Source organism: Halichoerus grypus, chromosome 8, assembly GCF_964656455.1.
Source record: "Halichoerus grypus chromosome 8, mHalGry1.hap1.1, whole genome shotgun sequence".
Classification (NCBI taxonomy): Eukaryota; Metazoa; Chordata; class Mammalia; order Carnivora; family Phocidae; genus Halichoerus; species Halichoerus grypus.
The window spans coordinates 121,114,769-121,322,130 of record NC_135719.1 but is presented as its reverse complement, the minus strand read 5'-3'; the positions used below and the strand labels follow the sequence as shown (position 1 = coordinate 121,322,130).

General features: G+C 47.6%; 1 protein-coding gene across 6 annotated transcripts; it reads right to left on the bottom strand.

Annotated features, from left to right (window-relative positions):
• Positions 1-4,086: 4,086 nt before the first annotated feature.
• On the bottom strand, positions 4,087-156,509 carry SMOC1 (SPARC related modular calcium binding 1). 6 transcript variants are annotated; one of them, XM_078053848.1, is made up of 13 exons: positions 156,147-156,509; positions 86,834-86,999; positions 85,593-85,705; positions 85,249-85,266; positions 59,515-59,614; positions 57,126-57,173; positions 42,154-42,243; positions 40,112-40,192; positions 23,828-24,020; positions 23,150-23,232; positions 21,291-21,396; positions 11,971-12,215; positions 4,087-6,216 (listed from the first exon to the last, which is right to left on the bottom strand). In XM_078053848.1, the coding sequence occupies exons 1-13, from the start codon at positions 156,243-156,245 to the stop codon at positions 6,200-6,202; spliced, it is 1,359 nt and encodes a 452-aa protein (XP_077909974.1). In that variant the 5' UTR covers positions 156,246-156,509; the 3' UTR covers positions 4,087-6,199. The 6 variants fall into 6 exon arrangements, with proteins under 6 accessions (XP_077909974.1, XP_077909975.1, XP_077909976.1 ...); XM_078053849.1 differs by having other exon boundaries at positions 4,087-6,213; XM_078053850.1 differs by having other exon boundaries at positions 42,154-42,210; positions 156,147-156,507.
• Between the last annotated feature and the right edge of the window lie 50,853 nt (positions 156,510-207,362).

Below are 207,362 nucleotides of genomic sequence, written 5' to 3'. Positions count from 1 at the left end.
TGCGTGAGGAGTGAAGACGAGTGCTTCCCCAGGGGTCCTACCTGGCACTGGGGTAGATGCCCCAAGGACAGACCCATCTGCGGCAGCAGGCCGCAGGGTTCTCAGATGGTGGGCACCCCGGGGGCCCCTGCTCCTGGGGCTGGAGCTACTGGGGGTTTCTCTCTGGGATCAACCTCCCTTGCATCTACCACTAAACCCACCATAACAGTGCTTTGAGGGGGGACATTTTATTTCCCCAGAATTCATGATTAGGGCCCCAAACTAAGAAAAAAGGTGCTAAGTATCCCATATCCCAAAGAGCAACAGTCGGAGCCTGCTGCCCTCCCCAAGGAGAGCACGATGCTTGAAGCAGCTCTGCAACTAGTCACCCTTCCCCGTTCCAATCCATAGAAGGGTGAAGGAAGAGAGAGGAGGGGCAGAGTCGGAATCCCTGCGTTGCTTCCTCTCTTCCTCCTTGCAGCTGGAGAAGCAGGGAGACTCCCGGGGAATTGCTCCTGGAGAGTTAGGCCAGCTCCCGGCCGGACACCTCGTTTTGCCGTCAGATGGCTGCGATGGAACAGCCTTGCTCAGCCTTGCAGCCAGGCAGGGGGGAGGCGGGGGGAGAGGCAGAGCCAAGACAGGAGGCACCGAGGATCAACGTGCTCCGGCGCAATGAGGCGTGAGTTTCCCACGGGACACCCCAGAAGGGAGCCAGGCACGAGCCACGTCACAGACACAAACCCGCAGGCAGGCTCCTGAGAACGAAGTGGACATGGGGTACCCTGGGGTGGGGAGGTGCCGAAGAGGTCCAGCCAGGGCTGCCTTTCCCACAGAAAGGCCCTGTGCAGTGGGGAGGCCCCCACACTAGGACCTGACAGGGGCCCCCTCCGACAGCCAGCATTGGGGCACCCACCGCACGGCGGGGAAGGCAACCCGCACTAGCCTGAGAGGCCTCCAGCACGAACAGAGGAAGACAGCTTTGTCTGCTAAGGAGCCCTCCTGGGTCTCCTCTCCGCCCTCCACTACCCCATCACTCGGAGAAAGCAGAGGGTCATGGTCTCAGAGCCTGACCGCCCCCTGCAGTCAGGGTGCCCATCAAGAGGGTGCCCACCAAGATGGTGCCAGGGCAGTGGGGTGGGGGGCGGGGAGCGGGATCTAAATCAAGCTGGAGATTGAGGTTTTGTAATGGGCGGAACTGAGCTTATAAATAAGAGAAGTAGCCAGGAAGTTGTCATAAGGGATCCACGGCACAGGGGAAGGAAGGCACAGTAGAGCACCGCAGAAAATAGTGAGCACAGAGGACACGTTTCATGTTTGTCTCCAGGGCCCCGAGATTCCTCACTGGGGGCTCTCTATCCCCTCTGAGCTCTCAAGCACTGGGGAGCCTCAGTCACCAGGGGTGTAGCTTCCAGGTTGGCGGGGGGGGGGGGGGCGTTGAGAGCTCACAGGACGGAAGGTGCATTCACACTGTACCATAAATGTAGTCTATCGGAAGCAATGGACATACAATGCACCCCATAAACTGTGAAAAACAAGGCCTTTTGTTCTTGGACAATGAAGAAATTGCAAATTTTTAATCCACGTAGAAAAGGAAACACAAAGATAATCTATGTTGTGATAGTCACCAAAGTTGTTCACTAAATATTTCTAATTCTACTCTGGGCACTTACCAGCTGCCTTTGAGTTAGGTGGGAACCTTGTGATTTGCTTTAGTCAATGAAATGTGGGCCAAGTGACATGGAAGCTTTAGGAACCAGGGTTCAATGTACCATGTGTCCTTCACCTCCCCTTTTTTGGCACCACAATCATGGAGGACGGAGCCTCCCTCAGCCTGGGTCCCTGAGTGAGGACAAGAAGGAGGAGCGCCCCCTGCTGACGTCTCATGGATAAGTTGCGGCAATGCGAAGAACACCTTTGTAATTTAAGCCACTGAGGTGCGGGGGTGTATGTTACTCCAGCTGACCCTGGTCTCTCCTGATTCTTATGAGTAGGTTAGCAATGTGCCCATCATCCAGGGACGAGACGACATCCAAGTATGCAGCCCCTCCACCGTCAACTGTGTGAATGATCAGGGTTGTCCCGGTCGGGTATGACACACCCAGGATCGTGGACCTTTAGCTACAGTCAAAGCTGTGGCTAGGAAGACCCTGGGGCAAAGGGACCCTCATAGAGTGCCCCTTGTTTAAGGGAAAGGGGGCGGTGCAGACAGGGGAAGGACTGAGGCTGCATTGGTGAGGTGTTGGCTGGGGGTGACATGGAAGACTAGAAGGAATTGGCCAGAGTGCTCGCGCAGATTTGCTAAGAAATAACAAGAGAAACCTGTGTCGTGTACTTCGTACCCCATTCAGTGGGCAGGCATGACCCTTCTCCATATGGATTCATGGAAGTCACACAAAGGGGAGTAGTGATCCAGGCTGTAGGGAAGAGGGCTTGATTTCGTGGCACTGTATGAGAAAGGTCATTTCCCTGGTCCCCACCTGCTCGGTGGAACAGAAGGGGAGTGCCACAGAGCAGAAGATGCGAGTGCTGCAAAGGTCTGCAACCACACTTGTGGCCTCGTGGGTATTCGGGAACTTGGGAGTAAATGGCCAGGTGACCAGCCTGGCTGTCTCTAGGTTATTCTACAAGGCATGGGTGCTGCCAGCTTCCCATCCCCTCTGGGTCCCCTAGAGAACCAGGACTGTGTACTAGCCTGCAGGCCCCTCCTCTGATGGCAGCACAGGCCCATCGATACTCCTCTCCCCACGTCCTAACTGAAAATGTCCTCGCTCTTTCCCTCCCCACAAAGGCTAGGTGTGGCTCAGGAGCCTCTTGGTGAAGGAAGAAACGGGATGGATCTATCTTTTCCTTGACTGCTGCTAGTGATGGTCCTCCGGCCCCTGGGAGGAGGGACTGCAAGGTCCTGCACTCACGTGAAGCTCAGCCCTGTCCTCTCCCACACCAGCCTGGGTGTCTCTGCTGGAGGCTAGGTCTGCCCCAGGTCTCCCACTGACGTCCCACAGGGGCAGATGCCTCCCTTATTTCTCTCCCCCAAATCCCTGAAGCCTATGGGAGGCCTCTGCAAACCAGGGGGCTTTTACTGAGACTCTAAACTTCTCAGAGTAAAAAGCACTCAGAGCTGAAGGCAACCACCTGGGGTCTGAGCGGGACAGGAGGGGAGAGGCTGCTGTGGTGGCCCCTCCAGGAAGGCAGCCGGGAGTGGGCAGGAAAGCTGAGGGTGGGTGCCACCAGCAAGTCACTGAACTCCCGAGTGTGATTCGTGTGACATGGAGAGAAAGCCGCGACTCGCCCACTTGGGACACGGCGTGTAGACCCAGCGTGTGCTGAGCCGGGGGTAAGCCTGGAGGCGCCGTGTCAGCCTCAGCCCGCTTGACGACATGCAGGGGTGACCCTCTTTTGCAGGAACACTTCGCTGAAGAAAGGGTTAGGGGAGAATTTTCCAGAGGAATTACCTTCTGTTCTCCGCAAAGGACAGAGGGGCAGAGTGTGGCAAAGGAAATCTGGAGGAGGTCCTCAGAGGGTGGTGGGGAAGCCATTTCCAGGGACAGCTGGCCCCTTTGTGTGTGGGGGGGGGGGTGAAAGGAAGAGATGCCAGCAACACCCGAGAACATCTAGAGCCTCGTCTCGGCTGCCAATCCCCACCCTGAAGCCCCCCAGCAATGTGAACCAGACGAGCAGCCTCAACCTGAATACCCCAGAGATGGCATGAACCCCTTTGGGGCTCAGCACCGTCTACAGCTGCTTCCCAACTCGGGTCCTGAGATGGGGATTATGGCCGATGTACCCACCCCCACCAGCCTGAAGCCACGGAGCAGGCTTCCCCCCCCCCCCATAGCACGGCCTGCAACATTGCTGACCTTCCAGTGACAGTTTGCTGGGGGGGGGGGGGGGACAGCTATACCAAGATGCACAAACATGCTAGGTGAGGGCCAAAGGGATCAGTGTCCTCACAGCAAAGCGTGGGGACACCTCTCGGCCACTTCAGGGTTCCCTTCTAGTCTGATAGCTCGGACTTCCTAGAATCAGAGCACCAGGGAAAACCACCCAACTTTTAAGAAAAAGAAACCTTTCCATCAGAAGAAGCCACCCAAAGAAAGAGGCAACAGCTACCAAGGTTTACCCATTTTTATTTTTTATAAAACAAGCTACAAATATCTCCCTCCATCCTCACAAAGGAAAGCCACACAACATAGCCTACACGTGTGTGAGAGAAGATCCAGGGTTGGGGAGGGGGGATTCTGAATTTCCACAGGGGGGCGCCCTCTCTGTGTTTTCATGCTTCCTCCAGGTCAGGGAAAGGGGCCGGGGCCTTCTGGAAGGTCCATCTAACTCTAGCACGCTGGGTCATCTGGTCCAGGCCAATGGGGGGTGGGGGGTTCCCTTTCCTCCTTACCATGTTGGCATGTCTTAGTCACCCCTGAGACAACCTCTAGGATTTGCTCAAGAACGTTCTCTAGCCTGAGGCCCTGCCAGAGCATGTCCCAAGGAGGCCATGCCTGCCCCCCAACTCCGCCCCAGGCACTCCCCGAGCAGGGCCTCGAGTGGGCCCATACTTATGGTGCCAATTCCTTCCAGACCCGAAATGGGATACACAGTCTGCTGAGGTGGGTGCACTTATGGGAATGCTGGGTGAGATATGAGAGGAGGCCAGATTTCCAAGAGCAATCTGATGGGGGCACCGGTCCTGGGCCACTTGTCCTCCTTCGTTGCTGCCACAGCCACTCATGGGAAGAGATGCTAAGTGTCACTTGTTGCTCTCTGTCTGACGGCTGTCTGAATGGGCACGGCCACCCAGGCAGAGGAAGGCTGGGCAGCCTGCAGTGGAATCCCAGTAACATGTCTGTGGAAGGTGAGGCCCGGATTTACCCCCAGCTGGGTTATTAGCCCTACACTTCTACAGGGGGCAGAAGTAGGAGGCCCAGAATCAGTTTTGCTCTGGAATTGGCCTCAAGCCTAGAAGCCCTTAGGAGCATTTGAGGGAACAGGAAGAACCTCAGTATTGGGTTAAAAAACAAAGAAACCACTGAGTTACCAACAAGATGACCAGTCGAACTCCCCCCTCAGGCTTGTCATCACCGCTGAGGACAGGATGGCAGGGGAGATACAGAGTGGAGATGAAGCCCCGGCCTGACCCTGCGGCTGAGACGGCCAGTCTCAAGAAGCCATACTTGTGCATTTGCAGGGGGCTGGCACCACACCCATCAGTGCTGGCACCGCACCCATCAGTGCTGGCCTCTGTCCTCTTCCCTCCACTGCTTAAACATCAAACATCTACTAAATAGAAGGCCCCACTGTATCTTTTTCTTCTTTGCCTCCCTTCTCGTGCTTTACAGAGTAGATGCTAAACATGGGTGAGAATGTTTCAAATGACCTAATGCAAATCGTCTGAGAATCATTTGCTCGGTGGGTCACGAGGATCCTGGCATACCCACGGACGGATCCTGGGCAGCCTGAGGTCCAGAGAGCAGGACCACGTGGGCATGGGAGAAGAACTGGTGCCTGTGCTGGCTATTGCCCTCCCTCTGGGGGCAACTCCCATCTGTCCCTCAACCCAACCTCCCTTGGGAAGGCCAAACGCCCAGTGACCTGCTGCCTCTGACAGCTAAAGCAAGGGCAGGACCCTCCTCCCACCAGGAAAGAACCAATGGAGTCTACAATATAATCGTAGGGCTCCCGTCTTCATGCACACCGGGGTCAGTCTCCAAATGGAATCCAGGTGGGCTGGGGACACAGTCCTGGGTTCTAGAAAGCTGGGCTATGTGTCCGGAGCCCCCACAACGAGAGCAGGGTGGGGGGGGGGAGGAATAAACAAATAGCAAAATGCCAACACCTGTACAAAAGAACTATACAATTTACATATATATTTATGTACAGTATATAAATCTCTCTTCTCAGTCCCAGCAACAAACACCCACCCGCCCACCCCCCACCAAAAAAAAACCCCTCAAAGTTGTCAGTAGCAGATCCAAAAACTTACAATAAGATAGAGAATAAACAGTCCTTTTCCCTTTCCTTTTCCCACTGTGGTATTAGATACTGGTGTTTAAAAATGAAACCAAAAAGAAAACACGCAAATGAGAGTTATCAAAAGTGCAAACACGGTGGGCACCACTTATGTTACACGGGATGTGGCCGGGCCGGGGGAGCTGGTGAGGGTTAGGTGTCGGGTGGTCCGTCCTGCCTCCCTGGTCTCTCCACCTGCCCTTTGGTTTTCCGCTCCTTAGACGAGGCGTCCTACTGGGAAGGGAAAGCAGAAGCAAGGGGTCAGAGGCGGGTTTATGAGAAGCCCAAGCGCACACATCCATTTACCTCACAAGGGCAGCCCGTTAGACCTGGGCTGGGCAGGACACAGGGAGCCTCGACTTGCAGAGAAGCCCATCCTTTTGCCCCCATGGCGCACCACAGTGGCCCCTGAGACAAGTCTGGCATTCCTTGTGGAGGCAGCACGGCTGGGGGGCGGGGGGTGCAGCCCGTAGAAGCCACACTACTCCCAGCCGCTAGCCTTCCAACCTGGGACAGGCCGGCGTGGCTTTGTGCGCGGGGACCGCAGGATCCTTGTAGCATGAACCAATCTTTCCCTCGTGTCCTCAGCAAACAAAAATGGAAAATGGCAGCCTAGGGAACTTGGCCAACTCCTCCACTCCTGCTGGACTACCGTTGCTGCATTTAGGGGGCCCACGGAGGGGACCCCAGAAAGGCATCTTACGGAATGGGTTCGGGCCTGCTCATTTTCCCTGGGGGACGCTGCCAAGACTACCACCTGCAACGAATAGCAACGGATGACCCTCAGGGGGCCTTGACCCAGAGGCCTGGCGGAGCTTACTGGGTGTCTCTCTCCTCCAGCCCCCAGAATGAAGAATGGATTCAGGAGAGAGCCAGAGGTTGTGCTGCTTGCTCTGTGGGCGTTGGTGGCCCTGGGCTGCTGGGGTGAAGCCGCCGCTGGCCAGCACCTTTGAACAAAGTCCCTTTCCATGAGCCAGGCCCGCATTGGGGTGCCTCTCTGAAACCCCCTCAGCTGTTAGCTAAGAAGGGCTTTGATGCTGATGGACGTTTGCATGGCCTTCTTGGGTCCTGGTTCTCCAAGTCACAGAACATCAGGGGTGGAGGGAATCTTAGTGACCATCTGGTCTCGCCCCTTCACCTAACAAATCCGGAAACTGAGGCTTGAGCCATTGAGGGAGTTAAACAAGGCCCAAGTCTCCCCCTGCTAACACCCACTCTGCCCCAGAGGGTGCTGATGGGTCTTGGAGGCTCCTGCAGGGCCCAGGGTTCCTCGAGGAGGAGTGGGAGCTGAGAGGCCGGTGCACCAAGAGCCGGGCCAGCTCTGTGTGACCCCTGGAGGCCGCGTGACTTTGTGCACGTACCTTAACCCCGCTGGGTCAGTCTACAGAATGGGAATCGGGGCCACAGCTTTGCTGCCTCTACCCTGCCTCTCACAGGCCTGCCTCGGGGACTGACTGAATCCATGAAGTGGAGAAAGGGCTTTGAAGGGCGTGAAGTGCTGCGGGAACCCACGCCCACCCATGGGTCATGCGAACCCACAGCCCAACGTCCCCCTCTCCCAGTCACACTCCTAAGACCTGAGAGCGACAGAACCCAGTTTGGGGGGCGGGGGCGGGGCAGATACTGATATGTCCGATTTTACAGATGAGGAAACAAGCCTGGGAAGAGAGTGATGGGTTCGGGGGCCGGCAGGCGGGCAGTGACAGAATCCCATCATTCATCTGCTCCGTCCAGCGGCGGCTTCTGTCAGTGCTGAGCAGAAAGATTCAGACACAGGGAGAGAGAGAGGCACCTTAGTCATGCCCCCGCCCGCCGAGCTGAGACTTGGGAAAGGAAATGTACGCCCAGTAGGACCCAGCCCTCACTTGGGGAGGCTTAGGGCACTAATCCTTTACCCAAATCCCGTCATTTATCCCACAGGGCAACTTTATAGGATAGTTACAAAATGATCCACTTGTCCCTGTGTTATGACGGGGGGACTGAGACTTGGAGATGGCATAGCTTTTATGTGTGAAGTGAACTCAGGCCTGGCTCTGTCCTCCCAGCACCACGCTCTTAGGGGGTGCGGTGGGGCGGGGGAGCCTGAACCCAGGGCAGGCGGCATCCTCGGGCAAGGCCAAGGGAGGGCTGAGATGTTTCACAAATGGAGGAACTAGTCTCCAGGCTGCCTGCCTCACAGGATGGTGACCATCATCCTGACGAAGACGTTTTATTAACTGGGGAGGAGCAGCTAAGAAAGAAGGCCCGGCCCTCAGAATGTCTGACCCCCTTCCTGCCCTGCAGACAGCTCAGCTCCCCAGTGGGCAGTTTGCTTAGTCAAAATACCTGTGTTCACAAGCACTTCCAGAAAATGTGGTCCCTGAGACCCAAAGGGCACGCGTTGCTAAACTGCGCGTGCTCCCCCAGCCCCCGTGAGCCCCCACCTGGCCTGCAAGCCCCTCTCGGCCCACCAGAGGGCACCGCATGACACCAGATGACCAATGCCTGGGCTCAGGCCCCACATAACCTTCTACCCAAGTGGCTTTCTGCCGCCCCCCAGAGCAGAGGACCCCAGGGAAGCTGCCTTCAGCCCATGGGCGTGCTCCTCTACAACTACCAATTTCTTTCGGGCGTTCACCCCGGACCAGGGTACTGACCAGGGTACTGGGCTAAGTTCCTCACATGCACCATCTTGTTAAATCTTCACACCAAGCCTATGAGGTAGATACTGTCATCTCCATTTTGCAGGCAAGGAAACTGAGGCTCAGAGAGGTTAGATGACTTGCCGAGGACTACAGGGCTAGCGAGTGGCAGGGCTGGGATTAAAAGCCACGTTTGTCTGCCTTCAGAGCCTCTGTTCTTACCCGCAGCCCCGACCCCGCCTCCCCTGCGCCTCTCACTAATGGTCCTTTCTCCGGCAGGCACGGCCTGCTTAGAAACTATGGGTCTCCCCCCTGAGTTTGCTGGTGGCTCCCTGCTCCCAGCAGCCTCTACTCCCGTTCACACCCCCCCCAAGCTGGGTCTGCTCCCCCATTTCTCCAGACTCACCACTGGTCTTGTCTCCCTTGGCCTTCCTCAGGCAAGCAAGACTGGCCAGTTCACACAAGGGACCAACTTCGAACACTCTGAAGTCCTTCTCATGGAGGGGACAGCGTTCTGGCCTGGAAATTCTGAGGCTGGGTCCAAGTGCTAGCAGGGACGCTACCTCCCGTGTGACCTCTGACCTCGAGCAAAGTGCTATTCCTCTCTAGGCTCACCTAGACACCTCGACTGCAAAACGGCCTGAGGACACATGCACACACAGACGTGCCTGCACGCACACACACAGATGTGCACATGCACCAACCCAGAGAGACGCACGGACGGACATGCACGCATGCACGCCCACGCACAGACCACGCACACACATGCGGAGACAGGCGCGCGCTCAGACATGCACACAGACACTTGCCTACACACACAGCATGCCCGCGGGGACATGCACAAACACGCCTGTATGCAGACACACGCAGACACACGCACACGGACACAGGCGCCCCAGCCACACTTGGAAGCAGGCAGTGTGTTCCGGGGTCAAGAGCCGTCCCAGGGCTCTCGGGCCTCTCCTGTCCCGCTCCCGGGGGAGGAGCTCAGGGGGAGGCTGACAGGTGCTGGGCCAAGAAGGCGCTGGGCTGCACTCTGAAGCACTCGAGAGGCCTCCCTGGGCAACGCTGTGAGGGTAACTTGACACTAAAGCCTTGGCCGAGTCTGGGCTGAGGAGGAGCAGTGTTCCCTAAATACCACATTCCAGGTGACAGTTGTCCTGGGTGCTCCCCTCAGGTCCTGGGAAGCAGCCAGGGTTGGCAGATCCTGGGGCCTGGCGAGGCTTCAGAGAAAGGCCCGGAAGCCCCTCTCCGCTCTGCGGACGAGAGGTCACCACGCTCGGCCTCCCCTTGGCATCTGTGCGCTGCATAGACCAGCGAGGACTGAGGGCAGAGTCATTACAGACCCCGTGGGTCCGACCCTCCTCGGTCCTTATGAGCTCCTGGGTGGGCCTGGGCTCTACACCAACACTGGGTGGTCTCTCTGCCTGTGCTCTGGGAAATACGCGATGGTGCCAAGCACGGCACTGGGGGGGGGGGGGGGCTCCTCAGGGTATGGGTGCTGCTGCCTCAGGCAATAATCTTAAGAAGAACAGTGATGTTGAACTTCTATCCAGGTCCTTCACCGTCTCAGGCACTGGATAAATGTTTTCACTCACTGTCCTACTGAATCAGCACAACAGATACCCTGGGTGCTCCCATTGTACAGATGAAGAGACTGAAGGCCAGAACGGCTGCGTGGTTTGTCTGTGGTGAAGGAGCTAGTCTGGGGCAGAGGGCAGGGTTTGAGTCATGACATTGCACTGCGTCCTGGGGGAACGCACAGAGGCGTCCTCAACCAGACAGGAGCGGTCAGAGCAATGAGCCATGGAGGGAGCAGGTCCCAGACAGGGTCCCTAGCGGTCATTCATCCGCTTCCTGTGCTACCCGCTGGGTTCAGTGCCTACCGAGGGTTAGCACCAGGAAAAGCCCTTATGTTTCCTCCCTGGGCAATCTCAGCTTTTTCAAAGCTTCCACTTCAAATAAATTGGTATCACCCGCCCAGACCCTTCACCCGCACTAGAGAACCACCCATCCTTCAGGTGCATCCAACCTGACATGTCCAAACCATACTGGTTGTCTCCGTTTCCCGCACTGCAGCCAGAATGATTTTTTAAAGCAAAACCAATCCAATCATTTCTCTGCCTGAACCGCTATGACAGCTCTCTGCTGCCCTTATGAAGTTGAGACTCTCCCCTTGCCTCCCGTCAACCCCCCCAGCTCTTGCCATCTTCAAATACGCATTTCAGCCCCACTAACATCTTTCAGTTCCTCTGCTACTGTTCCCTCACGTCTACACCTTCACGCTTCAGCCGCCGTAGCCGAGAACACCCCTCCCACTGACCACTGACACTTGGGCTCGGCCATCTCCTACCCATTCCTCAGGGCCTGGTTTAGACTAGGGCCTGGCAAACTTCTCCGTCAAGGACTAGGTAGTAGATATTTTAGGCTTTCTGGCCCATGCACAGTCTGTCATTTGTTCTTCTTTGTTGAAAATTACATCCCTTTAAAAATATAAAAAGCACCCTTAGCTCACAAGCCATACAAAAATAGGCCACGGACTAGATGGGGCCCGTGGGCCATGGCTGGTTTAGACATCACTTCCTGCACCAAGTTTTCCAAGGCTGTCTGTCCCTGAGCTAATTTAAGTGCCCCTACACATGTTCCTACAATACCCCACACTTGTTCTATCATGACAGAGATGATTAGGTTTCCACCAGAATCCATGTTCTCCTCCTCTTCCTGGGCTCCCCGCCTTCCTTACTGTGCCACCCTTCCAGCCCGGGAGATAGGAGAGGTGATGTGTGTCACTGCAGGACTGGCCCATAAAACTCCCCCACATGCACTGCTCCGTGCTTGACTCCATCTGGCTGACTAGGAATGGAAATGACCCCCAGGGTGACCTTGAAGCCACATAATAAAAGATGACGAACCATTCTCAGCCAAGATCTCTGAGAAACTGCACAGAGCAATCTCCATTCCTATTTGTCCCACGCACGCACGCACGCACGCACGCACACACCATGACCTGGAATCCCGCTGAACTATTGCGTGGGCAAGATGAACAAACTTGTCCTGTGTTGAGCCATTACATGTGTGGGTCTACTCGTCACCGTGGCCTGGCCTATCCTGAGGCACTCCTACAGCACTTACCACAGTGTCTATAAATACTTCCATATTTGTCTCCTTGGTAGACTGTGGAAGGACAGGGATTTTACCTGTCAACTCCTTCACTGCACCAGGCATCTCGTGTAGAGCATAACACACTCTCGGTAAGTAGTTGAACACATGAGTACCCGGAGTCCCCTCTACAGCGGGGAGCCCGCGGTCCCTGTTCCCCAGGTGAGCCACGTCCTGGAGGGCCAGGAGCACAGGAGCGAGCACTCACCTTCTTTGCTGACACCCAGGCAGCCCTTCAGCTCGGGCAGTGAGATGACCTTGTCCTTGTTCAGGTCACAGTAGTCAGTGAAACGCCGGGCACACTTCTTGGGCTTGGCTTTCTTCTTCACGTAGCGCTTGAAGGGCTTCATCTCCCGCTTGTTGATGTCGTTGCTGCTATTGCTATCCAGCTGGCTGAAGTACCAGTGCACCACGCGCTCCTCCAGGGTGTGGCTGGGGTCCGGTTCTGAAAACCTGGGCCACAGGCAGACCCCCCGCCCGCCCCGGAGAGCCCCACTCAGGATCCTGCAGGGACCATCCGCCCCGCCGCAAGTCTCTCCCCCAAGGTCAGATGCCAGGGTCCTCATGCTGTGCTGCTGGCGGGGGAGAAATGGCTCTTCCGAGCCAAAGACCTCCCGGCCCCACTCGGCCGGCAGCAGGATCGAACCATCCTCTCCTGCTTGACTCTCAAGACTGGAGAGTTTATTTCTCCAGGGTCCCTGAGTGGGCCCTCCTTGTTACATGAGCCTGTCTCACCCTCTACCATAGCCAGGAGTGTTCTTGTACAAGATGGGTGCTCCGGATATATTGACTAGATTTAATTCACCTGAGTAAACCGCAGCCGGGATCCAAGCTGTCCTCCTGGCCTGGTGTTCTCTGCAGGACAAGCTGCTGTTGGCCCGGGAACGTGAACACTCAACGAATGGGACTATGGGAAAGCGTGCTCTGAGCATATGCACACACCCAACACCAGGCCAGGTTCTGGGATGAGTGGCCCTGGCCTCAAACTGCTCAATGTCCTGGTGAGACAGAGCCAAATACCCTGACATCAGGCAGTGATGATTCCGTGTGAAGTTCCCATGGTCTGTCCCTGTCAGGCACCAAGTACAGTAGGAATTGAGAGAAGGCGGTTGTGATGGACACAAACAGAGCTTCTGAAACTGGCAAGTCCCACACCTACTGGGGGTGCGTCTCTCCATGCAGATATTTTAAGACTGGAGGTCTGGGATGGACCTAGGAAACCACAGGTATACTAGAACCCCTGGGGATTTTGCTTAGGAGTACCAGACTAGAGCAACCAAGAAGGCTTCCTGGGCTCAAGGGGCACAGTGATGACCACAGGTCTAACACAGTCCTGTCAACACAGGACATAAAGTGGCAAGACCAATGTTTTTATGTGTAGCTGTACGCACGCCCTACCCATCCATTTTCTTTACTTACACTCTATCTCCCCCACCCCCCACAAACCCATTCAGGGTGCTAGCTAATATGTAAAACTTTTAGAGCCAATGACTGCTCTGCTCCAGAGGGGGTGACTATGGCTCCTGCCCTCACGGCTTGGCCCCGAGTAAATGTGGCCCAGGCCCTTGTGTTCAAAATCCTGGGCACCTTTCCCTTTGTAGGGGGGAATAAGGCTGAGGTTGGGAGGCCAACACTTTCAAGCAGTGTGTAGGGCCCTGGGTTAAACTACGCACCACCACGGATCAGAAGTGGAGGTGGAGGGGCTCACTGTCACACAGGGATCCCGGACCAGGGCTTCCGGGCTGCCAGCACATTCTGAAACTGTATCTGGCAAGAAAAATATCCAAGGCACTTGCCAATACCTTGGGGTTCTTCCCTGGGGTTTGCGGAGTTTTCCAGAAGGGAGGGGAACCATCTCTGACCCCACCCTTATGAACGAGCCAGCAAACTCTTTCCCTTTCCCACCCCCAAGTGACCTCAACGTTTAGGGGAAAAGAAGTTTCATTACCCCAAAAAGCCAGGCATCCCTGCTAAATGCCCATTCCTAATTAACTGGATTGCAGTCCTGGGCAGGCCCCCCTGGGCATCCTGGGCTGATTCCCAGACAGCACAATTACTCCATCTGCCAGTGGGATGTCATCCTGACAGGTTTAATGCGGGGAGTATCTGGGGAAGGTGTGAGGGACCATCCGCCCCTGGCTCTTTGGGGATCTGCCTAGTCTGTCATGGAAGACAGGCTCAGAAGGTCTTTGGAACAGACGTGGAGCTATTTGTTGTGGAACTCAGATTTTTGTTTCTGCCAGCTCCTGGTATTTTGGTGTTTTAGCGCTCCCTCTGTTTTACCCACAACATTCACTCTCAAGCCTGCAGCGTAAATCGGGTGAGCAGGGGAGAATTCTCTATCAAGATGTCCACGGCACAGAAGGGAGGGTGGCCAGCTCCCTCTCAAGCACCCTGCCTGCCTGTGTTCCCCTAAATGTGAGGCCCCCCCCACAGCTGCGGAGGAGAGCCAGGAAGAGCCCCAAGGGAGGTGCTCCAGTGGTCCCACGGAGTGCTCTCCCCCTGGGTCCCTTCCGCCAGGGGCCCTGGGAGCCCCGTGGGCAAAGGCAGCTCTTTAACCTTTAGGCTCAGCATAGCGTCATGTCTACCTAGAGGCTAGAATAATAAAGCTTCAGTCGCCCAGCCGGGAAGGGATGAGGTCATCCCGCCCAGCCGCCCTGCCAGGAGAGGCCCGCTGCCTCCAACACGTGTTGCTGGGGCTCCCGCCAGCCCGGTTCTCAGGGACTCCACCAAGGGGGCTCCCCCACCTTCCTTTGGGCTGGTCTGCGCAAGAAGCAGCCCTTCGCCCCACTTTACAACCTCTGGGAGGTTCCCCCCATGCAGAGTGACCAGCATTTTGCTCTTGCTCCCTCCTCCTTCCTTTTCTTCTGACTCTCCCTCCCTGCCTGTCTCCCTTATCCGCTCGGTCCTGCCCTCCTCACTCCCCCAGGGCCCTGTGGCCATGACCCCTGGCCTAACCTGGCCCTGGGGGCTCCGAGGATACTCACTTCCCCGGGAGAAGTCCTCCGAGGCCCTTCCAAGCAGTGTCTCTGGTTCCCTCGACCCTGCCACACCCTCAGCCTGTCCTGTGGACCCCGGGGGGCTCCCTCTTCCTCCTTCCTCCCCAGCTAGCATAGGGCTCCCTGCTTCTGAACTCCTTTGACTTCCAGAAACCCACATCCCACCCCCACCCCTGACCACAGAGCCCAGCTCTACATGTGACACTCGCAACGCAAGGGTCCTACTTGGGAACCCAACGCTTTACCCTGGCCGAGCTCCAAGTGCACTTAAAGCAAGAATTTCTTAGCTTTGAGGGATCATGGACCCTTCAGAGAACCTAAACAAAGTCACGGTCTTCTCTGGAAAATTGCATATGCGCATAGCACTCTGCTGACTTTTGGGGTTTAATGGACTCCCTAAACCTCATCCGAGCTAATGCATTCAAGTGAAGAACCCTTGATCTAGAGGGAAGGAGACTCCAGCCATGGTCCCAGAAGAATGTTTAACAGTGAGCCTTCTGGAAGAAGATGGGGGGAGACAAAGGATGGTAGCTGGAGGGGTTTGGAGGTCGTTTCCAACAAATATTTCCAACAAAACAAAACAATAGAAAACTACTGAAGGCATTTAGTCTAAAACTCTGAAAACCAGGTTTTTGGGTTTACAACAGCCTTAAGTCTGCACCATGCTTCATACAAGATCGAGTCAAGACTGAGATGGATCAGGAGTCCGGGTTTAGTCAAACCGGCAGTGGGCATGCATGTGCGAAAGAGCCAAGAGAGGCCTCAGTTAGTTAAGGAGAAGCTGAGATTTTCCCGGGGAAGTGCTGGATGGGTGGGGCAAAAGGGCCTTCCCCAGAGTTTCCAGAAACCTCTCAAGCAGTATTGGAGTCCCTTCCATCACAGTTAGACTCTCCCAAACTTACCCCTGACCTCAAAGCCATACCCCACTGATCCCTCCAGCTCTTGCAGGTTCTAGAAGTATCCTCTAAAAACATTGGCAGCTTGCACTCCTAGCTCTAGGCTTACTTACACTGGCACCAAACCTCCAACCTTTCTCTCACATATGTACACACAACCCCTGCTGGAGATCACAACTGTTGGAATTGAAATCTGCTCACCAGGTAAGGGCTGGGGACCCTACATCAGAGGGCAAGACAGTTCCTTAAATCACTTCATATCACTGGTCCGTGCCATGGGCCTCCCTACAGGCAAGGTTCCACTCTACTAAAAGGGCTCACTGGGTGTGTAGAGTTATCCAAGCGTCCTTGGATATGGTACGGAAAGTCACACCCAAAGGATACCAAATTCCAGATTTTGGAAAAACAAATCCAAAGACTGGTGTCAGCTCCATCTCTGGGCTGTTTGGGTGGCTGTCCTGTTGACTCCTGCCTCCAGGGATGAGGGACCCCACTCGAGCTAGGTCCCTCCCTGGACTGGCCCCACTGAGTTGTCTCCGGAACGGACAGGTGACAGGTGCTGCCCTTCTCCTGCAACACTTTCAGTTTTGCTTCTGCAGCCTCCCCCTGCCAGGCCTTGGCTGCAATGCACAGCTGGAGAGCCGGCCCCATGCGCCACAAGAAAACTTGCTTTGGCCAAGCTCTTGGGCCTTGTTCTGCTGTCCCAAGCAGTTTTAAAAGAAGGTGAGGCGGGACGGCCTGGGAGCGCTAGCCAAGCCAAGCAGACCAACTGAGCCCCATCTGGAGAGGGGTCTGGGCCCTGCCAGCTGGGCGGGCGGGTGGGGCTGGGAAATGCCGAGTCAGCCACATTCCAACCTCTTCCTTGAAAGGCCATCGACAAGTAGCTGCGCTGGGCAGGAAGGAGGGAGCCACAGTACAGACGGTCTCTCCTTAGGGGACCACATGAGGGGCCAGAAGGCTCACACAGCCCACCCCACCTCCCCTCAAAATTGACTTTCTATAGGGTGAGATGGAGAAAGGAGAGGGTTTCCCTGCTCGAGAAGATTCTGCCAGCTGGGATCTCAGAACTCTTCCTTTGGGTCTGATAAATGCTAATGGGCACCATGGGAGGGCTGATCCAAGGGGGAGCTCTCCTCCTGGAGCCCTGGTGGGAAGGACCATGAGGATAATTCCATCATCCCCCAAACCTTCATTGAGAACTGCCATCCTCCCACGCACTAACCACAGATGGTTCTGTGGACATCCCATTCTACTTTGCCCATTCTTAGATTTGGGCAGTACCGCTCCCCTCCCAACCCCAAAATCGGTCTGGAAGGCCAAAAAGGAAGCAGATATCTCCCCTCCCTGCCATGTCCTATAACTAATAAGTCATCTTCAAATTGGATTAATTTCACCGATAAAGCTTCAGCATCCCTTCCCCCATAGCTGTAGTGCGGCCTCTCCTCACCTGTCTCTCTGATGATAGCTGTAACCTTCCCACCCCATCTTGCTCCCTTCCCATCCAGCTTCCCTAGAGCCTTCAGGATGATTCTTCAAAAATGCTCACCTAATCATGGGTGTCGTGCTGCCCTTGGCATGAATCACAAGGCCGGGCGTGATCTGGTCTCTGCCCAAATCTACAGCCTCACCTTCTGCCTGCCTCCCAGATTTAAGCCATACTTCTCACGTCTCCTTGCACAGGCCCTACTCATGGCCCCTAGGGCCCCTCTGCCTCAGTCCATCTAGATTGGGGCATTTTCCCTTCATACATGAAGATGTGGCTCAAATGTCATCTCTGTGAAGCCTTCCCTCACATGCCCTCCTGCCCCCAAGTCCCTGAGGCACTTTCAGGGCTTCTATTACCATACTGAGTTCATAGTGCAATCATGGATTATATACCTCTTGTCTCAACCAGACCGAAGCTCCTCCAGGCCAGGGACTATGCCTTTGTCCCCGTTTGCCCCCAGAACCCCACACAGCGCTTATAACAGGGAAGAGCGGAGATGTAAGAGTTCATGCAAAGCCCAAATCTCCAGGCCTGACAGGTGGTAGGTTGGGGAGAAGACACGACTTCTTTGTCCCCTCTTCCCACTGGCCCCAGCGGATGTCCAGCCTTAATTACCAGACCCTGAGAGGAGGGAGGAGGGATCAGATGTGTCTTCCTTGACTTCAGCCTTCTGTGCCTACAGGCCCAGTGCTGCCTGAATTCAGGGCCAAGGCTAAAGCCCAGGTAGCCTGGATTCCCAAATTTTCTTCCACAGCCCTACTCCAGATGTGCTGCCCAATCTTCACCTGCCCTATGCCTTAGCGCTTACATCATAGAAGAGTGCCTGGCCAGGGTCCATCCACACGGTGCCCCAAGTCTCTCGGGCCCATGCAGGGTGCTGTCGGGCCCTGGTGACAGAGGAGCACCATGGTGAATTTGATGGCTAGGGTAGGCCTCATAGTAAGGCTTGCAGTAGGTGGTGAACCCTCTGATGCGTAGGATAAAGAGGCCTTATCAAGGCATGCCTCTCTGCATCACCCAGGGATCCATCCATCTATCCACCCATCCTTCTAGCTGCTTATTTGTTCAACAGATATTTATTAGGCATCTACTATGTGCCAAGGACTATTCTGAGTTCTGGGAATACAGCAGGGAAGAAGGCAGACAATGTTCCTTCTCTACAGAACTTAAATTTTCACTCAGGAGGGGTGAGACAGACAATAAATAAACAAACCAGCAAAACATCAGCTAGTGTAATGCTTGGCTGAGAAATTAAAAAGCAGTGTGGTGATAGAAGGTGACTGGTAGCCCCTTTAGATTGGTTGGTTGCTAAGAAGGTGACATTTAAATGGACAATTGGGGCCGGTCACAGGAAGATGGGGCCTGATATTCCAGACTGAAGCAGAAGCTGCCATGGAGACCCGGGGGGCAGGCAGGAACCCAGAGGGTTCAGGTTCAAGGCTTGTTTGAGGAACGGAGAAGGACCAGCAGCTGGAGCACAATGATGGGACGGAGGACATAGCTGGCGAGACCCTCCTGCAGGCCAGTTCAGGTCGGAGCTAGAACTTACCCTAAACATAATGAGAGACCTTGGAGGGCTTGAAACCCAGGAAAACTGGTAAGCCTGGCAGCAGCCTCCCCTACAAGGGCTTTTCTCTCCCTCTTCCTGCCCCCCACCCCTCTTCCTGGATTTCTAAACTATTTCTTGATTCCCCTTGCCTGTCTTTTGATTTTGAGTGCAGCCTCTAAGTAACACAATTACCAGTGCGGTTCAAACTTTTCATTCCCATCAAAACCAAACACGGGTTTGGCATAATAAGAGCTTAAAATGAAAAGCATGTTTAGGAAAGAATATGTATTTTTTTAATCTTCTCCCAAGCCTGTATCTGTATTACACCTAAAAGAGAGGGTTTTTAAAAAGAAAATCTCTTCCCCCCTAAGGACACATTGATATTAAAAACTGGTATTAAAAACATTATACACTTCTTATTTTTTATTTTCTGTAAAGATCCCTTCGGCCTGCGATTTGAGGGCAAGGCATCAAGTCCTGATGTCCCCTGGCTGGGGACCCCCGCCTGTGCCCTCAGCCCCTGCAGGCCCCTCATCCACTGGCCCAGGACCCAGTCGGGCCTGGTACTTCCCTGGCACCCTCAGTCCACCTGGGACCCCGGCCAGACCATGCTCAAGGGCTGAGCTCCCAAGGAAGCAAGTGGGACGCACCTGAAAACTTGTCTCCTCAGGAGTGCTTGCAAAAGCAGCAGGCAGGCTCCCCGAGTGGCTGGTCAGAGCCAGCAGCCCCGGGGGGCTCTGGGTGGGAAGCAGCCAGACCTGGAATTTTGAAGCCCATGCCCCCCCTCCTGGGTACTTTTTCCACTCTCTTCTAATAAATACAAATATCTCATCCTCAATTTTGCATGAAACAACCGGTATTCCAAGCATAAGTAACAAAGGCACGGAATACTGAAGAAGCGCTCACAATCTCCCCCGCCCCCTCTCCTCGGAGGTACGGGTACGGTCCTCTCTACTGTAGATGCCCAGTGGCTGAGCACTGTCGGAGCACCCTCGGCTGCCTCCAAGCAGCTCCCGTCTGCCAGCCTGTCAGCCCCTGTCTCCATCTTCTCAGACGCGGTGCTGTGCTCCTCCTGGGGGGCCTGATCCCATCCACGGGGCGTGCAAAACCGGAAACCAGCCCGAGAGCTCACAGGCCCGTGGGGCTGCTGAGTTAGTGCACCGGACCAGCAGCTTCCGAGAGTGGCACCCAGGAGGAGGCAAGCTCTGCGCTCACTTGGATGTGACCTCACCTTGGGTTTTCCGGACAGCCAGCCTCACCTGCCTCAGGGCGCAGCACCACTGATGGCCCTGCACCCCCGTGCTGGATACACGCCCTGCGGCTCTGCGGCTCGCCAGCCTGGTCCCCTTACAGGCCTGGGAGCCCGGACCTGTCACCGTGCTGGCATTCCTTGCCTTGCTGATGACATATGCCTCTGGGCAGATGGGAGGGACCACCCCCCCTTGGTGAGCCTCCGAGCCCAGAGGCAGGCTGCCCATCCCTGCCGAGCCTGGCTACTTCCTCCGCTGCTGTAGGAGCCAGAACCCCCTCCACACACACCTCCCGCCTCCCCCCCGCTGCTGTGCCTCCCCTCTGGCTTCCTGGTTCCCGACTGTCCCTTCTGTCTCATCTGTTGCTACTCTCCTCTCCGCCTCACTCCATCCTCCCCAGCCCAGCCATCCTGGACTATGAATGTGCACTTTCTTGGAGCCACAGTATTCTTTCCTTTTTCTTGGGATGGCTCTCCTTCTTTCACTGGCTAAGTCCTACCTGTCCTTCAAAATTCAGCCCAGCTATCACCTCCTCCAGGAAGCTTTTCTGATTCCTCCAGATTGAGTTGGCAAACCCTTCTCTGTTCTTCCATCTCATTTCTAGCACTTAGCACACAATTTGCAAGTATCTGTCTACAGCCTAAGGTGCCCACTAAGCTGCTTACTTTGAAGACATGAATATGCCTTACATCCTTGCACTCCCAGGCCTTAGACCAGTGCTTGGTGTGCTGCGTATGTTCACCAGGTGCTGAAGGGATAGATGGGTGGATGGATGGATAGATGGATGCATGCATGCATGTGTGCTCCAACCACTGACCTAATGGGCTAACTGATTAGTGAGTGTCGGGATGCTGGTCACAGGGCGTGTGTGCATTTCAGCCTCATGTCAGGACTGCCTCAGCCCACATATCAGTTCCTGAACTAAATTGGATTTGGATATGGCAATGTCCAATCCCACTGCCGGAGCCCTTGGGATTTTCAGGAAGCCAAAAAGGCACATGATTCCTGCCTTCTCAGAAGAGAAGAAAATCACCAAGTGCTGTGTCTTCCCCCTCTGCCCATTACAGACCCCTCCTCCTTCCTGCGACTCTCACCCCAGTGCATCTACTCCTGAGACTAAGGTGCTGGAAGTCTCCAGATACCCTGAATTTGCCTGTAATCAGGTAACTAAAAGGTAGAGACAAGCAATTCCCAAAGAACAGGGAGGGGAGAGGGTGAGATTTTTGGCAGAAGGTGGGACCAGCCCTTGCCCTGCCTAACCCCTCCCCGCTCTCCTGGCCTCCTGAAGCTTCTGAAAAGTCGGGGACCCCCATCCCCCACTGGGTCTGAGTCCTGCTCACATTCTCACCTCCCACCTCCAGTAGGCGCTGCTGAGTTAATGGCCTGCACCATGTCAGTGGTGAGGGCATCCAGTAGGCTGGTGATAAATTCCATCTTCTTCCCTTCTGGACAGCCTGAAAGATAAAGTGAGATTTAAAAGCAGCTGTCAGGTAAGTAATCAAGTAAACAGCTTCTTCAACGGCCACCATTTCCCAAACTTTTCCAAGTCCTTCTTGTCCAGCCAAATCCACTCTGAGAACTGTTTATTGCTCAGATGAGTCTCATAAACCTCTGCAGTTCCTCTACTCACGACCTACAAGGGACCGTCAGAACAAGCAGAAAATCATGCTTTCGCTTTTCTTCCATTCCACAAATTTTTGCTGAGTGTCAACTGAGCCACTGTGACAAATGTTAGGGATTCGGTACACAGGGTCCCTATCCGCCCAAGTCTGTGGTTTCCCGGGAACGCAAGCTCGTTCTGGGAGAGTCTGGGTGGTCAGGTGGTCCCTGGTGCGTCCCAGGTGGTCATGCTAGAGCGTGAGAAACACTGCTCTCCCAGGAAGGAGCAGGTGCTGAGGGGGCACAAGGGATGGAGCCAACCCCCAGTGGTCAAAGTTGACTCAAGTAGCCCTACCAGTTTATTTCTCCAAGAACCGTCTCCTTTCTTCACTTCTGTCTCATCCAGCTTAGGTTATGCTGATAAAACCTCCCTTCCTTTGTTTCTCGCTTGCTCCATTGCACTGTTCCAGGAAAACCCCAAGTCTCTCCCCCACACATTAGTTCTGCTGGTGTGAGCAACCAGGGAGGTGGGCGTCTCTGTAAATTCGTGACTGCCAGCCCCAACTGTTCCCACAACCCTCCTCTCTGTGACAACAACTCACTCTCTTCCCTCCACAAACCCGCCAGGTCTCTGGTGAAGCGCCACCTTCTCAGAGAAGCCCCAGGACCCTGAAGCAGGTCTCATGCACTCTCATGCACCTCTCCCTGCACTCCTACTCTTTCCCTTCAGAGCACCTCTCACGGCTACGTAGACCGGCTTGTATTCATTTATTCGTATATTCTCCGTTTCCTCCGCTGTGGGAGCCCCGTGTAATTCCGAGCACCGGATCGTACCCAGCGCCTGGCACATCGCACAATCTCAGTTCACAGTCATTGGGGGGATGACCAGAAGGAGGTACCCTGGCCTCTACGACTCCCATCTTGGGACAGGGTGGTTTTTACAACCGGACTTTCAGGCGCCTCTGCTTTCAGCTCACAGGGTGGAGTCCTGATGGGGAGTGGGAAGGTGGCCCAGCTCCCCTCAGCACTGATCCCAGTCTGTGCTTGCTAAAGACCACCGTGTTCCAAGCCACCAATATTTAGTGACCTTATTGTCACTCCCTGGCAGAGCACACTCTAGATAAGAGAAACCCATCACAGCAGCCAGTTGGAGGACCTGGGCCCCCTGCCTGCGCGTCTTGTGTCACATCCCAGTGGGAGTCTGGTGCCACCGGGATGATTGTGCAAGCACCGTACAGGGCTGGCCACGGACACTGCCCACGTCCCTCAGGACAGCCCCTCCCTGAAAGCTCTCCTCTCAGCTCCCAGAACACTGTCCCAATCACCCCAGGATGGACAAAGAATTGCAGGATTGCATGGACAGGATTTTAACCTAATGACCCATTTTGAAGATAAAAGCTAAGAGCAAGGAGGAGAAACAATGTGCTCAAGGGCACAGGAGTAATTAGGGACAAACCCCAGCCTAGATGCAGATCTCAGGACCCCCCCACCCAATCCTACAGAAGAGGAAGCAGAGTCAGAGCAGAGGAGGGAGCCGCTTCAGCACAATGGAAGGTGGAGGAACAGAAAGAGGTGAGAGCACCAGCAAGGGGCAGCCTTGTCTCCCACCTGGCAGCTCCCTGTCCTTGAAGGGATCATCCACCTCCGCAATCTTGGCCCTGGCATCGCTCTCACAACTGGGCATCACGTAGCTGGGAAGAGAGACACGGGTGGGGGGGGGCATGGGGAAAGGTGAGGAGGGGTCGGGAACTGAGCCCACTGGAGCCATGCCCAGCAGCAACCATCCTGCTGCCACTAAGCCTAGAACTCCCAGGGCTGGCAGCAAAATATCTCCTGCTCTGTCCAGCACCTGCCAGGCTATCCCGGTAGCAGTGTGCCCACTGAGACATGTTCGGGCATGTCACTGTCATCACTCAAGCAGAGCGATGTCACCTTGTGTCTGCACGCAGGATCTTTGGGATCCACAGAACCGAGGGACTCAGGCAGGGCCTTAACGTCCTAGCCAGTAAACTGAGGTTCTGAGGGGCTACCTACTTTTCCAAGGTCACCCAGCTAGGAGGGGATAGAATTGTGACCAGAACCCAGGACCCAGGTCTTTCTACCTGAACCTTATCTGCCCGTGAGCAGAAATGTTCTCCTAGTGCCATGATTCCCACCGGGCCAGGCAAGCAGGGAAATGTGAGGCTAGCCTAACAGGAAACTGCTCCTCCTCCCCCAGGGTCCATCTCAGGGACTGGACAGGCTCCGAGGGTGGGGGATGGGGGGCAGGGGGTGGGGAGGGCTTACCGCGTGGAGGTTCCGGGCAGCGGGCGCCCCGTGTCCACCAGCACACACCAGCAGTAGCCAGTGGACTGGTGGCACTGCACAGGCTTGTAGAGCCCCCCGGGGGCGCACTCGGGGATGACAATGCCCTCCCGGGGATTCTGCCGGGCCTCTTCCAGGGCGCTCTGCCTCTCCTGGTCACACGAATGGACTTTCTCTGCAAGAGAAGAGGCAGCCTGTGGTGACTCTCCCTCTCTCGTGGCTTATCATTGCTGCTTTCTGAGCAAGGATCCGGCCTGGCCCCGAGCAATGGATGGCTGGGGAGTCACCAGGCAGAGCTGTGGTTCCCACACTGGTCCACAGTGGGGGTGGGGGTGGGGGGCTGGGGGCCCAGAACCTCCCTGTAGCCTCTCCACTGCCAGGGGTCATTAGCACTCACATGCAGTACGTTCCACGGGCCACAAGCCCGCAGGGGCTGCAGGGCCGCTCCTTATCTGAACGGCACTTTGCCCCGGGGGTGGAATTTCCGGGCTGTTTGGAGAGTGGTTCCCGCTGATGCACGGTCTCCTGGCTCTGGGAGAGGCGGAGGCGCAGGAGCCTGACCCCTGAGAGCTGACAAGCTGACGCGGGCATGCCTGTGTGTGCGGACACTCTCCCAAGCCCAGCAGGACAGAGCCACGGCCGCCAGCCCCAGGGATCGAGGCTCAGCGCCCAAGAGGAGCAGAATCAGGGCCATCCCCACTCCATCCCAGGCTCCAACACGGCTGAGCAAAGTAGGCTTGACAGGCCCGAGCCCAGGACACAACGCTGCTCTATCCGGTGGGAGAGAGAGACGCCCACAGGAAGCGTCTGCGCTCAGCAGCCGTGGGCAGCCTGTGAACGCGTCTGAACGGCCGAACCTCGTTCCGCGAGCCGGGCCCAGGCCTGGCCAGCTCGGGGGCCTCGGCCCCACACGGCCCCTGGCCCGAAAATTCCACCCAACGGTCTACCTGCCTGACTTCCCTTTCCTGTTGGGTGGCTGTTGTTGTGTTTCCGTTTGTATTTTCGTTATTAAAAATAAATAGCATTGGGGATTCTTTTCTTGGTATAAAGAAAATTGTGAAAAACCCAGAATCCCACCAAAGTTAAACACTACCTTCCCTAGACCTTTGCTCTTGCACCTACAACATGAAAATACCTATGCACACACCTACTTGTTTGTTTTTTTACAATAAAAGGGGTCACATCATAAACCTGTACTATTACTCTGCTTTGTCTATTTCTTTATTATATCTTTATTTCTTTCACGAACATGATGCCACAACTTCCCTCTTGAAGATGACAGGAATAGTCTTGGGCATCCCATGAAATGTTAACAGTGTGTTATAAAAATACCATTCTTCGAGCCAGGAGGTTGGTATCAGTAACCTGGAGACTCATGCTACTCATTGAATAGCACCAACGGTCAAAATAACAGCAACTCAACTCTAAAGGAGGCAAACCTCTGAAATAACAGCTCCGTCAATGACCCACAAATGAGCTGTACAGAGGTTTCAACACAGCAGGGGTACACGGTGCCGCGAAGCAGCCCAACGCTGTCTTGGGGAAAAGTCACACAATGGGGAAAAGATTCTTTGTCTCACTCCCAGGAAAAATGTTGAAAAGCAGTAGCCCAGTGATTCTCCTTGCGGGGGAGGGGAATGTCTCCTTAGGGGCATAAAGATATCTCAGGGTCAGGAAGTGGGTATGCCGAACACATTCACTATTAAAATATAACTTTGAATTTGGAAAATGAAAAAAAAAAATACTACTGTTTTTATAATGTAAACACAGAAAAACTAAACAGAACCTCCTTGGCTAGACGAACAGGAGTTCCCAACAGCTGACAAACCAGAGACTAGGGATTCTGAACCCGATTAGAACTACCACCAGAAGAGCCTCTAGAGGCAGCTGGAGTAAGAGACAGAAACTGATTGGTTTATCAGAGACATAAAGCTGGCTTGGAGGCCCAGAATTTTGACTTGGGCCCCTGGCTAGGATGGAGCCACGGCCCCTGCCAGGGACGATGCAAGAGTTTTTCAATAGCTCCCCCAATCCCAATTTGGTTACCTTATTTCCCGACCTCATATTTCATGCCCAGAGAAAGGCGACAGAGGAGCAAAACCAAAGGAAGACAGCTTTTTACTGGCACCACGTTCGTGCAACAACCTCTGACGGAGGCTTTAAATTAAGATCCTCCCGGCCAACGTTCTAAAGCCATCAATCCTGGGGCGCCTGGGTGGCTCAGTTGGTTAAGCGACTGCCTTCGGCTCAGGTCATCATCCTGGAGTCCTGGGATCGAGTCCCACATCGGGCTCCCTGCTCAGCAGGGAGTCTGCTTCTCTCTCTGACCCTGCTCCCTCTCGTGCTCTCTCTCATTCTCTCTCTCGCAAATAAATAAAAAATAAATAAATAAAATAAAATAAAATAAAATAAAGCCATCAATCCAGCCTGAAAGCGAGAGGCAGAGAGAGTGAGGGGAAGCTTACCCAGGGGCCGGGAGAACGATAACCTGACTTCACACGGTTGGGATCCCGAAACTGCAGAAATGTGGAGAGGAGCCATCTAAGAGGAGGTGGCAACCAGTGGTTTGGGGGCTGTCGACAGACTTCTGGAAGTCCTTGAAGGCTGCTCTGACCTGGGTGCAGCCAGCTTCCACAGAGGCCGCACGGAGCTCGACGGAGAATAAGAACCACACAAGTGATAAAGCTCGCTAATTTGGAAAAACGGGGGCTGGCGTGGAACTAGAGAGAAGGCTAAGTGTAGGGGTTATGGCTTGTTGGCATATACGCTTATTACTTTAGGACAGATCCTGAAAATTCCAGATGCCCCTCTAAGAAAGAGACAGGAGAAGTTTATAATAATATCACTAACCACTTGTGAAGAGTACCCAGAGAATTTATCTTCCAACAGAGAGAAGATCTCCTTTAAAACCATCTTTATACTAATAATAGAGCAAATACTCATTGAGTAGTATATGCCAGGTGATAGACAAAGGGTTTTGCTTGCTTAATCTCTTTGTCCATCCGAGGGGGGCACTATGAGTATGCCCATTTTGTAGACAAAGGAGCTGAGCTTTGGAGGGATTCATGAATTTTCCTATTCAGCCAGAGAGAAGAGAGCTGGGACCCCAGTGAAGGTCTTCTGACTGTCGAGCCTATCTTGCTAAATTTTAGACACAGGTTACTGCCTCTAATCATTTGCTCTGGGAGAAAAATACATTTACTTTTAGCATGAAGTTCTTCCAGCTTAGTCGTTTTGCAGACTCCCCAAATCTGCCGCATTCGAAAGCAAGTGTGTAAACTCATGTACTTGCCCATTAACACAGCACAGCTTTTTCTGAACCAACGATTTTTCTCAGCCTAAACAGACTACACATCTTGTACCCGAGTATTTTTGCCTCTTTGCTTTGGAACTGAAAACTTAAAGCCACATTCGTCACTCACCTGCCATTAGAGAACACAAAATGAATACGAATAGCTCACATCTATTTCAGTGTTTACCGTGGGCCAAGCTTGGTACCAGGCACTTGACTTGTATTAACTCACTTCAAGCTCATCACAAGCCTCAAGATAGGTGCTGTTATTACCCTCACTGAGCAGAGAAGGACCCAGGAACACAGGCTGGCTGCAGGGTTTCCTCAAGGTCATACAAGTAGGGAGGAGCAGAGCGGGGGTTCCAGCCCCGGGGAGTCAGCTCCTGGGCTATGCTCCCCAGCCCTTTTCAATACCATCTCTCACTGCCAGATGCTAGTCTGATTTTTATTTGAATCCCAATTCTTCTTTTCCTTGGTGTGGCAAATAGTTAGAAAATAGCTCCAGTGAATTGCACCTCCCCGTATCCATGCCCTTGTGCAGACCCCTCCACCCAGACGCTGACTGGCTTTGACCAATGCAAAGGGCAGACTGGGGTTCCAGTGTGTCACCTCCAGGCCTAGGCCTGTAGGGGCCTTGCAGCCTCACCTTTCATCTTCTTAGAAGCTGCCCTGAGAGCAGCACAGAAGGAAGGCAGGCCAGCACACTGGAAGATGAAAGGCACACAGAAGAAAACAGGAGACCCTCAATCCGCAGCCAGCACCAACTGCCAGAGGTATGACCTTGGCTATCTTGGCCACTCCTGCCCCATGGACCCTCCAGCTGGATGAGCTAGGAGTGAGTTCAGACAGAGCCCATCAAGGAAACACCCAGCCAATCCACAGAAACATGAGAAAGGATAAATTATTTTTGTTGTCAGCCATTGAGTTTTGGGGTGGTTTGTTACCAAGCAATAGAATGTTAAACACCTCGACTTGCTCAACTCCATATTTATCAATTTGCCCCTTATATAAGGACTTTTGTAGCCCTCTCACACCCTTCAGTCAATCAATGGATCAATAATAAATCAATCAATCGATTATTCCTTCAGAGCTTCTCCAGAGCTCATGCAAATACAAATCAGAATGTACCAACGGGCATAAACTCATTCTGTATCTGAGGACCCAGAAGCCAGCCCCATCCTTAGGGCCGCTGTCACCCTCTGCCCTTCTGGGTCGCCTCCCAAATGAACCTCAAAATTCACAACTATCCATTTTCCCAGGTACCAAGAAGTCACCTTGCAATAACGTAAGACAAGGGGTCTCCTTTGAGGGTCTCTTCCTGACCCTTGGTTCAGAGAGGGAGCTGCCCAGAAGGAGACATGTCCACCGCTTTAGAACATTCGGTCTCTGCTTCAGAAACTTCAGGGAAGGATGACAACATCAGAAGGTCCGGCCTGATGGCGAGGGGAGCAGTCAGGGCTGGCCAGGGGGCGTGCGGAGACAGGCCCACACATTCTCACACACTCGCGCACCCCACCCGCACAAGCCAATGCCAGGATGGTACGAAGGAGAGACGAGAGCCACGCCACTCCTCACCTGGCAATGCGGGCTTTGAGTTTCACTGACAGACCGCTGGCTGCCTGAGAGAAGAAATACAACAGAACACTATCCCGTGGAAGAAGGGAGGACACGGGCTGGCCCTTGCCACCAGAAACACAGCCGTCTCTGCCATCACTTACTCTAGCTCCAGAGCAAAGCAGGCCTGAAGCGGGGCGGCAGCGGCAGGGAGGGGGACAGGCGAGGGAGAGACTAGGCTGAACCAGACGAACCCAAACCCTGTCTGCGGGCCCAGGGCACGGGCTCTCACGTGTCCCGCCAAGACAGGATAAGCATGGAGAACAGCTCGGCCTGCTGTGGCTAGTCCCTGCCTCTGTGCCTCTCAATTACTCGTGGTAATTAGGAGCAAAGGAGGGCGTGGACAACCCAAATCCTCGGCTAAGCCCCAATCCTGATTTTAGCCCAGAGTTTATCCTTTTGTCCTGGGAACTTTTTCTCCTTTATCATTTTTTCCCTTTTTTTTCTTCTTCACTTTTTTCTTTTTTAAACAAAAATGACCAAGAAATATAAACATTAGAAGATTCGAGTTTCAGGTCCTTGGGCTGGTCTTTCTTTCTGGTTGCTGCCTTCCAGAAGAGAAGCTGCTAAAAGAAGGAGCAGAGAGAAAAGCTGAGACACTGGGTAACCCGAGTCAGCAGGTATCCGTGGGCCAGTCACATCGTGAACTCTCTGGAGAAAGAGCAGGGGACCCTCATGGTGATGGAGGCAGGGTGGGGAGAAGGCAGTTAGTCGGGGCAGGTCAGTAGCAATCAGGGTTCTCCAGAGTAACAGAACCAATAAGAGACCTATATCTACATCTACATCTATACCCAGATACCTAGATCCGTCTATATTGAGATCTACCTCCCTCTCTCTATATATTCATATATATATATGTATATATATATGAATATATATTTCATAAAATCCAGATACATAGATCTACCTCTATCTATTCACATATATATCTCTCTCTCTTTATTTATATTCATGAATAGAGATTTATTTTAAGGAATTGGCTCATATGATCATGGGGCTGGCAAGTGTGAAGTTTGCCAGGCAGGCGGCAAGCTAGAAATTCAAGTAGGAATGATGCTGCAATCTTGAGTCCAAAGTCAATAGGTCAGGCCAGCAGGCTGGAAAATCAGGCAGGATTTCTGTGTTACAGTCTGGCGGCAGAATTCCTTCCTCAGGAAATCTCAGTTTTTGCTTTGAAGGCCTTCAACTGATTGGACAACGCCCGCCCATGTTATGGAGGGTCATCTGCTTTACTTAAAGTCAACTGATTGCAAATGTTAATCTCATCTAAAAAAATACCTTTGCAGCAACATCTGGACTAGTGTAGAAACTAGTCTACTGGTGTAGAAACTGGGCACTGTAGCCTAGCCAAGTTCACACATGAAATAAACCATCACAAGGTCCGTATGAAAAATGAGAGCAAGAAAAAAAAAAACCTGGTCTTACAGAAAACTATACACAGGAGAACCAAGAAGAGTCACGGGCCATAGAAATGTGCACTGGGAAGGTGCCTTGATGAATGATGCAATATGCCTGGAGAAAGAACCAGAAGCTCTCCTCCCAGTGGAGGCACGGTTGATAACTAAGGGCAGCTGCTCAGGCCATCCTGACCAAGAGCTGCTTTTATGAGACAAAAGGAAGTGGGAAGCTGACAGAATGGAGGATGGTGGGCTGAGAGAGGAGGGTGCTCCCGGAGTCTCGGACCTGACCCAGGATCCTGAGTGACCCATGAGATTAGGGCTCACAGGACGCAGAGGAGGTCAGGGGCCTTGGTGGACACAGGTTCTCACACAGTCTGGTACTGGGCCTAGGTTGGCACTGTGTCAGCCTCTGGAAAGGTCACAAAAGTTCTGTAAGACATAGTAAGAAGAAAGAACTAGCCCTGAGATCTTAGCCTATCCTCACTTCAGGCCTTCCTCTGTCCCTGAAGCTTTCCCTGAGGGCCCCAACCTCCAGTGAAGTCTCCCTCTACTGAGTCTAGGACTGAGTATCTGCTCCCCTCGAGGAGCTGTCACCCTTGGGACCGTGACTTGTCTGGACCGTAGGTTCCTGAGAGCGAGGACTCTATGGCACCCTTCCTCATCCTTCCCTGCTCCCACCCCTGGCCCCCAGCTCCTTATTCATAGCAGAACCATGGAGCCTCTATTTAAAGGATACAGAAAGAGTATTTAGTCCAAGAACCCCTCTATTGCTTGAATCCCTGCTATGTGCCATCTCCAGCCGCGGAATTCTGTTCTAGCCTGACATTTCAGACACGGGGCCACCCACCGCTGAGTAAATGCCCAACGGTGGGGCTGAGACCACAGAGGCTGAGAAAAGAATATCTATCCCCTTGACTCATCCTGGAAAATGCTACACTCCACCCTCAGACTATCAAGCACTGGATTTTCTTAGGGGGAAAAAATCAGTGAAAGGTGACCCGCCTGGAAATCGAGAGGAGCTTATTTATGTTTCACTGTGAAAGGAATCGTCCACCAGGCCAAGAACATTAAGGAAAACACTAGCGTTGTGTCGCCCACAATTAGCCTGAAACCTCTTCCAATACCACACGCCCACCTAGCCTCTTATCAAAAATGAATGCAATGCTGAACAATAACCCAAAATAACAAACCATGTGTTAAAAACAACCTTTCCTAAATCACGACTTGAAATTCCAGAGGCAGAAGAACTCACGGCCCCTGCCTCTGGGTTCCCTGAGTCAGCATGTGAGGGTGGCAGTCGTCTACGCCGCCGACTCAGGGCAGAGAATCCGCCGCCGAGGGGACTGCAGACACAAGAGGAGGAACAGGTAGGACCAGGTCCAAAGGCAGTGACTTTCCTGGTCTTGAAGGGCTGGGGATGTGGTCTGCTGGGGATGTGGTCTCCAGGGGAGGACATGCTGCTGGAGCCCATAATCTTCAGGAGTGATTTATGGAACGTCAAGGAGCAGGCCCTTTTTGTTTACTTAGCCACAAAGAGTTTTAGCACCTGTGGTCTCAAGCCAACTATGTGAAGAGGTTATTTTTCTTACTTGTGGACTTTGCACTTTTTCACAGGAGGGGCCAAGTGGCCCCCGGAGGACCATTTTTCCAAGCACCATGTGTGGGGCTGGCTCTGGCCTGCCACCGTGGGCCCTCCATCACACCCAGCACTGAGCTGCCATTCGGCCATCACCGATTCCCGAGTCAGAGTCATCTAGGGACTGCGAGAGCCCCCGAGAGAGGAGGGGAATGCACAGAACCATTGCTCAGGGCTCACTTCAGATCTGAGGACAGACAACAGGCCTAGAAAAGGAAAGGCCCAGAGGAGAGGCCCTGCCAGGTCAGAGAAGAAACAGCCTCACTGACAAACAGAATGGAGTCAACCCCTGAAACTGTGCTCAGGGGTGTAGCAGGTAGAGGTGGGGGTGGGGAGAACAGAAACAGAATATGCACAAATTTAAAACAGTCACCTCTTCCACTGGGATGGGTTCTTCCATCTCTTTAATCTAAAGGCCCTTTCCTCTAGCAGGTGGGTACCCAAATGAAGTGAAAATGATACCATCACCCAATCTTAACCTACAGAGGGACTTTGGACCACTGGAGGAGGGTGGTCTCTGGAGCAGATGACCCCTTCTGATGGACTAACTGGACAAGAGATGCTCTTCACCTCTGGCCCAGAATAGGTGAGGAGGCAGCAAGGCTCAGTGGGATGGCTGTTCCCAAATGCCAGAGAGAACTCAAGGCAGTCAGAGGAACAGGAGCAGGGGTGGCATGGGGACACCTGGGCTTCCTTGGCAAGGCTGAAAGCAAGAGTAAGAGCCTAGCTCTCCCACTCTCGCACCCTCCACCCCAGGGCCTGGCACAGGGAAGGCTCTGCGGCTGTTTCATGGAAGTCAACAACAGCTGGAGTAGAGGCCATACAGGGTGGTGGCCAGGAGCATGGGCTTTGGGGTCAGACGGATCAGTCTCCACCACGTGTTAGCTCTGTGACCTTGGGCAGTTTCCTTCAGCTCCCTAAGTCCCAGGTTCCTTACCTGTAAAAGCAGGGTAATGATAGCACACACCCCATAGGGTCTCTGGGGGATTAAGTGAAGCAGTAGAGGCATTTAACCTGGCCCCAGAGTCAGCTCATAAATAGTCTAAGATCTTAGCCGGTCTAAGGTAGCAGTATCCTCAGCAAATGTGGAATGAACCCGGGTTTCCTGACCCATCGCCGTGAATAACTGGTCTCCTCGGTTGGACTGCAGGGATGGATCAAGCGTGGGTAATGGGAGCAGTCTGGGCCAAGTGCAGGGGATACAGAGGCACACTGCCTGTAGGCGAACTAAAAAAATTATAATGTAACTAAGAATCAGTTAGAGGAGACTTCCTTTCTATGCTCGCCATGCCAGCAACTCAAAACAAGATCAGTGATAGAACATTTCCCTGCACTGCAGTGGACCGCACCACGGCCCCCGCCCTCTGGCACACCAGGGCCCAACAGCCGGCTCCTTCCTTAGACATTACTTGCATTTCCTCCCCTTCGCACCACGTAGAGGCCTTGGCACATAGCAGTTTTTGATGGGCCTGTGACCCTGGACGAGGCCCTTGACTAGCCGGGGCTCTTTTCGGACATTGAAAATGAAGTGGTGGTACTAGATGATGCACTCTCGAGACCCACAGCCTTACAATTAGGGAGCATCTGGCGCGCTTCCCCACGGCTTGGGGACCTGATCCAAACTCCGCCTCCCATGCCCCAAACCCCGCCTCCCACATCACAAACTCCGCCTCCCACGTCCCAAACTCCGCCTCCCACGTCCCCGCGCAACCTAAGCACGAGGAAGGGGGTAAGTGAGGGGCAAGGCTGTTGGTTCCAGGTTCTCCCCTGTACCTCTCAACCCCTTCAGAGTCATGCTGTGGCTCAGAGGCCCCATCTCCAGAACAAAAGTCACCATGCCCATCCCACATCCCCGACGCTGGCTGAGGGCACCTACTCACAGGGGTGTTTGCAGTCGGGTCTCTGTAAATAGGGCGTGCTTCTGGGACAAAATGTCGTGGGTGAGGACGTGGAAGGGAAAATTACAAACCAACCATCCTGTGTAAATAATTTCTCTCTGTGGAACCTAAAATGGCCAGGCATGGTTCACCATTGTTGGAAGCACTGACTTCTGCCTTCCCACACAGAAGAAACTGAGGAGTGGAGGAAAACAAGATATAAATTCTACAGCAGATATTTCTTCAAGGATGGATCGTCCCAATATAGCATACAGGCACTTTTTAAAAAAACTTTTCCCCCAAAGCATCACTGACTCACATCCCCTCAAATTTTAGAAAAGGCTCCATCTCTCCTGCCTCATGCCATTAAGTGAGCTCATGTGACCCTTCCACCAAAAAGAATGTGAAATGCTTCCCAGTGGTTTTGCAATGACAAGTACTGAGAAGTGGCAAGCTGTGTTCTTTCTAGTTTTGCTCAGTAACTTCATTGACCTTGATCTGACAAGCTCTGTCCTTTAAGGACAAGAGCTAGCAAATAAAAATGTAGGCAAGAAGGAAGGAGGGGGCACATGCTGGGGCGGGGGTGGGGGGAGGGAATGGAAGAGATAGTTTTTAATTTGTCAAAGTGTCATAACTTCACTCTTCATCTCCCAAAACACTAATGTGTGAGTGTGTTTATAAGATATATACCCTGCCTTCTCGCAAAGCCATTTTACAAATAAACACAGAATGAGGACCCTCGGACAGAGCAGAGACCATAGCTGACTTCTAGCAAATTGGAAGGAGCCAATTGCAGTACCTTAGCAGGACCTTTAGTTTCAGGTTTTTAGTAGCAGAGGCCAAAAGAAAATGCTAGGGCACATGGTTGTGCTATCAACACCAAAGAGCGTACAAACTCACCTACGGAAAAAAACCTTCGCTGTTCAAGCAAGGCCCAGAGGCCGATCATATTCTCACCTCACCTCACCCGCCCCACCACCGCACCCCTATGTCCGAAGCAGATGCGGTGGGGTGAAGAAGCAAGACAACTGGGAAAGCTAATTTTAAAACAAGGAAAAAATGGACTGCGGGGCTGGGCTCCCTGGGGCCTCCGAATATGTGTATGGCTCCTCTCTGCAAAGGGAAGACTTGAGAAAGGCCTTTGTTGCTATGGAGAGAGCCATAGGGATAACCACCCTTCCCTGTCCCCAGCTCCATTCTCCTGGCCATGACTGACCAAGACACCTGCAGCAGATAGATGGGCAGGCGTCCAGAAGGCCAGTTATAGAAATAAACATCAAGGGTTTGCTTTTATACAGATATTTTAAATGCTCGCAAGCCCAGACCCGTCCTCGGCTGCTAACGTTAACGGATTACTCATTCTTCCTTACAATCACGTCATGTGCGAGGTTCCAGGTGGCTGTGGGGTATTTGCTTACAACAGCTACCGCTGGTTTCCCTGAGAGCTGTTTATTTTTCCAGGCCTCAGGTCATTACATCACCCCGCGGTTTCTGGGCAGGCCAAGAGTGTTGGTTTGGGGGCTGGGGGATCCGGCCAGGAGGTGCCGCTGCCTCAGTGACCCCACATCCCAGTCACAGCAGCTGTCCCAGCAGGAGCTTCCCTGGTGAGGAGGGAGCAGTCCAAGTGCAGCCAAGGGGCCCGCAGCAGGCCGAGAGGAGCACGCCACTGAGGCCGGCAGGTAGGAGCAGGGCTGCTGCCAACAGCTGACCCGCCACGCGGGTGGTGACTTAGGCAAACGCTCCCACGTGTGCGGAGACGGGGCTGTTTTCATGGCAAAACTTACAAGAAATGCATTTCCACCTTGTACCCCTGGCTGATGGCTCTGTCTTGGGGAAACAGAGCTCCCCCAAGCTGCTGCGTTCGGGTGATGCCCGCAAGGAAGCTCTGCTGGGCAAAGAGGCAAGGGAGGAAAAGCAAGTCCTTTTGGATTTCATCCCCAGGGCCAGGTTCTAGGGCCTTCTCGAAATCCCAGATCAGATCATGAAAGAAGTTAACAAGGAAAGGGAAGAAAGAGACAGGGAAGGAAGAAGAGAAGTCAAATGACCCCACCAGTGGCTCCAACAGGTAGGCAGCCAAGCAGGGGCAGAGGGAGAGGGCCCATGTGCCTTGAGGGCATCGCTACGCTGCTCCAAGAGAAGAGTTAAGACTCACACGACCATATTTCCTGAGAGTATTTCCCCAGACAAGAAAGCACAGAATTCTGTCATACGGAAAAAAAAAGAGAGAGAGAGAGAGAGAGAGAGAGAAAGAGAGACTTTTATAAATCACAGCTGTAGGAGAGTGTCTGCACATAGTAAAATTAGAAGCAGTGGGACATGGAATATGGGACAAAGAATGAGACAAGGCCTAGTTTTCGTCATTTCTTTAATCTCTTTGCTCTCGTCTATAAAATGTAGATGATTAAAAAAGATTTTTAAACTCTAGTTATATTAAGAAACGCCTTGGTAGCCAGGCATTTGATACCAAATCTCCGCAAGAGTTCAAATTTGGTCCTAAAAGCAGCACAGAGTCTCTGGCCAACACTCGTATGTGAGGAAATGCCTGCTGTCAGGTTCTAGGGTGTCGGCTGGCCAGGTACAAGGGAGCTCCTGGTGCCACAGAGGCCAGAATCAGAGTCAGGAGTCCAGAGGGGCAAACCCGTCAACGCTGAGGCTGCCAAGTCCTCAGAAGGCGACCCTGACCACGGGGAACACAAGACAAAGCCTTAAAAACAAGGACCGACCCCTCCAGGAGGAGAGAGGGAGACAGGATAAGTCTGCAGGCGTATGTGTCATGTTACTGCAGAGCTTCGGCTGCCCAGTGGAACCTTGCCAACATCAACAGTCCCCAGGCCAGAAAACAAACCTGGCGTCACAGGGTCTGAGTGTGAAAGAAGGATGTTTAGGGTGTAGAAGGAACTGGGATGGCCTTCTTGCCTCTGAGAGAGAGTGGGAAGAACTCTCACCTAGACCGGCTTCTGAGTCCCACTTTGCCCTCCCCATGGGTGGGGGCTGAAGCTCAACTAACCCAGAATCTTCTGGCAAACTCTAATGGGAAACTGCCTCAGGGGCTTGACCCAGAAGCTCCAGTCCTTACCAGAGCCAGCTGCCCAGCCATGAGTTATCACTAAAGTGTTATCTGACTTCTCATCAAACCAAATGAGATAACATGAAGAGTACTTGGCACAAGATATAAAGATATGCCATCAAGAGTAGCCATTATTTTTTAAATCATTCATGATGTACCTACTCTGCATTAGGCATTTCATATATATTGTTGAATCCTCAGAAAAACCCTGCAAGGCACTAAGAACTTTGTTTCACAGATAATGAACTTTCTCGAGGTCACTTAGCCTCTCACGGGAAGCTAGCACTGGAAGCCAGGTCTATTGGTTTGTCTGATACCAAAGCCCATGCTTATGCCATTACAAGGTTTACCCCTTCTATATACAAATGATTCCCTATCCCTGCCCACAAAAGCCAGACCTCAGGAAGCTTCCCCGGCATCCCATTTGTGAGAGCACAAACCAGAACAGAATGTTGAAGCTTGGCAAAGGTTCATGTTGGATGGGGCAGGGCCACGTGAGCTGCCCAGAGTTCCTGACCTGATGATGCAGGCTTCCCTGGGCATGTTGGGAAACATCTCAGGAGTCATGGCCCCTATTTCTGCCTGGTCTGTGAGAGGGGCCAGACACCAGGAGAAAGACACCTCCATGCACACATTCCCATCCAAAAGCTTCTATTTCAGTCCCATAGGCCAAGGGCCAGCAAACTGCTCTCTGTAAGGGGTCAGATAGTAAACATTTAGGTTTTGCAGACCAGACGGTCTCTGTCACAACTATTCAACTCTACTACTGCAGCTCCAAAACAGCCATAGACGATAGGTAAATAAACGGGTAAGGCTGTGTTCCAATAAAACTTTATTTGCATGAACAGGCAGATGGCCATTTGCCAATCCCTGCCTAAATGCCTTTGTGACACCATGTCCTATGTACGTAATTCCATCAAAAGGGTCAACAGGTACTCAGTCAGTATTACCACTTGATCATGATGGAGAAAAGTCCTCAGTTTACAAGAAAATGCCTAAGGTATCGATCTCTGATAATTATTGCTTGTCTCAGTTTCTCCCAGGGAAGCTTTAGCTCTCCCTGAACTATCCTGTTCTGTACACTAACCTTCCAGACAAAACTGGGGCCAACCAGGAAAAAATGAAGGTGGCTGGGTCACACCAACAAAAAGAAGGCCGTTGTACCTGTGTGGATACCATTTCTCAATAAGACCCAATACTCATCCAACTGGCGACTACAGGGCAAGTAGGAATGGAAAGCCAAAGGACTTGTGGATCCAAACATCAAATAGCTGCACATCACCACTTTACTTCACTCCGAGAAAATAGCCCAAGAAGACAAGCAAAGATAAATCATTTTCCCCAGCCCCACCCCTTACTAGCTGGAACCCAGGATAAGTTACTTCCTCTCTCTCAGCCTCCATCTCTACATCTGTCAGATGGAGGTGATAACATTACTTATCTCATCGGGTTGTGGTGAAGCTTCAGTGAGATAACACATGTCAAGTTGTGCAGGACCCCACAGGATGATTCCGATTTTGATGATGATGATAATGATGATGGTCTTTTCTCCTCTGTCCTCCCCCAGAGCAATCAAAGTGATCTAGATTCTATAATAGATATAATAGAAAGGCAACAAAGCCCTTGCCCTCACAGAGTTTAGAGCCTCGATAGAGAAATTAACCACTGGTAGATGAAAAAGAAGCAATTTCTGGAAGCAACTGCTAAATGTCAAGTGAGTGTTCCAGGCAAATGGTGCTGTAGAATTTCAGAGCGCTGGCCCTCATATCTGCCACCTGGTCACAGAGAGAGAATAAAGCCTCACCCTGGGGCTCTGCAGACCTGGTGCAGGGAATGGGGGGACCACTGGCAGATGTCACTTCCAGGTACCCCAGGCACCAAAACCATGTCTCTTTGACTTATCCTATTTGCCTAACAGCAAGAGGGGAGGTGGAAGAAGGTTCTACAAAGAAGCTTTTGCTCACAATGACAATCACAAATTCTTTCCTTATTAAAGAATGCTCACTGTAAGCGGTATCATTAACATTGCCATCTTTCCTACCACAATGATGATAACAATAAATAATGTCCTTTCAGCTTATCTTGCACTTACTATTTATCACTTAGCCCGGCACTGCTTAAGTACCAGATAGACAGTATCTCAGTTAACCTTTACTCACAACCTTTCGAGGGGAAGATCATGATCCCAGATGGAGAATTGAGGCTCTGGGTGGGATTATTTCACTTGCCTGGGTCACTCGCTAAGTGCTGGAGCCAGAAAGTGAACGCAAGTTTTCCTGATTCCAACGCCTGTGCTTTAAACATGGCACTATTCTGTCAAAGACTGGTCCACAGGACTCACATAGTCTTCTTCGCACCCCATCATCCCATACCTCCAGCTCTTATCAAACAGAGAACCGGACACATGCAGAGGTACTGACCAGCCCACGTCACAGAGAAAATCAACCAATGCTGCATGGATTCACCTCAACGGGTAACTCACTTTGCACAATCAAGTTCCCCCACTACCATCTTTAGGATAGAGCTGGCATACGGCTAAACCTACAGGGGGCCAATGACAGCCCACTCATTAATTAACAGTCTTGTAAAACTCTGCCCATCAGTTCAAAGGGATGGATCTTTTGTTTATAGACCTTGATATCCATAAGGAAAAAATGATATGGCTGAAATGAAATTCACCAAATTTATGCAGGCATAAATTATGCAGAGGGGCATTTCTCATACTAAAGTCTTAAGCTGAAAGAAGGATAATTTCCCCACGATAGAGATACAGATTGGGTTTGTTAATAAATTTTTCTCTTGGTGGACATCTGGTCTTTACTGATGGTAAATGAACTTTATTGACTTTGGTCTTCATTGATGATAAATGAACTCTATGAATGAGTCCTACAAATCTGATCACCCTCCAAAAATTATCACCTTTCTGTAAGGGGTTCAGCCAATACCAAAACCTGACCACTCACAAGACCCTCAAAAGATCAGACCAGAAAAGACATGACTGTAAGCAACTATTCGGAGCCTTAAAAAACACACAGAACCAAGTCTCTTATGGCTTGAAGTCCAACTTTTCCATGCCAGGTCATGTTTTTCAAATTCTTCTGCATGGCATATAGAGAGTCAATTAAAATAGTAAAACATACAGTCAAAAGCTTTTTGCTAAAAGGATCAGCTCCTCACGAAAGATGATCCCTGAGCTACTGATTGAAGAAAATTAAAGTTGAAAGGGATTCACTCCTCTGATCTCGCTTTACAGCTGTAGAAGTTGAAAACAAGACAGGTTAAATGACCTGCCCAAGCCCATACAACAGGTAGTCATGGACCAACCATGGGGCAACCACAGGAAAATCAGGCACGTATACAATCCTAGGCAGATTATTTACCTGAATTCCTTACATTGGTGTTGTTCAGTTTGGAGTCCTTGATTACCAAGTGCTTAATCCATAGAGTAGGGGCTGTAATTTCTGGGGAAAAAAAAAAGAAGAAGAAGAGAGAAAATAAAATCTGGGCAAAGGGAGTGGTTAACTTGGAGGGCGGCCCTCAGACTTCAGGAGCTTTTTCTAAAGCCTGAGGCATCAAGGCTTTGAGCTTTCTCCCTCATTTCACATCCACTTTGTCTCAGTGCCTTCTCCCTTCTCACTACGGAAGCTCCTCTCCCCGCCAGCTCATAGGAGCCAACCAGGGCCTCCCCTGCTCAGAGGCAGAGTGGTCTAAGTCCAGAGGCGCTGAGCTGCTCCATCCAGGAATCAAAATATTATCCCAGGAGGTGAGGAGCATGGGCCAAGCCAAGTCTCTCTCAGCTGCTTCCCTGGAAGAAGATTTAAAGGGGATAAATCAACAAATGAATGCCAAACAAACCACAGAGACCATTTTGAAGGAAACGGCTGAGCCACAACAGATTTCAGCTTGCTGAGACTCTGTTCCACATGGGAAAGAAAGTGATGAGTCCAATGTGTGCGTCAATATCCTTCTTCATGGTTTCTCATGAACAGAGGCTGAATCCCTCCATCCAGAGAGCTTGGGGGGCCTCTAGGCCGTTCAAGGCTTGGGTCACACAGTGGACAAGTGGTATGAGAATTGGGAGGACCCTGAACACACTGAAGAGTGGTGAGTTCTTTAGTGAAATTGTTGGGGCGATCTCCCAAGGTGACACGGTCTCCATTTCCCACTAATCCCTCAAGATCCAGACTTGCCAAAAATCCAGATTTGTGGATCACAGAAACATCTGAATTTCTAGGGATGAACACACATATATGTGTTCCACTAAATGACCAGTTGTAAAGGAGAGCTCACATTTCAATCCTTCCACCTAGAGCTGAGCCTCTGCTAGGGACATCTGCAGCCACAGTACCAACAGTGGCATAATTTCTTTTCATTCCTGTCTCCCTGTCCAGTCTCATGATTCGGGTCTGGATACACTCAACTGAAAGCTACTCAAAGCTTGCTGTATATTGCACTGAGAGCCGAATCTCATTGTCAGACTTTCTACAAACTGCACTCTGCCAAGCTTCATACTCCTCCTCATGGGAACCTGGAGTATATGGCAAAGCACACTGAAGAACGTAGGCCATGAGCAGTTCAAACTCAAATAGAGACCAGCCTTCTGCACCCAACGCTCCTCTTGTCTACTCCTCATACCTTCAGGGACGTTCAGCCTCTATCTTACTACCAGCTACACTATTTCTCTTGCCCTAGAATTCTCTCTCAAATGCTCTCAAGGTCCAACTTAGCCAAACCAGGTCCACTAACCAATCTCTTTCCTCCTACTTTCCTACCATACCTCATCCCCACCATACTCTCCCCTCTGCCCATTCCAGTCCCCCCACTGCAATGCCCTGATTCTTCCCTTCCCCTTTCAAGATCCAGCCCAGGTCCCATCTGTTCACATAGTCTTTCTCCAGACCACTGTGATCTCTTTCTTCAAAAAATGTCCACTACGATAAAAACTGAGACCATATAATTTAACACATAAAACTCTCCAGTAGTTGCCATTGTCTTGAGAGCAAAGGCTTCGTCTCAACTATTCCTTCTTTGTCCCCCAGAGGCCTAGTACAATGCTAGGCACAGAAAAGGAACTTGTAAGTGTTGGTTCATCTACTGAAGGGACAGTGCTGGCCTGTCTTTCTCAGCCATGGCTCTTTGGTCTTGGCAGCTCGAAGGGTCCATCCAGGCTGTGTTATTGTTGGACATCGGCGGCCAGGCAGGAAGCCTGGCTAGAACAGAGGGCCTTTCCAGAAGTAGAGAGTGTACCAGTTCCTGGGAGGATTTGCATTTTTTTAAAGGTTAAAACAACCCAGCTTAAACTGGGAAAAATTGAAATTAAAAATGAAAAAAACTAATAATAAAGCTTATACAAACATCCAAAGGAAAGACGTTCCTCAAATATAAAAATGGGTGGGAGCATATGAGTCGGAAGTAAGCTTACCATCTCCATCGAACACGGGCTGAGTCTCCATCGTGGGTGTCGGCTTCGACCCGTCATCTGAATTGAGGGTTAAAAAGAATCGAAAAGAGACTACCATTATTGAGGTAAATACTATCTACTCTCCAGCACTGTTGAATGGTTGGGGTTTGCACATGGCCCGGCCAAGTCCCAATGAAGAGACCAAAGAGAAAGGAAAGAAAGAAAGAAAGAACAGGAAGAAAAAAAGAACCCCAGAGAAACACCAACAGTAAGACAAACCCAGGTGTATGTTCACCATCCCAGGGGAGGGACAAAAGGGAACTCAACTGTCATGACTTTGGAGGGCCCTTCCCCATCAACCTGCGTGTACTGGCATGATGACTCTGTCAGCCCTGGTCCTCCCCACAGGAAAGCTGGGGTGGGGGGGGGGGTGGGTGTGCATCTTCCCCAGCAGGCCTGAGTTTTTGGCCAGGCATGTTAGGATAAGGTTGGTGTACTTTGTGGCATCAAATTCTGGTGTCCCCAGTTCCTTCCTGCCCTTCTGTGAAAGGTATCAGACTAGTACCTAGTGGCCCTCATTGAAGAGCTTCAGGAAAACAAGAGACTGTGGTGTATTCCCTCCTGAACACCTAGCTATTTCTCTATCCTCTATATAAATAAATAAATATAAAATAAATGATTGAATAAAATGACAAAAAAATTAGTTAATGCTTGGAGAATATAGTGTTCCGTTGTACAAGATCTCTGGGGGATGGTGTAATCATCCCACTGCCTGAGAACAAGGGACTCTTCTTCCCCCAGCCCCTCCCAGGGAGAACGCAGAGAAATCTCTAAAAAGGAAGAAAAGGCAGGAAGGACCATCCTCTCTCCAGTATGCTGAACTGAAGAGAATCAGGAATCCTTAGAACACTTCTAACTGTGAAACATTGTGCCCTCCCATTCCCAGTGAGAGGTGGGGGCAAACAAAATAGAAGGGGATGTGAGAAACTGAACCCTGGATTGGCCTTGAAATTTCTACCATAGATGACGGGAGCATGAAGTTCCCAGTAACAAAGTGCTAATGCACATCGTTCCAACAGAGTCAGCAGCTATCTGTAGAGCAAGAACCTCGGCAGGGCAGGAGTGAGTGTGGACTTTACCACCTTTCAGGACTCTGGGTTACTTTCATCAAGATCCCCCAAAACCTTAGTGCAGGGCAGTTCCTCTCAACTTTTTTTCATTACTGTCCACCTAAAGAGCATTTTCAGATTTTTTTTTCCTAATCGCCTTCCTGATGAAATATTAATAACACAGATACACTGTGTATCTGTTGATGTACTATGTGTATATCTGCGCTTTATATGTAAAAAGAGCAAGAGTGCTTTTGTCCCCCCTCCCCAATCAATTTCGCCTTCTTGGTATCTCTGTCTCCATCGAGAATACATAGTTTAGAGATTTCTCTGCGTTCCCCCTGGGAGGGGCTGGCGGAAGAAGAGTCCCTTGTTCTCAGGCAGTGGGATGATTACACCATCCCCCAGAGATCTTGTACAACGGAACACTATATTCTCCAAGCATTAACTAATTTTTTTGTCATTTTATTCAATCATTTATTTTATATTTATTTATTTATATTTGTTTTGCCAATGGTTCTTATTTTTAAGTTTTTGGTTATTATAATTGGTATTTATTTATTTTAATGGAAGAATAATTAACATACAATATTGTATGAGTGTCAGGTGTACAACATGGTGAGTTGATGTTCATACACGTTACAGAATGGTCACCACAGTTTGTCTAGTTACCATCTCTCGTCACACCAAGGCTTTGCAATAGCATTGACTATATTCCCTATGCTGTACATTACATCCCCGTGTCTTATTTATTTTATAACTGGAAGGTTGTACCTCTTAATCCCCTCCACCGAGTTCATTAACTATGGAGAATGCAAGTTCTCAGAGTCTCAGCGACGCCAGTCACATCACCCATAATAACAACCCTCTGCCATTTGGAGCTTCCAAAACCTTTGGCCGACTTCCCTGCATCTTATCAGGGAGGGAGGAAAAACACAGAGTTCTGATCCCTTTCTTACACCAACACCCCACCCTTGGGGTGTTCCGACTGGAGAGCTGGAGAGACCCTAATCATGGTTGGAGGCTGAGGCCAGCGGCCCGACCGTTGCGTGACACATGACCCTGCTATCATGCTCCTGTGCTGACACCAAGACGCAGCTCCCACCGGGGCCGAGGCAATCCTGCACCATCTGACAATCATCCCAAGGAACGAAATACAGCAGGGGGAGAGGAGTTAACTTGCTGGATATCTTATTTGCCGCAAACTGGAGTCCAGAACAGGCATCTTTTGATGCAAAGCCGTGCAAGTTTGATCTGGAAGTCATTGAGGGAGAATAAACACAGAGCAGAACCACACAATGTCATTTTTTAAAATAGCATCACTTCCCCTGACTCTATTAACACCTCTTTCCATTGAATTCAATGAGCCACTGAATGAAGTCTTTTGGCAGCTGCAATGCACATTTGGTTGCTCCTGCCGGATGCAGAGTTCACAGTCTAAGTAGCCCAGCACGGTGTGCTCAGCCCCTCCACGTGGGGTGGCCTCACTTTAGGGGCCTTAAGAGTCACAAAGGGAAAGTGAGAAATCAAACATTCCCAGAGGGACAATGGTGAGAACCCAAGTGAAAAATGGCTCCTGCAAGATTTTAATATTCAACTACAATCCTCCCATATTCCAAGAGCCGTAGCTCTCTCCGGAGCAGGCTAACAGAAAACATTCTGCTTCTTTCTACCATCAACCAGATGAGAGTCTGGGACTGCCCATCTGGTGTAGCAATCAGCAAATGCCTGTTGCTCAAGGAGAGGAAGAAGTGTTTCCAGTCTCCCGGGGAAGTTTGGCACTTCTGCAGGCCAAGGACCTCCACGGTCGCCCAGATGCAGGCCCGGAGCCCACATTGCATGAAGGCACGTGCAGGGAGTGAATCTTCTGCAGGGCAGCGTCACCAAGGGTGAGAAGATACAGTTGTACCACCGCAATGGAGGCCCTAGATGGAAATCTTTATAAAGTGAGAAAAGACAAAGTGCCCGCTGCCAGGAGAACCACCTGTGTGATTCAGCTGCCCAAAGGATGAGAAGCCAAGCCAAAGCCAACAGGACCCTCTGACCATCATCTCTGGGCACCTGGGCACCTGGCTCCCAGCCCGGCAAACAAGCGCACCCTTCTACCAAACACAGGTCCAAGGCCTGGGTCCAAGGTCCACATCAGTTCTGCTTCCCGGCAAGCCTTGGGACAATACCAGGCCCCACACTGAGTCCTGGGGAGAGAGAAAAGCTTCCACTCAGTCTCCCAGTCTCCAGTGGGGTCACACTCCAGATCCCGGCTGTATATCCAATAAACTGGGTAACCCGAACCCCTCACTTTTCTTCTCTGGGCAGTGATATCCTCTTCTAAAAATGAAGGATGCCTGCCTCCCCAGTCTCGGGACAAGGTGCAGGAGTAAAGACTTTAAAGGCTCAGGAGCAAGGACTTTAAAAGTATAAATACCACGAGTATAAACCATCTTATCCAACTGCTTACTTTTAAAAAATTGGATTTACAAAATTAAAATCCTATCAAAGTTTTTAAATTAAAAAAATAAACTTTTCAACTCAGTAAGAAAGAAGATGAACAACCTAATTTTAAAATGAACAAAATATTTTAATAGACATTTCATCAAAGAAGATGCATGGACAGCTAAGAGATACATGAAAAGATGCTCAACATGATTAGTTGCTAAGAAAATGCAGATTAAAACCACAATGAGGTACCACTATGTACCTACTAGCATGGCTAAAATTTTAAAAATAGGAAATACCAAATGTTGGCAAGGGTGTGGAGAAACTAAAAACCCTCATTCATTGCTGTGGGAATGTAAAATGGAGTAGCCATGTTGGGTAACAGTTCGGCAATTTCTTTGAAATGTTAAACATAAACTTACCATTCGACCCAAATACTCCGCTCTTGGGAATCCATCCAAGAAAAAGAAAAACAGGTCCACCCAGAGACATGTATGCAAATATCCATAGCAGCATTACTTATAATAGCCTCAAACTGGAAACAATCCAAATGTTTGTCAACTGGTGAACAAACAAATGGTGATATACCCATATAATGGAATATTACTCAACAATGAAAAATAACGAATTCCAAATACATAACAACACAGATAAACTTCAAAAACATTAGACTAAATGAAAGAAGCCATGTACTAATGCTACATATTGTAGGATTCCACTTAGGTGAAATGCCCAGTAAAGATAAGTCTATAGAGTCCAGATCTGTAGTTGCCCGGGGCTGGAGGAGGCAGTGGGGTGTCACTATAAATGGGTACAAGGTTTCTTTTTGGAATGATGGAAATGTTCCCTGGTGATGGCCACATGATGCTCTAAATGTGCTAAATTCCTTGAAGTGTACATTTATGATGGGTAAATTTTATGGTATGTAATTATGCTTCAATAAAGCTGTTAACACAAAAGGGAGGTAGGGCCAATGTCATCTCAGACCCAACCTCAGGCAGCACAGCTGAGTTATTTCAGTGACCCTTAACTGGCAGGGAGACTCTCCCATATATTTTATCTGAATCTCAGTTGACATAGATGTACATGATGATGTGATCCCCGGTGCTCATCGTTGGTGGTTCTTTTGGACCTCAGAGAGTAGGACTATAGTTCTCTTTAACACCACAACACTCTTCCAGAACAAGGAGAAGAGGATAGAACACTGAAAAAAGCCAATTCGAAGATTATCATTTGTCTTACAGGGAGAAAAATGTAAATTTGGAAACACTAAAGAAAAAAAATAAAATAAAAAATTAAAACAGTAAAATAAAAAGCAAGGCAAGCTTACATTCATGAATGAATGAATGAGGAAAACCTGACAGAATTTCTCAAGGATGATGTCAAGATCAACAATAATGAGGCTACATTTTGCAACACTCAGTTTCTGGCAGGTGGCTTTCCTCATCTAGTCTCACCACGGGCCAGCACAGAGGAAGTCACCAGGCAGATAAAAAGAGATGGAGTCTCAGAGCAAGAAAGTGATTTGCTCCAGGCCCAGAGGCAGTGAGCAGCTCTGGAAACTGCCCAGACCCAGAGCCCTGGCGTTTGGCCTTCCAATTTCTCCAACCCCCAACCATGCCTCGTCCTTAAGGTGCAGCCCCAGAAAGCTGCAGCCCCCGCACGGGCTCTGCAAGGCTGTCCAGACAGTGGGTTTGTGTGACAGCACAATTCCTTGCCCTGCGAGAAGGCCTGACCCACGCACAGACAGCTGGAAGTCACTTCGACCCCCGATGACACCATTCAAAGCCTCCTCTGTTTGGCTTTTTGATTCCTGATTGACATTCGCTGGCAAGTGGAGATAAATGCGGGCTGAGGACAATGTTGATCCGCTCTGACTATTCTCAGCGAAAGACTTTTCAGAATAACAAACAAAACAAAACAAAAACTCAAAAACATTGGTGTGCTTAAGGGACTGAATAGAGCCCAAGAGGTCCAGGGAAGCAGGGCCGGGGCTTTCAAGGGGCTGGCAAGTCCATTGAGGAGTTAATTGTTTGGGTGTACAATGAGTTTATTCTGACCACATACAAAGAGCTTTCTCTTTCAGGTCCTTCAAAAGCAAATGTGTCAAAGGGGCCAGAGGAGGAATCTGTATTAATGGCATCTCTTGGGGTCTCTGAGACTGCGGAGCCTTGGAGAATGAGGAAAAAAGAAATCACCACCCCCCTCCCGAGATTCGGAAGGTCTCTCCACGATCCCAAGTCCCCTTCGATTCTTGGGCTCTGCCCAAACCATGTCCATCACCGGCCACCCTCCCTCTTGAATTCTTTTAGGCTGCCATTGGTCATCTTTTACAAAGGCATGGAGATAAACTTCAGCCTGGCAGAAGTACTGGAAGGTTGTTGCTTTTGATGGGACCACATTTATGCCAGAGCCGCCAGCCCCCTCAGCGTGTGACTCAGGGACCCAGGGTGGAAGTCGAAATGATGTATTCTGGGCATCACAGGGAGACAACGGTGCCTGTTTGCAAAAGTCCCTTAAGACCCTAGCCCTAATCATACCAGGAGGAGGACGGAATTTTAGTGAACATTTCCTGAGATGCATGTCCCATGAACAATGAGGCTCAGAAATGTACTATGAGCTGTCCTAATCCTGACCTTTGACAACAGGGGTTATCTGGGCACCTCAGGTCCTTTCCAGAGCAAGAGATCAAGGTTTTACATTCCGTCTACCCACCTGCATGCTCCATCCCAAAAGAAGTAAAAACAAGCTCAAAGCCGTCTTTTTGCAACAATTCCCTACATCCTCAAGCTCCACATTCCCCCAAATAAGAGTAAAAACATGATGCCGGTGAAAAAAATAGACCAGACATGGAAGAAGAAGAGGAGAAAGAGGAGGAGAGAAAGGAGGGGAGAGAAGTGGGGAGGAGGGGAGAGGAGGAACCACCAGCAGCAGAGTCAGTTCCGAGCTGGGGTCAAAGAGAACTGGGCTAGTTTTTTAACTCTTTAGTTTAAAATAATGATAGATTCCCAGGAAGTTGCAAAAATAATACAGGGAAGTTCCATGTACGCTTCACCCAGTTTTCCCCAGTGGTAACATCCTATAGTGAACATCAATATATAGGTAACCTCATTATTGTACAATATCAGAGTCAGGACATTGATAGTGGTGTCGTCCATAGACCTTATTCACATTCCATCAGTTTTATACGTACTCATTTGTGTATGTGTGTTGGGGGGGTATTTCTATGCAGTTTTATCCATGTGCAGATTTGTGTAACCACCGGCACAATTAAAATACAGAACTATTCCGTCACCACAAAGATCTCCCTCTACAGCCCCTTTATCATCACACTTGCCCTCCTCCACCCCATCTCTCACCCTGGGCAACCACTAATCCTTTCTCCATCTTTATAATCTTGTCTTTTCTAGAATGTTACATAAATGGAATCAGGCAGTAAATGACCTTTTGAAACCAGCTTCTCCCACTCTGCATAATGCCCTTGAGAGCCATCCAAGTCGTGGTTTGCACACACCAACACTCTGTACCCTCTTGCTGCTGAGTCGTATTCCATGGGGCGGAGGCACAGCTGTGTTTCATCCACCGAAAGACATCTGAGTTGTTTTCCTCTTCAGTTACCCCAGATAAGGCTGCCATGATCATCCATGTATGGGTTCTTGGGTACACACAAGTTTTCATTTCTCTGGAATAAATGCTCAGGGGTGCCCTTGCTAGTTTATATGATAAGTGTATGTTTCGTTGTTTACTCTTTAAAGAAACTTCCAAAGTGGGCGCCTGGGTGGCTCAGATGTTAAGCGTCCGCCTTCGGCTCAGGTCATGATCCCAGGGTCCTGAGATCGAGCCCCACATCGGGCTCCCTGCTCCATGGGAAGCCTGCTTCTCCCTCTCCCACTCCCCCTGCTGTGTTCCCTCTCTCGCTGTGTCTCTGTCAAATAAATAAATAAAATCTTTAAAAAAAAAGAAAAGAAAAGAAACTTCCAAAGTATTTTCCAGAGTGTGTATCACTTTACATTTTTACCAACAATGTATGAAAGATCCACTTTCTCCAGAGCCTTACCAGCATTTGGTATTGTCACTATTTTTTTTTTATCCTAGCTCTTCTAACAGGTGTGTAGTGATATCCTATCATGATCTTAATTGGCATTTCTTTACGGCTAATGATGTTGAACATCTTTTTTGTATGCTTATTTGCCTTCCGCATATGAGCTCTGGTAAAATGTCTATTCATGGATTTTTCCCATTTTTTAAGTGGAATTGCTTTTCAACTGGCTGAGTTTCTGAGAGCTCTCTACATGTTCTAGATAGCAGTCCTACGTCAGATATATGGTTTGTAAGTATTTCCTCCCAGTCTGCACTTTTTTTGTTCTCTTAACAAGATCTTTCAGAGCAAGTTCTTAATTTCAATTAGGTCCAATTTCTCAACTTTTCAATTTTTTGGATCATGTGTTTGTTGTTCTAAGACATAAAAGCCCTAGGTTCACCTAGCTATAGTTTCTGAGAATCTCCTCCTATGTTTTCTTCTACAAGTTTTAATAGTTTTACATTTTACATTTAAGTCCAAGATCCATTTTCAATTCATTTTGTTAAGATATGAGGTTTGGGTTGAGGGTTTGGGGCTTCTTGTTTGTGTTTTTGCCTATGGATGTCCAATCGCTACAGCGTCATCCTCCTCTGAACCGCTCTATGCCCCTGTCCCATCAGTTTGCCAGCCTTGTGCAGGCCTTTCTCTGGGTTCTTTACTCTGCTCCACTGATCTATGTGTTCATCCCTTGGCCAACGCCACACTGTCCTGATTACTAGAGCACTATAAGTCTTAATCAGAGTATTATGATTTCAACTTTGTGACATTCTGGAAAAGGCAAAATTATGGAGGGAGTAAAAAGATCAGGGGTTGCTAGGGGTGGAGAGCCGGGAGGATTTTTAGGGCAGTGAACATACTCTGCATGATACTGTAACGGTAGACACGTGCCATTTTACATCTGTCCATTCCCACAGAAAGTACACCACCAAGAGTGAGCCCTAACGTAAACTACAGACCTTGGGAGATAATGACGTGTCAGTGAAGACTCACTAATTATAACAAATGTGCCACTCTGGTGTAGATGTTGATAGTGGGGAAGCTCTGCCTGTGTGGGGGCAGGGGCTGTATGGGAATGTGTGTACTTTCCTCTTAATTCTGCTGTGCACCTAAAACTGCTCTAAAAAAAAAAAGAAGTCATTTTTAAAAAAGGAAATGAAACAAACATTTTTAAAAGGGGAGAGATCACTGCATTTGTTCAGAAGAACACAGGGAAGCATGAATTCAAAATTCATCAAGGGTCATGGGGGAGTAAAGCATTAAAGATCTCTTTGTTTTAAAAAATCAGAGTGATACCTCCCACTTAATTTTTCATTTTAAAATTGTTTTAGCTATTCTAGCTCCATTGCCTTTCCATGTAAACTTTCAAATAAGTAGCTCCTGGATCTCAGTTTTCTTTCAGCAGGCACAGAATTGGTGATACAACAGGACCCGAGAGTGGCAATTCGTTGGCCTCTCCCCCAGGAGCTGTGTGGCACTCAGAGCTGGAGAGTGTGGCTCAGATGTGGCCCGGAGGCCTTTGTGCCCACACGCAGAAATCCCTGCTTCCATCCAGGTTCCTGGGCCACGCCTGAAACTGAACTCACTCAGTCAAGGAACAGTGAGCCAATGAACATATTCTCAATGGCCTGTCAATCTCTGAGTCCTCACCTGGACGTGTGGGGCCCCACAAAGGTACCAGGCAGAAGGATCAAGAACTGGAATGGGAAGTCATCAGAGAGGGAGACAAACCATGAGAGACTCTTAACTATAGGAAACAAACTGAGGGTTACAGAAGAGAGGGTGGTGGGGGGATGGGGTAGCCGGGTGATGGGCATTAAGGGGGGTAGGTGATATGATGAGCACTGGGTATTATATGCAACTGATGAATTATCGAACTCTGCATCAAAAACTAACGATGTACTATATGTTGGCAAACTGAATTTAAATTAAAGAAAAAAAAAAAAAAGAACTTGCTAGTGGGCCATGCTCATCCCAGGCACCTTCTCCAAGGGTCTTTCCTTAGAGGCTCTGGCCATGGGAACTACCAACCAGGGCTGTGTGGTGGGGCCACCTGCTTTGCCTTCCTGCAGAGGTGACAGCTTCCCAGCCTCTAGAAGTCTGTGCTCCCCAGGGAGGCTTTACCTCCACCTGAAGATAACCTCTATAAGAAGAGGCTAAGAACCATCAGAATGTGAGTTCCACAAGACAAGGTTAGGCTCTTACCATGTTAGTTGTCGCTGGGTCCTCAGTGACTGTAACAAGCCTGGCACTTAGGAAGCTCTCAATAAATATTTGTTGAATGAAAGAAGAAGCCAAGTATAAACAAAGGTTACTAATAACACTAATAACACCAAGAATAAGAATCTACCACAAGGAGGCTTTTCCAGATCCCTAAACCCCGTTTCCTCTCTAGTCCTTGGAAATGGGGATATGGCAGGGATTCAAACTCTTCATTTAGTATCCTCCACGCTTACGTTCCTTTCAGAGACCCCAGAATAGGGACTGGGGCAGAGGGCAGGGCTTGAGTACGTGGAGGCGAGCTGGGGCGGGGAAGGAAGGAGACAGAGCACGCACATGCATGCTCCAGCACATTTGTGCACTCCTCTCTGCCACCAAACGCTGCAAAGCTGGTCGCCTGACGTGTCGGGCTTGGTCGGGGTGGCTCGGGCACCGGCAAGCCGAAGCCACACACATGCAGAGAGCAGAAGACTGCCTCTCGTGGGTCTGGAGCTGCGCGGCCCGCTTCTGTTTCAGCAGGTGCTATAGCAGAATGACGGCTTCTCCCCGGGGAAATCCAGTGTGAGCAGGGGCCAACCCGTAGAGGCCATCGGCTGCCCGTCTCCATTCACATCCAACCCCAGATGGTAGGGAATCAGGCTGTTGCCACCTGACGACCATGCTGACAGGTCAACTACTGACCCCGCCCCCACCGCCCCAGTGCTGGGGGAGAGGAAAGAAGGGTAGCTGGGAAGAGGGTAGAGTCATTTGAGCAGGAGGGATGCTCCACATGTAGAATGTCCTGAGACAGCCAGCGATACACAGCTCAGGGCAGTGAGGTGAACCTCATTCAGGTGCGCTGACCACAGGAGGGCTGAGGCTGGAAGCCACACCGTCCCCGTCGTCTGGGATGACTGCCACCCATCACCCCTGCCCGAAGCACATCCCTCAGCCCTGAATGAGCATGCTGCTTAATCCATCACCTGAGTGACAGGTAGTTCAAGTTGGCAGAGAGATTCTAAAAATGGAGACACAGAAAGGGACCCTGGACAAATAACTGTGACTCACTCTTTACTTAAGAGCACAGGGTATGGAGCAGCTCATGGGTTAAAAAGTCTCCACAGATTAAAGGTGGGCTGGGTTTGGGGAGCTCTGCCCCTCTCCAACACTGGCTTGACAAATACAGAAGTCTGTGCAAAAAATGCAAGCAGAGTCTGCTAATGTTTCTATTTTTCTCTCACTTTCCTCAAAGAGCTAAATCCCAGACTTCTTACAAGTAGGAAATATGCAAACTGCGGAAAACCCCTGATGGTCCTCAACTTTCACTTGCCGATTACTGAAGCATCAGCAGGGGATCTCCAGGGTCCTGGGTGCTCAGAAGAAGAAAGCTCCCAGAGAACGGCCAGGAAAAAATTTTACAAGTGCTCTCCCCTTATCCTCCCATTTCATTGTTCTTATCATCCCCTGAAGGCTGAGAACTCCCCTCCTGCACCTCACAAGCAATCATGCTCAGAATAAGTCCCTGACTTTGCATTCGGCTAGCTCGGAAGCTCCTCAAATCATCCACGTTCCTTAGCATCAAGACCCCAAAAAGAGGCACCTTAGGAAAATCTGCAAGCCTTGGTTGGCCAGGAAAATCCACTCAGGGTAAATTCATGATCTCTAAACACATTTTGCTTCCCAGCCATGTCCCAGCTGTCCTTCAACCTGCTTCAGTTGAAACCAAAAATTCATCTCTACCTCAGCTTCTGCAGCCGTCGACTGTTTTTAGCAGCACATCGTCAGAGCTCAAGGGGCTGCTGGTGGCCCTCTTCCTCTCTTCTGATCATCCTCTGAAGCATCAATAAAACACAAGGAGAGGCACGTGTGCCCCCCCACCGCCCACATACACCCCCCGCCCCCGTATCTCTCTTCAAGGGCAAGGACCAAAGGAGAAGAAGGGGAGGGGAGCCAGGATGGGAGTGCCCCAGATCAATGGATATTTGAAACTCAAACACATGGCCTGGGACCTACGCTGCACGTGTTAATTACCACACATGTGCCCATAAAGGAGTCCGTTAAACACAAGAGGCCCAAAGAACAGAGCGAGGAAAGACATTCCAAGGGATTAAGTAAATAGTCCGAAGTTCTGACCCTTCCCCCCCCCCCAGAGCACGTGCATCTGGGTAAGATAACAGCGCCTCCCTCCCTCCTTCCCCCACTTCTCCCCTCGGGCCCCACACCTGTGGACCCAGGAGCCACAAGCCAGGCCTCCTGTCTGGGCCAGCCGCCTGTGACCCGCTACTGCCTGGCCTCTCTCCCTCCTCCCTTCCTCCTGCTATCTCTCTGAGCCTCCTCCCCCAGCCTCCTCTGCTGGGCCTTCTCCTCCTCTCCTCCGCAGGACTAATTCCTGGCTGGCAACCAGACCCTCCGTCTCCGCACAATACACCTTTTCATTCCTTCCAGGCAGAGAGAACCGATCCCTCTGAGCCCTGTCAGTGGAGCAGGCTCCCAAAGGCAAGAGGGTGGGGAGAGAAGGGCCTGGGCCCGCTCCTCCCTCGCTGCCCCCTGCCGCCCCCACCACTCTCATACCCAGACCTGGGGCGTCCTTTCTGGCTGTACCCCTCACCCTGCGCGAGGGTCCGGGCCGCGCATCTCTGCAGCAGGCCTCAGGGCTATGAACTCCAGCCCTAGGGAGATGCCGTCTAGGAGACCCCACGTGTGGGCACCAGCTCAGACAAGGGGCCTTTGTGTCTTCCCACCTGCTGCCCTCCGGAGCACATTCCATTCTTAAGTGGCAGCTGAGAGAGGGACCTCAGCGGCCGACACAGGATATTACAAATGCCCTCTCGCACCCTGTCCCCCTTCAAACCCCGGCTTCCTGGACAGGTGTGGCTTCAGGTGGCCCTTCCTACAGGTGGCCTGAGCCTGCTTTTCTCTGCACTGCCCACGGCAGACAAAGAGAAGAGGATTAGCACCTAAGCTGATCCTCCAAAGTAGAAGGAAGGAGACGCTCTGGGCAAAAGTCAAGTCTCCAGAGGCGAGTGAGCCCTAGCATCCCCCACCAGGCCTCTGCACCAAAGAGGAGGCCTCTGCAGAACCATCTGGGAGGGAGGAGCCCATCTGGCGTAGGGAAGCAAATTGCTGGAAACCAAGCAACTTATCTCTAAGATGAGGCTTCGGACTCTACGCCCCTATTCCTTGCACTGTCCCTGGAGGAATCAGGTGTCCCTGTCCTCTCCCAGCTGGATCAGCAAGAACCCACAATGGCCACAGGTCTGCTTCTTTTGTTGTCCACAGGGTGCAAAGCCACATCAACCTGGAAAGTACTTCTCTGTACAGTTTAAGATCCCAGATCCCATGGTTCGCCTCTCTCGGTGTGGGCGCTCCATTCAGCTTCATGCCCTCAGTTCCCTTTGGTGGCGGAAATCTGGGTTGTCTGTTTTGCAGGACTGCCAATTGTTTTTTCTACCACTGCGATCTCATGCCCCAGAATAAAGGCGATGTTCCTGAAGTCTTCAGTTACAACAAGTCAAATCAAAGGCAGCTCCCCTTTGAAACTCCAATAAATTGCAGACAGACACACGTGCCATTCACAGCGTTGAGGAGGTCAGGTCTTTGCAGAAAGAACCATTCATGCCCCTCTCCCACTTTCCCACCTAGAAGGGAACGGCCAGCATGCAGGGCAGCCTCTCCCTGTTCCGGGAAGGACCCAGAAAGGCAGTTGCTCCCTCCTTTTTGCCCACATATGCATTCCTGCTTGTGGGAAGGCCGATTAATCCATGTTTTCTAGTGGGATCCCAATGCTCCACTTCCTCGTCCCCTTGGAACACCTGCATTCAGGCCAGCAGCTTCTCCAGAGTCTCATTTACTGCATTCGGGCAGGGTGGTTTCGCCTCCTCTTCCCATTTCCATGGGACAAGCATGCAGGGCAGGGTCCTGGACCTCACCTCCGTCTCCCTGTGACCACGGGTGCAGGACAAGCCCATGCGCCTCACGCTGACCCTATACAGCCCGATGCGCCATGTGGACATTTAAGAACGTGCAGTTCCCCCAAGGCCCAAATTCGGGTGCGAAGCCTCAAACTCAGCTACATCTCCTGGCTGGGTTTTTACCCAAGAGCCTGAACTAGGGGTTCTGGAGTGTTTGTACATTCAGTGAAATTGGTATTGGTCCCCCATGAAGCTACCAGAGCGTGCGCTCGCACTCTCTCTCTCTCTCTCTCTCTCTCTGTTGTCCTGGAGGTAAGTGGCAGTGGAGCTTAGTGTCCTCCACCCTGGAAATTATGGTCAGCATATCCCAGGGACTTATTCCTCATGTTGGCTGCCCCACTAAACAGCACTCAGACAAGTGCCTTAATTGAGGTTAGCCGCATAATTTGTAGGGCTCAGTGCAGAATGAAAACGCAAGGCCCTTTGTTCAAAAAGCAGGAAAATAGTGCCATTAAGAGCACCAAACTATAAAGTTTTATCCTCTCTTCCATAGTTTCTCTCTTGACTTGTCATGGTGTTTTAAATTTTTCTATTTAATGTTGTTCTAGGTAAAGAAGGATTAAAATTTTTCACGTCCTGTGGAAGCCCCCACAGCACACATCACAAAAGCAATATGCCAACAGGGGGACAAGGACACACACATGCGTGCCTCACTGTCCCACTGGGCTTTACTTAGCAAAACACAAGTTTAAAGACAGAATGATTAAGAATTCCAAGACAATAGCAGCACAGTTTGCAAGCCTGTGAAGCTGGGCTCGTCTTAGTGAAGAAAATCTGGATGGGCTGGAACAATTATTAAGGAGAATCAGCGAGTGGGGAACAGATGTTCAAACTGGTTTCCAAAACAAGAGGGTCGGGGCAGACCTGGACATGCCTACCTTCATCGTCCTTTTTGGTTGCATGCTGGCTACCTGGTAGTTGACTGACTGAACTGCCCAGGAGCCAAGGTTCTCAGGGTCCCTGCCAGCTCTGTATCCTGCGCTCACTCACCTCCCTCAGAAATTCTGGGAGCGCGGTCCCCACCACCGTATGAGCCTTACTTACCTCCTCCGCTGCTTCTAGGAAGAAACCCAGGATAAGAATGGAGATTTTCTGTGGGGGACTTTTAGCTTACACCCAGGCTCCTTCCATTTTGTCTAGAACTCTTCTTGGACTGGCTTTAGAAGCAAACATTTGGATAAAGCATAAAACTCTACTCACCTTTCCTTCCTGAGTTACCCTGGCTCAAGGGCTTGTCGGTGACTGAACCTTGGGTAAAAGGGAAACAAAAACATAGACATTCAGAATGTATCGTGGTTGGTTTCTTTCAAAGAGCTGGCAAAGCCTGACGCTGTGAGCATGTGGTTATGTATATACGTACATTGTATACACGTCTGGGGACATTATATACAAAGTACACACATACACGTCCTATGGCATTTGCTTAACATCAATGTCACTGATATCACAGTCCCAGTGAGATGAACCATGATTTCCAGGCAATAATCTTGACCAGATTTTTACAAAACTTCACCTCCACAAAACTCCCTTGGTGAACGTTCCAGAAACTTCCCCTCACCTCCACTGCCCATCTCCCCCACTTCCTACCGCCTCCATGTTCTGAGCCATGTCCACTCAGAAGGGCCAACTGAAAAGAAGCCCCTCTTACTGCAAATACGATGACTGACATTCCTTGCTGGTTAGGGCAGGAAATCGGTGATTTTCCATCTGCATTAAGTAGAAAATTGTTGGTCCAATTGTACTGAATGGGCCAAAATAGTCTGAGGCATGGAAACAATTTTCTAGATGCAGCCTGTTCCTCAAGGAGGGGGTAGTGTGTGTGTTTGGCCAAACACTTTGCCCTGTGCATGTTAGGATGCCATGTGCACCCATCCTGCGGTCCCGACCCCATGGCACCTGTCTTCTCCATGAAGCCCACACATGCAGGGCAGAGCCAGCACACGCACGTAAGGACATCTGTGGAGGTCCCACCACCAAGAGAAAAAAAAAAAGAATCCCTATTTTCTCATTCCATAGCATACTCCTTCTCCATATATTAGTTTTGTGAGAATTCAATTATATTACCCTGCATGGCTTGTTTCTAGTGCATTTGTTTGCTTTAAATGAAACTTTCCAGGTCATTTGCAAGGAGGGCTCATTCCTGCCCCTCCCCACACCAATCCCAATTAAGGTTTCCAGTTTCCATGTAAACCACAAATAAAGTAAACTTTCCATTTTGGCCTGCAAATCTTGGTTTCCTAATGTAGATACTTACTGCCCTTTCTTACCATTCCCTCTATATAGCAGGGCCAGTAGAAAAATGAATAAATCTTGTGAAAAAAGAAAAATGTTAGGATAGCAGGACTGCTAGCCCTTGGAATTTCTCATAGGCTTTAGAATAATGCTTTATACTTTGCTTGGACTTAAATATTCAAGATAAGTAAATAAATAAAACTTCATACACAGAGATATGAAGAAATATGAAGCAGCTGGTGGCTGGATGGGCTTTTTTGAATGAGGGCTGAGCCACACAGTGAATTAAGGGAGTGACTCCCAAGTCCCCTACCATCTGAATGGATGTAGAAAGTGTGGGGTTTGTGTAAATCCAAAATCCATGGTCCCGTGAGGTTGACCTAAGAGCAAAAATTCTCTATGCTCATAGAATTGGCAAGGATTTAATTTCTCTATGGACTAGTGTAGTGGGTCACTATGAAGCAATGATTCCCTCCCTCATGTAGTCATCAAAACCACCTGAGAGGGCGCCTGGGTGGCTGAGTCGTTAAGCGTCTGCCTTTAGCTCAGGTCATGATCCCAGGGTCCTGGGATCGAGTCCCACTTCGGGCTCCCTGCTCAGCGGGAAGCCTGCTTCTCCCTCTCCCACTCCCCCTGCTTGTGTTCCCTCTCTCGCTGTCTCTCTCTCTCTGTTGAAAAATAAATAAAATCTTTAAAAAAACAAATCAAAACACCTGAGAAGCTTCGCAAACAGGTGGCCTCCAGGTCTCCCTCCATACCTACTGGATCAGACTAAACAAGGCAGAGCCTCGACAACTGGGCTCTTTTTATTTCCCCAGGCTCTGCTGCTAACAGCCAGATTTGAGGGCCACTGTGATGAACGTTTTCCATTCATCTACATTACATTGTTCAGGGGAGGAGGAGCAAATATATGGCACGCAGGCCACCACTCTCTCCTCGTGTAGCCATGACAGACATCACTAGTTGATCATTCAGCCTTAAAACCCATTCAGTTTTAAGATCGGTTTTAAGACCCATCTCAATGATGTGCTCCCAAGGCCACTGGCAACCAGAGCGCCCTGGCTAAAAACTTACATGCCATTCTCTGGGGATTACAGCTGAGGCTTGGGAAGAGAGCGTTGAACCAGAAACCTAACTCAAAATAAAGAAATATATACACGCAGGCATATGCTGGCCCGATCGCCCAGCTACCTACAGAGTAAGTGTGTCAGCGTGGAATCCTCTCTGACCTGGAAGAGGGCTCCTAACCACCCCCCATCTTTCAACCATTTTTCCAAGGTTCCCCCACGAGATGCAAGAGACCAGCTAAGGGGTCTCTCTCCAACTCTTTTCTTTCTTCCCGCCCTCCCTACGGTACCTGAACATACAGGAGTTTTATTCTGCACGGAAGAGCCACTGATGGGCTTCCCATCCGGGGTGACGCACCAGCAGTACCCCGTGTAAGTGTGGCACTGCACCTGTGCGGGGAAGCGGGGGAGGGGAAGAGAGCCGTGAGTCGTGGGCACCGTATCAACAGTCAGCTCCCACCCCTTCCAAAGCGTTGCCACCGTGGTGGAGGAGCTCCTTCCACCTCTCACCCAGCACCTGTCCCCCCGTCTCCTGCAGGTGGGTCAGTCAGTTGACAGCATGGATCATGCGTCTTCTGTGCGACTCCCAGGCACAAACACAGCAACCTACCTACGTCCTTCTTATGACGTGTAATGCTGAACATCTCATATCCCACCTGGATATAAGGTATTAAGTGATATCCTCTTCATTCTCCCCCCTCCCGAACGCTGGCATACTCTCCCAACAACTGTAAAAAATGCTGATCGGTGAACTAATTTGGCAAGTACATGTTGGAATGTCACCATGGCCGGCTGTAATGACCCTTCCTGAACAAGCAGCGACAAGTAGTGGGCTCTTCTTCTTTTTCTAGCTTCTCCCAGCATCTGGTCATATAATCAGCCTGCCTATTGATCAGGTGGCTCTCCTGAGACCAGGGCACATACTAGCGGTTGCCCACTAGATGACCGTGTTAAGGTAAGAACAAAGTCCCTTGACCCTACAGCTTCTAGTTCTAGATGCCCTGCTGCTCCTCTGTGTGATCATCCTCAAGCCTCCATAATTCGCTCCACCCTATCTGGGAATAGTAAATACAAATGAGGCTTTTGCTTCATTTGGGGTAACTCTTCTTTCTCTTCCAACAGCTATCACTCTGTTCACTTCCTCTCACCCCACCCCATCCCACCACTCTCTTTCCCATCCATTTCCCAACATGGAGTTCCTAAACACAAATCAGTGCTGAAAACCACTCCATGATTTGCCATTGGATTCAGGATAGAGATTAAGCTCATTAATGTGGAGCTCAAGGTCCGCGGCGATCTGCCCCCTGCCTATCCCCGAAGCCTCATTTTACACCCATGTCTCCACATACACCCTCCAGTGGAACCACAGTGAACCCTTTGAAGCCCGCAAACACATCCTAGGATTTCATGATTCTGAACATTTGTTTGCTCCTACTATTCAGTGGTCTGGGATACCATTCCCCAAATCATCCCCAACCCTCCCCTAATCCCTTTGTATTCCCACCCATTTCATGATACACTTTCTCTGCAAAGCAGTCCCAGCCTCCCCTCCATACACCCTGGCTCTCTAAATTCAGAGTCCTTATCTCCCCATCAAGACTGTAACCTTCCTAAGGCAAGGGACTGCATCCTGGTTATTTTCTATCTTCTAAGCATCTAGCAGAATGCCTGGCATTTACTGTAGGCATTTGATGAGTTGAATAAGTGCTTAATTATCATATTTCCTCAATTCTTGGTCCCCATCAATTCTAAAAATGTAGCATCAATTTAAACAGCCCCGCCACATTAAACGTGGACCTCAAGGACGGGATGGGTGCCAACTGCAAAGATATTAACATGTGGGGAAGAAAGTGCCTCTTGGGATCAAGGACATATTGGAATCAAGGATGGACAGTAACAGCATACAAATTGACCGGTGAAGTACATAGGGGTATACAGGCAACAGAGATCTGATGGCCTGGGTGAAATCCAGAAATGATCAGAAAGGCAGAAAAGCTCCGGAATGGCTTCTGCTCTTGCGTGGGTACCAAAAGCTGTAGTTTTCCCCAAGACTAGTTGTTTTACTACAGACCTATCCACAGAAGTCAGGATAAGAACAAACTGGAGGGCACCGTGTTCCTGCCAGTATGGTGACTGGGTATAAATGAGGCCTTTACCTCCACGTCCCGGGTGAAGAAACTACAGCTGATGCCTTTACTGCGTACCATATTCCAGTCCCACTTCACCTCATGGGGACATCGATCAACCCGATGCCTACCGTTGCTGCCGTAGATGCTCACCCACGATCAGTGTCTTGGGTTGAGTCGGCGCTACCTTCTGAGAAAGCCTAATAACGGAATGGAAGAAACCCAGACAGACCTGGGTTTGAATCTGGATCCAGCCAGTTACAAATTAGGCATGTTACTTAGCTCTTTGAGCCCCAACTATAAAATGGGGAGAACAACGCCAAACCTGGAGGGCCCTGGCGAGGAAAACAGACAGTGTGAGTCCAGTGCCTGGCACGGGAGATGGCTGGGTATGAGGTGGCCCTGGCGATGACTGCTCTTAGCTGTGTCACAGACACCTGGCAAGCCGGCCCCCTCCCAGGCCAGAGCTCCCCTAGTAACCTCCAGAGGCTTGGGTGGGAAACGCTGCTGGAAACTTGGGAGTTTCCCCCTTCAGATTCTGTCAGCCCTGCAGGGGATAGTTCCTAGATGATTTCTCGCCAGCGGCAGCATTTTAATGGGGACTGGCTGGCTCCTTTCGCCTCCCTGGCCAATAATCACCTGTGGGGAAACCAGTCCCCGGGGCTGGGCTGCCACACTGACTCACTCCCAGGCTCCTTGGCTCCCATGGCCAAGGCCAGCTTCCCTCTCCATGAAGACTCTACCCCGCTGCCCCCCGCCAAGTCCAACACTGGAAGCAGTGCCTCTGGCCCAATGCTGCCTGCTGGGGCTGGGTGCTACGGTCACTCAGGCTGCAGAGAATGGCTGGACAAAAGCCCTCTCCTCCCAGGCGTGCAGAGTCCCAGCCAAAGCTACTGAGGAGTGAACTAAATGCATGAGTAGGAGGCTAAACCCAACGCTTTGTTTCAGGGGATATAATCTGACCTCTGGGCTAAGCAGGTCCCCAGGGCCACAAGCTCACTGAGTGTGCCCATTGTATCCCTACAGGCATGTGGACGCTGCCTCCCAGCCCCCAGCCAGGCCCACAGGCCCAAACATAGCCCCTTTTTCCCCAGGGCTCTCAGCATTTTCCTTGGACCAGGCTCCAAGGAATAGACTCCAGATTACAAAATCCTCAGGCTGGGAGGAACTCAGGAGGTGACCCGAAAGGTCACTTCCCTTTGCCAAAGGAGCCCCGTGTTGTTCACCCATGATTCTCAATCAAGAGGTTGTTTGTAAGTTGTCTTGGGGAGTTTTCAAGATGTCTTCTAGAAGTAAAAGAAGTTACATGGAGACAGAAAGCAAGGGTCATGGAGTCAGAAGGCAGCCCACTTAACTAACTAGCTCCACCACTGAAGTTAAGTTAACCACTTATCTTTCCAACCCTCTGCAGCCTTGGAAAGGTCCTTAATCAAACCAAGCCTCAGACTGTCCCTGTCTACTTAAAAACTGGAGATAATTATGGGGTGCCTGGCTGGCTCAATGGTTAAGCATCCAACTCTTGGTTTCAGCTCAGGGCATGATCTCAGGGTCATGATCTCAGGGTCATGAGATCGAGCCCCATGTCGGGTTCTGCACTCAGTGCAGAGTCTGCTTGAGATTCTCTCTCTCCCTCTCCCTCTGCCCCTCCCCCCGCTCGTGCTCTCTGTATCTCTTTAAAAACAAATAAATAAAATATTTTTAAAAATAACTGGAGATAATTATGCTTACCTCACTCTGTTGTTGAGAGGATTAAATTAGATAATGTAAATAAAGCACTGAGCTCGCATGGTAAGTGCCTGGTTAAGCTTAGCTATTTATTTTTATTATCATCGTGTTATTTTTGAGCAAACTATCTGTACACTCAAAAAGGGCACAGCCAGATTCTCCGATGGGCACAGCCAGATTCTCTGATGGAAACCAAAGAACATCCTATTCTGACCAGTCCCAGGGGAAGGGGTAGTCTAAATTCAGCAAAAAGTTTGAAAACATTAGCGGGAGAAGGGAAATTTTGTTTTCATACGGAAACAGTTTAATTACTCTCAGAGGAGAGAAGTAAGGCTTCTTGCAGAAAAGCAGTCAGGCTGTAAATTCTATAGAATTGTTGGTTTATATACACACAATCAACATGTAAATTCTACCTAGTTTGGCTTCCTCCCTTGAAAACTTATTTAATGTTTTAAATTAATAAGTAATCCCCTTTGTTCTACCTCCCCCCACCCCAGCCTCAAATTAATCAACTTTCATATTTAATTTATGGGAAAATCATGGGCCACAAGGAATTGAAAAGGTAATGAGCCATTTCCAGCATCTCACTATGCAGCTCTCAAAGCTCAGGGTTGTTCCAGGCCCACAGGTATAGATACAAACCATGGAATTTGCTCCTATTCCTCTCTGGAGCATCCTGGGAAAGCTGAAATGTCAATTGATGGGTCTTCCTTCAGAGACAAAAAGTGTTTGTACATCCACCTAAGTGAAATTACTCACGGCTTAACTGTACTGTTGACTAGGACTGGCATACTTAATATAGGCTTTTATACACCAAGAATGTTGTATGTGAACCTCTCAGTAACCATAAATCCAAAACCTATAATTGATACACAAAAAGAAAGGAAAAAAGCCAAACATAACACTACAGAAACTCATCAATCACAAAGAAAGAGAACAAAGGGAGAAAGGAACAGAGAACAAAACAATCAGAAAACAATTAACAAAATGTCAATAAATCCATACCTATCAATAATTATTTTAAATGTAAATGGCCTAAATGCTCCAATCAAAAGACAGAGGGTGGCAGAATGGATTAAAAAAACAAAACCCATCTAAGTGCTGCCTAAAAGAGACTTATCTCAGACTTAAAGATACAAATAGACTGAAAGTGAGGGGATCTCAAGCAGACTCTGCACTGAGTCTGAAAGTGAGGGGATGTAAAAATATTTACCATGCAATTGGAAGTGAAAAAAGAAGCCAGGGTAGCAACACTAATATCAGACAAAATAGACTTTAAAGCAAAGACTACAACAAGAGACAAAGAAAGGCATTACATAACGATAAAGGGATCAACCCAACAAGAGGATATAGCAATTGCAAATATCTATGCACCCAACATTGGAGAACCTAAATACATAAAGCAAATATTAACGGACATAAAGAGAGAAATTGATGATAATAATAGCAGGGGACTTTAACATCCTACTTGCATCAGAGGATAGATCAGGGAGGCAGAAAATCACTAAAGGTACTTTAAAACTGTGTTTTTAGGTGAGCAAATTTCATCTCTGACTCATATACTTAAATATTTTTGGCAAGAAGCCTTTTGCATAAACAGCCCAATGGTATATTTCAGGTCAACCTCTGTCCAAATTAAGACAAATGTGAAATTATTTTAAGCCTGTTCACCATTAGCCCAACTCCTGGACATCTGGAAGAACGTGGGAGGCTAGCACTCTCAACAAATGCAGTGAAGTAACTGATGAGTACAGAGAAGCAGAGGAAACACCAGCTTCCAGGATAAAGCAGATCGGGGACTGAAAGCAAGGACAGCAGTGAGAAAAACAAGGGAGACTCCCAGACTATGCATATAGACAATTGTCCCCCACTGCTTCAATGCCCCAAATGGAAAAAATACCTCTTCTACTTCACAGCGGCTTTTCACTCACCGCCGATGATCTCACTGGGCCTTCCGAGTCACGCTGTGTGCAAGTCCTTTACAGGAGAGGCACGTGAAGCAGAGGTTATATGTTCAAACGTCACAGCTGGGTCTTGACCAAATTCATAAGAATTTGGATCCCTGGGGCGCCTGGGTGGCTCAGTCGGTGAAGCATCTGCCTTGGGCTCAGGTCATGGTCCCAGGGTCCTGGGATCCAGCCCTGCATCGGGCTCCTTGTTCAGTGCGGAGTCTGCTTCTCCCTCTCCCTCTGCCTTGCCCCCTGCTTGTTCTCCCTTTCTCTCAAATAAATAAATAAAATAAAAAATCTTAAAAAAAAAAAATTTGTATCCCTGGCTCCAAACTACCATAAAATTTCAGAATTGACGGAGCTGGGAAACAACAACAACAACAACAAAAACCCTTAATGATCACCAGTCTAACCCAAACATTTTACAAAGGAGGAAACAGGTCTAGAGACAGAGAGGTGACATGATCACAGTTTCCCTAGAACAGCTCTCTCCGATCACATGATCACTGCTGGAAGTCCCCTAGATCTAGAAGGGAGAAGGAGAAAGGCATGGCTCCTGGTGCTGGCTTCTGAGGGAACTGACAGGGTCTCTTTGCGCCTTGTAATTCTCTGGCATATGGAACTTTTTGGGGGGAGGTGGTGGGGGTGGGGGAGATGGGAGATGGGAGATGGGAGATGGGATAAATATTCGAATCAAGGAGGCGGCTGGAAGAGTCTTTTGCGCCAGCTAGAGTGAGAGGCTGTTTCTGGCGTGGTTCGGGTGACGGTATGGGGGTCCTCCACCGTGGTCCCTGGCTGGCCTGCTTTCCTCTGGCTGTTCTTGGGGGGCTTCTCTGACAGGGGTGGGACCTCGCGTCCCAGAGTAGCTTCTCTGTTGTTGGACTTTTGCTCTCCTTGCTGTCAAGGGCCCCCAGATACCCTAGGCCAGTCTTGCCTGCTTCTAACTCCTGCCACGCTGATGTGGTTGTGAATACAGTTGGTGTTCTAGGAAGTGAGACTAGGAATTGTTGGGGATGAAGGGGTTCTCTAGCCAAATAACTTTGGAAACACTGGGTTAAAGAAAATAAAAATATATCTTGACTGCACAACTTCTCAGAGTCTTAAGTCAGATCATGATTTAGCTCGAAGGGTAAAATACCGTTTGCAGCAACTCCTAAACTTATTTAACTGGGGGACCCTCCCTTAATTTTGTTGGGGAACATTTTGTGGTATTAGTGTTCTCTGAAACATGCTTTTAGAAATAGGCAATGTAATGAGGTGCAAGGCCTTGCTGCATTTCCTTGCTTTTCCCAGTCCGACCTTCTTAGAGCCCCGGATCAGGTTCTCATTTTAGCTCAATCTTCCTGAAATAATTTTCCCTCCGGCAAACCCCCACCGCCTTTTTGTAACACTTTCTCAAGCTCTTTCTCTGTTTCGAAATCCATCTTGAGTTGCCTCGGACCTTCACTGACAACTGGGATCCCCTCCAAGGCACAGCACCTTCTCACCCCATGGCTTCATCTCCCTCCCCTCTCTTTTCTTTGTGCCTCTTTTGTAAAATAGAAAATGTGAGTCATACGCAAAGGGACGGGCTTGATCCAGCATTCTTAGTAGCAACCCCCAGACCTGTCATGAGACAACTACTATCATGTACACGCACACTTCCCAGTGGGAAACAGGGAAACTATGAAGCAGGAGGCATGTGGATATTTGTCTGACTCTCTTCTGGCAGCGGGAGTAAGAGACTTTTTTTTTCCTTCTTTCTTATCTGCCAATTGCCCCAGATCAGTTAGCAGGTAACACTGGCTTAAGTTAATGCACAGTGAAAGTTCAGCATCTTGCTATTGGTCCAACTGATAACTTTGTTTCAGGGCGGTATTTCCAGCGGCCCCGCTTTCCTTTTGTCCGCATTCCCTGCAGGAGCGTGGGTGCCACAGGCCCTAAGCTGAAAGGATGATGAGGCCCTGGGCCGTCTGAGACGACTGCTTGTTCCCCTAGAACAGCTCTCAGTCAGAAGCTGCCAGAGAACATGCTTTCCCGGGTGTGCATTAGATGCACCTGGAGGCCTTAGGACACCATGGCTGGGCCCCACCCACACAGTTTCTGGATTCCTTGGGTCTGGGATCAGTTGGAGAATCTGCATTTCTGACGAGTTGCCAGGCGCTGCTGAGGGCGCACGAACCACAGTTCAGGAGCTACTGCTTTAAGGGAAACTTCCCCCACCCCGCCCTTTCTGGCATTTATCATGAAACCCTCGAGAAACAAGTACTTTTCTGGGTGGGAATTTGGGAACAAGGAGCCTTATGACCATACTTCACTCCCAAGTTTTTAACGTTCCAGTTGTTTTGATGACATGTGGTCTTCTAATTCATGGGTCTAGTGATTGCAGCATTAAATCTTCTGGGTGATTTCACACATGGAAGAGAGTTCGATGGCAGTGAGAAGAAAGGGGGAAGAGGGAAGGGATGGTGTAATTCTTTTGGTCTGGCTAGCATGAGCTGTTTTCTCCTCGGTTTGGAAAAGCTTATCCCACAAGTGTCCCCCTCATCTTTAGTCAGGTTTGGCTCAGAAGCAACAAGATGCAGAAGGAAAAACATGGCTTTGGAGTCAAAGTGACGGGGGTTTAAATACCAATCTCTGCCACAAGCTGTGTGACTTTGGCAAAGTCACTTAACCTCTCTGAACCTGTCTAGGATACCGAGCTAATGGCGCCCACATTGAAGGTTATTGAAAAGACAAAATGAGACAAGATATATAACGCATCTAAAATGGTGTGGGGTGTAGAGGATGCGCTCAGCACAAGCTGATTTGTCCTTTTCCCCTTCCCTTTGCAGGGAAGATGGAGGTCAGAGCTTCAAAGTGCCGCTCTTTTTTGTTGGCTGTAGACACTGTCTCTTGCCTTCTGCCAGGTTAGGGAAGCCTATATGTCAGGGAATGAGGGGCTTTCCTTTTAGAATATTTACCTCATCCTCTAGAGTTTAATGGAGAATTTGCAGGGAAGGAAGATAATCTTACAATTTCAAATCGTCCTAAATATGGGAGTCTTGGTTGACTATGTTTTTATGTGTTGATGGTGTAACGGAGCTGCTGGCATGATATTTGTTAGAAGTGGTGTATTTAGAAAGAGAGACAGAGTCATTCTTCCCTAGGCTGTTTATGACTACATCCCAGTTTTGGGAAGGACTCTCTGTAAGAGGGGCCTTGGCAAACTGAAATCAGAGGAAAAACAGACATAAATCCGTATGATAGGGGAATGACTGATAGAAGTAAGGATTTTTGCCAGGGCAAAAAGGAGTATTTGTTGGCTAAAAGAGAGAATTTCATAAGGACATAATGATGTCTGTCTTCAGACTTTGCTGTGGAACGTGAGATTTCTGTGGATTCAGTAAGTCCTATAGCTAGGACGGGGGTCATCTGTTGCCAATTACAGCTCTCCAGTCAATGTAAAGAAGGACTTTCCTAATAAATTGTCCCGAAATGCATTATGTATGTTGTCTTAGGTGGTGATAAGCTTCCCGTCCCTGGTGGCAATCGGGCAGAAGGTAGATGACTGGGTCCTGAGCCCCGGATTGAGACAGGGTAGGGAGAGGAAGGGGAAGATGAACTAGATACCTCTGAGGTCTCCTTTTACCCGAAAGTTCTGTGATTCTACAACCCTGCTCTAAATTGAACGTCTGCTGCTTAGGAGTAAGGTGGAAATCTACAAACTGGTACTGAATGATCAGTTAAGACCACTCTTCCCAATATCTGATGAACATTTTTTGTATTTTTTTCAAAAAGTGTAAACATCATCCCCTCAACACACACATAAGGGATGCTTTAAAAACCCGAGTGTTAGAACCTCAGGGACCCAGAGGACTTTCCTTAACTCCATTCCTTCTGTCTGGTGCCTAGAATGGCCCAGGCTTTGTAAGTAGCAAATACAGCACCTCTTGTTTACTCGCTTTTATTTCCATGTGGCGGGGGTGGGGGTGGGGTTCAAATATGCTTTTTTTCTTTTTTAAATTTTTTAGTTTAGTATAGTTGAATCAAATATGCTTTTTTGTTTAAAAAAACAAAGTATCCAGTAATAAAGCTGCTTATGTGTAGGAGCTGTATTCAGAGCAGAACTGTGCAAATCTGGCCAGCGGTGGGCCAAAGGAGGGACAGGGGTGGCCTGCAGGAGTGGGTGCTCTTTCTTGTTTCCCCATCTGACTTCACTTTTAATGAAACTTTTCTGTCTTCATACCTCCCTCTTGTGTTCTTATTTATCGCCTTTCCCCACTTTGATGGCGGGAAAAAAAATCCTACCCCTTTAATTTTGCAGAAGAGCTTAGCTGACTGACCCACAGGGTCACCTCCTGGCACGTCGTGTGCAACCACAGCAGAGTGGCAATAGCCTTAAATGCGTGTGTATTAATGGCTCAGCCTGGAAGGTTCCTAAGTGTTTGCTGCATGCCAACTTGTGCCTCCCCACCCGACTGAACGTTAGCTACTGTCTCGTAAAATCCAAAAAAAGTGTGGAGGTCACCTCCCAGAGGCCATCGAGTGAACCTCCTTCCCAGGGCAGTTGTGCTCCCTCCCCTCCTCAGCAGCACCCCTGCTAGATGCCAGTTCAGTTTCCAGGATGGGAAGGTAAGGTCTCTCTGAGTCAGACATTCCATTTGTGGATTGCTCTACTTGTAAAAAGTTCTCCCTATTCTGAGTCAGAATCTGAGTCACTATAGAGTTTACTCAGTGATCCTGGGTCAGCTCCCTGGGACTACTCAGTAAAAAGCTATTGTCATCCACAAAGGTTTGAAGATGGTTCCCTGTATCCCTTTGGTCATCTCTCCCTCCGGTCCCACCCCCACCCGTTGGTTCGTCTCACCTGCAAATCAAACATATCTGGCTCCTTTGAGTATTCCTAATGTGATATAATTTCCCCATCTTACTCAGGTGAGTCACCCTCCTAGGTGTGCTGGAGTTTGGCAACATCACTTTAAAAGATGGCAATGTCCTTTAGAGAGGCAGTAGAGAGTAGTGGTTAAGACCAAGACCGCTGGAGCCAGGCTGCTTGGGTCTGGATCCTGACTCTCTACTTGCAAGTTATGTGATCCTGGGCAAGCGTACGGGGTCTGGGTGTTCCCAGCTAGGCGTCTGAGCTCCCCACGGCCCCAGGTAAGTCTGTGCCTACGTTTGTCTGTCATGGAAATGAAAAGTGCAAGCTCTGGGCAGCGTCTGCTGCTGATCTTCTGCAGGGGGGTGTACTTGGGAAGGAGAGAGGGATGGAGGCCTGATTCTCCAACCTTCCTGCTGCCTGTGGGGAAAGGGAGGTTCAGTGGTGGGGGGTTTCAATCACCCTCTGTGCTGTTCTCTTTCTAAGTGCCTGGGCTGGAGCTATGAAGCTGGTCTGGATGTTCCTTTTTAGCTCGTCCTCCTTCCCACCTCCACATTACAGAACTGTGCTTCCTACAATCACCTCTGCAGGCCTGAGTTGTGTGCCTAATTTGCAAAGCAAATGATGCCAGCCAGTCTGGGAGAGGATGCTCCGTGGCCATTCAGCATCGAAGAGCAGGACAGAGCAGTGGCTGGGCAGGCGGGTCACCACAGAGCTTAATGGATACAGTGTTCAAGCATAAAGCAGGCTCCATCCACCCACACTGTTGTACACTCCTCTGCATCGGATGGGTGACTCTGGGGGTAACCGGTTCTCTCACTGAAAAGAGGAGAGTGGGGGCTCCCACCATGTACAAGAGCGTAGATGAACCACTTGCTAGACGAGTCCTTCCTATGCATGGAAGGATCAGGCCCTGTCCCTGCCATAATTCACAAAATTAAAAATTCACTGTCACAGAACTGCCAATGAATGAGTGCAGGATTCAATGAAAATGTTCCAGCACAAGATTGTGAAGATGGCTGCGCACAACTCTGTGAATGTTAAAAGCCACTGAATTGTACACTTGAAAGGATAAATGTCATGGAATGTGAATTATATCACTAAAGCTGTTATTTTACTTTTTTTTAGGTAGGCTCCACACCCAGCGTGGAGCCCAGCGTGGGGCTTGAACTCACGACCCTGCGATCAAGACCTGAGCTGAGATCGGACTTAACTTAGCTTAACCAACTGCGTCACCCAGGTGCCCCTAAAGTTGTTATTTTAAAGAACAAAACCAGGTGGCCAGCTCACAGGTCACAGTTTGTTGACCTCTGAATAGAGCTCAACTAGTTCTCCCATTTTACCGTTGAGCAAACTGATACCTAAAGAGGAAGAAAACTAACATCTGCTGAATAGCAATTATGTGCTAAATAGTGGGCATTTTCATATAAATTATCATATGCAATATCTGGTTGTTTGGAACAAAAGCAATACAATGAAAAACATATGTAAAACAAGGAATACGATGCTCTGGGCACAGGAGATGTTCAAATTATAATGATAATAATGTGTTTATTGAGTATTTAACCAAAAAGGAATAAGAAAAGCAACAACTTGACCAACAGTGGGTCTATTTACCATTATGCCATTTATACATAAAGGATGGGCTTGATTTTTTTTAACCGTGTAACTGCTTTAAAAAAAAAAAAAAGTTGGCATTGTGCACGTCACAGAAGGCTTGGGAAGCCTACAGAGCAGGCCACCATCCACTAAAACATACAGAACTGGCTTTGTCTGGGGGCATGCAAAGCAGCCATTTATGGCAGAACACTCCAGCTTATGGATGCAGCCAGGGTTTTAGTACTTTACCTAGAGAGGCCTCTGCAGTGAGCAGAGACCCACATGGCTGCTCTAGGTAAGATAGCTCCACATGAAGACAAAAAGACATAGCTCCTAGACTCATCAAAGATAGGACGAACCCTTCCCCTATGACAATGCTCAGCACATTCCAGCCTGCCGATGTTCAGTCTGCTGGGGACAGCAAAGCATCGATACCTTCCATACTTGTGGGGAACCTGGAAGAGGAAGGGCCAGCTGGTAAACCCGGGGGGTTCCAGGGCAAGCAAGTCACATCTCAGGCCCGCAGGGGCAACTTCAGGAACGGTAGCTCTGCACTATGGGGTGAGGAGGAGGAGCTAAGAAAGGAATATTCACACCTGTTTCCTAGCTTGGCCCAGGCACTTAGGAAATAAGTTGTAGTTCCCTAGGTTTTACGAAACATAACGGTAAGAACTATAGAAATGCTGACAAGGGGAGCCCACCATCTTTGCCAAAAAACCACAGAACTTTTTCTTTGCACTTCCAACTTCATAACAAAGCATCATCAAAAAAAAATGACAGCTCCCCCGGCCCCTATAGGCAAAAAAAAATGACCTCGGGAAATAAAAAAGCATGTGTATGTGTGCATTCGTGCAGGGAGTAGTGATTAGAACAAGTAAAAATGAGGAAAGTGTTAGTGCCAGATAAATCTTTATTAAGGAAGACTGTTCCTGGAACACGAAATCAAAGATGGGAAACAGAATTCATTTTGTCATATAGAAGTAACATTACAAATGCTGTTTTATATTCTATAGTATTGCTAGAACCATCCAGCTACACAAAAAATTCAAATGGCTTGGGAATGTATTTGATAACAGCCATGAATCAACCACATTGCACTCAAGACTGTGGAAGGCAATTTGGTGGTATGCATCAGATGCATTAAAAAGTGCGTGTCCTTTTGACCCAATATTGGACTTCCAGAAATGAATCCCCAAATTTCCAGGATTCATAGGTCAGTCACACAGTGGAATACAGTGCAGCCGTTAAAAACCAGGTAGAGAGGAGGGGGTCCAAGATGGCAGCTCAGGAAGAACCTGAACTCACCTCCTCTTGTGCCACATATGGATCTACAGCTGCATATGGATCATTTCTCCCTGAAAAAGATCTCAAAACTAGACGAACTGCTTCTCTTCAGCAAAGGATAAAAGGACCACATCAAAATGGGTGGCAGAGGCAGAGATATGGTCTTGCCAAAAACCTCTCACACACACCCCAGCCATGTGGTGACCCACAAAAAGGAAGCCTCTCACCAGTCCAGCATCTCTCTGAGAGCCCCTGGGATCCATGCCAGAGAGATGAGCCCCCCAAAACACCTGTCTTAGAAAAGCAAGGGGCTGACATCCAAGGCACCCAAAATGCTATAAGAAACTGAGATTCCCCTTTAAAGGTCTTGCAGGCAGTCCTATTCACCCCAGTGAATGATCCAGTGCAAAAGCAATTTGAAAAGCACCTGGTCTATATGTAAAGGAGATTCATTTGCTGGTCTGGGGGTTTCTGCTGGAGGAGCAGGAGACAGTTGGGGCTCTCTCTAGAGACAAAGCGCCAGCAGACGCTATTTGGGTACTCTCCACCTACTACTGCAGGCAGGCCTGTTCAGACACAACACCCTCCCCAGCCCCACTGGGAGGTGGGGGGGAAGGGTGAGGAGGGCACAGTCCCAGCACGGTCCCATTGCCCTGCTGAGGCCAGAGGGCACAGGCGGCTGCAGAGCCACCCTGCTCCCTAGCTGGGGTAGATAGGCACACATGGCCATGGCATTCTCTCACTCCTTTGCTAAAGTCAGCAGCACAAGTGGTAACACACTCCCCACACCCTGACTGGGGCTGGTGACTTTGAGTGGTCATGGCTTTCTCCAGCCCCCAACCTGGGGCCGGCGAGCCCAGGGCAGACAAGGCACTCTCCAGCAGCATGGCTGAAGCCCTCAGGTGTGCACAGTTGCGCCATTGTCCTACTACGTTTCTGAAGCCAGACAGTGGGCCCCACCCCTGCGCTCTCCAGCTGCCCTGCTAAAGTCAGCGCACACAAACCGCACAGGGGATACCCCTTGTCTGCCTGGCCCTGGTGGCCAAGGGGGCTGGCTTTCCTGAGCTCCAAGGGACTATAACCAAGTTATAAATTCTAAGACAGTTCCCGGCAGGCCAACACCTTGTGCAGGCACAGTCCAGACAGCAGACTGAAACACATACCCAGTCTTCCTGTGAAAAAGGCCTATTTACTTATCCTAGAGCTACAGCCTGAGGGACAGGCTTCAGGTTTCCCACATTGCAGGAGGCTACTGAGGCACTCCCAGGGAACATAAGCAGGGAGACACCATTCCTGCACAACCCTTGGCCTTGCTACAGCTTGACAAGACCTCCCAGAAAGGAGTTTATATATTCATCTGGAGCCCCGAGTTTTGCAACTGTCACCCAGGGGACACCTCCGGATCCCCCGACCTGGAGGCTGGCAGGGATTTGACTGCAGCCCCACAGGACTATATATACATATACATATTCTTTAAAAGCATTTAAAAGCTGCTGCCTGAGGGTCTGGCTTCCAGTCGGCCTGAAACTTGGTGCTAAATGAGATTCTTTCCCTTGTAACATTGACAGGTCTTGACATACCCTCAACAACAGGGGCATATCAAGAATAAATCAGGTTGTTTGGACAATCACAAAAGTTCAGGAGACAACCACGAACTAGTGCAAAGTTGAACTATAAGGTTCATCATCTACACAAGGCCACTGCTTCAAGAACTGGGAGAGGTAGCTGTTTTGCCTAATGCATTGAAACAAACGCAGGGAGTCAGACAAAATGAGGAAACAGAAATATGTTCCAAAAGAAAGAACAAGACAAAATCTCGGGAAAAGACCTCTGTAACAATCAGAGATAAGTAATCAAACTGGTGAAGAATTCAAATGATCATAAAGATGCTCACTGAATTTGGGAGAAGAATGGAGGAACTCAGTGAGAACTTCAACAAAGAGATAGGAAATGTTTTTAAAGTAACAAACAGAAGTCACAGTGCTAAAGAATACAAAAACTGAGCTGAAAAATACATGAGAGGGGTTCAACAATAGTCTGGATGAAGCAGAAGAATGGATCAGCAAGCTGGAAGACAAAGCACTGGAATTCACCCAGACAGAGCAGCAAAAAGAAAAAAGAGTTTCAGAGGCAGCTGGCTGGCTCAGTTGGTTGGGCATCCAACTCTTGATTTTGGCTCCGGTCATGGTCTCAGGGTTGTGAGATCAAGCCCCATGTCAAGCCCAGCATTGAGCCATGCGTCAGGCTCCACACTCAGTGGGGAGTCTGCTTGAGATTCTCTCCCTGTCCCTCTGCCCCTCCACTCTCTCTCTCTTTCTCTCTCCCTAAATAAATAAAATCTTAAAAGATAAAAGAATTGTAAAAATGGAGATTAAGTTAAGAGTCCTATAAGTCAACATCAGGCAGAATAACATTCACATTTTAAGGATCCCAGAAAAAGAGAAAAAGAAAGGGGCAGAAATCTTATCTGCCAAAACTCCCCAACCTGGGGGGAGAAAACAGACATCCAGGTCCAGGAAGCCCAGAGAGTTCCATATGAAATGAACCCAAAGAGATCCACACCGAGGCACATTATAATTAAAATGTCATAAATTAAAGAGAGAATCTTAAAAGCATCAAGAGAAAAGCAACTTGTTATATACAAGGGAAACTGCACAAGGCTATGAACAGACTTTTCAGCAACTTCCAACCCACAAAAATTCTACCTGGCAAGGTTATCATTCAGAAGTGAAGAAGAGAGAAAGTTTTCCAGATAAGCAAAAGCTAAAAGAATTCATCACCACTAAACCAGCCTTATAAGAAATGTTAAAGGGACTTCTTCTAAACTAAAAAGAAATGGCACTAATTAACAACAAAAAAATGCAAAAGTAACAATCTCACTGGAAAAGGTAAATATATAATAAAGGTAGTGATTAAATCACTTATAAAGCCAGTGTGAAGGTTAAAAGACAAAAGTAGTAGAATTAACTAAAATGACATTAGTTATAAGATATATAAAATAAAAAGAGGTAAAGTGTAATGTCAAACACATAAAAACCTTGGGGGTGATAGTAAAAATGTAGACTTTTGGAATGTATTCAAATTCAAGTTGCTATCAACCTAAAGTAGACTATTATATACATAGTATGTTCTATGTAAACCTTGTGGTAACCACAAAGCAAAACTTATAGTAATACATAAAATAAAATGAGAAAGGAATCTAAACATAACACTAAAGACATTATACCACAAGGGAAGAGAGAAAAAGGAGCACAGAGAAACTATAAAAACAACCAGAAAACAATTAACAAAGTGGCAATGATTACATATCTATCGATAAGTACTTTAAATGTCAATGAACTAAATTCTCCAGTCAAAAGACATAGAGTGGCTGAATGGATAAAAAAGAAAAAAACACAACAACAAGACCCATCTATATGCTGCCTATAAGAAGAGACTCACTTCAGAAGTAAGGACACACACAGACTGAAAGTGAAGGAATGGAAAAATGTATTTCACGCAAATGGAAACCAAGAGAAAGCTGGTGTAGCTAACTTATATATAACAAAATAGGCTTTAAAACAAAGACTGTAATAAAAGTCAAAGAAAGGCATTATGTAATGATAAAGAGGTTAACCCATCAAAAAGATACATTTATAAATATATATGTACCCAACATAGGAACACCAAAATATATAAAGCAAATATTAACAGACATAGAAGGGGAAATCAACAGCAATACAATAATAGCAGGGGACTTTAGCACCCTACTTACATCAATGGATAGATTGTCCAGACAGAAAATGACACATTAGACCATATGGACTTATAGATATACACAGAACAGTCCATCCAAAAGCAGCAGAATATACATTCTTCTCAAGTGCCCACGGAACATTCCCTATGATAGATCACATGTTAGGCCACAAAACAAATCTCAATAAACTGAAGAAAATAAAATCATTTCAAGCATCTTTTCTGACCACAATGGTACGAAACTAAGAATCACTTACAAGAAGAAAACTGGAAAAACCACAAACACTTGGAAATTAAACAACATGCTACTGAAAAACTACCAGAAAAAAAAAATCAAAGAAGAAATCAAAAAATACCTAGAGACAAATTAAAACAGAAAAATGACATAGCAAAATCTATGGATGTAGCTATAATGGTTCTAAGAGGAAAGTTCATAGAAATACAGGCCTACCTCAAGAAACAAGAAAAATCTCAAATAAACAATCTAACTTTACACCTAAAGGAACTAGAAAAAGAAGAACAAATGAAACCCAAGGGTAGTATAAGGAAGAAGATTAGAGCAGAAATAAATAAAATAGAGAATAAAAAGACAATAGAAAAGATCAATGAAACTAAGAGCTGGTTCTTTGAAAAGATAAATAAAATTGACAAACCTTCAGCTAGACTCACCAAGAAAATAAAAAAGAAAGAACTCAAATAAAATAAAAAGTGAAAGAGAAGTTACAACATATACCATAGAAATACAAAGGATTATAACAGAATACTATGAATAATTACATACCAACAAATTGGGCAAACTAGAAGAAAGGGATAAATTCCAAAAACATACAATCTTCTAAAGCTGAATCAAGAAGAAATTGAAAATCTGAATAGACTGATCACTAGTAAGGATACTGAAGCTAAATCTTCCCAAAAAGCAAAAGTCCAGGACCAGATGGCTTCACTGGTGAATTCTATCAAGCATTCAAAGAAGATTTAATACCTACCCTTCTTCTTAAACTCTTCCAAAAAGTTGAAGAGGAGGGAACACTCCCAAACTCATTTTAAGAAGCCAGCATCACTGGCGCCTGGGTGGCTCAGTTGGTTAAACGTCTGCCTTTCGCTCAAGTCATGATCCCAGGGTCCTAGGATCAAGTCATCCCGCATAAAGCTCCCTGCTCAGCAGGGAGTCTGCATCTCCCTCTCCCTCTGCCCCTCCTCCCCACTCATTTTCTCTCTCTCTCTCAAATAAATAAATAAAAATCTTTTAAAAAATAAAGAAGAAGCCAGCATCACCCTGATACCAAAACCAGACAAGGACAACAACAAAAGAAAATTAAAGGTCAATATCCCTGAAGAACATAGATATAAAACTCCTCAACAAAATATCAGCAAACCAAACTCAACAATACATTAAAGGATCATACACCATGATCAAGTGGGATTTACTCCAAGGATGCAAGGATAGTTCAATATCCACAAATCAATCAAAGTGATATATCACATTAAAAAAAAGGAAAGATAAAAATGATATGATCATCTCAACAGATGCAAAAAAAGTATTTGGCAAAATTTGACATCCATTTATGATTAAAACTTCTCAACAAAGTGGATATAGAGTGAATGTACCTCCACATAATAAAGGCCATATATGACAAACCCAATGCTAATATTATTCTCAATGATGAAAAGCTGAAAACTTTTCTTCTAAGATCAGGAACAAGACAAGGAGCCTCACCCTCCCCACTTTTATTCAACATAGTATTGGAAATCCTAGCCACAGCAATTAGGCAAGGAAAAGAAATAAAGTTCATCTAAATAGGAAAAGAAGAAGTAAAACATTCACTATTTGCAGATGACATGATACTGTACAGAGGGAACCCTAAAGATTCCACCAAAAAAGCTGTTAGAACTAATAAATGAGTTCTGTAAAGTTGCAGGATACAAGATTAATATACAAAAATCTGTTGTGTTTCTATACACTAATAATAAAATATCAGAAAGGGAAATCAAGAAAACAATCCTATTTACAATTGCATCAAAAAGAATAAATATTTATGAATAAACTTAACCAAGGAGGTGAAAGACCTATACGTTGAAAACTATAAGACATTAAAGAAAGAAATTTAGAAAGACACAAATAAATGCAAAGATATTTTTGTGTTCATGGATTAGAAGAATTAATATAGTTAAAATATCCACATTGTGATGAGCACTGGGTGTTTTACTTAACTAATGAATCATTGAACACTACATCAAAGACTTAGAAAGAAATAATTAATTTTTAAAAATCCAGAAAAAAATTTAAAAAAGAAATAAAATCTAAAGATAAATAAAATGTCCACACTACCCAAAACAATCTACAGACTCAGTGCAATTCCCATCAAAATTCCAATAGCATTTTTAATAGAACTAGAACAAATAATTCTAAAATTGTATGGAACCACAAAGCCCCTTAATAGCCAAAGCAATCTTGAGAAAGAACAAAGGTAGAGGTATCACACTCCCAGATTACAAACTATACTACAAAGCTATAGTAATCAAAACAGTACAGTATTAGTATTCAAACAGACACACAAACCAATGGACCAGAATCAAAAGCCCAGAAATAAACCCACCCCTATATGGTCAATTAATATATGACAAAGGAGGGAAGAATATACAATGGGGAAAGGACAGTCTCTTCAATAAATGGTGTTGGGAAAACCGGACAGCCACATGCAAAAGAACAAAACTGGACCACTGTTTTACACCATACCCCAAAATAAACTCAAAATGGATTATTTTCATTTTTTTATTTATTTTAGAGAGATAGAGAGAGGAGGAGGAGGGGCAGAGGGAGAGGGGGAGAGAGAATCTTAAGCAGGCTCCACACCCAGTGCAGAGCCCGATGTGGGGCTCAATCTCAGGACCCTGAGATCATGACCCAAGCCAAAATTAAGAGTTGGAAGCTTAACCAACTGAACCACTCAGGCGCCCCAAACTCAAAATGAATTAAACACTTGAATGTAAGACCTGAAACCATAGAACCCCTAGAAGAAAACATAGGCAATAAGCTCCTTGATATCAATCTTAGCAATGTTTTTTTTTTTTTTATCTGACTCCAAAGGCAAGAGGAACAAAAGCAAAAATAAACAAAACAAATGGGACTACATCAACCCAAAAAGCTTCTGCACAGAGAAGGAAACCATCAACCAAATGAAAAGGCAACCTATATATTCAATAAGGGGTTAATAACCAAATATATAAAGAACAACAACTTAATAACAAAACCAAACAATCCAGTTTAAAGATGTGCAGAGGATCTGAATAGACATTTTTCCAAAGAAGACATACAGATGGCCAACAAGCACATGAAAAGATGTTCAATATCACTAATTGTCAGGGAAATACAAATCAAAACCACAATAAGATATCACCTTCCACCTGTCAGAATGGCTAGTATCAAAAGGATAAGAAATAACAAGTCTTAGCAAGGATGTGAAGAAAAGAGAACCCTCGTGCTCTGTTGGTGGTAATGTATATTGGTGCATGACTACAGAAACAATATGGAGGCTCCTCAAAAAATTAAAAATAGAATTACCATACGATCCAATAATTCCACTTCTGGGTATTATCTAAAGAAAATGAAAATACTAATTCACAAAGATATAAGCACCCCTATGTCCACTGCAGCATTATTTACAATAACCAAGATATGGAAACAATCTAAGGGTCCAACAATGGATAAAGAAGACATGGTTTGTGTGTGTGTGTGTGTGTGTGTGTGTGTGTGTGCGCGTGCGTGCAATGGAATATTACTCAACCATAAAAAGAATAAAATCTTGCCATTTGTAACAACACAGATGGATCTTGAGAGCTATGTTATGTGGAGTAAGTCAGAGAAAGACAAATACTGCATGATTTCACTTGTATGTAGAATCTAAAAAACAAAACAAACAAACAAAACAAAGCCCAGATACAGAGAACAGACTGGTAGTTGCCAGAGGGGAGAAGGGTTGGTGGGTGTGAAAAAGATCAAGGGAACAGGAAGTACAAACTTCCAATTGTAAAATAAATGAGTCATGAGGATGTAATGTAGAGCAGAGAGAATGTAATCAGTATTATTGTATTAAATTTGTATGGTGACAGATGGTAACTAGACTTATTGAGGTGATCATTTCACAATGTGTACCAAAGTTGAATCACTATGTTGTACACCCAAAACTAATATAACATTGTATCTCAGTTATACTTCAATAAAATTCTTAAAATTAGGTAGATTTATATGTAACATGAAAATAAATCCACAATGTAATTAGTTTAAGAAAATGTTATTAAAGGGGCACCTGGGTGGTTCAGTTCGTTAAGTGTCTGCCCTCGGCTCAGGTCATGATCCCAGGGTCCTGGGATCAGAGTCCCACATCGGGCTCCCTGCTCAGTGGGGAGCCTGCTTCTCCCTCTGCTTGTGCTTGAGCCTGCCACCCCCCCCAACCCCGCTTGTGCTCGCTTTCTCTCTCTCTCTCTGACAAATAAATAAATAAATAAAATCTTTAAAATAAATAAATAAATAAATAAAATTGTATTAGTTATTAATTTTTTTAAATAGAAAATGTTATTAGAAGATATATATTATACGATTTTTGTCCTAAAAAATGATAAGTATATAAAGGGAAAAAACTGGAGGGTTAGAGACTCAACAGTTCTTTCTTTTTTTTTTTTTTTAAGATTTTATTTATTTATTTGACAGAGAGAGATAGAGAGCGTGCACACAAGTAGGGGGAGTGGCAGACAGAAGGAGAGGGAGAAGCAGGCTTCCCGCCGAGCAGGGAGCCCGATGCGGGGCTCAATCCCAAGACCCTGGGATCACGGCCTGAGGCGAAGGCAGCCGTTTAACTGACTGAGCCACCAGGCGCCCCAACTGTTGCTTTTTCAAGGAGATAAGATCATCGGCTCTACCTTTCTACCTTAAATACTTCTGCATTATCAGAATTCCTTTTTTACAAAGCATATATAACTTTTCTATTTAGAACAAAATGAAAATAGTTCTTTTTAATTATTTGATGAATTAAGTCCCTAACATACCTACATACAGCCACTACGTAAAATGAGCCTCTGTAACACATCGTTTTACTAGCTGCAGAGTGCAGCAGCTATGAATTGAGTATAAATTATGCTTAATTTGTTTAAGTGATTCTCCATTACTGGATATTTAGATTGTTTCCAAATTTTTGCTACTATAAGCAGAACTTAGATGGAAATCCATGGGGCTAAGTATTTGCACATATTCTTAATGTTTCCTTAGAATAAATTCCTAGAAGTGGAAGGGTAAGCACAAGATGTGGGCACATCTAAGGACTTTTGACCCATATTGCAAAATTATCCCACAAAATGTCAATGCCAATTTACTTTCCAAACTGTAATGTGGGAGGGTAGCTTTTTCCCTTTAGTAATTCTCAATAGTTAGTAATATTCAACCCTGAATATTACTATCTTTTCTCCAATTTTTAACAATTTGGTAAGCAAAATGACATTTTTTAGTTTATATTTCCTTAATTATTAAGGAAAATGTCATGATTCATATTCACTTATTGGCTATTTGTTACTACCGTGTGATCTGCTGGTTGGTATCTCTTGCCTGCTTTTCTACTCGGATCTTCTTTCTGGTGTGTAAGAATTCTTCATATTTTAGCCCTTGTGTCATTAAGGCTAATAAGTGTCATTTGTCTTTTAGTTTTGGTTAAGGTTTTATGTTCAGAAACTTTTTTTAAAAAGATTTATTTATTTTAAAGAGAGAGAGAGTAGGGAGGAGGGGCAGAGAGGAAGGAAAGAATCCAGAGCAGACTCCCCGCTGAGCGCAGAGCCTGCCGTGGGGCTTGATCTCAGGACCCTGAGATCCTGACCTGAGCTGAAATCAAGAGTCAGACACTTAACCAACTGAGCCACCCAGGTGCCCCTGTTCAGAAACTTCTAATTGGTATAAATTTTTTCAACAATAAAATGCACTTGGAATTCCAAATTACTGACTTGTAAATGGGCATTTGAAATACGACCATGTATATTGGCCACTTTATCACTGGTTTTCATATCTTTTCAACGAAAGCTCCTTGAAGGCACAAGTCCTGACATTTCTTGAACCCTCCATGGCAACTAGCACACAGCCCAGAACAGAACTCCAAAATGCTGGAGATGAAAACAATACTGTGTCTGGGATTTGCTTTGAAACAGTCCAGTTCGGGGTGGGAGATGAAAACAAGACAGAAATCAAACAGAATCAGCCACACGTTAGTAATTGTTAAAGCTGGGTAACGGGTACATGGAGTTCATTATACTATTATTTCTTTTTGTATATTTGAAGATTTCTGTAATCAAAAGGATTTTTTTTTCTTCTTCTTTTTTTTTTTTTCCTTTATGGATTGGCCACTAGCATCACGGTGAGGACTTCTGGAATAACAATGGTGATGAATATGAATTACACAAACATCAAGGCCACTTTTTATAGCATAAAAATGTTAAAAGCCCAGGCTTTGAAATTAGGTAGGGCTGGGTACAAACCCTTTCCAGTGTAAGTGACCTTGAACCAGTTTTTCAACCTCTCTGAAACTTAGTTTTCCTTTATAAATAAGGGTATTAATAACTACCTCAAAGGGTTCCAGTGAAGATTAACGGCTCTAAAACTTGGTGCCTCGCACCAAGCAGCACTCCGCAGAGTAGCCATCATTATTACTCAGTGATGCACCGGCTTGACAGGCTCCAGCCAACATTTCCTGGTGGTGTTAATCCAATACCCTTCCACTACAGCTGAGCTTTCAGTTAATCGGTTTGGGCAGCAATCTGACAACTGCTTGGCAGAGGACTTGGCAGAACAGATGTCAGGAATTACGTTCCTGACACCAGAAGAGAAAACAGATAAGGCCATAGGAAAGGACAAAGCGCTTAACTCCCAACCTGACTCAGCAGATCCCCAGAGAGCCTGAACTCCACATTCCAAGGATGCAGTCAAGAACAAGAGTGATGACAACAGCGGGTCATTCAAAACTTTGACCAGACACTATCATCACCTGGGGAGCTTAAAATAACACAATGTCTGGGGCCCACTCCCAGCCTTTGGGGTGTAGACTAGGTATCAAGGTTTTTCAAAGTCGCACGTGACCTAACGCGCACCACCCTGCTGTGTGGGTTGGGGTTCGGGCTGGGGAGGGAAGAGGACAGGGCAAACAAAGAAGAGAACAGAGACCACTGCATCCCATGTGAACCCCATTAAAACCAGCCCACTCATGTGGTCCCAAGCTGTGTCCCATGCCAAACAAATCCAGTCCTATTAGGGTCCCCTTGCTCCCTCCATAAACTTCAAGAGCCCATTACCATATAATAATTCACAGGGCTAAAATATGGTAATAACGTCAGGATGCGTGCCTATCAATATTCTAAAGAATATTAAAGTAACACAGCTGGTCTCTGGATGTTGGTCTTAGAAAACAAAACAAAAAAGTCCGGCTAAGCGATAGTGGAGGCTGGGGGAGGGAGAAAGCACTCTGTCTCACAGCCTTCAGGCAGCCTGTCCCTGTTACTGAAGCACACTCAAAGAAGCAGGCTCCTTTCGTGAAGTTATTTCAGCGTCTTTGATCAAGGGAAAAAGCACATCCATTTCAATCACCGTAACGGGGATGAGCGGGCTGTCGGGCCGCCGGCTGCCCACCACGGCGAGCCGGCCTCGGGCTTGCAGACACATGGCAGTGCTTAGCGTGTCAAACAAACGAAGGGGCTCTTGACTGTCTATCCAACCTCTGTTGAACCTCAGGGGCCCCCTCATTTAGCAATTCTGCCCGGATTAATCTGGAAGTTCCTTTGCCGGCAAACACCACCTGGTCAGGACCGGCCTCGCCGAAACCAAAGCTGACCTGTCTGTCACGAGGCGGAACGCACTTCAGAACCAGAAGGGCAGGAGTCAACCTTCTCACGAGCAACACACGGAGGTGACACAATTGTACAGAAAGGGAAAAATGACGGCCATCAACTTCGCCTCCTCCCTACGACCTCTATTCCCCACCCCCGCCCCGTTCTCGGCCCCAAACTAAGTTGAGAGAGGTCCGATTTTCTCCCCTACACGTGATTTCTCAGCAGTGCAGTTTCAAACATATACACAAACATCCCCTGCCTTCTTTTCACCAGAATACATAATAAATAAAAAATGGAGGAAGGGAAAGTTCAAGAAAAGGTTTTACTTTCCTTAAGCGACATCATCCGTAACATCTTGGGAAGATGTGAGGAGTAGCACCAGAGTGGATATGGGGATAATGCTGATGAAAATGCAGGATATTTAAATAGCATCTATGTGTTCCAAGTGTTGTTCATGCACGAACGCATTTAAATCCTCACCACAGCCCCATGAGATAAGCTATAGTATACTCCTATTTAATAACAATCATAACAATAGTAACATATAATAATATGTACAATGTAATGACTATGATTATGTATGATAATGATGGCAATCATAATCTCGTGCTACCTGTGTTTTAGAAACAGTTGTGCCAACTTCAACGTGGCCAACATTACTTTTACACAAAGCACTAACCAGAAGACCATGCAGGATGAGAGGTGGGACTGCCCAAAAGGCAATTTTTAAATCTGAGTGAATGCATACACGTGCATGCATGCACATGCATGTGTGTGTGTGTATACACACACGCACACACTCCAAGAATCATGGTACAATGTGTACTCAAAGGGAGCCCTGCTTCGTTCAAGCACTAGGGGTAGGAAGAAGGGGAGTGCAGAAGGGGTAGAAATAAACAGTGAAGGGATTACCAGGGTTGCCCTTGGAAACTGGCAGGGATAAGAAAAATAATCAGCCTGCATTTGACAGAAGAGAAAAACGGAGACAGCCAGCAGGGAGGACGGGGACCAAGCAATGCTGGTTTCCTGGCTCGGACTTCCATGCCCCTTTTCAGGACCCACTGCCAGCTGGCAAGGGATGGCATGGGGGGCCCAGGAGGGGGAGTGCAGGCACCAGAAGGTAGCACAGGGGGGTGTCAAAGAGCCCTCAGCAGTTTCCCAGAAAGCAAAGGCTCTGAGGGGCCCTCCCACTCTCAAGCACCTCCCCTCGGCCTCAGTCCAGGAAATGGGTCTGAGAGACTTGGCCAAGGCCTCACCTGGGTAAAGGAGCCGTCTTCGCTGCACTCCGGGACAAACACCGCCTCCTGCGGCTTCTTGGCTTGCTCCAGGGCCTGAGCCCGCTCCAGGCGACACTTGCTCTGGCCAGCGTCTATAAGAGGAGAGGAGGCGCGAGGTTCATACTCCGCTTGAATCCACACTGGAGCCATGAGACAAAATGGCTGCCCAGTACTAGGAAAGCTGAGGGAAAACCTCTCTGCAGATGGGTGAGCCCCCATACCTCCAACTGGCTTTTCTACCAACACAAGGGCAGTGGCTGGTACGTGATGCTCAGCCACACCTTCCTCTTAGTGTTATTCTTAGAAAAGTTGGGGAGGTGCATTTATATCAGATTCTGCTTATGTTTTTTTTCTCCCAAGTACCCTTAGCGCCTCCCATGGGAAAAAAAAGTCCCACCTCTATTATTTTTCACTGGGCTTATTGAAAAAAATTGCAAGCCCAAGGGGTCTCAAAGATGTTTTAGAGTTCCAGAATTGCAAGCACTTTCTTTGGAAGATCAGAAGCTCTAGGGCAGCCTGTTTCGTCTCACACAATTCCTACAACAGCTCTAAGCAGCCCAGGGATTGCTAACGCAAATATCTACAGGGCAGAGGAACGTGATATAAATTAGGGAGCCGAACCAGGTGTGCAAAGAGTGGCACTCAGCTTGGAGGTACCACAATTAGAGAACAGCCCTCCCCCCCAAAGGAGGAAGCTGCCACCCAGGTCTAGCCATGTGTTTCCCTGTGGAATACTGGAACACAGACCTAATACGAGCTTCCAATTATTTATGAGAAGTACAAAAATCCAGATTTTTATGTTGAATCTCTCCATTTTTAAATGTTGTCTCAAATGTTTTTAATATTTTTAAACATACGAGCAGCCCAAACAAAATACATCTGTTGGCCAACAATTTGGAAGCCCTCCTTATTCAGGAGCCAACAATAACGTCTTGCTATTTTAAGCATCTCCATTTACAAAAATAAAAAATAAAAATAAATAGCTCTAGCCAGATAGCAGCCCATCTCTCTAAGCCCTAGCCTGGTGGCAGTGTTTGAAAGACATCATCGTGCTCATTCCTTCGGGTAGGCCCGTTCTCCTTCCCCTCTTCCCCAATGGGGAAACACAAGGAACACAAGTAACAGACTCATTCTCAGCCTCCCCCACGGACAGCGCCCCATGCAGGGCACGGTGGTGCCTGGGAGCCTCCTCTCTGCTGGGTGGATGTGCACACACTCACCTTTGCATCTGCCTCGATGTACCACACCCAGGGTCGGGTCTCTGCATTTGGCTCGCTGGTACTCACACATGGACTCATAGGACCTGCCGTCGGAGGCACAGATGGGTTTGGGTTGAGTCCTGGAGCAGTGGAGGTTGCACTGAGGGTCACGGTCGCTTATGAGGAACTAGGTTGGAGAAAAGTGAAAGGGTGTCGAGGTTACTTTTGCAAGAAAAGTAAGGGTGAATCCATGTCTCACAATACTAGTTTGCCTGGGGGAGCAAGTCCAGAATAAACCCAGTTATTAAACCCTAGAAGTGGAATGGAGCCACAAAGTCTAACCAAGGAAAGCATCCCGTGCTAAATAATTCACAGGCAGGATCTCCTTAATCCTCGCAACAGCCCTGTGAAATAGGAACTATTTGTTTCACAGATAAAGAAACTCCAGCCAGAAAGAGGTAACTGGTCCAACGTTACATAGCTATAAGTGATAGATTTGAACGTAGATCAGTCAGAAGTCAAATCAAAGCTTTCACCACCAGGATATTCAGCCTCTCCATCCTTGCACGTGGCCACATGACCCTGTTTGGGTACTTCCCCAAATCAGGAACTCACTAGCAATCTCTACATTCCATCTTTGGAGAGTTTAATTTATTAGAAAGTAGTTTGGAGACCCAACTCGATCACCCTTCAATTTCTGCCTACTGCTCTCTGGCAAAATACAAGTGATTTTCTATGAGAAAGGGATTTCCTGATTTAAAAAGATAATAATCATCAAATTGGGAAATACTGGGTTAAACAGGTTTCTTTTTTTTTTTTAAGATTTTATTGATTTATTTATTTGAGAGAGAGAAACAGCATGAGAGGGAAGAGGGTCAGAGGGAGAAGCAGGCTCCCCACTGAGCCAGCAGCCCGATGTAGGACTCCATCCCGGGACTCTGGGATCATGACCTGAGCCGAAGGCAGTCGCTTAACCGACTGAGCCACCAGGCGCCCTGATGGTTTCTTTACTGCAGGACTTCTCAGACATCTTTGGTACGTTCTTACGCATCATTATAGCAGCAAATTGTGTGCTACTCCTCCCATTTTGCTAATTCCCTCCCCTTGAATCTGGACTAGCCTCAGCAATTTGACCAATAACATGCTGTGGAAATGAGGTTTTGGGACTTGTGAGCTTTACAGTTTCCTCCCAGGCCTGTTGCAACACTCACTCTGGGGAAACTCAGCCACCATGCAGGAAGCCAAACAACCCTGAGACCGCCACACTATGAGGAAGCCCAAGCTAGCCTGTGACAGAACCATGGGCAGAGATGCCCAACCAACCCAGGCACAGAGACCAGTGAGTGAAGAAGTCTTTCTATGAGTCCACCCCCCACTATCATCTGATTGCAGCTACCGGATAAAAATAAGTAATTGCCTGAGACACCCCAAGTGAGAATTGCCCAGCTGAGCCCAGTCAACCCATGGAGCTGTAAGGGACAATAAATTGTGCTAAGCCATCCAGTTTCATGGTATCTTGTTACACAGCAAGAGATAAGCAGATCAAGGGGCATGTAGGATGATGCATCTCCCACTTACTTATTAGACCATGAACCCTTTTGTCAGTGAACCCCTGCTAGCAACTATAGGATATAGCTGGAAAATAATTGGATCATACACTAATCCATGAACTTCTGTTGAATAACCTGTGATTAGGCTGCATGGGCCTTGAGAGCTGGATCCATGCTTATCCACCCTTAAATAGCAGAGTTGTAGGTCCACTCAAGGCTCTCTACCAGTACAAGTTGACAGAATGCATATCCCACAATAATGCACGGCAATGTCATGGGCACACCTGGCTATTGGTGATACTTGAGTTGACTGAATAATCACGCCAAGCTCATAGGGTTTAGGGAAGGTGTGAGTACAACCCCTGTTTCAGATGTATCTTGAGGCCCTTTGTGCAAAGCAAATAAATGAGAACTTGACCCTTTTCCAGAACAGCAGAGGGAGTCTGGGGGCAGCATCACCCCCTTCAAGGGAGCACTAGGAACACACCCCTCCATACTGGCCAAATTCCCAGAGTGTCCAAGCCCATCCACTAGCACACAGACTGCCTCCCAACTATAAAACCAGTCCCTTCCACTACCCTGACCTCACACCTGGGTGCTGGCTGCTCAGCACAGGGAGGGAGCAGCTGAGGGCTGAAACCATGCCGGCCTCCTCAGGATGGACAGTGCAACTTGTCTTCCCTGGAGACCCTCGGGGCTCCCACATGCACGGTTCAACCTGAGTCCTGCCCAAGGCCAGAGGGAAATGTCCTGATAGTGTCTCATAATAGAGTCTAGTGTTCTGGGATTGAAGCCAATACTAGAGAGAGCCATATCCAGAGGAAGCCCACTACCTCCCAGGCTGCCACACAGAGGGAAGAGTTTAAGCTCACTAGATAGCGGCCAGGGGTGGTATCATCCACACCTCAACCCTGCATGGCATCCCCAGCCTCACTCCCCTCAGGCTGCCCCTGCTTTAAACCCTAGAGCAGTGTCCCATCACCCTGGGGACCTTCACACGGTCTCCTAGGCCTGGCAGAATCTGACCCTGGGGCCCCTTCCCTGGCCTCAGCTCTTACGGCCTCGTCCCCACCTTGCTCACCACTGCTCAGGTACACGGGACTGCCTTCCATTTCCCAAATGAGCTACATTTGTTCCTCCCTCCAGGCCTTTGGACACACTGTTCCTTCTCCCTCCCCTCCCACCCCTACTTCAGATTTTGGCTCATATCATCTCTTTTAGGAGGCTTTCCCTGACTCTCACAGATGAGCACAGGTCCCCTATAATACCGTCTCACACCTCACTTTTCCTTCACGGCACTTAACAGTTTGTGATGATGAACTATATGATCTGATTAACAATGGAATCCCCAACTCTGAAACCTGCAAAGACAAGGAGAATGTCTATCTTGCCTGTGAATACATCCCCAGCATCTAGAACAAAGCTGGGACATTCCAGCATTTGAAGGATGAATATGATCTTGTAGCAGCATCTCCCACATGGCATTACCTCCAGACCAGCTGGTGCAATGTGACAGGTCCGGCCTGTGGGCTCCTGCCACCCCAGGAGGTCACTGGGCCATGCTCCCACCCCCTGTCCCCCCTACATTACATGGTGGGCAGAGGTCTTCCACAGCTTCCTGCCCCAGCTCCACCTCAAAATTTAAGTTGTCTCTGAGATTGAGAGGTGGGTCTTTTCTCTCCTACCCCACCCGGACCTCTCTGCCACTCCAGGCCTCCCCATCTACCACCGACGGTGCACCATGGAAAACTTGGAACGCAAAAGTCCAGCTGAATGAGGCGGGCTTGGGAAGCCCTGGTCACAGGCTCCTGAATGGGCACAGGACACAGGTGGCTGCAACCAGCAAAGCTGGCCTCAAACGTCTCTCTTCCTCCTTCTGTGTGGCCCTCCCAGACCCATTCCTAACTTGTCTGTGGCCTAGAAATGCAGCCAGACCTGGCTCTGTAATTTCGCCTGGTGAAGAGCCAGCCCCCAGCCAGAGGTGGCATTGGTATCCTCCCGCCCAGGCTTCCAGGCCAACCTGTGACCCCAAGACTGTCCGAGAGCAGGTCAAGTCGCTGTTGTTATCACATGACTGTTTTCTCACCTGTGGATCCACGCACTACTTACCTGAAGTGACACCTGCTCGTAAGACCTACCTTGTTAGGTTATTTTGCCATGGGAATCAGCAGGGGCCAAGGAGAAACATGCCCTTTTTTTCTCATGATCACACAAGGACAGAACTATCTGTAACTTCTAACGCCTGGGAAAACCAAGGAACTCATCCTTGGTGACAAAGGGATTTGGGTGGCCAGACCTTAAGTCTGAAGAACAATAATAATAAAAGCTGATAGTTAGGTATCACTTATGACACGTTAACTAATTTCACCCTACGAGGCAGGGTAAGTTACAATCCTCATTTTTACAGACGAAGAAACCAAAGCCCGGTGACCCCTCCAAGCATGTATGTGTGAGTGCTGGATCCGACACCCACAGCCTGGCTCAGAGCTCTGCTTCCAGCTACGCCAAAACCGCCTTTTTCATGATTACAGAGCAAGGCTGCAAGTAGGAGCTCTGACCCAGCTGCAAAACGGGATTCCCAAAGTCAAAACCGTTTACCGAGAGCCTACTGTGTGCTAGCCGCCAACCGCTGGAGACCCAGACAAGACAGGCCTGCCTTCTGGGCACTAGAAGCCTAGTGGGAGAAGCTCCTCACAGGGCCCTTGTTCACCTTAAAAAGCAGGGATCGGAAAAGACAAAGTGTCTTTTCAAACTCAAGGAGATTGCCCTGTTCTCTCTTCCTCAGCTCACGGGAGAGGAGAGCTGTGGGCGTCTCCGTGGCATTGAACTACAAGCCATAAATTTGGTTTGGAAATGGCTAGCTCTGGGCTGACAGAGACGCTATGGCAGCCATGCCAGAGACCAGCTTAATGACTGGGGGAACATTCTGTCTGCAAATAGACAGGTTAAAGAGCTTCAGAAGAAGCCCCACCTACCCCAACACATGGAGATCCTTCCCACCTCCACAAGGGCTTCCAAAAGGTTCCATCTAGAAATTACTGGTCCCTGAGGCCAAGTAAAAAAGTTCTGAGACAGCATGGGGCCATTGCTAAAAGACTGTCTTCCACCGTCTGTGGTGTCTCATTTTCATCTGTTTTAGGAACTGTGTGTATTTGTGGTTGTTTAAAAAAAAAAAAAAGGCGATGAGTTCTATAAAATGGGCTTTTAATAGGACGTCTATGCCCTAATACGATCACCCAAACCTCCAGGGCCCGAGGGGACTACTTGGAGTCCACAAATACTGCTTATTCAGCCATCCATTCACGTACTTTTGTCTTCAACAAGCCTGTACTATGCACCCAGCACTGCGTGAGGCCTGGCAGGCAGGAACACAACCCACACAGTCCTGCCCCCACGGGGCTTGCACTCTAGGGTGGAGACAAGTGAGCAGACAGTGGCCGCACAGCAAGGGGACAGGAGACTGCAGGACCCAGAGAGGACTTAATCCTAGGGACTCTGCAGTGCTAAAAGCCACGCAGTCCAGCAGAACTTTCTGTGATGGAAACATGTTCTTTATCTGTGCTGTCTAATACAGTGGCCACACACCACGTGTGGCTATTAAGCACTCAACTGTAGCTAATGCAACTGAGGAACTAAATTTTTAGTTGCATTTAATTTTAGTTCACTTAAATTTGCATAGCCACGTGTGGCTAGGGGCTACCATATCCAAGAGCACAGCTATAGAGGGGGAGAGAGAGAGGCTCATCCTCCCTGGAAATTCTCCTAGTTGAGCCAAGCTAAGACCCATTGGACCAAGGCAAAAAAGAAGCAGAGCCTGAGGATAAAAATCGGTTCAATACTTATTGATCAACAGCACCACATCCCAGGAGGTCCTCAGTGTACCTGAAGTCACGAAGGTGGCTTTTTCCTCTCTACTGCGGGAGTCAGGAGCTCAGGCTACAGGTCCCAAGTGCCAACGTGTGGCCTGAGTCAGTTCGCTCGGCACACAGACCAAACTCAGAGTCTGAGTCACCCTGCGGGAACCTGAACCCCCGAGCCACAGACGTCTGCTGTGGGCTCGAGAGCAGCCATAGTTAAAGGAAGGTTTTGGTGCTTGGCGGGTGCAAGCTGTCTACCCAGCTAGACAAAGCATGGACCATTTCTCTTGGGGGTAGGGGGGCATAGTATTTTCATAAAAATCCTCGCATACATTCCCTTCCTTCTTTCTAACCAAAAGACAACAAAAACAAAACAATTATGCTAAATATGATTGTGTAATATGGAAGCCAAACAAAAGGGGCCAGGACAATTGTGAGTTTGCAATCATCTGCTACTCCCACCCTCTCTCCTTGGGGAGTGAATGATTCCAAAGCAAACACACAGCAGTTTGTGTCCTGCTCACATTTGTAAAGTAGGACAAGCACTTGAAATACACATCAACAATCCCTCCTTCCTAGTGGAAAAGTAAGCTACTGACTGGAGGCTGTCTTCTCCATAGAGGAGATAGAGGTAGATGAAATCAGTGTCAGACCAACAACCCCTTCTGTCTGAAACGCACCCATGCCTATCTTAGCCTTCAGGCTCCAGCAGAGTAGAATGCAAACCCTGCCACAGCTTTTGCACAGAGAGGCCACGCCGGTACCACAAGCCGTGCCAGGTTTCACTGACTGCCAGGTTTCCATGACAATACAGGGAACAGCAGAGGCAGCCTAAGGTTCCATCTAGGAGATGTTCGATCCTTTATAATATGGAGTTGGCCTTGCAGTCTTAACTTCCACCTGTACCATGCTGATTTAACCAGTATCTGAAATTCTAAATTGGCATTTTCCTGCTAACAGGCTTATCTCTCAGTTTTTCCCAGGCATAGAAGAGGAGGCAGGAGCCATTATAAACAACCAGGGCGCTGGCCCAGCCACTGGGCTTAGAAATGTGAAGGCCACCATTTGGAGTGGCAAGAGGCATTCCCCTTTATGATATCAGGTTCAAAAATCACAGGCCAAACTCAACGGATCTGAGGTTTCTCTTTAATAAATGTGCACATAACACAGCTTCTGCTACTCACTTTTAATATTTTTGCTTTGCTTCTCTGTTGCTGCAAAGCAAACCACCCCCGTACTCGGTGGCTTTAAACAACTAAGCATTTCTCTCAAGTCCATGGGTTGGCTGGGCTCAGCTGGAAGATTCTTCTGCTCCACGTGGTGTCAACCGGAGTAACACACTTGGGCTGCATTCAGCTGGGAGCGGGGCTGGGCCTTGAACAGCCCCTGTTGCGTCCCTCACTGGAGCCTCGGTCGGAGAGTCTGAAATAACTAGGCGGGCTAGCAGGCTAGGAAAGCCAGCAGGCTTTCCTCGTTTATCCATGATGATTTCGTTCGGTCCTTTATCTCTGGCCTAGATGTCTGACCGTACCTCCAACCTTTTCTCCCCGTTCCAGTGCAAATTCCATACTGCACGGAGGTTACATCCTGAAGAGCAAACATTTCCATGTTTAAACATCACCATTACTTAGCTCCTTGGAGCTCCTGCGGCCTCGTGTTCATACTTCCACCCAAGCCCTCAACACACTGCACCATCATTTGTGTGTTCACATGCGTGTGAAGGACTGCCTTGTCCCTCTGTGCGTGTGCAGGGCCGAACGCAGTGCCTCATCTACGGCAGCGGTCCAACACAGGTTTGACAATGAATGGAGTGACTGTCAAACCTTAGCGAAAACACATCTTGGATAAAAAAAGCTCCTTTTTTTTTTTTTATCATGTACTGTGAAAAGAGATATTCTTTGTTCAACGACTACCAAAAGCTTAAAACTCTCAAACACAGAGAGTAATGTAAGCTGTTTGTTCTCTTCTTTCCTTTTAAGGAACATCTGTTAGATAAGGAAAGCCATACATTAAACACAGGATTTTTCCCTTGAATTAAAGGAAAAGAAATCACAAAGACATTGAAGGGAATGTACCGGAGTGGCTGAGATAGGACCCATATACCCACGGCAGATATCATCATTAGGTAGCCAAGTGAGGCTGGCCCAGTGGGAATCCTCCTCACACAGGCCCCCGAAGCCTTCCTACTACCCTGCAGATAAGTCGTCCCCTCCATAAGGTAGGCAGTAAGCTGAGAGGCTCGGGCTTGCTGTGCCTGAAATGAGTATGTGTCAAGAGAAAACTCTGATAATCTAACAGCCAATGTGATTTACACTCTGGTTTGTCTTGCAGCCACCTTGTGCATGCACTTGACTAAGAACAACTGCCAGATGATAAAATGGTATCAGTGATTCATTTATTATATGTCAGGTTTTTGACACCCTGAATTCGCTTTTCCACAGAATTAACATTGTAAGCCATGGCCAGTCTCCAGGCCCAAACAGCGAAGTGCTACTTGGAAGGAGTGGCAAGGGGAGTGATCCCTACCCGTTTACCTGCTGTGTCGGTGACGAGCACAGTGAATGCCCCTCACGCCCGGGCCCCCAGTTAGCCCCACAGCTCTGCTCCTTCCTGCCGTGGGACTCGCTGGCCCTGGGAGAGTTCCTTCTCCCTGGACTGGGCCCCAACCTCATACCTCCTCTTCAGCCTTCCAATCTCAGTGCAAACGCTGCTTCTTTGGGGCACTGACTTCCCAGATGGGACCCCTGTGACGAGTCTCCTGTGTCACAACTGCAATTCAATGACCAGCAGTTTAATTGTACGTTTCTTGCCCAGGCACCAAGATCTGGGGGCCACACCGCTGGATCCCTTGTGCCCAGCAGGGGCCTTGCCTGAAGCGGGCACTCAAGAAATACTAACTGTGGGCGCCTGGGTGGCTCAGTGGGTTAAGCAACTGCCTTCGGCTCAGGTCATGATCCTGGAGTCCCGGGATCGAGTCCCGCATCGGGCTCCCTGCTCAGCAGGGAGTCTGCTTCTCCCTCTGACCCTCCCCCCTCTCATGTGCTCTCTCTCTCCTCTCATCCTCTCTCAAATAAATAAATAAAAATCTTTAAAAAAAAAAAAAAAAGAAATACTAACTGATCCGATGAACGAGGACAAAGCCGAGGCCCAGCCAGGCCAAGCAGGTAAGTGGCAGAGCATTCTTCATGTCTGCCTCGAAAGGGCCAGGTGGGGCTCTGCTGTTAGCTCTGGCAGTGGCGGCCGGGGTCTTCGGCAGTGGCCCTTCGGTGGGCAGGAGAGGAGAAGGGTCCGCAGGCAAAGCAAGCTTGCCTAAGGGAGGGATATTTTTCCCGGCATGTTTGTAAGTCAAAGTCCAGCTCAAGCTTTTAGAGCTCGGGCACCACAAAGCATTTCTGGGAGGTAACTCTGCTTTTGAAAGGAGAAAAAAGCCGCTCCCGGAGCCAGGGCCTGGAACGAGCAGTAGAGAACTGCATTCCAGACGTCTAGCTGCAGCTCAGCCTCTGACTCTCCGACCAGGGACTATCCACCTCTTGTCACTTGCTTCACCAGCTGCAAAACCCCACTTTAGTCTTTTTCCCCAGGGCCTGCACGTCTTTGGGAACGAAGAGCAATTTCACATTAAAACGTCAGTCACCCACCCGCTATCTAATCCATCATCTGCTTGGAAAATCCACATCCCGATTTCTGCCAGCTCGCTCTCACCCTTCCCTGACCCCACAGCCACTGCATTTACACAGGTGCAAAGGAGGGTCTTGATCTAGCGGCTTTGGAGTGGGGCGCGAGAAGATGGAGGGGGGCAGATAAGGGAGGTCAAAGGGAAGGGGAGGTCTGCAGCCACGGTGGTGTCTGCTCTTCTTCGACACACCTTCACCGCAGGGCCTGACAACAGCACGCCCCCGATTAAAGGGCTTTTCACGCTGCTGAGGGAAAGCAGACGTCCCCCTCCAGCTGTTCGGCAGCTGGAACCACTTCTGTTGTTTTAGCCAGGAGAGGCCTGACCTTTGTCACCCGGCCCCCTCCCCAAGAGAGGAATTTAGTGGTCACCCACCCCATCTACTCAGTTTCCCTCCTCCACTGTGCCCCCCACAGCGATGGGGATGACCGGTCAGGACCCCGGGGAGAAGGTTGTCGTAGGTCAGGTGCCACCGCGGGGGGACAGGAGGGGACGGAGGGTCAGCGGGTTTGACAGAGCAGCTGGGACCCTCGGTCCAAAGAGGCACTAATAAGGCTGCAAAGGTAGGGCTGACTCAGATGCTGGCAGTTCGCACAGACCCGTCCACACCCCGTGCATGCCCCCTGCCCGGCTACGAGAAAGGCGGCGCAGATAAAGTGTGGGTTAGGGTCCACGTTATCAAATTTCAAAAAAAAAAAAAGGAAGCATGATTGTAACTGAAAGAAGCCAGATTCAAAAGCCCACATACTGCATGACTCCATTTATATGACATTCTGGAAAAGGCAAAACTATTCAGGTATCAGTGATTGCCCGGGACTGGAAGGAGGAGGAGAAGGGTGAGAGAATGGGGGTGGGGAGAATATTCTCTATCTTGGTTATGTTGGTGGTCATACAACTACATAAACATTAAAAATCATAAAAGTGTAGACCTAAAAAATTACACTGTAAGTAAGTCATACTCCATAACCAAAAATAACCATAAAACTAAAGAAAAATAATGCCAAAGCATGTTTGTTTTGAATGGCACATCAGGCCTCCCATAGGCAGTCAAAGATGTTTCTGGAGATTTCTCTGCCCACTCCATCAATTACCAGGCATCGTGCTAGGTGCAGTGGGGTTTATGAAAAAAAGCAAGAACAAAGGCCCTGCCCTCCAAAGCTGAGCTAGTTGCAAAGACTTGCATCTTTGCTCCATAGGGACTGCATTTGCAACACCAGCAACCAGGAAGCAAAGCCTCAGTCACAGACAAAAGGATAGTGTGTTTGAAAACGGGATGCCAAGAAGCCCAAGATGTGGTATAGCTAACTCTTTAAAAAAGAGAGAGGGAAAAGAGGAGAGGAGAGAAAAGAAAGAAAAAAGAGGCATCCATTCAGCAAAGAATTGCTGAGCACCTAGTATGCCCCTGGGCTCTGCTGAGTGCTAAGGACAGAGCAGCTACCCCCCTGGTCTGTGGGGTCAGAGTAAGAAGTGCATTCAGACTAGAAGGATCCAGGAGGATTTCTCAGGGAAGGGGCCATCAAGGGGATTATAACGGATCTCCACAACAGGGAGGGATGTCAGGAAGGCATCCTAAGCAACAGGGACAGGTACACAGAAGCAAACTAGTTTTTATTTACTTTTATTTTATTTTATTTTTTGGATTTTATTTATTTATTTGAGAAAGAGTGAGCAAGTGAGCGAGAGAACACAAGCAGGGAGGAGGGAGAAGCAGGCCTCCCACCGAGCAGGGAGCCCAACGCTGGGCTCGATCCAGGACCCTGGCATCATGACCTGAGCCAAAGGCAGACGCTTAACAGACTGAACCACCCAGGGGCCCTGCAAACGTGTTTTTAAGAATAGATTAGGAATGACCACTTAGGGAGAAATAAAGCTCTAGGGCCAGGTTGGGGACAAGAACATGGAGGGTCTTGAAAATTCCCAGTTGTCTTTTTTTTTTGTCTTTAAAAAACTGGAAGCCAGTGAAGGAAGTAAAAGACAAGGTCAGACCTGAGCTATGGAAATCCCTGGCAAGGGTATGAAAGACCACAGAGACCGATCAGGAAATTACGAGAGCCGCATGCAGCAGCAAGGGAGAAGAAGGGGCGTACTGGGGCCAAGGAAGTGACCGGGTAGTACTGTTGGATGAGCTAAAAGCACCAAGAACCAAATAGCTGTCTGTGGGGAGGAGGACTGCTGCCCAGAGCAGGGCTGTCTGTGAACCCCATCACAGCCCTGCTGGACTCCCACAAGGTGAGGAAGAGACACGTGGGGTGCCACAAGCGGGCGTGTTGGCAAGGAAGAAGAAATGGAGGGCGAGTGGAGGCAAAACTACCTTCTTGAATGTGTGGAGTCCTTACAGCTCAAAAACCGTTTCGGTGTCGGCCCTCCTTGGTCACCAACAGGGCATCAGCCTTTCGATCAGGGGCAAACAGCATTTATGCTAGTCTCCTGCTTGCAGTCCAAGTCACTACAGATGAGCCCGCAGAACTCATGCAGTGAGGGCGTGGACAGTCAATTGCCCACCCCACCCCCACCCCTTGCCCCCACCAGCATAAATAAAAACCCCATCACTCCAAATCAAATAAACACAGCATTCTCCAGGACCCAGGACCCAGGACCCAGATTTTTTCAATTCTCCCAGCCCACAAGCACTGGGAAAAAAATAAGTAAAGGTTAAGTTCATGGTTAACAAGAAGCAGCAAAGTGGTCTTATATTCGGATGGTACCCAAGACATGGTGGGTTACAAGACAGAACTCAGACTTGGATGCAAAGCCAAGAAGACAGGGAAGGAGCTCTTAAGTGCCTGTTTGGTCTTAGATGCCCAGCCCTTCATCCCAGTGACACACACATTGGGTAGTAAGGATCTGCTACATTGGCACTATCTCTCCACCTGGCAGGAATGATTTATTCCGCCAAGGCTAGTGGCTCCTTCCGAAGTTATCCCGAATATTCTCACAGGCTCTGCCCAGTGACATGCTCCAAGTTTTCACTGGGTGTTGCTATGCGTGGAACTATCTAATAAGTCACTGAACATGCTGGTCAGTGGCAGTGGGACCCAGACACGACTCCTGCACACCCTGGCCCTGCCCCACCATACTCTGTCCCACTGTCACTACTAGCCTTCTATGCCCAGGGATATGTGATGTGTGTTTTACACCCCGGGGAACGAGCGAGGAGATTGGTCAGGATCGGGCTTGCCGACTATGGGGGTGGTGGTAACTGGGGTTGGGCCCCATAAACCTGGGTGCTGGGCAGTGACTGAGCCCCTCTGTTTGGAAGGACAAGGTCCCAAACAAAATTGTTTTCACAGGAGACTGGATGGGACTCTGGGCAAAGTGGGAGGTACAGAATCTGAAAAGGATGTTCAAGAGACTCAAGATCACTTTGAGAGATTCTAGGCATGCACAGAGCGATTCAAGGGCCTAGGTGACAAAGAGACACAGAAATGAGGCGGGTCTTTTCCCCACCTCTGCATGAAACCTAGTTCAGCTCTGGCAACTGAATCAATGGCTTTGGCAGCAGCTGGAGAGAGTTCCATTGGCACAGACCCTGGTGTTCTCATGGTGGGCACCGCCAGCAATGAGGTTCCTTTGGGCAAAGAGGAAAATCATGACTAATTTGTGGAAATATTTAAAGCACCCCAATGCTGTTTGAGCAGACGAGGGTCTTGAAGTCATTGCAATTTAGGAGTAAAGGTAAATGTGGCGCCATTTTGTAATCACAGACAGAAGAGGTTTGGAAATACCAGTTGTAAGAACAGACTCGAATGGGAGTGAAATCTACTTAGCAGGTTGTGGGAGTCAAAACAAGCAGCCCCGAGCTTAGGAAGAATTTGCAAAGGCCAACTGAAAATCTAGAGATCAATTTTCCACAACAGTGACACTGCATATGACTGTCAGGCTCCTAGGCTGGTCAACGAAATGCCTCAGTAGCTCATAATGTGGCAGAAATAAAGCTCACAACACTTGGCCCAGAGTAGGGTGGAGAGTGTGAGGTGGGTGGGAGTTGGATAACCCCCCCAAAAAGGAGCTAGTCGACTGTATCTGTTCACGACTGAGTTATGAGTGTGCCCACCGTATGGATGCCCGCACATGCGTGTGTGCAAATGCACACACACTTGGAAGTATCTTCTGGGGGGTACAAGCACTAGTATCTTCTGGGGGGTACAAGCACTAGCTTTGGTTCAAGAGTCTAGGGTCAAGTACGTTGACGAAGAAAGCTGCTAGCTAAGTTACTCGAAAAAGCAACAGCACTGTAAGTCTATCTCCCTCTCCTCATGGATTTGCCTTGCACTCTCAGATGTAAGTTCTTCCACACGACAGTATGCTTCCCCAAAGGAAGTGAATGGAGACCCTATTCAGTGAGCCCCGCCACCACCCACAGAAGTCATGAGCAGACACTCCTGGTCCCTCCTACAACAGGTCAGCTGTGCCAGGTGAACCCCCTGACACCCTGCAGTGTGCTTCCTGCCCCCACCCCTCACACGAACAGCCCCCCAGCATCCGGGGTGGTGGAGAAGCCCACAAGCCTCCTTTAGGACTGACTCATTTCATCTGAAAAACAGACGCTCATGCTGGCCAAGTCTCCTTTCTCATCCTGCCAGAGGGCCGCCTTTAGCCCTCACAAGACCACTACTCGGGGTTCTTGGTGCTGCCGCTGCTAGTTTTCTGACCTTAGAAGGCAGGTGTCCACTCACGTACGTTGCAGTGAGTCCTCCGACTCTAACCACTGACTGCCTTCATTATCAACACCAGCCCCACCCCAGCCCACCCAAGATAAAAGACTTCCACACGAAGTCTAAACATGGGGGGAGGAAGAGGCAGGAGCATTACACCCTCCAGGCTCCTGGGAATTATTTCATGGTCCCATAATAATTAAATGGAGAAACTAGTGTACTTTCAATGTCACGGGATTATCACGAAGGAAAAATGTCATTTTAATGCCTGTTTCATTTGGTCAAGATACTATGTCATATATATATGGCTCATCTTCATATCCACGTACACAGTGGAGCAATTTCTATTGACAAGAGAGATAACAGAGGAAGAAGCACTTTATCCGTAGCACTTGAGGAAATCCACTCCCTTACAGCACTAAGCCCTGGGGATGAAAGCTGAGAAAGTACAGACTGAAACAAACAGAAGAGGAAATCCCAGTCTTGCTATGTCATCGAATTATATCGGGCTGTGTGTGCTCACACTGTGTGTGTCCTTTTACTGCTATTTCCATGGTCATCTTGAGATCCTGCTGTACTGGGGCTGGGCTCCAGATCACCTAACACACATACAAATACACACACATACCCTCACACACACACACACACACACACACACACACACACACTGCCTGTAAAGTCACTTACAGACAAAAGGGAAGAAGAAATCGTTGGCCTATGCGGGACTGCCATGTGCCACGTAAAACCCAGTGCTGTCAGACCATCTTGGGCTGAAAATCCCCACTGCGTCGCTCAGACAAGGATTAATTACTGTTGTCCAGAGCCCAGGCTCACGTCTTACTTCACACAAGCGTGCCGCTGTTCTGGGCAGGGGAGAAATCCTGTTGACCCAAACTGGGCCAAGGAAAAGTAAATAGAACCATGTCAAATTCTACAGGCAGGAATGGAAGATTAGTGGAAAACCAAAGCAAGCCCCCTCCTGTGGGAGAGAGAGAATGGCTCTTCTGCTTTCCAACCCTTCTAGTTCCTGGGCACAGAGGAAGTCTTTCTTTTAAGGGTAAAGCCTGTATTTTACTTTAGAGAATCTTTTTCTTTTAGTGCAGACATTCATAACCCTTACGTCCACATTTCCCTCAAACACCGGGCCAGACAACCTGATTGAGAGGACATCTACCTTTGCACTGAGCAGCTGCTGTCTGGTAAGCAAGCCTGGGGAAACCACACAGCAGAGGGTAGGCTGAATCCACCTGGGAGGGCCTCGGGGCACACCAAGCAAGGAGTTGGACTTCTCAGGCGTCCTGACGTGAGGTACGATGCCCACAAAGACTCAGCACTGAAAAGTTTTCATCCAGGCCCCAAAAGGGTTCTCAAGACTTTCAATTAGCCAAGGCAATGTTCACAATATAAAGATAAGTAAAACTGAAGCAGAATATCAAATTTGTATGTGTGTGTGTGGGTAGATGGATAATAGCAACAGATAACAGATGTAAGTGAATACACACACATATGCATATATATAATACACACAGAGTACATACATGTACACATATATACATATTATATCTTCCTCCCACTCCAGGGAGAGAGAGAGGGGGAGGGAAGAGGGAACAAAAGGTAGAAGGAAATACACCAAAATGTTAACAGCAGCCATCTCTAAATGGTAGAAACACAGATAGGTTTGTTTGGTTTTTTTCCTTTGTACTTTTATTTTCCAAGTTTCCTATTAGGGGGTTGAGGGTGAAGCACACACAAAACCCCAAATAGATTGATCCAGACCTGCCTCTTCAGCACAGTTGCCCCCAAGCTCCACCCCGAACTCTGGTGTCCTCTCAGGCTCCTCACAGCCTGAGGCCCGGGGCCCGCACGAGGCCAGGGACTGGAAGGAGCTTGTCCTCGCTTCAAGTGGGAGGGGGAAGGTGCTTTCCTCCCGGCTTCCTTATCTCCCGGAGTTTGATCAGACTTCCTGTTCTTCTGCAGCACACACAGCTCCTGTAAACAGGCACCGAACTTCCGTGGGGTGTCGTGCTGGGCCCAGGTGACCCTCTGGCAGCATCCATCCAGGCGACGGCCTCGTCAGCACATCGTCTCCCTCTTCAGTTCAGGCGGCACAGCCAGGCAGTCCAGACTCGGAATCTCACCAGTCACGATGGACCCAACCTCCCAGGCCAAAGCAGGGCTGTGACACGATCTGCCAGCCAGCTCCTGAGCAGCCTTTGAAAAGCACACATGCCCCTGCACTGGCCTCAAACTATAGGGTGATGAACACGTTGTCATCTGGGGGGTAGGGGAGGAGAGTGAAAAACACATGGCTCAAAATAAGGCCTTGCAGAACAAGCCACTCCAGCTTCCGGTGTACGGGAGGGAAGCAGAGGACTATCTGCTCTCCCATCATTCCTGAAAACTGCCTTTAGAACAAAAATGTCCTTGCATGTACGTCCCTGCATGTACTTCCTTGCAAAGCAAACCAAATCCTGTAAGGTAGTTTTGCATCCTGGCTCCACAAACTGCTACATTCATTCCCTGGAGAGAAATGTATTAAGCCCTCTCTGGGCCAGGCATGGTGCTGGGCACAGGGCACACTGTGTGGAATACGCTGGTCCAGTACCACCCCCCCCATCATGGGCTGTGCTGAGTCTCTACAATCCTGCAGTTAGTATTTCACATATGCATGACGTCCTTCTAAGTCCTTAGTACCGCCAGGCTACAAAGTCAGGACACGGGCACAGACTTCAAGGATGGGATGGGCCGATGCAGGACATGCCACCCACATGCAGCAGATACCTTGTGGAAGGTTCTTCTCGGTCTGAATCACAACACGGCTACCCCTCACTAAAGATGATACTCTTCCTCCGTTGATCCAGAAAAACAGACTGACTCTAAGGAGCACCCAGAGAACTCACTGGAAGACGGACTCAGACCAACTCCTGATGTTGCTCAAGCTAGCCAGAGTACTCGGGCTGCGTCAAGATCCAGAGATGAGGGGTGCCTGGGTGGCACAGTCAGTTAAACGTCCGACTCTTGGTTTCGGCTCAGGTCGTGATCTCAGGGTTGTGATCTCAGGGTCGTGAGATCAAGCCCTGCATTGTGCTCCACACTGAGCACAGAGTCTGCTTGAGATTCTCTCTCCCTCTCTCTCTGCCCCTCCCACTTGTGCTCTCCCATGCGCTCTCTCTCAAAATAAAAGTAAATCTTAAAAAAAAAAAAAGATCCAGGGGCGCCTGGGTGGCTCAGTCGGTTAAGCGTCTGCCTTCGGCTCAGGTCATGATCCCAGAGTCCTGGGATCGAGTCCCACATCGGGCTCTCTGCTCAGCAGGGAGTCTGCTTCTCCCTCTCACTCTCCCTCTCTCTCAAATAAATAAAATCTTTAAAAAAAAAAAAAAAGATCCAGAGATAACTTCCTCCCAGCCTGGTCTCCAAGAGGATAGGGCTAAGGGTAATGAGCTGGAACGTTTGATCTTATACAAGAAACTAGCCTTGTAGGGAAAGCAGAAAAAGACAATTTCTAAATTGCTCCTTTTTACCTCAATAGATATATCCTCCCAAGCCCTGATGCATTTTAAAGCATATTGGAAGACGGTGCTTAAAGTAGAAGCTTCTTTGCTTTAAATAGATCCTCCATGCCAGATCTAAATCTGCTGGAGTCTTGGTATCCACCAAAAAGCTGCCAAAAAACACTATATTTTAGTGCAGAAGTTCCACGAAAAAAGACTATATTTATCTAATCTAGACTATAAAACACCTAATTGCACACCTACATTTGCAAAGTACTCTAAGAGAAAGTTGGAGGGGAAGAGGCATTGGAGAAATAAATTTGGGGGGAATTCTCATTTATTGTACGACTTCTGTGTGCCCAGGTACAGTGCTGGACATCTTATTTTAATTATTTTCCTAAGTCCTGACAACAACCCAAGAGGTAATATTTTGCATTTCACTTTGCAGGTGAGAAAACTGAAGCTCAGGAAAGTTAAGCAATTGCTCAAGTCCACACAGTCAGAACCCAAACCCAGACCTATGACACTCCACAATATCACAGGCCTACGCACTGGGTGAGGACCCACAAGAGTTACCTGATGTGAAAAAAAAAAAAAAAGGAGGAGGAAAAGAAAAGGAAAAAAGAATAAAAGGTGTGCCTGGGTGGTTTAATTGGTTAAGCGTCTGCCTTTGGCTCAGGTCATGATCCCAGGGTCCTAGGATGGAGCCCCACATCTGGCCCCCTACTCAGCAGGGAGTCTGCTTCTCCCTCTCCCTCTCCCTCTGTGTGTGCTCTCTCTGTCTCAAATAAATAAATAAAATATTTAAGAAAAAAAAGAGTTACCTGATCTAGCCTTGGGCTACATAAAGTCTCAGAGTTTTAAAAATTCAGTCCGACATGGTTTTGTCCTTGCACAATTGAGTAAAGAAAATACAGACTACTACGACCCAGCTACCACAATCTCGCCTCCTCCCTCCCAATCCCTTAAAAAAAAAAAAAAAAAAAAGATGGGACACGAGGGCAGTGGGGAAGAGTGAGACAAAACAATGATTCTGGATCCTTCACAGGCCACAGCACCTGGTCCCAGCAGCTACTTTTCCAGGACCCAACACTTCTGGCCCCTGTGGTCCAGCTCCACCCCATCTTCCCATCTCACCTGGCTGAGAGCTGTTCCCAGCAGGTAAAAATATCAGGGACAGAGTTCAGAGTCAATGCCATTCTATTTCTGATGTCGGGGGAGAGCGGGCCGTCCTCATTTATCAGTTGAGGGCAAGATGCATACCAGACTAGCTCAAAACCCCAACTGTCAGACAGCTATGATGTTTTTAACAGAAACCAAGTCTGAGCCTTTCACAGGGCACAGCAAAGAAGGTGTTGCTTGGGAGGGTCATCTGCACCTGGCAGAAAAGGTAGGTATTGGGGCGCCTGGGTGGCTCAGTTGGTTAAGCGACTGCCTTCAGCTCAGGTCATGATCCTGGAGTCCCGGGATCGAGTCCCGCATCAGGCTCCCTACTCAGCAGGGAGTCTGCTTCTCCCTCTGATCCTCCTCCGTCTCATGCTCTCTATCTCTCATTCTTTCTATCTCAAATAAATAAATAAAATCTTTAAAAAAAAATGCAGTTGTTAAGAACATAGGCTTTGAGTAGACAGACCCAGGATCCCATCCCTGGACTGTGGACCTCATTCAAGATACTTAACCTCTATGAGTCTTAGTATCCTCATCTGTTAAGACAAGGAAATAGAGCCGTTTCTGTCAATGGTTGATCTGAAGATAAAAGAGTAGGTTGGCACATTAAAGGTTCTTGATAAATCTTAGATATTACTATATTATTATCTCTGCTATCAACTCAGTCAGGATTTTTCAAACTGCATTCTGCAGTTCCACATATTCTCACTGGAGATCCTAGGGATTGTTTTGCAAATAAAGTGTTAAAATTTGGATAGCTTGTGAAGTAGTCCATTTTCTTTGTATTTTACATTTGTGTGGATGCATTGCTTTCTAATTTCATATTATAGTGATTTTCAACCCACAGCAATATCATCAAGAACCACGGCAAAAAGAAGTGGAAAATATTTGTTCTATAAAGTTATAAATTAAAAAATAGTACAATTATTCCTAACTATAGTCAAAAAAGTCTTTTACTTGTTTTATGGAGATGGCAACAATGAATTTTTTATTTTTAATTTTTTAAATTTTTTTAAAAGATTTGTTTATTTATTTGACAGAGAGAGAGAGAGAGCACAAGCATGGGGAGCAGCAGGCAGAGGGAGAGGGAGAGGAAGAAGCAGGCTCCCCACTGAGTAGGGAGCCCGATGCAGGGCTCAATCCCAGGACCCTGGGATCATGACCTGAGCCAAGGCAGACGCTTAACCGACTAAGCCACCCAGGTGCCCCAACAATGAATTTTTTAAATGAGAAATTAATGTGATCACAACCCTACCACCTGAATCTTTACAATCTTTAAACACTTTATGTTAGACCTCATTCTTTCCAATAAGGGTCAAGAGCTTGAATTAATAAGATAGAAGATAATAAGATAAAAACTCTCTTAAGAATTCATTTTGCAACAAAACTATACTCTTTTTTTGTCTATGCCTTTCTATGGGCGAAACTCAGAAGACCCTATCAATTTCAAAGTTTTGCTTTGCACAGCGTAGGATGTGCTTCACCCTACACACGCTAAAAATATGGTTTGATTTAATATAAGAGTTCCGTGTCTTCAAGAATTCTGAAAAGTGCTGCCCGAGGCTGAGCTCATCCAGTGCATCTTATCTCACAATTGCTCAGAACTTCTTGCAGGGTGACAGAAGGAGAACCAGTGTTCCCGTCCCCGCCCCCCAAAGCTTTCAGACCTGGCAGAGCTCCTTCGCTCCCTCCTTCTTCCCCATCACCACTCCTGTGGTCACTAGGAGAGGGCCACCAGCGTCTCTCCCTCTTCCAGCACAGAGGTTCCCAGAGCACAAGAGCTGCCCTTGAATGACTAGAGCAGAGGGCCGCGGCATGCCCCAATCTGGCCGCTGAGCGCAGGAAGCAGGCGGCGCCCGTACGCACAAAGCTACATCCGAAGTCCAAACAGCACCAAAAGTCCCTCTGGCTCCCCCTGCCCCCTTTCCTCCTGACTCCTTTACGGCTGCCTTTGCTTCTCACTTCCGTTGCTCCTTTCACTCAGCGCCCCCACTGCACCCGGGGAGACAGGCTTGCAGCAGTCTGGGAGTGCCGTCCGCAGAGGCACCCAAAAGGCAGAGGGAGGTCAGCACCGGGTCTCAGCTGTAGCCCAGCGTTGCGGGCATGCACTATACTGCAAAATACATATCCCCGTTTGCGACAAAACCAGGGTCCTGCCACCTCCCCCAGGGGGCCCTTCCGGAAGCTGTGCGCGCCCTTCCACACATCTCTGGCAAACCAAAGCAACCTCCCCCGCTGGTTAGAAAACACGGGCAGCGGCGACCAAGGGCGTTTCCATGCCCTTGAGCATACCCGCACCGGACACCTGGCTGGCTGGTGAACACCTCCGGTTTCAGGTAAGGGATGGCAAAGCCACTCTTTGGTTGGGGACTCCTGGGACAGGCGAACAGCTCCGCGGCTCTGGCCCTAACAAGGCTGGTGTCCCCTCCTCCCTGCGTGCCTTCTGCTTCCCTTCTCCTCCCCGCCCTCGAATCCAATTCCCTTATGGCCAGACCACGGCTGGGTAACAAGAGGGAAGCGTGGAGAAAGGCCTGCACCAATGACAAGAGTCAGAAGTAGAAAGGCGGATTCCAGCCAAAAATATGGAGACCGTCAAGGAGGCTAAAACTGGAGGGTGGCCCTTTCTTTCCTTCCTGCCCCACCTTTCCCTACCCAACCTTGATGACTGCTACCACTATCACCACACACCTACCAGCTGCCGGCTTACTCATCAGCAGTTTTCTCTTGTATTCATAGACAGGACAGGCCCTGGCGCGGCTACAGCCTTCCTCCGTCGTCCTTTCTAGACAGCGAACCCGTCTCTAGACATCTTCCCTTCGGTCTAATCTAAGTCCCTCATGCTGCAATTTCAGCTTGTTTCCTTCTGATCAATTCAGCAGTTATTTCCCAAGTACCCATTAGAGGCCTGACCCAGAGCCGCCGTGGGCTACAGAACAATGCGGTCTGCCCCCTTCCTTCCAGAAGCCAACGCTCTGGTTGAGGAGAAAAGATCAACCAGGAAGAAGGGGCCGACACTGCCTGCCCCCCTGACAATGGTCTGACGCAGTGACAGCAGGAGGGGCAGAGGATCTGGGGGAAGGCGGAGCTGCGGCCGCAGAGGACCCCGCGGAGGGCTGTGGACATGGGCTCCCTGAAGGGTAAGTACCGTCGGCGCCCATGGCCGGGAGGAGGAAGGGAGGGCACTTGGAGCAGAAGGACCGCGCACGTGCAGGGCGCAGCGCACAGACCAGTTAGGCTGCCGCGGAATGTCGGTGTGAAGACAGAGCGGGGTGCCTCCTTCCTTCGGGCCAGAAGGACCCCTTGGAGGCCTGGGTAGGAAAATCACTTCATATAACTGGTGTTTCCCCGCTGGTTGCTGGTTCGTCGGAGCGCGGCAGGGAGAAGGGGCTGGCGGGAAAGAGAATAAACGCAGAATGGGCAGTAAAGCGGCACTGGCAGAAATCCAGGCAGGAGGTGCCGACAGGGGCCTGGGCTACCCGGTGGCAATGGGGCTGGAAAGAAAGAATCAATACGGGAGGTGGTTTAGAGGAAGATTCTGGAAATGGCTGTCACCATCTTCTGGGTTCAGCCTGCTTCAGTAAATGCGATGTAATTAGGTCACCTCCTGCATTCCCTGCTCCAGGCCAAGAGCCACTTTAGGCACTGGAGGATGAGTGTCCTTGTCAGGGAGTGAGCTGCAGAAGCTCTCTGTCGCCAGCCTGGCTCCTCTCGGGACTGTCTCTCTGGGTCCCCTCCGGAGAGGGAGCTTTCCCAAGCCCAAACCCTGGAGGCCAGCAACTCGGGCTCTAGTGTCCCGGGGGGGCCCCTTCTCAGACCTGTGACCCTCCAAACTCCACCCAGGGACCCGGCTGCTGGCTCCTACCCAGGAGTGTTGGGAAGTGGCTGGGTGGTGTTACTCTGCACCCTGTCGGCTGCCAAAGGGAAAAAGATCCTTCCCCAAAGCCACAGCTTGGTTCAGGCAATTTAAACTAATCTTCCGCAGAAGATTCAATATCCCCCGACCCTCGCCCCAAGCACAGACCCAGCCACCCTCAGAAATGTCTTTGGCACAAGACAAGTGCCACACGGACTTCCCGGGTGAGGTGGCCCAGCAGCTGACTCATGGGACCAACCGTGCAGTCACTCGGTGACCTGGCTGGAGATATGCGGGGATAGGAAGGGCATCAACAGGGGTGTCCATCGCCAGGGGCGGAGACAGGGTGGAGGCAGAGGACGGAACAGGGCCAGGAATGACCAAGAAGCAAGGCAACAGAAGTACATGTGCCTGGTGCAGCCCAGTCTCCAAGGCAGACCTAGGGGTCAGGCTACTCTCTCGGGGGCTGTGACACCCTCCTGGCCTGCCCCCTACCTCCTTAGATGAAGACCACGGTGGGCGCAGAGCTAAGCAAGCCCCTGGTGAGTTGTGCACCAGACCTTACTTGAACCTCCAGAAAAGAGACTATCCCCAGCTTGGTCCAGATACCACAAAGAGCTTTCTTTGTAGGAAGGCTTCCCTCTTCCTTTGCCAGCCTGAGGCCCCCACCCCCACCCCCACTGCCCCAGGCCTGCCTCCTTCCATGTCCACACTGAGAAACAAGCCCCATGGAGTCTGGCCAAAATCCCAGTTACTACTAAGAAGTCCCACCTGTGTTTAATCCAGACCCAAGAAGCTCTTTATTGACTTGTACTTTTCCCCTGGAGACCACATAGCTGTCTCTCTGCCCCCCCCTTCCTCTCTGGGGGCTCAGATTCCTAAGGAAGTCTCCAAGATTCCGTACCCTTTGTCCCGGGATTAACTTTCAAATGGCTTCCAGAACATCTCTCTAAAACACTCATCCCATCATCCTGGAAGGCGCGCAGTTTCTCAGGCATTTCTGTGGCCAAGGTAGCACAATATTTAAGAGCATGACTTTTAGAATCACACCGACCAGGATTTCAAATCCCAGCTCCACCACTTACTTGCTGTGTGACCTCAGGACAGTCATTTAACCTCTCTGAGCCTCAGCTTCTTCATCTGTAAAATAAGAATAATGCCCATTCCACAGATTTGTCATGAGGACTAGAGAAACGATGCTTATAAAGCACTTAGCACAATGCCCAGCACACTGCAAATACTAGATGAAGGGTGGCTATCTTTGTTAGAACCACTCCACAGCCCTCAGACCAAAATTGGATGGGGGAGAAAGAGGGAGTAAGGAATGGAAGAGAAAGACTTCAGCATGTGGAATGGCTCCAGCTTCCTCTTCCTCCTCGAATGGGTCCGTGTAGAGCCCCAAGGAACCTTGGCTGTGGCAGACGCTGGCCTCTAGGTCTCTTCCTATGCAGCCTGTGAGCTTGTCTCTCCAGGCGAGGCTCCAGTCCTTTGAAGAGCTCTTCCCTTGGAGAGATCCAGACCCTCCAGAGAGTTGCCACTCCAGTGTAGACAGATTTCCAGATGGTCATTTCCTCTCCAGAAGGGCATCTGTCTCTGTCCCAGCGCCTATACCATCTGTGTCACGTGGGAGTTTTAAGAGGTATGTTTTCCTAACCCATCCTTGGTGAATTTATGATAAAGGTAGAAAATAAGAACAGACATAAGCATAGGAAGCAGGTGTATGTATGTATGTGTGTGTGTGTGTGTGTATATATATGTATGTATGTGTACACACACACATATATACATGTGTTTTTATATATATATATATATATATGCATGATTTAACTATTTGGGCTCTGAAGATATGTAATATTAGTAACTCTACCCAGATGAGCACATTAATTGGGCAAAATAGATTAATCTAGATTTTTCTCCCAAATTATTATGTTAGGTGGGTTCCTATTTCACACGTACTCTGAAGTAAAGGTCCCAGGAAGCAGATAAACGGCCCACTGAAGAGTGCCCCCGAAGAAGGGCACACAGGAAACCCAGGGCACGCAGCCATACTACATGCACCGACGACCAGAAAGATCCATAGCTGGAGCCACGCTGGAGTGTGCAAATCCAGCTACAAAGCTCTCTGGGCTGGGCTGGACCCTCACCCTGGCTGGCTCTGGCGCTGGCCTCAAGCACACTGAGCCTGCATAAACAAACAGGGGATTACGATGACCCAAGCTACGAGGAGACTGCATTCTTGCTTTCTGAAAAAGTTGTGATTTGCCAAGAAAAACCATCTTTGATACACACAAGGAAAATCTTGAAATAAATCCGAGCTGCACATGGGCACCGCACAGCTGAGGAAGCCTGCCTGCTTCCTGGAGGAGGAGGCGGACTCCCAGGTCAGCCCGACCTGCCGCTTCCCAGCCTTGGTGCCAAGGGCAAACACTGACAGATACGCACAGCCTCCTCCAGGCCCTGGGCAAATCTCTTCTCCAATCTGGGCCTGAGGTGTGAAGCTTTCTGGGTTTATTAGAGGCATCCCTTCTCTTTGGCAGGAATCCTAGCACATCAAAACCCAGTGGCTCTCCTTGTCCAGTTCCCAGTCACCTTCTCTTGCCCACACTGACCCCTGCCTTCTGCTTATTCCATTTCTAGTTTCCTCTAGTTTCTTCCCTCTTAGTTTCACGTTACAGGACAGAAGGAACTCTGCTCCGTTACCCCTGGCCAAGGTGTCTTGGAAGTCCTGCTGGGTGATCAGTCCTGCCAAACACTTGGTTCAGATGTGAGCAAGGAAGGAGGACCAGGCCCATCCAGCCTCCCTCCAGAAAACCAGAGCAAGGAGAAGTGGCTGGGGAAGTGGCCTCGCCCCATGCAATCCTGCACCCCCTCTGAGGTTTTCTGGCATGGGGAAGAGGTTTCCTCTTACCACGTTACTGAGCTCAGCTCCCTATCCTGCCAGCCCCCTCACATTCTCAAGCAATCGCAAAGCCCTTCCTGTCTGGCATTTGTGGGTCCCAGCACACACACAGCAAATGCTCAGACGTCGATGACCTCCAAAACCAAGCCCAGGCCTGGACCTTGTGAAGTCTGCCTGGATGTGTAACACCGAAGCAACTGGAAACTGGCCAACACTCACAAAACACATTCTGCGTGTATTATCTCAACTGGTCAGGCGAAATAAGTGCAGAGGTTCCACCCCTCGCTCTTGTTTGTGGCCTTGGATATGCTGTTTAACTCGTCTGTGCCTCAGTTCCTGCAGCTGTGAAATGGGCATGATAACAGAACCACCACATAAGGATGGCATAAGCACAGGGAAGACACGTAAAGAAGGCAAAGTCTTGCCCGGCCCGGACTGAGTGCTCAGGAAACGTCGGCCACTATTGTCTCCCGGCAACGGGTGAGCCATCCCGGGCACTTTAACTGAGGTTCAGAGAGGCCAAGGAACGTCCTCAAGGTCCCCACATAAAGAACTGCTGGAACACGGCTTTCAGTGAGCTCTTCTTACTCTGACGTACTTCCCACCATTCAACATCCAAGAATGGTTACTGGGTGCCTATGTGCCATTCTGCCCCAGGAGCACCAGCTGTGAGCAGGGCAAGCGTGCATGGTCCCCGACTGTGCCCCAGTGAGGAGCAGAAAGTATGGAGCGAGGAGGCTGGTCTGGGAGTGATTTGACAGGATTGGTCAGAGTGCTGGCTGCGGGACAAAAGTCGGGTTCGGCGGTGTCTGAAGAAAAGGCCATTTGATCCTCTGCAGGCCCTCCAGGACTGGAGGCCACGAGAGGGAGATACGACAAGAGAAAGAATCCAAATCTCTCCGGCATCCAATGCCCGGCCCCCAGAGCCCTATTCTTTCCACTTTCCCTTCCCTGTGCGTTCAAAGTTATCAGGACCATCACCTGACCTGGAGCTTGAAGCAGGGAGGATGGCTCAGTCCTCCCCGGTGCAAAATCAAATGCTATGATTCAACCTAGCTATCCACAGGGGAGTGGTCGGTCCTGATACTGGGCCTCCTCCTTCTGAAACTCCTCAGAACACAATTCAAAGGCCTGAATGGCTTAACTTCATTATGCCCTAAGAATCTCCTATCAGGAAAATCCTGCTTCTTGTTCTTCAAACAAAGTTGTCATCCGGGAGAACATAGCTCATTTGTATTTGTTCCCCAGACATGCGATGTCCAGACTTCATCAGGGCTTTGGTAATACCAAGTCAGGAGATGGAAAAAAAACGAAAAAGTCCATGATATTAACCAGCTCCACAGGCCTCCATGCCAGGGGGTTCCTGAGATGAGCCCCTCGTGGAGAGCTAACAGGTCCCCAGGGAGATGCGCCTTCAGTCGGGAAGAGCCAGCACACCACCTCAGGGTGTGCTCCGATTTTTCCAAAACTTGTCTTTCCTGGTGGTCTGAGGTATAAGCAGGAAACTGGGTCTCATTTCCTGCTTTGCTTATTTTGATAAGAAGAAAGTTGGAAAAAGAACAACTTCTAACCTACCATGGATAGAGCGGCCTGACCTTAACTGGGCCCCTGAAGATTCCAGAGAGCTGGCAGCCCTCAAGTCTCCCCATTCACTTCTCCCAGGGTTCAGTTATTTAGTCAACAAAGACTTGAGCCTGGTATGTGCCCTGCACTGTTCTTAGTACTGCGGATACAGCAGTGAGCGAGATACACGAGGCCCCTGCACTCACAGGCTTGACATCTTAGGGCGTTGGGACAGACACACACAGAAATAAAAGGACAAACCATTTCCAACAGCCATCTGTGCTCTGAAGGAAACAGAACCAGCCGATGGCACAGCAAGTGACTGGCTCATGCTGTCAAAGAAAGACTAGACATTGGGGGTGGGGTAACACTTGAGCAGAGACTCAAAGGTCAAGAATGTGCTACCCACACAAAATCCAGGCAGGATCATGGCTCCTCCCCTCAAGAACCTTCCAGTCTAGTGGGGGAGAAAAGAAGTTCAAACATGAGAGACACCTCCTACCTTACCTACCTTACCATATCCTACCTGATGCAGGAGGTGGGGGGGCGGGGGACAGGTAGGAGGAGAGGTCAGATTATGTAGGACTCGACACAGGCCAGGGAGAGGAGTTTGAATTCTTTCTAAGTGCCAAGACACTGAAGGCTTTTACACAAGAAGATGATGTGATCTGGTGCACGTTTTTTCAAAGCTCTGCCTAATAAGAAAACAAAACAACCCAATTACAAAACCAAAGACCTTAGCAGACATCTCACCAAAGGAGATATACAGATGGCAAATGAGCACATGAAAAGAGGCTCCACATCATATGTCATCAAGAAATGCAAATTAAAACAAAGCAATACCAATACACACACATTAGAATGGCCCAAACTCAGAACACTGACAACACCAAATGCTGGTGGGGATGTGGAGCAATGGGAACTCTCATCCACTGCTCGTGGGAATGAAAAATGCTGCAGCCACTTTGGAAAACATCTGGCAGTTTCTTACGAAACTAAGCCAACTCTCACCGTATGACCCAGCAATCGTGCTCCTTGGTATTTACCCAACAGAGATGAAAACTTACGTCCACACAAAAACCTACATACAAATGCTTATAGCAGCTTTATTAGTGGTTGCCAAAACTTGGAAGCTACCAAGATGTTCTTCAGTAAGTGAATGGATAAATAATCTGGGGGTACATCCAGAGAATGGACTATTATTCAGCATTAAAAAGAAATAAGCTATCATGAAATACATGGAGGAACCTGAAATGTGTATCACTAAGTGAAAGAAGCCAATCTGAAAAGGCTACATACTATATGGCTCCAACTCTACGACGTTCTGGAAAAGGCAACACTAAGGAGACAGTAAAAAGATCAGGGGGTTGCCAGGGATTGCAGGAGAGGGATGAATAGGCAGATCATGGAGGATTTGGGGGGCAGTGAAAACACTCTGCATGATACCACAATGGTAGATTCATGCCATTAAACATTTGTCCAAACCCATAGAATGTACAACACCAAGAGTGACCCCTAATGTAAACTACGGACTGTGGGTGATTACGATGTGTCAGTGTAGGTTCACCAGTTGTAATAAATGTCCCACTCTGGCGGGGGATGCTGATAATGAGGGAGGCTTGTGTACGTGTGGGGGCAGGGGCTGTCTGGGAAATTTCTGTGCCTTCCTTTTTTCTGCGGATCTAAAACTGCTCTAAAAAATAAAGTCCTTAAAAAAAAAAAAAAAAGATTCACCCCAGGGGCTTTTCGAAGAGGGTAAGAAAAGAAGCAGGGAAATCAACATTGAGGTCATTGACGCTATCCAGGCCCAAGAGATGGGGGTAGCAGTTTAAAGTAGAATGGTGTACGTGGAGAGAGAGAAGTCAGTGCAGATGGGAGAGGGTTTAGAGGCAGACTGTATAGGATTTGCTGATGTACCGGATGTGGATGGTTAAGGGAAAAAAAAAAAAAAATGGACCAAGAGTGATCTCTAGATTTTTGGCTTGAGCAAACGGGTGAGTGGTAGTGCCATTTACTGAGATAAGAAAGTCTGGGGAGGATTCAGTTGGCAAGGGAAGAACAATTTGAGGCTTATTAAGTTATAGATGTTTATTGGACATCAGTAGTAACTGCTACTGACGCCCCACTCAGATCCCGTTTGCTGGCTGATGCGTCCATCACCCATTTGCTGAAAGTACAGAACTGCCTTATGAAGGCAGCTATTCCACCAGCGGACACCAGGGAGGTTATGTGCCTGCCTTCCCCATGCACCCCCGCCCCTCAATCAGGGGGAGATCAGGCCAAGGCCAGACATCATCTGGCACCACATGGTTTTTTCTCCAGCTTTATTGAAGTATAATTGAAAAATAAAAATTGTACTATTTAAGGCATGCAACATGATGTTCCGATATATGTGTACATCATGAAATGATTACCACAATTAAGCTAATTAACAAGGTAACCTCACATAGTTACCTTCTTTTGCATGGTGGGAACACTTGAGATCTACTCTCTTAGCTACTTTCAAGTACACAGTAGATTATTATTAACTATAGTCACCATGCTGTACATTCGATCCCCATAGTTTATTCCTCTTATAACTGGAAGTTCATACCCTTTAGCCTATATCTCCCCATTCCCCGCCCCCAACTGCTGGCAACCACATTCTACTATCTCTATGAGCTTGACTTTTTTTAGATTCCATGTATAAGGGAGTGGCACCACATCCTTGCAGGTCTCTTCTCCTGCCCTATCCTGTTTCCCTTACTCCCTTTCCCCTGAGAGCATGCTCTCGGTAAATCTCATGCAACAGAATCCCTGTCTCAGGCTCTGTCTGCAACCAGGGAACCCAACAAAAACAACCCTTAAATGAAGATGTCCAACAGACAGCTGTCCTAGGAGTCTAGAGGTCAGGGCTAGAGATGTAAACGTGCCACCAGGGCACCAATTTAAAGCTATCTGGGCAAAACAGTACAGCTCAAGACAGAAAGTCCAGGACCAAGGCACAGGCAATCCCATACTGAGAGGGGGTAGCCAAGGAGACAGAGAAGGAAACCCAGTGAGTTCTCACTCCTTCCAGTCCACACCAAGTTACCCCATGCACGTCCACTGCCCCACCCCCCATCTGTACCTGGCTTTCAGAACTAAGGAGAGGAAACCCACACTTCCATGGAAATTGTCTCGCTGAGTTTACTCAAATATTTATTGACTCCTACTGTGAGCCAAGCAGTGAACTGGAGTGTAGGGTGTTTAGTGAGAACAGCAGAGACCCTGCCCCAGGAGCTCACCTACGGGAGGAGGCAATAGGTGAACGAAGTTCAGTGTGACAGCTGATGGGAGACAGAAAGTCCCAAGTGAAGTTCCGTTCGTTGTCAGTTGTCTTATCTACTCACTCCCCTTCTCTCTTCTGCCGATCTGTTCCCTCGCCGCACCACACCAAAAATATAGTGAGGGCTTGATCCCCATGAGCTGATACGAGGACATGCAGGCTTCTTGAACTTTAAGGTGCATAGGAATCACCTGGGATCTTGTTAACATGCAGATTCTTAGGCAGTGAGTCGGGGGGGCACCCAGATGCTGCATTCCTAACAAGCCTCTGTCGATGCCAACAATGCTGGCTGGCAGACCACAGCACATTTCCAACATCAAGGTTAGAGAGAACACATTTCACCCAAGAGCAGTTGTCCAGGGCAACAGCAGGAGGTCAACCTGAGGCATGACTTTCCCCCACGAAAGCCAGTTCCTGTAGCAGGAGGGGTTCAGAGAACCCTGGGCCTCATTCTTGCATTTCAAGCAGCAGCACGTACTCTGTCTGAGCACATAATGGTGCACAGAACCTTTCCGCCTAGAGCACGATGGGAAGAGTAAAAGAGGCAGGTAGCAACATCCACCCCTGCTGACTGAGCTCACCAACTTTATGCCTGCCACCGTGCAAAGGACATTACATGTGCGTTCTACTCTCTCCGCACAATATGTGCTATTTGCACTTCTATCTTACCAACAAGAAAGTTCCAGAAGCTCCGCTGCTAGCCCAGGACGACATAGCCAGGCAGTCTCACTCTAAAGCCTGGCTCTGTACCATGACAACGGAGCTGCCTCTTCGATGAGCTAATGGCGTATCTAAAGCCCAGTCACTCTGAGCGGGGGCACTGCCTCATTCTGCAACAGATCGCTGGGTCCTCGGAGATCATGGCAGATAGGAGCAGTGTTCCCAGGTGGGCATCCCATGACCACAGCCAGCCAAACTCCCCCAGAACACTTCAGGGGTCCTGGGGTAGAGAGGAGGCCTCCTTCCCCCGGTCCCCACCTTTCCTCATCGTGACGCCTAGCCCGCCGTTTCTGGTTGCCACGCAAAGCACTACAGTCTTCAAGACCCTCGGAGCCATTTTCTACAAGGAAAGAAACACAGAAGCACTGGTTCATTGCCCAGCTGGACGACGCAGTGAGACCACCGAAGTTAGGGCCCCAGCCCAGCCCCTGGGAATGCTCTTGTGTAGCACACAGGGAACTACTAAGATTCTCCTGGGGTTGGCTAGCCCTCTCCCTCCCCAGGATACAAAGCCCTGCATGATATGGGATTTCATTCACCTCCCCCCACCTTGCAGACAAGTTCAGAGAGGTGGAGGGGGCTGGCACGGTCATGGGCTGGGAGCCCCCGCAGACAGGGGACAGAGCCTGTTCACCTCTGAGGCCCCAGGCCCCAGAGCCCAGGGACTCGGGGCATGACACATCAGGGTGTGCAATAAATGTTTGCTAAATGAACTGATGTCTCCTGCTCTACTGGGAAACTTGGCCCAGAACAGAGAAGGACTCATCACTCTAAATTTTGCTGTGAGTAAGTGGAAATGAAAGCCAGCGTAGGCCGTGAGCTTCGTGTCCTGACGGCCTGCCCTGGGAAGGGTCAGGCATACTCTGAAAGGCATGAGGGGTGGCTGGGCCAGCCACGGCTTCTCTCCGCCGGTCTGCCAGATCTTGCCCATGATGGAAATGACCAAGGCAGAAGTCTGCCGGGCTGGGGGCTGCTCAGTCAGGCTCGCTCCCTCCTAATCCTTCCCTGGCCTCCCCAGGCTGTGACTCAGGCAGGAGGCAGAGCTCAGGAGGCATCCAGCCAGCTCTGCGGCAGGAAGGATAGTTCATGGCCCTTCCGGGCAACTAACTGTGGGCTCTCACCCCCAAGGAATTTAGTCCCTCATAGGAGCCCGGGTGTATCAAACACCATAAGAAACCCAGGGCTCAGGGGCATAGAGCAGGGCTCCTCATGGGAACAGTGACTGCAAATTGGCTTAAAGGATGGGGAGAATTTCCACGGCTCACACCTCCAACCACCAAACCTATCCCAGTCCATGCTCTCTGCCTAGCTTGCCTCCCCTCTCTCCTCCCCAAGCAAGTCCTCCTCCTCCTCCTCCACAGCCCACCTGGAGCATCGCATCTTCAGGGAAGCCCTCTCTGCCCCTCTGGCCTTCCAGGCTGGGTCAAAGCCACAGGGCCAAGAAGCTGCCTTATAGCTCTCACCATGTGGAAGCTGTATTTTATCTGTATGATTATTTGATTGCCCAGCCCCGTAGATAGAAACTCTACCATGGTACTGGCTATGTCCATTCTGCTCTCATCACTGTGTCTGGTTGTGTCTGGCTCGGAGCAGAAGCTCAACACCAGTGTGCTGGATGAATACTGGAATTGAGTCGGGTGGAGAGAGCGATAGCATTTGGGGTGTGGCAACTAGTTTGCATGTGGCAGGAAGCTGTTGCCACGTCTTAGCACAGGAATTAGGACTCTGAGTCCCAGTTCTGGCAACAGCCCTTTATCAATAATGATGTTGATGTTATGCCTGCTCCCAGTGAGGGTTCCCATAGTTCCTCTGCACCTGCCTAATCTGCATATCCATAAAACCGACAGCCAGGTGGGTGGCAAGCACAGAGCCAGCAACCACACTAATTATATCCAGAGTCAGCACGTTAGGGTTCATTCATTCGCAAAGAGTCAATCATAGAGGGTCGCCTGGGTGGCTCAGTCGGTTGAGTGGCTGCCTTCGGCTCAGGTCATGATCCCCAGGTCCTGGGATCGAGCCCCACTCCCTGCTCAGTGGAGAGCCTGTTTCTCCCTCTCTCTCTGCCTGCCATTCTGCCTACTTGTGCTCTCTTTGTGTCAAATAAATAAATAAAATCTTTAAAAAAAAACAAAAAAGAGTCAATCACAGCAAAGCCCCAGAGAAACCAATCACAGAAAGATATTTCCCACGACAGAATATAAGGGCTTGGGGGCTTTCACAGCTCCCAGGGAGGCACTCCGTCCTTCTGTCTGCAGAGCCAATCCTCTCTCAAAGGCTCTGGGCCTCGCTCTGATGGGATCCGTTAAACTGAAATCAATCCATGCCAACAGCCCTGGCAGCCACCAGGGAAAGAGAGAGGAGACCACCCAAACCTCCCCGGAGACTATGGCTATGGCAGGCAGCCACTGTGACTGTAAAGGTAGGATGTGGTGTGCCTCTCATCCCTACTCTGGGGGAGTGTGCGTGTGTGTGTGCACATGCACGTACATGCGTGCAAGCGGCATTTATGTTGATAGGATGATTTAATACAGATGGTTCTATTACTTCTATATTGGATAATATCTCTCCAAATTTATGTTGAATAATTGTATAGTGAAAGCACATTTTTTGAAAAATCTACTTCTGCCAAGTTTCCGCTGACTTTCCCAAAGCCAGGAGCATGAACGAAGCAGGTTTCCCTGCAGGTCTCAGGCCTACCAGATCCCCAGTGCAGCTTTGACAACTATGAGTTAAGAGGACAAGATATGCAAACATGGTCAGAGCTTGAAGCCCAACCTCACATTCACAAGCCAAGCGATCTTGGGCTTAGGTCAAATTTCATACTCCTGTTTCCTCTGCGTGTCCGTGAAGTGTAAATAATCACAGGTATGTTATGATATTGCATGTGCCTGGCACCTTCTCGGTCTCAGTAAACAGCAGTAGGAATAATTCCTGTGGTTAAAATAATAATCATTATTTTTTAGAGTACAGAAGGCAGAGGTTCAGGGTCTGTGGGGGAAGTAGAGTAACTTCCCTCTTGGCTAGAACACAGGTTGGACAAGGGAGACACAATGCTGGGGAGGTAGAATCCAGACTGGAGAAAGAGGCTAGGAGGGCTGCACCAGGAAGATGGATGTTATTCTTCACCTCCATGGGAAACATCTGGGTTTCTAAGCATCCTCTCTGTCCCAGAATGGAAGATGGTTGCTTTGTCCAGCTCTTCCCACAGGCCTGACCTGGCTCTAAGAGGCAACAACAAGATTTCCCACTGGGAAACCAGCCCCATGCAAAAGAAGATTCGACCCCCTTCTACAAAAAATAACCCTAAATCAGCACTTCTCTCCCCCCACCCCAAGTGTGTGTGCCCCTAGAAGCAACAGCAAAAAAAATATATGCCTTAAACTCCAGAGAAGCAATAATCAGGGATACCCACAATACTGTTGCTTATCCACATTAACGGAAAAAGGATGTGTCCTCGCGAGCCTTGTATCTTTGCTTGAGTGTGTTTGATGTCTTGAGAATTGCCTGAAGCACCTCAAAATGCTACAAGTTCAGAAGAGACAGAGAATCTTTGTTCTCAGGTCAATATCCTGTGGTCTTTGCTAGATGGGCAGCTATGAAAAGCATCACCTCTTATAATAATAATCATGATAATGATGATGACGGCAAACATTTTTCTTATTGCCAGGCATTATTCTAGGTGTTTTCGCATGTTAATTCATTTAACCCTCCCAAACAGTCCCATGAGGTAGTATTTTTTTTTTTTTTAAAGATTTATTTATTTATTTGAGAGAGCGAGAATGAGAGAGAGTACATGAGAGGGGGGAGGGTCAGAGGGAGAAGCAGGCTCCTCGCTGAGCAGGGAGCCCGATGCGGGACTCGATCCAGGGACTCCAGGATCATGACCTGAGCCGAAGGCAGTTGCTTAACCAACTGAGCCACCCAGGCGCCCGAGGTAGTATTTTTTTAATAGATTCTAGCGATGAAGAAATTGAGGCACAGGGAAGTTCTGTTACTTGGCCAAGGTCACCACCTGGTAAGTGATGGCACCAGGAATGGAATCCAGCCCATTTGACCCTAGCGTTCATGGTCAAAACCACATCATACAGGCAGGAAGGGGGAGTGAGGCAAGGTTTTGCTTTTTGAAGAAGACACTGAATATTGCCTCCCCTTCTAACTAGCACTGTGTTCATTCAACATCTAACATTCATTAACTGAATGTCTACTGGGTGCTTAGAAGTTGTCTGTGGAATCATTCCTAATGGCTCTTGGGAAAAGACACCCAAGTTCACTGGCCTCCTGCATACTGCTCAATAGATTTTGTTCGTACAGAAACCAAAACACAATGTTTGCTATTTTTTAAAAAATAGCTTAAAAAGAGAATAAGTCAGAAGAATCTGTTTTAAAAAACCATTTTTTAGGACCACTTGGGTGGCACAGTCAGTCAAGAGTCCGACTCTTGGTTTCAGCCCCAAGTCGGGCTCTGCGCTCAGCGTGGAGTTTGCTTGAGATTCTCTCTCCCTTTCCTTGCCCTTCCTGCTTATGCTCTCTCTCTCTCTCAAGTAAATAAATAAATCTTTAAAAAACAAAAAAAAAAATTAAAAAATAAAACCATTTTTTAAATGGCCAACTGATGTATTGTTTAGTCCAAATGTTACCACGCTGAAGACTGCCAAAGCATTGCCCTGTGCTCCCAGATACACTGCCTTGTGCTCCCAAGGTTTTTGCATGACACCCAGTAAAAAAAACTTCTCCCAGGCCAACTCTGTGTGTTCTACTTAAATGTTTTCTAAATACACCATTCATTGATTAAGAAAGAAGCCGCAGTTCTATGTGTTTTGTTTTGCTTTTTAAAATTCAGGCTGCACATGTCTGTTCATGTGAAATTCTAGAAGCAAGCAAAGTTCCCTACAACAGTACATGTGTATTACATTCAAATACTCAGGCATATACTCAGCAACTATTCTCATCACAGTATGTGGATCAATTGTTTAAGAATCCATGGATGTGGGGGCGCCTGGGTGGCTCAGTCGGTTGGGCATTGGACTCTTGGTTTTGGCTCAGGTCATGATCTCAGGGTTGGGAGATCGAGCCCTGCATCAGGCTCTGCACTCAGTGGAGAATCTGCTTGAGATTCTCTCTCTCCCTCTGCCCCTCCCCCACTCGCATGCTCTCTCTCTCAAATAAACAAATGTCTAAAAAAAAAAAAAAGAACCCATGAATGTGTAACTTATCACATCATAATAACAGCTTATTATTAGCAGTTTGAGACCTTATTATAAATCTGGATACTTCTTCCCTGGCTGGCGTGTCTGCACACGTGCACATGCAATAATAAACAACCAGCTGCTAAATGCTGCTAATAATTCAACTTTGAAATAAAAATATCTGACTATCCTCGTTTAAACTTCTGGGTCAGTTTAATTCAAGGGTATTCTGCTGTTGCAATGTAAATCAGGACTTTCTCAACCCTTCACAAAAAAGACAACTAAAGCAAGATTAACGTTTCTAATACCATTTATATCCATCCTACAAACTGAGGTTCCTTCTAAATGTGTCTGGAAAAAGCATTATTCTGATTTTTAAAAGTTTGAAAAAATGAAACGAGGCGTAACATCAGGAGGTCAGATCAGAGAGGCAGCAGAGGAACAAATCCCAGGGGGCTTTGGAAGCCACTGTAGGATGGAAAGCAAAGCAGGGACTGATCTGATCCTGGTTATAAAAGCCTCGCTCTGCTGCCGTGTGGACAGTGGAGGATGGTGGGCAAAGGCTGGAGAAAGGAGGCCAGAATGTCAGCTATCATAGTAATCCTGGGAAGAGGCAAGAATGGCTTAGACCAGGGTATACAGCCAAGGGGTTAGGAAGTGGGTGGGTTCTGGATACACTTTAAAGTCAACAGGATGTGCTGATGGCTATGATTGGGAATGTGAGAGAGAGAAATGTCAAGGATGACTCCAAGGGTTTTGTCACATCGGTAAAGATGGCATCATCATTGCTTGAGTTGGTAATTGGGTTTGGTTTTGATTGATTGAGGGTAAATGGATTTGGTAGACTTGGTGGGAAAAATATGAAGTTTCGTTTGGTCACTTCTCATTTTGGATACCTAGTACACATCTAGGTGGAGATGTGGAGTAGGAAGTTGGATGTGTTGACATAGACCTGTGATAACTCTGCATATAGATGCAATTTAAACCATAAAACTAGACGAGATCAGCAAAGGAATGAGTATAACAAGGAGGTCCAAGGGCTAGGTCCTGAGGAGCTCCAACATTTAGAGGTGGGGCGGAGGAGGAGGAACCAGAAAATGAGATGAGCTGGGAGCATCCAGGAAGACAGGATAGAGCTGAGAGAGTGATGTCCCAGAACACTGAGGGAAGCGCGTCATGGAGGAGGCAGTCAACAAGCCTGTCAAGTGCTGCCGAGAGCCTAGTAAGGTAGGGAATGAATGTTGACCATGGAATTAACCAGCCTGGAGGTCAATGTGACATCGACAAGTTGTTTCAGGGACGTGGTGGAGACAAAAGCCTGACATGTGTGAGTTCAAAAGAAGACTGAGACAAGGAATGGGGAAGGCATGTATAGGCAACCTTTTCCAAGAGTTTTGCTATCAGAGGCAGCAGAGAAAAGGGGTGGTGGCAGGAAGGATATGTGGCGGAAATCACAGCAGTTTTGACACTGAGGGAATGATGGGGGTGGGAGAGAACAGCGATATGGAAGGCAAGGAGGCAGTTGCTACAGGAATGTCCTCAAGCAGGTGCGAGGCCATGCGATCTAGTGCAAAAGTGGAGCGTTTGCCTTGGATGGATGCAGTGGCAGTTTATCTGCAGTGATAGGAGGACAGACGGAGTCCTGGGGACAGAAGTGGGTCGGTTCAGAGATCTAGTAATGGCAGCCTGCAGAAGTCGTCTTCTCTTGCCTCTATTTTCTCAATGACAGGGGATCGAGGCCATCAGCTGAGAGCAAGGAGGGAGGAAGATGTGCTGAGGGTCGAGGAGAGGATGTGTAAACTAGTCCTCTAGAACAAAGGGAGAGTGAGTGGGCTAAAGAAACAGAACAGGACTGCCAGGTAGCACTTGGGAGACAGAGGAACAAACCCCCATAAGAGCAGTCAGAATGGCCTCATTAATGAGCATGGCAGTTGCAAACAGGGTAGAACTCCCAGACGGACAAAGCCATCCTAGTCACTGGGCTCGTGGAGAGCGAGCCTTCTCTAATGAATGCAGCTACTTCACCAGACCCAGCAGTTCTGTTCTGCCGTTTTCTCCTTCTGGTAGCTCTCACTGCTGCTTGTGGCTGTTGAAGAGCACTTCACATCTCTCAATGACTAGAAGAGGCGAGCAACAAGCAAGTCTGCCTGTTCCAAAGGTGTCTTAGTTCCTGCAGGGGTCAGGAAGCTACTCAGGAGGGACACATCTGTCCGGCTCCCTGAGCCTGGGATGTAAAGCTGTAGTTACTTCATAACACAGCCACACCCACTCAGGTACATCTTGTCTGTAGCTGATTTAGGACAGCCACGGCAGAGTTGAGTAGTAGACACCCTATGGCCTTCAAGTCTAAAATATTTACTATCTGCTCCTTGATTAAAAAAAAAAAAAAAAAGTTTGCCGATCTCTGATTTAGAACCACGGTTCTCAAAAGTTACTATGCATCAAATGCTTCCAGGACTTGTTAAAAACAGAACGCTAGGCCTAACACAACGAGTTTCTGGCCCAGCAGGTCTGGGGTGAGGCCCAAATTTACATTTCTAATTAAGTTTCCAGGTGGTACTGATGCTGCTGGTCCAGGGACCACACTTGGAGAATCACTGGTTCAGAGAAAGCCCCAAATATGTCAATATGGGCCTACTGTGCCCATGTCAAAAGGATCTTATTCTTGACTCTCCAGTGAACTGAGCTTTCCTGTTCTAATTCTAGGTCCAAATGCACAAACAGATACTCAAGAAAAGCATACACAACTCTTAAAAAAAAAAAAAAAATTCTAGGGGTGCCTGGGTGGCTCAGTTGGTTAAGCAACTGCCTTCAGCTCAGGTCACGATCCTAGAGTCCCGGGATCGAGTCCCGCATCGGACTCCCTGCTCAGCGGGGAATCTGCTCCTCCCTCTGATCCTCCCCCTCTCATGCTCTCTGTCTCCCATTCTCTCTGTCAGATAAATAAATAAAAAATCTTTAAAAAAAAAAAAATTCTCTAAACAGGCAAGGGATAAGTCAAAGAGATAACAAGCTCCATGTCATCCCTATGTCTCTTAAACCTTAGCTAGGGTTTCTCTAAAGGCTGCTGTATTCAGTCAGCTTATTAGCAGTTATGAAAAGGGAAATTTATTTCATCTGCTTCAGAAGAGCAGAGAGCAGGCCCACACTCAGAGCAAAATTAGATCAACAAATTTTCTACCATTGTGCCAAGAATGAATGCTTCATTAAAATCAATTCTACTCCTCTTGCTATATCAGGCTGAAAGGTAATCAAGGCCTTCTCCTGATGCCCATACACTCCAAGTAGGGTTACCAGATTTAACAAGTCAAAATAAAGAATTCCTAGTGAATCTGAATTTCGGATAAGCAGTGAATGTATTTTTAATATAAGTATATCCTATGCACCATTTGGGACATACTCGTAATAAAAACAAACAAAAAACACGGTCTGAAATTCAAAGTTGATAGGTGTCCTGTGTTTTCTCTGGCAGCCCTAACTCTACAGTTCCACAGAGCATCCAATCTTATTTCACTTTATTTGGTCTTCCTAGAAAGCTGGCAAAAAGTACATAATTTTCACGTATAGGTATATAAAACATTGCATACAGATGGAAAAGCCACCATGTTCCTGCCCTCAGGGGGATACAGTCTCATAGAAAGGAAAGAGATACAGAAATTATTTCATTACATAGCAAGCCAACCCTCCGGGTGGATTTACACACTGAAGATGCCAGAGGTTTAGAAGCCACATGCAGCTACGTGCCCCTGCCCTAGCTGGCTGTAGGCTATCCCCTGGGTTTCGTCTGCCTCTTCCTTCCTTGTCAAACTGTCAGTGATTAGTGTCTCCACAGACTAGCTGTTGGCCATCCCTCCTCCAATGTTCTCATGCTTCCAAGTTGAGGCTTCCAATTTCCAAATGAACACAAGTAATGGACTTGTTCAAATTGCGTTTAAACTGGAAATAAACAGGTTCCAAGTGAAAGTCTGGATTGTTCTCCTAGGCAGAAAGTAGTCCCATGTCTGAAGGATATGGACCAACTAGAGCCTGAGCAGGGATACAGCCAGAGCGGTGAAGAAATACATGTTCATCTAGCATGAGAAAAAGCTGAAAGAGCCATTCCCCATTCCCTCCCTCCTGCCTGGAAGCTACTGTGATAGCTAGAGCTCTAAAAACCATCTTGTGGGGCGCCTGGGTGGCTCAGTCAGTGAAGCATCTGCCTTTGGTTCAGGTCGTGATCCTGGGGTCCTGGGATCAAGCCCCACATCAGGCTCCCTGCTCAGCGGGGAGCCTGCTTCACCCTCTCCTTCTGCCTGCTGCTCCCCCTGCTTACGCCCTCTCTCTCTGTCAAAGAAATAAATAAAATATTTAAAAATAAATAAACAAAAAATAAAAACCATCTTGTGACCTTAAGAAAGGAAGCCACAATCTAAGGATGATGGCACAGAAAGACAAAAGAACCTGGGTCCCTCATGCTTTTGTAGAACCACCGTGCATCTAGAATTCCCTTACGTGAGAGAATGAAGCCGGATGTAATTCAGCCTCAACTACAGTTGAGTAGCTTTTAATTGTAGCCAGATACCATTCCTAAATGCTAGAGGCTCCAGGGTATATGAAAATAGAGAAACACCAAAATAAGGTTACCAAAACTGTGTTACATTTTTAAGTATATGCACTTCACAAATGAATGGTTGTTTCCCACATAAGAAAATACAATGTAATATCACTGTGCTGTTTACTTCTTTCAATCCTGAAAATTGTGACATATAACCTCATTTGGAAACAATGTCCAAAACATTTAAGTAGAAATGCAAGTAAAAACCAGGAGATGCCACATACCTATGCTAAAAATATAGATATATACATACATCCAATACCAAGTGCTGGTAAGTATGCAGAGCAGCTAGAACTTCACACATTGAAGATGGGAATACAAAATGGTACAGCCGCTCTGGAAAAAAAAAATTGGCAGTTTCTCATAAAATTAGGTGTACACTTACTTATGACCCAGGAACCCCACTCTTAGAAATGAAAACTTATGTTCACACAAAAACCTGTACATGGATGTTTCTAGCAGCTTTATTCATACTCTCTAAAAAATGAAAACAACTCAAAGGTCCTTCAACTGGTGAGTGGATAAACAAATGACGATATATACTCAGCAATAAAAAGGAATAAACGATTGATACGTGCAGTAACATGGATGAATCTCAAATGTACTATAATACATGGAAGAAGCCAGACTCAAAAGACTACATAATTCCATTTACAGGACATTCTGGAAAAGGCAAAACTATAGGGGGGTGACTGAATCACTCTGTATCTTTACTGTGGTGGTTACAACGCCAAGCAATTTGGCCAAATTTCTAGACCTGTACGCCAGAAAGAGTGAGTATTTCATTCACTCTATGTAAAACTGAAAAATAAATTTTTAAAAAAGTTTAAATGTGTACCCTTCAGGAAAAGAGGCCAGGGCCATGTGGCTCTCCTGGGATGCCCCCCCCCCTCGGCCCCAGTCTCAGTGTCTGCCCCAATTTATTCTACCCCCACCCCCTAGGCCCAGACACTCTCTGGACATTCCTCCAGGATCCAATAGAGTGGTGGGCAGAGAGGATTCTCCATCTAAATCCTGAACACATTTTAACACCAGCCACTAACTGGCCCCCCTGAAATGCAGAACAATAGCCATACTGTATGCAGCTCCATACAGGTCACTGCATAAACATTAGCAACAAGTTCCATGGTGACTCCCTGCTACTGGCCTTTGCAGCTGCCCGATTCATGGGGCTGGAGGACCCGAGCAGGGTAACACAGAGTCTGGATACAGCTCCACACGTCCGTGTTCAACCCAGAGCTCAGAAGAGTCTCAGTCCTAGGAAGTTCGCTGGTAATAATACCGCCAACAGACCCCTACCCACCAAAGTCCCCAGTTTCGGGCTTCCTAATAGTTATCCCTGATGACCCCCCAGAGGACACCCTAAAGTTGCGAATGTCCAGGGTTAAACGCTGAGAGTCAGGTGATGGAAAATCCATCTGCTCAGGGGGGGATTCTGACTGGGAGTGCGTTTGACTTGACACCTCTTCAGCATAAACACAGTCTGTTGCTCTTGACCTTAGGCAACTACTATGCCCGGTTTATTAAAAATTGAGAATCCAAGGCTCATTGCAATAGGAGTGTTTTTGTTGACCAAAAAAAAAAAAAAAAAAAAAAAAAAAATCCTTCAAGCATAAATCATTTACGGCACTCTCCACATTAGCTGGCATGAAATAAACAGAGCCTGTCTTGTGGGCAGAAGGTGCCAGAGTAGCTTTGCCAGCTTCAAGCCTCCTGCCTGGCCATCATAAACTCCACCCTCGATGCTTGAAATATAGTGAAAACCTTCAGAAAGGTTCCTTCCCAACTATTTCTCTCCACTCACCTGTGCTGGGTAAGCTGAACCCTACTCTAACGCGCTATGAATGCACCATCGTGTACTGGAAAGTGTAGGGCTTTGTAACTAGGCAGATTTGGATACAAATCCAGTCTCTTCTTAGGGGTCCCGAGCACTTTGCTTAAATTCTCTGTACCTCAGTGTGCTCATTTATAAGTGGGGACAATAGCTGGTCCCCTTTGTAGGACGGTTAGCTGAAATAAATGAGGGTCCGTATAAAACACCTACATGGGACTTACTCATAAGATGTACTTATCACATCTAAGCCTCTCTTTCCCCCCAGAGGTGATTTCCTCTATCTGGAGTTACCCACACCAGCCCCAAAACACGGCTGAAAAGAGAGCAGAGGCAAATGATCAGAGAGCAGGAGGAAGTCATCTGCTCTAAGTTAGGAAACCTGGTTCAAAGAAGTGACTGATATGTGAGTGATGAAAAGAAATCTGGTCTCCAATTGTGTCACCTGGACTAGAAACCCAGTGGCTCCCTCCCCAGGGAGTGGGACCAAGACTCCACTGCTCTTCACTCACACTATCCTGACTCACACCCAGCTGGAATTCTTTTTGGCCCAAGAATCAATGAAAAACAAATTAAATGGCCAACGTCCATCAGAATACAGATTTTTTTAAAAAAGTGTTTTAACTGCTCCTACCTCCTAGGGTGCTCCTGGAAAATGCCCTGACATTTTCTGGAAACTTGTTACACAGCATAACTTAAAACCCAAGATTGTTTTCCAATGGAAAATAGCTCCTCACAAAAATAAGAGACTGAGCATTCATTAAAGATACAGTCAGTATTCTGAAAATGTTTTACATAAATCCTTGCCAGAAATCATGCTTCCCCAGTGCTACAGCCTGCACTAGAAGCTGTCTTCCTCCGCAGCCAAATTTTCCACCGCCCAGATACTGCAATGGGAACTCTGTAAGTCAGAATTGATGTATCAGTCTGTAAAGTCACAGGGAAGCCTGTCAGAGGATGTGTATCTGCTTAGAGAGGCTTAGCACAGACAGGCAGGGGCACTAGCCAATCTCTGTGGCAGATGCAGCTTATTACACGTTCAGACTGTAAGACAATTGCTGCATACACCAGTTAAAGCAAAATTACAGACCACACCGAGAAAGTACCTACTGTGATTCAGAAACCCAGGAAACTCGTATATTTATGATGAAATGCCAGCTGGGGCCATTACCAGTGGATGGTTATTCAGCACCTGATGCAGTGCTGGGTGCTGGGAATACAAAGATCGTAGATAAGTGTCTGCTGAGTTCTTTTGATGCTGTTGGTAATGCGGGGTTCCTGCCCTCAAGGAGCCCACAGTCTAGTGGGCAAAAAGACAAACGTACGGCGAGCAAACCAATCCATCACCACCAACGGCTTTAGCAGGTAGGAGCACGAAGTGCTGGGCGACAGACAGGAAGAGGAGAGGGACATTTTGAAGAGACAGTCTGGAAAGTAGAATTCTCCCAAATAAAATTCTCCCAAAAAATAGATAAATAAATACACACACACACACACACACACACACACCAATAGTTAGGATTAACAGTAAAAGGGTAAGGAAAGAGAGGCAAAACAGAAAAACAACTTCCCTGCACTGTTTCAGCCCAGCTGTCCCAACTCCTAATTGTACCTGCGGGGGTCACCGTAATAGCCCAGAAGGGTCTCCTGCTTCACCTCCAGCACTAACAGGAAGAAGGTCACAGGGGCCCCGCAAAGCTGGCACGGCCCCCACAGAACCAAAGCACCGTTGGGATTAGAGAAGCATCCAACATATGGATATTTTTCAAAGAAACGGGACAGAGGCCAGATGAGAGAGAGGACAGTAAGGATGCTGAGGCCCAGGCCCTCCCAGTCCTGACCAGCAGATTCTCAGAGGTGTAGCTGTGTTCTTTCCTTTTCTGCGTTTAAATGCACACTGTCCTGTGGCCAGTGTCCGTCTTGTTCCCACCACCCACGGAGCAGCAACCAGACGGAAGGTGCAGCATGGCCTCAGTCAAGGGGCTGAAACGTCAGGAAAGACAACAGCCAGGACTTACCTTCTTACTACAGGTAAATGAGCAATGCGATTGGCCAACTTTCACATTTGAAACGAACAGACATGCAGATTTCAGCCGTTGCTTCATTTTTCCTAACAGTATTTATTCACACAAGAAATGCATGATCCCTTTAAACGAGGAAAGTGAAAAGTCTCCGTAATCCCCCCACCCAGAGGAAAAGAAACAATTAACATTTTAATGTGTACTCTTTTTTCTATGCATATTTATCATTTACAAAATGGGACTGTATAATACAATAATGTTTTAACCTCCTCCCCTTCTCCCCCAAGTACAAAAGTCATTGGGAACTTATCCATATCAAAAACACAAGACCATTTTTATAGATTAAGCCATAGATCTGTGCCATAACTTACTCACCTACTTTCTGTTTAGGTTCATTCTTCTCTTCTGTTTCTGTCTCATCTACCCTCATTTTTACTGAATGTCACTTAATTAGAGGCACACTGACCTTATAGCTAAAAAAAAAAAAAAATGGCAGAGTCACCTTAAATTCTGGGTCCTTACTTTTGTTCTCTCTACCCTTAGTTAATTACAAGATGAAACAGGATCTGTATGCATACTCCTTTGTGTAGGTTTGAAGGGAGAGCTGGGACCGATGAGTAGAAGTTTCAAAAAGGCAGAATTTCATTTAATGGAAAAAGCAATCACTTATGTACTTAAGAAAATAGATCATCAGTAAGGATGTTATAGAAATAATTTCTTAATCATAGTAGAAGCAAAAAAGATATGTAAGATTTCCTGTGGTAGATTTCACCTTTTATAAATAGACAATAAAGTTACCTAAGTTTTGCTATTAAAGCAATAATATAATTCCTCAATGATAAGGCATTAAATGGAATAGTACTGCTTCCTGTGGCTGTCAATCCCTGAATTCCGAGCCAATGTCTGTTCCACCAAGTACCTCATGGCAGCCACCAAAGTAAAAGCAGTTAGCAGCCTCAGAAATTATCTCCACCACTATCCTTTCAACCTCCTGCCAAAGGTTGTTCAAGACCATTTCTTCATAAGGGTGGTCGTTCTCATCCAACCCCTCCTATTTCAAGACCTTCAAGACCTTCCTCCAATTCTGCATCTCCAGCCTCTGGCTCCTCTCAAATCTCTCCCTACCATTTTCCAAAGAAAATTCTTTGACCCTGCATCCCCATCTAATTCCCAGCCTTCCTGTCCCATGCTTCATGGGCAATCTTGTTGAAAAAGCAGCCCACACTCCCTTTCCACTTTCCTCCTCCATGGCAATCTGACTTGGGCCTTCCTGATGCACTGAAGGTGCTCCTGCTGAAGTGGCCAATGGTTTACTACTGGCCAAACCCGCTGGACACCTCCTAGGTGTTAGCCATCTGGACCTCTTCTAGGCTTCTCTGTCTCTCTCTCCATTAGCTTCCAACTTCTTTGACTCTTCCTTGTTGTCCTTGTCTTGGCTATCTAGTTATCTATTACTGTATAGCACATTGCCCCCTGCCCTTGTCAGTTTGGGTTACTCTAACAAAGATACCAGACTGGTGTCTTAAACAGCAAACATCTGTTCCTCACAGTTTTGGAGGCTGGCAAGTCCAAGATCAAGGTGCCAGCAGATTCGGTGCTTCCTGGCTCATAGACAACCATCTCTCACTGTGTCCTCACGTGGTAAATGAGGTGAGAGAGTTCTCTGGGATCTCTGTTATAAAGGCACTGATCCCATTCGTGAGGGCTCCACCTTCACGACCTAATCACCTCCCAACAGACCCCATCTCCTAATACCATCACATTGGGAATTAGCATTTCAACATAGGAATATAGTGGGGGACACAAACATTCAGGCCATAACATCCTAAAACTTAGCTACTTAAAGCAATAATTTTGTCATACTCACAGATTCTGTGGGTCAGGATTCAGAAAGGGCACCGTGGGGATGGCTTTTCTTTGCTTCATGAAGGACTCAAAGGCTATGGGTGAATTTACAGCTGGGGGCAGGGAAAATCGGGTAGCATCCTCATTCACACGTCCAGCAGTTGACGCTGGTCGTCAGTGGGGACCTCAGCTAGGGCTGTTAGTCGAAACACCTACGCATAGCTTCTCGCCGTGGCCTGAGTTCTTAAAAACATGGCAGCCTCAGGTTTTCAGGGCTCCAAAGGTGAATGTCCTAAGGGAACCAGTGGAGGCTGCATCTTCTTTTATTTCTGAAGCTTGGAAGTCACCTAATATCACGAGCCTGTCCAGATCGCAAGAAAGGGACATAGACCCTCCCTTCTCTGAGAGGAATGGCACAGTCACACAGGGAAGAGGGCATGTGGGAGAGAAGATATTGTTGCAGTCATCTTTGGAAAATGCAGTTTGCCAGCATTCTCTTCCATGGTTTTTCTTCTATGCCCAAGTTAATGGTAGCATTCTCCAGAATCTGAGCATACATGTTCCCTGGACAACTTTATTCATACCAATGGCTTTAACGCTCTTCTACATGTTGGTGGTTCCTCCGTCTACAGCTGATCTAGAAGCTCTCCTGATAGCCTCACTTGGATTTCTCAAGATGCCTCAAATTCAAGTCCAAAACAGTCTTCCCCTGCTCCTCACCAAGTCTGCTTCTTTTCCTGTCCTCCCCATGGGATTTGTGGCACCACCTAATTTCTGAAATCTAAGTGAGAAAACAAATAGGCAGCCTCGATTTCTCCTTGTCTTTCACCCTCAACCATCCCACATCCAAATGGCCACCAACTCCTCACAACACTGCCCCCTTGATGGTTTAGTCCTTCCTCTCTCCCACGGTCAGAACAACCACCTTAACTTGGATCCTCATCAGCTGTAGATGGACTTTTGTAATCAGTTCACAACTGGTCTTGCAGCCTCCAGTCTTGCACCCCTGAAAACTCTTTATTTGCCTGGACTTTCATGTCACTCTCGTGTTTAAAGTCCCCCAGCGATGCCCTACTATCTACAGTATTAAGTCCAACTCCCTAGCGTATAGAGGCCTCGCGTCCCTCATGATTGGCTGCCACCTATCCAGCCTTCCTCCTTACATACCCTTACAATTACCCCACATCATGGCATACTGAACTTCCTGCAGTCTCTGGAACATACCACTCTCTCATACCTCCATGCCTTTGCCTGGAAATTCCTCTCCAATCCCTGTCTTGGAAACTCCTACCCAGTGTTAAATACCTAGATCAAGTGTGACTTCTTTAATGCTGCTCCCAAAAGAATCATAGCCACTCTTCCCTACATGTCGCCATAGCACCACTATCTCACCATAATCATATCTTTATTACATACAACATTATCACATGATGTTATAATTTGTTAATATCATCACCATTCTGAGCATCATGTCTATATGGGTCATATTTGAAAGGAAATAAACAGATATGCTATTAGAAAAAATTCTTTATCATAGGCGGACCCATTACAATCTTGATTCCAAACCAAACAATGCATGATTCCTTCCAGTGTTAACAATGAAATAAAGGGAGAGGGGAAAAATATGTTCTGTGATACTCTGCCTTCAACAAGAGAAACGATGTTGAAGGTCACTGCTAAATGCGGGCTGCCAACAGTGCCTGCCAGGCACTCCCCATGCCTTCCCTCACAGAATGGGCCCCATAACCCCAGGAAGTAGGTATTATTACCTCCCACTGTACCTGTAAAGAAACCAAATTTCATACAGATTGAGTGATATGCAAAAGGCCCTCAGCCAGCAGGTGTCAGAGCCAGCCTTTGAACCCATATACGTCCAACTCTAGGGCTGGTGCTATTTCATTGCCTCTAGTACATTTCTTAGTCTCAGATAACATGCTTCATATCTCCTAGGTATTTTAAGGAGAGACCAGGAACCCCAGAAGTCATGTGTAAGTGCCTATAAAAAGGAACTACAACTTCAAGAAGTCATCTTGGAAAGAACTTTCTCCAATGAGGTGAAGGAATGTCAAGTGTCAAATCACATAAGTGACCAGTAAAGACAAGTTGTTGAATGGTCTCCTGACAGGTGCATGTGCTGGAGAAACCCACCTTTTAGGCACAGTGGCACTATCATTCAAATGACTTATACAAACATGAGTGAGAAATGGATTCCACCAAGTGAGTTCACACGTGTACATCGACAAGTGGAGATGTAGGTGGAGGCAGCTGGTCTCACTGTCCCAGTGGCACAGGTGGGAAGAAATTCTGCAAAGGCTCACTTCCAGTAAGGCTTAGTGTATTATAAAAGTATGTCAGTTAGGAGCATTGCAAAACGGTCTCTGTTGCAAATGACAAAAAATAAAATCAAATTGACTTAAGCCAAAAGAGGAGTGTTATCAGCTACTGATTGATCCATAACAAGCCACTCCAAAATTTAGTGGCTTAAAATAACAAATTCTGCTGCTGTGGCTACACTGAGCATTTCCTCTGCTGGCTTCACCTGGCCTCACTCATGCAGCTACATTCAGTGGGAAGGTCAATTAGGCTGGAAGGTACAAAATGGTCTCAAGGGCATGTTGGGCAATTGGCACTAGCAACTGGTGCTTCAGTTCTCCTACACATGGCCTCTTGTCCTCCAGCAGATTAACCTTCTTACGTGGTGGCTGTGGGGCAGAGGCCCAAGGGGGTGAAGGCATAAGCTTCAAGGCTCCTCGAGGCCCCATGTCCAGAGCTCACACACTGTGGCTCCCACCACATTCCATGAGGCAAAGCAAGTCACAGGCCAGACCAAATTCAAGAGGTGAGGAAACAGACTCCACTTCTTAATGAAAAGAGTCGCAAAGAAACTGTGGCCATATTTAATCTACCACAGGAAGTTACTGGCATGTATAATGGAAGATACAAGGGAGCTTCAAGCATAGCTGCATCCAGATGCTCACAATATATTATCAGAAACCAGTCTCTTTCCTCTCTCAGCTTTGTTTTGCTCTATGTTGGCTTTATTCTCAGGCAAGCTTTTCATTCATAGTGACCAAGTGACGTACAACCACCATGGGCCTACATCCTCACAGTGTCCCAACCCCAGAGTTCCTCTTCCCCAGAAATTAGTTGTACCACAGAGTCCCACAATTGGGTTTATTGGTCCAGCTCAGGTCACAGGAGCATCCTGACCTGGGAGAAAGCACACACTGATTGATCAAGCCCAGGTTACTGCCCTGCAACTGGGAGGTGGGATAGTCCACCTAAGTTATGGGAACGGAGAGTGAGGGAAGGGTTTTCCCCAAAAGAACGTAGAGATTTTATTACCAGAAAAGAGAGAACTAGATACGAGGCAGACCAAAACAACAGATGTTTACTATAATAGACTTCTCAGGATGGTGGCAGGGCAAAGAGCCACCACGGAATGCACTGAACTCCTCTCTCCCAATGCATCGCGCAACTTTGCCAGCTGACAAGTCCCAGCTTCCCAGTGGGGTGGTATGTGCACCACTGAATAGCTTGTTGTGCATGTGAAAAACAAAGACATAGGACAAAGCCTTTTGCAACAAGCACTTGCACAATTCTTCCATCTGGCAAAAGCTGTCCTTTCTCGGACATTTGTCAGTTGCTTCTGAAGACAGCCCTCCCTAAGAGGAATCAGAATGCTTTGTCTTTTAACTTAGTGGTTTTTCTAGATCAGATGCAAACAATTTCCTTCTTGCCTCCTACAGCCCTATCTAAGGCCAACTCATCATTGAATAAATGAATGAGAGAATGAATCACAATACCCTTCCCTAACTAGAGCTGGGCTCAGGTCCAAACCCCCCTCCCCAATAAAGGAGGCAAAGATGGTCAATGGAACAATCCAACCAGCAATCCAACTTTTTGGAAGCTCTTGGACTCCAAGGTACTAATTCACATTGTAGCACTTATTTTCATCTTACTGGACATCTCCTGAGTATGGGACAAGGGGCTGGGAAAAGAAATCTTCATTTTTTAAAAAGATTTATTTATTTATATTTTGAAAGAGAGAGAGAGAGAGTCTGCACATGAGAGTGAGTGGGAGGAGGGGCAAAGGGAGAGAATCTTCAAGCAGACTCCCTGCTGAGTGCAGAGCCCGACACGGGGCTCGATCCCATGACTCATGAGATCATGACCTGAGCCTAAACCAAGAGTCAGACGCTTAACCAACTGAGCCACCCAGGCACCCCAAGAAATCTTCATCTTAAATTTCATCTCGTGGCATAGCAGCTTCATGTGGCCCTAAAGACTTGGTCTTCCAGGGTGCTTGGGTGGCTCAGTCGGTTAAGCATCTGCCTTCAGGTCAGGTCATGATCCCGGGGTCCTGGGATGGAGCCCCACATCGGGCTCCCTGCTCAGCGGAGCGTCTGTTTCTCCTTCTGCCCCTCCTTCCACTCATTCTCTCAATCTCTCTCTCTCTCAGATAAATAAAATCTTAAAAAAAAAAAAAAAAGACTTGGTCTTCCACAGAATTGGACATCACCCTTTTAGAACTGCAGCTACTCAGTACATGAATGGCTCCAACCCCAAAACAAGATGCTCTTCTACCCTCAAACATGAACATAACATCTGGGAAAGCAGAGGCCAGAGGCTTCAAAGGGCTCCCTTCCTTCCAAGGGAGCTTGTCTTGATATATGTAAATACCTATTAGTGAAAACAAATTGAATTTGCATTCATTTATGTTCTTTTAAGTCACAGGTTGCATAAGCCATGAGTCCAGGCCTTGCCTGGTCAATTTTATTCCTTTCTACAATTTTAGCCTAAAGAGGTCTCAAACCTCTTTAAAAGAGGTGTGCATGAGAACCACCTGCAGTACTTTTGAGAAATGCACATTCCTGGACCCTGTAGCATCTCAGGTGAGCTACACACTATACTTTAGGAAATATATTCTTTGAGAAATACGTAGCTACAGGATGTAACAAGATTCTTAACTGCTGGGTCTCACTCCTCAGAGAAGAGGCCAAGATTTTGTTAATGACACCCAGTTATAAGCTGATATGACTAAAGTTTCCATGAGCTGGACCAGGCCATTGTGGTATGTGGTCATTAGCCCAGTCAGCATGGTGAGCACAGGGATGGGCAAGCACTCTTCACTCACCGTAGTAGCACTGGAGAGCACCTGGTTATTGGTTTTTTTCATCATTAATGTGAGGAGAGAGCCTTTGGGTGTTGGGGATAGGCAAGAACAATGTACCAGGGTCTCGTAGTGAATATCAAAGAAAAGTCCCCCCATTAAGAAACAGCCAGAGTATTCAGTTCTTCTTAACAAGGCCTACCATCAAAAGAAACCATTTAATCAGAGCCTAACTTATTGGGGTTTTATCATAGCTAATCAACCTGATTTGGGAAGAGAAATACCCGATTCTGGCCCGCTCTAGCCATCCTATCCCATGTAAGTGAAGAAAAAAACATGGAAACATCCCTATGAAGTTCACAGTCCAGAAGCCCAGGCTCATTAAAAGACTGAGACCTAATCATAGGACAACAGAATGCTTCCTCACTCTCCACACCTCACCACAACATCACTGAAGGTCTATTTATCACAGTTCTTTCTATGTAATTCATCATGTCTGATTTCAACAAAAAATTACAAGGCTTACTAAAAAGCAAAAAACATAATTTGATGAGACAGAGCTACCAACAGAAGCAGATTCAGATATGGGAGAGATGTCTGAATTAGCAGATCAGTAATTTTAAAGCACTGTGATTAATATGCTAAGTGCTCTACTGGAAAAAGTAGACATCATGCAAGAACAGATGGGTAATATGAGCAGAGAGGTGGAAATTCTAAGAAAGAATCCAAAAGAAATGCTAGAGGTCAAAAACACTGTAACAGAAATAAAGAATGCCTTTATCATTATTATTATTATTATTATTATTATTATTATTGAAGTATAATTGACATACAATGTTATATTGGTTTAGGTATACAACAAAGCATGCCTTTGATGGGCTCATTAGTAGATGGGACACAGCTGAGGAAACAATCTCTAAACTTGAGGATATGTTGATAGAAGCTTCCAAACTTAAAAGCAAAGAGAAAAAAAGACAGGGGGGGAAAGAAGAGAAGAGAATATCCAAGGACTGTGGGACAACTACAAATGGTATAACATATGTGTCGCAGGATTTCGAGAAGGAGAAAAAAGAAAGGAACAGGAGAAATATTTGAAGCAATAATAACTTAGAATTTTCCCCCAAATTAATGTCAGATATCAAACCACAGATCCAGAAAACTCAGAAAACAGCAAGCAGGATAAATGCCCCAAAACTACACGTCGGCATGTCACATTCAAACTGCAGAAAATCAAAGATAAAGAAAAAAATCTTGAAAGAAGCCAGAGCAGAGGGAAAAAAACCCTCACCTATAAAAAGGCAAAAGTAAGAATTGCATTGGGGTTCTCCTCAGAAGCCATGCAAGCAAGAAGACAGCGGGGTGGAATATTTGATAAGTTGTTGAGAGGGAAAAAAAACCCCATCAACCTAGAATTCTGCATCCTGAAAAATTATCCTTCAAAAGTGAAGGAGAAATAAAGACTTTCTCAGATAAGTAAAAACTAAGGGAATTTGTTGCCAATAGACATGCCTTAAAAGAAATGTTTAAGAAAATTCTTCAGGGAGAAGAAAAATGATATAGGTCAGAAACACAGACCTACATAAAGAAAGCAAGAGCACTGAAGAAGGAAAACTTTTTTTCTTATTCTTAAATGATCTCACACATAAGTTTGTTCAAAAAAATAATAACAACAAAGCATTCAATGATTATAACGTATATACAAGTGAGATGAATTACACCAATGGAACAAAACCCAGGATTGAAGAATTAGGAAAATTTTGTTATTACAAGGTACTTACACTACCAAGAAGCAGTAGAGTGGTATTTCAAAGTGGACTTTGGAGCTGGGAAAACTGGACCGCTCTCTTACACCATACACAAAAATAAACTCAAAATGGATTAAAGACCCAGATGTAGGACGTGAAACCACAAAACTCCGAGAGGAAAATGTAGGCAGTAATTTCTTTGACATGGGCTGTAGAAACATTTTTCTAGATATGTCTCCTGAGGCAAGGGAAACAAAAGTTGAAAATAAGGGGCACCTGGGTGGCTCAGTTGTTGAGCGCCTGCCTTCGGCTCGGGTCATGATCTCAGGGTCCTGGGATTGAGCCCCGCATCGGTCTCCCTGCTCAGCAGGAAGCCTGCTTCTCCCTCACCCACTCCCCCTGCTTGCGTTCCCTCTCTCGCTGTGTCTCTCTCTGTCAAATAAATAAATAAAATCTTAAAAAAAAAAAAAAGTTGAAAATAAGCTACTGGAACTACATCAAAATAAAAAGTTTTGCATAGCAAAAGAAACCATCAACAAAAAGGAAAGGCAACCTATAAAACAGAAGATATTTGCAAATGACATATCTGATAAGTGGTTAATATCCAAAATATATAAAGACTTTATATAACTCAACACTAAAAAAAAACCAAATAATCCAGTTAAAAATGAGGAGAGGGCCTGAATAGACATTCTGCCAAAGAAGACCTACAAATGGCCAACCAACACATGAAAAGATGCTCAACATTAGAACTGCAAATCAAAACTACAATGAGGTATCACCGTACACCTGTCAGAATGACTAGAATCAAACAGACAAGAACTAACAAGTGTCAGCGAGGATGTGGAGAAAAGGGAACCCTCACACACTGTTGATGGGAATGCAAACTGATGAAGCCACTGTGAAAAGCAGTATGGAGTTTCCTCAAAAAAATTAAAAATAGAATTACCAGGGGTGCCTGGGTGGCACAGTCAGTTAAGCGGCTGACTCTTGGTTTTGGCTCAAGTCGTGATCTCAGGGTTGTGAGATCGAGCCCTGTGTTGGCTCCACGCTCAGTACGGAGTCTGCCTGGGATTCTCTCTCCTTCTCCCTCTGTCCCTCCCCGCTCATGCTCTCTCTCTCAAATAAATAAATAAATAAATAAATCTTTAAAAAAAATAGAATTACCATATGACCTAGTAAATCCACTACTGGATATTTACCCAAAGAAAATGAAAACGCTAATTTGAAAGTATGCACCCCATGTTTATAGCAGCAGTATTTACAAGACCCAAGATATGCAAGCAACCCAAGTGTCCATCAGCTGATGAAGGGATAAAGAAGATGTGGTATATATACATACAATGGAATATTACTTAGCCATGAAAGAGAATGAGATCTTGCCATTTGCAACATGGATGGAGCTAGAGAGTATTATGCTAAGTGAAATAAGTCAGAGAAAGACAAATACCACATGATTTCACTCATATGCACAATTTAAGAAACAAAATAAATGAACAAAGAATAAAAGAGTCAAAAAATGGACTCTTAAATACAGAGAACAAACTGGTAGTTACCAGAGCAGGGAGGCAGGTAGGGGGGCTAGATAAGGTGGATTAAGAGGGACAAACTTCCAGTTACAAAATAAATAAGTCATAGAAATGGAAAAGTACAGCATAGAGAATACAGTCAATACTATTGTAATAAGGTTGTTTGGTGACAGATGAGGGCTACACTTATCGTGGTGAGCACTAAGTAATGTACAGAATTGTTGAATCGTTATGTTGTACGCCTGAAACTAATATAATACCGCATGTTAATTACACTGGAATTTTAAAAATCAATAAGTAAAAGGTTGTCTTAAAAAAAGAAAGTGAACTTGAATTCATTGTTAAATGTATATTGCAAATTCTATGGCAAGTACTAAAAAAAGTCTTTAAAAAAAGAAATAATTGATATGCTAAGAAAGGAGTGAAATAGAGTCACATAAAATGCACAATTATAAGCACAAAAATGGGAAAAAAGTGGAAGACAAACATAGGAACCAAGAATATGAACAAGGGATAGAAAACTACACAAATATGATAGATATTGATCCAACTATACCAGTAATCACTTTCAACGTCAATGGTCCCAATATACCAATGTAAACTATTTAGAAGGAGAAAACGTGGATATAGATGCCTAAGTCACCTTATCTTGATCTATCCCTCCAGGAAACCATCCTAACAGCCAGGAGTTTTCCCTTCTGAAATGTGGTTCTAAAAGCAGCCTGGAGGATCGGGTTTGGGCCCACCCACAGGACCTGCTGGGATAGGCTTTCCAACCCAGGCCAAAGGAAGGCTGGCACCGGGTTAGAGGGTAAAGAGCACCAGAGAATCAGGCACTGCTCCTTCCAGCTCCTGGGGGCAGCAGATTGGGGACCTGATCTGGGAACATACTGGGCAGCCACCAGCCTGACCCCTGAGCCCAGAAGTTATGAGGAGGCACATGGGCATGGAGGCACATTGCCCTCTGGTTGCCTCCTGTTTCCCACAGTCTTAGAGAAAAAAGGGAAGGTAAGCAGGCTCACTCAAGCTTCCTTCGGATGCTAAACTCAGGAAAACAACCTCCCATCTTGGGAAAGAGAAAATGAAGGAAGATTTCAGGAAGCAGAGTATTGCCTGGAGGAGAAGACATGGTCACACAGCAAACGGAGAAAGATCACACCAAAGAACATCTTTCCTCCATTTAAGAGAACATCTTTCCTCCATTAACCTGGATCTGGTTGGGAAAGGGGAGGAACGTGGTTTATCTCTCTCTCTCACATACACACACACACACACACACACACACACACACACACAGGAACTAGTTTTCATTTTAAACAAAAGGTAACAGAACCACAGATTAGAAATCTTCCACATATTGATGGACTCTATAGCTTTAATTCTAAGGAGGAAAGCTAAGGGAAGCAAAACAACTTTGGGTTCTTCTGGGAATCTCTCACATTTTCCTGTTACATCCATTATTTGTATGAATGGTTAACATTTACTGAGCATCCTGCCATTATTTCATTTAAGGTCCACAATGACCCAATAAGGTAGATAAAATCTTCCATTTACAGATGAGGGGGTGAAACACAGAGCTTCGTTAATCTGCCCAAGAACACCTAGTGAGAAAGCACTAGAGCTAGGACTCAATGCAGGGCTCTTTGGCCCCAAAGCACTATGCCACGCTGCCTTCTGGATGGGCAAGGAAGCAAACAGTTCATCAGACGGTTATGGCTCAGACCTCTCTCACCACCTAGCAATGATATGGGAGATGCATTTCATTCTCAAGGTAGCTGTAGCTTTCAGGAAAGAAAAGCTAGAAACCGGGAATCAGCAATAGTTGGAGCCTAGGCTGTGGGTGCTATCTTTGTCCTAGGCCTCTCCCTGGATGGGGAGAAGGTAGAACAACACACCACCATGAGAGGGTACGTGATCCTCAAAGCCAAGGGGAAGTCAAGACAGAGAGAAATGATGCATCCAGTCCTCTATTCAGCCCCTGCCTTCAGAACACCTGGGCCAGTGCGGGCCTGGATCTGCCCTCAGGTTTTCTGAAATCACTGCCAGGGAGGCAGGGAGAAAGTGTCCATCCAAGTGTCCCGGACACTTTCAAACCCTCTTCAACAAATACAAAGGGTTTCCACTTCAACCCTCAAATTGGGTATCGATTCTCAAAAAGGCCTCCCAGGAAAATATTGTACCAACCATAAAGCATGCCCCCTGAGCTCCAGACCTTCGCCACTTAACTCTGTGTACGTCTGCGCTGATTGCATTGCTATGAACAAGCATTAAGAGTCTCAACCAGGAATTCATCTCTTTTAGGGACTGAGAAACCAGAACCCTATGAAACAGAAGGTATAAGAACACCAATAGTCAGGTGATAAGGACGGTCAAGATACTACCATGTCCTGAGTTTGGGGCCACATGGAAATTGGTGAATTGGCCAAAAGCAACTCAGAAATACAATCCTCTACTAGAATTCAAGCTTGTCCCTCCCCTTGACAGGACCTCTGCCACATCCCCAAAGTTCTCCAGGGCATCTTTAAATGCGAAAGTCAGGGCGCCTGGGTGGCTCAGTTGGTTAAGCGACTGCCTTCGGCTCAGGTCATGATTCTGGAGTCCCTGGATCGAGTCCCGCATCGGGCTCCCTGCTCGGCAGGGAGTCTGTTTCTCCCTCTGACCCTCCCCCCTCTCTCTCGTTCTCTCTCTCTCAAATAAATAAATAAAATCTTTAAAAAATAAAAAATAAATAAATAAATAAATGCGAAAGTCACAAACAGAGTAAGGAGGCAGGGATCTGGGTTCTGGCTGGGTGGACTGGGGACAGGTCTTACCTCATGCATAAAAGGAAGGGGTCCCTGAGACTTCTTCCCACTGTGGGATGAAGCCACCATGCTTATCTCATTTGGGGGGCCTTCTGGAATCATTCTCATTCGGCCTATTTATTCTACCCAGAAAGTATCCAAATTTTTCCTATGTTCCCTTTTTCCTATCATCTCTTAATCTCAGAACATCTGTGCTGATAGTAACCTTGGAGGTGATTTGATCTCCCTTTAATAGAGGAAGGAACTGATCACACAGTAACAGGAGAGCTCCCGCTTTGCTGCGCTGTGACCATCAGTGTCCAGCACACTTCTTACCACACAGCCCACCTCACCATTCTGCTGGTAAAATAATGCTCCAAATCCCAAAATGGACACTGTGCTTGTTGCCCTCATATCCCTTTCACTCCCCCACCTTGTGCAGCCATGCGGTCAGGGAGGAACCACCTGACCCCCAGCTCCAAAAATAGGTACCCTGTCTCCTACCCTGCCACAGTGACTGCCTTAAGGAATCCAGGCCTAAGTCACTCACAGCACGGCACTCTCCTGGCCAAAGGGATTGGTTCAAAGAATGGGCATTTAATCCAGTTTAGATCAATGAGCTAAAAGCCAAAGTTTTCTGACATCAAGTAGGAATGAAGGTTGTCCCTCCTCTGAAAGGGGCTACTTCAAGTCACTTCTCTCTTCTGTATTCTAGAAAGTAAGATGTTGGGATGAGAAGTATGGAATCATTGCAGGAATCCTGCCACCATGAAAAGCTAGGCTTGAAATTAAACGTATAACACAAAAGGCAGAAGGGAGAAACATAAAGACAATACAAATGGCAGAGGGCAATGTTTTGATGGCATTAATAAGATGCTGAATCCAACCAATCCTGAAGCCCTCCTTGTACCTTCATTGGGTAAGCCAGTTCAAAATGTGGTCTCCGTTCTTATGATATAAATTCCCAATGGATGTGTACCTACCAAAGATCATACTCAAAGCTGATCGACAATTATACTTTAAAGGCCTTTTGATTAGCACTAGAGAGTAAAACCAGCTCATGCTCTTACTGCTTCCACTAGAAATCAAGGAGATTCTCCTTCCTAGGCCACCCACCAAGAACTCAGGGCAGGTATCCCTCTCGGAGCTCTGCAGTCACACACAGCCTCCCCATCAGGAGGCCATTGCTGAGACGAGAACATTGGCAACTAAGCCCCGTTTCTCTGTAGGCAACACCAGAGACAAGAAAGATGGCAATGCCACACAAAACGTAGAAGCCCTTTTCTGTATAACCTGTCAGTTGTTTAAAAATCATTGACAGGGGCGCCTGGGTGGCTCAGCCAGTTAAGTGTCTGCCTTTGGCTCAGGCCATGATCTTGGGGTCCTGGGATCAAGCCCCATGATGGGCTCCCGGCTCAGTGGGGAGTCAGCTTCTCCATTTTCCTCTGCCCCTCCCCTCACTCGTGCTCTCTCATGTGTGCTCTCTCTCTCTCAAATAAATTCTTTAAAAAAAAATCATTGACAACTCCTAATAAATTAATGGATCCCCAAATGATGCTAATATCACAGATGTTATGTGCCTCCTGGTGCAGACCAACTCCCACGAAATATACTTGCCAAAAAAATATCAAATCTAGGCTCAGTCGATTAAGCGACTGCCTTCAGTTCAGGTCATGATCTCGGGGTCCTGGGATCAAATCCCACGCTGGGCTCTCTGCTCAGCAGGGACCCTGCTTCTCCCTCTCCCTCTGCCAGCCATTGCCCCTGCTTGTGCTCTCTCTCTCTCTCTCTCTGTCAAATAAATAAATGGAATCTTTAAATATATATATATATATATATATATATATATATATATATAAAATATATGAAATCTGTATCTGATCAAGGCTCTAGATCCACCTCTCATTTTACAAGAAATATGAAGGATAGAGGAATATGGTACACAATGCTATGGGAATGTAGTCAATAACATCTAGTGCAGAAAACCCAAGAACAACCTGTTTATTCAAAAATAAATTACAAAGTAAAAAGGAAGTGGAGGGGAAACTCAGAGATTCAGAGATTTAAGATACATATTAACCAATATGTGGACCTTATTTGGATCTTGTTTACAGAAAATACTATATAAACTCCTATCAAACATTAATGGATGTCCATTTAATATTAAATGTGATGTTTCTTCTGCTGCTTGTAAAACTTTAGAAACTTATTCACCTTAATTTCTACAATCTTAGCAGGGGAAGGAGACCTTTCTCACCCTGATACCGAAGATAGAAACCATAATGACATATTAACTACATACAGATATAAAATTTAGTAGATTGAAACCATTGTCTTTTTATAATGAAAGGCATCTGCCAGACATGACAGAAAAACAGATTAATATCCTTAGTATTAAAACAAACAAACAAACAAAAACTCTTCCAAGTCAGCCAGTGAGGCAGAGAAAAAAAATTGCCACACTTGTTTTAAAAATTAGCAAAAAACCTGAACAGATGATTCCTAAAAGAAAAAGAGCTAATGTAGGATTGCCAGATATAATACAAGATACCCAGTTAAATTTGAATTTCAGATGAATAACAAATAATTTTAGATAAACAACAAATAAGTTTTTATTTAGGCCATACTTACACTAAGACATTGTTATTTATCTGAATTCAAATTTCTGTAATTTATATTCTTTTACATTATATTATTCAATTACATCCTTCAAATGTATGTAATTTACAATTTAGGCAATCCTATATTAGTCTTTTTATTTGCCAACTATGGCAAATAAATCAGTAATGATTTATAAATAATGATCAATAAATTGATCAAATAAATTTATCAATAATGATCAGTAAATTTGAGAAAATGATCAAGCTCATTCCCAATCATGCAGCAAGAGTAAGTACAGTGAGAAGAGCAGAGGCTCAGGAGGGCAGAGAGGAACACCAGCACTGTCAGGCAGACCTGGGAGCACCTGGGCCTGGGCTGGAGGGGAGGCGTGGCCTCAGGGCCTCAGGAGGGCAGGAGGGAGGTGGCCAGCAATGCAAGGAGGCAAGGGGGACCGTATGTTTGGCTGAATGTCCCTGAACATGTTCTTCTGGGGAAAGGAAAAGTGTGATCAGCAGCACGGAGCAGAGGACCCCTCAAAGAAGCATCACTTTTATTGCTTGCTCTTAAAACTTTGTTGTGATGTATCCAAATGCATTTTTACCTTTTCTGGAAAACTTTATGACCTATTATGTAATGCATACAAAATGGAATTTAAAAATGCATGTACTCACCTCCAGCTTTAAAAACATAAAACATTACTGATTCAATGCAAGCCTTCCATGTCCCCTCCAGTGTGTCACTCACCCTCCTGCCCTCACACTTAAGTAACCACTAACCTGAGCTTCCGAGTTATTGCCCTTAATTTTCTCATGCATTCTTTACATATGTATGCACTCCTAAACAATCTATTGCTTTTGCATGCTTTCAACCTTTATATAAATAGCATAATGTATGTATTCTTGTATGTTTTGCCTTTTTTCATTCAACATTTTGACTATGAAATTGATCCATAATAATGGTCATAGCTTTAGATTAGCTATTTTTGGTGCTGTGTAGTATTCCACTTTTTGTATATACCATAATTCATATTTCTAGTCTCCTGCTGATGGGCTTTTAGCTGGTTTCCAATGTTGTTATTGCTACCAAACAATGCTGCTATGAACATCCTTAAACATGTGTCTTGGCACATATTTAAGCATGTTTCTCTAGGGCATATACCAGAGTGAAAGTAAAAGGTCAATTCTACAAAGTGATCATGCTAATTTATATTCCCACCAGCAGCAATAAGTACATTTTTACACTTATGTCCTGCTAAGGTTAATTGGAAATTCTCCTTTAAAGCAAACTGAGTTCGGGGCACCTGCATGGCTCAGTCGGTTGAGCGGCTGCCTTCTGCTCCGGTCATGATCCCAGGGTCCCTGCATCAGGCTCCCTGCTCCATGGGGAGTCTGCTTCTCCCTCTCCCTGTGCCTGCCGCTCCCCCTGCTTGTGCTCTCTCTCTCTGTCAAATAAATAAATAAAATCTTAAAAAAAAAAGTTTACGCAAATTGAGTTCAAAGCATGCTGAAAATGAGTAGGAGGCCTGGTGCTAATAGTGACTAAACCTAAAAATCAGCCTAACATGAGCACAGGCTGACTGTCAGATGTAGACTGAATCCAAGGGTATTCAGGCTGGATTGAGACAGGTTTGGGATTTTTTTTTTTTTTATTTTTTTTTTTTTTTTTTTTTTTTTTTTTTTTTTTTTTAATTTATTTATTTGAGAGAGAGAGAATGAGAGAGAGCAAGCACATGAGAGGGGGGAGGGTCAGAGGGAGAAGCAGACTCCCTGCCGAGCAGGGAGCCCGATGCGGGACTCGATCCAGGGACTCCAGGATCATGACCTGAGCCGAAGGCAGTCGCTTAACCAACTGAGCCACCCAGGCGCCCCATGGGATTTTTTTTTTTTTTTTTTTTTTTTTAAATCACTCATGTTTTAATCTTTATTATTGTCCTCTAAGATTAGAAAAGCTCATCGTAAACAAAATTAGTTTAATAAATACTAAAATACATCTCATGGAAGTGGAATATCCCCATGATAATGAACCATTAACCACATGACTTATAATCCACCCAATTTTTCTATACATAAACCAACTTTTTTTGTTTTGCTCAAACAGGTTCATATATTCTGATTTGCAGTTTACTTTTTTTTTTTTACTGTTCAATATATCTTTATAAGGAAAGAATCTACATTTATCGAAAATTCTATTGTTCAATGAACATTTACAAAGCACCTGTTCTTGGGCAGGATAGAGTCTATAAAGAAAATTAAATAACTCCACCATTAAGAGAGTCCCACTCTGAAAGGAAAGAAAATAAGAGATGTAGGTCATTATAATGGCCCCGTTTATCAATCACCTTCTATGAGCCAGGCACTACATTCGACCCTTAATGAATGTGGTAAGCAGAACACCGCACCCCCCCCCCAAAGATGCCCATATCCTAATCCTAATAATGCTATGTTACATGGCAAGGAGGAGTCAGGATTGCTAATCAGCTAACCATAAGATAAGGAGAACATCTGGACTCTCCAGAGGGCCCAATGTAATCAATCACAAGAGTCCTTAAGTGGGGGGAGGAGGAGGAAAGCAGGAGAGTCGGAACCAGAGAGATGGCAGCATGAAAAATCCTTAACCAGCTATTGCTGGATTTGAAGGTGGAACGGGACTACCAACCAGGGAATACAGGCAGTTTCTAGAAGCTGGAAAAGGCAATAAAATGGATTCTCCCCTACAGCCTCCAGAAAGGAGGTGCAGAGAGAACTCTGCTTGGGGCCAGCCTGGGAGGACTGTGTGGAGCCATTCAAATGATGGGCAGAATTCTGACAGACAGAGACGGGAAGGCAAAGAGAGGTTAGGAAATGCGATGTGGTTCCGTACGGCCACAATCTGGGGCGTGTGGTGGTATCGGGCAGGAGGCAGGGCAGGGCGCAACGGCTAGAGACCCATGCTCTTCAGCATGATAGCCACTAGCCATATGTGGCTATTAATATTAACTTTTAAATTAATTGAAATCAAATAAATTGAAAATTCAGTTCCTCAGTTGTGCTAACCACGTTTAAATCTTCGACAGCCACGTGTGTCTAATATTGGACGGTGCCGATATAGAACATTACCATCCCCGCAAAAAGGTCCAGCGGACAAAGCTGCAGACAAAGGGAAGTCATTGTGTTCAAGCTGGTCAGTGGCTCTGTGCACCCGAGGGAGCAAGGGGCAGTCTGTCGGCTCTCACAACTTCACCCTCGTACTTACGATCTACTTTTATGTCCTTTCCCCAGCTTGCAGAGTTCTCCAAGAACACATACACAATAAACTCCACCAAAAATACTTAAAACTCCCAGCACTGTCCTAGAGACGCTTATCTAGTCCTAAAAATGAACTATTCTGGGAAGTGGATACAGTTTTTCCCCACTGTCAATACTTTAAAGAAAAAAAAGAAGAAGAAGAACATTCAGCCCTTATCTGAGTCAGATAGATCCATGCTGCCCTGTGAAATGGCTTTTAAAGAGGAAGGGCAGAGCCTCACATTTGCAGAGTATTTGTCAGGTTTCAAAGCATCCGCCGCATTGTCTCCTGGAACCTCAGTCAGTACTGTCCTCCCCGGGTGGGGGGTGGGGGGAGAGGCCTGTCCTGAAGCTCGAGCTTTCCTGAGCAGCCCTTCCCCGCTCGGCAGAGGCTGCCCCACCCTGGCTCCAAAAAAAGGAGGCTGAAATCAATGTCTGGGAAGTACACAGGGCTCCACACCTAACAAGCTTAGATTTCTGCCAAAGTTAAGATTATTTTGTGATCTAGCATTTGAGTTTAGAATGATGTCAGATGCAAAGGGAAATCCAATTAATTGCTATAATGACCCATGTTGCTTTGGGGTCTTTATGGGGTTGTTGGGAATGTTCTTGGAGATCCAATTCTCTTATCCCCTCGGTGACTCTAGATGCGTGCAGAGCACATATGTACAATGCTAACCCTGTTTGGCAGACCTCGCAAACAGCTCCGATCGATTTCTCATCCGCAACTCAACCCTTGTCCTCTCCCAAACAGCTCTGCAGTGACAAACGAGGAAGGAGGGGGCCTCCTCATGGACATCGCCCCCCGCCCCCCAAACCGCCAGCAATGCCAGGAACTTGGCTGCTTAAACAATAGGTCTCTATGTGGTCGGGAGAGAAAGGGTGCCCTGTACCTGCTAAGGAAGGCCATGCTCCCTTCCCCCAGGCCCTGCCAGGGGGGTGAGGGAGGAGGCCAGAATGAAGACAGGCATCAAACCAGAAACACTCCCTTCCCTTCCCCCTCCCCCACCCCCTGAACTGGCAAGTAAGGCTTCTGACCCAAGCATCAGCTAATGAACTTTTCTACTCTGCAGGGCTGGGGACTCAGATGTACAGGGTTGATCCCCCTGATCAAGGGAGAGGGAAGACTGCTCACTGCCGACTCAGCCTTACAAATGAGCCCTTTGGCCAGCTGATGTAGATATTTAATGCCAGGGCCTGGGCCTGCCCTGTGACTAGCCGGCCAAGAATTGAAACAAAAGCCAATAATCACTCCCCAACGTGGTATTTTAGGTAGGGCCACATGCACATCTAGAAGACGGGGAGCAGAAGGAGGCAAGACAGGAGTCCCTGCTCTAGGAACTTTTGTTTGTCTGACCATGTGGTGCCAAGAATTGAATTAATCATAAACTTTGGTTCATGACACTCAACATTGGTCTATGCAGGGCCCACTTTCATTTTTCATTTAATCAACCACTAATCTTTACTAATGGACAAATACCTTCAAACCCATCCTTCCCTCCCACAAAAGGTAAAGTATTGACACTAACTTACACTAACCATATGGTTTACCCCACCATGTGGTTCCACCCGTCTGCTCCCCCATAACTTCACCCTAAATCCTGTGTCCAGCATTACCTTGCTTTTCTTTTCATAGAGCATTATTGTAGCTATATGTATTCCTAGAAGATATTTTCTTTAATTTTAGCTCTTTTTAAGTTTATAAGATGACATGCTCCATCTTTTGGTGTATTTCTTTTACTTAATATCATATTACCAAGATTCATCCATATATTTGCATGTCACTGTTGCTCATTTGTTTTGCCTGTGTATAATCCTCTACTATATGAATACATCAACTAATCTGCCCTCCAACTAGTGGGCCTTTGGGCTTTTTCCAGGCTTAGAGTATTACAAACATGGTTGCATCGGTCTCCTTCTGGACATGAGTTTCTCTTGGGCATATGTACTTAGGACTGGAATTGCTGGGCCATAAGAGTGTGAATTTCAACTTTGGGAGATAATGAGAAAATATCAAAGTGTTTTCCATTTGATAGCATTTCCTACAGTTTCTAAGATGATTATTTCATCTTCCTGTCCTTCTCAATTTTGTGCCTTTAAATTTCACATGTCACTTCTATCAAAATGTTTAAACCAAGTTTTTTGCCTAACACCTGAGTGGCATTTCAGATAAATCCCCCAGGTGGAAAAGAAGGGTCTTGTTATTACCCGGCACACAGGTAATAAGAAGGGTGTCTACACAGACTCAAGGACCCACCCCAGTCCAGACACTGAGGCAGACTAGTCAAAAAAGGAAGGGTACTGTCTAGAAGCTGTCTCACACCTGTTCCCCATCCCAGTTTGTTTGCTCTGTCTCTCCTCCCCCAAACCTCCTACAACCACCACACATACTAATTTTTAAACAAAGAACAAAAGCCTATAAATGGGGGGGGGACATTATTTGTGAAGTAACCAATTTCAGGTTTAAATGGGAGCAAGGGGTCTAGCTTGGACCTCACTGCAGAGTCTGATCCGTTTCAGTAAACAGTTACAGAACGCTTTGCAGTGTGACCCAGCACACTGACAAATAAGACCTCTATTCTGCCCTCACGGGTGTGTGAGATTGTTCATTTCACAAGACAGGGCTGTGCGTGATGTCCAAGGGGGCAAGTTAGTGCTGAGAAGGTGGAGATGCTGGCCTGATCTCGAGATGCTCATTATAGAAAGATCAGCAAAAGTTAGAAGGTAAGTAAACCAGATACAGGAGTTGGTCAAAGGTGAGAGTGACCAATTCTCCCCAAAAGCGTGTTTTGCAGGAAAGTTCCTCGGGAGTGGTGCAGGAGCTGGGTTTTGAAGGGCAAAGCACGCCAGCGAGAGGAGAAAGAACCAATAAAGAATAGACATAAAACAAGAAACCAAATTCCTTACTCAGACTTCTTGACCTTCCCATTTTCTCCTATTTTCAAACTTCTTAAATCTATTTCCGGCCTCCAGTCGTGCTAAAGCACTAAGAAAGTGGAACCCGCGGAATGCTGTTAAACGTGCATTGTCTGCATTAATTTATTTTTTTCTGCAAACAACAACAAAGTCCATCCCCACCAGGCACCTGGCCCTGTGCTGAGCTCTGGGGATGCACCAGTAAAGAAGATGGGCCCCGTTCCCGCCATCACCCAGCTCCTGGGCTTCCACGGCAGACAGAGGATTAGACAAAGACAGGCAGTTGACTTGGCCTGACCATCAGCCAGACTCCATCAGCCTGGGAGAGCCCCTCCCCCACCCCATCCTCCCCTGAAACATTTTCAGTAAATTGTACAGGATTAAAGAAATGGCTGCCTCCTCGATAATTAAAAGGATCCTGACCGCGTCCCAGGTAGCCAAGTGGCTGCTCAGAACTCGGAGACCAAAAAATCAGGTGCTTCCTACATAATAGCCTCCAATCTGATACTTGATAGCTGTTGGTTTCCAGAGTCAAACAGATGTCAGGAATTTTATGAAGGCAGGAAGCAAATAAGGGAGCGAGGATTGGGGTCTAGGCCTCGGGGGAGCTCAATTAGTGAGCCAGATAAAGTTAAACCAAAAGGGCATGCTCTCGGTTTCCTAGAAAGTCAGCTGGAAAAGATGCCAATCCTTAAGCCTCTGTCACTCAGAAGATTAACAGAAGAGACCCAGGGGTGCCCAAGGGAATCTTGCGACAAGCCAGATGTTTCTGCTCCTCCTCTGACACTGCCACTGCCACTGGCAACCAGAGCCACACACCTCAGGCCACCAAGAAGCCACAGAGGAGCGCTGGAGTCTTTGGGGATAGGCTGAAACTCAAAGACATCACCCTTTAGCGATTCAGACACCAAAAAGTAGTATCAACGCTTTCTTACAGCCTCCCCTGATGCATCCGGGATTGGTATTGTCTCATCGAGGAACGGCACCGCCGGTGGGATGAGCACTCCCTGCAGCAGCTTGGGAGCACGGAGAGCACACCACCTGTAAATCCATATAAACTGGGATTTGACTCCCACAGCTACATAGGCACCATGAGTGTTTCAAGCAAGCCAGCTAGCTTCCCTGAGTCTCACTTGCAAAATGGCACTAAAAAGACCCCCCTCCTTGTTCTTCGAAGCATAAGCGATCGTGGAAATTGCCCAGCCCCTGGGTTCCTGAAAGGCAGCTCTTCTTGTCATCTATAAATGCACCCAAGTAACCACACGCTCAAGACAACAGCTTTCCCTGGGTACTTTTTAAACACGTGTGTGTGTGTGAGTAAGAAAGAGAGAGAGAGAATGCAGCTGGGATCCACACAAGCCTATTTACAGTTCCTGTTTTATTTCATCACGTCTATCAAATGATTAAACCAAATAAGCTGGAGGGAAACCTAACCAATGTCCCTATTTTTCCCTGAAGCCCCTAGCTTTCCCCTAAAAGTTGCTTCCTCCAATTTCAGGAGGCAGAGAAGGAAAGCCATATGGCTTGAGATGCTAGACATGCCCAGCAGCAAACGAGCCCCCCACCATTTGTCTCCGGGCCTCTCGTGTGGGCGGGTATCCAGATTTCAGTCGGGGTGCTCTGGTCTGCGTCTCTGTCTTGACTGTTCCTAATTATTGGAGGGAACGCTGTGGCTCTCCTGACCTCGGAGTTTAAGAGCTGCGAGTCCTAATATCAAACCAAGCAGCTTCATTTAAAAGGCATCCTCATCTGCATCCATAAAAGTCCCTCCCGGAGCCCACACTTGCCCCAGCTTCGGGAACGCCTGCTGTCGAGGATTTACGACACGCCCTGGATCTAATCTGCAGCACCTTAACTGCTGCTGTGGCACATCTGGTCATAAAAGCGAGGGCCGGCACAACACGGGGACAAACACTTTTCTTTCCTAACTGGCTGCAAATCTGATCTCACAGTGATAGCTGGGCTCCCACGTCAGCAGCCAGCATCTGGGCAGTCATGAAGGCTGGCCAACCTTTGCAAGGCTTTTCCTCCACACACGACAGCTATAAAGAGGATTCTCATATAGCAAGAGCTGCGAATAAAGAACCTGCAGTCTGAACAGGTGGTAAGGGGGGTAGGCCCAGAGATATCCAGGAAAGCCCCCGGGGCTTAAGGAGCCAACCTTGTTTTCACAAAGATTCCAGCTGCAGCACACGGACTCTCAGGCTGCCAGTTGAGGCAAGCAGCTATCCCGAGAGACGGCCCTGACATAAGCTGATTCTTGGCCAGAGATCCTCTGGATTAAGTTTGGTCAAATGAGCCACCAGGTGGTTTAACAGCACATTTTTTAAGGCAGCGGAATCCTTCATTTAGACCAATTGGGATGGGAAGAGCAATCATCTAGAGCAGAGATGAGCACAATGCCTTCAGTTCCAGGAGATTTTTACAATGCTCTGGACAGCCTGTCCTGTGCACACAATTGGCACGTTTCATATCGTTCAGAAACTCCAATCAGACCAAGGTTCAACAAGTAGTTCAACCCCCCAGCCCCGAAGTCAGGGGGAAGAGACTCTTGAACACTGCTCAGCTCCTCTCCACAGCCCCCCACCTCCACCGCTCCTCCGGGGCTGTGCCCAGCAGGAGAGAGCATTAAAATTATCTGCTGTGGGTTTTACGAGCAGCGATCGCTTTTTAAAACAACAACAACACAAGGTCCTTGTGCGGCTCTCGGGTAACCTAAAACTCTGGAGGCAGAGCTGCCCCCCCCCCACCCCCCGCCGCCTGCCAAGAACGCCCAGCGCTCCGGGACCCGGACCGGGCGCAGTGTGAGACCACAGGGCAGCCCACTCGAGCGGAGAGCGAGCCTTTTGCGGACGCTGGAGGCACCCGCTCGGAGCAAAATAGCCTGGGAGAAGAGACGGGGAAAGAAAACCCAACAGTGACAGTTCGGGGTGGGGGCTGGGGGGGAGGCGGGAGGCAGAGTCGGCGCTGCAAGAAAGGATGGGGGTGGGGGTAGAACGGGAGAAATTGTTATTCGCCCAGAAGCCCGCGGGGACCCGGTGGTAGATGCGGGGGCGTAGGGGGGAGCCCCGAGGTCTGACACCTCCCTTCCCCCTCCCCCCGCTCCGAGGGATGTGGGCAGGCGACCTCAGTCTCCCTCCGCAGGTGGGCGCGCGGCCGGGGGCGCACTTACCCTGGGGCCCGTGGTGCGGTGGCCGCGAGCTAGGGACAGCTGCACCAACACGAGCAGCAAGTGGGGCGTGAGCAGGCGGGCGCAGCGCGCGGGCAGCATGGTGCCAGCCGGGCCGGGCAGCCGGCTGCGGGCCGGGGGGCGCGGATTCCGCGGGACGCACGGCCGCGCCTGCCTTCCTGCCTTCCTTCCCTCTGGGGGCCCTCGCGGCGGCGGGCGGCGGGGCGGCGGGGGTGGCGGGGCTGAGCTCAGAGCGCGCGGTCATGAACCGCCAGGGAGGGGAGCTGGAGCGCGAGCGTGTGCTCTGCGCACGGCGCTCGCTCGCTCGGCTCGGCCGGGCCGCGGCGGCAGCAGGTTGGACGCCAGAGCCCGGGCCATGGGAATTCCCGTTATAAACCCCCGGGAGGGGCGGGGCGGAGCCGGGCGGCCCTGATTGACGGGCCGAGGGGCCCGTAGCAGCCGACCCTCTGGCAGGTGAAAGCCAATCGGAGAGCGGACGGAGGGGCGGCTCGCGGTCAAGCCCACTGAGGAGCGACACCCGCTTGCTCAGTCTGAGTGGGCTCCGGGAGAGACTGGAAGAGGAACTTTCTCTCGGCCCTTCTGTCTGAGGAAGCCTCGAAGAGCTCCAGCAGCCCTAACTCCCGGAATGCCCACCCGGCTAAAGACCATGCCCTAAGCATGTGTAATTTTCAACATAAGTCCGCGAGTTGTCCCAACAAGTCCAGCAAAATAAGCAGGAAAAATACTTGCAGCCCCATTTTTCTGAAGAGGATACTAGGGCTCAAAGGAGTTAAGAAATCTGCTTTCCCGCCGCATCGACACCAAAAACAACTGAGAAAGTGACCTGCAAAGGGCAGGCTGTGACTGGCGTTGGGAGTGGGGAGTGGATGCATTCACTTCTTTCAAAGAAGCTTCCAGGGGGTGACAACCCAAGTCCAACAGCATTTCCTCCAGGAGAAGTGCCGAGGAGATAAGGTGAAGCACGTGCTAGGCATCTGCCCGCTGGGAAGGGCCCCTGTGGGTATGGGGTAGTGCCCACCTGGAACCCTGCAGTGGATCCAGGATTGGGACCCAGGCATCCCGGCTCCCTGCCTTGGACTGGAGGGCCAAGGGGCAGCCACTCTGTGGCCTAGGAGTTCTGGGAGAGGAGGTCAGAGGGGACCTGGTCTCCAATTGGGGGAGTGGAAGAAAAGTATTGATGGGGAGGGCTAGTCTGTGGGTGCAAAGACCCCACAGCTGGGTCAGATTGGGGAGAGGGGACCTCTCCTGGGTGCCCAACCCACTTGGAGATGATAGCACAACAAGAGGTCCAGCTGGATGTTGGAGGGCTCTGCCCAGGATGGTCTCCAAAGGGCCATCTTGGGAATGGTCACATCTGCATCACACCAGCTCCTGGGCCAGAGCGAGATGATCCATTGCATTCAACCCGAGAGAACCATGGTTTCTCTTTTTATGTGGACTACAACCCTTAGTGTTTACTTCCATTGGTACGGACCACTCACTTCACGAGGAGGGAATTCTTTCTCCAACCAGACTGGAAGCAGCACCACCAGTGCTTAATTCCTCCCCCCGTCTGTGCCTGCGAGGTCCTATCAAAGGTTAGCTCTGCTCCCTTATGCCTTCTCTTCTGGACTGTGTGAACATGCTTCCCACCCAACTCCTGCATTCAGCTTTGCCCACACCCCTTGCCTGCCCCATCCAGCCTCCACCCTACATCCTTCTAAAGAGCAAACCTGAATGTACTGCTCCCTACTTAATAGACTTAAACTCTCCCCGGTGCCCTCGGATAAGACAGCCCAGACTGGATGCTGGAACAATAACAAAGTACTTGTGGTTCTCCAAACAAAAACGAAGGACATCTCTAAGGGAACTGCCTCTCTTCCTCTGCCGAGAAGTAACACAGTGGTCAGACTGCTTTCTGCAGCTAGACAGGATGGGTTCAAATCCTGGGTCTGCCACCTAGTGGCATAACCTTGCACAAGTCACTTTACTTGTCGGGGGTCCAGTCTTTCCCTCCGTAAAATGGGGATAAAAATAGTCTCCACTTCGTGAGTGCTCAGGATTAAAGGAGACGGTTAAGTTAGAAATATCACCTCTGGCATAAGAAGAGGGTAAGGCAAATGCCTCATCTCATTTTATCCTCAGAATGATCCTGAGAAGTAGAGCGATAGATCCAACTTGACAGGTAAGTAAATGGATGCTCCATGAGATTGTGACTTCCTTGCCTCATTTGGCTGGTAAATGTCCCAGATTCAAGGCCAGCTTTTCAGATTCTAATTCCGCCTCTGTCGTGTGATGACTACAGTGCCCAGTCTCAAATGCCTTAGAGTTAGATGCTCCCTGTGTGCTGCGTGGGGGATCTCTGCAGTGACCTGCAAAAGAACTGAGACTTGGGAGCTTCACTGAGCTGCAGGGAAGAGCATGGAAACTGCCCCTAGGATCCGGCATGCTGGGAATTCACCCAGCTGGACTTGTGACACTGGTCCAGTACTACTGTGCCTCGTGCAGCACTTATATTAATTTCCGTGTGCCCCATGTGTTCACCCACCAGGGATCGGCAGGATGGAAATGGTATCATCGGGCTCAGCAGCCTGACAGGTCTGTCCTGACTCCACTACCTGGCCACGTGCGCATCATCAAGCTGGTCAACTTCTTTCTGTTGCCGGAATTATTGAGAAATCTGCTGGAGTAAGTAAATATGCTTGCGATGGCCCCCAGTATCTGGCAGCTCAACGCACCCAGGGAAAAGGCATCGCAATCGTCCTTTCCATCCATAACACCGCATGCTGCTTTCCAGCCAGAAAGCCTATTTCCAACTGGTTACTGGTCCAAAAGTCTACATTTTCTGGATTTCAACCATGTAGCTTAGTTTAAAATATGAGCAACTGCTTTCCAGTTACTTTGCTCAGCAAGTATTTTCTTTCCCTCTGGTTGGCATGCAGGGCCTGTCATAACCATGGCCATCATTCAAATGATGCATTTTCTTCTCCCGATCCCTCCCAACCCCAGAGAAGGTTAGAAATTCCAGAGAACTACTAGTCCCAAACAGCGTCTCTCTGCCAGGCTCGATCTTCTGATCCAAACAAAAAGTGAAATTGACAAGTTCCGTCTTTCCCTGGAGGCCCGGCTTATGGTCCAAAAGTAAATCTAGCTATTCTGGCATCTGGTCTATCCAGTTCTAGCCATACTCCTTGTCCTGTGGGACTTCTATTTGCAAGGGAGGATATTTCAGTAGAAGAAAAGTAATACTTTATATCCCATATTGAGGCCTAAAGCCCTCAAATATTTAGTATTAGCTCGGAATGCCCGTTTCAAGAATATCTGTGTTTCTATATAATCCCGAGGAGTCTTGCCTTGTCTCATATTCCAAATAGAACCTTTCCTTTTATTTTAAGAAGCACTTTGGTTCATCTCCTTCTGTGCCCGGCACAATGCTCACTATTATGAGGAATCTTTGGGTGCACACCCTGCCCTCTGAGAGATTACAATCTAATTTAAGATACAAAGCAGACAGATTCTTGGAGACCATATTTAAAAGTAATGTGTTGTGGGGACTCAGCAGGGATCCACTACAGACCTAACGACCAGGGAAGGCCTCATAAAGAAGGTAGATCTTGAATGATGCTTTGGAGAAAACTCCTTCTATAATATAAATATACTGTGATTTATGTTTGCTTCACTTGTGACAACAGCTACCAACAGAAAAAGGTGAGTAGTGTCCAAGGTCCTGGATTCTTTTCAAATATATTACTGCACTCAGAAACCTGAAACACCAAGAATCTTGGGTTTAAAAAAAAAAAGGAAACTATGTGAGGTGATGGATATGTTAATTGACTCGATGGGAAAAACCTTTCATAATGTATACATATATCAAATTATAATGTTGTGCACTTCAACTATCTTACAATTTTATCTGTCAATTTTACCTCAATGAAGCTGAAAAAATATGCATGTCAAAAATAATTAGAGTGACTTAAACAATTTAGAAGCTTATTTCTCTCTTTTGTACACAAACTCCCTTCAAAGTGAAGGGTGGCTCTCTCTAACCCAGGCTTCTTTTAGTATCACTCTGTCATCCTTTTTTTTTTTTTTTTAAGATTTATTTATTTATTTTAGAGAGAGAGAGCATGCAAGCAGGGGGAGGGGCAAAGGGAGAGGGAGAGAAGCAGACTCCCCGCTGAGTGTGGGGCCCAACAGGGGGCTCAATCCCATGAACCTGGGAGCTCAATCCCACAAACCTGAGATGACCTGAGCTGAAACCAAGAGTCAGACACTTAACCGACCGAGCCACTCAGGCATCCCTACTGTGTCATTCTTAGTAAGCAGCTTCTACCTCGAAGCCCAAGATGGCTGCCCAAGTTCTAGACATCACAACTGTTTTCTTGTCAGCAAGGAGGGAAAAGGGTCAAAAAGGAGCATGCCTCTCTCTTTTTTTTTTTATTTTTTTTTAAAGATTTTATTTATTTGACACAGAGAGACAGCGAGAGAGGGAACACAAGCAGGGGGAGTGGGAGAGGGAGAAGCAGGCTCCCCGCTGAGCAGGAAGCCCGATGCGGGGCTCAATCCCAGGACCCTGGGATCATGACCTGAGCCGAAGGCAGACGCCTAATGACTGAGCCACCCAGGCGCCCCATATGCCTCTCTCTTTAAAGACATCTCCTAGAAGTCACATTTTATTTTACCCATATGACCACATCTAGCTACAAAAAAAGACTGAAAAAATTTCATCTTAATTTGAGGTGGCCACAGGTGTGCAGCTAAAAATCAGGATTTATGTTACCAAGAAGAATAAAATCCTGGGAGACAACTAGCAGTAGGAGCTATCATCATTCTGATGCCTGGAGTTGCCAAAAAAAGAACCATGAACAGTGCAGTAGAGTTCAGAATGTTAAGTTGTGGCTTTCCTCTACCTCTGCATGTTCAGCTCCCTCATGCTCAAAAATACTAATAGGCTTAGGGCCAGATATCCAGACTCTTTTCTTTTTTTTGAGATATAATTGGCATATAACATTGTATTAACACAATGATTTGATATATGTATATATGTGAAATGATTACCACAATAAGTTAACATCTGCCTCCTTAAATAGTTACAGTTTTTTCTTGTGATAAGAACTTTTAAGATCTACTCTCTTAGCAACTTTCAAATATATGATACAGCATTATTAGTCTCATTATTCAGGTGAGGAACTGAGGCTTAACCACAAAGGTGAACTTTATGCATGCACATCAAAAGTTTTGGCATCCTCGGGGCGCCTGGGTGGCTCAGTCAGTTAAGCATCTGCCTTCGGCTCAGGTCACGATCCCAGGGTCCTGGGATCAAGCCCCATATCAGGCTCCCTGCTCCTCGGGAAGCCTACTTCTCCCTCATTGTTGTTAGCAAGCTTCAGTTCCTCCCTGGCTGTTGACCGGATATGTTCTTTCTTCTCCACATGGTCCTCACAGCAGGATACCTGTCTTCCCCCAGAACAAGTGATCAGAACGAGAGCCCAAGATGGAAGCTGCAGTCTTTTATAACCTAATCTCAGTAGTGACATACCATCACTTCTGCCATATTCTATTGGTCACACAGATCAACCCCAGTATAATGTGGGAAGGGACTACACAGGGGTGTGAAGACCAGGAGGCAGGGATCAGTGGGAGCCATCTTGGAAGCTGGCTACCAAAGATAGCTGAAAACAACTTTGTTAGAAATGTTAATAAGAACTTAAATATAACAAGTCCCAAATTTTATTTCATGTTTTCCTAGTTTTGAAGGTAACATACATGAAATAAACAACAAATATGACTGAAAACATCCACGCATCAAATGTCATGAACTTGGAACATATTCATCATGTAAATACTGATTCCAGATTTCAACTGCATCTCTAAATGATCTAGCTTATCAAGCCTTATGGTTCTTCTGTTTGCATTTGCCTCATCAAAACACAATACTCTTGAAAGATTTGGTGGCTCATAATTTATTTTTTTATGGTTTTTTTTTTGGTGACACATAATTTTGTTGAAGAGAGTATAACCATCTTCTATGTTTCATAACTGCAAAACATTTTCATTTCCAGGTTTACAAACCTAATTTTAAACCTTGAATCTAATTAATATTTTCATTTCTGCATCTATTTCCTCTTTGCACATACACCTACCTTCAACATTTGTCTACTCACAAACCACCTCAAGTAAATTTTGGTGCTCAAAAAACCTAAAATATTAAAGAATATTGTCAATCTTTTTAGCAAAAGAGGAAGGTTCAGGCTCTTCCCATAAAATATTGTGAAATGAAGTTCATCTTGTTGAGTGATTAACTGAATGAAAACAACATATTTCCTTTTTGTCCTTAAAAACATATTCTTGGGGCACCTGGGTGGCTCAGTCAGTTAAGCCTCCAACTCTTGATTTCGGCTCAGATCATGATCTGAGGCTCCTAAGATTGAACCCCTGCATCACGCTCCATGCTCAGCAGGGAGTCTGCTTGAGAGTCTGTCTCCCTCTCCCTCTACTCCTCAACACGCCCCCCCCCACACACACACTCTCTTTCTAAAATAAATAGATAAATCTTTTTAAAAACCATATTCTTAATTCATTGATAATTGAGCTGGAGGAAAATCCACTAAGATACTATCATCCAAAGAGTCATAGGCTAAGATTTCTCTTACATAATTTCACCATCTTCATTTGCTTATATTCTGGAGTGCTACCGACTCTTTGCATTTATCTTCCGATTTATGTAATAATTGTGAAACCTCTTTCACTATCAATTTACTTCTCTTTGCCACTAAAGGTAGAAAATTAAAAATTCAGAATTTTCAGTTGTATGCAATAAAACTAAAAGCAGATCACAAAGATGATATCTCCAGGCCTCTTTTACTTCTTCTTGAAAAATGATATAATACTTTAAGCAATGAATTAAGAAAACTGAAGGATGATAACTGATGATCGATGACATTACTGCATCATCATTCTAGGTAATTCTGCCATTCAGTTTTCTTATTTTAGTCTTTTTCAGCATAGTTGGGAATAAATGATGAGTGATGAGGAAATAATTCCTAGGAGGACAAAATAAATGTTTCAAGACATAGGAAACGCTAGGATCACTAAGCTCTTGTAATGTATCTTACATTTATAAAAGTGTTCCAGTGCACCCATATCATAATTGCAAGATGGAATGAGTTTTAGTCTATACTAAAAAAAATAGGTAAATTTTATCTTTGTGTTTTGGGAGACATCTGGAAAAGCATCAAAGCCAAAAAATACCGATACTTTACCAAAGTTGCAAGTGCTTTTAAAAATCAACTAAAATTGGGTCCTGTGGTCCCTGGATGGTATTAACACAACCTATCTAGTGGATTTGGGAGAAGTGGCACTGCTGACATGACTTGAAGCAAACGCTTTTCATGTCCAACCACATCCTTTCAGACCACAAGTCTCCGTGCAGCCTGCTAACCTCAAGTACCTCTTCTTTCTGCCTGAGGACTTCCTCTGGCTCCAGGGCTACTCATCCTATGCAGAGGGCAGCCAGAAGCGCCTTGGAAGGTAATACCCCCAGGGGCAACTCTCACCCAATGGAGAACCAGAATCAGGGGGCACATTCCTCACCTTCCTTAACACCCAGCAAGACAATTCTGAGGTGTGTTCCACAGTCTCTCAGTGGGTCCCCCAAGGATTAAGCTCCAGCTGCCCGCAGCAGTGACCCTCTCATTAATGAACCATTAGTTGGCATTTCTCCCTTCTCTGTTGCACTTCCACATTCCCTTACTGTGTTTCCTTGGATCACCTCCAAATAAACTACTTGACCAAAATTCCTTGTCTCAGAATCTACCATTGAGCGAACTAAAACCAGGACACAAGGTGAAACCACATCACATAGAGCAGCCATGGCTCCAAAACTCACTGGAAGGGCTATTCTTGCTCTACCAGAACCTGGGTGCTATCTACGCAGAACGAGAAAAGTGGGCTGATAAAAGCAGGCCAAACAGCGAGGAGACTAGTTCATGATGGCAGATTGCAGTTTAGGAGAAATAATGCCTTTAGAGGTCATTAGAATAAGAAGCTGTCTCAAACCATCAGAAATGCTTTATCCATTTGACAAAAAGTTGGAATGGGCTCCCACGGGTGGCAGAGGGACTGTCTGATCTCATTTAAGAAACATCCTGGGGCAGTGGATCAGCCCCGGGCATGGAGACGGAGGGCTAGGATTCCAATCCAGGCCTCTCTGGCCATTCCCACCGCCACCAAAGATGGGTAGCAAGGCCTGCACAGCATTGCTGGGAGGAAGGAGGGAATGAAACCATGGGGTGTAGTAGAATGCGTTGGGTTTTTCATCTTCTTTAGCAAGATAATTTGCCATTTACCTTGGGGTGCAGGCTGGGGCAGACACTTGCCTCCAGCAGATGGCCTTATTTTGGAAAAGCTACTTGAGTCCCTTCAGTCATGTAAATGAAGGGTCAGTAGGCACCCGTGTCCTGGGAGAAAGAGTACAACAAGCCCTTTCTTGTGCTGTAAGCTCTGCTCCTTTAGAGGAGTCTGGTCACTGGGGAGAGAGAGAGGGGCCAGTTCTGCTTCTGGGCAGTAGCAGGCCGAGGCCTTTCCAACCCACAGCCTTCCTGGAGCTGTGCGCACCCAGGGAGCAACTGCAGGGGTGAGTTAGGACCACAGAGAGCTGGAACACTGGGACTCAGACCCTGGCGAGGCCCACTCAGTCCTGGAGGCATTTCAGAACCTGCAACAGCCCCAAGATCAGAGGATTCGGCCAACCCCCAAGCTCTGCCTCCCACCTTGGAGGAGTCCTTCACAAGCTCAGCTAGTGTGCTCCTTCCCTCTAGCTGCCGAAGGGACTCAGTTTGCCCCATCCGTGAGCCACCTCGCTGCAGTGTGGGCGACCTCCCAGGCGGTGTTCTGGGGACTTGACCAATGTGGGCACCTAGAACTTACCCTCTTCATCAAGGTTGGTACTAGCAACCTGGACAGCTTGGTCACCGTCAGCCAGGGAAAGACATAAAAGAGGCAGATGTGACTTCCCCCAACGTGGGAAGGTCACAAGAACCAGGGATGCCTGATGCACAATCAGGAAGAAAGGGGGAGACCTGCCCTGGGGTCTTGCATCTATTTCCAGCAAGTGAAGGCATGTGCAGCACCAGCTCGAGCATGCTCTCCAGACCCCAGGCTGTACTAAGACACACATGCCAGGGGTCTAGCAGAAGCCCCGCACAGTGCCTGTTGGTTTCCTCCCTGGACCGGTTTCCTATTGCTGCTGTAACAAATTACCACAGTGCTTAAACACAACCCAAATTTACCATCTGACAGTTACGGAGCTCAGAAGTCCAAAAGCCGTCTCAGTGAGCTCAAATCAATGTATGGTCAGGGCTGCATTCCTTCGGGAGGCTCTAGGGAAGAGTCCGCTACCGTGCCTTTTTCTGGAGGCCGCCTGCATTCCTTGGCTCGTGGCCCACCCTCTACCAGGAACAGCAGTAGCATAGCATCTTCCGATCTCTCTCTGATCTGGCCCTCCTCCCTCCCTATTATAAGGCCCCTTGTGATTGCATGGAGCCCACCCAGACAATCCAGAATAGTTTCTCTATCTCAAGATATTTATTTAATCATATCTGCAAAGTCCCTTTTGCCATATAAAGCAACATATTCACAGGTCTCGGGGACCAGGATGTGGACATCTTCGGGGGTATTACTGAGCCTACTCCACTCCCACACACCTCATTTCCCCTCTGATTCCCTCCCACTGCTCCCTTAACTGAAGTGCTCCTAACTCCAGGCCTTCTGTTCATCATCCCAACGTTCAGTCCCTGCACTGGGGGTTTGTTTACAGCCTCAGGGCTGACTTGTGCTTTGGTGACTCAGGCTACTGCCTCAGCCCGTGCACCTCACCTGCTTGTCATAAACAGGGTGCAAGATCTCCTCACCACCCAAAGATCCCCCTGGTACCCACGTCTGGGCTGCCACCCATGGTGCCCCCAGACACCTGGCCCTGCAAGCTCAAATCCCCTCCCCCCAACCCTGCTGCTCCCCCACAGCTTTGCAGTGATCACATTGCCATCTGATTTTCCCAAGCTGCAGTGTGTTTCCAGAAAATAAGACACCATTCCCCCCCCCCCCGCTGTCCCCATCACACACCTCTGTCCAAAGACCCCTGGTTATCTGTATTTTCTCTTTTCTCTACAATGAACTTTGTATCTGTGATAAGGGGAAAGTGTTGTTTAAAATAGAAAAAAGAGGGGCGCCCTGGGTGCCTCAGTCAGTTAAGCATCTGCCTTCGGCTCAGGTCATGATCCCGGGGTCCTGGGATCGAGCCCCGCATCAGGCTCCCTGCCTCTGCTGCTCCCTCCTGCTTGTGCTCTCTCTCTCTCTCTGTGTCAAATAAATAAATAAAATTTAAAAAAATTAAAAAAATAGAAAAAAGAAAGCTCCAATCCAGTCCCCTCTCCCCTCTCACTGCACACCAATCCAAATGCTTCCATGGCCCTCACTCCCACAGCCCCCGAGTCAGGAGCCCCCAGCCCAACAAATACTCAGTGAGCACCACTCCGCGAGGTGCAAGCCTCCCCGTTCAGACGGCATCCTCACCTAGACGGCCTTCTCTCTTCTCCAGCACGTCTGCCGCCCGCCTCCCCCAGGGGTGGGCCGGGGTGATGTCACCGACACAACTGCCCGACAAGAAGAAACAAACGTAAATCTAGTGGCTTTTTTTCCGCAAGCCCTACATATATATGTATTTTCATGGCTGGTATTTATCGAGCATTTACAATATCTGAAGCACTTTTTAAAACACACTTCATTTCCCTAATATTGTTCCCATTTTTCAGATCAGGAAACTAATGCGGAGAGGCTAAGGCACTATCCTGGGGTTAAACAGACGTCAGCGGCAGAGTCGTTTCCAAACCTGAGCATGTCTAACCCCACAGCCCATGCTCTTCACCTCTAGCCTGTAAGATCTGGGTGACTAGATGGGACTGTTCCTATGAGACAATCGAAGGGCTCTGCTGGACCCGGAGGCAGGAGCCAGGTGGTCTCCGTGGGACCTAGGTTCAAGGTTAATGGTGGCGCCAGAGGTCTCCGGCCACTGGACAAAGCAGTAATCAGGCATGATCTGGGTCTGAGAGGTAGGGCAACACCAAGCACAGCCCCCTTCCCTCGGGGGCACTGCATGGAGGCGTACCAGGCTTTGCCGCCAGCCAAGGAGGCAGGCCGCCCTCAGGCAAGCACACCCCTGACTGTCCGCAGGGGCGCTGCCATCGGCCTAGCCCTTCTGAATTGCGTCTTACCGACAACCTGCTGCCCCCTGTGGTCCTGTGTCTGTGCTGCTGGACAATGCCCCTCAGACAGCCACAGCTCTCGGACCAGAGGGACCATGGGCGTCTTGAGGTTGGGACCCACAGCTTCTATTTTCTGCCTTCTCTACCCTCCCCCGCAAGGTCAAAATCCATGCTCAATCACACTTGTTAGTTCGGCCGTTCAAATGGCCAGATGAGGGGCGCCTGGGTGGCCCAGTTGGTGAAGCTTCTGCCTTCAGCTCAGGTCATGATCCCAGGACCCCGCATCGGGCTCCCTGCTCCGCGGGGAGTCTGCCTCTCCCTCTCCCTCTGCCCCTCCCCCAGCTCATGCTCTCTCTCAAATAAATAAATAAAACCTTAAAAAAAATAAAATAAAAGGCCAGATGACACTGAGGTAAAGGACTCATGGGAGACCCAAACTGAATAAATTATTTTAAAATTAAGTAGGATGAAATGCAGATTATTTGCTATTGCTATTTTCCCATGGGAGAGATGTATTTTTAATAAGAACGTGTATCCGTGGACATATTTCATTCCTACACGTGTGCCTTTACCAGATGTCTTGCACAATTAGACATCTGGCAAAGACAGAAAAACTTGCATTTGGATGCATGTATTAGAGACAGGAAATTTAACATAAGAGTTAAGAGTTCCAATTGGGAGTTAGGCAGACCTTGATTCAAATTCCATCTCTGTGACTTGCTGGCTGACCACGGACAAGTCACTCCCCGTCTCTGGGCCTCAGTTTTCTCATTTGTGAAATAGTAATTAAAAGTGCCTTCCTTGGGGCACCTGGGTGGTTAAGCCTCCAACTCTTGATTTCAGCCCAGGTCATGATCTCAGGGCCGTGTTTTTAAGTCTGGTGTTGGGTTCCACGCTCAGTGCAGAGTCTGCTTGTCCCTCTCTCTCTGCTCCTCCCCGCCACTCTGGCTCTCACTCTCTCTCTCAAATAAATAAATAAATAAAATCTTTTTTAAAGAAGTGCCTTCCTCATTTACACCCATTAGGATGGCTATTACTAAGAAAAAAAAAAATAAGAAAAGAAGTGTTGGCAAGCATATAATGTATTATTTGTTTCAGGGGTACAGGTCTGTGATTCATCAGTCTTACACAATTCACAGCACTCACCATAGCACATACCCTCCCCAGTGTCTATCACCCAGGCACCCCATCCCTCCCACCCCCCACCACTCCAGCAACCCTCAGTTTGTTTCTTGAGATTAAAAATTCCTCATATCAGTGAGATCATATGATACTTGTCTTTCTCTGATTGACTTATTTTGCTTAGCATAATACCCTCTAGTTCCATCCACGTCATTGCCAATGGCAAGATTTAGGTTTTTTTGATGGCTGCATAATATTCCATTGTATATATATACCACATCTTCTTTATCCATTCATCTGTTGATGGACATCTTGGCTCTTTCCATAGTTTGGCTAAAAAAAAAAAGAAGATAGTAGGAAGGGAAAAATGAAGGGTGGGAAATCGGAGGGGGAGACGAACCCTGAGAGACTATGGACTCTGAGAAATAAACTGAGGGTTCTAGAGGGGAGGGCAGTGGGAGGGGTGGGTCAGCCTGGTGATGGGTATTAAAGAGGACACGTACTGAATGGAGCACTGGGTGTTATACGCAAACAATGAATCATGGAACACTACAACAAAAACTAATGATGTAATGTATGGTGAGTAACATAACATAATAAAGTCAAATTAAAAAAAGAAGTGTTGGCAAGGATATGGAGAAATTAGAAGCCTTGTGCTTTGCTGGGAGGGATGTGACATGGCATGGCTGCTATGGAAAACAACTTGGCACATCCGCAAAAAACAAAAACGTTATAGAATTCCCATACGACGCAGCAATTCCACTTCTGAGTATGTACCCAAAAGAATGGAAAGCAGACAATCGGAACAGATATTTGCACACCCATGTTCACAGAAGACTTATTCACAACAGCCAAAAGGTGGAAGCAACCCAAATGTCCATCATCTGGTGAACGGATACACAAAACGTGGTGTATGTATGGAATGGAATATTATTCAGCCTTAAAAAGGCAGGAGATTCTGACATGTGCTACTGCATAGTTGAAGGTTGAAGACATGATGCTAAGTGAAATAAGCCTAACGCACAGGGCAGAGACTGCAAGATTCCACTCAGAGAAGGTACCTAGAGCGGTCAAATTCAGGGACACAGAAAGCAGAATGCTGGTTGCCAGGCGCTGGAGAGCGGGCGGAATGGGCAGATAGTGTCTGATGGTTCTGGAGTTTTAGTTTGGAAAGATAAAGAGTTTGGGAAATAAATTATGGTGATGGTTATACCACAATGTGAATATGCTTGATGCCCAGCTGTACACCTAAAAATGGTTAAAATGGTAATTTTTATGTTCTATCTATTTTGCCACACAAAACCAGTGCCTTCCTCAGGGTCTCACTGTGAGCGCTAAATGGATGAATCTTGGTGGAGTGGCGGGCATTGCCTGGCACACAGCAGTGGGTTACTAAACTGCAGAGAACACCTGCACTGGCTTTCGTCCTCAGAACCCGAGGCTGTATCTTGACAACCCAGCACCTAGAAGTAAGACTGAGTGAGGCAGAGCAGATGAGAAACCCCACACTGAGACACCAGGGCATTCTAACTGGACAGAAACATAGAAGAACGACAGGGCCCCCAGAAGACCGAAGTCCCCAAAGCATCCCAGCACAAAAAAGAGGAGGACCTCGAAGAAACCAAAAGAGAAAAGAATCTTCTGGGGCTCTTACGAAAGAGGGCCAGAGCAGGGCTGAGAGAAAAAGCACAGGATGCCCTGTTAAAATTTGAGTGTCGGATAAGTAACGCATCATTTTTTTGGTAAGTATTTCCCAAATACCGCATAACCTTGATTTATGGCACAGGACATACTTATGCTAAAAATCTATTCACTGTTGGGGCACCTGGGTGGCTCAGTCATTAAGCGTCTGCCTTTGGCTCAGGTCATGATCCCAGGGTCCTGGGATCGAGCCCCGCATCGGGCTCCCTGCTCAGTACACCTCTCCCACTCCCCCTGCTTGTGTTCCCTCTCTCACTGTGTCTCTCTCTGTCAAATAAATAAATAAAATCTTTAAAAAAAAAAAATCTATTCACTGTTTCTCTGAAATTCAAATTCAATGAACTGTCCTGTATTTTTATTTGCCAAATCTAGCAACCCTGGGCCAGCCTTCAGTTATTTATACTATATCACTTTTAGAATCATTATAGACTTGAGGATATCCTGGTAGCTGAAAATCTGGTCAGGGCAGCTGTTGGGGAACAGGGGATGGGACAGAATTCTTTGCTTTGCAAATGTATCCTTTCACAGTTGAGGTCCTATAAATAGCAAGCTCCCTTAACTGTCTTACCACAGAAATTAATTCTTAAAACTTAAATTTGCAGGCCCGTTTTTGAAGAAGCCCACCCATCAAAGCTTAAGGCTGTGCAAGGCACAGTCCCCAAAGCTGTGGTTCTGGCTTCTGAGAGCCAGAGGGGGGGGTAAGCCATACCAAGGTCCACTGCAGACAGAGGTCCAGTTGATAAAGGCCAAATCGCCATCCTGCACGCAGAGGGTCTGGTCTTTCCCCCAGGCCTGGCTGAGCCCCAGCACCTCCTGCCCGGGCTGCCGTGGCCATTTGCATAAAGGGCAGTCGAAGATTCCTCTGAAAGCAGAGACCTAAGAAAGGCTTTGTCTGTGTAAAACCAAACACGATTCTCCCACCTCAGCCTTAACCTGATTAAAAGCCGAAGTCATTCGTTTTGTCTTGAGAAGTGCCAGGGTTTTGTGCTCGAGGTCCCCCCCCTTCCCTCCTCAGGATTTCCAGCTGCTGAGGCACATCAGTGTGACAGACCACACACCAGCAGGCCCAGCGGTTCGGAGGCCTGGCGGAGATTAAACCCCAGGCTCAGGGGACGGCCCCCTGGGCAGGAGGGGAGCTGAGCATGGAGAGGGGAGTTCAAGGAGAGGGACCTCCTTGCCGACCTGGATCCCCATTCACCCCAGCCATGCCTCTGGTCCTTCCCACGGTCAGACGAGAGAGGGGTCAAAGGCAAGTCCACGGGAAAAGATCAGCACTGTACTCAATGTGGCCAAACATGCTTCCCTCTTGACTAGCTTTTTGAACTTAACCAAATTTATTTACTCCACAACGAACTTCACTGGGCAGGATACCCAAGGGCAGAGAGGGAGGAGGGGCTGAAAGGAGGCATAGTTTGGGTTTTCATCCCCGCTTCGCCAGGTGATGGGGGACCAGGGGCCCTTTGCCACAGCTTGGCCAGGTGCGGGTTTTCCAGTCAAGGAGGAAATAACCAGCACAAAAACCAGATAAAATGTGCGATTGGGGTATTTCCTACACCCCACCTAGGAGAACTTCAAAGAGTATGTTTGCTCACTTGTTTATCGTCTGTGTCACCCAACAGAAGGCACACGCTCCGGGCTGGAGACACAGTTGCTAGAACAGAGCCAGGCATCCAGCTGAGGCTCCGTAAGTACTTTTGACTCAAGTACAGCAGGTGCACTGATGAAGGAAGGAGGCGCTGGGCACGAGAGCTGCCCTTCCCACCTGAGCAAACCTTTTCTCTTCCTTGTGATATTTTCTTGGGATCCGAAAGGGACCTTTTTGACTGCTCGGGGTTCCTGAGCTATTTTTCTCACACCAAGTTCTGAAGCAAATAGCACTTAAGTATGTGCTCTTGGGCGCTTGTATCTTACTCCTTTCTTCTCTGCCTTTGGAACCCTGCGTCCTCAGGGGCAATGCCAAGGCAGGGCATGGGGGACACGGCAGGGGTTTCCTCTCTGAGACCCCAGCAAAGGACCTTTGGTGACCACCCCCCTCTTTCTGGCCCTACCTGTCACGTGCCCTACCTATAGAATGGGGTTGTCTGGGGTGAAGGGAAATAAAAACGGGCAGAAGGTACTTGAGGGAGGAGGCCAGAGTTTCTGGTGGGCCCCAGCACAGAAACAGGCGTAGGCCCCGTGTGTCCTGGAGAGGGAGGAGGCTCCCATCCTCACATGGCGGGGACTGGTGCTTTCCTTGCTGTTTGCTTCCTTCCTCCCCTCCTCCCTGCCCCCACCCCCATCCAACACTGTAATGAAAAATTCATGTTAAAATCTTCACATGTGATCTGATTTTCAACACTTTAATTGGATTTAATAGAAGCAGGGAGTGTAGTGAGCCCACGGCCCTTCCTCCCCAGGGTTCTCCTCACCACCATTTCCACCCACGCCTTCTCCTCCTTGCTACTTTTCTGAGCTTATCTCTCTCTCCTGAGACCCTGCTTTGCCTCTCCTTGCCTTTCTCTCTGTGCTATCCTCCCACCCATCGCTCCCCTTCTTACCTTCCTTCCAGCTCGGTCCCAGTAGCCTCCTCCTCCTGGGGCCCAGCACTTTCTGAGCTCCAGTAAAATGTTCTCTTCCTCCCCACACTGCAAGAAGAGCAGCCTCATCACTTACAACCCTGATGAATGGAATATTTCTAAACACCTGGTGAGTGGGATGTTTCTAAAGAAACTCAATTTCATTAGGTTCTAGAATATACACTACTCTTAACTGAGAGAGTTATAGGATTAACACTCAAAATCTTTAATAGACATGAATTAAATATAATTAGTGTATTGGTTATTAGTGTACAAGTGTCACCGTTAGAAGCCCTCATTCTTGAGGTGACCAACATCCCCTGGACACAATCTGAGCCTTGGCATTGCCACCCCATTTTTTTTTTTTTTTGCAGATATAGCTAAACTGCAGAGGGAGAGAAAACCGTCCAAGCTGTTTCCATGATGCATAGTAAATAGCGGGAAGGTGCTGCAACTGTATGTCTAGCAATGACGACAAAATCCTGTACAGCTAAAAAGTTCTGGACCCTGTTTCCCAGTGCCTGTGTGGTACCCCAGGACTAGCTCACAGCCAGACCCTGAAAACATACCTTTACTCCTCTGCCCTCAATCTACACAACCAGAGGAGCACGGGTGGGCTCCAAACGTTTTTTGTTGAATGCCTCTGTCAGTAAAAATGTTTTGAGCAGCCCCTGGGTGGCTCAGTTGGTTGAGTGTCTGACTCTTGGTTTTGGCTCAGGTCGTGGGATGGAGCCCTGTGTCCGGGCTCTGCGCTTAGCATGGAGTCTGCTTGTCCCTCTCCCTCTGCTCTTCCCCCCCTCTCCCGCCCCCCACTAGCTCACACTCTCTCTCAAGTAAATTAATTTTAAAAATGTTTTGAGCATTCATCCCCACTATATATATTTATATATCTAGTTATAATGTACCATTTGTACTGATATATTATGTACACAGCACATAGAATATTTTAAAAGGGAGAAACATGAAATAACTGATATTTCTATGTTTTACTAACCACGATGGCTTTAATTTATTACTCACTAATATTTCAAGGCAAAATATTTACTTAGGACAAGACTCTTCATTGAGAGTTGCTGTAAATTCATATTTCAAGTAGACTTAAGATAATTTCCATTTGTTTTTGTAGCTGATTTCTTGCCAGATCTTTGTCTTTACCTTGTAATCTGGCAGGCTGAAAAGTAGAACTTAGAGCAGTATCAGTTGGGCCATTTTCTTTGCTTTTGCTTGAAAAACAGTATTTGATTCTTTTACAATATATTGTTAATAAAACTCAGTTTTTTGCAGGAATCTTTTTAGGCTGCCTGATTATTTTGTGAGGGTAGGTATTAGTTAAACCTCAACAATATGCTTTGTAAATTATTATGAATGGCACAAACATAGTGCAAGACATCATAACCCAGTTTTTGCATAAGCAACCCCATTTCTCTTGCCAGGAGAGGTAAGGAGAGCTCCTTCTGGTGTGCGTAAGGTATTCACACGGGTGGAACATCAGCAGACTTTCCCCTAGGACCTTTTACCCAGTTAAGCTTTTATAGAAAATAAGTGACTTGGCCTGGGTCACAAAGCTAGCACATGGCAAAACTAGAATTTGAAGTTGAGATCCAGATAATTCCAAAACCTACGTTGTTTCCAACTCCCCGCAAAGCAGGGAATGCCTAGGTTTTTTGTGTGTATCCTGTGTTTCCATATGCACACATAAACATGCATACAATCCTACAATATAATTGATACAGGGGAAACAGGTAGAAAAATAACTGCAGGAGGGAAATGCTGATATGTCCCAGAGAAGTCAGAGGATCAAAGTTGAGAGCCCCCAGAGCAAGCAATCTCCTTAGCCCACATGTAAGGTCAGCTCTTGGTGGATGGTAAGAGAATGATGGTGTGCCCACTCACAACCTCCTGGGGAAACCAAAGAATAAGACTCAGATTTGTCCATTCCTGACTCATCTGTTTGGCCTCTTTGAAGGGATGGCATTTACTCTGGCCTCGGACAGAAACCTGTTCTGGTTTGAATAGGAATCAGATTCCTTGCCAAGGTGATAATGACAAGTACCATGTGGGGACCTTCTGCACCGGCGGTTCAAGCTCGAGAGACTAACCTCTGTGAGGAATGTGTGGTCCTTCTGCATCTACATGACTATGCCATTGGCAACCCAGTGTAAGTTTTAAAAATAAGAGAGCAAAGGAATAAAAAAAAACCCTAGCAAAATGGGGTTTGGCTTACCACCCTGGAGTTTGATTGGCTGGGGAGAGTAATTTCAAAATAAAAGTTGACACTCCCTTTTGTCACTTCTCCCCCATTGTATTACCCCCACGGTACTGCCATGCCTACGTCAGCCCCACTCTCCGGGATGAGAGGATCTCGGCATCAAAATAATAAAGATGACGATGGCCATGGTGACAATGGTACACCATTTGTTCTGCACACATTTTGTGCCAAGATTTGTCATAAACACTTCTCAAACATTATCTCAAATCACCGTACAGTCTTTGAGGTAGCAGCTATTACTATCTTCAGATGAGGAAACTGAGGCTCAGAAGTGCTGGATAATTATCCCAAGTTCACGTTGCTATTGAGGGGTGGAGCCAACATTTGAATCCAGATTGCTCTGGCTCCAGAGACCATGATCCTAACCACCGCTCTAGGAACCCCAGGTTGGGAACCAAAGAGAGAGGGGCCGCCCTCTTACAATGCATTTATCATGAAGTAACTCGACCCAACAAATATCTGGGGCCAGATATTCTCTTCCTGTCAGGTGATCAGAGAGTCACTACCTCATCCATCCATTCAGTAAATACTGATTGAGCAACTACAACGTGTCAGGCACTATTTTTTTTTTTTTTTAAGATTTTATTTATTTATTTGAGAGAGAGACAGACTGAGAGAGAGAGCGCAAGAGGGGGTAGGGTTAGAGGGAGAAGCAGACTCCCCGCCGAGCAGGGAGCCGATGTGGGACTCGATCCCAGGATTCCGGGATCATGACCTGAGCCAAAGGCAGTCGCTTAACCAACTGAGCCACCCAGGCGCCCAGTCAGGCTCTATTTTAAGTACAGCAATGAACAAAACAAGTAAGTTCCGATTCTCATAACACTTAAGATGTAATAAGAGAAGATGGGTAACAAATCAACTACTATGTTATATATCAGAGGGTGATAAGCACCATAAAGAAAACAAAGCAGTAAGGGACATAGAGAGTGATGGGAGGGGGATGTTGCTATTTTGGATAGGGTGATGGAAGAAGACCACCCCGAATGGGTGACATTGGAGCAGGGATCTGAAGGAGTGAGGGATTGACCCCTGCAGAGATCTGCAGCGTTCCCGCCAGAGGGAAGAGCAAACACAAAGAACTGCCCCTGAGAGGTGAGCACATGCCTGGAGGCCAGTTTTGTCCTGCCTCTTAGGTTCTCAAGCCTGCTTTCCCTTTTGCTAATTTGCAAGACTACATTATCCTTATTTTGCAGAAGTCTTTTTTTATTTTTATTTTTAAATATGGAACTCAGAAGTCTTGATTCAGAAAGTCCTTCTCTCCTCCTGGGGCACCTGGGTGGCTCAGTAGGTTGAGCGACTGCCTTCAGCTCAGGTCATGATCTCAGGGTCCTGGGACTGAGCCCTGTGTAGGGCTCCCCGTTCAGTGGGGAACCCTGAGCTTCTCCCTCTCCCTCGGCCCTTCCCCCCTGCTTATTCTATCTCTCTCTCAAATAAATAACTAAAATCTAAAAAAAAAAAAAAAAGTCCTTCTCCTAACTGGTTTCACAGAGAGAGAAAAAGGAAGTAACTTTTGTTGTGTTTACTTACATGAGCTTACTTATCCTTACAATGGCTCTAAAAAGGAAACATATCCAAGTTATGGTCTGTGGGCTCCAAAGCCTACATCCTTTCTACCAAACCATGTAGAAGTGAACCACATGACTTCAGTCTGATGTAATTCCTTCCTTCTTGAGAGCTTAGAGCACCTGGAAACCAGAACTTCAGGTCTTCACTCACCATCCAACATTAGCTGAGAGCTCCCTATGTGCCCGGCTCACTCTGGGTGCCGAGGAAACAGCAATGAGCAAGACAGACATGGCCCCTCCACTCAAGGGTGGCTCCGACTGACCACTCATCAGGGCCACTTCCAAGACACAACATCAGTATGTATGACACACTCTCACTCACCCTCCAGCCCTAGGCTGGGACCCCAGAAGAATTCCCTCCATCCTAGCTCTGGCAGGGGGGAAATGAGTTCTGAGTCGCTGGTCCTCAGCCAGCTTTGAGGTGCCAGCTGGGACTCAATCTTGCCCCTGCTCACCCTCCACCCTGCCCTGTGAAGTCCTGACTAAAACAGAGCTGGTTTTCAAGCAGAACTCTCCAAGTCTTGCCCACTGACTGGGGTAAAGGATGTAACTAAGATCCGATTGCTTCCTAAGGAATGGAATTCGAGAGACTCCATAGGGTGGGCCAACCCATTAGAAGAGTCCAAGATGGGTTTGCGGATTCAGACAAAGGTCTAGCCAGTTCTCATTCCATCCAAACAATATGCCTGACAATGAGCCCACCACACCCCCTGCCTCCAAAGGGAATTAAACTCCATCAAGTGTTGCCAGGAACCCGTCTCTCAAGTTCTCCCATCGTGGGATATAACTTCTAACCCAGCGCATCAACAAATGGATCCAGGGACAGCCAGCAGAGGAGACATGAGTCTGATTGGGGGCTATCAAAGCTTATTCAGAAATGGGCCTGTCAGCCCACTGCTTTCCTCCATCCGGAAAAACTGAATGGAGTGGTTGGAAATCAGCCTTGGAGGGATGGCAGAGTGGAGGAGTGTTAAGTCGTAGCTGAAATCCACCTCCCCCAACCTCAAGGGCTTCGCCCTCAGTGTCAACAAATATGCAACCAATTAATGTAATTGCAGAGTTATTTATGGTGCCCAGCAAAGTGCAGCTGGGTCCTAAAAAGACAAGGGTGGAAGCAGAGAAAAAACTCATTCTCGGGGTTTTGGTGTGCGGTTTTGTTGGTTTTTTTTTTTCCTTTTCTTTCAGATGTTTCAGTCGACTTGTGGTATCCATGTGTCTGGTGGTCATGGCCCCTTCCAGTCAGTTTGCAGGTGTTCCTGCCTGGGGGGAGGAGAGGGAGGGAGGAACTGGGGGGAAAAGCTAGAGGTCTTCAGATTTCAAACTGTGACCTGACATAGAAGAGTTTTTCAAGGTTCCCCACTCTGACTGCACCCCTGTCTTAATCCTCTCCATTGACCCTTTCCATAACAACCACCACCAAAAATTGCATGTAGAGACCTTTTTTTTTTCTATAGCTCTGTTTTGTGATTGTTTGGAATGACAGCTGTGTTGCTATTCAGCGCCCCACACAAGACAGGTTTTAATTAGAGTTATTGAGGGGGTTGAATTGGCACAATTAGGGCCAGCATTAATGGGGTCTCCATGTGTTCTTTTGAACAGTTTGGCCCCATTTTTTGTCCCAGGGCAGGAGGGGGTTGCAACTAATGAAGTTGGTGAGTGCAAATTATCTCAGCAAAAGGAGGGCAAGTGTGAACCACCCAAGGGAGGGGGCATGCAAAGAAAAGAAGCGGTTACATATGGTAGAGACATACACACATGTTCGCACACACTTATTTTCGTGTCTTCTTTTTTTGACACAGTCCATTTAGAAGGAAGTGTGGCCACCAAATATGTATTATTGGGAACATAAAAAAGGAAACAGAAGGGTGCATATCCTATGCCAAACTAAACTAAGTCTGTGTGAGTGCAGGTGATGCACATACATGTTTTTAGGCTGACCCCAAATACTTGATACAAAGACAAAATGCAATTATCAAAAGTCCCAACCCTTTGTTATCTGAAATGTTGATGGCTCCTTACTATCCCGATTTCCCATTTCCCCTTTCTTTCCAGATGTCTGTTCTTTTCTTGTAACTCCTCGAATCCTTACCCCCTATGGTCTCTTGACAGGGCTCAATCAAAAAAGGATAAGCAACAACCCCAAGTCTCTGAGCCCCCCACCCAGGAACTGCAGCCTGGGAGGGTGCTGGGGACAAGCCTAAAGCCTGGAGGCCCTCATGCCTCTGACTTCCCTACGGACCTGACACTCTTCCCAGAGGGGCCTTTTATAAATGGCATTTCCAGTAAAAAGTCAACGTAGTCATTTAGGTAGTAGGAAGGTCAGATTCAGGAAAACAAATATGAGGGTGCCCAGTTATTAATCAACTCTTCTTAAGAAGAAGGAGGCGGTTGAACTGAAACAGGCCTCAGTTCAGTGTGGCCCCTGAGCCTGGGATTGGCTTTTGAGTAGCTCCAGGGACTAGGGAGTTGAACAATTTTGTAGTAAGTTCAAGCAGCAGCGAGCCCCAGCAGGACACGGAGGTGGAGGAAGGATCACACTCCCAAGTTGCAGCTAAAAAGGTTGTGAGCACTTACTTGTGAAAATCAGGGCAAAGCCCCTTCCCATCACTGTGGGCCCCAGGGGAGCTGGTGGCTGCAACAAGATCCCTCTTATTTTACCATGAGGCTCAGGCTTTATTTTGTATGGGTGACGTTACCTCTCTTCATCTTGCCTTCCCTGGCTGCGTCCCCTCATGTTTTAGCTCTTCTAGTGGCCCAGGCTACTCTTGCTCTTTGGCAGAGTGAATGGAGGAAGGAGATTGGCTCACCCTCTGTGGGACAGTCTTGGCAGAAAGGGGGAGAGCAGTTGAGGGGGCTGAGGGCCACTCCAGACAGACAAATACCCCATTCAAAATGCATCCAGCACTCAATGTAACTTTGGGCTCTGGTGTCCAGGCAATTTGGCCTTGTCTGATTAAGCCAACTCTTCTTCAGCCACACCCTCTAAAAACCCCAGGGCTAACCTCTGTGAAAAGGATCCCACATTGCTGATTGGATTGGTTTCTCCAATTTCCACCCTCAGATGAAACGCTGAGCCCAGGGAAAACCAGCCAGCCAGCCCATGAAGCAGGGGGGTTGCTTTACAACAGCAGTTCTGGGCAAGGATGAACTGCCCCCCAGGGCACATTCGGCAATGTGTGGAGAGATGTTTGGTTGCCACAGCTGGAAGGGGGGTGCCACTGGCATCTAGAAGGTGAAGGCCAGGGATGCTGCCCTGCTGTAATGCACCGGACAGCACCCCCAGCAAAGAGTTCTCAAGGCCACAGTGTCAGTAGTGCCCAGGTTGGGAAACCCTGCTTTAAAGTCAAACAGACCTGGGTTCAAACTCCAGCTCTGCCTTTACCTGTGTACGCTTCACCCATGTGCAATTTCAGCAAACCAATAACCTCTCTAAACCTTGGTTTCCACACCTGTAAAACCTCATTCCTAGACAAAGCATTGTAGGGGACAAGAAATATCCTTCTTTCCTTTTTTTTTTTCTTCCTCCGACTTATAAAGAATGTTCTGGGCTATCTTTAGGAGAACCACTCAAAGAATGTGGCATTTGGTAATCACTAATGGAGTCTTCCAGCCCTGAAATTGTCTTCTACACTTAAGCTGTCACCTGCCTCCTTCCCGAAGTGTATTTCTCCCACAGAAACAGGGCTGGGCGCCCAAGCCCTTCGGGAGACCCCTTCAGGACACCTTCTACCGCAGCCAAAGCCACGCCAGGCAGGGATTCTGCACGGCGCGCGTCCCCCTCCCCGCCCAAGGCTAGCTGCGCTGTGGTCCCTGGCTGTGCCCCCAGAGACCGACCCACGGAGTGGGGGGCGGGGGGCGCTCATTTCCGGTGGAAGTGGACTTGAGCTCAGCCTTTTCTCTTGAACCACACAGCGGGCAAACGTCAATTAGCCCAGCCCTGAAAAATGAGTCGGCGCTCTCCGCGGGCGGGGCAGGGCGGGGCAGGGCGCCCCCACCCCCGGGGCTGCTGCCCCGCTTCCCTATTGTGCCGCCAACAAGAGCGTTTCATTGAAAAGAGCTGAGTGCATCTAATGCAGTTATCCGTGTCCGCCCCATCGGGCCGTGGGCTGGGGCCGAGGGCGCAGCTGCCGCCGCCTCACACGCCCGCAACAAAGGAGCGCGCCGTGGAGAATGGGCTCCCCTTTGAAAGGCTCATCTGGTTTCCATTTTTGAAAGGTCCCCAATCTTCGCTTCCACCCAGCCCCCACCCACCTCACCCTTCCCCTCTCCCCTCCTCCGTGCTCTAGCTGTGCTCCGTGGAGGGAGCGCCCCACACTCCCCCATGTGGCCACCCCCCTCACGCCTAGTGGAGGCTTCACCCCACTCTGGGCAGGGCCGCCCTGAACCACCCGCCAGCCTGAACCACCTGGCCGGGCTTGGGCCTCAGTTTCCCCCCTGTTAAAATGCCCTGGTTGGATGCCACCTTGATGGCCTTCAACTCCAGCGGTCTGTGAGTCAGTGAACTGCTTTGCAAATTATGCGGCAAGTACATAACAGTGTAATTAAGAAATTTTAAATTGCCCTAAAATTTCACAGCCTGGAGGTAACCACTACCAATGTTCCGGAGCATATTCTTCTCCTCTTTTTCGCTGCGTATAAAATTATCGTTGTCTGATGGGGATCGTGTTGCGTAAACAGTTTTATCTCCTGCTTTTGCTTTATCTGGAGCATTTTTCTATGTAAGTCCGAAAAATTTTAAGCAGCTGCAATGTACACCATTAAGGGCTTGTACCGCAATTCAGTTAACTGGTTCCCCCATTGTTGAACATGTAAGTTGTCTTCCTGTTTGCTTGGGGTTTGTTGTTTTATTTTGTTTTCACTATTACAAATTACAAATTCATTTTTTTTAAATAGAATCCTCCAGTGGCTTCCCAAGTTGACCCCTGGGACTAAACCCCACCCCACTATAAATCAAAAGTGTAAGGCGGGCACTTCCACCTCTTCTAGGGCTGGCACGGAGGGGAAAGGTCATCCCTGGCCCCCTCCTCCCCTCCCTGACACCTCCAGGCACCTGCAAGTTGGAAATTCACATGTGAATCATGGCCCTTGTAAATCATGGCCTTGGGCAAGCTGCACAACCCTCACGGTTGTCTTGCAATGAAGATACACTCACATCCCCTCAGAGGGCGATTGTGGGAACTAAGTGAAACAGGAGACCCAGCGTGTTAGCTGATGCCTGGCGCTCAGCAGTCTTCCCACCCCGCCCCCCCACCCGTTTGACGGAGGCCAAAGGCTCGGGTGAGTTTCAGGCCTGCTAGGCTGGTGGGGAAGGTGAAGAGTGGGCCTTCTGGAGCTGCCAAACCCTGACCTCAGAGCAGAGCGTGTGGCTAGGGCGCCGCTCCCTGGCTGTCCCATCTGCTGTGTGACCTTGGGCAAGTTTCCTGATCCTTCTGTGGCTCAGTCTCCCCACCAACAAAATGAGGAATTGTGAGAATTACAATGAAGTCATACCTGACAAGTACATGACACCTCACATATGTCAGAGTGGCTGTCATCAGAATGATGGCATCATGCTGGCAAGGCCGGAGAGAAAAGGGAGCCCTCCCGCACACTGTTGGGGGGAATGTAAACTGGTGCGGCCACTGTGGAAAACACTAGGAAAGGTTCCTCAAAAAATTAAATATAGAAATAACATATGATCCAGTAATTCCATGTCTGGGTATATATCCAAAGGAAACAAAATCACTGTCTCGAAAAGATACTTGTACCCCATGTTCATTGCAGCATTATTTACCATAGCCAAGACTTGGGGAACAACCTAAGTGTCCACCGATGGATGAATGGATAAAGAAGATTTACACACACACACACACACACACACACACACACACACACACACAGAGAGAGAGGAATATTATTCAGCCATGAAAAAGAAATTCTGGGGGCACCTGGGTGGCTCAGTCGTTAAGCATCTGCCTTCAGCTCAGGTCATGATCCCAGGGTCCTGGGATCGAGCCCCACATCAGGCTCCTTGCTCAGCGGGAGGCCTGCTTCTCCCTCTCCCACTCCCCCTGCTTGTGTTCCCTCTCTCGCTGTGTCTCTCTCTGTCAAATAAATAAAATCTTTAAAAAAAAAAAAAGAAAGAAAGAAATTCTGCCATTTGTGACATCATGGATAGACCTTGAGGGCATTATACTAAGTGAAATAAGTCAGACAGAGAGAGGCAAATACTGTATGAACTCACTTATATGTGGAATCTCCAGAAAACCAAAAACTCATAGCTACAGAGAATAGATTGGTGGTTTCTGGCAGCAGGGGGGTAAAATGGGTAAAGGTGGTCAAAAGCTGAAAACTTCTGCTTATAAGATAAATAACTTCTGGGAATGTTATGTACAGCATGCTGACTATTGTTATCAATACCGTATTCTATGTATATTAGAAACTTGTTAAGAGAGTAAATCCTAAAAGTTCTCAACACAAGGAAAAACGTCACTATGTGAGGTGATGCATGTTAACTAGACTTGTGGTAATCATTTTGCAGTACATACCTATATCAAGTCATTATTTGGCTAAATCATAATTCGGCTAATGCCATGTTCTATATCAGTTCTATCTTAAAATGGGGGGGAGTATGTAAAAACGGTGCCTGGCACATATTAAGTGCTCAATAAATTTACCTATCATCATTTGTACCTACCTGCCCTGCTTGCGAACGGTGCGGCCAGCCTCTGCCCCAGGGACTAGTTTTCTCTTTTGTCTCCCCAGATAGCTGGTTCTAGATCCTTATCAACACAGGCTCCTGCCTTCAACCTCAGGCCCAGCTCCACCTGGAGGACCCCAAGACCTTGGAAAGCTGGACCCCAGTTAGATGCTGATCCTCAGCAAGGCCCCCCGAGATCCTCACAGAGCACCCACAGCCCATCGGCATCGTGGCCGCTGCTTCTGGGATTTGGCATTCTTGCAGGGCCAGAGAAGGGCACACACTGGGAGTGAGGAGGGTGCCTCACTGTGACCTTGAATCTCCTCTCTCACCCTCTCAGGACTTTCTGCTCATTTGTCCAAATGAGAGTAACAGCTGTAACAGCCCTCACGGATGTAGGGCCCACAGGTATCAGACCCACGGCTCATTGCATCCCTGGAAACTGTTATTGTGGTCTCTATAAATTATCAACTTACTGAACGATGAAGCATGGAAACTGGGCTCAGAATGGTTAAGCAACTTGCCCAAAGCGGTGGAGCAGAAGTGTGAACTCATGTCAGTCTGACCACAAAATCCTACTCTTCCCCAAACGCCACGCGGTTCACATTCCTTCATCAGTGGGGCTGGAGTGGCAGAGACCATTCCCTGCAGGCCATGCCCCGGGGAACCTGAAAATGGAGGGCCTTTGAGGTAGGGTTGCCAGAGATTTAGCAAATGAAGATACAGGACACCCAGTTAACTTTGAATTTCAGATAAACAGTGAATTTTTAGTGTAAGTATATCCCCATGCGCTATTTGGGATATACTTAAATCAAAATTCTTCATTATTTATCTGATGTTAACTAGGCATCCTATATTTTATCTGGCAGCCCTGCTTTGAGAGCTTCATTTACACTCCCCAGTAGCTGGTTTATTAGCAGATGAGAGGCACAGTCTTGGCCTCTGGATTGAATCACAATGATGTGTTGTCACTTAATCCCTTCTCATCTCTGTGCCACTTTTATAACTCGGAGATCATGTGACTGGTCTAAGACCACTAGGCTGGAACTTGAACCACACACAGCCCCAATCTCCTGAGCCTCCTGATATTATTACAGTGTTCGGCGAAGTGGTCACCACAGCCCAAGGGAGGATCTGCGCTTTCCAATGTAAAATGGTCACGCTAGCTGCATTGACATAAGAAACATGTGAGATTTTCAACAAGTAAAGTAACCTAAGGACTCTCTCTTCTTTTAAGATTTGTTAAGAATCTTTTGGTTACAAGCGACAGAAACCCTGATCTAAACGGACTTGGACTAAGAAGGAATTGATAGCTCATGTTACTGAAAAAGTCCAGGTGACCCCAATGATGGGAGGCAACTGACCGATCTCCCGATGCCCAAAGTTGGAATATTTTGAGCAAGAAAATATAGTGTTGGATTATATCCCAAAGTATAAAATAAATAGATAAGAGTATTTATATTTATATAAATAAATGATTGAATAAATAAATGGGGGGAAAGAGACAAATCTCCCACACAGAAGATTCCAAATAATTTATGTAGATACTCCATCCTCAAAGGGAAGGAACATAAATCCCCACTCCTTAAGCATGAGTTACCCATGCTGACTCCCTTCCCAAAAGTGCAGTATAGAAAAAGGGAGATTGAAAAAGTAACTTTACAGCAGAGAAACCTGACCAACCTAACCTCAGCCAGGTGATCAAGGTCAACAGTAACAGTGATAAGGCACGTTAACAGTATGTACCTTTGATATGTTGTGATGAGAATGGCACTTGGCTTCTATGGTCTTCCTCTGAAAACATATAACCCATATAACAATATCCCTACTTGCCAGTCTATTTATGAGAAAAACATCAGACAAACCCCAACTGGGGGACATTTTACAAAATACCTGACCAGTATTTCTCACCAGTGTTGAGGTAACCAAAAACAAGGAAAATCTGAGAAAATGTCACAGCCAAGAGGAGCCCAAGAGGACATGAGGACTAAAAGTAGTGTAGTGTTCTGGATGGGCTCCTAGGACAGAAAAAGGGGCATGATGGGAAAAGTAGGAACACCTGAATAAAATGTGGACTTTATTTAATGAAAATGTATCAGTATCACTTCATTAACTAATATGTATACCATACTAATACAGGATGTTAATAATGGGAGAACCTGGGTCCGGGTCTATGGGAACTCTCTATATTATTATAATTTTTCTATAAATCCAAAACTATCCTTAAATTAAAAGTTTCCTTAAAAAGGGGGGGGCGCCTGGGTGGCTCAGTCATTAAGCGTCTGCCTTTGGCTTAGGTCATGATCCCAGGGTCCTGGGATCGAGTCCCACATTGGGCTCCCTGCTCAATGGGAAGCCTGCTTCTCCCTCTCCCACTCCCCCTGCTTGTGTTCCTCTCTCGCTGTGTCTCTCTCTGTCAATTAAATAAATAAAATCTTAAAAAAAAAAAAAGCCAGAGTCTTCAGGCATGGCTGGACTTGGAGTTCAAATAACATCTTCATCTTTGGACTCTCCCTTCCTCCCTATAGGCTCCATGTTCCACATGATAACAATATGGCAGCACCACCTCCATCACAGTGTCCTCTCAGATGAGAGTTCAGCAGAAAGGAGCAGCCACTCCTGTCCCAGAATTCCAGGAAGTCTCTTTGTGCCTCACTGCATCTGGTGAAGCCACGGGGTTCCATCACTGGGGTTGGAGGAAGGAGAAACCATGACGGGCTTCCACGGGGCTTCAGCTCTGAGTCAGGGGCTGACTGTGGAGGAGATGAAGGCCGCAAAAACTTGGGAGCTGTTACCTGCAGCAGGTGAATGGATGTTTGAAGGTCAAAAATCATCAATGTCAAATGCCCCCTTCCAACATTTTTGGTGCTAAAATGTCCCTATGTGAAATGATGATGATTCTTTCTTTAATATCCCTACTTGCCAAAATAGTTGTATCTGTCCGTCATTGTTTTCTCTGTATCCATCCATCAGTGTTTTCTATCTGATTCAAGAAATCCCAACATGGAGAAACCACTGTTTAAGTCTGACCTACAGAGATAAAGCATCTCAGATGAAAGAGTAGGAGCAATGAATTTTGGGGCCATTCTGACCTCTCTTTAGGACTTCATCTTGAGAGCCCAAGGCACTGTGGTCACAGTGTGTACCAGGACCAATGGAGCATAAAACCAGAGGGCTCCCCAAGGAGGACTGATGCAGGAAAGGCTGGGAGGCCCCCCAGTTGTCATAATAATATTTGGTGATGCTCACAATGAGCCAGCACGCCCCTAAGCAAGTCCATGCAGGAATTCCTGTGGTCTTCCCAGTAGTGCCCTGCAGCAGGCATTATCCCCATTTTATAGGTGGGGAAACTAAGGCAGAGAGCACTTAAGTCAATTTGCCCAGAGCTGGCAGTTGATGAGCTGGGATCTGACCCCAGGCGCTGGCTCTGGAACCACAATACTAGAAACCATTATTTTAAAACTAAAATAGGAAAATGACCCCAAAATACAGAGAGTTACCATTGTCCTTCCTCTGGCTGGAGAGTAACTTCAGTTTTTAACCTCATTTCAGGTGCCTGGCCTTGCAGGAGAAAAAAAGTAATCTCTCTCTCAAAAAAATAAGGCAATAAAAACAAGCAGCAGGGAGGGACTGAATAGGCTACCTGAAGAAAACACAGATTCAAGATTCTGAGTTCAATCCGCACCTGTGTGTTGTTTTCCTTGGCTGATGCATGAGACACTTTAATGCCAACTTGATTTTTCTTCCCCTCTTCTGAGCCCGTTGTCAGTTTGCACCACCAGTTCACCCTGCCCGTTCCCTAGCTCTGGGCCCAGCTGCAGCAGGCGTTCAGAATGAGCTTGGCTCTCCTGAGAAGGGGCACTCCCTGCTGGGGACTCAGCCTGGCCCAGGGCCCTCCGGCTGAGACTGGACATGGGGACCCTGCATGCTGACCCTCCTTTGGAAATCTGCATAGGACTGATTTTTGGCTCTCAGTTCCTCACTATTACCTCACTGTCCACAGTGACCATTGGAAAAAAAGTCATTCCAAATTCATCTCAGGTCGCCTGGGTGGCTCAGTCGTTAAGCGTCTGCCTTTGGCTCAGGTCATGATCCCAGGGTCCTGGGATCGAGCCCCGCGTTGGGCTCCCTGCTCTGCGGGAAGCCTGCTTCTCCCTCTCCCACTCCCCCTGCTTGTGTTCCCTCTCTCGCTGTGTCTCTCTCTGTCAAATAAATAAATAAAATCTTTTTTAAAAAATAAAAAATAAATTTAAAAAAATTCATCTCATTATCTTCTACTACGAACCTCATTCCCTGCTGGGGACACACATACTGCTGCCACCACCCGGCCAGTCATTCAAACCAGAACCCCAGGCCGTCACACCCCATAAATCCTGGGAATTCAACTCCTCGAGGTCTCTCCAACTCAGCCCCCTCCTCCCCAACTCCACTGCCTTGCCTGCCCTCATGCCTCACCTGGTTTCTAGCAACTCCTTCATACCTTCTGCCAAGCCATTCCTCTACTCTCTGGGTTGTCACACTGTGACACCCAGTGACAATCAAGTTCCTAAAACAGGCAGAGACCCCCACTGCCTACAGAATAAAGGCTGAACCCTTGGGATTCCTGAGGGCCCATCTGAGTTCTATGAATCATGGGAGAGACAGGAGAGATGGGGGACATTGCCTTTGTCCCCAGAGAGTCACAACAAAATTGGGAAGGCGAGAGAGACAGAGGAAGCTGCTTGTGAAGTAGACCCATGGGTTTATAGAAGTGCAGTGTGTAGAGCTCAGTAAGTAGAATCCATACTAGTAAGTCGCATTGTCATTATTGTAGGATGTCATGTGCCCATAGCCAGCCGTGCTTGCTCTCAGTGGACCAGGCCAATTCCAAGAGCCAGCTGTGACCCCACAGAGACCTCACCCCTATCCTACGCACCAGGGGCCTCTGTTTTGACATTTGCCAGGAGGGACAGCTTTGGAAAAAAGCTCTGGGATGCTCAGATGAAAGGTGTTGGAATGTCCAGGCTTCTCTGGATCTGCCTGTCAGCATCTGTCCAGTTCCTCACAACCACCACCGCCCTCCTGCCCAGATCAGGCTGGACGTCCTGTGCTGATTCAGAGCCCTTCCCCAAGAACATCTCTGGGCTCTCGGACCCTCGGACCTCTAGACCTCAAAGAGGCATGTCCAGCTTCGTCACCCAGGTAGCCAGCAGCCCCATGCCCAGACCCAAGGCCAGCACACTAAGCTGTCATCGGAAGTCCAGCCTTGCTTTCCAGACAGCCAGCAGCCTGTGTGGGGCTTGGTTCACAGCCTCCGCAGTTCTCCCCGTCCTCTGCCCTTCCAGTCCCTCCCCTGCTTCTTCCCCTCTGCTCTTGGCCACTTGCTCTGCGCCAAACTCCAACACCCTCAACGGTTTCCCAACTGCTGCCGCATCTGGTTCTGGGGAGCAGGTCAGCAGTGAAGGAGTCGCGCGTGTGCAAACAGCCCCAGCTGGCCCCAGCCGCTCACACCTGCACACTCCATTCATCCCCACTGTTTACACATTGTCATCCGCAATTAATGCTTTCCCAGGAACTGCAGCAGGCTGATTGCCCCACCGCCACACAGGGACCCCATTCTGAGCCCTTGTGTCTGTTAAATTGAGCATGGGGCCCTGTGATTAAATTAAGGTTTGTGGCTCTGCCACTCTGGCCCCCGCTCCATCCTCCTCCCCCTCGACCTCCCCCTCCCCCTCCCCTTTCTTCTCTTGCCCCCCTCCCTCTCCTTCCGCTTTTCCCCATTCATCACGGGGCTTCTTTGTGACCTGATGCGGGGGGAGGTGGGCAAGGGGGAAATGGCCTGGCCCCTGGACAGGGAGGAAGAGTGGACGTCTTCCATTTAAAGCAAGGATAAAAGGGATGCGTTCATGACCCCTTGTGAGAGGAGCTCTAGGGAGAGGAGACAGTGTGGAACTAGAAAGAAGAGGGTGGTGTGAGGCCTTTGCTAAATTAATTAATCAATTTCTAGCATGGCAGAGTGGTTAAGGATACAGGCTCCAAGGTAAGACAGAGTTTGGGTTCAACTCCTGGCTCCATCACTTTCTACCTCTGGGATCTGATTCAAGTTTGGTGAGTCTTGGCTTCTCTGAGCTGGGCAGAGGAATCAGAATGAGCAAGGAAACAGGGGGAGCAGGTACCCTTGAGATGATGTGAGGAGAACGGCACTTTACCTCTGTGGTCTTCCTCCCCAAAACCCATAAACACAATCTAATCTTGAGAAAAACATCAGACAAATCCCAAGCAAGGGACATTCTACAAAATATCTGACCAGTTCTCCTTAAAAACAAGGGCGTCTGAGACAGTGACAGAGCCAAGGGAAGCCTAAGGAGACGTGAGGACTACAGGTCATATAGTATCCTAGATGGGATCCTGGAACAGGAAAAGAATGCTAGGTAAAAACTGAGGAAATCTGGATAAAATATTGACTTTAATGAATAATGATATACTGATATTGGTTTCATAATGATATTTAATGTACCATACAAGTGTATGATGTGGATAATAGAGAAACCTGGGTGCACAGTATATGGGAACTCTCTGTACTCTCTTTGCAATATTTCTGTAAATCTGAATCTTTCTTAAAAAAATAAAGTTGACTCTTGAAAAGTGGGGGAAAAGAGACGGGCTTCTGAGAAAACGGTGGGAGTAGCACAGTTGTGGAAACTGTGCTACCCGCAGCATATGGAATAACCAGGATAGCCAAGCCAGAGCCCCACAGACAGCATCTGCAACAGCACTAAACAAGGTATCCCAAAAAACCAGGAGGTCCCTCCCAAATTCCCAAAACTCACTGGAAATGCAGCAACTTAATCTAAGCTAAGTAGCTGAAATGCAGAGGCCCCAATTCATGGGTCAGGATGGGGCACCACGGCGCAGCCGTGACTGATGGCACCGGGTCCTACAACCTCCCAAAACTAACAAGCCACACCCCCTTCCAGAGAAAGCACCACCTGGAACCAGAAGTGCTGGAAACACATGGACTTGGAACAGGACTGGACACAAGGAGCAAAGGAGAGAAAATGTCAAAATGGGAGAGGGAGTCCAAGGAAACAAGTCTCAGAAAACAGCAGGTCATCTTTTTTTTTTTAATCATTTTGCAAAAACAACCGAGGAAAGAGTTCTAGAGCCAAGAAGAAACTCCTCACTCAGCCCTCTCTCCAAAAATACTCCACTCACTTAAAAAAAGTAGGAAAGAAATGGATCACTTGAACATCCGAGCAAAAAGATCAAATCACTTATAAGGGAAAGAAAATGAGGTTGTCATCGGACCTTCCAACAGCAGTTTTGTTTGTTTTTTTGTTTTTTTGCCAAAATACAATGGAATAACATATTTAAGATACTCAGGAAAAGTAAATGTGAGCTGTGGACCTTCCGGTATAAAGGCCACGGTAAACTGTAATAACATGCAAGAACTCAAGAATATTTTTTCTGTAATCCCTTCCTGAGGAATCTACTAGAAAATTAGGTTTTAGAAAACAAAAAATGCTGGAAAGCATCTACATGAGCACTGGTGGTGGGCACTGAATATAAATTTACCCATAAAATGATGACCCAGTGATGGTCATAAATGAGACGAGATAGGATGTGGTGCTTATGTGCTCGGACAAGGTAAATAAATACAATGCAAACATCACAAATGAGGCCAGAATGGAGAATGTGTAGGGAAAATAGAAGAAGTATGCAGACTGCTTTGTAAGCATCATGTGAGAATAAGAGTATTAGGTCAAATATCAGTGGAAAAGGAGGGGATAGGGAGAGGAGTTTACCACCTAATTTTAACATGGTTCCTATTATGGCCCGAAAAGACAATAGGCCACCTCCAAGTTGAGGAAGAGAGGGTACTACATGCATGATAGAAAGGTGTGAATATAGGACACCTGGGTGGCTCAGTTGGTTAAGCGTCTGCCTTCGGCTCAGGTCATGATCCCAGGGTCCTGGGATCGAGTCCCGCATCAGGCTCCCTGCTCAGCAGGGAATCTGCTTCTCCCTCTGACCCTCCCCCCTCTCATGCTCTCTTTCTCTCATTCTCTCTCTCAAATAAATAAATAAAATCTTTAAAAAAAAAAAGAGGCATGAATATAAAGACAGCTGTTAGAACAAAAGTAAAACCTTCCTAAATACCAAAAGGTATATTGAGAGAGAGATGAAAAAGTCCACACAGTGAAAGAATTATGACAAAATATGTGAACAACAAAACAGATTTATGACATATAACATACGACAGAACTGAGCCAAACACTGATCATACCAGTTGTGTAAATATGCTTACCTCACCTAATAAAAGAAGAAATGTTTAGGTTGGCCAACAAAGTAAAATGAAAAACCTACGCTATGTATGTAAGAGACATACCTAAACAGGGATTTAGACAGGTTAACAATCTTTAAATGCACAAAGGTGTACCAGGAATATGTAAATCCATAAAAAAAAACCAATAGAAGTGACATTAAAAGAAACAAAGAAGGGGGCGCCTGGGTGGCTCAGTCGTTAAGCGTCTGCCTTCGGCTCAGGTCATGATCCCAGGGTCCTGGGATTGAGCCCCGCATCGGGCTCCCTGCTCGGCGGGAAGCCTGCTTCTCCCTCTCCCTCCCCCCCTGCTTGTGTTCCTGCTCTCGCTATCTCTGTCAAATAAATAAAATCTTTAAAAAAGAAAAAAAGAGGGCACCTGGGTGGCTCAGTCGGTTGGGCGACTGCCTTCGGCTCAGGTCATGATCCCAGGGTCCTGGGATCGAGCCCCGCATCGGGCTCCCTGCTCAGTGGGGAGTCTGCTTCTCCCTCTCCCTCTCCCCCTGCTTGTGTTCCCTCTTTCGCTGTGTCTCTCTCTGTCAAATAAATAAATAAAAATCTTTAAAAAAATAAAAAAATTAAAAAAAAAAGAAACAAAGAAGGGCATTTTATAATGGTAAAGCTTATAAAGCTTTATATAAAGTTATTAATATATATTTTATTAATATATATATTATTAATATATTAATACATATATATATATAAAGCTATATATAAAGTTATTAATACTTCCATAAGGAGAAACTGTAGCTTTTGCAAGGAAAAATATGAACACAGCAATAGAAGATCATGACATTTTTATGAACCAGTCTCGGAAGTCATTACACCATTTGCACCATATGCTATGGGCCATGGTAATGACAAAGGTCCACACCATTTCTAGCAAAGAGACAGGCTTTACCTCTTGCTGGAGGAGGAGGTTTCAGAAGAGCACATGGGACGGGGAATAGTGTTGCAGCCACCTTTGAAAATTGCACTCTGCCATAACCATCTACTCTGTTGGTGAGGCTACAGGGAAATGTTAGAATTTCATTTTAAAAGTTTAGAAAGGAAGACAAATGGAGGGGAAGGACAGAATACTGATCTGCCAAGATCTCTGAAAACCATACTTCTATGATATGAAGTTAATGTATTCCAGTTAAAATCATGGTCAAAAAGTTTCCCAGAGGGCGCCTGGGTGGCTCAGTAGGTTAAGCGTCTGCCTTCAGCTCAGGTCATGATCTCAGGGTCCTGGGATTGAGCCCCACATCAGGCTCCCTGCTCAGCAGGGAGCCTGCTTCTCCCTCTCCCTCTGCCCCTCCCCCCTGCTCATGCTCTCCCTCTCCTTCACTCTTTCTCTCTCTCAATTAAATAAATAAAATCTTAAAAAAAAAGAAAAAAAGGTTCCCAGAGTAGGAAGGTAGGTAGAGCTCTACACCTCACATGAAGATGAGGTAACATGTCTAAGATCTCATGACCTGGGTCCTGGGTTCCAGTCCTCACCTTGAGGGACCATCTTGCCTGTGTGGCAGCTCCCTGTGGCTTGATTCCTCTTTAAACCTTGCCGCACTCTATTTTCAATGAATGACCAGCGCTGTTGCTGTTGGTGTCTACTTCCACAGTAAGATCTTTGGCCAATTGTTGAATACTTAATTAACACGTTAAATCTTTCAGAAATTTTAATTTAAATGATCACTGGAGAACATGCAATTGAAAAAGAGAGCAAGCGAGGGGATGACAGAGGTAGGGTGGGGGTGTGAAACCAGCAGGTGGAGGAGCCGTGAGCATGGACTCCGAGGTTGCCTGGGGAGGGGATGAAAAGGAGAATGGAACCAGCCAGTCCAGGCATCATCTAGAATGTCTTCTAGATCAGTGTCCTGCCCTCACCCACCGCGGCTTAGATACAAGCCCACAGTACCACAGTACTGGAACCCCAGCATTAGATCCTATCTTGGTCCATTTGGGCTATTATCACAGAAATAGGTGACTTACAAACAACAGAAATTTATTTCTCACAGTTCTGGAGGCTGGAAGTCAAAGATCATGGGAGTTCTGGTGAGAGCACTCTTCGGGGGTGCGGGCTTCCTCACATAGCAGAAAGCAGAGAGGGAAGCAGCCTCTCTGGTGACTCCTACCGAAGGGCACTAATCCCGCCCTCGGGGCTGCACCCTCTTGACCTCATCCAATCCTTATCACCCCCCAAAGCGACGTTAAAAGAAACAAAGAAGGGCATTTTATAATGAGAAAGCTTATAATTCACCAGCAACCACTTTCAGAAAGGAGAAACGTAGCTTTTGCAAGGAAAAATATGAACACGGCAATAGAAGATCATGACATTTTTATGAACCTCTGAACACCATCACCCTGGGGTGTAGGGCTTCAACATGGGATTTTGGGAGGGACACAAACATTCAGTGTAGAACAGATACCAAAGCCCAAGGGAGGGGCTCAGAAGATGCAGGGTTTCCACACACACACACCAGAAGTCACAAGTCTCCCAGCACCACTGCGACCCACTGAGAGCTGGCTCTTCATCTGTGAGCCCACTTCACCCCACACTTCATTCTGCCGGCTGTAACTAACCCAGGGCTACAACCCCGGTGGGGGCTGCATGTGAGGAAAGAGAGAGAGAAACCACATGGGTTGGAGGTGGAGGACCAACGGAGTTGGGTTTCTAATCCTCCCTACTGGGCGTTCATTAAAGACCTGAAAGACATTGTCCTGGGGCGCCTGGGTGGCTCAGTCGTTGGGCGTCTGCCTTCAGCTCAGGTCATGATCCCAGGGTCCTGGGATCGAGCCCCACATCGGGCTTCCTGCTCCGCGGGAAGCCTGCTTCTCTCTCTCCCACTCCCTCTGCTTGTGTTCCCTCTTTCGCTGTGTCTCTCTTTGTCAAATAAATAAAATCTTAAAAAAAAAGAAAGAAAGAAAGACATTGTCCTAATGTCTTCAATGCCGAGCACAGATCGTGGCACCCAGATCGACACACACACACACACACACACACACACACACACAGCAACATCAATACACACACACACACATAGCAACCCCAGGCCCAGAGATAGACATGAGAAATGAAATAAAAAACAAATGTAAAGTAACAGTAAAAACATTGCAAGGGTTTTCATGTGTTACTTGCGTTACTAATATATGTTTTTTAAAAGAATGAGGAAGTTGAACTATATTGAACTGGGAATACATTTCAGCTTATACAAATAATAGGCATATATTATGCAAATGTCCCCTAGTGTGGACAGTCACAAACCCAGCTGGCTCTCCTGCATGTTTGCCCTCACCCCCAGCCCGCCACCTTCCCCAAGCCCCCGGGGGCTCCTTGGCCAGCCTGGCAGCACGTAGCTCGGCTCCAGCCGTGTGGAAGCACCAATTATCCTTGGCAACAAGACCCAGGCTTGTGACCGGCTAAAGGAGGTCTGAGGGTCATTTCAGCATGAATATCTCAAACTATTTATTTTCAAGCAGGCTGGGAATGGGGGTGGAGATGTGTCGAAGACTTCAGAGAAACCTTAGATCCGTTCGATTTCTCTACCTGGGTCATCCCGAAACACACATCCAGAGGCTTTCCATGCAAAATCCAGGAAATTTGAGGAGTTAGTCCTAACTGACTGAGCTAACCCAGCTGAGCAAGAAGCCTCAGCCTGATCAAGTTTGTGGGGAAGGCGAGCAGCAAAGAAGGAAGGTTGGAATCTGAGTGATGGAAAAATCCCGTATCTGTGGGATTTCCCACAACGGAGGAGACGAGAAGACCCACAGACCGCTTTGTCACAGAACCATCACAACCACTTCCAGCCGGTGGCAAAGCCACGTGACCCAAAGATATGCATGGTCTTCACAGCCCTGGCTTCTAAAATTCAATTAAAAAACAAAACAAAACAAAAAGCTCGTGGGGAACAATAGCTTAAAGGACGAGGGTTTTATTTCAGGGTGATTCAACGTTTTGCAATTAGACAGGGTGCTTGCACAACATTATAAATGTACTACATACCACTGAATTGTTAACTTTTAAATTGTTCCTTGAATGTGATATGAATTTTGCCTCAATTCAAAAACAAATAAGATGACTCAATGCAGTGGCTGAATAAAAATTAACACCCAAGAATCAATTACTTTGACTTAGAACAGAAATAACCAGATAGAAAAAGAAACTGGAAAGAAAGTCTGTTTTAAAGTAGCAACCAGGACTAAAATTAAACTTAACAAGAAAGGTGTGAAATCTATGCATTTAAAATTACCATACTTAATTTAAGAGCAGGGCAGAAATAACTTGAATATATATGGAAAGATCTGCCACATTCCTAGACAAGAATTCTGAAAATTATAGAGATAGTAATTCTACCCACCGTCTTCTATAAATTAAATGCAATCTTAATCAAAACCATAAATTTTTTTCTGGAAGTTGACAAATTTACTACATAGTTCATTTAAAATTCAGAAAATAGAAAGAATAATCTCTGTGATTTGCCCATAATCCTAAACAGGACAGGTCACTACTTCCTTGTGTGTATATATTTTTGGAAAAGCTATAAAGCACAATGACAGAGATCTCAGGCTCTGTAGTTAGAGCTGATCCTAACTGTGCAGCTTAAGGGTGTGTGTATGACTTAACCTCCCTAAATCTCACTCGTCTTTTGCAAAACGGAGAGGCCAATACGTACCTCACAGACCTAAGGATTAAGTGAAATTCTCATGTATGAGCTTAGCCTCATTTTTCAGGCATTGTGAATCCCAGCATTCAGGAAATGGTTACTATTACATTTACATAAATACATAATAGCATGTATATGATTGTATTGTACACTGTAAGATGGTTTTTTAAGCTTGATGTTCCATAATGGACATCTTCGCAAGTCAAAACATGTGTTTTTATTATCCAGGGCCTAACCCAGCACCAACACCTACTATGTGCTCAGAATATATTCGTTACACGAATAAATAAGGAAATTAATCTTGGCTCATCTTCTTAAACTTGCTACTGATTGTAATGTTTGCTTTGGATTCCAGCATGTGGATGCACTGTAAATGAATAACCGGTCCTCCGCTGACAGACATGTACTACTTACACTGTTCAAAAAACTGAAAACAACATTAAAATATCTATTAATAGAGATTATGGATAGACTTTGTGCTTTAAGTAATTGCAAATGAATTAAAACATTTCCATACCTAAATGACTTGAGACCATGTATACCTGGAGGTCATTTCAAAGTGAAGATAGTAAAGATTGTTCCATCTGGGGGTGGGAGGACCCAGGATGTTGACTACTCCTCTGTAGAGCTGAATACACCCACTTCTCCAAGTGCCTTTATTGGTTTGACTTCTTTCTGCTTTTCCAGGAGAAACATGGTAACTGTTTCTTTGTGGGAAGTGACCACCAAGTGAAATGTAAATATAGTGAACAGTTCCTGCAGAAAATGTGATTCAGGAGAAAGCCTGGAACCCTGAGAGCCTTTCTATGTTGCCAAATATGGTGATTCTAAGATCTTCAAACAGACGCGTCAGAATGTGTGACCTACAACCACATCTCCCACAGCTATGCCAACAGCTGGGGTCTGGAGCAGGACTGCCTTAGTATTTGCAAACTGAGTCAAGATACAAATGGAGAGGCGCCTGGGTGGCTCAGTCGATTAAGCATCTGACTGTGGCTCAAGTCATGATCCCGGGGTCCTGGGATCGAGTTCCCTATCAGGCTCCCTGCTCAGTGGGAGTCTGCTCCCTCTCCCTCTGCTGCTCTCTCTCTCTCTCTCTCACTCTCTCTGTCAAATAAAGAAATAAAATCTTAAAAAAAAAAAAGATACAAATGGAACCCCTGGCCCACAGCCCACCACCCTTCTCCTCCCATCTCCAACACCATCACCCTTCACCGGAAGTTCCTTGTACACACATTTGTGTCCAAACAACCTCGTTGGCCTGGCCAGCTCTGCCCACCTCCTCCCACCTCAGTAGACACCCTGGACCACCCTTCAGGGGTCAGAGTGTACGTTCCATCAGCTAGGAGGACTGGCAGTAAACCCACTCAGGCCCTGGAAAAATGGAATATGTTTCAGAAGGTTCGGGTTGCTCTAGGTGGGCATGTTTCCTTGACTCTGTGGACTCCTCACCCTACAGAGAGGACAGCAGCTGGAGCAAGGCGAAGCAGGACTCTCAAAAAGCCCATGCCTGGCAGACCCTGTCTCCCTGTTCTAAGGCAGCACTGGTCTGCAGCAACCAGAAGCTCAGCCAAAGCTTCCGATATATCAGTGGCTCTCAGTGGTGCTGCATTTGCTTCCCAGGGGTCATTTGGCAAAGTCTGGAGACATTTTTGGTTCTCGCAAGTAGGGTAGAGGGGTGCTACGGGTATCTAGGGGGTAGAGGCCAGCGAGGCTGCTCAACACCCAGCAATATACAGGATAACAACAGCTCTCCCACCCCTGCAACAAAAGATTATCCAGCCCAAAATGTTAATAGTGCCAATGTCGAGAACCCCTATGACACATGCATGAGTGTGGAGGACAACAGATTTAGGGTTCAGACCCTTAGTCTGCTACTGACTCATTAGGGGACCAGTTATTTTGCTCTCTGTACCTCAGTTTTCTCATCTGTAAAATGGGGATAATGGAAAATATTTCACAAGGCTATTTAAGAAAGACAAGGAACTTGCCATGTAAAATGCTTGGTACAAAGTAGGTCCTCAATAAATGTCATTGGTGTTCCTTCTATGAGGAGGGAAGCAGACTTCATATTCTTAAATGCCTTTTGTGAACCAATTAGAAGTCTCTAAGTTTAGAAGAGGAGTTGGGCCATAAAAGCAAAAGAAGCCTATATTATTTCAGAACGACTGTGGATAAAAAGTCAAGAGGACATATGGATATGTAGGAAGATATTCTTAAATTGTGTTAATAAGAAAGCTGTATATATACAGAGCTTTATGAAGCTGTGAACTGGGAAAAACTGAGTTATGCTTCTGGCAGGTTGTTCCCTCTTCTACAAAGGATTCTCTACACCTTCCATGGCCTCTCCATCCCAATTTACTCCCCCAGCCCCCAACCCAGCAGCAGTCCCTATGTGTAGGGCAATCCCATCAGAGGTGACTTGCTGCCATCTGGTGGCAGAATTGGTAAGAGCGGCTAGGATTTTGTCCACTGATTCTTCCACTACACCAGGATGTAATTTTACCACACACAAAGCAATCATTTATTTAACAGCACCCAGGAGCTGCAGAGAATGTAAAGAGGGACAAATATGCACCTCTTCCCAGAATCAGATGGAGACATTTGGGTTCTAGGGCAGCTGATGATAACTTGAGACCGCTTCAAATCTGTTTTAGCATGTTTAGTTGGAGTAGGGATGCTCTAGCTATTAAAAACAAATTATATAATTCCTTATGCTCAAATAAGGAATGTCCTACATGTGCTCATATAAAGCTTTAATCATTCACACTTAACTAAAGAAAGAGATCGTTTGTAATCATATAGATAGAAAACAACATCCAAAAGTGCTTAAAAACTCCTTTTCTGCCTCTATCAGCAAAATGTTTTCAACTTTCCTGTATTTCTTCTCCTCTCTTCCGTTTTCTTTCACAATTTTCCTACTTGGGCTACTTTTTGAAAGGCAAATTTAAGGATCTAAAATGTAGATAATAAATCGCCCCTTGTTGCTAACCCTGCTATTGATTGATTTCAGAATTCCAGCTGACTTCACATGGCCATCAGGCTGGTAGTCTGACCCAGCATTGCACCAAACAGATCACATTTCCAGGGTGCAAACATACTTACTAGATCCAGTTTGGTGCTGCCACGGACTGTGTTTTATTCCTGATCTAGAACACTAAATCCATGAAAGCGGGACCTGTTTACTTTTCCCCGGATATGAATAGAGTTGCATGTGAACTAGCACTCGATTTCCAGTTCATTCCAGTGATTGTTTTAAGGCTTATATTTATTATGAAATATTTTCTACATCTAAATGACACATACACATACATATGTGCATATATACGTTACAAAAAAAATAAGAAAATATATATCTAAGTACAGATCACCCAGATCCAGAAAGAGAGCATTGATAGTAACTTCTGAGTGCCTGTATGCTGTATCCCTCTCCACCTACCCAGGTGACTTTAATCTAATAATGTTTTTGCATCATACGTGGGTCAGAGCGTACGGTTGAAAACCATAGAAATCAACTTTGATGGTCTTAAACAAAAAGGGGGATTGTTGAAAGAAGGAAGGGGTTCTCACAGAAGTCATAGGGGACTGGAGATCAGATCAGACTCGAACTGGCAGGAACCATCTAGGCCAGGGGCTGGCTGCCACCGTGGACACTGGGTACACTGCCCCCTAGATAGGAACCCATCTTACCTTTGCTTTGTATCCTTCAGTCACAATAAAATGGCTTTTTAAACCTGGATCCTGTGCCCATAGAGGGCAGGAGGGTGGCTTCTGGGATGTTCAAAAACTAAAAACTGCCCACTACAGATGAGTGCCCCAGAGCTGCCAGCTGCCCCCGCCCCCACCTGTCTCTGCTCTCGTCCTCCAGAAGCTTCCCATCTGGGAGGAAGCTTTGCAGGGAAATGAGGAACTGAAGAGTATATGGAAAGTGTCCTGAGAGGTTCCCAGGCATTAATTGAGCACCTTCATCAAGGACCCACAAATGTGACCAATGCCCCTCCAATGAGAGCTGAGCCCCTACAGGATGGGGACAGGGAGGATTCTGAAACCGTGTCAAGTCATGGAAAGCCTTGGACATCTTGCTAGAGTTTGGATTTTAATCCTGTAGGACATGGAGGGCTGCTGTGTGTGTGTGTGTGTGTGTGTGTGTGTGTGTGTGTGTGTGTGTGTGTGTTGAGCAGAGCTGTGCTCTGGGAGGATGATGCTGAGGGTAAGACTCCATTCAAGGAGACCTGATAGTTGTGGGGATGGCACTGGCTCAGTTTGGCCAATCCTTGGATTCTCAGAAGAGAAAAGTAAAGGGAGGTATGGGGGTGGCATCTCCATTCCCTTGGCTTTGGTGTAATTCTCCAGGCCAGGCTCTCTCCTCTCATTCCCTCTCCGCTGAGGATGTACAGGACTGATCTGAAGGGGGAGCTTGGGGTAAGGAGCCGAGTGAGGCCATGCAGCCTCTCTGGGCCTCCTCCTCCTCGGAGGGAGGGGCCAGCTTCCGACAAGCGCGGGGCATTCAAGTCTGACCTCCAGGCAGTGAGTTCTCCAGGAGTTTGGACAGCACACTTTGCTGAGTTCTGCGCCTCCCTACTCCTGCTTTCTCAGGCTGCTTTGCGGGGTCTTCCTCTGGGTCCCTCATGGTGAAGGCTAGGATGCCTCCGGGCTCTGAGCGCAGACCTCGCGTCCCGAATCCAGGTTCACCTGCTCTGATGTCAGCACCGTGCGCAGCACCCAGACACTGAGGACTGCCAACGTCTGCCCTGACTCCCCCGCTAGATTCCAGCTCTTCGGAGGACAAACTAACCTCTCACACATTTCCCAAAGGTATTCATGAACGTCCCTTCCCCAGACCCGTTCCTTCCTCATCGTGGATAAACCAGTTGCTGGGCCCTCACGTCGTCACTGCCATGCTCTGCTTCCGCAGCTGCGCAGGGCCACCCGCTCCCCGGCACCGACAGCTGGCGCTTGCTCGGCGCGCCCGATGCAGATGGAGTGCGAGGCGCAAATGCGAGCCCCGTGCGTAATTTTAGATTTCCTAGACCCCAGATTTAGAAGGTAAAATGAAGCAGCTCGGATTAATTTTAATAATATATGTTATGTAATCCAACATGGTCAACATATTATCATTTCAACTGTGATAAATGGTTTTTTTTTTTTTTAATTATCAATGTGAGGGCGCCTGGGTGGTCCAGGGACGGGGCACCTGGGTGGCTCAGTTGGTTAAGCGTCTGCCTTTGGCTCAGGTCATGATCCCAGGGTCCTGGGATCGAGCCCCACATCGGGCTCCCTGCTCTGCGGGAAGCCTGCTTCTCCCTCTCCCGCTCCCCCTGCTTGTGTTCCCTCTCACGCACGCACTCCCTCTCTCTCAAATAAATAAATAAATAAAATCTTTAAAAATAAATAATCAATGCGGTATTTTATTTTTGTGGTAAGTCTTTGAACTTGAGCATGTATTTAACAGAGTGCATGTCAGTTCAGACCAGCCACATTTCAAGTCCTTGCAGCCAAACTGTGGCTCGTGGCTTCCATACTGGACAGCCCAGCGAGAGCCTAAGCAACTTTCGGGTCTGGTCTGGGTTATTGCCATAGTCTTCCTGCTTCCACGCTTGCTTTCCTGAAGGCATCTTTCCACAAAGCAGCCAGATCTGTCAGATCGCGTCATTTCCCTTTTTAAAGCCCTCAGTGGTTTCCCACCACAAACACCAGCAGGGTCCAGCTGCAGGCTCTCTCTCTTTCCTCACCACCCACTCCTGGCTCCCTCCCTTGGCCGCTTCACTACCTGACCCCCCTTGCTGCTCTCCAAGCCTGTCCCACAAGCCCCCAGCTCCGACGCTCCCCACTGGCTGTTCTCTGCCCAGGACACTCTTCCCCATCATGGTCTGTCCATGCATCCTGCTTCCCCCTTCCCCAGACCCAGCCAGCCGCATGCCCTTTGGGCAGCCGGAGTCTCAGAGAAGAGGAGTTCACCAACTTGGACCCTCTCTGCCCAGAGGTGCCATTTTGCCACCTCCACGGGACTGCGGCTGGCCACAGCAGGGGGCTCTCGATCTGTGGATTCCCCCAGGCCCTATGTGGGAAGGAGCACAAGTCTTCTCTGCCCTCAGAGCCCCCAGATGTATTCAGGTGACTGTCCCCAACCTGGGCTTGTGACCCTGATTGAGATAGCGGGGCAGGGTGCAAGCCCTTTCTGAGCAGCTTCTCTTCCCCAGATTCTCTTCTCTCCCTGCCCCAGGTCTTCTGAAACTACTGTTTAGACCTTGGTCTTAAAAATGATCAAGACCTGGGGTGCCTGGGTGGCTCAGTCAGTTGTGCATCTGCCTTCGGCTCAGGTCATGATCCCAGGGTCCTGGGATCGAGTCCTGCATGGGGGTCCCTGCTCGGTGGGAGGCCTGCTTCTCCCTCTCCCTCTGCCTGCCGCTCCCCCTGCTTGTGTTCTCTATCTCTCTGTGTGTCAAATAAATAAATAAAATCTTTTTTAAAAAAATGATCAAGACCCTTCTCTCTGTTTTGAGTTTCAAATAAAAAGCTGAGTATCCACATGTTTTTTTCTCTCTGCATTTCTGAAATCCTCCTCTAAAGGCCTGAGAACTCACCGGCCAGGCCGCCAAGGGGTCACAGAATGCAGGACAGTCGGGTTTAGGGACAGGGAAGGTTAATATTTAGCATTATCATCCTGCCACTTATCAAAAGGTATTTCTAGGGGCGCCTGGGTGGCTCCATTGGTTAAGCATCTGCCTTCGGCTCAGGTCATGATCTCAGGGTCCTGGGATCGAGTCCCACATCGGGCTCCTTGCTCGGTGGGGAGCCTGCTTCTCCCTCTCCCTCTGCCTGCCTCTCTCTCTCTGTCAAATAAATAAATAAAATCTTTAAAAAAAGGTATTTCTATGAAAAGATATTTGCCACACTTCAATAATAAAAGACCAATGCCAAAATGATCCATTGGATGATGTAACACTACCACCATGTTACAAATTCCCCTCTTGTTAGTGCAGCCCATGACTTCCCTGTGAGGTGAACATAAGGGAAGGCCATGAGGCTTCTGGGCCTTTAATCCATCTGCACTGGGTGCTGCCTTCGTGTGGCTCCCCTAGGATTTCCCGTGGGTCCCCCTGTGGGGCTGCAGGGCTCCGGCACAGGCAGGACAGGCACAAGTAAGCACCCAGGGGCAGTGGGCAGGGCTGGGTGCAAGTTGGCCAAGAGACAGGTTCCTATGCATGGCTGCTCATCCAAGCTCACCTGCACATTTGCTCCCTACAGTTTTTCTACGGCCCAGATCATGTACCCTTTCTTAATTGAATTCTAACTAGCGTTTATGGAATCTTAGAAGCACCTCCACAGAGTCTTGGGTCCTCTGGAACCCAGATGGAAGCCGCTAAAATATTAACCGTGCTTATCTCTGGTGAGCTTTTTGTTTTGTCCTTTGTGCTTATCTTTATTTTCTCCCTCCTCTAAAATACACCCAGGTGACTTGTGTAATTTTGCTTAAGCCAAAAAGAAATCAATGTTATAAAGGACCCCTGACCCTGTGAGTCCCGCAACCGTCTGCCCCTGGGACTTTAGCCTCCCATGCATCTTGTTGTCTCCTGGCCATGGAATGAATATTTGCTCGCATCTACAAGCAGGTAAGAAATGCTTAAGGGGTGAGGCTTACCTGTCCACCAGTCTCACCATATTCCAGGCTGAGCGGTATAGAAACCATAGGGAGACTGGCAATAATCAAAGCCTGAGTGATTCCAGAGGATAACTGAAGAACTTCTTCAGGAAAGGTGGTAAGACCCTGGGAGCCGTCTCCCCAGCCCCCAGCGCTAGCTCATCATTATCAGGTCAGCTGATCATGGTCCGCCACAGGCCTAATGCCCTCTGCCCACACCACATCCTCTCAGCATCCACCTGACCTATCAGCTCTTAGAGGTGGGCCAAGTTCTCTATTATTGGTCTCCCCAGGACCACCTGAGACCTCCAGCTATGCAGCATCCAATTCAGACACTGACAGAAGTGCCTCGTGGAACAGAAACAGTTCAAAAGCAAGAAACAGTTCAAAAGGACTCCAGGGGTGGGTCACCATCACTAGCCACAGGAAGCTCCAGGACAAGCCAGCCGATGTGTCATGCCCACTTTGCTATCCCCCATTTCAGCACGTTTTATATTTATTTTGGAATGGGCTCAGTCCTCTAAAAGTGTGGGAAAGAGGGTGTTTGCCATCTTTGCTGATTTAGTAGCTTGTACACACATTTCCCAACCACATGCTAGAACATTGGACAGTACCATTTTGCTCTAATCTCAATAGACGTGTAACAGACCATGCTGAGGACTATGTGAATGCCTTCCATTCATCCCCCCTCCGCTAACCTGTCTTTCCCCTCCCAACTGGTCTTAACCCCAGAGTCTTGGGTTAGATCGATCCTTGATATGTGAGTCCCCTGAAAAAGTCCTCTCTGCTTGAACCTCTCCCACCCACCCAGCCCCAGTGACAGGTACTTTCAAGGTCCTTCATTCCTTTTTAAGATAACAGTTATAGGTTAATATCAAATACACATTCACCTTCCCAAATCTGCAATTTCCAAATCCAAAATGCTCTGCCATCTAAAAGTTTGTTTTGTTGATTCCTTTAACAGCAAACCCTATTCTGAACTGGTGTGAAGCTATTTATGGCCTTTCTTTATCCCATTGTATGATCCATGGCAGAAATACCAGAATATCAGGAATATTGATGTGTTTCATCATGATACTGCCCCAGACCCTGACCGGGATGTCATATAGCATGCAGTCAATGCACTGTATCATCTTTCCAAACTTTGAAAAGTCATGGGAAGTTTTGGATAAGAAATTATGAACCTGAATCTGCTTCTCTAAATATAATATTTGGTCTTCTATAACCCAATTTATTTTTTCTGGATGCTTTATAACTGATTGAGAGGGATGCATTCTAGTCCCCTGCTACTTGTTTGCTTCTTTGTTTTTGTTTTTTTTTTTAAAGATTTTATTTCTTTATTTGACAGAGAGAGACACAGTGAGAGAGGGAACACAAGCAGGGAGAGTGGGTGAGGGAGAAGCAGGCTTCCTGCTGAGCAGGGAGCCCGATGTGGGGCTCGATCCCAGGACCCTGGGATCATGACCTGAGCCGAAGGCAGACGCTTAACGACTGAGCCACCCAGGCACCCCTGCTTCTTTGTTTTTAATGGTATCTCCTGTAATTGTAGCTTTATGAATATTGTGCTTTGTTATTTGGTACATATTTATAATCGCTGTAGTCACTGTCAATTGCATCTTTGAGCATATAAAGTATCTTTCTTCATCTTCACTTTACTTGATATTATGACCTGTGGGGCACCTGGGTGGCTCAGTCAGTTAAGCGCCTGCCTTCGGCTCAGGTCATATCTCAGGATCCTGGGATCGAGTCCCGAGTCAGGCCCTCTGCTCAGCAGAGAGTCTGCTTCTCCTTCTGCCCCCTCCCCTCCCGTGCTCGCTCACGCTCTCTCTCTAATAAATAAGTAAAATCTTAAAAAAAAAAAAAAAAAAAAGATTATGACCTGTGCTCTGTTTTCTTTGTATTTGCCTCATGTACCTTTGTACATACTTTCCTTTTCAACCTTTCAGAAGACACTTTGTCCTAGATGTGTCATTTGTTTGATTTACAGTATAAAGGTGGGTCTTGGGGCACCTGGGTGGCTCAGTCAGTTAAGCGTCTGCCTTCGGCTCAGGTCATGGTCCCGGGGTCCTGGGATCAAGACCCGCATTGGGCTCCCTGCTCAGCAGGGAGTCTACTTCTCCCTCTCCCTCTGACCCTCCCTTGCTGCTCATGCTCTCTCTCTCTCTCTCTCTCAAATGAATAAAAAATCTTAAAAAAAAAAAAAAGTGGATCTTGCCTAAAGAACAGTCTGAATCTTTTTTTTTTTTTTTGTAGGTGAGTTAAGCCTGTTTCAACATTATTGATATGCCACATGTTAGCCTTAGTTCTATCATATTAATATATTATACTTTATAATTTTAAAAAGCTTTTACTAATCTGTTGTCTTTGCTGCTGTGAGTAATTCCTCTCAAATTTCAGGTTTTCATTTTTGCTCTAGTTTTTAGTTTTACTATTTCTTTAAAGATTTTATTTATTTATTTGAGAGAGAGAGAGCACAAGTGGGGGGAGGAACAGAGGGAGAGGGAGAAACAGACTCCCTGCTGAGCAGGGAGCCTGATGTGGGGCTCGATCCCAGGGAATCCAGGATCATGACCTGGGCCAAAGGCAGATGCTTAACCAACTGAGCCACCCAGGCATCCCCAGCTTTTACTTTTATAATGACAATCTTAAAGAATGCCTCTTGTTTTCTATCATCTAACAATTACCTTTCTATAAACAATGAAAAATGAGCACATTTCTCTTCTTCCCTTTTTTTCTTCTTCTACACAATTTTAGTCCATAATATCTTTCTCAGAGGTTGGGTGTTTTTTGTCAGCTTTGAGGAATGTTCTTTGGCCCCCAGTTATTAGAGACATAGCAATCAGGAAACAGAGTCTACCTCTCACCTACTTTCCCCCTTCCTCTGCCAACATTTGTTACATGATTTAATATTGTCAGGACACATAATTCTTCCACCCTTTTCAATCACTGTAATGTGTAGGATTATGTTAGCTTGGTCCCCAGTAAACGTGTTCAAGGCTTGCTGCCAATCCTCCTTCCATATTTTCCCTGATTATCTCTGACTTGGCTGACATTCATCCTCTGGGAGTTTTCTCAAGAAAGGTCCATAGATGGGGCGCCTGGGTGGCTCAGTCGGTTAAGCGTCTGTCTTCGGCTCAGGTCATGATCCCGGGGTCCTGGGATCGAGCCCCACATCGGGCTCCTTGCTCTGCGGGAAGCCTGCTTCTCCCTCTCCCTCTGCTGTTCCCCCTGCTTGTGTTCCCTCTCTCTCTCTCTGTCAAATAAATAAATAAAATCTTTAAAAAAAAAAAAAAGAGAAAGGTCCATAGAGTCAATATTTTCTGAATTTTTTCATGTTCAAGACTATCTGTAGTCTTTATAGTTGAACGGTAATTTGGCTGGATATAAAATCCTTAGGTAACACTTTTCTTTCCCCTTGATGATCTTGTAAGTATTGCAACACCACTTCTGGCCTTGAACGTTGCTGGAGAGTAGAGGGTG

Coding starts and splice junctions, on each gene's coding strand:
- SMOC1 (XM_078053848.1), bottom strand. CDS start 156,245: ATGCTGCCCGCGCGCTGCGCCCGCCTGCTCACGCCCCACTTGCTGCTC. Junction 40,193..42,153: donor GCCCGTGTTCGATGGAGATG/GTAAGCTTACTT, acceptor TTTTTTCCCCAG/AAATTACAGCCCCTACTCTA. Junction 21,397..23,149: donor CAAGGACAGGGAGCTGCCAG/GTGGGAGACAAG, acceptor TTTATCTTTCAG/GCTGTCCAGAAGGGAAGAAG.